Consider the following 288,358-nt stretch of genomic DNA (forward strand, 5'->3'; position numbering starts at 1 on the left):
CATTCAAAAACACATTTTAAATAAATATACACAGAAAATCTACAAGAAATCCATCTCTTTCCCTATACTGTCTTTGCTAGAGAGCATAATCTGATACTGTGCTTTTCAAGGACTCACGCTACAGTAGCCCTTCTATAAATATACGTTTACACTATTCAACTCTAATAAGACAGACAAGAGCTCCAGTGACCCGTGATGAGGGCAGCTCATGCTCTCTCTCTCTCACACACAACACAATCTCTCCTGGTTCTACTTTCATTTGGCAACAACCACCACACACAGTCTCAAGATGATAATTTATAACGGTGAGACACAGAGGTGAGGTGTTATCAGCAGCTGTTAGATGGAGTCTCGTCTACACCATAAAACCCTACTCTCACATGCCTGAGTGGAAACATATTAAAGCAATAAATCACATCATAAAAGCATAATTTCTAATGAAATGGGGGACAATCATACCGTTGTGAAAAAGAACAACCTGAGAGAACAACCTTCCACTAAATCTCTTTAACTCTCAGAGCAGAAGTTCATGGCACACTGTGTTGTGTATGATTTCAGGAATTTGACATGATGCTGAATTTGAAAGTAGAAAGATCGCTTTGTGAACGCTTACCATACTATAAATGTCTCTACTGTCACTTTTAATTAATTGAATGCAGCCTTACTGAAAATAAGTATTAATTTCTTAAAAAATAAATAAATACAAATTATGCTGACTAAAATTTTGAATGGTAGGGTAAGTCTTAAAGAAGCAGTACCAACCAAAGCCTATTTTTAAAGAAACAGTTTCTGTCACAAAAAAAAAAAAAAAAAAAAAAACACGTATATATATATATATATATATATATATATATATATATATATCATATGTGTGTGTGTGTTTATATATATATATATATATATATATATAATATATATATATATATATATATATATATATATATATATATATATATATATATATAATAATTTGAGATTAAGTTTTTATGAATCCAAGAGTTCAATGTCGGCTATAAGTCCAGAAAAAGGACAAAGTATAATTTTTTTTGTATAATGAAGTGTTTGCATTATCACTTCAGCAGCTAATCTATGCCAGTTTTATTGGCAAGTAACACAAGCCTCTCAAAAGACATCCTTATGCCCTTTCTGCAAACACACACAGACACACATTGCATTCTTTATCGGTTTTCCACTCCTGTTTTTCAATTTCCCTTCATCCTTAGCTTTGCCCTCTCATGTCCCCTGAGCAGTGGAGCATGGCATCACTCTATTACCGACTGATCGTCTCCTGGAGTTTCAAAAGGTCTGTTTTGTAGCACTGCATCCCTAATGCGTTCTCTGTGTTCACTGCAGGAAGTTCTTCTTGTCAGTCTTTAACACTATAGACGTAGCTGCTCTTTACTTTCTTAGAGAAGAACAATCAGCAAAGAGAAAGAAAGACGTATTTCTTAAAAATCAGTGCAAACTACAAATTACTGTGACCTTTCTGTCACACCCAATATGAAGCTTTCATTGTACAAAAACCATGGTTTCAAAGTCTAGTTTGTTTAGTAATCAGTAGTTAAATAATCAGTCCAGTAGGTTAAAGGAATATTCTGGGTCAATCCATCAGATTTGAAAAAAAGAAGAAAATATCAGAAATCATAAAAAAATTACCAAAATAAGCATTTACAATATCAATCTATAACAAAAACACATAGGGCTGGGCGATATGGCCAAAACAATTATCACAATAATTTTTTTCATATCAGTCGATATTGATATTTATCACGATAAATGTCAAATCTTTATTTCTTTCAAGTTTAATAATTATAATTAATTATTATAATTTAATAATTAATTAATAATAATATCTCTTTTGTCTCTTAGAAATGCACATTTGATAGTAGCTTAAGTTAGGATGCAGAGCTAATTTTTTGTTCATTATCAAAATCAGTAACATCTGTAAATATTGTAGCAACCTCAGTTTTATATGATTAAATTGATTCTGATCAAGGTTTTTATTTATTTTATTTGTTTTTTTTTTATTAAGCATTGGTCTCCCATAGTAACATATATTTAAATCATGATAAACACAGTTAAAACCACACATATAACAACTCAATACCATGGTAAAAATATAACTATATGGTTTTTAGGTAGCCTATTTGTATGAAAAACAGAAGTCTAAAAACACTCATTATAAATGCATACATGCTATAGCTTAATCACAAATATGTACCATAATTACCATAACTCCTGTAATAAAATTCAGTGTGAATATCCCCAGCTTCTGCCACAGAACCTTATCTGAACTGTCAAAATCAAAGATTTCCACATTCAAACATCCAAACACAAAATGCAAACACAAAACACCATCAAGGTAACACACCTCAAACTAAAATAATGCAATAAACATGAACTAACATAAACTGCAATGCAAAACTCCCTAATGTACATGACAACAAAAATAAGAAGAACCTAAATTATTAATACAAAATCTAATCATATGTGACTTGTCATGCAGGGACTTTTGGGAATTTTCTTTCACTTTTTTCTCCTTCCAGTTATAAGGTAATTCTCAGTTTTTACTTGTAAAAAACATAAATATGATATTATTTTGCAGTACAATTACATATAATGTCATGTTTTTACCATTTTCCAAAATATATGTTAAAATAACTTAAACATTAATTCTATAAGCATTAGACAATGTGTTTTTTATAAGATAAATTTTTTTTCGGGGGTGGTAAACATACAATATTCCTCCCCGCACTGCACCTGCTCTGTGTGTTTCATACACATGGAGTTAAAACTCCTTGTCTGATAATTATGAGGTTATGCAAACATCTGGGCAGGAGGCCGATGGTCAACTTGTCATGACTTTTTCAACTAGTCGAAGTTCACGAACTATGCTGGCAGGACTTCTGACTGGCCGTTCTGACACATGTGCCAAGGTCAGGTGACCCAGCACAGATGACCTACACTTATCTAAATCTCTGGAATTCGACCAGGTATAATGAAAATGTTTTCTAGGGTCATTTTGTGTTAGTACGCACTCGTGTAGGTTGTTGGTCTGAATAGCAATCACTATCGAGCACTGGCTATTTTTGGCGCCGCCCCGAGCAGCAGCGAACACCACATGGTCCAGCACATCCATTCATCTGACCCCAGATCAGAGGGAGCCGTCACTCAGCATGAAACTTATGGAAGCAATGATGATGAAAACAGACGCTCCTTCATTCCCTGGAGCTGTTTACTGATAAGAATGAAATGGATGGGTGAGAGCGGTATGGGTTAATATTCAACAAGCCATTTGTAGGGCTAGATGAATAATATATGGTGAACTGGATGGTAGTTGCTTGTTGAGAATTCTTGAACATGTTCCAATGTCATAACACATTTTTGATTCAACATAAGGTTGTTCTTGTTACTGGAAGGAGGGCGGATTGATGGTGCGGAGGACTGGGAGCTCGGTACTCACTTGTGCATGTGTTCCACGCCTGTGAAGATCATAACGCCATAAGCGAGACCGCTCTGTACCAGAAAGTGTAAGGCATACCTGAAATGAAGCACAAGGAGAAGAGGAAACCAATGAGAGGAGCCTATAACATTATTAAACTGTGAAATAAGACTGTTATTTTGAACAGGAGAGAAATGTGTTCCTGAAAAAGATAAGATTCTATAAAGTTCATATACAAAATTTGCATTTCATTTTTTTAAATGAGTTTTTATTTAACAGATTTTGTCTATGAAAATTATCTAACTATGGTTGTATGCATATAACAAAAATCCTCATTGATCCCCAATGAATTCTCTTAATATTGCAACCATGCTCAGGGTTATTATAGTTACCATAACTAATATATATATATATATATATATATATATATATATAAACATATGACTAATACGAAATAATAAATAAAAAATTATATATAACAATATTATAAAATATATTATATTATTATTATATATTATAAAACTTGATAAGAACACAACAAAATTACTAAAACTTTAACAAAATGCAAAAAAAAAAAAAAAAATTAAAAAAAAAAAAAAATCAAATAAATATATAAAAATATAAACTAATTAAAAATATATATTTTTTAAAAACCCTATGATAGTACCTTAATTAGCCCAAAATAATATTATATTGTTAATGATTATGTATTTTTTTTCTGTAATTATATTATATTATAAATCAAAAGTCACAAATATAACCTTTCATCACTTTATAATTAAATAAAAATGTCTGACTTTGCAGTGATGCAAGGATGATTCTTTCATTTGGGTCACTTTTAATAAATTCTAATCTTGAAAAAAATCAATTAATCTCAACAATATTTCATCTACATTTAAATAATAATCACATTTCATTGAATATTATTGTGGCTTCGATCAAACTTCAAGTGGATATGGGTATAAAGTTATATTGTATAATTAAACATTTAATTTACTTTTAAAGACAAAATACATATGCTGTGATGGACTGAGCATCCATCCATGTGTTTCCCTGCTTACAGCCTGAAACACTGGGATAGATTCCAGCATCCCTGAAAACCTATGCAGGACAAGCCATTTGAAAAATGGATGGATGGACAATACATACGCTGTATCTTTATGCAGACTACTACACATCCGAGTTGCTGCTGTATACATACCTCAATCAAGACAGCAACTAAATTGCTTATTAACATTCTGTCTGCACTTTGTGAATTCAAATGGAGGTATTGTAACTGTCATGCTGTCAGTGCATATCTGGCTTTAGATTTTCTATACTGCAAAAGAGTGACACGACATTCACAAATCCAAAATAACTCATTTGTGTGCACTTACAATATCTTACAATGTACAGCTGCTGCAAAAATGCATGTTGCAAAGTGATAATTGCCACAAAAGGAGTAGACCTTATACATAAAAGACTGCAATCAACACTATCCAATATGAGAAATATGTGTGGGGGGGTGGGGACTAGATTTCATCCATCTGGAATTGTTTGGATTGTGAAAGAGATATATTAACCATTTGTCTGCACTGCTTATGTGATGCCAAAAAGGAAAGTTGTTTGTGGGGTGGGGCAAGCTATTGCATTTTGATGAGAGATTATGAAGCTTTTTTTCTGTCCAAAAACATGTGCTGATGAATCCCACACAGTAAAATCAGAAACACACATTTTGAAAGTAAATGAGCCCAGTTTGGATTTGATGTTGACTGAGAGCAAACAAATGTCTCGGTGAAGTCTCTGCTGGACAGAGCTGGGTGCATAGAGAAAGGCAAACTCTCTGAGTATACGATGATAGCAAATCACATTAAAACAGCTGAAGGGAAATCCCCTCACAGGCTGCCACACAAATACAGCAGACATTTGCGAGACACACAACATTCGTTAAATTCATTTGGTAGTAATAGATGATATTTCAATCACAAAAAAGGTAGTATTACAGTAAATGCATTCAAGAAGGCGTAAAGAACACTTAGTGTCCATTATGTCTTGAGCAATGTCACTGTTTAGAGGTCTTGCTTCTTGCGGTCACATTTATTGCATAATGACTTCCTGTGTGATTTGGCTGGACTGACTTCTGTTTAGAAAGCTGTAATAGACCGCTCTGTATGGTTAGAGGTTTTGAGAAAGTGTCAGCTTAAGCATGACTCCCCACTGATACTATATCACATTCTGACAACTTTGTGACAAAAAAAAAAAACCCACATACAACAGTTAGCAGAAGCTAGATATTAAATATTGATATTTGTCTTATACAAATGCATCGATTGACTTCAGAAGACCTTTATTATAAGCAGCAGGTAAGTATCGATAATTATAAGCTTACAAACTGCATCTCTCATTTTCCACAGCTGCTGAGGAGACTGGTCTTCTGCCAGCTCTCCACAGCCTCATTATAAATTGAATGGCTCGCTAACCGGCTAGCAATGACCCTGCTATGGATCAATATGGTAGACCTGAGATATGTGAGGGATGAAGCGGACAAGCACTCACCAGCCAAAGCAGAAGAGGGCCAAATAGAAGCCCAGCAGGGTGGCGACTACATGCCGGATGAAGGGACTTGTCTTGCTAGGGTGCAGGTAGAGTCTGAACCAGAATGACCAGACCAAAGAGAAGACATACCACAAAACAAACCTAACCAGAGAGACAGGAGGTTAATTTTACACCGATCAAGAGGAAAGGTCAACAATAAGTTAAACTCAACTTAAGAACCAAATAAATTAGAAAGGTTCAAAATCAAATCTAATCTCCATGTAATCTTCAAATGTAAGTCTTCCAGTACATCAGGATTAAGGCTTTAACACTGAATGTAAACTGCTGACATTAACACAAAATAACTGCATTTTGCGGTGAGGATAACGTAGAGGATGAGGAGAGAAAATTGACTGCAATTCAAAAGTTGATGTGTGTACTCTGATTAAATTCATTTTTATACATTATATAACATAAAAGCACTTTTGCAATCCCATGCGTATTCCCCCTCAGCATTTGTGAGGGACGGTTTCCATTGAAATCAATGGTTTCAAAGAATTCTCTGAAACTTGTATACATTTAGTTTTTGTGACACGAAACTTAAGGAGGGCATCACAAATGATGACAAATACATGAACTAACCAGGTTGTGCACACCCAACCACCTTGTGAAACAAATTCAAAGTGACAAGAACAGAGGCTTGTGCTCACAAACCCATGAAGTGTTTTATTTTACTTGACTTGACGTCAATGATTACTCTACAAAGTCATGTCTGGACCTGAATGTTACAGTCTACTTTGCTTTTTGAGGCTAACCTGATAAGGTATGTACAGTAGACTGCTGTGTTGAATCCTAGTCTCTCGCCCTTCCTTTAATTTCCAGAACATTTTACTTACATAAGATTTTACATGCCACTGTAAGAGCAAAACAACTGTTGCTATACTGTATGCAGGATGCCATAACAACCCATTAAAACCCATTTAAAAATGGTTATCATAGTAAAAAAAAAATATGCTAATTAAATAAATTGCATATGAATACTTTCTGAAAAAGGCAAGTCAAGGAAAATCTCATGAAAATAATAATCTGAATAATCTAAAAAAAATAAATGTAGTATGCTACATTGTTTACACAGGACCTCACATTAAATTGCATGTTTAGTTCAGAAATTACGAGTTATCACATAAGAAATTGATACAGTGGGGGAAATGTTTATTTGATTCCCTGCTGATTTTGTAAGTTTGCACACTTACAAAGAAATGAAGGGTCTGCAATTTTTAATGGTATGGTTTATTTTAACGGATAGAGACAGAATATCAACCAAAAAAAAAATCCAGAAAAAAACTTAAACATTTACTTATTATTTCACTTAAATACGGTGGCCCAGTAGTGCACAACACAATGAAATTGCCACAACACAGCATAGGACTAATTCTGTTGTGTAACGCTAATTTCGCTGTGTTGTGGCTTGTTTGTTTCTGTGTTGCAACTTGTTCTCATTGTGTTGTGGAAATTTTGCTGTTGCACCTTGTTTCTGTTCTGTTGTGCTAATATCATTGTGTTTTGACTTGCTTTCATTCTGCTTGCTTTCATGTGGCTTGTTTCCGTTGTGTTGTGGAGATTTCGGTGTGTTGTGCACCACTGGGCCACCGTATTTAAGTGTTTTTATGCAAGTAAAAACAAAGTCTAATGTTGCATTGTGGGACACACTAATGCACATTTTCTGAATGTAGGCCACACAGGTATTGAATGCACACAGAAAGATAGTATACGCAGTATGGTATGCTTTTTGGAAATATAGCCTCAGCTGGGGAGAAACAGACACATTACATTTCTTCCTGCTGCTCAGTGGCCTTCTGTCTGACTCTCTTGAGAGTGTGTGTGTGTGTGTGTGTGTGTGTGTGTGTGTGTGTGTGTGTGTGTGTGTGTGTGTGTGTGTGTGTGTGTGTGTGAGATAAAATGAGAGTGAGGTCATCTTCATGTGCCTTCTGTCTTGCAAATGAGCTCCAGCTCAACAAAGAAACAATCAGTCATCAGCTTAAAATAACTCCGCCTTCCCGACTCTGCGCTGCTTTATTCATCTCTCACTCTCCATTCATTTTACTCTAGTTTAGTTCACTCATTAGATTTTACATGACAGGAACAAAGCATGTCCATTACAATAAGCAAAGCCCATCTTGACTCAAATCTATTTGAAATATGGACGGACTAGACAAGCATTTTGAAAAATAGTGTGACTGGATTTACTTATTTTTAATCATTTTTATTTCATTTTTTTGTTTTTTTACTTTTAGATACTTTACACCAGTATTTGATTATACTGCTTGCTTTGCTGGCAATACATTGCAGTAAGATTCATCCAAGGATGTCTATACTTGCTGAAGAAAGCTATACTTTACAATTTATCTCATTCTATGTTCAATTTTTAATAAAAGAACATACACTGTAGTGTGTGATGTCATAATCAGATTAGTGCAGCTTCTGTAGAAAATTATGAGTGCTTAAAGTTTATCATGAGCATGACTGCAGCTTAATAAACAAATGTGTTTACAGAGTATTTAACAATGGCTTTGAATGTGGCTTAGCCAATCAGACTTAACTATTTGTTTTATAATACATATTACATTACATTACATCATTAAAGCTAAAAATTGTCAGATTAAAATTTTCCCTTATGCATTTTCAGTTGCAACAGCTAAACTCAGACTTTCAAATTACTGACTGGAATATATTACCAAAGCTCCATTCTATTTTTATTTTTATTTTTTTAAATTTTGATTTACAATAAAATTAACATTTACAAATTTACATTCTATCACTGAAACACACACACACACACACACACACGCATGCATGTACACTCAAACTACTGTGTCTGCATTTACTTTTTACAGTGCTTAGCAGCTCTTTCTGTTCACGGGCATCTAAAATTAATCAATAACATAAACTAACAATATAAAAATGCATTCAAATATTAACATTTATTAAGTTTAACACATATTTGTCAGTGCTAAATATTCCTTATTTATCTGTAATATAAATAAGATGCTAAAATTGTTATTTACACAGAGATACTGTCATTCAATGTAATGGATGACACTGTGGTGTAACAGAGAATTTGCATTACACAAAACGACAAAAACATTACCCTGAATGACGAAACTTCTACTTTAGCTTATATTGCATAATCTTTTATTGGCATAAGCTTATATAGGCAATCAACTGGCCACCTATTTCAAACACTGAGCTTGACCAGTAAAGTTGATCATAATTATTCACACCTTCTACTTATTTTTCAAAAAAATACAACAATAAAAGTGTTTTTTGGCATTTCACTGAATGGCATGTGCGTATACCAAACTATGAAAAGGTGGAATTATAAAATATTTAAGAGCAATAAACTCACTTTTTTGCAGCACCAAAAGTCTCATCTTTGACCATAAATATACATAAACATTTACTGTAATTTCCCTTTTAAAGTTTAACCATTTAAATAACATTACATTACATTACATACCACCTAAGATTAAAACCATCAAATATTTCCCTTATGTGTTTTCAGTTAACAAGCTTAGCCTTTTAAATGCCATCTATCACTGAAGCTAAAAATGGTAAAAGCAAATGTTTCTTTGTGTAAGAAATACATATTTCTTTGTGTTTTTCAAGTGAAATAGCTGCAGCTTAGACTTCTAGCTTAGCACAGTGACAGCGGTAAAGAAAAGCTCTTTTGATTAGCTAGACAAGACATCATGATTTTTCAGGCATTGAAGATGGGGAAAAGGACAGAGTCATGGACGACAACTAAAGTCAATCCATCATGTCTCATCCCATATTCCTAGTACAGTGTCAGTCCCTATTATAAATTGTCAGAATATGTGCTGGAGAGATGACAATAGCTCTCCGCTTAGCACAGAACCTTGGGGAATGTTATTGAAACTTCAATCAAGAAGGTTTTTGGTTTGTTTTCGCTGGTCTATTTCTGTCATTCCCTGGAGACACCTCTCATCTCCTCTGTCCCCTTCAGGTGCTTGTCACTTTCATTTTGGATCTCCCAGATTGAGATGTTTTAACTGCTGGAAACGTGTCCTGCCTCGACAAGAAACCTTGTGCATCTCTTTAACGTTACAGGCAGCTATACTGTACAGAGGAAGCCACTGTTTCTCATTCTGCATAAGCAGGTCAACAGTGGGCCATAAACAATAGCTCATTGGCTTCTTCTTTGTATCCCCCACGCTTTCTGTATCACAGGAAGCATTGTTTTTGGCAGGATTAATCTGTCACACACACACGCACAACTGTAAGTAATTGTGGTCAGGCAGATTTATGGAGACGATGTCCCTGTGCCGTTTCTCTATTGTTAAATCTCTAAGAGCTCTTTCACGAGTGACCTGACATCGACCGACACTTGTGGTCACTTTAGAGCCATTAAAAAGAACACACTCAATTAATCTTGGACATTAAACCATAATTAAACATAACCTATCTATGCACTAAGATTCACACAGTTTGAAAAAAAAGCAGCGCTTGGAAGACAATCTTTCTTAAGTTTTACCAACCAGTTAGTGAAAACAAAAACGAGTCAGTGCTCAAGTTACAGCATTCGATTAGCTGACGCATACATGGGCAGTGTTATGCAAATGAGCATTATACGCATCACCTCAAAGCAATACCTCACATTTACCACATTTTCATCTGTTCTCACTCCTAAATAAAAAGTTTTATATATATAAAAATATATACACACACACACTTTATTTTAAGGTCCAATTTTCACTATTAACAAACCATTAACTATGACTTTTGCCTCAATAAACTCCTAATTTATTGCTTATTAATATTTATTTAGGTAGGTGTTAAGTTTAGGTACTGGCTAGGATTAGGGATGTAGAATATAGTCATGCAGGATATGTGCATAATTACTAATAAACAACCAGTGTTAATCATAGGAATGCTAATAAGCAACTAGTTAATAGTGAGAATTGGACCCTATAATAAAGTCAAGTGTTACCCTTTTTTATACACATCTAGACCACGCAAATAGGCTACTCTTGTTTTGAGGGCACTTCTGATTAGCAGTCTGAATAGCAGTATGAGTCTCAGCAGTAAGGACACAGAGACAGTGATGACAGATTTTGTCCCCCTGTGGCTCTAAACCATCTCTCTTTGCAGGCAGCCATCTGGCTTAGTTTCCACAGACACCTCCAGCCATTCAGCAGAGAGAGAAATATATGAGGAAAGGGACATTTTGGAAGAAAGAGAAACAGGGAATGACTAAAGGGTCAATATTAGATAGCCTGCCCACTGTGTGCTATGTAAATATCTCAGAATAATGTAAACCAGCCTTTTATATTTGAGGGGAAATGTGTACTAACATGTAGGACAAGTATTAAGATCACACTGAACTAAAGTTCAAACATGGGTTTCTAAAAGTGATACCATTAGAAGCTGGGTAATCAAACAGGAAATGTCAACAAAAATGCAAAATATAGGTACAGGAAATGTACACAAAGACAGACACATACACATGAGGGTTTAAACTGGTCCACAACTCCTGAATTCAAAAACCTTCAGGTAAGTGTAAATATCCTTCTCTTTCACATAATTGCCAATTTCCAAAGTCAAAGATCAATGCTTCCCAACCAGGTGGATGGGGTCAATTCTGATAAAAACACTATTTTTGAGTTTGTTTATTTATTTTTATTACAAGAAATGTACCAGAGGTATGTATATGATATCGCCTTTGAATATTTTCTTGGACAAGAGGGGGCACTGGAGTCGAAAAGGTTGAGAACCACTGATTTAGATGGTTGGCAAGTTGGGATACCAGCTGGTATAGGAACCTGGCTGGGCTCGAAGACCATCTTGGGCCTGAAACTATCCTCCTAACATGGTTGGTTAGGCATTTACATGGTTAATTACAGTCATATAACCAACTGAAGAAACTACCACAGTAGTACAAATAAGGTCTAAAATTAACAGATTTAGTATGAATCTTCAACATTTCTATCAAAATACCACAGACCACATACTAAAGTCATGTTAAATGGTCATATTAAGTAAATAAACCTGTATTTAAGTATTTTATACAGTACTATTGCATTCATTTTCTTAATTTGTATTTTTAAAAAGCTTATCTATATTCCTTGAAATATGAACAGTATTAGCGTTAGCCTGTAGCCTTGTTGCTAACACCAACAATCATTTACAAAACAGAAGGATGACAAATAGAGTGACAGGGAGGCGTGACCGGAGTAGAGATTGAAAGCGTCTCTGGTTAATGAAATGGAAAATTGCCCGGCAAGTCGTGTTTACAGTCAGTATCCTTGGCTGCGCTCAGGTGGTTATGAATAATCACGTGGCATAGACTCAAAAGCTAAAAATAGCGTCAGGTGTGTGTAGGTCCTGTGGTATCCAAACACCTTAAAAGGAAACAATACATTGAATTCAGTGGAAAAAAGAGGTCATGCCAGTTTCGAATGGTCGAGCCAGTAAAATAGGTCAATATATGGTTTGGAACAGGGCTAACCAGCATAACCAGATCCCCAAAACAGGCACGGTGGTCGACCAGCTCTAGGTACACCAAGATGAATCGACCTTGGTCCCAACAACCGATTAACTGCTTTAAACCAACTTGAACCTGCAGAAATTTGTTATAGTTGAATTTTCCATTTTCATTCTGACAAATCTACCACCGGCTAATATTTGAAAAGGAGACATAAAGATTTGACATTAGCATCAATATTTTGAACGGCGTTCAATTTCGTTAGCCTTAAGCGGTAGGCTACAAAAGCTTGAAAACCTTTTATAGAGACTTTTATGGAAGAGTTTTAATGGTTGTTGCATTATCCTGTCATACCTGCTTCATACTTGATACAACAGCCCAATTTTGGTTGGCAAGTTATTAAATAAGGCGTAGGCTGACTAAAGTCCATTCACCATTTATGTGATGGCCCTAAAACTGAAGGCTTAAAATAGCCAATTCCTACAAATGGCCCTCTAGATCCCTCAGAGCATCAAATGTGAGCACATTTTTGGCTCACTAGAGACATACGTCCAAGTTTAATCATACACTATTTCATGGTAGCAGTAAGTTAACAAGCTTTAAAACAGTTCAAATCAAAATATAGGCTAGAGGGAACGTGTGTAAACAGTCTATGTTAGTGAGTTTGTTGCATGGGCATTGTCACAACCAATAAAACATGCTGCATGATGATTCAGATATCAGGCTTGGGTACAAGAGTCCTCAAAGTAAATGAATACTGCAGAAAGAGGCTCACTTCTATAATTCATGGGAACGTAATATATTACTGGTAGAATAAAAACAGAGGTTAGGCACACATTTGAGCTCTTCGGTTAAAAAGGCTAAGACACACACAATCACTTCAAAGCACTCAAATGGTAATCAATATCATTGTAATAAGCGACACTAAACCTAGAGCAATTAAGCTATCTGTGGCACTGCCAGCAAGGTTTAACGATGACAAAGAGCCTTGGCAGAGATTCCTGGCAAAGACGATAGAAATGCAAGACTCTGATTCTTCCTCTGTTTTACCTAGAGCTCTGAACTTCATGGCACAGAATCACCAAAAAATACATGGAATAGGAAGAATGCACTATTCAGACAATTTTAGTTTGCGAAAAGAAAAAAAAATTAAATACAGGTGGAACCTTTTTACATTCAAAATAAGAAATAAAAATAAAAAGCAGCAACAAATATTGAATCTGAATTGAACATTTTGTGTTATGGGTTGAGATACTAACAATCACTGATAAAACAGTGATAAAACAAGCACATTTCTTAGCTATTATAGCAAGTATGTTTAAAAAAAACACATCATTAAATATTATTTATATACAGATATAATAGTTACACATTATTATTATTATGTTTATTATATAACACACATATGTGTTTGTGTGTGCACGTGTGTATGTATATATATATACACACATACATACAGTACTGTACTTTTTATTGTGCAGGCTTTTTGAACTAATACACTAGCTACTTTTGAACAGAATTAACAAACAACCTGCAGAGAAAAAAAAAAAAAAAAACTTACCAAACTAAAAATTCAAAAGTGCAGCATGGCCAAACAAATTAAATTAGTCTTGGTCTTTTTTTCTTTTGAGGCCTTTCACATTATACACACAAAAACGGAAAGAAAGTCCCGAGGACATGATGCCCAGCACGTCCACACTTTAAAACAAATGTCTTTTATTCGCTGAGCTACTCTTTTTAACTGATTAAATGCTTCACCCTACAGCAAAACTGTCTCAAATGTGCTTATGTTTTACGATAGAGCAGCCGCTCCATCAACAAAGCAGGGGGTAAACAAGACTTGTTCCATTTGACTACGTCACTGCTCCTCTTGGGCCTCACAATTTGGTATCCAAGCAACCGACTGCTCAACAGAGCGCAGCTTCGCCTAAGGGAGGCAGATCGGCTTTGAGAAGGGACATTAAACTCCTCTGACAGCTCCTGAGGCACTGTGGTGGAATGCTGTTCTTTTGAGACCTCCAGTAACAGGTCTGAGTCTCAAACATTTCTACACAGGCATGATTTTACACACATCTCAATCTCCCATCACCCTAACAGGAACTTCATGGCCCAGTTATGGAGCAAGTAACCAGTCCTGTGGCTGGCTGCATAAACTACTTCCACAAGTCTTAAAATTATTCATCTATTTTTTCCTGCAAGTCTGGTTATAACTTTTTTTAAATGATATAAAAACATAGACTGGTCTAATTTGAAACCAAAAAGTCTAAACATAGTAAGGCCCTTGATTCCCAAACCTTATGTCTGTAATGATGCCCACTATAGGGCACTTCATCGCTTTCTCGTACAGACTTGCATACAGGTTCCAGCACAGTTGTGTCATGTTTTAGTAGACATCAGAAATAGGAAGATAGGTACTGAGGAACAGAACTGTTCCAGACACAGAGTTTATTCACAGTGCATCAACGATAATCTGTATCAGCAAACACAGACATTCAGTATATCAATGTGTTTTACTATTAGTTAAACAATGAATATGGAAAATTAAATATTGTTTAATGTTTTTCAATGCTAAAAAAATATATAAAATATTTGTTATAAGCCAATAATGCATTGCCAATATACAGTGCACCACTAGTTAAAGAACTCTGAGAAAAATTGGAAGTCAGAGGTAAGAATTATGCAGAAATCTGCTTCAAGGAACAAGCCCGTCAAGTCAGGCCTGCCAAACTTACATGTGGCATCTGTCGTTTCCCATGGGAATCTACTCTGTACTTCATTTCACACCTGTGTGACTCTCCAACACCTCCGATGCACATATAACAGCCTGCCGGCAGACGCCTCCTCATCTCTGCTCCTGGGCTGAATGTATTTCTTCCGTATTTACAGATTCACTTGGCAATCAATCTCTAAAATAGGTCCCAGCAAGGCAGCAAATCCAACTTCACTTGCAGGCAAAGATAAGAGGCTAGTGTGCCAGAAAGTGTTCCCAAGATAAGCCACATTTCCTCCAGAGCTTTGTTCAAGCTAACCTCCAAGAGACAAGTTCAGTATCTTTCATGATATTTTCCATATTCATTTCTATTCGGTCAGTCCTTAAATTTACGATTTATAGTCACTCATGTTTGCTTTTTCTAAAACAATGAGTTCATGCTAATTTAATGACAATTTAATGAATTGAACATGAACATCCACATATAAAACCCTTCATGTTTATTTTTTTCTTTCTCAATGCTATTCTGCACAGTGTGGCGGGGGGGGATCACATAAACAGACCACTGCAAAAATTATGCTAAGCAGTAAACATGTCAAATTTCATTAAATTTTCTAATCATGTTTTCTTGTCCTTGGAAGATATCATACTTGGAAGTCACCAAGCAATTATTTGGGTTATGCTAGCATGTTTGTTATGCTAGGAAACTAAAAAGGAAAGCCCACTCTCTTTTTATTTCTAGCTAAGTCTAAACAATTGTTTTGACGGATTTTACAGCTACATTAAACACTACGTTAACTACCTTAAACAAGTTCAGAAGAACATATTCACATTTCTGAAGGCACGTCTTCATTTCAATCTCCTAAATTTAACATTTAAATTTTTTCACAACTTCCCCCAATCTTTGAAGTAAATGTTGATCAACTCCCAATTACATCATAAAAATAATGGTACTTTGTTCATTGATTGGATTGCCTTTAGAAGCAGGTTGCCTTCTGAAATTCATCCACAGAGAGAGAGAGACTGAGAAGAAAGCAGCAGAGGCGGGAACGGCCTGTCTGCTCGAGTTTAACATCAAACGTGGCTTTTCCAGTCAGACTTCGCCTGAACATCCGTTGAGAAGAGAAAGACAGACTCAAAACAATACCCGGATAACATACTGAATCATTAACCAGTGGACACTTTGATTTTTTTTTATAAGGCCATGGGAGCTGAGGAGCAGTCAGATTCAAAAAGCTGAACAAATAAAAATTACGTACAAAGGAAGTTTCTTGTGGTTACGCCACATGTGTTGATAACACCCAAATTCCCTTATGTCGTATATCTAGGAATGTACTTACACAACTAGCCTACATACTTACAGAACATACTTCCTCAACTGTTGAGAAGCAAGCCCATCATCACATGCTTTGCATACTAGAAAACTACAGAAAACCAAAAAGAGAGAGAGAGGGTGAGCACATGAGCTAGTTGTGGTTTCCAATGGCATCTTCTGACTGTTTGTTGAGGAACTTTTACTACAAACTCCAACAAACAAACTTATTTCAAATCTCCAAAAAGCAGCACAATGAAAGCCTAGAAAACAGAACTAGAAATAACTAGGGCTTGGCAAGTTAACGTGTTATTATCGCGTTAACGCATTAATTGATTAATGCTGACAATTATTTTATCGCGCGTTAACACAGTTATTTATTATTATTGAAGTCCGTTGCTCACTGGCTCTGAATACACATACAGCCAAATCATGAGGGGATGCTCCCGATCAAATTATTCAGGCCAAACATCTACATTCACAAACCACTGTTCTCTGTTATTTTTAACAGAAAATAATGCATCGAGCTCGTAATCATGACTTTATACGTTGGAAATAGGAAGTTTCAGATAGCACGTGAAGACAACAGATAAACCCCTTCTCACAACAATAAATTGGATCGTTTTGTTAACTTTGTGGTTTATTATTTTGAGCCGTTTGGGACGCAGTAACACACATCCCTCTCACAATATATTGCTTTACAGATCTATCGCTTTTGCCGCTCAGAAATATTGACGCAATCATGCAGCACGTATCAGAAGATCTGCGCTCTTGCCCACCTCTTCTAACCAAGCCAAGGACTGCTTAACGGAACGATCACAGTAGTTAAATGAACCATGCTTTGGGGGTCAAATGCGCTCCGGCACGGTTAAGATTGGTCTAATTATTCTCCAGCAACTCGCACACACAAGTCTCTACCCACCCATCAAGTGTTGTCCCGCGCCGCACTCTGCTGCGATGGATCCCGCGATCATGCAGGTCTCTAATAGGAAGGTGCCTGTTATAAAATTATGATCAAGGCTCTGGACTCTGAGCACAATTTGTTTTTCTATAACAAACTATAAAATATTTTCTATAAAAATATTAATGTCCTGGAAGTGACAAATACCTTGTTTTAAACAAACCAAAAACCAAAACACATTACACTCATTTATCATTAAGCAGAACACTGCTGTAAAAAGCACCTTGTTTGTTTAAAGTGTTTGCAAACCAAATGTTATTACACTTTTTTTTCATATAGCAGTAGGCCTACTTTTAAATGAAAACAAAGTGCACAATAATGCATTATTAGTTTTGTGCATAACAATGCGATTAATTGCAGACAATAATGTGATTAATCGCGATTTAAAAATTTAATCATTGCCCAGCACTAGAAATAACAAAAGAAAACCATGGAATAGCTTAAGGGAAGCACAAGGAAGGATCATGTGACACTGAAGACTGGAGTAATGGTTGTTGAAAATGTGATTTTGCCATCACAGGAATAAATTTCATTTTAAGATACATTAAAGTGATATAATATTTCACAATATTACAGTTTTACTGTATTTCGATTAAGCAATGAGCATCCCAAATGCACATGCTGTGCAGTCCTTTGTCCTCCTGTATATAAACCTGTAGCTGCAGAATGTACTGTAGCATAAAGCAACATCTCCTGCTTTCAAACACTTCACCACAAACAAAAGACTCCTGTCACCGGCAGCAGGCTTCGGCTACATCCCTTTATGTTTATCCAACGATCACAGCTTCCTTGGTCGGCTATAAATAAACCACCATTCAAGCCTGGCCTGCATGACAAATGGCTGCCATTCACCCCACCTCAAACAGAATAAATAACTAGCCAAACAGCTAGCCAATACAAAACCAATGCAAAAATCAACTCACTAGAAAAGTGATCCATTAAAAGGATTAGTTCACTTCCAGAATAAAATGTAATGATAATTTACATGTCATCCAAGATGTTCATGTCTTTCTTTCTTTCTTCAGTTGAAAAGAAATTAAGGTTTTTGAGGAGAATTCCAGGATTTTTCTCCATACAGTGGACTTCAATGGGGATCAACGGGATGAAGGTCTAAATTGAAGGTTTCAGTGCAACTTCAAAGGGCTCCAACACGATCCCAGCTGAGAAATAAGGGTATTATCTAACAAAATGATCGATCATTTTCAAAAAACAAAAAACAAATCCAAAATCCAAAATCCACCGTGACTACATAATAAGTGAAGTCATGGATGCGTATTGCACAGCTAGTGCACGACAAACATTTGTTGGTAAAAAGTATATACAATTTCTTTTTCAGTTTTTTTTTTTTAATTACAGATCGTTTGGCTAGATAAGAGAAGATTCCTAGGCTGGGATTGTGTAGAGCCCTTTGAAGCTGCATTGAAACTGCAATTTGGACCTTCAACCCCTGTGTTATACTTTCCGCGTGCGCTAGTCCACTAGGGTTCGCTATGGTATGCGTAACATAAAAATCATCATTGAAGAGTGTGGGCGGAGGCTCTGCGCGGACATCCACGTGCCTCCCATTTCTTGGGACTGCGCGGACAAGTATGCTCGGTCAGTAGGCTACTGCGCATGCACAGGCTGCGTGAAGAAGCCCCTTGCTACTCGAACCTGTACAATCCGTCGATAAAACAATATAAAGACAGCCAGATGTGCAATAACTCATGTTTGTTTACTGTTCAAGCCGATCTACTGCGCATGTATGGAACACGTCCATGGAGCGGACCATCAGCGTATGCTTTTGGTAGTATAAATACAAGTACTCCACATCCGCACTGTGTACACGTCTGGATAGCTCATGCGGAAAGTATAACACAGGCTTTAAAAAATGCTGATTCAGACACAAGTCTCCATGCGTGTACTTTCAGCAGTTGGACATGAACCAAGCTTTACCACCTTATAATGAGCCTGCAAAAGGAAAATGTCTAAACAAAATGTGTTACCGCTAAATCAGACCATGCTTTCAGAAAGGGGCACACTGGCAATCCCACCTTACAAGCTGTAATGACTTACAATCAGTTTCTAAAAGTTCTGGTTGCTAGGATACATCGCTGCCACAGAGGCTGGAAATGAGACTGACAGCAAGTCATGGAGAAAGAAAACCGACTGAAATGAGATCAATTTCCTTTTCATATCAGCCATGAGTCATGACACGCACCAGACCAAAATAACATCACACCTGAGCATTGTTAGCAACAGATGCCACCTGGAAGAAGCCAAGAGATGCTGTCTAGTCTTAAAGAGACAGAAAATTGCTTCAAGATGATCTGTTAGCATTGCTTTTGACTGGGGGTTTAGACCAGGGTAGGGTTGCACCAGCTGTTCACAAAGTCCACTCTAGAGGCGGCTTAGTAACTACCAGTGGCAGCTCGTGGGTTTTAAAATAGAGGAGGCACACTAATTGTATTGGTCTGGGATCCCTGCCGATTATTATTATTATTATTATTATTATTATTATTATTTGCTTAACCACTTTAAAATGGCTTTTTGGTTGCTTTTAGTAAGAATACAAAGAAAACGACACACATACAAGAAGATAATATAATATCACTTATCTGGCCTATCACTTGAAGCAAACATCCATCTCTTCTTAAAAGTCTGTGTTAAAAGAGAGCTGCCTGTTGTGCCATTTAATTATGCCGACTGATATAATCAATTTGGCTGTAATGTATTCTTTAAGGGATAGTTCACCCAAAAATGAAAATTATCACCCTTTCAATTCGCATTTACTCTAAACATCTATGAGTTTTTTTCTACTGCTGAAAACAAAATATATTAGGAATATTAGGAATGTTGGTAACCAAACAGTTGACTATGAAAGTCAATGGCTACTGCCAATAATATGTTACCAACATTTTTTGGATGAACTATCTCTTTAAGGCAGATGCACAGTTGCATAATATTACCTTTAACGATCCAATAGCAGCTTTCAAATTTGTGAGTAATTATGTTTCAAAAAAGTTTAAAATAGTTGCCTTTATTCTCTTATGTAACTTATGGTAACTTACTTATTTTAACTATTTCTCCTGGTTGGATGCTTCTCCAAACATTTAAACACAGAATTATGTTTCAACTTAGTTTAAAGGGGTAGCCTAGTTGACCCAAAAATGAAAAATTCTGTCATCATTTACTCATCCTAAATTCGTCCCAAACCTGAATGATTTTGTTAAGCACAAAAGAAGATATTTTGAAGAATATGGGTAACCAAACAGTTGACAGTAGCCATTGACTTCAATCGTATGGAAAAATATATTATGGAAGTCAATGGCTAGTAGTGTGTATGTTATTACTTAGTGCCAATTTACATCACAACTGGGATGATGCAGCAACCAACACATCTGTCTCAGTTTCTTCAATACTTTGATGGTTTTGTGTCTGAAAACACATCAATTACCAAACATCAGCTACTGATGGCACAGTTTTCAGATTCTTTGAATAAACTCTGGAGGTTTGTACTGCTCCAGAGAAATGTTCGCAAAGGGCTCGCAAAATTTTAAATACAATTTGTGTTTTAGAAAGCAAGCCAACAGGCCCTACAAGACAATAATACAATTAGAGTTATTTCCAGGTCCCAGTAGTTACAGCTGATTGTCTCCCATTGACAGGGGAAGAACTCTTCAAGTACATCCTTAAATTTAGGCCTGTGTTCAGTGGCCGTGATAAATAAGATGTAGTCATTACTCATACAACCAGAAACTTGAGAACTCTAAACATCATCAAATCATTCCTGTTCTTGTTGAGCAAGCAGAATCATTGTCTTTGGCCACTCTGGACGATGTCCCTGAAGGCCACTGTGAAGTTATTTAGGACAGCCATTTCTGTAAGCACAGCTCGAGTGTTACTTTAACATGCTGTCTAGAATGTCACAGACATGTGTCTCTGATTAGACAAAAATTCTAAATATCTTATTCTGTATTGCACAGAAGAAAGAAAGTCAACCAGGTTTGGAATAACTGTACTGTAACTGTAAATCCTTAACTGGCACACTATGGCAAAGCGCAAGAGCCATAATTACCTCCCTCTTATATAAGGCGTCATATCTGGTTGATGAAATCAGCAGGACTGACTAAAAAAAAATATGGCTCTGTCTCTTAATGGATGATTTCGGTGACAGTCCTGGAAAACACATATAGGAGGGAGCCAGAAACAGCCAGGTTCAAAACTTGGTACATGAAAGTTCTACATCCTCACCACATCAGAGAAATTCTATCACACACATGTAAATTCCTCACAGGTAATAAGATGAATTAGTTTGTTATTAGTTAGAGTTATTTAGAACCAGTGCTATTAAACACACACACTGAATCTACAAATTCACTCTTATTTTAGTATTATTGATGTACTATTATAGTATTTCAAAGATTTCTATTTTGAATTAGTTCTTCTTTCATTCTTAGTCATTATTAGATTTTTTATATTTCTATTTAATGTTATTTTTATTTCAGATTTAGTCATTTTAGCATTTAAACTTAAAACAATTTTAGATATACTTCAACCAATCTAATCCACTGTTAAAAAAATCAAACTGCATTATGACCAAGCTGAACTTTAGCACATTATCGACAAAAAAGAAAGTACAACACTTTAGTACAATACTCCCATAAGCAGAACTCAAGTAGAGGCAACTGGTCCCAAGAGAGTGACCATTTAGAGAAATACAGGGTGGCCATATATCTCCTCTGAGAAATCAGCGCTGCGCCTCACGCTCCTGCTGTGCGCACTGGGGTGAGCGACAAGAGACCTGTGTGCTTCCTTATTACAAACTGCTACAGAAACATATGTACCTGCCTTTCAACAGGTAGTGAGGGGAGAGAGTCTTTAACCAGGAGCTCAATGCTTTGAAGTAGCGCTGCTATTACTTCCAGTCCAAATACACATCTTTCTATGTAAATTAGGATTATTTAGTCACCTTATTCACGAAACTCTTTACTGTTAGACTTGCTGAAAGTGTGTGTAGTTATTGTTCTTAGTGTGAACGGGCCTTTTATATTTTTAGCATTTTAACCGGTCTTTTGAATGGCTTTGATATGAGATATGAGGGCTGCTCTAAGAAGTGTCCTTTCAAGTGTGGACTAATGACAAACTGTCAAATGAATGGAACATTGTCCATTTGAAATGGTTGGCCACACACTATATGAGTCCTCCAACTGGCAATCATCAACCTTTGAAGATCAACCAGAATATTCAGTAAAGGCACTACCTCTTGAGAGGAACCGAACACAGCATTAGACATTGGTTTAAAGACCGGCTGTGGCCTATCAAAACCTTAGAAGTGGTCTGTGACTGGCTTCTACCTCCGATAACCATCATGAAGTGTTTTTTAAAGTCAAAGAGTGTCATTTCTGCAAACGGGAAAAACCCCAAACCCAAACACTCCCTCTGTCTGCCATTGGTTAGCCAAACAGATAGCCATGACCTAAACGCACACCATTGGTTGATCCAATGTTGCTGTTGCCAGGCTGGTTGAGCTGCTCAAACAAACAGAGAGCAGAGTTTTAAAAAGAGTTACTATGTTTACACTTTTCCAACTCTCTATATTATTTTGCTGGGATTTGTATTTTAAAATATAACACACTTCACCCTTAAAGGAATAGTTCAAATGTATTGGACCCCAATGTAATTTAATTGAAGTATCTTATTTTGTGTTCCCAACAAGGAAGAAAGTTTTCAAACAATATGAGTGTGAGTAAATGAGGACAGAGTTTTTATTTTTGGGTGGACTATCTATTTAATTATAGTGCCATAAAATGCAAACCAGGAAACCAAAGGCTTTAGGACCTAGGAGCTGATATTCTCGCAGCTGACTGGGAAGTGGCCTTACTGACAAGGCTATTTTAACTGCAACGGTTTCAAATTATACACTGTCATGTTACAGCACAATATTTTGAGCCCAGCATAGCAACCCACATCTTGCATAATCAGAAACAAATCTATATGGCTTCACTCCTGTTTTGGCTGAAGCTCAGGACGTAGTAATCCTGACAGCTTGTTTCATGATGTGCTTGGGCTGAGTTATTGATTTCTGTCACATTAACAGGAGTTCTAGAGTGGACTCGTATCGGGAGAGGGTTTGTAGGCTTGGCGCCTGCCAAAATTTCATTCAAAAAAGCTGGTGAAGAAGCATGCCAACGACAAAGCAAAGGGCACTAAAGCTGCGGATATAACCAAATGGACTTACAGATCAAAAACCAACTCGTTTGCTTGGATTTCCATCCTTGATTTATCTTAATGACTATAGGTTAATGTTTTGAGGAATGTTTCCATTAAAGTAAAAAATGGCTGAAAATGTATTCCCCCCTCAGGCAATCCAAGATGTAAATAAGATTGTTTCTTCGTCAGAACAGATTTGAAGAAATTTGGTTTCACATCACTTGCTCACTAATGGATCCTCTGCAGTGAATGGGTGCCGTCAGAATGAGAATCCAAACATCTGATAAAAACATATCAATTAATCCACAAGTAATCCACATCACTCCATCAATTAATGTCTTGTGAAGTGAAAAGATGTGTTTGTAAAAGAATTTAAAAATCCATCACTAAGATTATATCCTTTTAATCCATCATTATATAGCTTTCTCCATTGAAAAAGTCATCTCATCTGAATTAGAAGAGAAATATGCACAGATCAAGCAACTTTAAAATAGCCAAAACAGTTAAAAGAATATATCAGTGGATTTTGATGTAAAAGGGAACAAGGGGATAGACTTTTTCTCTAAAGGAAGTTTTAATGGATAATGGACTCATAATTTGGCCAGAACTAATAGTTTAAAGTTAAACCGACAATAATGAATTTGTTTCTTACAAATATGCAGATTCTCGCTTCACAAAACATTAATTGGTAGACTAGAGTCATTACTGTGATGATTTTATGAACTCTCATTCTAACGGCACCCATTCACTGCAGAGGATCCATTGGTGAGCAAGTGATGTAATGCTAAATCTCTTCAAATCTGTTTCCAATCTACACTTGGTTGGCCCGAGAGTGAGTACATTTTCTTTTCTGGGTTAACTGTTCCTAACCCTCTCACTGCAGAGTCCCACACCAATAAAAGATATTTAACATATGTAAAAAATAAAGAGGCTGAATGTCTACACTCCAGAACGACTGCATTTCTTGAATCATTCTTGCCCAGACTTGCATTACGAGAAGGGCAGCACCAGCTAAAGAGGTCAAAGAAGCTGCAATGTACTATATGTGTGCAATAGCAATGCCCTGGAGTCAGAATAGAGCAAGACTAATAATGTAGCCTAACATCTGTACACACAAGTGACTGGCGGAGTTGACATTGATAAAGGTCTTGCCATCCATGTTTGGTGTATTTGCTCTATGACTACTGACTCCATGTGTCAGTAAACAAATTGAACGATAAGCTGCGTCCTTCAACAAAATTTCTGCATGATCAGCAAATGTGAACGATAGTTCAGGTTTAACCGCCCTCATACATCACATTGATAAAAACAGGCTTTCAACTAGATGCACTGCAGAACATCTCACTTTACATAAGTTAACTTTTTATCACTTACTTTCATGCATGGTAGCCAGGATTTTAGCTGCTACATTTTATGAATATTTCATCACACATCCACACTAGTTTATTAATACAGCAGCATTGGGAACAGATGCCGTATAACTCTTGTTTTGTGGAGGGTTATGAAAGAAAGATATGACTTAACCTGAGGCATATGACTTATCCACAGGCATTATTAACAATTCACCAATACAAAAAAAAATCTACAATAGGCATATGATTCCAGCAACCACAAAACATCTGCTGAATATATATATATATATATATATATATATATATATATATATATATATATATATATATATATATATATATATATATATATATATATAGGAGAAAAAAATCTTGAGGAAATAAGGAACAAGTTAATGAATCATTTTAGTGAACTGATTCAAAAGAATCGATCACTTGTCTTGGAAGAATCAAAGTCCCCACCACTATTTACCAGAGAATACAAAAGGGTAAACCCATCCTACAATAACTTTGTACAAATTGTACAGTAAATTACATAAAAAAAAAACAATTGTTTTTACGCGAGATAACACATGCTGAGAAGACGAACATCCAAGAAGACGACATCTCAACAAAATAACAAAAAAATGGGGAACTGTAATAACTCTCGTCTCGCTGCCTTAACTTAAGTGTTCTTTTGATTTAATAATTCATGGTACAACGGTTTGTATTTAGGACATCTGTACATATAACCTCTTTTTTGCAGAACGTCTCTCCAGCCTAGGCGAAATCGTGACTCTGGCGGTGTCAAAACCTATCGAGCTGCCTACATAGACAACATGACGGGGCATCACTGGCGCTCGCGAGCATGATGTTTGGACTTCCCTGAAGGCGCCTAGATGCCTACAATGCTGTCTAAACAGATAACATACTTGGTTTAGCAACAAAGCCTGTGACTCACTTGTCATCAGCCAATATTTTGAGAAAAATACAGGAAGGAAAAGGAGACAAACGACCGTTATGAAATGCGCGAGGATGAATTTCAGGCTTGTTATGTCATATACAAGATAAGAATATCATACCAAAACGCTCTTATATCATGCAGTTGCCGGTGCGCATCAAATGTGCTGGATTTACAGCAAACGGCTCACCAGCTAGCGATCTTTGTTAGGCAAAATAACAAAAGCGAAACATAAATCCCAGTTAAAGTGACAGTTTACCTGGTCCAGTGGCAGATCAATAATCTTACTAATTGGCTGCAGCAGTGTGGAGCCCGTGCATGACGTTGAAGTGGCCATGATTCAGACCAGCTACACTCCCTTACAGTCAAATCGCCCAAAACCCCGTCTGTCCTCTTTCTCTCCCTCTCTTCCTCTCTTTATGGTGGATGGGTGTTGGGAATGCTGTTCTCTGGTGCTGCTCTGGTCGCGGACTGTCAGCGCTGTTGCACCGCCTGAACATCAACACAAAGGCCGTGTAGGCGGACTGACTCGCCCATCCACTCCATTACATCAAACTACTGCTGCTCAATTACAAACACACATACACACACACAGCGCAAAATAACTTTACTGCCACTCCCTCTCATTCATCCCCCTCATTTACTATACCAATGCAAGCTTTTTTTTTATTATTTAAATAAGAAATATTATTTTTACACAAGTTATGGCGTTTTTAAAAAACTGCACACAATAAATAAAATAGGTAAATGATGTACATGCACATAAGACTCCAGACAACCAGTCTTCTAGAAAGTTGCTTTATTTAATGAGGCGGGTCGCCCTTTCATGGGCGTGGCCATGTTGACATCAGATGACTAGCTGTGTCATACGACTGAGTTTCTAATAAAAACAACAATAACAATAATTATAATAATAATATATAACACAATTTCAGCCATTGCTCAAAGCGCTTTGCAAAGTTTAAATTGCTAGTTTTAGTTGATCTTAGTGCTGCGTTCGAGACCATAGATCATGACATACTCATATATCGATTACAAAAATATACAGGTATTCAAGGGCAGGATTTAAGATGGTTTAGATCCTAACTGTCCGATCGCTACCACTTTGTTTATTTAAATGGGGAGTTATCTCATTTATCACCAGTAAAATATGGAGTGCCCCAAGAATCTGTCCTAGGTCCTCTGTTATTTTCAGTATACATGTTGCCTCTTGGTAATATTATTAGAAAACATGGGATTAGTTTCCACTGTTATGTTGATAATACTCAAGGTGACCATTTGCGCTGTTCATACGGGACACGTCCCGGCCAGGATTTTAATATTGCCTAAAACATCCAGGTTTTGGCTGTTAAAATATGTTTTATCTATGTAGTATTTAATTATGCCGTAACCCCTAAACTCTTGTTGCTGTTTTTTTTTTTTTGTTTTTTTTTTTTTTTGCTGTTGTTGTTTTTTTTTTTTTTTTTTTTTTTTTTTTTTTGAGCAGCGATGCTTCAAGTCAAACAAACAAACAAACATGTGCGCCTATTTGCATTGCTTTGTTTCCTGTAGATCTTACCATCTCACGCGCAGCACCAAGATTGGTCGATTATGTATAATACCTGCATGTTATTGGTCAAACTGCTTTGGATGTTTTGGGCAATATTAAAATCCTGGCCGGGAAGTGTCCCGTATAAACGGCGCATATGGTCACCCTAATAATACTCAACTATATATCTCAACAAGACCAGATGAAACTTCTACATTATCTAAGCTAACAGAGTGTTAAAAATGTAAAAGACTGGATGACCAACAATTTTCTCCTATTAAAGGGATACTCCACCCCAAAATGAAAATTTTGTCATTATTCACATATCCCCATGTTGTTCCAAACCCGCAAAAGCTTTGTTCGTCTTCGGAACATAATTTGAGATATTTTGGATGAAAACAGGGAGGCCTGTGACTGTCCCATAGGCTGCCAAGTAAGTAACACTGTCAAGGAATTGTTGAATCAAGTCGTTATTTTTGTTTTCGCTTACAAAAAGTATTATCGTCGCTTCATAACAACACACTTAAACCACATATACCAAACACACTATTCTGACGATGTCTTTCATACTTTTCTGGACCTTGACAGTGTAATTTACTTGGCAGTCTATGGGACACATTTCTTTGGCCAAGCATTCAAATAATGCATCTCATAATCTTGGACTGCAGTTATATCTGATCAAATGTGCATTATTATTCTTTAGCTTGGGTTAAACTAATTAATTTTACTTGGTTGGAACAGCAGCTACACTAATTATGTCTCTATTTGTTTCTCTGTTTTGCCACAGGATTGACATCCAGTGGTAACTAGGATTTACACAAGCTCCAGTCTGAATCCAGAACTCCTGAGAAGAGATGATGCCCACCCCTCAGAGGACCTCAGTTAATGCCAACCCTGAAACAACATACAGAACTACCACATTTTGCAGTAAGTTTGATTGCATCATATAATAATTGCTGTTGATAGTGTCCATCATCTGTTTGATTATGTCTTTAATTGATTTGTCCGTACATTTCTGCCATATTTACATAAACTGACAGTCATAAGCTACTAATAAATATTGTAGAAACTTAATTTTCTTAATTTTACGATTTTTATCGTAAAAAGCGCTATACAAATAAACTTGAATTGAATTGAATAAACATAAAAGTAAAAACAATACAACACTCACACAATGTACATATGACAAATAAGTTAGGACTACGTATGCTTTATCAAAAAAGGCTAGATTTTCTCAGTAACACTTTAAATTTACTTACAGCAACTGTATGTACTTTTTTTTTTTTAACCTTGAAAAATCAGTCCCAAATCATTCTGATGGTACACAGACTTCTAATAAGCCAAATTACTTCTCTTTCCCATGCTCCCTGTTATCCAGAGGCATTATTAATAATACTTGGAGCATGAACATTTGGTGAAACGCTGTGAAATTCTGTGAAAAGTGTGGATTGCTTTACAGCAAGCAATAAAAGCATGTGTACAGTTGTATTATTTATATAGACATATTTATGACAGCGTATTCCACTCACTTAACTGCTTCAAAAAAAAAAAAAAAAACTACATACAGTTGCTTCAACATTACCAAGCATTATGACATTAGATATTTATTACCCAACAAACTCATAGTAGGCAAAATATTCATTTAAGCAGCTGTGATAAGAAATATGATAAAAATTATGGGTTTATATATCTGGACACTGATCCCCAGCAGCACATTCACAGACCCAATAGTCATAGACCCTCACATGATAAAATTAAATTGAATTACATGATAAATACAAAGGTATTGGAAAAGAAATAGAAAAAAAGACACCTGGGGTTATTGTATCTTGTACACTGAGATCTGGCCTACATGAGATATATTATTAACATGGTTCTTATTATGCAACAAGGTCATATGGTCAACAAGACTAAACTTTATGTGCATTTTATTATTGAGTGAGTGAGTGACGTGACATACAGCCAAGGATGGTGACCCATACTCGGAATTCGTGCTCTGCATTTAACCCATCCAAAGTTCACACACACAGCAGTGAACACACACACACCGTGAACACACACCCAGAGCAGTGGGCAGCCATTTATGCTGCAGCGCCCGGGGAGCAGTTGGGGGTTCGGTGTCTTGCTCAAGGGCACCTCAGTCGTGGTATTGCTGGCCCGAGACTCGAACCCCCAACCTTAGGGTTAGGAGTCAATTTCTCTAACCATTAGGCCAGGACTTCCCCAAATTTATTACCTTTTTCCAGAAAGAATCTTCACATATATTCTGTAGGCCTAACAAAATAGGCCAACTATAGGCCTAATAACTATAATTACACTATTTCTAGTATAAAGGCAACAAATGGCCTTGCCTGCATTGCTTAAAAGATAAATTTGGTATGCAAGCATATCTGCCAAAAACATAAAATGAGCAGATTATTATCCTGAATGTTAACAGATACTTATAAAATAAACATATATATATGGTTGCTGTATGTGTGTTTCTTATGTTGTATTAGTGGACTTGCATGCTGTAGAAGAGAACTATAGTGTAACAGTCAGAGAGTGCCACCTACTGGTCATTATGGAATGTAAATATAATCCATGTGCCTATTTTATGAATTCCTATTGCGATTTGTTTAATAAAAATTTAACTTGTTTTACCGAATAATAAAAAAAAAAAAAATTGGAATAAGTTAAATAAAATTAATGTCAGTGCATTTATTTGCACCCTCTTTTGTTTCAACCATGTTAGCAAATTACCAAGACATTCATGATAACAGCATTACTCAATATAATAACCTATGAATCACAGCAAAATGAGTCATTAGTAACTTTTCACATTCACGTATGAACGTTTGCTTTTTCCCCGTTTTAGTAACAACAGTTTCTCCATAGCGGTATGCACAATGAAAGCGATATGCACAATAAAAACAAAAGCAGACCATTGAGAAGCAGCGTTTACATAGACTACCGCAGTTTATACGATTTGATTTCACACAGCTAACCCATGTGCAAATAGCAAATGCAAGTTGTAATGTTAACCATTAAATGATATGCAAATATCAGTGTCTGACAGCGCAAGTCAAATATAGAGTTTCAGGATCCACAGATTAGCTCTAAACTCGCCCACTTACGTTTTGTAACAACACCTGCTCGTTTGGCTTCTGTATTTCTTAGCCCAGTGGACTTCATGCTAACAAACATAATTAAGTACATTGGTAGGTCAGCATGTTAGTACAAGGCTTTGCTGCTAGGGGTCTCTGCTGAACATCTGCTCGACACGCAAGCACAACGGCAGACACACGGCAGGAGCAGCCCATGATTCAGCAGGTCTTCTGTGGCCAGATTCCTCCAGGCTGAGTGCCTGGGACTAGACATTAGCCTACTCCACCCTGTGTCTGGCTGGATGCACGTTAAACTGTTAATATACACAAAAACCATAGTAAACACATAAAACCATGTCGCTAACGAAGCTGGTTTGTTAATTCAGTTTCAGTATTTTTCAGAATTTTGACACCGTGAGTAGGCCTAGCCCAGATGGTGCTTAACCCTAAAAAGGTCAAAACCATGAAGAGACATCAGAAAATTAATTTATTGCTATTTCCCATCTTATTGGGACTCATATAAAACAATTTCATTAATATTATAATTTTACATTTTTTCAAAACTTGTCTTATTTTTGATTTTAATGTTTATATACCCCAGGACACAACGTCCATTTGGGGGTATAAATTCACTGAAAACAGAACACTTGCTTGTTACAACATGGTTGTAATTCTTGAACGCTTTGGAATATACTACAGACCTAAGATTGGTCTCTTTTTAGATTGCTGAAGTGAAAGCATTTCAGAAAAAGAAAGTAAAAAAAGTTTACAGTAAAGTTAATGTAGTATGCATTTTTTATTATATATAAAAATAAATATTTTATCAGATATGTTGCACTCTAAAATTGTTATAAAATCAAAGCCATATGTCTAACCAAGTTATGTTTCGAATTTGAAGTTGATATCACAAAAACTGTGGTTCCTGTGAGATTTTGTTTGGGCACTACACCTAAAATAACCACTGGGTTACACCCAAACTCTATTGAATATTTTGATGTCATTTTCTGTCACAATGTCACTTCTATTACAAAACAGTTACCAAATATGGAAACTTGACTGTTTTTATATCTTGATTTATACCCCTTAAAGGGCACCATACTACCTGAAACAGATTTAGAGACAGGTTACAAAAAAATGTAACCATTTACATTTTCAATGTAAACCTAATAAGCTAATGCTCTAATGCTGTTTTCCGACATGTGAAATAGATCAACTTTTATCAGAGGGCGAGTAGGATTCCCATTACAGGTGGCCATGCAGTTTTAAATGCTTCCTGTGAGCTAAACAAAATGTAGAAAACAAGTTACCTCATCTAAATATTCACAACAAACACCCTTTCAAAATGAAACCAAGAAATAAGACACTTTCACAGCTTCTCCCCACAGGTTCTCAAATGTTTGTAGCCCCCAGGATACGTTGCCCTTTTTAGGGTTAACTTAAGCATGTTTCACGGAACAGAAAATGCACTTTGTGGTAATAAATAAACTGGTTTTAAGTCAATATTAATTTGACTGAAACAACCCATCAGTTTTATGATAAAAAAAAATCTGCTAATCAGTACCTGTCCGTGCTGAAAAAATCCTTTGATTCCAGCAAACATCAACACTTTCTGCACAAAAGTTATCCACTTTTCCTTCGCCCTGTGAAGCTTTGCATGAATTTAGAGGGGTACCTTCTGTTTAACTGCAAACATTACCTCAAAAATCCTACTTTTACTATATGTTATATATCACAAGACAGTCTTAAAATATTTTATTACACTAAAGGCTTGAATAAATAACTTTTAAAATCAGAACAGATTTTAAAATGCATCACACACTTGCAGACTTCGTAAATGGTTACAAAAGGTTTGTGCCCTTCATACACTGTGCAGCTTTCTGTGAAATCCGTCAACTAACTGCCCAAAATCTGCTGACTGGCTCTGATTTTAAGCAATTAACATCGTCCAGACTGCAAACCAAGGCAAAAATATGTGCAGAAGTCATCACTTCAGCTTTAAGTTGACTCGTATCATGTGACAAACAAGCAAAAGGAGACCAAGTAGCAGTTCTTGCTTTTTATTTTATACAATACTAAAACAACTAGTTGGTCAAAAAAAAAAAAAAATTGAAATAAAGAAAGAAAATTAAATGAATATAGGAAAAATGTAGTGAAAAGCATATTATAAAAACGTGGGATATATAAATGTCAACAGCTACTTATCTACAATGTAAGTAACTAACTAAATAATGAAAAAACTTTAAGGCACTACAGTGGGGTAAGTGCACAGCTTTTAGTCAAATCTCCGCAGACAAAAAACAATGCACTTATTTTTCCTCATCGCTTTCAGTGGGTTTCTCAGTGTGCCATTTTTTGAAGCAGTTCCTTGAAGACACAAAGCACAAAGCTACATTGCATTTTGTACAGTACACAGGTGTCTTTACTTTGTGACCTGAAATTTTGCACAGGACACAAACTCTCCTCCCACTTGAGGAATCTGACCCGAAATACTCCGGCCAGCACAGCTCTTCCTCCACAGCAGATGATCCATAGGTCTCTTGGTCACATGATGTGGATGGCTCCGCGTCTTCTGGCAGTATGACAGTCCCTACCAGCTCAGCCACAAGTGCCTCTCGAAATTCCTTCTGGGTGAGAGGGGTCTGTTTTTGATATTTCAACAGATTCTGGTGGAGAATTAAACTGTTCACCACTGCAATATCGACAAAATGAAAAAAAAAGGTCTTGTACCATTTCTTGGTCTTGTGTATGACATTGTAGTACCCAATCAGGGCATCTGAAAGGTCCACACCTCCCATATATTTATTGTAGTCCTTCGCTGTCTCTGGAATTGTGATTTGGCACTTTTCCCATCCATTCTTAGGATTCCTAATACGCCTTGAGACCATAGAGCCATCATATGCCTTGTGAATCGTCGAACACATCGAAACCATTTTTGTGTCCATCCACCTCACAAAGAGGAGCTTACCTTCACGAAGCCAGCGTATGGATCCTCTTTGTGCCCTTTCGCTGAGCTCATTGGCCCTTGTTCTAGGAAAGCCCTGTACGTGGGAGCGTATCGTGCCACACGCAAGTGTCCGTTTCTCCAGCAAGTCCAACAAAAGGCCTGGGCTTGTATAAAAGTTGTCCATATACACATGGTAGCCTTTGCCAAGAAGAGGCAGATCCAAGAGGCGTACCACAGAATCATAACTCAGTCCTTTACCTGTGGCCAAAGACGACTTACCTTCATAAACGAAGAAGTTCCATGTGTAGCCACATACAGAATCAGCAAGAACGAAGAGTTTGTAACCCCACTTGGTTGGCTTGTCCTTCATGTACTGTTTGAAGCCAATTCTCGCTTTAGATGCCACCATCCTTTCGTCCACCGCTAGCTCTCTGTTTGGATGGAAGTACGTTTTGCATGCTGCTATGATGTCAGTGTACAGAGGCTTGATTTTGAAAAGTCTGTCATAGTCTGGAGTCCCCTTTTTCTTTGCATTCGCTCGATCCTCCTGAAGATTGCAAAGATGCAGGTTCCAAGAGATGGCTTGAAATCTGCTCCTGGACATCACTGATTTTGGGAACGGCAAATTGTAAATTTCTTTGCCTGACCAATAATCTGCAATAGTTTTTGTGCTGAGGAGTCCCATGTAAACAACAAGCGCAATATACGAATATAGTTCCTTCACCTTCAAAGGCACCCACTTGAATTTCGTCCCAGCTTCAGTCCTCATTTTTGCATAACTATTTGTGTTATTCACAATGGTGGCCACCACAGAGTATGGGAAGAAAAGCTGAAATAATTCTAAGGGAGAATAATTTCTGTCCAAGACGAGCTGAGCTCCCGGATTTCGCTTTGGAACAAAATGGGGTAGCACCGGAGCCTCATCCTCCATGCTGATGTCATTCCAAAAGCCCATTTCACTGTCCTCTGACATGCAAGCTGCAGACCTTTTTCTCCCCCGTGGAGAACGAGTTTTTCCTCTGCGTATTGACTTCGGACTCAAGAAACCAACAGCAGAGGATGCAGGGGTTCTGGGGGTTTGTGGTGTGGTGATGGGGGACGGGATGATTAGACGTTTTTTGGGGCTTGGCTCGCTGTCTTCTTCCCATTCATCATCGCTTGATTCTAGACTGTGTAACATAGAACAAACACACACTGATAAGTCGACAATACACATGTGCATCTGATGCATGCATATGTGACTATACCTCTCACAGGCTAACCTACTTTCTTTTCTTTATACTTAATTTTAGGCAGTTTCTATGGTGTTTTTTTTTTTTTTTGACAAATATCAAGAGCGCATTATTTTAACACAATAGCACATCCATGTAACACGTGAGCAAGAATCTTTCCACTTGCAGGAGGATTTTCATTCGCTTTTGCACAGAACTCTGATGCGTGCTTTCAAAAATACAGTGTTCTCTTATGAATTGGCTCTGCTTTTACTCAGATATTGCATGCATGTGCTCAAACTTTGTCCTTGCATCATTGAAGACCAGGGGGCCAAAAAGTTAATTCGGTTGGAGAGTAATCCCACTTAAATGAAAGAAAGCTGATTTTACACAATTCTGTAGTTATTTTATTGTTTAACAGTTATTTGAGTTAAGTGCTTATTGTTAATATTCATTTATTAAAATATTTTAAGTGCATTTGGCTTTTATTGGTGTTGTATATAGTTCTGCAATAAATGTATCACATTTAACCGCCACTAGGTAAAGGGATAGTTCACCAAACCTGTTCCAAACCTGAGTTTCTTTCTTATGCTGAACATAAAAAGATATTTTGAAGAATGTTGAGTTTATTCCGTGTCAACTCAACCAGAGGTACCCGCCTCAAGTTTTTGATTTTCCTAATATTTTTTGGTCACCACTGGCACATAATACAGCAAAAATGGCTAAAGTCAACAGATATTACTAATAGACCTACCAATTTCTGTGTAAAAGTAACATTAGAATGCTGCCATATTTCCCCCCTTGTAATCTGGCTTTAAATCTCAGGTGAAAACTACCGTTTTGACCCCCCTCTACAAAAAAGTTGATTACTCCGTAAATAATCACCCATGAGATTTAATATTTTGGCTTTCATCACTATACATGTTTATCTTTCTTCAGAAAAAATATGAGCAAAATCAAAAAATTGGAGCCAGGGATTTTTCTAATTATTTTTTTTTTTTTTTATTGACATGTAATGACCCTGCTTGTAATCAAACAGTTGATGGTCCACATTGCATAGTACTGTATACATAATATTTCTTTCCCTCCTATGGAAGTCAATTTATACAGTGTTGGAACGACATGAGGGTGAGTAAATGAAGGCAATTTTATTTTTGAATGAACTATTGCTTTAAAGGTTTGACATACTGCATAAATTGTGTTTGACTTATATATTTTACCCATTTTTCATTCTACCAAAGATAAAACTGTGCTAGATGTTGCGTTCTGTGAGAGAGGGGCACATGTAGGGACATATGTAGAGAAAACAGATCATGTTTATTATTACTGCTATATAGCGATTGTATATAATGCATACCAGTGACTGTGAAATGTATTTACAGGTGCATCTTAATAAATTAGAATGTTGTGGAAAAGTTCATTTATTTCAGTAATTCAACTCAAATTGTGAAACTTGTGTATTAAATAAATTCAATGCACACAGACTGAAGTAGTTTAAGTCTTTGGTTCTTATAATTGTGATGATTTTGACATTTAACAAAAAGACTTAAACTACTTCAGTCTGTGTGCATTGAATTTATTTAATACACGAGTTTCACAATTTGAGTTGAATTACTGAAATAAATGAACTTTTCCACAACATTCTAATTTATTGAGATGCACCTGTATTTGTTTGATATTTGGGATGGGGTCATTTTGGGTTAGTTTTGTTACGCGGACCTGGCAACCCTGTGTTTGTGAATCGGACGGGTGCACAATGCGTTCCAGGCAGGTTTTTGAGCCCATAAGTCACGACTTTGTAGCATTCCAGGCAAGTCACGCCAAACTGCAAGGAATTGTAGCTAGATTATTAATTTTACTGCAAAGTTATATTGTCCTAAAGTCTATTTCTCAGCGTGTACCACTTGCATAAACACCGCAACCGTAGGCAATATTATCCGTAGGGGCTCCCATTGTTGTTTCGCGGGCTATGTGACGTCAGAGCTGGGAGTACATCGATCTAGTATGATTTCGGGGGGGGGTTCGACTGCCGTTCCAGTGCACTTTCACGGGTAGAAGGTTGGAAAACACACGGGTTACGAGTTGCCTGGAACGCGACATAAGTTAACAGGCACAACACAAAAGCAATTCACATATGCACACACGAGATGTGCATGTGCAAAGGACAATGCAAGAGTTGCAGAACGCACAATGCATATATGTGTTGCTTGCATGCGCGTGAAAATTCAAATATGCAGCAACAGATAAACAAAATGCAAGGAGCAGACAGATACAGATATAAAAAAAACGCACAAACGCGTTTAGAAGTTTAAAAAGTGTACGCACGGCTCATAATCAGGGTCATCTCTCTTTCCCTCCTCCTCCTCGGATGACTCGTTGTCTTTGCAAGATTCGTTTTCATTTAGACCTACATTACCAAGCTCTTCCAAAACATGATTCTCCTCAAAAAGCTTTCGGGCAATCTTTTCCTTTTCAGAAGCCATTGTCCAAATACAAGCGCGGGTGGGGGGAAATGCGAAACGTCTTAAAAGAATGCTGTCCAACGTGCTCAGACACCCCTAACTTTACCTATGAAGCGCGCTTGTGCAGACCCGCAGCCCCAGCCCATTCATTACATCGGTTTCCGGCCAGAAGAGTCCAGCAGCAACCTCAGACCGGAAGTGAAGACTCCCGCCACTAACTCTAACCTCTTTAAAAACATAAACTCCAACCCTTAACTCTCTGAAACTATTCAATAATCAGAGATTAATAATCTCTACGATCGTCTAAACCGGCTATAAAATATTAGACCAATCGGAATCGTGTATTCTAGAGCAACACCATGTAAAATACAATAAATGCTTTAATAGCACTTTGGCATAAGTTTTTATTATTATTATTATTATTATTATTATTATTATTATTATTATTATTACCGCAACATAGGGAAAATCATGTCATAAATCCTAATTACAAAAATCCTAATCACAAAACTTATTAATCACAAAACTTACAAAATAAAAAAAAAACATAATAAACAAAAACAAAAGTTAGACAAAAGTTCATAAATATGACAAAAATAATAATTCTAAAATAAAGGTTTATATTACATAAATACACATGAAATGAAATGTGAGATTAAAAAAAAATCTATATTTTCAGACATCATAGCCTATAGTAAAAAGGCTTCTGTGGCATTAAAAGTAAGAATTATGAGATTAAAAAGTAATCATGATGACATTAAAGTTTAAAGTACAACTAAAAACGACTTGAGATTAGATAAAAGGTCTACATTTTGAGATAAAAAAAAATCACAATTATGAGATAAAAACAATATTAACGAAGTACTGTCCACCAGTTATAATTACATAATTATGATTTATCTCAAAATTTTTACTTTTTGTGCAATTTTCAAGTATCTGTACTTTACTGGAGTAGTTTTATTTTGAGTAACTTTTACTTATACTTCACTACATTCCAAAGCATAAGATCGTACTTTTTACTTCACTACATTTCATAAAACATATCTTTACTCCTTATAATATATCACGTGCTCCGACACGCAGAAGCGGTGTCTGATTCAAGAACGAACTGATCCTTTTCAATGAAACTTTTAAATCGGTTTGCAAATCGCACCAAACGATTCATTCACGAATTCGAATGATCCGATTGCAGCTGTTCTCGAGTTGACAACTCACTGATTCGAATGAACCATTTAGTGTGAGTCTCCAGTGAACTGAATTCACAAGAACCGGGAGATCTTGTGAGCACACGCGCGACTGATGCTGCTAAAAGTAAGTTACTAATGTCGAATTTTAGGATTAATTATTGTAACTGAAATCATATTTAGGTCAAAACTGTCAGTTGTTTGTGAACTAAATCTGCTGTAAAGAGTGATCTATTTTAGCCCACTGAAATGCTTGAATGCAGACACATCAACATCAGTGCCTCTATATTTTAGGTCAAAAAACGAAACATTAAAATAACACAGATTAAATAAAATAACTCATGCACGTTCAAATTCCCCACTGCCGTAACGTTAACAGTTTTATTAAAATGTTATGCATTTAGCCCTATATGAGTCTGTTTTTATATTGTTTATCAACAGTATAATTTGTTTATATTGTTTGGATTTACAAGTAGATTGATATGAATGCTTATTCATAATCATACTGAAAATAAGGAAATATTGTTAGCTGATGCTAACTGGTGCTAAGTTGAGGTAATTTTTAGATATAAAGTCCAAAATATTTTTTTATTCAACCACCTGGATAGATTACATCTGGGGGAAAGAAAGGATGTGATGTCCAGAACATGGTAACTACACTCTGGGGGCATTTGGCCAGGGGTGTTTTTACACCACAGACAAGGTTTGAGAAGAAAAAAATCATTATAATAGTATATTATATTTTCCTTAAAATGTTCTTCGTAACTTCAGGCTTTATTCTCATGTCATATATAACTGTGATGTTCTGCAAAACAACTAATTTTAAAACACTTTTTCTTACTGGTGAAAATCAGATGGTCAACTCTGTTTTCTCTCAGGTACATCGCAGTGTAAGCTTCACAGTGAACATTACGACATCACTCTCGTCAACATACAAAACATAAACAAAAAAAAAAAAAAAACCTTAACCCAAAAAATAAAAAATTTTAACAATAAGGTTAAAAAAAAAAATGTGCTAATATAAAATTTAATTAAGTAGCCTATGTAAAATTGCAAAATAAATCTATCTATCAGTACTTTTTTACTCAAGTACATAAAAATCGAGAATTTTTGTACTTTCACTCGAGTAAAATTGAAAAAGGAGTACTTTTACTGGAGTAATATTTTATTATACGATCTGTACTTTTACTCAAGTACTTGATTTGTGTATTTCGTCCACCACTGGATTATAATTACTTAAAATGTGACTTTAGATGTCATAATTATGACTTTTATATGTGATAATTCTTACTTTTTATTTATAATTCTGACTTTCTCATCATGATGTCATAATTTTGACTTTTTCTATTATGACTTAGATGCAATTTCAATGACTTAGTATCTTCTAATTTTGACTTTTTATCTCATAATTATTTTTTTTCTTTTGTGTCAGAAATGGGATTTCATGCAACAGAATGTCAAGATCACAAATATTATGTAAATGTTTTACACATAATCCATATGGAGCCAACTATAGCAGTAAGCCCATTGGACTGTAACATATTGCAGCTTCTGCGGATGATATAATTTCTGAAAGTAAAACTCCTCAATAAGGAACAAGGTTATTCAAAGAGACACCAGCAGAGGTCATATGGATATGCTTTCACTCTTCATTATGAGCTCTGAGTGGAGAGCATTAGAGTGTTGTATTAACATTCAGAAGAGAGTCAGCTGTGCAAAATTGGAATTAGAGTTAAAACTTTGCTCATCATATTAATTACTTTCCAATATTCATATATTAACAGCAGATCATCTGACTGGCCTCAAGGTCATTGGGGTCATCAGGGGTCCCTATAATGGTCAGGGTGTGCAAACATGCACAGATAAACCAAAACCTGCCATTGTCTTTAACGTCATGTTTCCATATAGCCTATATTTTTAAATAAACAGAACTATGCGGTATGTGGCATGAATTATGAATTAAGTTTCCTCTTTTTAACCTGAAGTGACTGCAGTCTTTTGTGAGGATGCAAATACACTCTGTTACAGATAGCTTGCTATGATTGTTGCTTAGCAATAGATTGATTTTGATAAATCGTTATGTTATTTCACTGTTTGTACTAGTACTTTATGGAAGAAGGTGTACTATCCATCAAAAAAGAAAGATCGTATTGCATTATGTTAATATGGATTTTAAAGAGCTTATAATCAGTATACTGTAAAAATATTCTTGAATAATTCATTTGAGACAAAAAAATGCATTAATGGAGCATTTTCTGGCAGAAGACCAATGCAAAGCACTGTTCTGGAGATCAGATGTTGTTTAATATTTAGCATTGCGGTCAGTTAAAAATCTCTTTAGGCTGTCCATTTGAGCCTATTAAAAGTGTGTTACTGACAAACAATTTTGTGAATTATTTGTGTTGAAAGAATTTAATAATGAACTGATTAATTGTTGTCATTTAAAATACCATCACTTTCTCAACCTCAGTTATTATTATATTACCCTACAAACTGATCATGGGATTTCTCTGAGAACGTTGGAGTAAAAAACTACAAAATATCTCTTTTCCCCCAATGATTTAATGTACACTTTTACATTTGTGACTTTTCTGATTATCAATGCTGATTAAGGTGCACATAATAAAGACCGGCTCCTTTTGCACCAGCGATAACAGGCCTCAGCAATTACAGAATTATTAAATCTTAATTAGTCTTTTGTTATGGAGGCAGGGATCGTGAAGCTTATATTGGAACAGACACGACACTAATAATAAAGCACTCTTCTACAGACTAATGAATTTAAATCCAGGAAGGAGGGAAGAAGGGTTTCTTTTTTGAGGCACAAAAGATCAATCTTTTTTTTTTTTTTCATTATTAGCATATATCATTAGCATATAACCAAATATAATTCACAAACGCCCTTAATAAATGGGGGTTCAGTTGAACTATTGGTTTAAAATCCTAAAAGCAAAAAAAAAAAAAAAAAAAAAAAAATAGAAGGACAATTTACAACAAACAAAAACAGTTGCCATGGAGAGGAAAGTATAAAACTTCAAAACAAAAATATAAGATATATGTACACACACACACACACACACACACACACACACACACACACACACACACACACACACACACACACACACACACACACACATATATATAATCAAATAAAGCTCACAATCTTTCAAAGTTCTTACAGCTTTATTATTCACAGAGTCTCTGATACTGTCAATATATACATATTTCAGTAATCAAACCCATACATTTTTTTTTGTATTTTTTTTTTTATTATTACTGGTAGATTTACACTTATGAATGTGAAATTTGGTCAATAGAATAAGTGAATTAATTAAGTAAAAGTACTGTTCCTCATGATCAGGATAGTCAGTAAAGCCAAAGAGTACATTTTCTCATAGAAGTGAAGAAGGTCTTAAACTGAATATTACTTCAGAGAGACATTTACTCGTAGAAGAAACTTCCTTCTCCACCTTAAGAGAGGCGCTCACGATCCCAAAGGCGAGCTACAATCAGGCCACGCCCTGCGTCCGTTCCGATTGGCTCATAGCTGGCAGATCTGGTTCCTCATTGGTCACTTCGTTTCCATTGAATCTCCTCCACCTTTACTTTGTCAATTTCTGCGCTTTCATTGAATTGCACTGCAAGAGCGGCATCGATCTAAAGCCTGCAGCAGTCCCAGCACGACAACGTACACTCCTGTCCCTTAACAGATGAGGACTACATCAGCAGACTGGTTTATTATCAAACGGGTGGACTGAATCCGCACTTACACTGGAAGAAGTGAGAACCAACACCGCGGGAGAGAGATTTCCCGTCGCAGAAGCGTCACTTCTCTGTAGTTGGCTAATGATTTTTATTAATTCCCAACTTGTCTTAATCCACCGAGGACAAAACACAGCGATGATAAGACTTCAGGACGCTCACGAGAGTTTTATTTCGTCATTTTAACTCTGAATTTCGACATCAACCGCTTATTACGAGGATTAAAACCGATATTTGTGTGGGGTTTCTTTCAAGAAAGGAAATACAATGCCGGACCAGATCACAGTGGCTGAGTTTGTGGCGGAGACCAATGAAGATTATAAATCGCCCACCGCCTCAAACTTCACCACAAGAATGACTCACTGCAGGAATACTGTAGCCGCACTGGAGGAGGTGAGACCCCTAACTTTATCTAGCCTGCTATACTATGATTGTTAAAACCTTGCTGACTGTTTTGCTTACTTACAAGACCACCAGAGTCAGCTATTGCCCCCCTTGGAGTTACTAAATGAGTTACTGGCAAATCTTCGCGCCCTCTTTGTTAATGCCTCACCCATTATGAGACAACTGCTGTATTGCATTATGTCATCCTGGTGAGATATAATAAACCACAAACAGTTTGATTATTCAGTGAATATTTAGATAAAATACCATGCACAGGGTGAAATAGATGTAATTTGATTGGGTTAGAATTTATGTAGAAGAAAAATACAGTTGATCAACACCTGTTACAATGAACACATCTTGAATTACTCACATCTTATCCTTCAAAGCTGGTTTTTGGCTGGTCACTAGTTGGTTGTCCAGCTATAATATTCCAAAGCCATCCTGACATCCTTTAGATGGTCCAACATTGGACATCATAATGGTTTGCTATGTTCTAACAGCTTGGCTAAGATGCTCTTGCTGGTCTCCTAAATTGGCCCAAGCAGGTGTTCGTCTAGTTTAGTTTGTTGGCAAGCCTAAAAAGTGTCCAGAACCCCTCTAAAACCAGCTATCAGTAACGACAACCATATTAGACCAGTTTCCTAAACACATCTTCATTTTAAACTGGATTTGCCAACACACGGAATTCTAATATGGTGCATCTAAAGTTCATAGTGTCTAGATTATATGAAACATCTCATAAGTGACTGAAGCCTCACCCTGACTAGATATAAATAGCCTTTCTCAGCTCTGATGGGCTCTGCTGCTTTTGTATTTTGTTGAATAGAGACCGCTTCCCGTGGGATCTGCATTATCACAGCTCCAGATTATAGCCTAACTGTGATAGGTGCTGCAGGCTGTATGAACTTATTAAGTATACTGATAACAGTAATGTAATGTGTCGAGATGTTGAAACAGTTGCTATGTGGCTTTCGCTGATATTAATAGCAAGGTGTGTTGTTTGGCAGGATATTTGACTGGTTATGGCTCGAATCCGCATTTCGTAATGCCATTGGGTTAAATGATGCTTTCAAGGTAATTCTACAAATGGGTAACTGCGTTCTGTCCTGTTGCTGTGTGTTCCTATGAGGAATTCAGGAAGTCTGGAGCTAAATTAATGTTTTTTGGTCTTCCTCTGCTTTGCATGCTGTTTGTTCACTCTTTGGCTTTGTGGTAGTTGCTTCAGGGACGTAAATAGTACTGTCCACATATTTGCAGTTTTTTGGAATCGTTGTAAGTTGGGTGTTTTTGCAATTCGTTTAACACTGACCACCATACAGAGTCCGAATCTGTAGGCTATTTGTCAGAGTTTTTCCAGGTGTCATTCCCTTTCTGCATTGTGATTGGTCTGTAGCTGCGTTCACAGGAAATGTTCATGATTCTTCTCCGTATTATTGTCTCATCACTTTGAAACGGCTTCCCTCATGGGTCTCATTGCTTCAGCCACTTAAATGTAAGGGCCTAATTTAACTTGCAGCTTTTGCCAGATAATAAACAGGACAAGATAGAAGGAATTATCATTTCTTTTTAAAGCAATTAAACTGGAAAACAAGTTAATTTGAGGCCTGCAGTTGTAAAAGCTTCAGCCACAGGGGAAATAAAGGCTGTAAAATATTACTGTGCAGTTTGAGACAACAATATCTGATTAAGAAGTGCATAAAAGTATATTTTTAGTCTTCAGTTTATAGGCTGTTCTTAACCAAACATTCACTTAATCAATGGGACTTGTAATATTTCTACGCTGACAAACATTTATAAATATTTCATCTACACAAACACCAAGGATTGTGATCTTCCAGCATTTATTGATTGCGTCTTGTTAGTCTCGAGTCTTATGAGTAAAATGAGCTTTTTAGACCACAAATCAGATGATGGACTCATATTGGTGTTTTTAGTTTAATAGCCTCTCTCTTTCATGCCATGGGAGAGTGGGATTGATTTATGGTTGGATGTGTCCTTGTCTTATTGCGAGGTTAGCTGAGGGCAACGGGTTCAGAATCCATAAGCATCAGCTCTTCATATGATACCTGTATTTTCTCTCGCATTAATCTCAATGCTGATTTTCTGGAATGACGTTGCCTTAGGATATGGATATAACTGCCAGACTTTCTTTTAAATAAGTTTAACCCACTTTTATAAATTTAGCCTGCTTTTGGAGGCCAAAGAGAGCTGTATAGCCTAGTTCAAACTAAGGAAGCTGACTCTCTAGTTGCACTTTATCTTTAGAAAGTGTTTCAAACACATTTGAGGCCAGTGCTGCCCACCCTTGTGTGGTTTGAATGCATCTTTGTGCCTTCCACACAGAGTTCACAGTGTGTCAGTGAAGTGTGTGATCCCACTGAATAACTCTGCTTGGGGATTACAGAGGGATTCCTACGAAATATTGGCATTGACCTTGATGTCTGCTGAAAACCTATGGATGTTGAAGCCAGTGGTGTGTTTTTATCCAGAAGCACTCTCTGAACTATAGATTTAGTCAGTTTGGATAACAATGTTTCTCTTAATATTACAGTTTGTCATCAGGAATATCAATATAATATTCTGGTGTCTAGAAATGGCTTTTTTTAACATTTAACATGTAAAGCACTGTACATGAACATTGACTAACATGAACAAAGCTTAATAAATAATATAAAACTTAACTAATTGCTTAGTTCATATTAGCTAATACATTAACAAATTGTATAAGTGGTAACATGATTGCTTATCTAAAACACAAGAAAAATAGGGTTAACTGACTGTCATTAGGTATATGTTTTTGTCAAATCAGTTGGAACCATATCCCGTGTAAAAAGCTTAAGACCTGTTCACATGTTTGGTGAGAGAAACGTTTTAATTTGAATGAATTGGTGTTAATGCATCTGTTCACAGCACAAATATTTGCATGTCGTCAGTGTGTCGGATTTTTTTTAAGCAGAGATGTTCTAAGCTCTCTTCCATCACACTGCGAAGAAAAGGGCCAACCAAAAAGAAATGCACATGCCTGCAGAATATTTATTTCTGCATTTGTCTAAACAGATGGATTGCATGTGAAAATCTGCTTTTCCTGTCATATATTAATGTTGGTTTACACTAATGTGGAAAAAGCTGGTTGTTGTTGCAGTATAGTGTTCAAAACAGGCCTTATACTGATAACCAGCTGTGGTCACTTGGGATGGTCACCAGCTGAACTAGTTTAGTTAGGATGTAGTCTACTTTGATTGGTTCTTGATCTCTAGTGTCAACAATGCTGATGGAACCAACAGCTGCTCTGTGGAACAGGTGAGGTTCGGGGGTTTAAAGCAACCAGGAATTGAGATTATAATGGACAAAAGCTAAAACAACACTAGCACCTGTTCTCTGTGCACGTTGAGACGTGTTTTTTTATTTTTTTTTTAACCTGCTGTCTTTTAAGACCATAATTCACTCCTTGTAAATAATCTCAAAAATCAATATGAAATTGCATTTGCATCCCATTTACTTACATGATGCATTTTCAAATGAAGCGAGATATTCAACTGGGTAAATGTAAGAAGTAAAATGAACACGGACTTTATCTATTAGGATTTGATTGGAGAATAAACAACCTTACTGATTTCAGCCGAAAAGGAGAGTTGTTTGAGAGTAAGTGCTTCTCTGGTGGTTACCATGCTGTGACTCCATCGAGTCACAATTTCAAATTTCCCCTTTGATTTGGGCCAAAGTCACGGCCCTTTCCCAACAGATTCTGGAATTCTGTTTCTCACATGATAGATGCTGAAAGACCCTGAGTCCCTGATGACATCTTGGAAAAGTGTGGTTGAGGAAATCCCATTAATTGGGTGGAACAGGGTGCATTGATCTGCTAGCTAGGGTACAAGTGCACTGGTCTTTGTTTAGTGAGTGTTAATGGGGGCAGGGAGGCCCTCCGTCCCATCCAGGGGGTTTGTCACAGATTACTAGGGACAACTCCCTTTTCAGGGCCATTGTGAAATGTCAAGCTCTACTTCTTCATTAATGAAGTTCCCGCCATTGATTTGTTGCTGTGTCCTTTAAAGACAGCCATCCGTTTCCCAGAGGTGCTTGTCACGTTCACATTTAGCAAACCCAACAGCATGCAGACTTTTGACTTTTCCTCTGCCTTGCATCATAATCCTGATTTCTGCTATATATTAAATTTGTAATTGGTTGAGGGATGAATTATGTATTGGCAGCCATATTGATTTTGGTCAAAATTTGCAGAAGTATTGTTATGATTATGCTTATATATTCTATTTTATGTTGCTAAAAGTGAATTCCTTCAATCATGGAAAAGTCAAAGTGATCCCAGAGTGTTCATCTGGAGTTCTAGGGGATTTTTCTAAAATGTGCGAACACCACCTGCATGTCCACATTTCGACAGGCTCTCTTGAGCACTGCTATTTTTACAGCAGCTGAATTTTTAATGCTGCTGCTGCTGAAATCTCATAGACATATGAGGAGTATGAAACAGTAGTTTCAGCTTGTTTATCTCTGAAAAACATATTGATACAAATACAAATCCTGCAGAATTACAAAAGTTTGTCATGTTTCTTAAAAGCAAGGAGTTTAATTTTCACATTTTTTTGACGTTAAAGGAATAGCTCATCCAAAATGACATTTTCTTTATTTACACATCCTCACATTTTTCCAGACCCAGTTTAATTTTAAAGAATGTCCGTACAGCTACTTTCCACACAACAGCTGTTTATAGTGACCACATCTGTAAAGATCCAAAAAAGACAAACACACCATAAAAGCAGTAGGATTACAGTTTCTCCCATATGGTTAGTACACAGTGGATCTTCAATGTGGAGAGTGTGGGAACCGTTTTTTTACGCATTGAATGCTTCTCCAGCACACACATTTGGTCTTCATTTAATCAGATTGCGCCTTCATCAGTCTCCTGGAGTTTACACACTCCCTCGCAGTCACTTTAAATTATAAAGCAGTCGTCTGTCTATCCATGTCGCTTTTTGTTTTTCAGGTAGTCTGAGTCAAACTAATCTCTAGACATCTTTTTTCTCCTTTTAGTGCTGAAATAGGGTCTACTGTAAATTGTCAGTGTTCAGGGGGAGTTAGTTTTCTCTCTTGTTTGACTCTTGTTTGACCTGTTTGACAGTTGTCTTCCTTGTCCACGTCTAAATAAATATTTAGACATTTGTGTCAAAGGAAAGGGATCCATTCATTAAATTAAAGAGTAAGCAGGGTATTCTTCTTCTTCTTCTGCTTCAAAAAAAAAAAAAAAAAAACAGCATGGTTTGGAACAGCATGTTGTATTTTAAGTGCACGATCCCTTTAAGACAGCATTTTAGATCTTGGGTTAACCATTAATCTGTTGGGCAAGGTAACATGGTGTTTGCGTTTTTACATATCAGCTGAACTAAGGTGCTAGTTTTGTGGAAGAGCTGTGGTCAGTCCAGTATGTGTGTAGCCAGAAGTACATAAAATAGGTTTTTTTTTTTCTTCTTTGAAGTGTCTACTGCAGGGCAAAAGGTCTTCCTGTTGACAAGTACTTCCACAAAAGGCAAAAGGACCTGTAAACTAATGAGCTTTCAAGAGACGAGGAACCTTCACTACTCATCACAAACATCACATACGTTTAATTTGCTTAAATGTTTTCTAAAATTAGGGATGTTGTGCTAGTTCAGTTTTGAACAGTTTCTCAATAGGACTTTGACCCAGTCAAGTAGGTAGTTGTCTGTGATCACATCAGCGTGTTGCACTTTCCCTTCTTTTGTTTCTCTCTCTCTTTCACTTACGCTCACACACACACACACACACACACACACACACACACACACACACACACACACACACACACACACAGACACAGACACAGACACACACACACACTCACTCACACACTCACACTCACTCAGCTTAAACTATGGAAGTTTTGTTGAGTTGAACTGCTTTCAAGAGTGGTCCACACAGCTTTATTATGTGCTGTTTTCTTGCCTGGAAAATTAGTCCATTAGTAATGTGTTTTAAGGTAGAGAAGATACACTGGTGTGTTTGTGTGTGTGTGTGTGTGTGTGTGTGTGTGTGTGTTTGTAGGTGAGCATTTTTACCCTAGTGCTCTAGAGTAACCTTCGTTTTATGGAGCATTAACAGCAGTCCTGAGGGAGATTGTATTTGTTTGACACTGGTTGCTTAGGGCAGTCAGTCCCGTGACACTACAAGAGGCGAGTCTCAATAAAACCTGTTTGAGTTAATAGAGCACATTATTAACCTTGCGAAATCACTCAACCAAAGCCCATTGTGCTTTTATAGTAACAGTTTCTATTTATGGCACAACAAAATACTTTTTTTTTGCCATTGTCTTTGTCTATATGACATTAAATTGCAGTTTTCATGTTCTCAGCATGCATCGTTTTCTAAAAGGGTGATGTTTATTTAGGCTAATTCCAATTTCATAAATCTGATTTCATTTTTTTAGAAACATTTATTTGCTAAAGTGAGCTTACAAGGTCATGGTGTGGTAAGATTTTTTTTTTTTTTTTTTTTTTTTTTTAAGGTCATTGCTTCTGTGGAGGGCATGATGTTTCTTTCCCCTGCCTAGGCCAGCTAACCCCTCTTTTGTAGTCTAGTGAAGGCTGGCCTACACTGTAATCCAGAGAAGACTAGTCTGTAGTATAAAGAAGCTGATCTGAGTCTTGTAGTCAAGTAAAGCCTGGTCTGGAACTGTAATCCAGTAAACATGGTCCAGTAAAGTCTGGTATACTACAATAATCTAGTAAATACTAGAACATTCTGTAGTCTGGCCAGACTAATCTGTAGTTATGTCTTTACTGTAGTCATTTAGTCAAGTATAGTTTTGTTTGTAGTGTGGTAAAACCCAGGTTAGTTTGCAGTCTAAAAAAACAAAGCCTGTTCTGTAGTCTAGTAAAACCCAGTTTAGTGTGCAGCCAAGTAGAGCTGCACAATTTATCGAAATTAAAATGAAACTATGATTAAATCGTTTGGTTTAGTGCAACTATGAAATCGCGAAAGCTATTATGCGCAGTTTGTCAGTGAGTTACAGCTGTGTGATCAGTAGTAAATGCTTGAGTAGTACATGTTTGTGCCTTTTATAACATGCATTTGAAAAAGCAACATGCAAACATCTTTCCAAACATGATAGGCATTTATGAACCTCTTGTCCAAAAGACAACATTTAATAACATGTTTTTACTCCAAAGTCACTTCATAACATCTGTCGAGTGTTTATTTAAAATAAAATACTTCTGTGAGATTATGTGGGTTCACAGAATGAGGCAAGCAATATATTATTTCATGGTATTCTATGCAGTGATAAAGGCTATGTCAATTAGCATTGCATTCTAAATATGCCTTTTTATAATGAAAATACACGTGAAGATTTTAAAAAACTCTGATAAACCATAGCCTATATTGTCATAGTTTTTGAAACTCTGTTAGTTTGTGTTTGAAGGGTTACTCCACCCCAAAATGAAAATTTTGTCATTAACCACTTACCCCCATGTCGTTCCAAATCCGTAAAAGCTTAGTTCGTCTTCGGAACACAATTTAAGATATATTGGATGAAAACCGGGAGGCTTGTAACTGTCCCATAGACTGCCAAGTAAATTACACTGTTTAGGTCCAGTAAAGGATGAAAGACATCGTCAGAATAGTCCATCTGCCATCAGTGGTTCAACTGTAACATTATGAAGTGATGAGAATACTTTTTGTACGAAAAGAAAATTTTAGGTGTGCGTCAGGTAGCCTTGTCAATGGCGCACAATGCAATGACAATGTAAGTGTCCTTGCATTTTAATGCTTTTTTTTTTTTAGCCTATCTAGTTGAACCCACTGGATGCGACACTACTACGTTGTTCAGAAGCCTATAACAAGTCAGTAACAGACTGCAGTGTTGTAAAGCCCAGCTTCATGTAGTCTAGTAGAACCAATATCATTCTGTAAACTAGTAAAGCCCAGTCTAGGTCTGTTCTGTAGACTAGTAAAGTTTAGCCTAGTCTATAGTCTAGTAAAGACCAGTCTTATTTTTATTTAAGGGAAGTCAGTACCAAGTCAGTAACAATCTGCAGCATTGTAAAGCCCAGCCTCATCCTATGTAGTCTAGTAAAACCCGTATTGTTCTGTCAACTCGTAAAGCCCAGCCTATTCTGTAATCTAGTAAAGCTTAGTCTGTAGTCTAGAAAAGACAGTGCTAATCTTTATTTAAGAGAAGTCTGTAACAAGTCAGTAACAATGTGCAGTGTTGTAAAAGCCAGCCTCATAGTATGTAGTCTAGTAAAACCAATAACGTTCCATAAACTCAGTCTAAATCTAACACTCTTCAGCTTCATGGCTCCAGAAAGAAGAATGTACGCTATATTCCTGTCATGTGTTTTTAAACGAGTTGCAGTTTTTCTTTCTGTTTTCTCTCCTCTCATGTCTGAAGGTGGTTTGCTGAGTGGGCTGTCTAGATGTGCCACGTTGCCACAGCAGCTTGCGCCATGCATCATTTTTAGCTAATTTACACTAAATCGACTGTGTTTTGTGCACTCCAGAATTCAAATGTATTTTAGTAGCAATTTTCTGATGGCGAATGTGTGAGATGGTGGATAAGGATGGGTGCAGATTTCTGTGGTGTACACTGAAATATTAAAAACACTACTGCTGTTTTAAGAACGGTGGCATTAACTGCTTTTATCACACTCTTGGTCCCTCTGTTGAGTGTCGCAGGCTAAGCTAATAAACCCTTGTTGTGATCCCAATTGGGCTGGTGTAACAGACGAGGTGTTCTGGGAGCATTATTGCGAGGATACGCCATAGCAATCACAGTAATGGAGCACACTGCAATCTACACACACACACACACACAATATATTAAAAGCCTCCAGCACACTGGCCCTCCTATTCTTCATTCATTAGTGTGCAGCTCTTTAAAAATGCCACGTCTGTGTGTAGCTCTTTGAAATTCATGCTACATTGTTTTGATGCTACATAAGTGTCTACAAATCACATTTAGCATTTTTAAGAGTGATGATGGATGTCAGTTACCATTATAGACATTGTTGTTCTACACAAAGATTGGGGGTCAAGCCAGATGCCAAGTGAGATACTAGTTTCCTGAGTTTAGTGGTACAGTAAATGACGGGAGAGCTGTATTTTGAATTCCTTTAAATTCCTCTTTCTGCAACAGCCCATGACTGGGAAAAGGCTATTCTTGTTTCTGAATGGCAGTGACAACTCAATTATAGTGCCCTGGAATAGCTCTGTGTACATCTAGTGAAGAAATCAGATGACCATTTCAGAAAAACAGAGTAACCAACCAATAGAGATGGATTCTTGACTTTTTTTCTCTCTCCTTATACCACTATTGACAAAGTAAGTTGTTTTACTGTTTACATGCTTGACACACTAAGAAGACGTCACTCTTTGACCCTAAGTCGAAGAGTGCATTAAAAAAAATACTGGGCAACCCTCCAGATCCGTTCCCTTTCTGCTGCTCAGGAACATCTGTTTGAGTCAAAATTGAGAGGCTTGAGGAAATCAGAAACAGATTAGCTTGTGAAATGAAAACCTCTGTGAGAAAATCTGTTTTTGGTGTAGCTGACAAGGAAGATATACTAAAACAAAAGTTCTCGGTGCTTGATTTCAGATGAAACATTAGTTATCTTTAAAAATAGCATAACTGTAGCTTTATTCAACTATTTAATACCTCTAAAAAAATAATGTGGTGTAACTACGTCATGTTTTTTCTTGCACCTTGAATATGTGTGAGTTTATACATTATTTCCAAAATGTCTTTATGTTTATTAGGGTATTTTTGTTTTAAAGACATTACCAATTTTTTAATTAAAAAATACCATTAAGTTTTTTGGGGAGTCACATCACATTTTACAACCTGAAGTGTTTTGTCATTAAAAAGATGTAATAATAAACGGTATGTTTTCAATTGATTGTTAAAAAAATAGATAAATTGATTCTGTGTATAAATTGCATTGGTTATGTGTTTTTAATAAGTGAATAACCAAAATTAACCAATATACAACGTTGTTTGCTTGAAAATAAATTGAACTCTCTTTTAGGTTTGAACTGAGACAAATTAGACACTTGAGAGTTGGAGCATACCCATGCCTCCATCACATGAGTGGACCACACAGGGTGGAGTTTACTGCCTGTCTGGGCTATCAGACTGCTGCATAATAACACGCCAGTCTCATGGCACCCATTCACAAACACTACAGCGGTGTCAGATATCACACGTGAAGAAAACTCAACCAAGAACCACACCACCCTTCCCAATATTTGTTTGTCTAGCGAAAACATCTGGTGCTTCGGTGAAACCTTGATGTTAATCGGCTCCCTTTCCCTGCTGAATTGGATAATTGCTATCCATACGGCCTCTTTTGGCCAAGTTCAAGTGTGTTTAGACTGTTTTTTTGTCTGGTTTCGGGGGATGTAAGTGCGACATGTAATAAAGTGACACCAGACAGGAGCCAAGCACGTGCCCCGCAGACGACGCTCCCATGATTCCTGCTTTGTTCTTCAAAGTGGGCGGCACTGGCATCTGGATTTAGAGTAGAAGGCATGTGGTGAGAGGAAGTAAAAAATAGATTGTGATACATCAGAAATATGCTGGTTGCCACAATTGTTTTTGTTGTCAGTTCGGGGCGGTGGGAATGGAGGGGGTGAGTGTGAACCTACGCTAGACATGCCGTCATCAAATAATTGCAAATCTGAGAACAATGCAGACCGGGTCACGGTTAATCCCACCATGTGCAGTGATCCTGAATCATTATGTTCAGTACAGTGTGTGATTGAACTGAGGGTGACATCCCTCCATCTTAAAAATAATACTGGTTCCACAAAAATGTTAAGCAGCACAACTGTTTTCAACATTGGTAAGAATAATAAATGTTTCTTGAGCACCAAATCAGCATATTTAAATAATTTCTTAAGGATAATGTGAGACTGAAGACTGGAGTAGAAAAATCAGCTTTGCCGTCACAGGAATTAAAATTATTCATATAGAAAACTGATAATTGAAATTGTAATTGTAATAATTTTCACAGTATTACTGTTTTTAATGCTAATTAAAATCTGCTAAGGCATTAAGGTTAAAACAATCTTGTGTAATACAGTGTTAGTGTGTTTAATCTTTGCATTGGGCCAGACGGCCGATTAGGGCCTTGCTTCGTTCTGCCGTTTTGGGCTGATGGCCGGTTGTGGTTGGGCTGTTCCTCGAGTGGTGGTAAGCAGGGCTTACACACATGTGATTTTGGTGAATATGGCTGAGGTTGTTAAATAATGGTTTCCAGACGAGCAGGAAGACATTATGATTTCTAAGAATAAGTTTTTATAAACTTTTCATTCCTGTGTTGTGGATTAAATGTCATTAAACAATGAAACCAAATGGAGCTACGGCCTAGCAAATAGGCTATAATCTAAACACTGCTTTTATTTTCAGTTAAGTTTTTAAATATGTACTTAAAGTATGTAGTAAATGTAAGTAAGCACTGAAGTAGTTTGTAAAAATAAAAAAAATAAAATTAATTAATTAAAAAAATGCTTTTCTTTTTTTAAAAAATCGACCTTTTTATGACAAGACACTCCTCAAAAACTACATTTGAATATTATTTTCTCAGTGTCTTGTCATTAAAAGATCAATTTATTAGGTCAATTTATTTATTTATTTATTTATTTATTTTAATAATATTTTTTAAAGAGAGGCATATTTTGTAATTTGTATTTAATTCGTTTTCAGATTTTTAACAAATATATTATAATTTTTATATTAATGTTTTTTTTGTAAATTATTTTTTTCTTGACTTAAAAAATCTTAGGGTTGCCACCTTTGATTTATGAAAAACCGGGACACTCAGATGAAATTTGTTTTTGTTTTGTTTGTTTTTTTTTAGGGAGGGGGGGGCAACCCATATTTGCAAATATACTATGTTAACAGCTGTAGGACTCCCTATTGCCTCTTTTACCTATATTTGTCCTGATGTAGATGCTCTCCCTGACATAGATGCTCTTCCTGACATAGATGCACTCCCTGACGTAGATGCTCTCCCTGAAGTAGATGCACTCACTCAGGACTCCTTTCTACATTAAATATTAAACATTAAACATTGTGTAAACATATACTGTACAATTATAATCTATTATAAAATCTAATCATTTGTAAGAAAGATAGGCTATACTCTTTAGCAATTAAAACATGATTACATGTATTATAATAGATTATAAATAACTTTGTTTTGTTTTTGTTAACTTAGTTAATTTTTGAGCAAACTAAGACTGACATTTCTCACCTCTTTTCCATGTGTATTTCTCATCCCTTTTTGCTGCCTGCAGAAGTCCTGGCTGTCCCTCAATGAATGCTTTAAACTCCAAGCATGACAATTTAAAGTTTAATCTAACTTAAAGTTCGGCTTTGACAAATCCTACTGACATCCTATTCCTTTTGTCTGAACAGACATCCTCCATGTGGCTAAATACACGCTCAGCTAGGCTTTGCTGACAGGGACAGAAAAAAACAAATGATACCACTTTGAGCAATTCAGTTGCTGCTTTCTCCTTGAAAAAAAAAAGACCATTTCTTGTCTGGTGCCAGCTCTTCTGGGATGCTTTCAAATACATCGTTCAGTACAGTGTAGTCCTGATACAGTTTGTCTTCGTCAATGCTTAAAGCTAATTTGTCGACCAGTCGCTCGAGAGCATTCCATTGGACCACTCAGTCGCAGACAGCTAGCATTAGACATAACTGGATAATCAAAATCAAAGTTAGCCTCCAGGTATTGAACAGCCTTTTCAAAGAAGCTGTCAACCAGTGTTGCAAACTCTGTTTGGTCTCTTGCACTTAGCTTTCGGAATGCTTGCTTTGTTTTACTACCATAAAATCTGTCTGCACGACGTGAGATTAGCTGGCTGCGCAATCGGCTTATTACTCCGTGAACATCCAGTAGAGTAGCACTCTCATTTTCCAACTTCCGAATTGCGCTGTCAGATTCCTGCATTTTACATTGTGCATGAGCAACAGGAAACATTCAGACACTGTCACATCATCCTCATCACTGCTGTTGGCAGCATCAGCACCACTTCTGCATACAACCTTCCAGATAATGTCAGGACAATCCTTCTTTCCCAGTCACAAAAAATAAGACTTGAGGGCAGGCCAACACTCCAGGATCCGCTGAATTGCAGGCAATAGAGATAACCAACGGGTTGGAACATGCCTCAGTATCTCTTTGTACTTTACTGAAGTAAACTTGCAAAACTCTTTCAGAGATTCTACTTTTTTGGCTCAGCATGAGAATTCACTGTAGATTTTTAGGACAATGGATTCAACATCATGACCTGCAGCACTGAGAATTCTGTTCGTGTTTCTCAGGGTGTTGTGGATCAAGTGACATTTGCAGTTGCCCTTTACGATGTGTGGACTGACTTCTTTCAGTTTTTGATAAACAGAATTATGCTTGCCAAAATTTACAGATGCATTGTCAGCACCATATACACTGATCTGGCTGTCACACAAGCCATTTGTTTCTGTGATATCCAAAATTTGTTCGTAGATAGCTCTGCTGGTTTCATGGGGGTCTTAAAATTAAAATTCCAATAGCCCATATTTAAAACCCTTATCTTCATGGTAATATTGGACTGTGTATGGATACAATTTGGCGCTCACCGAGTTTGATGCATCAGAGCAGACAGAAAAATATGGGGTATGTTTCAGTTCTGTAGCTAAACGCTCCTGGCTGTAAGGTGCTAGGACGTTTTGAACTAAAGCTTCGCTTTTTGTTCTTCCACATGACATTTTTGTGGCAATACTTTAGTCATGAAAGATTTTCGCACTAACTTTATTACCACAATCTGTAGATAAGTAGCTGTGACATGAAGCACTCCGTGGTATACACTGCTAAGCTCCGCTACTGCTATCCTGTCGTCTGCTGGTAAACCTTTCTTTGTCATAAACGTTGCAATGGCTAGATTTTTGCGTTTGCTTAATGCAAAACTCTGGTGCTTCTTTGTTTTTTTTGCATGATTTTCCAGTGCTGTTTTTTCCTTCATATTTAACTGAAAATTTTGGCAGGGCACAAAACACAGGTAGCAGAGAATGGGTCTCCTTGGGTGGGCCTTACCCATTCAGAAAAGTTTTCTCTTTTCGCCCAGTCTGAGTTGTAGGTTGTTTTTTCTTTGACACTGGTGGCTTATCCGATTTTGTTGTGTTATCCTCCTTGTCCGTCTCTTCCCCCATTTCACAAAACTGAGTAAATAGAAAGTTTTTAAAAAGCTAGCTAGCAACTGAACTCACACTGTTTCATTCTGGGTGTGTGTGTGGATGCGTGCGATGGACAGACAGCACAGGCAGTTGCTAGGCGATAAATTGAGCTTCCAATCAAAAAGTAAATGCCTGGCATTGGCCAATCCACTGTTTTACACGTTTTTTACCCCGTTTTACGGACACAGGATTAGATGTACACACCATGAAGAAAACACAGTAACAGTAGAAGGAAACAGTTTTAATTTGAAACCAGGAAATTCTACTTCAGAAGTACATTTTCACAAAAAAAACGGGACAATTCGTGTCCCGGGAAAGAATATAAATTTTTCCGGGACTGTCGCTCAAAAAAGAGAGAACAATCCCTGGAAAACCGGGACGGGTGGCAACGCTAGGTATCAGGACTTAAAAAATCTAAACTAATTTTTAGTACAGAAAAAAAAAAAACCATCACTCATCATTGAAGATGCATCTTTAAGTCACTGTATCTATTAAATATTCGGAAGTTGGTTTCAATTATGGTCATTATTTTCCTTATTTGAAACAATACTCCACTGGATCGAGGCTTGGTACTGTCAGTTTGACACATGGCAGCATCTGTCAGGAGAAAGTTCCTCCCATTTGGCCCATGGTGACTCTTCCCTGGTGTCCCATAAATCAGGGTCACTGCTGCCTGAAAGGGTGATAAGCTCTGAAACCCAGTGCTCTCCCGACAGCGTGGGGAATATAGAGTGACACAGTCACCCCAGCGATGGCCTGGCACCTTCAGAGATGCTGCTTTTCAGACTGGAGCGAGACAGATGGTGCCTGACGTCATATTGACTTGAAGGTCCCTATTTCACTGTGCTGGGATAGTCATCAAACCTTGGGTTTTGTAATGTTTTGGCAGTGTTCATGGTGTCTGTTATACATTAGTTAACGGAAATAAAGCAAATGAAAGATGGGAGAGAGCCTCCTGATGCTTTGTGCGCCAGCGTGAGATAATGATGCCAGGACACCACTAGTACAAGGAATGTCTCATTTCTTTGGCAGATGCTGTGTCGCCCATTATCACCTGAGTGCTATCAAAGATGACGTCGTGACACTGTTGCACTTTTGGAAACAGAAGAACAAAGAATGCAATGAAACACAAAGTCCATTTACATTACAGGGGACATAAAGTCCACTTATAATTTTTGTCAAAATAAGGGTTGCAAAGGGTCAGAAAATGTCCAGTAAATTTCAGAAACTTTCCATGGGAAGTTAAGCTAGGGGATTTTGGAAATATGGAAACACAAAGATGGAATTTACGGGAATATAACCTACGTTCTTGTGTGATAACAGAAAACTTGCTAGCAGAAGAAATGGCATCACAGTTTTAGCTAGCACCATGATAGCTGGCCTCTTAAATTTGGCAAAGAAATTATGTATGCTAGCTTATAATTTTGCTTTAATACAATAAATCAAACATATTTTCCCTAAAACACATTTTAATTTTGCTTTAATACAATAAATCAAACATATTTTCCCTAGTAATATCATCAAAACTTGTTTGACTGCTCAAATGCAGTAGTGTGACTTCAATAGTCCTTCTATAGTGGGCAGATTCTAGAAATTATCTGTGCATGTGACTGAGGAATGTTCATGGTAGAAATTCATCTGATATTGCATTAAATCTGGTTGTCTTAACCAAAGCTGTGCTGCAAGATGTTTTTTCAACTACATTTAATTTCCCTGTTATAGGCTAATTTGCAATTTTGCAAATTACCAGTTAATTCCCATTTAATTCCCATATATTCATGTTAATTTCCATATATCCCCATTAATTCCCATTGAAAGTTTAGTGGAATTTTGCAACCCTAGTGAAAATCAAATTGAATTTATAATTCAGATTTACAGGATAATTTTCCACCTCCCTACTTGATCAATGTTTAGAAATGTTATAACACAATTCAAAATGTAGCACAAGTGTTACTTTCTCAATGTTACCACATTGGCTGGTACTGGTAGAGCTAGCAAATCGAATTTAAACCAGTTCACCAAATTGGACTAAACCATCTGCACAGCTCTAGAAGTTACTCAATCAAAACTCACTTTCGGATTTGCACAACATGTGCGTAGACTCTACGATGATGACACCTATTGAATTGTAGGGTACGATGCAAGTTAGTGTAGAAGAATTAATGTCATCAGTACCTACATATCCACATACCAGTATTCTTTTTTTCCCCCACATGGTGTTCAAGCTTTAACACCATGTCATGTTGATCAATACAGATGATTGTCCTAAACTTCAGACACTGCCAGAAAAATTTTGGCAGGCTATCTTTGGTCACAAGACCATAACAATGGCTACTCTCTCATAGCCAGACTTTTATACTGGCTGCAGAAGGTCTGGGAACCTTGGCCACTTTGATTGGCCAAGGCCTGGCCAAGAGGCCATATGACTGACAGGTAAAGCAACCAATCATGTTTCGTTTTGTGCCGTGTCAAGCTTAGGGATGTGAAAATGTCCCCATAATTACAGACTGGTGTGTAAAACTCTTGGAAATATATTAAAGATTCTACAGTTCTACAGAATCTTGTACAGTGTATACCAGGCATTTCAGAGGATACTTTTCTGATTCAGAAGAAGTGAGATATTTCCACAGATAAGAGCGAGCGTGTGGCAGGTGGGTAATTCATTTCACACTGTCAGAATCACAAACACAACATCTTGTCGCTCCCTGCATGCTTATTTAACACTCAACACTCTCACAGAGGAGCCTGTCAGAATGTGTTTCAACATAATGAAAATATCTCACGAAAGCTGACTGTGGTATATGCGTCTCTTTTGGTGTGTCCCTCTTAGTTCCTCTGCTAATGTTGATTGATGAAGTTTGATTGCATTCTTTCAAAGACCCCGTTTAGTGCCTCACCAATTTAAATTAAAACCGATTAAGATTTATGTTGAAAGAGGACGATGAACAAATGCCACTGTGTTGTCATATAAGCAATTCAGTGAGACTAGACCCCCTTTAACCCCCTGTATGCTCTTCATGAGCTGTGGAAAGAGATTCATACCTTGGATTTTCCCTTCAGGATTCAGGTGTAGCTTAGGAAATGTAGCATCAAATCTCCTTCCGAGATGTGCGTTCATTAAAACACGGTCTCAGTTTGTCTGAGGCTGAGTGCATCACTTATAGATAAAGATAAAGGCCAGTAAAATGAGATTAAGATGATGGAGTACAGGGTCTGTAAAGATGAAGATAAATGGAGGCTGATGGTGGTTTCAGATGACAGAGAGCTACTTGATCAGTCTGTCAGATTTTACTGCACATCACTCTAATGCAGCTTTTTCTGCACATAAAAAGGAAACAAATGGTTTTGTGAGGCAATAGAAGAGCCTTGTTCTGTTATGGATGGGAAATTGACAGTTTTGTGTTGAATTGTGCCATAAAAATGGAGGATTCATTAGAAAAGATTATCAGGGATTCAGTATTTCATTTGAAACAGGCCTTTATTTAATAGCACAGCTACTAAATTACCATCTGATGCCATCATTTTACCACCAAAGTTCTTTTTTAAGAGCAAAAGAAAATATGGGTTGATTTGAAAATTTAGGCTACATCCACACGAAGCCAGAGATTTCCTCATCCGATCTTTTTTTTTCCTCGTCTCAAGAAATATCTGCGTCCACACGAAACCACAAAACCGACACAAAACGATGTAGTATACATGCCAGACCAGCATGTGGCGCTGTAATCCTGCCACAGAGATACACTAAAATAAAGAAGAAGACTTGGACTATGCGCATAAACCTTGCACGTGGTATACAAACGAACATGGAACAATACATTTGTTAATCTGTGTTAATGTTAGTTAATAAAAAGACAATCGTTCAGTGTTTGTTCATGTTTTTGTTTCTGTTACGTGACGTAGCCGTGACGTAGCGGTGCGACGTGGGGTGATGTAGCATCGTGTCAGACTAGGTTCGAGAAAACGTGGGCTGAAATTACGTCTGGGGTGTGGACGAAACGCCAATACGATTCAAAATGAATGCGTATACAGCGAAGTGTGGACGAAACGCCAATACGATTCAAAATGAATGCGTATACAGCGAAACATGTCTCCGTGTAAACGGGGCCTCAGTGTCATAAGATTTTTCTGATGTTTTTGAAAAAGAAGTCTTATGTTGACCAAGGCTGCGTTTATTTGATCAAAAATAAACTAAAACGGTAATATTGTTCTATATTATTACAATTTAAAATAACTGTTTTCTATATTTATTATGTATTATAAAATGCAATGTATCTCTGTGATGCAAAGCTGAATTTTCTGCATCATTACTCCAGTCTTCAGCGTCACATGATTCTTCAGAAATCATGCTGATTTGGTGCTCAAGAAACATTTCTTATCAGTTGTGCAGTTTAATATTTTTCTGGAAACTTTTTCTGGAATTTTGTTTTTCAATATTCTTTGAATAGAATGTTTGAAAAACAGCATTTATATGAAACATAAACCTTTTTAACATTATTATGTCTTACTGTCACTTTTGATAAATTTGATGCAACTAAAATTTTGTATGTGTCAAGCATTCTAAGTATCAAGCATTCTAACATCAGACTCTTATTGTTTTGGAGCGGATCATTAAAGTATTGTAAAGAGACAGGTGGTTGATGCTTAACTAGTCACAGGGATTAGTTCCTAATACAAGTAATCCACTTATGAATGCTGTAATAAAGTCCTGTTTCTCCTGCAATTCTCATGTCACTTCAGTGAAGGACAGTCGTATAGTAGATCTCTGTGTGTGGAACAAAGACACACTGTGAAGTGAAACTCAAAAGAGTTTTTTTTTTTTTTTTTACTCGGTAGTCTGATGTGAAACTGCTTCCCTATTTGACTCAAGTCAAGTTTAGGTCACATCTCACTCACTCACTCCCTCAATAACCATAGTGGTATTTAATAATAAAAAATCATTGTTGTGTGCTGAGGTGTAATCCCTCTCAAAGATAACTAAGAAAAAGGATGAAATTATATAAAAGACTGGCTGATTCTTTCCTGTGGTTACTGAAGTTGTAGTAGTTTCACAAAACTATGGGTAGTTAATGTGGTGTTCTTTCTATTTTTATGAAATCATTTGGTTTATTAATAACTGTACTGTTTTCTTAGTAAACTCTTATTTTGCTTGGTTTTGGTGGTTCACGGTGTGGCTCACTCTCCATCAGTAAAAGCATTGTCAGTCTACCTACCGCTCTGAAACCAAACGCTCAGCTAAATTAAACACGGCCAGCCATCAGACGAGTATCCAGAAAGCTTCCCTATGACATGTTTGGAAAATAAATATTTCACAGCGTTTTTAATAAAAGCAGGATTTACATTCTTCCATTTTGGGAACAGCGGAGGCTCCTGTGAACGGGGCCAAAAGGCAGAGGAAGTTGAGGCTGGTGTTTCATTCGATTTATCTGGAGGTTTGAGGCTTTATAAGCAGCGTGGAGATACTGAGAGGTGATTGGAGGATGTGTGATCGGTTGACCACATCTGAGCTGGGCTGCTTCGGTAGAAGGAACTATTATGTTGAGACGCTATTTCCCCTTTCAATGCCTGATGCAAATTTTTGATTTGGTATCATATTTTTTTTTAGGTTTCACCCTGCTGTGGTACTGAATGGTATGCTGTTAGGACTGCATGATTTGAGGAAAAAAATTAAATCATAATTGTTTGTTTTTGCAATTTTATATTGCAAAAATGTGTGTGTGTGTGTGTTTTAATAAAACAACAACAACAACAAAAACAGGTTTGCTGAACTTGTTTGTAGGGCTTTACAATTTGGCCTAAATTTGTTCTGATAATATGACTATTAAAAATATATATATAATAATGGTTAAGAAATGTGATTAATTTCCATTAATCGGTTTCAGTTGACCAGAAAAAGAAGAAAAAACGTTTACAGATTTTTTTTAAGATTACTTGTAGGCAAGATTTAATTTATGTTACAGTTATTTAAGTTTTCTTATATTGGGAACATATAAATACAATAAATGTAATTTCAAATTTAACATTTTTTTGCATGTTTGAAATATGTTTTGGTCTCTTTACCCTTTCAAGCCATTTTAGAGCAGATATAAATAGATATAGTCAAAAGACTGGAAAATAACAAAATGTAGCTGTTTTATTAAAGAAATAAAATGTTATCTTGTGAATATGTCTACTGAGTCTAATGAAGAGTTAAACCTTGTTAGTGAAGCAAGAATGTCTTTCATATGTAATCAACAATTACATTATAACTTTAACAAACCCAAATAAATGTGGTTACATCATATATATTAATCAAATCAAGAGCTTGTGAATCACAACTGAATTGAATAACAAAACTGTGCACAGTACAATACTAAGATTTAGGCTTTAAAGTGTGTTATTTTCTTGCTTATGCTTTGTACTCTTCTTGAATGCTAAATTGCTCTCTGTGTGTGTGTGTGTGTGTATGTGTGTGTGTTGCATCCTGCGATGTGGTGCTCCTGGGGAGGTTTGTTTCGTGAATGTGTACAGATTCAGCTGTGCAGGCCTGCCTGCCGACTTCCGCTGCTCCCGCACTGCAGAGATTGTTTTGGAGTATTTTTAGGAGCTTGCTTTTGAATAATGAATCAGCTGCAGACTGAAGACAGCAGGGTCTGCCCCCCATGAACGCACTCACATGCACACGCACACACACACACACACACATGCACACACACACGCACACGCACACACACACACACACATGCACACACACACGCACACGCACACACACACACACACACCTGAGTCTGTGTAGGTGTGAGATTCATATCTGAGTGTTACCTAAAGATAATTAAGGGTCTTTGATAAATGTGTGTGGTGCTGTAGTGCTGATGTTAATGTGCATCTGTATTAATGTCCTAAAGGCTTTGGGATGCACATATTATATCTCTCTGTTTCTATCTGTGTCTGTGTTTAGGCCCTCGATGTGGACCGCAGTGTCCTTTACAAGATGAAGAAGTCAGTTAAGGCCATTTACACCTCCGGTCTGGGTAAGTGATCTCAGCCTCTTCACTGCCTCGCCTCTCTGTCATTCATCATCTCATCCCGTCTCGTAGTCTGATTGGATTACAGTCAGGAAATCTCTGGAGCACATCTGCACATCCATCTGACACGAGGAATGTACTCGGCTTTATCTATAGGTGACACTTTTGATACATGATAGGTTGTTGATCATGCTGAAAAACAGTTTGTCCTTTAGAATGGAACTGACAGTAGGGAGTTTGTTTGATTTCCCTTTTTAGAGATGTTCTGTATCTCTATGGGTTGTAAAGTACTGACTAGGGATAGGGCAGAAGGATGGTCAACTAGACGTCCAGCAAGTGAAATTTTTTTCTGAGGTCGTCTTAACCTTTATTTATTTAGTAAGTTAGTTATCTTACACTTGTATATAGTAATATTTTTAGCAACCATGCTTTGCTGTCAAAAAACAAACAAAAAAAAGATGTTAAAATGATTCAGTATTAATATTTTAATATTAAAATGTATTTTATATGGCAAATGAATATTAAATATTTTAAATAATTAAATATTTAATATTAAATGAAAAAAAAAATTTGAATTATTGTTTGCACAAGCACACTTTCCATGGCTTAAGCGACCGTGCTTTGCTGCTAAAAATAAAATAAGAAAAAATTTGATATTAAAACTGTTTTCTCTTAATGTTTTGTGCTAAAACTGTATTATTTTAATACAAAATGTAAAAAAAAAAAAGATATTAAAATTACTTGAGATTAATATTTTAATTCTAAAACTGTATTATTTTGATATTTACAAATAAAATTAAGTATTATAAATAAATATTACAAATGTATTATTAAACATAAATATTTAATATTATAAAAAATAACTTGACATTTGAAATTTTGGCTGTAGCTGTAGTGCTTTAAATTAAATTAATTTAGATCAGTGGAAGTTGCGACAGTAGCCCCGCCCACACTACAAAGTCATTGGACTGAATAACTGCTCTTCATCTATATAAAACTTAATTTAAAGGTGCTGTATGTAAGTTTCTGACTCTTCTAAAGCATAAAAATACCATAATATGTTTGCAGATATTTAAGAAACATGCTAAGTTAACATACTTAAAAATAATGCTACAGCCAGTTATTCTCCTTTGAAAATGTGCGTTCGGGGCCAGAATGTCGGTCTCTGTTTTTGTTTGTGAAACCTGCCCACTGCCAGTTTACCCAATTGTATTTCAGCACCCCAGGTTGCAAGTTGGCAGAAAACACAATGTATTTCATTTAATTTCATTCATCGTCAAGTGCGCTTGTTCCTGTTGGTGTCGTCAATCTGGCAACCTGTGTGTGCGTCAAGTCTGAGGAGGAGGGGCCAATATTTTACATTTGGAATGCAATACCTAATTCAACCACTCGTGTCAATTCTACATACAGCACCTTTAAAAGTCAACCTAAAAGTGGAAGTACAAAATCACAACTTATAAGGATGTGTTTGATCTTTGGATTTAAAAAAAATGAGATTTCACTATGGGCGGTGCTATTTTTACATCATGCAAAAACAAAACCTAATTGCTTAGACTAAAACGCAGAACCAAAACTGATCGCTTGCTGCTTTGCTGAGAAGCGACTGTTCAGGATCCAGCGTTAACTTGTTGTCGCTGACAGGCTGTTATCTTCACGCTGACCTACCGGAGAAGACGACTGTCATGAGTTGAGCTTTTCCCAGGATATAGTTAGCGTTTAGAGTGTTTCCGAGTGATGCTCAATTGAATGGCTCCAGTTATTAGCGCGTACTGAAGGACTGTTCTTTGTACCGGCTGCTGGGTTGAGGTTGAGCCTCTCCATTGTGCCGTCTGTCTCTGCCTATGACAACACGGCTCATTCACACGCTGAGTTTGTTTCGACTGCACAAGAAGGCCCAGACGAGCGTGCTCTGCTGATCGACACGTTTCCAGGAAAACTGCTGGCTCTGTTCACGCAGGACAGCTGTCTCCCACACCCCAGGGGACAGCTGTGCCAGGATGCACCCTTCATGTCTATCCATCACCCATACGTGCAGATGGGATTCCCAGAGCCGTGGCTCCGTTATTGTTTCCTGTTTGCAGGAATCGGTGCTTTTGTGTCAATTCACTCCAGCAGGATCTGTTAGACTCATTTGATTATGCAAATTCAAATAACGTGAAGTATCGTTGAAAATCATTTGCATTCCAGATCCTTATTTGCATTTTACTGATCTAAACACACCTGACTTGTATTAGATATCCATACCGTATTTGCATATCAGACTAAATGAAGGTTATTATTGCTCATATTTTGGTTTGTTTCAAATGCTAAAAGGCATCAATAAAATTAATTTTTGTCTAAATAAAAAACTAAAACTATTACTATAATTAAAATAAACTATTAATTAATTAAAAATAACAATATAAATAAACAATGGCTGATTAATATGTTATACTATTTTGTCAATTTATACTGTTTTGTCTTATAAATAAAAAAAACACTAAAATCTAAAATCAGTTTCGTTTAAATTTAAACATCAAAATGTAATTTAAGAATAAACAAAAGGCAAAATGCACTATTTTGTCTAAATAAATAAATTAAACCGAATTTAAACTTGAAATTAGGCTTCAAAACATCTATGAAAAATAAATATTAATTTTGAGATTTGCTGAAGTGCTAACATTTTTACCAGTTCAGTGTTTTTAAATGTTAAAATAAATGTTTTAAATAAAAGGTTATTCATTAAGGAAGCCATGTTACATAAACCAGTGAGGAACAGGACATCTGATCTTAGCTGGCTTAAGAGAGGCCGGACAGCCCAGGATGTATGTAAATCTCTCTGGGTCACGTGCAGAGCTGCAGAAATAGGTGTAATTCACACCTGGAGAGAACAGTGACCGTGTGTTAAAATCACTGCTGGAGTGTGGAATTCACTGCTGGGAGTTTGAACCCTCTTGAATTTAACATCTATTATCATTATCTCAGAAGATGCTGTGATGAGTGCAGGACGACAAAAGTGTTAATTTGCCAGTTGTGCCAAAAAAAAAAAAAAAAATGTAGAAACACCCTAAAGAAGCACAGGCTGTTTCCATCTTAAAGCCACAGTGTTTACATTAATTAGTATGTTTATTTAGTGTCTTCACATGCCATCTCATTTATTAAATAAGCTGCCATTGTGTCTTCAGTAATGTGAAGGATATCAGCTCTCACTCCTGACACGTCAGAGCATTCTCTCTTCAGCCCAAGAAACAGGCACTTCTGTTTTACAGTCCTGGATTATTTATGCATGATGATCAGTGTCTATCGCAGACATCGATCTGCAGGCTGTCTAGAGAGGATGGGAGAAAGTGAAGGAGGATGAGATGCTGACGGAACCGGAGCATCTTTCCTGTGTCTGTTTGGAGCCTGAGGCCTGCTGGAGGCTTTTGCCAATAATGAAACCTTGAGCTGGCATCAGGTGTTTGAGCGTTTCACAGTAAGAAATGTCTAGTAGAGCTCAGTCCCCACATATAGAATGGTGTGAAGCGGTGGCTAAATCTTGCAAATCAGCATCACGATGCATCACTTGCGATTACAATGAAGTTACCATTCTCCCCATCGCAGTTATCCTCAAGTCTAGTTGTAATCAGTTTAGACGAGCATTTCAACTCACAGACTTTTCCTTGGAAACCCCCAAATGTAATTATCCTCTTTTCCCAGCCGCCAAACTAGATGCTACTTTCAAGCAATGGCAGGACTTGGGCATAGTTAAATGTAGTGACTTTTTCATTAATAATATTTTTGCTAATTACAATGATCTAAATTAAAAATTTAATCTTCATTTAATCTTTTTTTGTTATCTAGGTTCATCGCTTTATTCAGGCCCATTTATCTGTGTTTCCTCAAATGCCCTCTGAATCAGGATTGGACTTGGTTCTTAAGACCCCAACACACCTCAAGGGCCTCATTTCCAAAATATATAACTTAATTATGACATTCCAAAATATATCACTAGAGAAGATCAAAACGGAATGGATAGGCGAGTTGGGAATTGACATATCTGAAAACATTTGGAATAAAGCTGTTGACAGAATAAATAGGACTTCACCTTGTGCACAACTCAGTCTGAGTCAGATGAAAGTTCTCTACCATATTCACTACAGTAAAACCAAACTGGCTAAACTATTCCCAAATATAGATGAAACGTGATCGTTGCAGTGCATTTAAGGCAGATCTAATCCATATGTTCTGGTCATGTACTGAACTGAGACAATTTTCATTTTAAATATTTGAGATTTTAAACTCGGCATTTAATTTAAGAATTCAGCCCAACCCAATGATGACTTTATTTGGAGTTGCAGGTGACAACATTCACACAACTAAATATAAATATAATGCCTTGGCAATTGCAACATTAATAGCTAGAAGAAGAACTGTTTTAGAGTGGAAATCACCAATGCAGTCACTATAGCTTAGTGATGTAATGTTCTTTCTAAAAACTGGAAAAATCAAATATTTTCTCAGAGAAACAACCAGAAAACTTTACAAAACAAGGGATCCTTAGTCATTATTATACGATGAAGAGTAATGTTGCTCTAAATATCATTAATACTGAGTAGCCTACACTTGCAGTATTGTCAGTTATTTGGTCTATTTGTCCTCCAGCGAAAAAAAAAAAAAGGCCACTGCAGAATAAACCGTTAACTCATCTAGCGAGATTATGAACACTATTCTATCCCATGAGACCAGAGGAGTCAAGAATGGTAGTGCAACTGATGCCGTAGGTCACATGACAATGACAAAACATAACAGATGTAGTATGTTCTGAATGCATTCATACTACACACATGCATAATATTTAGAGCATTTTTTAAACTGGAATTTCCTTATCAAATTTAATAACTACTCAGTCAGTATGTGATTTTGGACGCAGCTGGTCACATTTTTATTACCGAATGAATCAGTATTTTTCAGTAAATCAGCTAAAAGAGTGGTTCAGTACCTGCACTTCCATTACCCTTCAAATTGCGCAAATTGAAATTGCGAATTGAAAATACGCCAAATGGAAACATGTCAATTTCGCCAAAACTCCCATATATTGAAAAAAAAGTTTTTACGATTGCATGAGGTGGTTTCTCAGGCAATTTGAAAAAGGAAAATTTCGCAAAATTGCAATGGAAACGTGTTTTTTTTTTTTTTTTGCATTTACAGGTCTAGCATTTTACATCTAGCATATGTAAAACTCACATGATCATTCTTTAATGTATAACCTCCAAGAAAAACCTCATACGTGGCCTCTTTCAAGTATAAGGGGCTTTACTTGCCATTAATGCTTGGATAAACCCTTATTTTCAGAAGCGTCTCAGATGCAGCCCTCCGCGCTGCTTCACTAAAGACGCCTAAGTTTCCTTCGATTAAAAATAATGGCTAATGCGGCGACTGCGATATACATAAACCTACCAACATCTATTGCCATGACTTATCGTAAGAGGAAATAATTACATTTTACTCACATAAGATTAGTTAATGGAAATGCTTTCATTTCGTAATATTTTTTCACCGACATCTATAAAATATCGCAAAAGGTTTGTGCAAATTTTTAATGGAAACGCAGACTCTAGCTGCCTCTGAAAGCACATTCATTCTTAGTAGGCACTACATTTGGTGAAGAACTTAATTTGTGATAATTAAAAGTATATATTGAATGAATGTGTAGTATGAATGATATCCAGATTAACAATGTCTGCCATATTGGCATGTGATTTATGGCGTCAGTTGAATTGCATTCATAACTCCTCTCCTATGACCTCATGGGATAGTAAAGTGTCCGCCAGATGTGCACTTCAAAATCTCATCATAAATAGGTAATCCGAGTACTTTTTTTTTCAATGAATACTATGAATTTGGACATAGTGTCACATATTGTTTTATGCTAACTATATAGTAGAGAATTACTAGACTTCCAGAATGAATCAGAGTTTTGGAAAGAATCGGTTGAGTGATTCAAATGACTCATTTATAAAGAAAGTCTACTTATCACAACCTCCTAGCATAACAATACAACCTGAAAATCTCCTGACAGTATGTCTGGGGCACACAAACACAGATAAGCTGAGTGAGACAGCAAAAAATCCCAGTGCTGTTGAACAAAATATTGGCACTCTTGGAATTTCCAATCAAATATGAGTATTGAAACTACCTTCATTATTGTATTGTATTAATTCTATTTATTTAGCATTAAAACATGTCGACCTGGTTCTATATAAACTCCAAGAGTAGATTGTGACACATAAGGGGGGTTTTTCTAACCCTATAAACCAGGTACAATGTACACAGGTGTTTAAATGACTCAAGCATTACTCACATGGACCAACCCCTCCTCCACTACAGACTCATCGGAGTTCACAATCGTCTGAAACCACATCATAAGCTCAGCAAGTAGGTAGCCAAAAAACTAACCAAAAACAAAAAAAAATCAAGTAAAGGAAGACAGTTGTATACTTTGTGTAATAGTGCGTTTCAAATGCTTAAAGCTCATGTCTTTGCCCTAACTGGTGGATTTTTGTGTGAGTGATTTTGAAGGTGACCGTGAGACAGGCTAATGAAGCAGTCATTCTCTTCCCCCAACAGACTGTCATTCAGACGGCCACAGCATGGAAAGCCTGCTAGTGTTGAGTTACAGTGAGGAAGGACACAGCGAGGAGCTAGAGTTTTGCCATTGCAGATGAGTGGAAGATGTGCAGAGCTCATATGTCTCTTTAAAAACAATAGGCAGATACAAATGCGCAGTCGGCCACTGCAGCAGAAAACAAGACAGCATGTTTGAAGACCAAACACAGCCGGTGTAGAAGCTGTATACACACTGCCTGGCCTGGAGATTTACTGTCATAACATTAGTGGCGGCATCAGCTGGAAACCAGCCTGCATGTGAAGAACCCTACCATGAATGTCAAACCGTGCAGAGATCACAAGCTCTGATATAAAATTCGAAGCCTCACATGCATTTTTTTGTGAAAGACTTGAGACGTAACAGTCAATTCACATATATAATATTTCAAAATATCAAATTCTTCAGTAAAAAAAATAGGCAGAAAGGCATTATCAATGGAATATGAGTGTAAGAAGTTAGGAACACTCTTAAAAATAAACCTTCCATAACGGGGTTTTAATGGCGATGCCATAGAAGAACCATTTTTGGTTTCCCAAAGAACCTTTCAGTGAACAGTTCTTAAAATAACCTCTTTTTTTAGTATGAAGAACATTTTAATAATCTAAAGAACCTTTTGTGGTATGAAAAGGTTCCATGGATGGTAAAGGTTCTATGTTGGACTATTGATGCCAATTAAGAACCTTTATTTTTAAGTGTGTAAGTCTGCAGGCCTGTAATGAGATGTGATGATGATTCCACAATGCAGCAGGTGGTTTGAAGGAAAGGGTCTTCACAGCTCATAATCAGACTCTCTCCCACTGCTCTCCTTCCTCCTGCTGCCAGAGAGTGTAACATTACGGAGGGTTGGAGAGAGACAGAGGTGTGTGTTTAAGGTTTTAAGTTTCATAGCCTAAGTCGATCAAACTATGAATCTGTCTTGAATTTACAAATCATATTTAATGTATTTTGCAGATGCTGTCATCCAGAGTGATTTAGAATGAGCTTTGAATGTTGTTGCTAAGGGGTGTGACTGAGTACTCTACCAAGTAGTTGTTCAAAGAGAAATTTCTCCATTAACTTAATGCCTGTAGACGGCATATCATATTGGCGAAGGAAAAGCACTTTTACAGTAATCCAATGGAAATCCTTCTGGTGAGTGAGGGTTAATTACTACTAAGTATAACAACAAAAATAGACACCAGCATTGACAAGATTCATCTACTCAGGCATCATTTTTAAGTGTATTACCAACTTGAATGCTGTTGCAACTTGCAAACATTATGCTGCTTTTTAAGACAACTATTTTTCACCCATTTAGATGTAAAAACAATTCGTGGAGAGATTAAAAAAAAAAAAATATACAAAAAAAAATACAAACCATTTTAGGTTTCTGTATTTACATGAATGGGGCTAAGAGAGACATTATGAAATATGGGATGATAATTTCTAGTGTGCATATGTTTGCACCATAGACTGTATAAAAAATATGGACGTAGTGTCCGTGACGTCACCCAGATTCCACGCCCACCTAGCATGGCGGCAGTATACTCCCGGATACGCGAAAATTAACTTTGAGGCTTAATATAATTTAAACGGAACTTTGAGGCTTAATATAATTTAAACGGATGAGTTATAAAAAAAAAATTCACCCCCCTCACTGTTGTCACGAAGGGCAAAAAATAGCGATATAGACCAAAATAATTTTTTGTACCAGGCTGTAAAACTGTTATTTTCTGGTGTAAAGTTGGGCATTTTAACATGGGGAGTCTATTGGATTGACTCTCTTTTTGGAGCCAGCCTCTAGCGGCCAGTCGACGAATTTCAGTTTTAGTCACTTCCTTGTTGGTTTCGAGAGAGGGAGCGGGAGGTTGCCGCTTGGTTTGCACATCCTATCAAATGGAGTTACTTGAAAATGCTATGTTCGGCTGTACGCAAATTTTTATATTATATATATGCACAGTAGGCTATTTTTTAAAAACAATAATTATTTAAAATAAGTGTTCTTTAAGTGTCTGAAAGTTTACAGACAATAATTGAGGATTTTTTCTTTTTTCCTCAGCATTATTGCAGTTTGATTATTACTTATGAGATCATGACGGTGACAGCTGTAACAGGCTGCATTCACACTAATTGCACAGATCTATTTCGATATCAGATGTAAAACATAACTGACTGTGTGTTTTTTCGTATAAAAGTATTCGAAAATGCAACTGCATTTTAACCGCATCGCAATTGAGCTCAGGGGACAACATACACAAAGCGCACGTGAAAGTCTGTCAGTGCACGAGTTTTGTGCATCAAATAGTACTGCATTCCAAATGGCATAAATTAAAGCATATCTAAAGTAAAACACGGCGGGTGGAAGCACAGACTGTCAAGCAATGTACACTTGTCTCACAGCGCAAATTCTGTGCAGTGAAGCCCGCCGCGCCTCTAGTGCGACGTGCCATATGCGGGAAAAAATAAACAACCTTAGAATCGATTCTGAAATATTTCCGTCACAGTTTCTTCAAGTTTATATGGTATAGTTTTACTCAAGAAATGATAATTTTAGGTTTCTGTTTGTATATGGTATAGTTTTACTCATGAAATGATAAAATGCTCATGAATGTGTTCATATATTGAGGCGCCAGAGGCTGAAAACACCAGGAGTGTTGCGCACACTTCAGTATATGTATAGTAAATGAAGCCACACATCTGTGTCATTCATTCACACAGAGAACGCAAAACATGCAGGATTCATATTTAAATAGTATTTTTGCAGCTTAATATTCACAGACACTAGACCATATCGCATTTTCTGACCTTCTTTTGATTTATTCATCCAAAATTTGGCAAATTTCGTGACATTCGGCGTTATACAGTAAATTCCATTTTTTTTGACTGGCTTTCCAAATCACGGAAATCGTAGGTCTCTAAATTCATGCTTAAAGCTTACTTGATGATGTTGAACATCTCAAATATTTTCATTGTCATTCAGGATGTTCACTCAGAAAATATCTGACAATTTGTACCATATACAGTGATGCAGCTCGCTAGTTTCAACGTTCAAATCCTGCCTACTACAGAGATACAGTAAAACTATTAGAAGTCTGGACTCCTTGAGTTTGAGCTTGAGTTAGCAGTTTTACTGATGCATATACTGCACATTTGTGCTCTCATTTGTAATTATCAAGTGTTTATTTATTGAAGCAGGTGCAGCCATTCATCAAACTTAACAGGCAAAGAGCATACAACAAAAACTGGTGCCCAATCCCTGCTTTCCCAGTGAGGTATAAGAAACGGTGCTTTCATTTGAGTGGAATTTCCTCTGCATACGGCCTTCACATATCCATTATTCTTATTAGCCTGTATCTAATTACCGTGCCTGTTGTTGTGACCTTGGCAGCACTCCAAGTCTACTCAAGCACACGAGTGCTCAGATCTGCTGGAGTGTGTTTCCAGGTCTTCCTTTTGTTTTGCTCAGTCTTGTCGCCACATGGCCCCAGTTCTGGACCAGCTTTAGAGTGATAGTGCACCACCGCCTCACTTCCTGTCCCATTGTGTCCTTCCTATCGAGATATAATAGGTCACCTAAAGAGAAAGCTCTCAAGGAGACTATCACAAGCTACACTGAATCAAATCATCTTATGAATTATTCATAAGAGGTGATCGACTATATAGTAAAACTGTATGGCTATTCTTGGCAATAACGTTAACTAGTTGTGGGAGGAAGGTCACCCACAAGGGAGGCTTGAAAAGCTCCAGGTGTTGATTACAAACAGGCTTTCACATTGACTAGCATCCCGACATTTTATAACATGCCTGTACTTGTAAATTACAAATTTTCCCTACAGACAAACTGGGGAGTTTGCAACATCACTGCACGAGTGAATCACACACTTGCTTGTTTTCCCTTTTTCTTTCTTTGCCCCTGGAGAGGACGTCGACTGGGAGTTTGATGGAATTAACAGGAAGTTCTGGGTTTTTGGATTTGTTTAAGTTTCCATCAGGCCCTATCAGGGTCTTTTTGTCTCATCGTACAATAACAATAAGCAGAGTGTGGAAAAGACTCCTTAAAACAATAAATAGGCTATTTTGTGAGTCCATAGTTGGACGAAGTTGATGTGATTAGGTGGACTGTAACTGATAATGCTGGAATACATGACAACACAATCATGAGGAAAGAAACCAACAGTTGGAAAGAACAATAAGTTTGGGGAGACAAACATGATACTGTGACTGTGAAGAATGTTAGGCTTATTTGTTTGTGTAGAGCTTAATAGGCCTAATTGTTTTCGTTCATTACATATAATTTAGTTGCCGTATTTAAAGGGATAGTTCACCCAAAAATGAAAATTCTGTCATTAATTACTCACCATCATGTTGTTCCAAACCCACAAGACCTTCGTTCATCAGAACACAAATGAAGAAATTTTTGATGAAATCCGAGAGCTTTCTGACCCTCCATAGACAGTAACAGAATCAACAAGTTCAAGGCCCAGAAAGGTAGTAAGGACATCATTAAAATAGAAAGAATTTTCATTTTGGGGTGAACTATCCCTTTAATTTGATGAAAGTAGCCATGTTTTAAAGCACTGTTGGATTTAAGTTGATATAAACTACATTGACATTCTGTCTGTAGCTCATGTGGAGAACGAGGAGCAGTACACTCAAGCTCTGGAGAAGTTTGGAGAGAACTGTGTGTACCGAGATGACCCTGACTTGGGATCAGCCTTCCTGAAGTTCTCAGTCTTCACAAAGGAGCTCACAGCCCTCTTCAAGAACCTGGTGAGAACATTTATTGTGCATTTATGTGATTTTTATATAGAGCAAAAGGGTTTCAGATATCTTACCTTCACCTGTTAATGTGCTTGGACCTCTGGGCCCAAAAACTGATCTGGAGTCATTGACCTACTGGGTGGATCAACTTTCATGAATGTGTTTTAGCAGTTACTAGTGATGCTACCTCAAATAAATTAAGCTGAACATTACCAGTCATCGTGTAATTTATGATCTGGGATGTTGTCTTGTTAGTTTTTGCGAAAGCTAATGAATAATTCCACTAACATCATGTTTGCATGAATACTACTTAAACGTGTAATTTCTCTCCCGCTGCAACAGACCTTTTTGTTTCCTCTCGTCTTTCTCTGATTGCAATTATAGAAAGACAATTGCACAGCTGGGAAGAAAGAGATTTGTCTAATGCGGTGCTTTTGCTCTCTAGTTCCAGAACATGAATAACATCATTACCTTCCCATTGGACAGTCTGCTGAAGGGAGATCTGAAAGGGGTTAAAGGGGTAAGTTCATTACTTTAAGCCAATAAACAGTTTCTTTCTTTGCTTTTTGGCAGTTTTTCAGCAGCATATTGATCAGCGCTTGTCTCAAGGTGTTTCAGACACATGCACATCAGTAGGGCTGTGGGATTAATCGAAATTTAATAGAGGAGACATGTTTTAATATTGCGCGCACTCTCTCCGGATGAGAGCAGCGTGTATCTGAGCACGCTCGTCTGGTTTTGTGACAAAGCAAAGGAAATCTGCGTGTGAGCGGAGAGATTCGCGCTCGCGCATTATTTTAATGCGCTTTCGTGTTACAATAACGTGCTCTCGCCGCTGCTTCTGAACCGCACACACATACTGTATACGCACTGCAAACAGAGTACGTGTGAACCTTGGGCAATAAATATATTTCAGCACCGCTACAATGAGCTCTATGACCAATGCATGGCAAAAAAAAAAAAATCCCTGGACACGTTTTATTTATTTTTTTGCCATATGTCTAGACATTTTGTTTGACACCTTTACTTAGTGATTATTTTGATTTATGTCTGTTCTAGAGGTATGTTACAACTTTTTGATAAAGCTCTCATTGGTTTTCTTTTGGAAATATGTTTCAAATTTATACTGAATGCATTTATGACTAAAGCATGTCTGTGTGTGTCAAAATCGTGATTAAAATCGAAATCGCAAAATTGATCAAAAAAATCGAGATAGTTTTTTTTTGTCCATATCGCACAGCCCTACACGTCAGCCAATACATAATGGATAGATGATACTCCTTGGCACACAGGTCTCAAGTTTCATGCATAGTCAGTTAAATTATGCAAGTGACTGAATTTCCACCATAATGCCAGAGGCTTTTTTGTGCATGTCATATATGTTACATTTGACTTTTTATTTTATTTTATAAAATTATTATTAGATTATAATTATTTAAATATATTAAAATACATATTATTTATATATATTATGCAATATTTATTATTGCTAAATAATATTACAGTGTTCGAGTTAGTTAGGCTGATATAGGCTGTGTGCCTATACAAATGTTGTGCCTAAATATGGTTGGGACTCTCAATTAAATAACAGTGCGACATTCTACTTTCAAACACAATGTTCCCCAATTCTGTTGGTTGAATATGTCTGGTAGAAACTCTAGTACCAGTCTTAGACCCCGTTTGTCTGTTTACACTCACATGAACACGCTTGAGCAGAAGACAGCTGGTAGAAGCTCTACACTGAACTGATTCTCAGAATGCCCTTCCAGGCCGCTTCAGTTCATTAATGTCCATCGTGACCTCCTGACCTTCTGTGCACCATGTGATCAGCATGTTGGCTCTTAGGGGAAGTCTGATGTGATTTACTCTTAATGAGACGCTTCACTCAGCTCCTTGTCTGGTTTCCCTGGAGACTTCACTTTCTCTGTCTCGCTGTGATAGGGCTGAAAAAGACATTCTGCCTGGGTGAAGTGATTCCTTAAATGTGTAGTTAAAAATGAAAGCACGGTTAACTGAATCAGTGAGACCCTACAGGCATTAATTGGGCCTTAATAGTGAACTAATGTGTTTGGACCTACACAGTGACCCACAGGTGCTTCTTTCCATCTGAGGTAGCAATCACAACATCACTGCCTAGTGGTACTATTTCTCATACTTAATGCATTGGTTAGCTTCATTTACTTGATGGATGCCAAGTAAACTGACTTGAGTTAAAATGATGGTTAAAACAAATTCCCATATAAATCCATCCTAGAAGAAAATGTGAATCCTGCTTTGTGTCAGTTTGTTGTAGAGGTGATTGGGAGGACACTGACGGCTGCAGTCATGGAGTGCTAATGGTCTCAGAATGGTCTGCGTCAGCATCAGGCTTGATTCAGAGCACAGTAGGGGGACGCCGCTAATGGGGGGAGATTACAGGTTTTGTCTTCGGCCATCATTCCAGTCATTAACCTGAACCTGTGTCTCATTAACCCATCAGCAAATGGATCTTTGAAATGAAATGTCTTTGGTGTCATTACGAGTCTGTTTTGTCACCTGTCTTTGGCTTTACGGTCTGTTAAATATTTGTAAATTAACATTAATGTCAAGTGTAATTTTTTTTTGCCCCTTTTTGTTTCATAGGTTATTTAGTAAGTTGCTGTTTTTCTCTTGTGTTTAATTAAAATCTACTTATTTTTCAGTTAAGTTGTTTTTTGTATTTTGGGGCAGAAGATTGTAGCATCCTGTTACTCTCTATATTTGTTAAATTCTCATTTATTAATTATTTTTTTCTCTATAGTTACCTTGTCACTATTTTAGATGGGGAGGAATGTGAAAATGATAACTAATACTAATTAATTCAACTTGTAAATGGTTAGGGATTGTAATATGTTGGAAAGCTTAACCCTCAACATTCCCATTACTTGACCCTGAGTTGCATGTCATCTAAAATGTTGAGGGAAGCGGAATTGCAATCCTCATAAAACCGAGGCACAGATGAGCTGACATCTTGCCAAAACCTCTCAACTTGATGATGGTGCTGTCTGATCCTCAGCTGCATCTATTGTCTTACAGTGTGTGTTTGTGAACGACACTTCCTCTGTTCAGTCGGTCGAACAGTTTTGTCGGTCTCAGAGGGAGTGATGTCAGCGCTGAAGCCCGCTGAGCTGTGAAACCCACCCACTCGAGCTTTTTTAGACCCCTCTGGCTAATAGATGTTGCGGTCTGAAAGTCCAGGTGACACTATGTGACTCAGCTTGTTTGAGATACAGTATGTATCCTGGTGCTGTGTGGTGAGGAATGATGATTTATAGTTCAGTCAAAGCAGCATGAAGCAGCTCGAGACGACAAGAAATGCCTCCCTTTGTCTCTCTACATCCACTCTCTTCTGTGTTCACGAGTTAATAGGTTGAATTGCTGAACGGTCATTCTCTGAATCACTGAAGTGGCCCTTTTGGTGATTGAGATCCATCCTATAATGATCCCTAAAGATCACTCTCATTCAAACTGTTTTAAAAACAGCCCCAAACTAGAACTGCAACTGGCCACCATTTTAATAGTAGATTAATTTATTAGTTTTTTTTATTTAATCAAATTTTTTAATCATCTTGCACAATGCATGAATAGATTTCTGTATAATATGTTATTATTTTGTGGCAAAATATTTTAAAATATTGAGGATACATTACAAAGTGATAGAGAAGTGAGTCTGAATAACCCAAAACACAATGTTTACTTGTAAGACGAATGAGCCTCTTCATCTCTGTTGCACCGTGTTTGATTCAAAATATAAAACCATAACAACAAAATGTAACAAAATTTTGTATTTTAAGATTTTTAATGTTTTTCACTATTATAATGTGCTATCACATACATTTTTAGTTGATTATTTTAATTGTAATATGTAATTTTGGTCACACTTTTTTTTTTAAGGTCCAATTCTCACTATTAACAAACCAGTAACTATGACATTTGCCTCAATAAACTCCTAATTGGTTGCTTATTAATAGTTTTGGTAGTTAAGTTTAGTTATTGGGTAGGATTAGGGATGTAGAAAATGGTCATACAGAATATTTGCTTTAAGAACTAATAAACAGCCAATATGTTAATAATAGGCATGCTAATAAGCAACTAGTTAATAGTGAGAATTGGTCCCTATACTAAAGTGTTACTGTAATTTTTTGATTAGTTGCAGCCCTTTAGCAGATTTATTTTTATTTTATTTTTATTATTTTATTTTATATTGTTTGTATTATTTTGGACTTCACATCTCGTGATCACTGAGTGTTGTCATTGCATATACTGTAGAAAAGAGTTGGGCGATATGCTCAATTTTCATATCATCCCATCGTCAGCCTGTTAGATCGCTGATTCACTAATTTATTTAATTATTTACTTACATTAGTTTCATTGCCGAAAAGTTACTCCAGCGTAAGGCTAAAAGCAGCCTAATGTTTTAATATGAATGAATTTGAATTTAACATGATAACAATTTAATAGAAACATTGTAAATCACATTTTAAGTTATTATAATGCTTACATTTACTCAGTTTTTCAAGAAGCAGCTACAGAAAACGAGCAAAGAACATTTACATTACCAAAGAACATCATAACTGACTTCAGTCCTGCGCAAGTATTATGCAGTTGAAAAAAAAAACACTTCCATTATAATCGGTGCACTTTAAAAAAGGCACTTTAAAAACCACACGTTATAATCAATGAAGCTGTATGATAAATACACCGCCTGCGGCACGTTACACTCCGACACGGCCACCGGAGCTGATCACGGCCAATCAAGTCAATGTGTTTATACCTAATGTTTCTGAAACGTCTCCGCACTGCATCACTAAAGATAGGCGCATAGTTAATCGCCTTGTTATCATTAAAGGCATCAACAACAGGCGATATCTCTGACTATCACTGATACACGATACTATCGTCTATCGGCACAACCCTTATATGGAAAAAGCAGCTTGGTTTTTTTAGATTATTTTTCTGTTTAAAGCAAATGGAAGGTGGTGTTATTGAATTGATCTGATCATATTTACACACAATATATTCACAAAAAAAGCAACAACACTTTAAAAAACAAAAAAAACAAATATAAAACAAAAAAAAATACACATAACATTTACAACAACTACACACCTTATTAATTATTTATATTTAAAATGGGCACTTCTCATCTCTTCTAATTTCTGTTACATTGATTCAAGTATGGGATTTTTGGAGAATCAACATGGAAATAATTTTCTTGTCAAACTCCTCTTACTGAACCATTATTGCTGGCACAGATGAGACTGTTTTCAGCACAACTCAAGCTGTGTGCAACATCTGTTATGGGAAGCACAATAACAGAGTTGGTAGGACTCTTAGGAAGCGCCTCTACAAACACAGCCTTCTGTTATTAGAGTAAACCCTCAGTAGAGCTGCTGGAGAACGCTCTGTTTGCACAAGAAGAATTTCCCTAAATCTTTCAGATGATGTCATTGCAGAATACAGCACTGGCATTACATCAGGTACTTTCTTTGTGAGCATGACATCATGTGTGATGGCGTACACTGAGCTTGGCATCTGAGTGGTGATTTTATGCCACTCTTCTGCTAGTCTAAGCTTCAAACTTTGCCATTTTTGTGCAAAAAAAGCTCCAATCTAATTGGCTGGCTGATACATAAAATCTGAACACCCTTGATATGTTGTTAATGTTCTTCAGTGCATTAGGCACACAACCAATGAGCCAACTTTGAATTGTGTGACAATGCTGAATCATGATGTTCAGAAAAAAAAAAAAAGCATTGCATCTGCAGTGTGGACCAGACATTATGCTGACACTAAAACGGCTGGTTCTGAGAGATGACGCTTCTTCTTTTTTTTTTTTTTTTTTTTTGATATTTGGGTTAAGCTGCTGATGTCAAAATGAAAGTTGAGTCATACTCCAAATCTGTCTAATGAATATCCTCTCTCTTTCTTTTGCAGGATCTCAAGAAGCCCTTTGATAAAGCCTGGAAAGACTATGAGACTAAAGTGTAAGAGATTTTTAAAGAATTCATTCATTTTTGTCATGCATGTTTGCTTAAACCTTAGTCTGAAAATGAATTAAATTGAAAGGAAATGTCAGTGTCCTGAGTGTCAAATGAGGGATCAGTGGTGCCCAGCACTCTGGATAATGAGCTGTCATTGTTACCTCCACCTCACTTCCTGTATTCTTATCCTCTGCTATTACACTGATTGCTTTGCATGCAACAATGTATGACATTTATATAGCACTTTCTATATATTTTCCAAGCTGCAAGGGACATTCTTTACTGAAAGGGTAATCTATTTTCTTACAACATGTCATTTGATTAATTGATTTACCATTGAAGCCAGGTGCTGTCTTTTTTAATATCATTGCTGTTTTCCATCATTGGCAGTTTTGCTCAGTCAAATACGTGTTTCACCCCCCATCGCCGGATATAATCTCTGGTGTTTGATTGTGACTGATACCTTCATGTTTCCAGACAGAAAGAAACGAAATCGCCCTCTAACGTGACTCTGGCCCTGACTCCATTAAACTGGTTTTCATCGTCACCGCCGCTACAGTTTGAGTTCACTTCAATCTCTGTGTCTGTGCAAAGCTTTCAGCTTTCTCGCAAGTTGCAGTTTGAGCTGCAGGCTTCATTTGTGCAAATATCCTGCTAACGAGTATGCTGAAGATCTTGCTGTGTTTTTTAAGAGACAATGAACCTGACACTAAAAATAATGTGGTGCTCAGGAGAGCAGGTGAACAGCAGGAGATATCAAATCACGATTCATATTTACTTATGATGAAAGCAACACTCCACCATTTTTGTGTTTTGTTTTAACTGGTTTGAAATTGAACATAATCTTTGTCAAGAAAAATGGTGAACTGTTCTTTACAGTCATCCGTGGAAGTGATGTACTGACATGAGGGAGTCTGTTTAGGCTTATTTCTTCCATCTGTCAGATGTACAGATGCAATAACTAAAGAAATCATTGGGGAAGCTGCTAAAAAACAGACATCTCTACAAAAAGCTAATTATATTTAATTAACATAATTATATTTAATTATTACTAAGAGTTATATTTTTGGACTTTTTGGAATTTAAAACAAAACAAAAAAAGTCTAGATAATAATTTTAAAACTATATGAAAATGAAACAAGAACAAATAAATGAAGGATAATGTATTTCATTAAACAATGATTTACTACACCACTTTTTGGAGTATCATTTATTTTATTTTGCCATGAAAATAGCCATAAAATTTGGCTTGGCACTGAAACACAAACATTTTGTTTTCTTTAAATAAAATTAAATAAGAAAAAAAATGAAATGAAATAAAATAAGACAAAAAGAAAATAAAAACTTTTTGAAATGTTTTATTGAATTGAAAAAGCTCATTAAAATTCATTGAAACTATAAAAAGTCATAATTATCATTATAAACATTAAGATAATGGATAGTCATCATTTACTTACCCTCATGTTGTAACAAAACTTTGACTTAACGAAGATATTTTGAAGAATGTTGGGAACCAAGCCAATGATTTTCATTAGACTAACTAAAATTATTTTGTGCTCAGCAGAGGATAGAAATCCATTACATTTTTAGACTCAATTATTTTTATTTTGGTTAAACAATGCCTTTAAGTTAATAGTCTTGCTTCTCCCTAACACTGGACCTAATACAGAAATCAAAATTGTCGTCAGAGGCAGCTCCTCATGCTAACACATCACTTCATTCAGCGCTTGATGCATTTTATCACAATCTGTTTTTGTTTTTTTTTACCTTTTCATTTTCTACTTTCACTGACAAGAAATTTTTTTGGAAATGGCTTCTAGTGCTCAGCCATCTCTTGAACACATCTCCTCACTAGGCTTCAAACTCTGAAATCAGAGGTTCCAGAAATGGCCAGCCTGCTTCAGCTAAGAGCATATAAAGGCCTAAACCAAACGCATGAGGCTCTCTCTGGAATCCTGTGTCTGAGAGCAGGGCCCTCCTTCCCCACAGAGGAAATGCTGCATCCGTAACGTGGGGTACAATATGCCGCTGGAGCATATGGAAAAGAATGCCCTGCTGCATGAGTGTTTCCTGTGCGTGTGTTTGCGATTGTTTGTCTGAATGTATTTTTTAAGGTGGTCTGTGTGTTTCACGCAGTTCTAAAATCGAGAAGGAGAAAAAAGAGCACGCCCGACAGCACGGAATGATCCGGACGGAGATCAGTGGAGCGGAGATAGCAGAGGAGATGGAGAAGGAGCGCCGTTTCTTTCAGCTTCAGATGTGTGAGGTCAGAGCCGACTCATTTCATTGGAGAATCCTGTAATAGACATTTCTTGTGCGGTGTGTGTGCTTCAGTCTCCTCTATTGTTTTGTTCAGTACCTCCTCAAAGTCAATGAAATCAAGATCAAGAAAGGTGTCGACTTGCTTCAGAATCTCATCAAATACTTTCATGCACAGTGCAAGTAAGTCTGGCCACGTTTCTAAATGTTTCTCTTAACATAAAGGCTTGAACAAACAATTCACTCACCCCCATGTCTTCCAAGATCTTAATGTCTTTCTTCAGTCAAGAAGAAATTAAGGTTTTTGAGGAAAACATTTCAGTATGGATGTTTTTCTCAAAAACGGGTTGAAGGTCCAAATTGCAGTTTCAGTGCAGCTTCAAAGGGCTCTACAGGATCCCAGCTGAGGAATAAGGGTTGTTTATTACAATCTGTTATTTTCTTTAAAAAAATAAATAAATAAATAAATAATATATATATATATATACTTTTTAACTATATATATATATATAAAATAAAGTTTATTAATATACTTTTTAACCACAAATGCTCATAGAATACATACTACTACTAGCCTACTACTCCTAAAATGATTCAAACTTCTGTTTAAAACTTACATTTCTTCCATGTTTTAATAAAAAAATAAAATAAAGTTTGTTAAATTTTCAGGAATTCAAATATAAATAAAATTAGTGTTTTATCCTTCATCGGATAACCAGAAAAATATACACACACACCAAAAAAAAAAAACAGAATTTCTTAGGGAAAAAAAAATTTCAGAAGCCTACTTTAAGAATACATTTTGATAAGTTAAATTGTTTTTATCTATTCAAATAATTAGTCATGCTAAAACAAAGAATTTGGTAATAATAAAACACGGTGTGAAAAATGAAAACATTTCATAGGGCCCTAAGCATGTATTTTTTATTAAACTTTTAATAAATGGATGTGAAATTGTATACATTTCATAATTTTATTAATTAGACATAATTTTTGATTAATATTTAATTTAACCATTAAAAAGGAGTAAAGAAAAATTTAAATGGAAAAAAAATGCAATAAAACAAAATTAAAATGGAAAAAACAGAAATAATAAACAAACAAAAAAAAATTAATTAAAAAAAAAACAAAATGCATTTCATAGGGTCTTTCTAGCTCGACTTCACACATTGCGCAGTCATGTTGGAAAGGTCAAGCGTGACATAGGTGGAAGTAGTAGTCCGGACACGCATCGCAGGGCTAGTGCAAGCCAAGCATTTTTGGTAAAAAGTATATACATTTTAATTTTTTTTAGAAAATAACTGATTGTTTCTCTTATTGAGACCCTTATCCCTCAGCTGGGATCATGTAGAGCCCTTTGAAGCTCCATTGAAACTGCAATTTGAAGCTTCAACCCGTTGGTCCCCATTGAAGTCCACTATATGGAGAAAATTCCTGTAATGTTTTCCTCAAAAACCAGTGTTGTTCCAGTGTTGTTTTTATCACGTCTTCAACTAAAATGGAGCGTGTGTTTAATTACTTGAAAATTAACTAGCATTATGTCTTCTGTCCTAGCTTCTTTCAGGATGGTCTCAAAGCAGTGGACAACCTCAAACCCTCAATAGAGAAACTCGCCACAGACTTGCACTCGGTGAGAGATTTTTCAAAGCTGAAACACTGACATGCCAGCTTTATACTGGCTCACACCTCTGATCTCCATGTCAATTCTCATTTTCACCTTCACAAAACCTTCTGCTCAAAATCCACTGCTGTTGTGTGTTCAGATCAAACAGGTACAGGATGAAGAACGCAGGCAGCTATCCCAGTTACGGGATGTGTTAAAGACCACTCTGCAAGTGGAGCAGAAGGAGGTTGGTCCTTTCTGAAATCAAATCCCACGCAATTCGCAGCCATTTACAAACCACAGCACTATTCACAGTGCATTTATAGCTCAGTTTAAAGTGTGTCTGAATTAAAATGGTTTAGAGCTCAGTAAACACTGAATGGGAAAACTGGTCATCAGCCTCTACTACTTCCTTATCTTCCTGCCAATTTTCTCACCCTCTTAAGCTTTAGTTACTCTCAAGACATTTAAGTGTTTCCTCAAACAAGTAGCTTTGGCATATATGATAACAGACATTAAGAGATTACACACATTTAATCTAAATGCAAATAATCAGAAGTTAACAATCCTCTTAACTCCACATGAAGAAGTAAGAGTTTAAATTGTCTATCTATCTATCTATTGGCTATCTAATCCATCCATCCATTTATTTTTTCCAATAGGCACTGTACACTTTTTTTTTTTCCCCCGTAGGCATCATAGACTTATTTGGATGATATTGGCTAATTTTTCCATTTCTGGCTGCATACTCTAGTCCAATCATTATGAGCCGTAACATAAAAATAACTGGCCATTGATGTCACACAATGTTTGATACATTCTTACAGTATATAGCAATGTTGTTTTAGTATGCAAAATGTTTTTTGTAATCTGTCTGAAGAATGCTCTCTTCTCTTCTTTAATGCTACCGTCCTTTGGCAACGAAGTCTAGGAGAGTAAGTGTCTACTTGGTATACATGATCATACTTGTGCATTTGCCATTTCCTGGAATTGTTTGAAAATGTAAAAGAAAAGAAAAAACAAACATGCAGTGCAGATTAATTAAATCTAAGGCTCTGAGTGCAGTTCATACAATGTTGCGGCTGATGACTTTTATCCAACCCTGAGTGATGTGGCACTATATTTAAGCCGAGCTTTATACAGCGCACACCGTCAAAATACAGCCCATTTTGGCTTTCGTCCAACTCAAAACATTAGTACTAAAATGGCAGTGTTCTCATTACTGGCTCAGAGCCTTGTGTTCCAAAGCAGTGCGTTTCCAAATGAGCTCAGCTCCCTGGGGACGCTTGAAACCCACTGCTCCCATTTCCTCACTGCAGTGACAACACTGCCATACAAAAACACTGCTTTTCACTTCCTCTGACTGCTGAGGTGCCAGTGCTTCACTGCTGCTGTGTGTACTGTACAGAGAATACATTTACATATCTGTTCTCCTCATAGGACTCACAGGTTAGACAGAGCGCCACCTACAGTCTGCACCAACCCCAGGGTAACAAAGAACACGGGACGGAGCGCAGCGGGAACCTTTACAAGAAGAGTGATGGGTAATCATATTTTGACATCACATAACATAGTGTGCATTAAAAAAACCATACAGTGAGTTAATGCACATTCGTACAATGACTTAAGTCTGTCCTGCGTAATTTATCACGTATTTAACGCTTAAATAATCGTTGATGTGGCTTTTACTGTTTCCTGCCTACTTCCTCAGGCTGCGGAAAGTGTGGCAGAAGAGAAAGTGCACGGTCAAGAATGGTTATTTGACCATCTCGCACGGGACGGTACGTAACCTACCTCTGATATTATTTATATCTGATTAGTTTTCATACTCATGTGTACATGCACTAACATATGGGTAGTTGAAATGTCAAGTGGAGCAGTGACAGCAGTGTCCTGCGGTGAAACTTGCAATTTTAATGGGGGTGGGCATAAGGATCTTGAAATATTGATGTTACTATTACTGATTTAGTGAGAGAATTGCTTTTTTTGCATGAGAATAAATGTATACTATAAGCTTTGAAGTGAAAACATTAGCTGTTGTTAATAGTTCTTGTCCTACATAACTGTTTAGTACTATTTATTGTACTATTCAGTGCTACTATTTGTTCCTTTTTTTGTTAATTTTATTATTCTTTTTTGGATTAAAAATATGGTTTTGCAATGTTAATCGTGATGGCTTTTAAATATCATGTTACATAAATGTAATTATTACCTATTTTATCCTCAGAAATCACCAAAACTTTCCATTTAGTGGAGGTATTGGTTTCAATAATCTACTATGTTGGTCTCGGAAACAGTTGATATTGGATTGAAATCCTTAAATAACAATAAAAAAAAAGTCTTAACTCCTTTTTTTAAAATAATTATTATGAGTTATGATGATTATTATTTATGCCATCATGTTAATTGAGACTACAGAGAATATAAATGCTTTAAAAATTAATTTGTCACACCGTAAGTACATTTAAGTGAACTTGTGAAGGCTAAAATGGTGAATTAAAAATAGTAAATAAATAAATTAATTAAAAGTGGACAATCCACATTACCTGTGATATACTTATCTTTGCTAAATCATGCTGTTTCCTCATTAGTGCAACGCTAATTCAAGTCTTTCAGCCTTCAACCCGAGCCTCTCAGTGAACATCATTAGTCTTTTCCAGAGGCATTTCCTTTGGCCTCAGTGTTGTTCAGATCTGAAAACTTTCCTTGTCACCAAGACAACTAGTGAGAGGATAACAGGAAGTGTAGAATAAAAGAGCAATTCAGTAGCTGCTTTTGTACACCTTGTGCTGGAGCGCATCAGCCTGTGGCCTGATTTTGAAACTTCAGGACGTTCTTGCTGTGGCTGAATCTCAATTTCTCAATGTAGAGTAAATGTATGAAAAAAGAGAGCCAAATACATTTAAGTTTATGAAGGGATTTATAAAGGTGTTTTGGGATCTGTTTTAGGACCATTAGGGTTTTTTTATTATTATTATTTATTTATTTTTTATTTATACATGATTTCCATGTAATTGTTCTTGTTTGATTTTCATTACAATAAAATACATTTTCTGTGATAAAATAAATGCTGTAATATAATGATTGAAAAAAAATGTCAGTGTAAATTAACTCAGTAAACTCAAAAACAGAAAGAAATACGACCTGTACATGTTCTTTCTAAGTTTTAACACTAAATCATGATATTAAGCTTGTATTGAGATGAGTGTAACTGTTGCTCTCTCTCTCTCTCTCTCTCTCTCTCTCTCTCTCTCTCTCTCTCTCCGTGTCTCAGGCTAACAGACCTCCTGCCAAACTCAATCTTCTCACCTGTCAAGTGAAGCACAACCCAGAGGAGAAGAAAAGTTTTGACCTCATCTCCCGTACGGTTACACCTGTCACCGTTACTTCACACACATGTATAAATCTGATATGGGAGCTCTGTAAAACTTAATTAAAGCTTGGCTGCTAAAGACGTAACTGAGAACATTGAAGGCAAAAATGTTAGAGCAGCAGTGCAAAAAAAAGTTGAATTAAGTTGTTTTGAGGTTTATATTAAGAGGTCCTTATCAACCAACTGAAAGTTTATTTTTGATCTTTTAAATGATAAGAAATATTAAATTAAAATGAATATATTAGTAAAAAAAAAAGAAAAAATTATAAAATCATTTATATGTTGCATTTGGTTGTATTTGTTTCATCAGACATTAATTATGAATTTGTTTATATACTATATAATTGGAGAGTTTGTAGGAGGAAAATTCCCCAACACTAAATAGTATAGAGCCTTGCAGTTCTGTGGCTTGTAGAGTTTCGTTGTGACATTCAAGGCTACAGAGTGTGGTTATTGTTATCTATGAGGAAGTAGTGGCTGAGGAAACACTGGCCCTGGCTGAGGGATTTTCTCCCTTGTTCCTGTGCTTCCTCTAACATCTCATCTAACCACAGGAAACTAATGCCAGAGAGAAAAACATGTTCAGTTTTATGTGTCCCTCCATGAGTGGGAGTATTTGAGCTTATCTTGCCAGTCCCATCCTCTTATGTTTTTTCCAGTCTTCCTCATTCCAAATGAATTGTCACAGTGTCCCTCTAGTTTTTCTCTGGGTTAACCAGCACAACTTTATTTATCAGACTATCAGTGGTGTTATAGTGAACTCAGCTAAACCATTATCATCATTTGTATCAATTGAAATAAACCTGAAATAAAGTAAAATATTAAAATTAGATGAAAAACATAAGCTTGGATTTATTAGAATTAAAATATAAACAGAAATGAATACTAAAATTACTAAAACTATGCAGAATAGCATCGCTTTACCAAATGGCCTTTAAATGGCAGGAGGCATCGTGCACATCAAAATCAGGAAAAGCAACAAATTAATATTATTCAGCATATCCTAGCTTTTTACAGAAAATATTTAGATGTAATCTCCTTTGTGTTGGCACCAATAGCCTCGTGGGCAGTGCATCGACAAATAGTGCTGTTGCACTTCAGGCGTCCCGAGTTCGAGTCCTGGCTCGCAGACATATCACGATCCTATCTAGCTACTATCCTATCAAAATAAAGGCAACAACACCATTAATAAATCTTTAAAAAAGAAAATATTCATATGGAATCCTCTTTTTAATTGTTAACATTTTCATAAGTAACTGTAATTTAATTGCACATTTTTCCCAGTAACTGTAACGGATTACAGTTACATTTACTTTGTAATTAAATTATGTAATGCCTTTACATGTAGCTAGTTACTCTCCAACAGTGGTTGCCAGGACAACTGAAAAGGCCTGTGACAACATTTAATACGAAGCACTGTCTATGTACAGTGCATCAGGTGATGTAGGAAAGATAAAGATGTCACAATTTTGCGACGAAAATGTAATAATATTTGGGCCATGTCTGTTTTGTTTTTTTTTGGTACAAATCCATCTGAAAAGGGATCATTACTCTCGGCTAGAAAACACTGCACAACTTTTGTTTTGATTTGCAGTCTGAACAAATCAACTCTAGTTGCTAAAAGTCATATCTAGTCTGCAGATTTCAGTTAACAGATTTCACAGACATGACATCAATTTATGATGGGCACAGCAGGGATGGACAAAATATAGGGCTCTAAACAGATCTATTATTGTCAAACGTTGACCAGTTTTCTCCAAGGTCTATTTGTGCTTTTATCTAAAAAAGTCTTTCTGTTCTTCTTTCACTCTTAGATGACAGAACATATCATTTCCAGGCAGAGGATGAGCCAGAGTGTCAAATGTAAGTGTGTTTGTCTGTGTCCCTGCTCAGTTTTCTGAGGAAACCTGTCATGGGGACATTCCCTGCAGTTTTAGGGAATAACTAAGTGAAAGTACTAAAATACTGCAGCTCTTCCAGTAATTAGCTGTTTTCCCCAACTGAGGGGCAGCTGGACAGTCATCAGATAAGACTTAGAAAAATCTGATTCATTTCATCCGGTTCAAAAAATGATTCACTGATTTGAATCACCATTCATTTGTGTTCCTTGAGCTCATTGCAAAGCACATCTTTCCCACTTCCTTTTTTTTTTAGTATAAAATTATCTGTAATTATAAATTAAGTTTGAAACTGCCCATCTAATTAATATCATGGTTGTTTTTTTGACAGATAATTGTGTATAATCATTAATCATGGTTCCCCCTTAACTTTAATATAGTTAGCTGCTTTTTGCTAGTTGCTTCTAGTGTAGTGAACTGCTGTATGAGACTGTAGTTGAGCTAGTTTAAATTGAGTTTCAAAGTATCTTCCCCAGCCTCGATTCCCTGCAATGCTCTAAAAGCTGTTACTGTAAGTATAATCAGTGCTCTGTGTTTCTTATTCCTCATGATCTCAATGCATCTCTTCTCTTCTCAGATGGATCTCAGTGCTGCAGAACAGCAAGGAGGAGGCGCTCAACAACGCCTTTAAGGGTGACCAGCATGTGGGGGAGAACAACATTGTGCAGGAGCTGACCAAGGCCATCCTGGGTGAGGTCAAGCGGATGGCGGGTAACGATGTCTGCTGTGACTGCGGAGCTCCCGGTGAGTGACCTGGAAACCGACAGGAAGGAGGAAGTGGAGAATGAAGGGGGGGGGGGGGGTTTTGAATTAGCTCACAGGAAGAACAAAGTGGAAACTGGTAGTAAAGGAACTCTGTTATAAGAATTGAATTTGCATAGACTGCTCTGTTTGGACCAGCCAGGTACTTGTTGACTGACAAGACAACATCAGCATACCAAAACTTTATTATTATTATTATTATTATTATTATTATTATTATTATTATTATTATTATTATTATTATTAATGCATTTATTAAATGTTTTACAATAATAATAAAATAATTATAATAATAAAAAAAATGTAGTAATAATAATTATTATTATTATTATAGTATTTAATGAATTTAATATAATGAAATTTTATAACAATTTATTCTTTTATTATTATTATTATTATTATTTAATAATAATAATGGATACATCAATAAAATATAATTCAATGAATTTGTTAAATAGTATTGCAGTTTATTATATTAAATAATGAATTACTTAAATATGTTATACAATAGTGATACAATAATAACATAAAAAATAATAAGTATTATATAATTTATTTGTTCAGTTTAATTTGTTCATTTATTATTATTATTATTATTAAATAATAAATAATAATTAATACATCAATGAAATGATATATTGTAATGAATTTGTAAAATAGTATTGTAACATACCTATAATGTTAATTATAATATAATTATAATAATTATACAATTATTATTATTTTTGTTAAATAATTACTAGACCAATAAGGATAATTACATAATTTAATAAAATAATGTAATACACAATAGTGAAAATACCTGTAAAGTATTATTATTAATAATAAATTACTTAAATATGTTATACAATAATGATAAAATAATAACATACAAAATAATTATAATAATTATTATTATTATTATATAATTTAATTTGTTCTGTTTAATTTGCTAATTTATTATTATGATTATTATTATTAAATAATAAATAATAATGAATACATCAATGAAATAATTGTAATGTAATGAATTTGTAAAATAGTATTGTAATGTTAATTATAATATAATTATACAATTATTTTTATTATTATATTCTATATATATTTTTTTATTATTTACTTCTTCACAAAATATTTTTTAGATCAAGAAACGGATCAGATTTTAGAGCATATGCATTAACTGCTATCTCCAGCAATCTGCATAACTGATCATAAAACTCTTCTTGTCATGCATTGTGGGAATGAGAACAAGCTGTCTCATCTTTTGTAAAATGTCACACGTTCTTGATTGACAGCCCCTTTTAAAGCTGCAATTTTTTTTCTCTCTCTCATTCTCCCTCAGGCCCCACGTGGCTCTCCACCAACCTGGGCATCCTGACATGTATCGAGTGTTCAGGGATCCACCGAGAGCTGGGCGTTCACTACTCCAGAATCCAGTCACTAACACTAGATGTTCTCAGCACCTCAGAGCTCTTGGTTAGTGTTTGATCTTTGATTTCACAGCGTGCATCTCCACAGGTTCCCCAGCACTGCTGCTGTAAGCCTCAAATTGGGTTTATTTATTTATTTGGTTTGCACAGGATTCTTTTGATTCAGCCTTCATGCTTGAAATTTTTATAGGGTTTGCTCAAATCACTTTCACATGCATGATTTCTGACCAAAGCGTTTTTGGCCAGCAGTTTAGGATCATTAAAGTAATTACACAAGACTGCAGAACTGTTGGCCACAGTCTGATTGAATGCCAAGATACATTGTTAGGCTGATTGGGATATTATAAAGTAGCAAAACAGATCAAATGGACCCTAAATAAATGCGTTTAGTCTGTTTGTTGGTACTTTAGAGTTGCAAAATCCAATTAGTTTTGCATCACTGTTGATTCTGTGCATGTGTTTGCGTTGTGATGTTTAGCTTGCCAAGAATGTGGGGAATGCTGGGTTTAATGAGATCATGGAAGCTTGTCTGACAGCAGAAGATGTAATCAAACCAAATCCGACCAGTGACATGTAAGCCAAGATTTGTCATCACCTTATACAAATTTATATTGTATGGTCGTACTTATTTAATTCCCTGCAATGGCACAGGCAGGCGAGGAAAGACTTCATCATGGCTAAATACACAGAGAAGCGCTTTGCTCGTAAGAAGTGTCCAGACGCGCTGTCCAAACTGCACACACTCTGTGACGCTGTGAAGGCCCGGGACATTTTCTCTCTCATCCAGGTCTATGCTGAGGGTGTGGACCTAATGGAGCCCATTCCTCTGGCCAATGGCCATGTGAGTGTTTTTCCCATCTCAACTTGGATTGGATAGGAGTTATTCAGTTGTGGATTTCATTTATACTTTTAAGTGATATTCAAATAAAAATAAAAATAATTATTATTATTAAAAACACAATAATAAATTATTTATTTTTATTTGAACTTCATTATATAATACATGTACTATTTATTAATTATATTTATAAAAAATGTAATTAATATATTTGTAAAAAAAAAAAAAAAAAAAAGTTATTGTCAAATGTTTTTTTAATTATTATAATAAAATAATTTTTATTTGAACATCACTTAAAAATAAAAACATTAAATCCAAATTAACTTTATATATAAACCACAGGGAAAGCAGATATATATTTTTCCTGTGGTTTTATGGTACATGTAGATTTTTACTTTGAAATGAAGCTCAAGTACAAATATTCCTACATTATTTAGTTATTTAATTATTTATTAAGTATTTTGTACACACACATATTTAAATGACGTTCAAATAAAGTAATTAAAATATTTTTTAATATTTAAAAAAACTACTTTAATGTGATCCCTTACAGATTTATTATGAAATCACAGTAGATATTTATCCTTTTGTTTACTTTAATGTGGATTTAGTTAAACCAATAAGTATTAAAAATAATAAATAACACACTGTTTGAAACCGATCCGTTATTTATTTACAGTAGTAATCATTACTATGATATTTGATACAATACTATTAGTATTTTTTGTGCAGAAAATTAGTGTGCTTTCGAGTGTAATATAAATATTTTAGTTTCACATGAATACCTGACATTGTATCAAACTGATCAGAAAACATTTCCGTGAAAGGTTCCGTGGTGTTGCATACTCATGGTTCATCCACATACGATATGTCCACAATATCATGGTCTGTCAAACCCAAACAGTAACAGTCTAAACATATCATGTTGTTTGCTTCTTTCTTTCTTGTTTGGTTTGCTGTGGTAGGAACAAGGTGAGACAGCCCTTCATCTGGCCGTGAGACTGGTGGACAGAACCTCCCTTCACATCGTCGACTTCCTCACCCAGAACAGGCAAGACCCAGACAGCCGACACCTTTCCCATGTTTATTTCCTAAACTAAACAACTAAATCTAACCCTAACTCAGACCAAACCTATTTAAATGTGCTAGTTTTGAAGGTTACAGAGCTGTGGCTGGAATGGAAACTTGAGATGTTTTCTAAATAGGCAAAATTGTGTTTGTTTCTCCCCGCAGTTTAAACCTGGATAAGCAAACAGCTAAAGGAAGCACAGCGCTGCATTACTGCTGCCTGACGGACAACAGCGAGTGTCTCAAACTGCTGCTGAGAGGAAAAGCCTCTATTGACATCGGTATGCAGCAAAAGAAATCTCCTCCTGAGTTTGGGTGGGACATTTCCACGGTGTCCCTTTAACGATGTCTTTAAGGATTCTGAGACTCCTTGTTTTGTCTGGTGGATGTTCTCACACCATGTTCTAATCTTGACTGCTGGGAGAAGTTAGTTTGGCGATTGGAGAGGGTTTGTAATTCTGTTGTTGTCCTGTTATTAACAATCTGTCCACCAACAATGGGAAGTAAAGATAACAGAGCCATATGTGGCCTAGCGGTTGTATGTGGGAGGGTGAATCTGTGCCAGGGAATCTCCTTTCTCAGATCCCTGCTAGCGTTTATTGTGAGCAAGCTGTCTGGATAGACTTGGCTTTGTCTTGTCTGTAAAATAAAATCCAATACAGGAAGTCAAGTGTACAGAATGTGGTGGGAAAATGCGAAGGACGCTCTTATCCTTCCAGGCTTATAAAATGTATCAAATCAAACCATTCTGTGTTTGTGTGTGTGTTTAGCTAATGAGGCTGGTGAAACGCCACTGGACATCGCCAGGAGACTCAAACACCTGCAGTGTGAGGAACTGGTGAGCTGTCATATCAATATATATATATATATATAATCAATATATATATTATATATATATATATATATATATAATCATATATATATACAACATCCTTGTAGATTAATTGGAGCAATAGCTGCTAAGACCTGCTGGTTTATGATATGTGTCGGTCTGTTAGCTGAACCAGGCACTTGCAGGGAAGTTCAACGCTCATGTGCATGTGGAGTACGAGTGGAGACTTCAGCATGAAGACCTTGACGAGAGTGATGAAGATCTGGATGAGAAGGTGAGGAAGAGACTTCAGAGAATCAAATGCCTTTGTTGCATTAGATTATGCCTTGTGTGTGTGTGTGTGTGTGTGTGTGTGTGTGTGTGTGTGTGTGTGTGTGTGTGTGTAGATATTTGATAAAATATGTAGATATTTACTAATAGATTATGCTTAATTTAGTGTGTGTAGATATTTAGTGATATTTAATACATTATAACGGTGTATTTCATTTAAAAGTGTTTTTAAATGAAACCGTTATTGTAGCAGGGTAGATTAAAGATATAGTAAAAAACAAGTAAAAAATAATCAAGGCATGTTTTCAAAAATGGTTTTGGGTAAATAAACACAAGAAAGTATTATAATTTATTATTTTAATTTATATACACTAATCTAGTAATACATTGTAATATAGAGCAATTTTTGAGCAATGTAAAAAAAAATCAGTTTTGAATCAGTTCACTTAACCACTTTGCTATTCCTTTTTTAATATATATATATATATATAGGTATATATTTGTGTTGTTGTTGGTTTTTTTTATACTAGTAAATAAACCAACATAAAATAACATAACACTTACTTAAGAGAACATTCAGAGTTTTTTATAGTACGTGTACTTACATGCACTTACAGTGTACTTACCTAAGAAAGCACTGTAATATAAGGTAACTGTGGGTTAGGGGTAGGTTCAGGGTTAGTACCTAGTTATTGTAATTATTAGTGCTGTCAAACGATTCATTGTGATTAATCGCATCCAAAATAAACATTTTTGTTTACATAATATATGTGTGTATACTTATGATGTATATATAAAAACAGACACATGCATGTATATATTTGAGAAAAAATTTATGTTTATATATTAAATATATTTATATATGTATATATTTATATTCATATAAATTATATTGTAAATATTTAAAAAAAATATGCTGTATGTGTGTATTTATATATACAGAATAAATATACACAGCACACACACATATATTATATAAACAAAAACTTATTTTGGATGTGATTAATCGCAATTACTCATTTGAGAGCACTAGTAAATACTATAATAAGTATAGTATATTAATAACAATTTTCATATTGTGCATAAGGAACAGGACTGTAAAATGAAGTGCTACCGCAAAATGTTTAGCTTTCAATCTGTTCATTTGGACCATTTGAACGGATTCACTGGTTCAAAATGCAGTGATTCAGCAATTTTTGCGACTGACCAAATATTAAACTGACCAAATAAAAACTGCATTATAATCATCTCAATTATTATTATTATTTTTTTGTATGGCCTGCAAAATCATTGCAAGTGTTTGATGTGAGTATTCAGTGTGTTTACATTGTGTGTATAGTCCAGTCCTCACCGGCGGGACGAGAGGCCCATCAGCTGCTACACTCCGGGCAGTAATCCCCTTCAGCCCAGTCCGGCCAGCCTGGCACGAGACGCACGAGACATAGTCAAAGACAAGCAGCGGTTTGTGCCCAACCTGGTCAACAACGAGACCTACGGCACCATCATCAACACCAACTCACCGGTCGCCCTGTCCACCTCCGCTCCACCTCTGCCCCCACGAAACTTAGGTACTTTATATTTCAGTCAGCTCACTATGAAGCTGGAAAAACAGTGATTAAGGGCTGAGGGCATTACATTAAAGATACAAATAATAAAACAAAGAAATCCAAAAACTGTAACCAAATGGATGGCATAAAAATGAATATAATTATTAATTAATATAAAAGCCAAGTCGTAACTAATATAAGTAATGGTTACAATGTAAGGTGTCCTTGTAGGTGTCATAATGAAACAATTAAGAACTGATTAATATTAATTATTCACATGTACTGTACATGTACTGTAGGTTATAGTAGTATTTATTATTATAATTTATTTATTATTATTATTTAATTCATTGTATTTTTAACTATTTGAATACAATTGGTTAATTAATGTTAAATCATGTAGTCATATACTACCAGACAAAAGTAAACATTTGAATAAAATGTCCAGTGTTGCATTGTAGTAATGATAATAATAATAGTTAGTGATAATTAATAATAATTATTACTAATTATATTTAGTATATTATTAGCTAATTATAACTATTACAAAATTCATTCAATTTATAACTAATATAATATAAACATAAACAATAAAAAAAAAAATATAAAAAAAAACTTAATTGATGTGTTAGATCATGTAATCATATACACTACTCGACAAAAGTAAAAAAAAATATATGCAAAATGCCCAGCATAAATTTGAACTACATTACTTTAAAAAAAAGAGAGAGAAAAAAAAATGTTATTTCATTGTATTCATTTACTTTAATAATATTTATATTACTTGATAATTGATATATATATAATAAGTGTTTGTTAAATATCCAAAAAAGCTTATTAAATGCTACAGTAAGTCAAACATACATAAATGCATGAAGTCAGTAAGGCTGTGTGACCCTGTATGATTTTCATTCAGGCCACAATATGCTGCTGTATTTTTAGCCTCACAGATGTCAGGTCTCAAAATGTCAGAAATCTCATTTGACCTGTTCTTGAATCCTCACCCTCACACAGTTCACTGCAGAGCTCCATGGCAACGGCCGTGTGAAGAGTCTCTGGACAGGTGTCACGTGCAGACGCTCTCAGGACTGTTTAGAAGGCCTCACAGGTCTGTTAAGATGACAAAAGCTAGATGCCAGTGAACAAGAGACTTTGTCCATCAGAGTTGAACCCGCTTTCTGTGTTAGAACAAGATGTTTTTCTCTCTGTTGGGACTTGAACAGAGTCCCATAGATCTTTGCTCTCAAACCTCAGATGGAGCTCTGCTGGTCTGGAGCAGCTCCAGGGTCCAGAAAAAAAGACATAGCAGAGCTTTCTCGTCATCTAGTAAACAAAAGCGCTGTCCTGTAGACCATTCTGAAGTCACTCTCTTTGAATCTGACATGCAGTCACTCTTTCTTCTTCTCTCTGTCCCACAGTTCAGCCGTCTGGTCTTGCTGGAATGGCTCAGGGATCTCCCGGTTGGAAACCTGGCTCCCTAGATCTGACCGGCAGGCAGCGATCTTCCTCTGACCCCCCCAACATGCATCCTCCAGCGCCCCCCTTACGGGGCACATCCACTTCCCGTGAGTCGGATGTACATGAATGAGTGGGTGAAGCTTTGCTCCGGGCCAGTGATTCTGTATCATGTGGATTTAGATTAAGGCCGGATTGTTCTTTGATTGATCCTGGATCAGCTCTTTGTAATGTCATCATCTTACCGCATGAATATTAATGACATTTTTGTCTTTTGCGAGTTGACCATATTTAACTGTCCATTCACGTTAATATTAATATTCATGAACCAATAGCAGTTGCCAGGTTTCAGAAATTCTGGTCTGCTGAAAGGTTCTTAGTGACCCATGCCTGATTTCCCCCCGAAAATACAAAAATTCAGGAGTTCACTCATACGCTGTCATGTCTGTTAAGGGATTACAGATCAGTAGATGATTAAATGTGTCTTTTTGTTTTCTTAATTCAGGATCAAAAACTTTGAAATAACATGAGATGTAAAAACAGTTTTAAAACTAAAAGTTAAAAAAAGCCAACAAGCATATTTAATATCAGTATATTTTAAATGTTTTATTATTATTACTACAGTGAATATAAATTATTCTAGTTATGCTCAGTGCTATATTTATTCAACTATTAATCAACTGTATAAAAACTATTAAAACAAAAAAAAATAAAAATAAAATTTTTTAAAAATGTATCAACCATGTTTTGTCTGTACAGGCCAAAAATGGGGAAAACTGGAAATATCAAGAAATATAGGAATGATTGTTTTCCTAGAAAAGAAATCGAATTTCATAAAATATTAAAATGAATAATAATGTAATTATGATGATGATATTTTTGTTAATGTTTATACTTTATTGGGTTTTCTTATTTGAAACCAAGCAACAAAATAAAATAATATAAAAAAATAATAAAAATATTAACACAGACAAAATAAAAAAAAAATGGCTGAAATTATTAAAAATATTTAAAAATATACATAAAAATATACAAAAAACAAAATGTGGCTATCAGTTTCAATGTGACCCTGGACCACAAAACCACTTAAGTAGCATTAGCCAAAAATACACCGTAAGGGTCAAAATTATTGTTTTTTCTTTTTTGCCAAAAATCATTAGGATATTAAGGAAAGATCATGTTCCATGAAAATATTTTGTTAATTTCCTACCGTAAATATATCAAAACCTATATTTTTTGATTATTAATATGCATGCTAATATGCATTTGGACTAAATTTGGACTTCAGTATGGACAAATTTAAAGGCGATGATGTAAAATATTTACAGAGCCAATATTATTTTTACATTTTATTTGTAATTAATGAAACACACAAAAATAAGTCTTTATCCAGAAATTATGAAAAACATTAAAAACAAGAAAATCAAAGAGCATAAAGAAGGGGCATACCGGGTACAAATAATGCCACCAAAAATATTGCAATCAAAGACAATAAGGTCAAGGAGTCCAAGTTATGAATAACAATGTGTCTAAAACATAAAAATATTGCAACGTCTGTGAAAAGTTCTTGTTTTAGTAGTTGTGGGGATCTTTCATGTAACGGCAGCTATTTGACGATCTCTGTGCAGTTCTTGTGCCCAGCGGAGCTCCCCATCCTGTGTCTAAAACTGGCAGTATGATGGAGGCCATGACTATACAACCCAAACCCGGACAGGGGCCTCCTGGTCAGAACATCAACCGGGCTACGAGGTCAGAATACTAAACAACCCGTGAACACATGCACACACACACACACACACGTGTACGTATTCACTCTGAAAAAACAACAGCAGCTATTAGCCGCTAGTCCTTGCATAGAACTTTCTGTAGAGTGTTTGGCGAGTCTGACTCCAGTAAAAGGTGAGTGTGTCCTTATCTGAACACAGAGGTGGAAAACGCCTGTAGGGAAATGCTGCTTTACCAGCTCATTAATTCCTATTCAAGTCCTCATTCACGCACACAGTGCCAGAGGACCAGACAAGTAGGGCACTCAGATTACTAATGGTGTTACCAGCATGACCCGAGTCGAAATATCGTAGCCAGAAACCTACACTCACATCACATCTGTTCTTGTTGGTTGCAGCATGGATAAAAGCTTCAGTAAAAACACACTGATGCGTTCCGGATCCATCGAGAGACCAGGTAGATGTCAGAGAAACCATGTTGACTGTAAGTTGATGTTATTTTAATAAAAGCCTAGCGGCCATTGTTGTAGTGAAAATGCTAAACTAATTGTGATGTCACTTCCTGTTTCTGCGAAACAGCTAAAGAAGTTCCTGGAGGCCCCCAAAACACCACTGGTCAAACTCTGCCTGCTACACACATGCCCAGGAAAACTTACCTGGTATGTTCAACCACAATATTGGCAAGTTTAAGAGCATTTGGCATTTCCATTTAATGTAGGCCTGTTACATTCTTCTTATTATTAGGTTACTTACTTTTATAATTAAATTTATAGTACAGTTAATTTGCCCCACAATAACTGCTTGACGTGCTGTGAGGATAATAAAAATCAGGCTTTTAGCATGCTTCTCATTGAAAATGTTTTTAAAAAGGTCTTTCAAAACAGGTTGAATTATAGACGTATAATTAAAGTTATTAACAATGCAATCATCAATGAAAATTAAGAGCAGCTTTATTTCAAGCACCGATTGTTTAACACAAAATACAGTTCCTCTCATTTTTTTTCCACTATGTCTTGGCCGCAAGAGAAATTAATGCAGTAGATTCTCTGAAAGAATATGCGCCGTTATGCATCAGATGCCGAAAGCGATGTCAGTTTTTACTTTCACTTTCTGGTGAACTGAATGAGATTACGACGTTCACCAGCATAACTTTTGTGCATAATTGAATCATATTGATTCAAATATGATCAAATGAAGCACATTTAGCATGTATGAGACACTAACTGACATGTTCTTGTTTCCAAACCGGATCCGTGTGTGGTAACAGAGGCCGAAGCGTGTGAAGGCCATGTATAACTGTGTGGCTGATAACCCAGACGAGCTGACGTTCTCTGAGGGAGAGGTGATCGTGGTGGATGGTGAGGAGGACCAGGAGTGGTGGGTGAGTGTGATGACACACACCTCACTTTCAAATATTAAGAGCGAGGGAACCAGAGAGGGAAAGTTAGTTGACCATATTTCCCTTCTTGTGACTGGCTGGTTGTTAATAAGTTTACTCAGTGAAGGTTCAGTGTCTGCTTGTTTTCCACCGGCCGTGTTTAGTCATTCAGTCGGCAGGTACAGCTAAATCCCCAAATCTCTGTGTTCCTGTGCGACTTCTGTGCTATCTACATACTTCATTGGGTTCAAACTACATTTCAGTTTTTTGACAGTTGTTAAGAATACTGTTGTAAAAGATGTATTTATTTATATATTTATTGCCTCAATAAAGATAGGATACTGTAGGAATGACAGGAAGCAAAGTGGGAGAGAGAGAGAGGGGTGCGGGATCATGAAAGGTCCTCGAGCCGAGATTCGAACTCGGGACACTCGTAGTACAACGGCTATCGGCGCTGCCAGGAACATTTCTAACATATTTTCTCCTGATTGTTTTGTAGCTGGGGCACATTGAGGGAGAGCCAAATAGAAGAGGAGCGTTTCCTGTCACATTCGTGCATTTCATCATGGACTGAAGTTCAGAGATCACAGACACTGAGTTGGACCGATGATGATGGCACTTCTCTGCTTCTGTGTGGCCTCACTGACCATCATCATCATCATCTTCATCCCCTTAGTCGTGAGGCTTGTGTCTTTACTGAGCTCTCAAAATCCCTGGCTCTCACATGGCTTGAGTGGCGCTGGAATATAACCGCTTTCTAGGCTTTTTGTTTTTGGTTTGTGGACCAGATATGATTCAGAATGACAGGCAATGAATGCACTTTTAACTTAATTTATCACCACCACAGTTCTAATGACAAATGTCACCAAAATGAAGGTTTTACTCTGAAATCATTCACATCCGTATTCCTGTTAGATAGACGGCTCTACAGCGTACAGTTGTTTTTGAAGTACACAGATCTGTGAATATGGTCTTATTTGCCCACATTCTATGATTGGCAAGGACAGACAGAAGGATAATCTTTTGAGGACTCGGTTGGAAAAGAGCTTCGTCAACGGTGCTAAACCAGGAATATGCTACGAGAGCTGTCCAACGTCCCCATTTCACACTACCTGCCCCAGTGCGGAGTGTATAAATAGACCTCCCATCGCTCACACATGGGAAATATCTCAAGTGCACTGTGTGGACGAGAGAGACAGAGAAACGGACAGACACAAGAGTGCTTTGTGCTGGCTGAGGGACAGGGCACGTGGAGACTGAACAGAAGTAATCTTGACCTTGTGCCTGCTGGGAGATTTGAGCGGCGTGACAGTCTGCATGAACATTCGGTGGCCTCCAGAGAGAGCAATGGAGCATCAAAGAGGTTTATTTCAGTTTAGATATTTATAATTCAGAGCTGTTCTTGATTTAGATGCTCTTATTGATTTGAATGATCTTTTGCAGACCTTCCTTCAGTGTGCAGGCCGTCTGTAGAACGCTGTAATTTATCACCTGGCTCATTCGTTCTTAAAGTGATAGAGCAAAAATGAAAGTATGGTCATTTGTTTACCCTCATGTTCTTTCAAACAGTGCTTTTTCATAACAGGAACTGTGGGTGTTGTGTACCATCCTTTATACCAAATCTGATGAAGTAACCACTGTAACTTTGTGTGAGGAAGAAACCAGTATTTAAATGGATTGTTCACCAAAACACTTTCATGTCGTTCCAAACCTGTATGAGTTATTTATTCTATGGAACACAAAAGATATTTTGAAGAATGTGGGAACCAAACAACATTGGAGCCTATTGACTTCTATTGTAAAGACAAAAATAACTTATTTTGAATAATAATAATAATAATCTAATTTTGTGTTTCACAAAGTCATACAGATTTGGAATGAGGGAGAGTATTAAATTGTTATTTGCTGAAAATCATCTTCTGTGGTTCTCATATCCCGTTCAGTTTAAACATGCTGTGTCAAGACATGCCAAGCCAGTTTTATGAGAACCAAACTTAATAAACAAATGATGTCAGACTTTGGCACGGCATGTTGCGTTAAAGTCAAATGCAAGTTTGAATGAGATTTGTGGTCAAAGGGGAAGATATTGAAAGAAAAACATTTAATAACATTCCCAACAAATCCCAACACAAATTTACAATGTCTGTCTTGTCTCATGGGTTCTGGGTACTTGCAGTGTAGCACACAAATTTACAATGTCTGTCTTGTCTTATTTTTATTTATTTATTTTTTAGAGCTTGACAGGTTTGTTGTCATTTTTGGAAAAAGCACCCTTGACATTTTTAAATATTTATCCTGGCTGGTTCTGTGGAAGATAAAAAGGTTTAAAATATGAAGGAGAGCAAATGACAGCATTTTTATTTTTGGGTGAACTATCCTTTTAAGATGCTCTTTCACCTTTCTTCAGTGTACAAAACTGTAACCTATTGAATAGTGTTTTTACCTTGAGATCTCCAAAACCTAGTCATTTTTAACAGATTCCAAGATGTCAGTTTGAGATATGAATTATGTATTTCCACCAACCGGGAGGATGTTCCCAGAGTCTCCCAGCTTTGGTTGGCCAGATGGGTGTTCCCTGCACCAGTAATAACTCTGCATCTCTCTAATTGTATTCCAGAGAAAATTAAAATCCCTAATGTCATTTTCCCCCACGACACTTCTCTTAATCCTTTCGAAAGCTTTGAAATGCTCATCCATCTGTAATTGTGTGCAGGAGTAACACAGCAGAGCGTTCTGTGTCATGAGTGTTTGATGTGGTTGCAGAGCAACTTAATAGAGTCTGTTATGTAACTTTTAATTACAGTCATGTTAGTCTTGATTGAGCTCGGACCAGAGTGACCTGTAATTATCCGTGTTCAGCTCACTGTATACGGTCGGCACCTGGCCGGCTGTGATTGTAGATAAATGTAGACTTTGCTTTGTGCATATTTAATTGTAAACAGAAAGCTAAACTGATAATGTTTTGACGTATTGTTAGACAAGACTGTTACAGTACACTTTTAACTAAGATGAAAACAACCTCTATTCAACCGTTTACCATAAACGTCATTGATGCTAATATATAAATATATGTACAAATAAATGGGAAAACTGGAATTAAAAACCTGCAAGTGAAACTTCGTGATCATGTGTTGCATTATTTGGGTAGTTTAAAACCTCTTCAGGTTTTATGTTCCTCGATTAGGGGGCTGTTGTTGTTATTAAACATGAATAGTTTCAAAACACTCCTATTATTCAACAGGATGAAAGCACTGCCATCTAGTGGAAACGAGGGGATAAAAGATGAAAATGCTTTTCGTTTTGCATTTATTTATTGTACCGTATCAACTGATCCCACCTGGACCAGGAGGATGACAAAAGAGGGGCATGTACATACAAAGGACGCAAAGGGTTTAGGTTTTACAGCATCTTTCTGTTCACACTGACATTAATGTACCACGGTTTACACAAATCCCACTTGAGCCTAACAAATCCCAGATTCACTGGCCCATAGTGGGAAATGTGCTCTGAGGTTATTGTATATTTACATTAAATAAGATTAAATTAGGTTACAAATATAGACGCAGCACAAACTTGGCTTTTGGGTTGTGGTGGGTGGGGATGTTAAGAGAAGAGGATGCTGGGACTAATGTATATGGTGTAAACATGGTTGAGATGGCTGCCCTTTCATGCTGAACAAAGAGCGATCAGCTGTATTAACATTTATCAAAGTGAGACAAATTCCAGCAGTTCTGTCAGATGCTTTTAAAAAAGGGCACCTTCTCCTCCTCCTCCTGAAGGAACGAGTGAGCGTGGAAGAACAGGAACACTCCCAAACAGACCTCAGGACTTCTCTGAGGCCAGGGCACAGTCGAAGGAGGTGGACAGTACTTTACAGATGGCCTGGGCTTGTTCCTGTAGAGCACAAATGATGTGTTACTTTTACAGAACACCACAGATGAGTCCTCTATACACACTACAATTCAAAGGTTTGGGTCAGTTTTTGAATCAAATTAATACTTGTATTCAGAAAGAATGTGTTAAATTGATCAAAAGTGACAGAAATAATATTTATCGACTTTTTCAACATTCACCATAAGAAGAAATGTTTCATGAGCAAATCGGCATATTAAAATGATTTCTGAAGGATCATGTGACATTGATGGCAAAGCTGAATTTTCAGCATCATTACTCCAGTCTTTAATGTTACATTTTAAAATATCAAATTTGTAATAATTTGAAACGTGTAATATTTCACAATATTACTGTTTATTGTATTTTTGAGAAAATAAATGCTGCCTTAGTGAGCATAAAAAATTCTTTCAAAAAAAAAAAAAAAAAAGCTTACCAAACCCAAACATTTGAACGGTAGTGGACTGTATAATATGGTATGTTTATAGTATAAATATCAATATAAAGGACATACAGTATATGTAATACATATGTAAAAGAATCAGTTTCAACTAATTAATGCAGATGTCTGACTGAACAATTAATCATCACTCAGTTAAAAAAATGAATGTATTAAAAAAAAAAAGTAAAATGCATGTCAATAATTCATTGTCATTGTATGTAAATATAAAAAGTTTTATATAGATGAATATTAACATCAGTTATCCTTGTTAATTTAAATAAAAAAAGTGCAACTACTTTTTTTACTTTTAGATATATATATTTTTTCCCTAATCATTTTAAATAAAATTGGATACAATAGTTATACAATAGGTATACAATAATTTACTTTGTCACCCATTTCAGAGCAAATACACAAATACTGAAATACTTTTTTTCTGCTACATTGTCCAGATCTAGTCTTATCACGCTTGACACTTTGAGTCTTGAGGTCTTACCGCACTGCTGCACTGATACACCCAGATGCTGCACTCCTGCTGCTCTGCATCTGTGGTCTTCAGCGCGAGCAGGTTTTTTCCAGCACCCAGACCATCATCATAGCAAAGCATACGTACGATCAGGTAGAGCGGGTGACGGTGAAGCACATCCTGAGAAGACAGAGAATCAATAGCAAATCAGCTACTGAGAGAAACACAGCCATTCCATTATTTCAGTGTACAGCACTGTGAAATGATGAGTGGGTAATGTTCTGTTTCAGTTCCACAGAATTATTATTATTTTGTGATTATGAATCTAAATGCTTTCATATGCTCCTATATTTGATGTATTAAAAAAAATATCTCTGATACGAACACTAAAAGTTGACACTGGGTCAGGTGAATGAACTCACACACTGGTCCAGTGAGGCCACTTTAACTCCATACTTAGACACTCCCAGAATCATCTCCTCGTCTCCAGGCACAAACGGCAGTTTTCCATCTTGCAAAAGTGAATTCATGAGATATAAATCAAAGTTTTTAAACAGCTTCAGACACAATGCATAATATTATAATAACTATTTAATTTCTGCTTTTTAATCAGTGGTGGCACTTTGTACCTGTCCTCTAGGCCAGGGGATAAGATCAAGCATTCATCCAAAATATATTACAACATCAACCTAAAATCATAAGAATTATGGCTTCTACAAAACTAAAGTGGTCACATGACACAAAGCTTGCCGTCAGAATGAGAGTCCAAACAGCTGATAAAAACATCAGAAGTAAGGAGAGTACATTTTCAGCAAATTTCTATTTTTTGGGTGAACTATTGCTTTAAGAGTTCACACATCTAATCCTGCCCTTTTGTAGATCCTTACCTGAGCCGCATCGATGTAGTTGATCAGGTCTAGAGGCTCCTGCAGGGTTTTGCTCATCTCAAACTGCAGCTTCTCGATGGCTCCCACATACTTGACTCTGAACTCAGCACAGGTGTCAGACACGGCGTTACCTGAGGGTTCAACAGGGTCAGGAACTAGTCAGGGTCACAGATGTACACACATGAGTTTCTAGATGTTGCAGTGAGGACTAACTTGAGCTCTTGGTGGAGTCCGTATCAAGACTGGCGACTGTGCTGGACCTAGACAGGCCTCCCAAACTGGAATCTACTGACTGGATAAAGGGAGGTTAGAGTTTATCATGACCTTTGTGGAAAACAGAACTCAGCAGACAGAATGGCTGAAATCCAATAACAATGTAATATATTGTTTATACCTAATAGAAATTCCGCTAATATTTGTTTATGATGTTTGTACTTAATGACTGTTGGTAAACCCACCTTGCTTTTAGTGCTGACCTCACTGCTCTGGGAGCTGCTGCTGCTGTGGCGCTTCTTGACCTTTCGAAACATCCTTCACCATGACGCCAGTGCTGCAGGTCTCCAGCTTACCAGCAGATGGTAACAGAGTCTGAGGAGATTTAGCAGCATTAGTACCATTTCAGTTCGTCAAAATCATCTTACAAGCCCATAGTTTCCTGTAAAGATGAGTTTTAATCAAATAAACAACCTCCATTTGAATGCCAGGTACTATTTTTTTAAAGAATTTATGCCTAACAGTGTATTGACACTAATAACACTGAAGAGAAAGTACAATATGCTAGCCAATAAAATATTTTAGAAAAGAGCAAACACAGAAACAAATATAGAAATAAATATGTAAAAAAAAATAATAATAATAATCATGTACTTCCAGGCCTTGAACTCAAAAATAAATTTTTGACCCATTCTCAGGAAATAATTCTCATTATTTGATACTAGGAACTTATGGAAGATTGATTCCATAAAAAAAGAAAAAGAAAAAAAAGAAAAGCTTACTGTATCTCACAATTCTGACATTTCTTTTTGCAGGTCTGATTTTAGATCTCACAATTCTTTCTTTCTTCTTGCAATTTTGAAAAAAAAAAAAAAAAAAAAAACAAGTCTGAACCGTGAGCTATAAAATCTGAATTGTATGATACATTATAAACTCAGAATTGCAAAATATAAAATCTCAATTCAATGAAGAAAAGTATGAAGTGTGAAATAAAAAGTTACAATTATCTTTTTTTTTTTATCCTGTGGCAATTTTTAATACGTGGGAATTGTGAGATGTCAACACAGAATTCTAAGAAAAAAGGACAAAATTTCTAAATTTTCAACACAGATTTAAGAGATGAAGGGTAAACTCTGAATCGTGAAAAAAAAAAAAAAACACTCCTCAACAAACTTCAGAAAACTTCTCCGCCACAGGAATGCAAGTTTGGATAAATATCTCACAATTCTTAGGTTTTTTTTTTATTTTTTAGGAATCAGACTTTGAGATATTGTAAAATAAATAAATAAAATATTCTACAAACATAATAAAAGCAAATTCATTTACAATCAGATAATTGCTTACACACACACACACATATACATAAATACATACATACATATATATATATATATATATATATATATATATATATATATATATATATATATATATATACACACATATATATATAGTCTGGCTAAAATTATTCTATTATAAAATAATATCGTAATACATCATCATTCATTAAATCAGTTTTTTTTTTTTTATTCTTAACAGTTCTCAACTCTCAATTCTCAACACTAACTATTAACCAAAAAACAATGTGTGCCCATGAGTGAAAACTGAGAGCTGTCTCAGCGTCATAAATAAACTAACAAGGTTCCTTATGTAGTATTTCTGTTCAGATATAATAGACATTACGTTAAGAAAAACACTGTATTTAGAGTATGAGAAACAGCATGGACGTATTCGGGGGTTCAGGGCACTCCACGAGCCCACGCCCCAAAAAACAATGGTACGAAACTTTGCGTAGCTTTCTGAGAGTCGCTCAGCTCGCGCTTTATGACTTCTTCCAGGCGCGAGGTCGCTCACCGCGAGCCCTTTGTTAAGGAAAACCCCGCGGAAAGTAACGGAAACCCGTTGCTAGGATAAACACTCAGCAGCACCCCACGTCCAACTTGACTAATGCGAGCGCAAAGGGCTCTTATTTGGTCGTTTATTGGCATCTCTACAATTAAATATGGATCATTTGAACTTGGTAAACAAGCACACTTGGCATACCTCTATTTTGAGCTCACTATGCAGCAGTGTACGGCTGTAATGATTATTAATAGGTAGGTTCATCAAAGCAGCGGTCGGCGGCTCTCTCTGTTTTGGCGAGACTTGCGTTGACGCTTCACTTCCTGTTCGGCTCCACCCAGCACTTCTTAAAGGGGACGCACGATAATAAATGGCTGTGTTTACATTGGATTAAAGGGACAGTTCACCCCGGAATAAAAATTCTGTCATTAATTACTCACCCTCATGTCCTTCCAAACCCGTAAGACCTGCGTTAATCTTCGGAACAAAAATTAAGATATTTTTGATGAAATTGGAAAGCTCTCTGACACTGCATAGACGGTTTTATCGGGCGCATGCGCCTGGCCCGAAGTTAATTTCCGGTCTGTGTTTGTTCATCAGTCTGGCTATGGCGCCGTCTACAAACGCAGTTAAAGTTAAGGTGATGAGTAGACTGAAGTTGGGCTCAGGTGGTTGTGCTGTGGGATGTGTTTCCCATACATTTATTTATTTGCGGCACTCACAATATCAAAACTGACCGATTTTCCAAAAGGCTTGGTTGAATAAACATGAGCACGTACTGCACATTTAAAAATCAAAACGACGCGCAGTTGTTTTTATATCACTGTGTTTATTAAGGAAGACTATCTTTAATTAGTCTATTAAATTTTTGATGTCATTTTTATTTCATCTTACATGTTATATGCCTGATAAAGCAGCGTTTGTGAGCTCAGCGCTGCTTTGTGTACAGCAGTTACTATAGAAACCTCTGTTTCTCCCGCTTTAAAGCACCTCCTGCTGGCAGAGAGTTAATTTGCATTTTCAGTAAGTCTGATTTACCAGCAAACATATTTTGCTTGTTATCAAAAATAATCTACTCTAGAGGGACTACTTAGCTGTTGTTACTGATTCTGTCTGGAAGTCTACCGGAAGTTAAGTTAGGGCCACAAAAGCACGCATGCGCAGTAACGTTTGTTTATGTTGTTGCCGTTGAAACTGTCTATAGACAGCAACGCAACTGAAATGTTCCAGACCCAGAAAGGTAGTAAGGACATCGGTAAAACTGTCCATGTGACATCAGTGGCTCAACTTCAGTTTTGCAAAGCTATGAGAATACTTTTTATTAAAAGAAAACAATTTTTTTTTTTTTTTTTTACAATTCTTCTCCCTGAGGTACCGTTTTCGGGCATTTTGGAGAGCACCACGACATATGAGCACACCTGAATGTTTTCATTGGAAATCGCGCGCATACTTCGTGGTACTCTCCAAAATGGCGGAAGACAGTAACTCGGGGAGAAGAATTGTTGAATAAAGTCATTATTTTTGTTTTCTTTGTGCACAAAAATCTCATATATTCTCATAGCTTCGCTAAATTTAAATTGAGCCACCGGAAGGTCTTACAGGTTTGGAACGACATGAGGGTAAGTAATTAATGACAGAATTTTCATTTTTGGGTGAACTAACCCTTTAACAATTTGAATTTATTACTAGCCTACTACTAAATACAACGGAAGCCCGCTTCCGCCACTAAATAAAAAATTTAATTTAAAATTTAAAACTTGCAATTCTAAGAAAAAAAGTCATAATTGTGAGATAAAAAGTTGCAATTACCTCGTTTTATTTTTTATTCAGGGGCGGAAACAGGCTTCCATAAAATACTGCATAGTATATTACCTAATATTTCAAAATAGCAGACATGGGTATGTTTAGAACTGATATTAGCTTACTAACTGTAAGCTCTACATAATCTATTCTAGCCTATATGTATTTATTTACTCATTTATTAAATATCAAGTAGCTTAGAATGGAGTCCATTCTAAACAGATCCTCTTCCAATTTAATAAATAAATAAATAGTATCACGTGTATAAAGCTTACATTTATTTGTTATTGCCATTAGCAAAACTAGCTTGGAATAACTAGAAACATGTTTGTTATTATTATTATTATTATTATTAAGAAAATTTTATTCATTTACATTACATTTCCAGGTCTAGAAATCACAGTCTTAAAATTAGGCTTCCTTTTATATTGAGGTTTTTGAAGACTTTTTGATGGGTAAAATAAGAAATATCTTGATTTTTAGTTGTTTTGTCATCATTTTAATGCTTGTTTTGTCTTCTTTTTATTCACTTTAAGTCATTGGAGGTTTGCTGAGGTTCCCTAGTGGACCTCGGCCCCTTAGTTAATAAACAATTATTTGTTTATTTATAATAGTAAATTGCCATATATAGAATGGACCGAATAACACACTTTATGATTATTTATTTATTTAATAGATAGTAAATGGCTATGTTTAGAATAGACGGACACCTTAATAAAAATAAAAAAAATGCACACTCTACACGGTTTATTTATTTCATTAATTGTAAGTGGTCGCTTTCTCAAGCCAGCTATCGGCGCGCGCTGTAGTAGTCTTTGAAGACAGGAAAGCATTCAGTGCGTGGAAGTGAACGATTCAAAGATTCAAACTCTGAATCGTTTAGGATTGAAGCATCACACATTACTGCTAGTAGACTTAAAGTCGTCAGGTGTTGCTGTTAGTATGTCGACACTAAGTTATATGGTCCCAAATCATTCTTTTCGGCGACTCAATAACACAGGTAACAATTTGGGATACAGGGCACTTTGGGGTTTGTTCTTTACTCTGACATGCCGTGTTTTTGTTTCCGTTTGCGTTTCAAGCGAACGGATGAGGATCCGAAATCTCTCACCAGGTACAGATTTTATGACAGCACGGATGTATTATTGCATTCATAGCGCTGTAGCGGATGATTTTATCATTCCTTTCATTTATTAGAAAATGCGACGTGGTTCTTTCCAGACAAGAACCCTGCGCAGCACGTGCCTCTCCATGAATTCACGGAGAATTTAAAAGATATCGTCAAATATCTGCTGTCTATAGGAGGGTCCAATGACAAGATCATCTTCATCACTCCACCACCACTTCACGAAGCCGCCTAGGAGAAAGAGTGCTTGCTAAAAGGTGACACACCTCCTGTATGTGAAATGGTATGCAATGTTGTATACGGTAGTATTCTATACTGCCATCATATGACCTCATTACTTTTATTTAATTATTTTAATTACTAAATTAAGAAATTATGTAAAATACCAGTAAATAAAACCAAACATTAGTTACACTATAAACAACAAATCTTTTAAAGGAATGGAAAAATATCCAGTGTAAAACAATTCTTTATAAACATTATCTGCTGTTAATACATTTTCACTCAAATCTTGGATCAAAATTTACTTGCAAAATACCTATTTATTTCTAAAATTATAACCAGATCACTTCATTAGACGTGCAACTTGGCAGTGTCACGTGACAACAGTGCAGCAAATGATATGAAACGTATTGGTGCACATTGCATGCGGTTTCACATACTATTTTTTTTAAAAATGACTTGGCAGTATATAGTGTGTGGAGCAAGCAGAACTTAAGTATTTAGTTGCAATGATAGCTTTGGTCTCTCTATCCCTCTCTCTCTCTCTCTCTCTCTCTCTCACACACATGATGAATATGGCTTTCGGTGTGTTTAAATGCTTATTTTTTTATTAGGTTCATCTTTGAATCGGCTGAACTCTGTGGTTGGTCAGTATGTGCAGGCCTGCGTTCAGGCTGCTAGACAGTCTGGTGTGGATGTTCTGGATCTCTGGACTGGCATAACCATAAATATAATGAATTAACATATAAAAATCAGAACTAGAATACAAATAGTTTTTTTTCCCCTAAGGATTTCTCAGTGTATCTTTCGGACGCACTTCATCTCTCTGATAAAGGCAATCAGTTTTTGGCAGAGCATTTTTGGACACTTCTTGAGAGGCGAGTGACTGATTTGCCCTTCATTCTGCCTTACTGGGGGGGAATGTAGACCCAAAATGCCCTGAGAGCAGCCTACTGTGTGATTAAAACACAGGTCAAATGGTGCACAGCGTGCAAAACACCATTCAGTTCCTGTGGTTTATATTTGGACATTTTTGGATATGCTTATCGTCATAAATTGTATAAGGACCATCCAACAGTCAACCTGATTTGAAAACAGGAGGTGTTTTGAGTTACTCTAGTTAAATCACAGATGTCACAGACAATATTTAATGCTCTGCCAAAAACATATTTATATTAATGTTTTGGTGAGGCCAGTTGATTTATTGAGCTTCTTATACGCACTAAGCTTTTTAGTAGGAACAATAATGCCTTTCATTTTTAGATCCTCTGGCAATATCAAATGCATTTTCTTTCAGCGTCATAAAATAATCAGAAACGCTTCAGTGTAGAGACCGTTTATTCATGTGGCTTCAAACCCCAAGAATACAGTACATGTTAAATAAATGTGACATAACCAAACAAACATCAAACACACACACACACACACACACACACACTGAATGATAGCAGAATATGATCAGATACAGCTGTCTACATCCAAGTGAGATGTTTTAATTCCTTCTGATTTGATATACAGGAAAGTAAGAAACAATACAAAATATATATTTAGTCATTTGACTTATGGCACATTAAAATCTTAAAAGTTGACTGTAATAGTTAAAAGTCAGATATTTCACAGTGGGGGAATACTATATCAGTTCATTTTGGTCACATCTATACAACCGTTTTAGTGGCAAAAAGAGAAAATTTATGAAATATGCACATCCCTCGGCTCTGTAATCAGGGTTTCATATATTCATATTACTGTATTGAAATGACATGAGATGCTATAGTAGTACAAATTATGCTGAACAAACAATGCAAAAAATGATGTTCGATTTCTATCTTTTTTATCCTTAAGAACAGGTCAAATAAAACTCACGTCTTACAGTTTCCAAACACGCATGGCATTTACTTCAGAAACATATGGCATAGGACATGCATAGCTTGAACCTTCTCAGCAAGTCGACCAGTGTAACATTAAAAGTATAGAGCCATGCATTAGTCCTGCTGCTCATGTTCTTAATGAGGTATACATGAACAAGAATACAGACATTTGCACTACTGGATGTATGTTACAAGGCACATACTGACTGTATTAAAAGAATATTAAATACAAGTTAAAGGGATAGTTTACCAAATCTCACCCTCTTGTCGTTCCAAACCCACAAGACTTTTCAAAACATGCATTCTCTCCAATCAAAAATCCATTCTCCCAAAACTTTCATACTTCAAAAAGATCATAAAGAAATTTAATTAATGCTAGATTTTATTTTTATCTATACATTGACCAGCAAACAAACTATGAAGAGCTCATCATTTATGGTAAATGAGAAGCAAATATAAAGTGATTGTATTTCTTCAGAAGACCTGGACTGAACTGCTTGACTCGTATAGATTTACAAAGTTTCGGCAGAATTCATTTTTAATGACGGACGGAAATCTCTCAGGTTTTATTAAAGATATGTTCATTTGTGATTTTTGGGCGAGTAAATGATAGCATCATTTTCATATTAAGGTGAACTGTCCCTTTAAGATCTAAGGACAGCACCTGTGATTGTCAATTACCACAAAACATTTTGATTTATAAAAAACCCCAAAATGCCTAAACAGTAACAACAGATAGGGCAAATGTAAAATGATTAAAGGAATGGTTCTCATTAAATCCTTGTGATTTTCAAACCTGTATTACTTTCTCCAGTGGAACATAAAAAGAAGATATTATGAACAATGTTCTGCTTCTGTCCATACAATAAAAGTCACTGTGGTCCAAAATAATATTTGACCCCATTGACTTCCATGCATGTGTGGTTCCACAAAAGGTTTGGAATGGCATGAGGGCGAGCAAAAAAGATAACATAATTTTCATTTTTGGATAAACTATTCATTTGAACTCGTAGACGTTTGTCTTTTTGCTGGCTTCTGAAACTGCGGAGTCATATTTCACAGCCAAACTAAGATACCGTCCGAAGCTGTATTCAATTTATTCCTTTAATTTTTGAATTGACCAAATGCAAAGTAATTTCTTGTGGCAGTTTCTGACATGCTTTTAAGTAGCACTCTATTTTTAACAACTACAATTGTGCATTAAAGGAATGCTACACAATTTCTAAGAACCAACCGAAATGTGTCAGCAGTTTACACATCACATACACTTTTAAATGCACTAACAAAACGCACCCTGATCCTCACAGCTCAAGTCATTTTTGACTTATGCCAGTGTCCTCAGCACTCTGTCTCCTTACTGTCAATGTGCGCCTGTCTCGTCAGCCGTCTCTTGTTCCCGCGGGATGGCGTTGCCTGTCCGGTGAGGTCCTCGAAGGACCTGGCAGCTGTGCCGCTTTGACGGAAGCCGTCCTCCTCTTCCAGGTGAGAGGAGTCTCCGCTGGGGTCCTCCTCGATTGTGGCCATTCGCAGCGGATCCGCTTTGTGTGCGGCGGAGAGGTTGGCAGGGTCTGGGCCGGCGAGCGTCTCCTGTGCCGGCGAGACGCCCAGTGAGGGCTGAGGTCGCGGGTGAGAGGCCTTCACAATGCGGATGGGGGCCGATTCCATACCGCTCATCATCTCTGCGCTCTAAGGACAGAATTTGTGATGGAATAATTAAGAGAGTCTCATCGTAGTATTCACAACATCTTGCATAAATAGGGATGGGCATGAGTACTCGGAAGTGACAGCAATGATTGATTATCAAAGTTCTGTGTATCATAGATTTTTATTTTCTTCCTGTCAAAAAACATTTAGACCAGTGGTTCTCAAAGATATTTCTTTTGGTATTTCTGCTGAAATTGACAATGCTGCTTGATTCATTTTGTGATTTTATAAGACATTTTTGAAATGTTTATCTTTCAATAAATATAATTATTAATGGGAAATTTTTTTTTTCAGTTTACACTGTTTTTGTTTGTAGCAATTTAAGTAAAAATATGTAAATAAGTAAATTTAAGTTGTCCCGTGGCCCCCTTGGAAGTTTGCTGATGGTTAAGAACTACTGATTTAAACGGAACAGTGAAACAAAAAAAGTGGTTTTAAACTATTTTTAACATGACATCTTAAAACTGTGACTGAATTAACAGCAAAACGCAATACAAACACATCTGAATGATGTTTATGTATGTAAACCAACTACTGATGGATAAAAACTTTTAACACATTTTAATTTTTTTTTTTGCATCATTTAAAAATATTTTTTTTTGTTGCACAACACATTGCATGTTTGTCTTTGGATTTGGTATATTTATTTTGTTTTTCTACGGACTTCTGTTATGTTAAATAAACAAATAATATATTAAATAAATCAATAAAAATTATTTTTTTTCTTTATATATATATATATATATATATATATATATATATATATATATATATATATATATATATATATATATATATATATATATATATTTAATAATAGCATTTTTACTGAAACTTGGACATTTTTTTATTCAGCTTTTTTTGCATTATTTAAAAATAAAATTGTGTGTATTATTTTCATTTTATATTTATTTTTATAATAGCACTTTTACAGAACATTCTTCACAAAGGTAGGCAGAAATATATATATATATATATATATATATATATATATATATATATATATCTATATATATATATATATAAATTATTTAAAACAAACTTTTGTACCATTTCTAGGATCTAACTGATTTGAAATTTGATAAATTTTACACAATTTTTAATACACAATTATAGAGTTATACAGTATAGATAAAATTATACAGTACAAATAAAACTAGAACAAATCACGAATAAATCAATTACAATACAAAAAAATAATAATTCATATATATATATACATTTATACATAATTTTAATTACATAGTAGCACAATTGTAGTATTTTGATTCATCTGTCAAGTACAACTAGACAAACTATGCCCATCCCTATGCAAAACAGAAACAGCATGCTACACTTGCGTTAAAAGCAGAAAAATATGCATCTGCCAAATCATTAACGTTCACATCTCTTGAACCAAATCAAATGAAGAGACAGGCACCCTTAGCGTATGTAGTATCAAGAGATTTTCAAAGCCGTGCATTTAAAACGCTCCAGTACTGAACTGCATCCAAAAACACGTTTGAACCAGAAACCGGCAACACATCCTCATAGACACTGAATGCACGAGACATACAGGACAAGCTGAACTAAACTCAGTCAATCCGCCTGACACGTCACAACCAGCGCGCTGCGACTCACACTCAGGGGCCGTATGACGCTCACTCACCTGAGTTGAGAGCTCTACTACACACCTCCACCACCATCTGCTGCAGTTCCACAAGGGTCAGAGCAAACAAGCCACAAGTCACACATGTGCAGCCACGCTCACCCATACTAGCCCTGATAAAAGACGCCATGCTAACAGGGTGAGCAAGTTATGATGTTACTTTGGGGTGCTGGATGACTTTAATGCAGGTTTAGTCTGTTAGTAATCTGATCTCCGCTGCGAGCGAAAGGAGCCATAGTGTTGTAGTTGTAGTTTTGTGACAGAAGGACTTACACTTGGGTACATCATGGTTTTGGAGTTTTCCTCATATTGCTGATCCAGTTTCTTGTCCTATTAATGAGCAAAGAGAAACAATCACTGTGATGTCTTGACTTTAAAGGGTTCGTTTAGCCAAAAATAAAAATTCTGTCATCATTTACACTCACCATAGTACTTACATAATTACTTCTGTGGAAGTATTATCAGAAACCGCAATACAAATGAGATTATAGCAAAATACCATCAAATTTCAGTCTGTTCCTCACAGTGTTATTGCTGAATTGAATTTAACTAAAATTTGTTTAAAAACTGTACAAATTATCATGTAACCCATACACTTTAAAAACTGTCGAGGATTTAATAAAAAAAACAAAACCATTGAATTATTTCTATTGCAGTCCTAACTAAAATGTATTTTTGTTGATTGAAATAAAATAAGATGGAAATATCAGATGAAAATGTAAACAAAATTTGAAATGGTTTTAAAATTCCTAAAATAGAAATAAAAATAAAAACTAAATAGAAAAAAAAAAGAATAAAATGACAAAACTATAACCATAACATAACATAAAATTATCAAAACTTAGACTAGTTTTTATCAACATTACCAAAACTTACATTTAAATGATAACTAAAAGTATGAAAAAAAATCTAATTTAAAATATTAATAAATACTATAATAGTATATACACATATTGCTAACATACTGTTTAAAAATATAAATATCTTTAAAATCTTGTTAAATTGAAAAGCTAATTCAACACTACACAACACAGAAGAAAGTCAAAGAGGTTTGGAAGTAAATGATGACAGGGTGGACTATCCCTTTAAGAAAAATCAATTCAGGAAAACACATTGACTGTGAAATAAGTCTCACCACACAGTGCACCAGTATGCTTAGGGGAATCCAGAAGAGGAGAGAGAAGACCACCACTGATCCAACTATGTTGTCAGCCAAGAACTTCCCTGCACATTGACAGAGAAGAGTCACCACTGGCATTACAAAACATAGAGAAAAAGTCCTAGCTAAATTCACGCTGTAATCATCCCTTACCAAATGTGTTGATGTCCAGTTTGTCAATGAAGTCCCATAAACGTTCGATGACATCTTGGACTTGCTTCATACATTTACCCTGGAATGAACAATGCCGCAGCATTTATCACGCTAGTGAATAGAAAACACTATTGAGTCTGAAAAATGATCGTCATTAAAACATAGACAAGCAGTGTACTCACTGCCCCGTCACAGAAGCCAACGGTACAGGGTTTGCCCTTGCGCAGGTAAAGATATGACCCATCACTGCTAAAGGGAGTGCACAGCCTGCTACTGCTTCGACAGCACACTTTACACGAGTTCTCAGTCTCTGAAAAACATCACAGCAAATAGACAGACTCAGCACTTCTGCATCCATAATTGCAGGTAAAACACTTATTAGTATGTGTGTTTTGGTACTAGTTTCAGTGTACATCTGACACTGTTTTTATACATCTTACCTGTTGTCATTGGGGATAGTTGTCATGAAGTCTGTATTTACACTATCAAAAGTTTGGGGTCAGTAAGAATTTTATTTATTTATTTTAAGAAAGTAATACTGAAATTCAGCAATGATGCATTAAACTGATCTAAACTGACAGTAAAGAGATTTACATTTTTACAAATTATTTCTATTAAAAATAAATGCTGTTCTCTTGAAGCGTCTATTCATCAGAACATTGATAATAACAAGAAATAAAAAAAATATTTCTGGAGCACCAAATCAGCATATTAGAATGATTTCTGAAGGATAATGTGACACTGAAGACTGGAGTAATGATGCAGAAAATTCTGATTTGAAGCACAGGAATAAGCTACATTTTAAATGTGATGCAAAGCTGAATTTTCAGCATCATTACTCCAGCCTTCAGTGTCACATGTAACATCCAGTCTATCACATGATCATTTAGAAATCATTCTAATATTCTGATTTATTATGAGTGTTGGAAACAGTTCATGTCTAATATATTTGATGAATATTTTGAAAAAGGTTAAAAAGAACTGCATTTATTCAAAAAAAAAAAAAAAAAACATTCTATTGTAATATATATTCTAATAATATATTTTTCTTTACTATCACTTTTTATCAATTTAACACATCCTTGCTGAATAAAAGTATTGAATTTTATTTTAAAAAAAGAAAGAAAAAAAAATTACTGACCCCAGATTACTGACCAGTAGTGTATATTGTTATTACAAAATATTTATATTTTAAAACATAGCTTCTTTTTTTATTTTATTTTTTTTTTTTTTTTATTCATCAAAGTATCCTAAAAAAGGTATCACATGTTTATGAAAAAAAAATTAAGCAGCAGAACTGTTTTCCAACTTTGATAATGAATCATCATATTAACAATTTCTAAAGGATCATGTGATATAAAAAAAAGAGAAAAAAATTACTGACCCCAAATTATCCTAAAAATTCAGCTTGGCATCACAGAAATAAATGATCATTTAAAGTATAATAAATTTAAAAACAATTATTTTAAATTGTAATAATATATCACAATATTACATTTTCTGTATTTTTGATCAAATAAATGCAGGCTTGATGAGCAGAAGAAACTTCTTTCAAAAACATTAAAAATAGTAATGTTTCCAAACTTTTGACCTGTACTGTGTATATATATATATATATATATATATATATATATATATATATATATATATATATATATATATTATATATATATATATATATATATATATATATATATAAAAATTTAATATTTGATAAACAAGAAGTAAATAATAAAATATCTATGATATGACCTGCATTTTTCCCCTAGGCAATAATGGTGTAAATGTTTAAAAGATTTATTGTAGTCAAGATATTAAAGTCTGTGTCTCTATAGAAGTCTGCTATAAGTAGAAACAGTGTTATACAGTCTATCGCTGCTCACTGGCTATGAGCACTGGTCATCCAATCAGATCTCTTGGTTGGGCACTAGTGAACTAAGAAAGGAAGGTCAGCTGGGACATTTACCATTGCAGGCACAGGACTCAAGGTTATGCAGGGCCTCACAGAAAGGTATGCACTTGCCCGCCTGACATCGGCCCTTGTCCACACACTCCGTATCATCTTTCAGGTTACCAGGGGTGGGGCACTCACTGCTGTTGCCTAGGGATACAAAAATGTAAAAAGTGAAATATGATTGATCCAGACCACTGCTACATTGACTTTGGAGAGTTCTGGGCTCACCTGTGCACCTTGCCATGCCCTTGCAGGTGGCGGTGATGGTCTCCTGACAGATCTTATCTGCACTTTCAAACCTACAGTTCTTGCAGCAGGGGCTGTTCCTGTCACTGAGGGTCACAGACAACAATATCAGCCACAAACACTGACAGAACAATGCCCTTAAGACAACCACACTTCGAAATAAAACTTTGAAACTTTTTTAAACTATGTTCTGACTTATCATTTCTAAACCTTTTAAGACAGTTGATGGAATATGCTTCTGTTGAAGCCATCAGCCAGCATAATGAAACTTAATTAAAAAAAAAATTTACTTATCCGATTTCAATTCCCATGAATATATATAAAATCTAATCTATTCCTGTGATGCAAAGCAGAATGTTCACCATCACTCCAGTCTTCAGTGTCACATAATCCTTCAGAAATCATTCTAATATGCCTCTTTTCTGCTTAAGAAACATTTTGTATCATCAATGTTGAACACAATAGTACTGCATAATGTTTTTGTAGAAACCATGATAGATTTTTTTTTCAGGATTCTTTGATAAATAGAAAGTTCAAAAGCATTTATTTGAAAAAGAAAACTTTTGCAACCTTATAAATGGCTTTACTGTCTTTTTTATCAGTTAAATGCATCTTTGCTGAATAAAAGTATTAATTTCTTAAAAATTCACTGAACAGTAGTGTATACACATTATTTTTCATTATTATTCAATTATTCTATTTTTTTTATTATTATTATTTGTTAACACCATGTATTGTACATAAAATAACAAAGGTTTTTCCTCAATTTTTATATACATTTTTATTTTTATGTAATTCATTTAATATTAATTATATAATTTATTAATATTCTAAAATAATTTGTTAATATAGGGATTCTTTTCTGAACTGGTTTGTTCGGTTCAAGACTTTTTTTTTTTTAAATCCCTATACAATGTATAGAAAAACTGCTTGGAGAAACAAGACCACTGAAACAGTGTGTGGTCACTATTGTGATCTATATCTGGTGGATGCTGATATATTGGTCTATCACTGTTAGCTTCTTTACCTGCATTGTGCCTCCTTCCTGAATTTGCACTTAGCTGTGCAGCAGGGGTCATCGTTGAGATGAAGCAGTCCAGGGTCACAGTCTTCATCCTCCTCCACACGGGAGTTCCCACACAGCTTACTGCTCCTCTCCTTGAAGCACTGATGGGCCTTGACCTTTAACGTCTTACTGATGGAGAACCTGCTACAGCTGGAGAAGCGCTGAGGGAAAAAATAAAACCGGTGCGTAAGTAAAGTAACTACATGTAAAGGGTAAAAAAAAATAAAAATCAGTACAGGATGGATAATACCTTGTTGTTGACATGATCTCCACTGACCGCAATAGGGTACATGACATATTTGCCACCCTGGTCATCGCTGGGCGCACAGGTAGCTATGTTGTCTGGATCGTGTTCTGCTCCAAAGTTGTGCCCGAGCTCATGAGTTGTTACAAGATCTGCTTCCTGGAGAGATAAAACATCAGTGTGCTGCTTGCTAGTATACAAGATGCAAGTGGTATTTAAACCAAACCTTCGTCAGAATAGTTTTCCCATAATTCATGGTGCTTGTCAAGCCTGTGTTCAGGTAGCTGGGTTTCCTGACGGTTTGTGATGGATAGTAGGCTGGAAAACAAAATGAATGTGCAAGGTCAAGCACTTCTGAAGAGTGGAATTCCACTGATCACAGCTGAAGAGATCCTTACGTTTAGGGCAGAGTCCTCCCAATCCCTGTTTGGAAGGGGCCACGTATGCCAGACCCAGAGTGCCATCATCGAAGTCCTGATAGGTGAAGAGATGGGCAAGGCAAACTGTAGAGGCGTTGTCTGCGATGTCATAACTGAATTGCTAAAGACAAGCGAGACAAAGTTGAGAAAGTGAGGGTCTGCGAATTTGTGATTCACGGCTCCTGACCAAATGATGACTCGTAAAATTGGCTCTTAAAAAAATAAAATACATCACAGTAACGAATCCTGTTTCGTTCAGAATCAAACAAGAAAAGTGACTCGCAGTTCAGTGAGGGAGTCTGTTGTGAAGGGATTCAATGACTGAGTGAATCTGATTCAAATCACTAACTTACAGTTAAGTTAGAGGCTGGTTCATGAATCTTTTCCACTGATTCATTAAAAAGAATCAATTCTTAAGAGTCACTCTTAGTGATTCGGACATCATGCTACCTTTGATTATGTGTGCAGGAAACACTATTATATCTAATAAATATTAACTTATTTGTTTTGAAATACTGTCTAAAAAATAACTTTTACTTAATACAATACAGAATATAAAGAACATGAACTTTACTTTTATTAGACTGTTGTTGTGGAATAATTATAACATTTTGACCTGCATATACTGTATTTCTAGGGACACTGCACTTACTTCCAGAAGTTTCTTCACATCCCACACACCGTCCTTTCTTCCAAATGGGCTGCCGTTCATGTTGTAATGAATCTCTCCGTCGGCAACTTTTGTGGGCTCCTTGTTTATGATTATCTGTGGGATTTATATACAACTTAGATGGCAAAATAACACTCACAGATCAAAAATTTGGACTCACTGAACAATGAAATGAAAAAAAGAAAAAAAAAGCATTGAGCACTTGAACTCCACTGTAATGATGGAAAAAGCATGAAATAGATTTAGTCAAAGAGTCAGTTAAAGGAAAGCCACTTTTGAGAAAGTCCAACGTTGAGTTACACCTGGAGTTTGCTACAAGCCATGTGACAAAATCTGGAAACTTTTGTGGTCTGTTGAAACTAACATTAAGCTCTTTGTATTAGAGTTGAGTCAGCTGCTATGATCTGTTTGACTTCAGAGTCATCAGTTCTACTAGTGATCAGGAGTAGAAGCAGGATTGTTTTGCGACATTTCTTTTTAAACCCATATGGCTTTCTTCTGTGGAACACAAAAGGAGGTGTTTTGAATAATGTTCTGGTTGACTTTCCCATACAGTAAAAATTACACAAGAAATGAGATATCAATCTTTAAGGAACATTAAAAATAAAAATAAAAGTGGCTCACATGTCTTGTGTGATGCATTGCAACTCATCTGAAGCCATGTGAGAGCTTTGTGTGAGGAACAGTAGTCATACAATTACAAAGTTTTTCAGAATTCAAGTCATTATTCACTGAAAACCGTCAACGCTCATCATCAGTTAATGAGTTTTAATCAAGAACTGCATCACTGATTTTTCAATGAATAATTTGGAGTGCTTTAATGAACCATTTCAGTGATCCATTCAAAAGACACTATTTACTACAAATCAGATATTATTACTTCTCTCATGAACATTTCATTTGTAGTTTAAAAGGATATCAAGTTGGGACGTAACAATATTTTAAAAAAGACAAATGAAGAACTGGATTCTTTTGTACATTTTAAAGTTGAATTCTTCTATAGGTATATAAATTTTGCTTTCCACTACAGTAGGGAAATTCTGTCTAATGCACTATGATAGTTCAGAATTAAGAGCTCTAACCCATCGTGAACACTTAAGTCGGAATTTTTTTAAGTCATATGCCATATTGTAAAACAATTATTTCTACACTTGAAAAAAATATCTTACCTTTATAGGTATATAAATTTTGCTTTCCACTACAGTAGGGAAATTGCAAAACTTCATTCCTAATTTCTACACTTGAAAAAAATATCTTACATTTGGATTGCACTAACGTTACCCATTTAAACCACTAGCTGTCAGCAATTCATACTGCACTTTAAAGCTTTTATTTGGAAGGAAACTGCAGTAGAGCTTTTATTTTGAAGGAAAACTCCAGCTTCAGTGAAAACATGCTTACAAAAACGCATCTAGTGAAATGCTGTAACCATCTGCCACGAAAATAAATCCTAACTGGTGGCTGTTGCGTTCACACTAAACTCACAGCACATGCAATAAAATTAGCTCACTGTGAACGGAGCCGTTCTGAGGCGCGGAAAACATCGGATCAAGAGCTGATCACATGAACGAAGTGCACACTTCCGCTTTGTAACGTGCAGCAAAAACAGACTTCATGAAAGGATTAAGCCATATTGTGCTTTCGGTTTTAGTTCCTTTGACAGATACTGTAGCATAATGGCCCAAAACACAACTTTAAAGACATTGTATGTTAGAATTAGAAGTTTAAATATCGTTTCATATCGTCATGTGACCACGATAATACAGAGATTGATAATATCGTTAGATATTAATAAAACAATTTTTAGCTGGTGAAAATACTAGTGTTCGAATAATTTTGGCCACCAGTGTAACTCTGGGGTAAAAAGTGGTGCTAACCCTGCTTCTGAAATACAAGTGTGAAAAGTACCATTACCCAGAGTTAAAAGCTGGATTTAGAATGACATTAACTCAGGGTTAAACACAGTGTGAAAACTCTTAGGAAAACAAAACTCATCTACTGAAATAGCTAAATTATAATGAGAACAGAGAAGGATGATCGTGACCTGCTGAATCTGCACACCGTAGCCTTTATACTCATCATCCCAGGATGTGTTTCTGTATATATCACACACTCTCTATAACATCAAAATCAAAAACACAAAACACACAAAAACAAAACACATTTAATAATATAACATCATTGTTTTAAAATCAAAAAAAACCTCTCTTTTATACACTCTCTTCCGTCCACATACATTTAGTGCGTTTCATTTGCATTGCTCACCAAGTAGTTGAGGGTGGTGCTCTCCTCTCCACGGCCCATGTGCTTGTAGAAGCGATGATCTGCCACTAGCAGCAGTGGGCAGGTGTTCTTCTTGTGGTCGTGTGTAGATCTTTTCTCTATGTTGTGAGGTTCTGCATTCAAGAAATAAAAGCATCTAAACATACTGCACCATAAAATCCAAACGAATCCACCAAATAATTATTTCTAATTACTCAGTTCCAAAACATCAACATCCATAAATGGATCTACACAATACAAAGCAACACAATGGGGGACTTCTATGACTATGATAATGGAGGACAAAGAATGAAGTTCCTGAACTGAATTATTATGGATTGTCTCCAGACTATGTTCAGTTCTCATAGCAGGAGGTCACTGCCGGGTGACTACATGCTTGAATGGGCGGCCTTTGTCAAACTGATGTATAACTCCTACACACACTCATGCAGTAACCATCTCGTTCATCATGAGCATGTGAGGAAAGCTGAATATCTATTGTGTGTTTAGGCTGCTATTATAATTAAATATAATTGTCTTAAAATTACTGAAAAACAAAATGACAACATTTTTCAATTAAACTAGATTCCATACAGTCTGAGAGTTCATTTGGTGGTTTAAAAAAACAAAAAAAATTTATATAACTGCAGGAAATTCCAATAAATTCCTGTTCATCAATTTTACAGTTAAAAATGGTCTTACAGTTAAAGGAAATGTTGTTAATTATGATAACTTGTCTGATATCCAGTCTCCAATATTAAATGACCTAAAGTCCTCTGTGGCAGCGTTCCATACATATGTAAATACACACCCTCCTCCTGTTCCGTCTGTCCTGCTGCTCTTGCCTCTTCTGGCAGGAGCTCCTGAGCATCAGCATTCACATATCCACACACTTTGGGTGAGGACAGTCGACTGATGTTCTTAATGTCCTCTGAACGGTACACCAGCAAACGGCCATCAGATGGCGACTCTGTAAAGCGCCACAAGGGCTAAACAAAAGACAAGACACACTGAAACATTCAGTAAAAATGCATACTGTGAAATAAATATTGAATGCTTTCAATTATAAAGCATGTTTGAACAAATTACCTCTACATTATATTCAGCCTCTTCAGTAAGAATGTGGGCTGAAAACTCCTCCCCGTCTATGTGTGCCTGCACACGCGAGTGCTCCTCTCCTGTTGAGATAGCAAACAATGATATGTCGATGTATAATAATAAATCACAGATGGAAAAACAAGAAAATTCAGTTCTCAGCCAAGGCTGATGTTCTCATCCTATGTCTTACCCACTACGCTTCATATAAATTAATTAACTAAATGTAAAACAAATCCTCCCTCCCATCCATTCCTAACAAAAAAAACAGCCTTGAAGTTGTCAGTGAAAAGGTCAATGTTGGTTGTCAAATATAGATTGAAGTGCCTTTGAAAAGAGATTTTGAAAAGAGAATACAAGATGTTTTTATTTCAGTGACACTCTAAAGGAAGAAAACCCTGCAAAATGAATGAATGAATGAACGGATGGATGAATGAATAAATAAATGAAAAAATAATAAAGAAATACAGAGATATATAAAGATATCTACAGAAAAAAAAAATACATAATATAATTATTATAGAAACCAGGGTGATCAGAAAAGAAAAAAAATAGCAATTCATATAAAACAGAATAAAAATAGGCAAGAAATGATATATTATATTCTTATATAAAAATATATGATATGAAGTCTATATAATAGAATAATAGAATAATTGAAGTCTATATAATAGAATAAAAGAATCTTAAAATAAATAAAGATACATGTTTTTTAAAAATATGCTAAAAATAAATACATAAGATTATTATTATTATTATTATTAGAAGGGGCCCGTTTCAACCAACTCCAAGTTGAAACTCAAACTGTGAGTTGACTTTCCCTGAGATGGGAAAGTTTTCTTGAGTTTTCGGTTTCAGAACAGCTAAATTGTGTTTGTGTTTTGTCGACTGAGTAAAATTATGATTCACCATGGCAACAACACAGACAAAAAGACTTCTCCATACTTCCGAGTCAATAAACAACTTTAATTCTTAATCACTGTTATAAAATCAGAGTAAATTATTTAACTAAATTTCTTTTTTTATGGAAAAAAAAAAGAAAGAACGTAGCAGCATCTAAAAATAAAAACAATATAATATATAATATAAAAAACAATTCAATCAAGTTAAAGCTTTAAGCATAAAAGTTTCATGGGTGTAAGCTTCATGACTTTACAAACATTTGACATTAAATACCAAAAAAATAAAAAATAATAACTCCCTACGAACTTATACAGCCTTCTCATCTACGGGATTCTGTATAAATTCATTGTGTCTGCATAATGAAAATATGCACAATGAAGGAGTACATGCACTGCAAAAATGCTTTTCTTACTTAGAATTTTCAATTTCCAGTCAAAATTTTTAAATATTCTTAAATCAATATGCATTTTGGGGGAGGAGACCTCGGGGTTTACCGAGGAAAACCTGCTCCTGACCGGGTTAGGTTCATATGGTAAGTTACCACGGTAACTGACTCTGAGTATAAGTTACCGCTCTTTCAGAAATGGGCTTGACTTACCCTGCTTTCTCGGGTTTGACAAACCTCCCATTCTGAAACGGAAAACCCTAGAGTTTCTCTCATTTCAGGGTTAACATACTCAGAGTTTTCACTTAACCTCCTTTCTGAAACGGGCCCCTGGGGTCCATTCATCGTACGTCGCTAACTCAGCTAGCTGGATTTGATTGTTGACAATTTAGCTTGATCTTGGATTGTTTGGTTCTTCGAAGCTCATCCCGGAGCTGCTGTCATTGCAACACGTCCATAAGCTTAAACCTAATCGGGAGGCTTATTTCATGTGAACAGGATTAGATTGCATCTTTTTAAGCAGAATTGATACTAAAATCTGTCACAGCCACCTCTACTTTATTACAAGAGTATCCTACTGATCCAGGGACAATAATTTAAAATAATAATCATTTAAAAATGTAAAAATAATATAATAATGTTGTGTAGTCTATATAATACTATAGAAACAGCCAGTTTTACTCACTGAAAGATTTATTCGTCATAAAATAATTACTTAATAATTGTATTGCAGTCTTACACACATGCCATACAGTTAATCTGAGCCATGCATTAATTTGAGTGGTGACAGATATCATGGGAGTGGCTTGATGGAGCGCGGGAGATGCAGATAACTTGATCTTGACCCTTAAGAAACTTTATTAATGCTGTTACGTAAACATATCTGCTCCAAAGATAAAATTAAATGAATTACTAATTACAACATTGAAATAAAAATTAAATGTCTGTACAATTACTAGAAATATTGAAATAACTGGGAATCATGTAAAAACAGTGCACATTTCATTTATCTATTATAAAATTTATGTAGTTTTATTCGCTTGGCGGTTTCCTTATAAAGGACCAGAAATTTGTTTTACGTCAGGTGTATATTTTAATTATATGATGTCATTACATTGCTGTCTTGCCGCCAGCCAATCGCTGCATTGCTGATCGTTGTTTCTAGTATCGATACATCTGCCCTTTTCGGGGGAACACAAGAACGCGCAGTAATCTTAGACAACTTTAATACTTGAATTAAATCTGCAAATTCGTTTAAAGAACCAAATTAGCCAGAGATCAGTTATCACAATTAGAAGATCTGGCATCTTTCAAACCATCTCAGATGTATTGAGCGAGGTGCAAAGAACAGACCCCAGGGGTGCTCAGAGAAGAACAGCACAAACAAAAAATAAAACAAAATAATTAATATAGAATAGAATAAAAATAGGCAATACATTATATAACACAGGTAAATAAAAAAAAATACATAAAAATAATCAGGGATGTGCAGAGATGAATAACATTATATATATATATATATATATATGTGTGTGTGTGTATGTGTATGCACAGATATATATAAATACATAAGAATAAATACAAATTAATACAAAATTATTATTTTTTTTAAATCAAGGAAGGACAAAGAAGAATAACAAACAATAAATAGATAGATTAAGTATTTTATAATAAAATAAATAATTTTATCATTAATAATTAAAAGATAAAAAGTCATAAACATCACGTGATCTGTCTTAGCAGCCTCTTGGTGACTTAAAGTCTGCTTATTAAGTGCCTTTCACTGTGTTATAGCAAGAGAGTACCTCTGGAGTGCCGTGAAGCTGACCAGCCTCTCCACATGAGATCGGGCATCAACGTCCCTCTTCCTGACCGAGTGAAGCTGGAGATCTGATGCAGGCACCACATCAAAGTCTGTCAGTATGGAGCTGAGCGCATCTGGATGAAGTAAAGCATATATATATTTCATTCCTCCTACATAATACCACTGTTATCCACACATCTTTTAAATGTCTCAAATCCCAAAACAATATCTAAAGATTAAATATTAGTAAATATAACAATTAAATATTTTTGGTCAGTACTACATACTACTGTACTATGACCCAAACAGGTTCCACTGCAAGAGGTTTATATGTAAATGTCTTTTACATTGCAGCAGTTTCCATTTTGGAGGAAATGAACTAAGATAAGCTGTCATGACTGAGTCAAAACAGGAAAAGGAAGCAAGACTGAACTCACCAATCAAGACAAACCCCCAAATATCCCCATATATTTTGGTATACTTAGTTTTATATCTAATTTCCTCGTTGAGGAAATCGTTACTCTGCTTTCTCAGAGTAACGTTAACTTACCAAACTCTTGTTCCTCTTCCTGATTTCTGAGGTCTTCTTCAACAGATACTGGTTTTACCGCACAATGGATAGAAAGTGGAGCTAATAGCACTAAATAAAATATCAAAGACTCCATACTGGCGATGAAGCATCACTTCTGTCAAAGCACCAGGTCTGGATGTGAAGTCCGCAGCTGTCAAAACCTACTGTCCGTCATTTACCAACATTCACGACCACCTTCTTCTCGCTTATTGAACTCGACGATAAATATCAAAATTAACAGGATGGGATCCCGTTGAAGGCTGAATGTCCATAAATACGAGAAAATAAACCGCAAACCGCCACAGCGTTCAGCTGCTCTCACACTGGTTCCTTTACGTTCGCGCTGGACTCTGCTGCGGTAACAATCCGAGGAGGAATTCCGCCGACTCTACTTCCGGGCAGCGGTTAAGAGAGCACTCTTATTTTGTATTTTCATTTTATAGTTACTTTTCAAATTTACTTCCGGTGTTGTGCTGAGATTTTTTTTTACCTGTTTTTTTTTTTTTTTTTTTTTTTTTTTTTACAGTCTGTTTTTAACTCAATGTTTTTAACTGACAGTGATAAACACAATTTCATACGTGCAAATAAATAAATAAATGCAATTAATTAATCTTCTAATAACTCTCTTAATTTGCTGTAGTAAAAACTATTTAATTTAGAATGTGTATACAGCAAAAGTATTATTTTTTATATATACACACACAACATTTTGAGCAAAAATTAGCAGTTTAACTGTGAAATTACTAAACTAAAAAGAGAGCAAAATCATTTTACTCGGCTATATTTGGCAAACATTATTTTAATTTTTCAGCACATCATGAAATTACAAAATACAACATTTCTGAATCCATGTTTTAATGATATATTTTTCAACAGTGGTCTATTAAACAGTTTCCTTGACATTTGAAACAAAATGCAGACATAACCAAAATAAAAGGGGAAAAATGATGAAGATGAATACATTGTAATATCAGGGTTAGTGGCAAAGAATACAAGTAAATATGTTGTATTTTTGTAATTGTATTTCTTTTTTATCTTTGAGACTTGAGACATACATGCAATTTTACATAAAACTTTACAAGTGGAATTTGGTTCTGAATCAAAAATGATAATACACTTTCTTTATGATGTATCAAAAACAAACAACTGACACATCAAAAAAGGCCATCTAAGGAAGAGTAAAATGCAAAACCAGTTTTAAAAGAAAAGCAAGGAGCACTGACAAGGTCCCTAAAAATCCAAAGGGGTACAAGTCAAAAGATGTCAAATAATATTATCTGGAATAGGCAGATGTCAAGAGTGAAAGACAGACATCAATACAAACAGACCACTGTTGAGAAAAAAGACAAAACAATACATGCTTTTCAAATTCTTGCTCTAACTCCAAACTATAAGAGCTTACAGGAGTCTCATCTGGAAATATAAAACCCAGTCTGCAAGACTACGGTTTGTGCAACAGGCAAATTCCTACAAACAGGAACGATACAGTTTTTGGCTGTTTGCAAGATCTTGTACGTCAAGGAGTATTCCCAGTTTACATGTGAAGACACAATTATTTCTAATTTGATGTAAGAACAAACGGCGTTTCAAACGGGAACATGACGCAACCCAAACAAAGAGAACAAAAACAGCACTTGACAGAATGAACAGGCAAAGTGTGAATTCAATTACCCTGAATTAAGGAAACGATTATATTGTACAACTTATAATTCATAAACACTGTTTACAACCAAAATATATACATACACCATGAATGAAACACAATTAGCTTCATTTGTAAAGCCCATACAATATTAAAGATCTGCTTCTGAGTATATATTTACCCACTGTCAGAAAATGTTCCCTCATCAATCTCATAAAACCCTGCTTGGCACGATTGTCAATATATACAAGTATATATATAAGCATTTATATATTCTACATGAAATGGCCAAATGTTGCCGAATAGTATGAGCACAATTAGATTCAGCTGGACTGAGTAACTTGTGTGCTATTCATAACTGACAATGATGCTGTGCTTTAATTTTATCCATCATGCTGATTTTTGCTTGTCATAATCAGAAAATAATGTAGCAAAATCAGTTCTGAGATGGTATTACTGTACTGTATATCATGGCCATTTCATGTACAATGTTTTGACTACATATGCATTAAGGTATTTCTTTAAACATCACACAAGCTGAAAAGTGCCAAAATTATTAATCTAAGAGGACCTGAGGATAAACAAATTAAAAAGAACAAAGCTTTAAGCTACAGGAGAGAAAACCAGTGAGGTACTCAAATACTTTAAGGCTAAAACGGGATAATGCTACCAAAAGATGGAGGTGACTAACATTAAATATTCACCAAAAATCAACTCTATGAATACTGTGAAAACATTCACCTTGTCATATCATCCAGTTTGGCACTGTTCCTTTACACAACATCAACAAAAAAATGGAATCTTAAAAGGAATTTTTAGGAAACCTAATGAGCTACATATTATCCAGCTACACATATGGCAGTTGCTCTGATCTTAATATTTGTGATAATGCTGGGGAACGATAAATCGCATCCAAAATAAAAGTTTGTGTACTGTGTATATATAAAGACACACATGTACACCATATATTTTGAAAATATTTACACGAATTAACATGTATATATTTATACTATATATAAATATATTTAACATAAACATAACATAGTTTTCTTATATATATATATATATATATATATATATATATATATATATATATATATATATATATATATATATGCATGTGTGTGTTTTTATATATACATACTAAATATACACAGTACACACACGCATATATTATGTACACAAAAACTTTTATTTTGGATGTGATTAATCGCGATTAATCGTTGCCCAACACTAATTTCTGAGTTACATGGTGCAACAGTTTTTGAACATACGCTTGTTATTAGCAAGATGTTGACATTCAGTATCATACCTCTATTTTAAAATCAGTCTATTAAATGAAAGAAATCATTTAAATAGTATTTGTAATGGCTTTTCAGAAACTGACAGACTCCGTTTTGAACATAAATTGAAGTATTTAGCCTTTTAATTAAAATACACTAACTTGCCCACAAAAACCATTTAACTCAAGACAGCAGAAACCATATTTTTTTATCTTCAAGTTATATGAACTTGCATAGATACAGTGCTGGACTTGTAAATATGTTAAGCCATACAGTCTCGAAATCAGTGTATAATCCCAGCCAGAATTACAGGGAACGTTCCAAAATTTCAAAATGTTTTTTTTTTTTTTTTTTTTTTTTTAAGTGATACAAACTGTATGCAAGTTTCAAACTATCTGACAAAAATAACATGATGACCAGATGTCACATTTCACTGGAGAAAATGACCAAGGAGTAAAAAAACAAAAAAAAAAACAAAAAAAAAAAAGGTAACGAGGTAACGGTTAAAAATGTTTTAATTGGTTTCAGCATTTTGACAGTTCTCGTTTAAATGTTGGGTGTTCAGATAAGGTTAAAGTGTCGTCTAAGTGACACTTTCATTACGTCAATATTTGGCATTGTAAACTCACAGAACAGCCCTGCTTTGGAATCATATTTATGTTTAAGGGAGGTCACTCAAGGCAAAAAATTACGTTTAAGTGCACTGAGAGAAATTTCAATGGCAAATATCATCTCCTGATGACATCAACAGCCTAAATCTGCCAAATCAAACTAGGTTTATCGATAAGTTTCAAACTAAAAGACAATAAATTGACATGAAAAAAGAAAACTTCTGAATGCAAAATTTAGCAGTTAATAAACATTTAAAGTATTATTTAAGCTATAAATTTGAGTCAAAACTGAAATCTACTCACTCTAGAGCATTTAAAGTGACAAAAAGCCCCTTATCTGTGCAAAAAAAGTAATAAAGAATAGGCGTGGGACTGAAATGCTACTACGCATATAGAAACAGACATAAACACACTGAATATATGTTCTATTAGAACAGAACCATCCAGAACAGCCAAATATGCTAAACATCTACAAAACAGACAAGCGCCGGGATGGAACAGCGCTGTGCTCCTTCAGTAACATCTCTTTTGTTACTGTGGAGGGAACCCCCAGCTCTCGAATCCTCCACCTAAGCAAGCAGCAGGCTCATGAAGTCTCCGTTAGTCTCATCAGGCCTGCTGGGATGGAGCCTACTCAGCTAGCTGTGACAGTAACCGCAGCGTGAGATGTCCCACCGGTTGATGAAGAGCTCGAAGGCGGAGGAGGAAAAGAAAAACGATTAAAGGAGATGACCGAAATTCCCCGTACAGGGACTGCTCTCGCCGGGCTCTTAGGTGGGTAAAGGGTCATCGTCGCCTTTGCTGCACTTACACTTACAGCACAGCACGAATGGTGTGGCTAGCAGCAGGAACGGAGAGGCTACCAGTAAGAGGAGGCCGAAACCAGCAAAGATTCCAACAACCTGCGGAGAAAGAGATGAAAATGTCACGTGAGTGTCAATCACATATAAGATTGTCCTGAAAAATAAATAAATCAAATCTAGTTTGCAACACATGTAGCAAGTTTTCTTGTACTTTTTGTATTCACATTTGTCTCATATTAGTTTTGAAAAGCTTTCATACCATTAAGACAAGTATAAATTTAATGCTATTTGGTTTAACCAGCAAGCAAAAATTAATAATGCATTTAATCAATCTTATTGAATATCTTCAATTATATGTGAATTGAAATTTAATAAATATTATTATTTATATTATATATATATATATATATATATATATATATATATATATATGTATATATATATATATAGTGAATTGAAATTTAATAAATATTATTATTTATATTATAATATACAAGTATTAAAATAATTTTTTTATGTGATTACAGCTAATTACAGCTCATGAAATGTCTTTAAAAAGTCAAATTATTTAATATTATAAGATAATTAGTAATTATTATTAAAATAATAATTTTTTAAATATCTAACAATCAGTGAAACATTTGTTTCTTCTTGAAATAATAAACTATTTAATGAAAAGTCATGATTTTATATTCTTTAAATTTCTTTTTTTTTTTTTTACTTTTACTTTATTCCAACCAAAAATATAAATTTCAACTCAAATCTTGAATTGTATTTTAAAATATCATTGGCAAAATTAATAGGTGTTTTTTTTTTCTTTGACACTTAACACTTGTTGTTTGAAAACAATATGAAAATGTTAAAAAAATTACAATTAATACAAGCGTGAGTCTATGCTAACAAAATCTTGACTTTTCTTTTAATTATTCATCCAATATATTGAGTTATATACAGTGTTTGGCTTCTAATTTTAGATATACATTTTTACAAGATTTTTTTTTTTTCAGTGAAAGCAAGACAATATATGAACACATTTGTTTCCTCATTTTCTGAAGTCCTTCTACTCTGCTGTCAATCAATAAACAATTAACCCTGCACACATCTGCAGAATAAATGATAGGTGTGTAGCACTGGCTAACACCAAAAAATCCCACTTGGAAAAAAATTTACAATTTATTGAGGAACGTTTTATATCAAAATTCATTCAGCATCACTGAATACATTTTAATATGTTTATACTAGGCTGTCAATAAAAGTAAGAACAGATATAAAACTAAAACAAAAAAGGGGAAAAATTTGTTTTGTGATGTAACATTATTTTCCACCACATAGGGGCATCAGATCCTCATAATTCATAACTTGTAACAAAATGGAACAGAGATTGAGTTCATCTTATGCATGAACTATATATATTATTATATAGTATATATATATCGATATACGTATATATATATATATGCTATATATATATATAGATATATATATATTATATATATATATATATATACATATATATAGATATATATATATCATATATATATATATATATATCGTATAATATAGATATATATATATATATATATATATATATAGATATATATACATATATATATACATACATTACATATATATAATACATATATACATATATATATATTATATATACATATATACCACATAGTATATACATATATTATATATATAATATATATATATATATTATATATATTATATATATTATATATATTATTAAATATATATAATATAATATATATATATATATATATATATATAGAACCTGTCATCATCATGGGCCAAGAAAATTACACATATTTCACACAACTGTAGGAGAGAGCACCATGTGAATTTGATTTTCTCTGGATGTAAAACCATTTCTGAATTCTGCACAGGGAATAGGAAACAACTGACCTCTATTTCCAAGTGGAATCTTCTCAGCATTCCAAGCATCACAATTGCACTCATTTATCATGGGACAAATTTCAACGTTGCACACTATTTCTGTTTCTATGTAAATCGCCCTCAATTTATTCCTCTCTTTATCAGAGCTCTCATGTGGAATGGTGGAGTGGCGTAATGGAAGAGTGTTGGCGAACCCTATGGCTCAAACCTGGGACTGGCTCAGCCCGGCAGCTCCATCTTTACTAATTCATAAAGAATCAAATTTCTGATGTTGCTGGGCTGAAGCTTTATAAAATGTAAACTCGTAGGGCTGGAACAGAGCCACTGTGCTCTTATAAAGCTTAAAATGACTCACTCCTCCCTGCAGAGCAACAGATGTCTTTGTGCAAAAATACTGAAAGCTCTCCATAGTTTCAGGGAAATCTCACCTTTATGACATTATGTTCAGCATATGAAATGATGAGTGTCTGAAGAATCTTTCTGAACATTTTGACAGTTCAAAAGGTGAATAAGGGCATCAGAATTACACTTTAAAAGTAAAATAAAACATAAGAATAAAATGTTCATTTTTTGCATTGACATTTTCATCATAATTAATTTCATTTCCCCTTAAAACTATTATTATAAATGCTAATTTAATACAGGAAATAATCCTGATTCAATTTAGTTTAATATATATATATATATATATATATATATATATATATATATATATATATATATATATATATATATATATACACAGGTGCATCTCAATAAATTACAATGTCTTGGAGTTCCTTTATTTCAGTAATTCAACTCAAATTGTGAAACTCGTGTATTAAATAAATTCAATGCACACAGACTGAAGTAGTTTAAGTTTTTGGTTCTTTTAATTGTGATGATTTTTGCTCACATTTAACAAAAAAACCACCAATTCAACAAATTAGAATATGGTGACATGCCAATCAGCTAATCAACTCAAAACACCTGCAAAGTTTTCCTGAGCCTTCAAAATGGTCTCTCAGTTTGATTCACTAGGCTACTAATCATGGGGAAGACTGCTGATCTGACAGTTGTCCAGAAGACATTCATTGACACACTTCTCAAGGCCACAAACATTCCTTGCCAAAGAAGCTGGCTGTTCACAGAGTGCTGTATCCAAGCATGTTAACAGAAAGTTGAGTGGAAGGAAAAAGTGTGGAAGAAAAAGATGCACAACCAACCGAGAGAACTGCAGCCTTATGAGGACTGTCAAGCAAAATCGATTCAATACCATTATACCATTTTGAAGGCTCAGGAAACCTTTGCGGGTGTTTTGAGTTGATTAGCTGATTGGCATGTCACCATATTCTAATTTGTTGAGATCGTGAATTGGTGGGTTTTTGTTAAATGTGAGCCAAAATCATCACAATTAAAAGAACCAAAGAGTTAAACTACTTCAGTCTGTGTGCATTAAATTAATTTGATACACACGTTTCACAATTTGAGTTGAATTACTGAAATAAATGAACTTTTCCACGACATTCTAATTTATTGAGATGCACCTGTATATATATACACATGTGTGTGTGTGTACTGTGTATATTTATTATGTATATATGTCTATATTTATTGTGCATATATAAATAAAAACATATGCACGTATATATATACAGGTCCTTCTCAAAAAATTAGCATATTGTGAAAAAGTTCATTATTTTCCATAATGTAATGATAAAAATTAAACTTTCATATATTTTAGATTCATTGCACACCAAATGAAATATTTCAGGTCTTTTATTGTTTTAATATGACTGATGATTTTGGCATACAGCTCATGAAAACCCAAAATTCCTATCTCAAAAAAATTAGCATATCATGAAAAGGTTCTCTAAACGAGCTATTAACCTAATCATCTGAATCAACTAATTAACTCTAAACACCTGCAAAAGATTCCTGAGGCTTTTAAAAACTCCCAGCCTGGTTCATTACTCAAAACCGCAATCATGGGTAAGACTGCCGACCTGACTGCTGTCCAGAAGGCCATCATTGACACCCTCAAGCGAGAGGGTAAGACCCAGAAAGAAATTTCTGAAACGAATAGGCTGTTCCCAGAGTGCTGTATCGAGGCACCTCAGTGGGAAGTCTGTGGGAAGGAAAAAGTGTGGCCAAAAAAAGCGCTGCACAACGAGAAAGAGGTGACCGGACCCTGAGGAAGATTGTGGAGAAGGACCGATTCCAGACCTTGGGGGACCTGCGGAAGCACTGGACTGAGTCTGGAGTAGAAACATCCAGAGCCACCGTGCACAGGCGTGTGCTTTTTGAACCAGAAACAGCGGCAGAAGCGCCTGACCTGGGCTACAGAGAAGCAGCACTGGACTGTTGCTCAGTGGTCCAAAGTACTTTTTTCGGATGAAAGCAAATTTTGCATGTCATTCGGAAATCAAGGTGCCAGAGTCTGGAGGAAGACTGGGGAGAAGGAAATGCCAAAATGCCTGAAGTCCAGTGTCAAGTACCCACAGTCAGTGATGGTCTGGGGTGGCATGTCAGCTGCTGGTGTTGGTCCACTGTGTTTTATCAAGGGCAGGGTCAATGCAGCTAGCTATCAGGAGATTTTGGAGCACTTCATGCTTCCATCTGCTGAAAAGCTTTATGGAGATGAAGATTTCGTTTTTCAGCACGACCTCGGCACCTGCTCACAGTGCCAAAACCACTGGTAAATGGTTTACTGACCATGGTATTACTGTGCTCAATTGGGCCTGCCAACCCTCCTGACCTGAACCCCATACAGAATCTGTGTGATATTGTGAAGAGAAAGTTTGAGAGACGCAAGACCCAACACTCTGGATGATCTTAAGGCCGCTATCGAAGCATCCTGGGCCTCCATAACACCTCAGCAGTGCCACAGGCTGATTGCCTCCATGCCACGCCGCATTGAAGCAGTCATTTCTGCAAAAGGATTCCCCACCAAGTATTGAGTGCATAACTGAACATAATTATTTGAAGGTTGACTTTTTTTGTATTAAAAACACTTTTCTTTATTGGTCGGATGAAATATGCTAATTTTTTGAGATAGGAATTTTGGGTTTTCATGAGCTGTATGCCAAAATCATCAGTATTAAAAAACAATAAAAGACCTGAAATATTTCAGTTGGTGTGCAATGAATCTAAAATATATGAAAGTTTAATTTTTTATCATTACATTATGGAAAATAATGAACTTTTTCGTGTGTGTGTGTGTGTAAACATAAAAACTTAATCCAAAAAATGTGTATACCCTTCAAATATATATATATATATTATATATATATATATATATATATATATATATATATATTATATAAATATGTTTATATATATATATATATATATACACACACACACACACACACACACACATATATATATATTTTTTTATTCTTACTTCACACAAAAAAATATCACATAGCATATTATTTGTGATGTTGCATCATGCTGAGGATGAGGATTGTTTCAAACATAATTTTCTGCATACTGTTTCTCTCAATTCCTAATGAAAACGCTGCGAGGCTTTTTCCAACACTATTTGTGCTGATCTCTGAACCATAAGAAAATGTATTATTTCAAAGCTATTAAGAAATACATAATGGACAGTGGGTCTAATGAACCTTATGTTGAAAACTCTTTGCATATGTCTTTTACTCAAGGAATAGGTTGTTTTCTTAGTATTCTTTTATAAAATCAGCCTTTTTCGATGTAATATTCTTCTATTATTATTTAGTCTGAACAAATGAAACACAAAGGGAGGAGGAAGTACCAGAGATGGACTTTTAAAATGTGCCTGTCTGAATTGCTCATCTAAATATATGTCTGGTTATACCGCTCTTCTCCATCATTTGATGAATAATTTTAGTGAATTTGTCCCAAAGTGACCGTCTTGCATTATAATCTGCTGTCAAACAACAGGTATCACTTGCTCGAAAAACAGACAGCCACTTACTTCCTGAATAAACACTGTCTGAATGGATGCCTACGACTCGGTCACGTGTAGGCGCACGTGCACTCATTCTGATCTCAGTGGAGAAAAAAGGGGGAAGAAAACATGTGCTCCTTCCCGTGAGCACCCACCTGCGTTCTGTGCCAGATCACGGAGGCTCTGGAGTGGCCTAATTTGTTCCGGCAGGGTCCTTTGTCATAATGGATCAGGAGGAAGTCGTCCTGTCAAACACACAATGTTACGAGAGGCCGTCATTATCTACGTGGGTGTTCGAAACAGCTGCATGAAGGACGCTGTTTGCATTTACGGCCTTGATTCAAGGCTAACATGCGCCGGCCACTTGACCAATAAAAATACAGTAAGATATCAGCATGATGTTAAGAGTGTTAAGCTGAGATATTGAGCACTTACGTCCAGGGACTCCAGGCAGTACCAGCAGAAAGCATGCTTGCAGTTCTTACACATCATCTGGGCACAGCCCTCGTCTCTTTCTATGTAGACTTTACATTTGGGACAGCGTTTGATGGGGACGTTGTCATCGTCAGCCTTAAAGAATGAACTGGAAAAAAAGAGATTATAGTAGAGTTAAAATGAACCATTTTCTCGTTCCAGGTTGCGGGGTACAAAGTACAAAAAACACTGGTACTGGTAATACAGTCCGTTCTTTTTTACTCAGACAGGTCCTTTGCTTTTATATGTACTAGAGAGTTGTGGGACAGGGACAGTGTTCACTGGTAATGGAGAGGCTGACCCACAGGGACCGAGCTGACAGGTACAAGCCCATTCATTTCCAGGACAATTTCCAGTCTATTGATCTAAGGGAAGTGACACTGTGCGGCAAACCTCTCACAGAACGTTAAAAAGCAGCAGAGTCTGACTCACTGTACTGCAACAATGCAGAATAGTAAAGCAGTTTAGTAGCTTAGTAAAGTAGTACTAATAATCATAATAACGGTAGTAATGTGATTATTTCTGATTTGATTACATATATACAATAGCGTTCAAAAGTACTATTTTTTTTTAAAGAAATTAATACTTTTCTTCAGCAAGGGTGCATTGAATTAATCAAATTTGACTGTAACATCTTTTACAATGTTAAGAAAGTTTTCTGTTCTTCTTCTGTATTCATAAAAGAAGCAAAAATGAATCCAAGAAACATATTAAAATGATTTCTGAGGGATCATGTGATACTGAAGGCTGGAGTAATGACTGCTGAAAATTATGTAGGATATGACCTAATTATAGCCATCAGATTTGATTCTATTATGACAAGTGGGCTTATTAATTCTAATAAGCGAAGATGTTTTTTTTTCCTTCTGCCCACACAGCCAGTGTAAGAGAGTTCTTGGTCAGTTGCCAATAAAAGTTTTACATTCACTGATATTGTCCATCCATTCCAAACTTCAATGTTTTGTTTTCTGTAATGTATTTTACATTGTTGTTGCAAATTCTGATATGTCACCAAGATAATGTTAACTTAACAGTCTTTTGAAAAACTGCAATGTGAAAATGTGAAAAATAAAAATTAACTAATTTATCAAGTACACTGTAAAAATTCAAATAATCTAAAAACAAATTAATGAATTAACTGTTTAACCATCATATTAGTACACAGGGTGGCCCTTTGTTTTCCAAATATAGTTTAATTATATTTACACTGACCAAATCAACACATTTTTTAAAGGGAGGCAGGTCCGCTTATAGCTCCTTGAGGAAACAACAGCCCGTTTAAAGTGTAAATGGGGTCCAGTTTGATTTCAAGCTGTCTAAAGACTGTTTATCTCCCTCTGAGATAGACTTTGGAGTTTAGGTGCAATCTCAAACAGGAAATGACACAGAAATTGAGCTATAAATTTGAAAGGCTCTAGTGTGTATTAGTGAAGCAATTCACTTCAGAGCAGGCTGAGTGTTCATTCCTGTACGACCCAAGATCAAGGATCAGAAACTCAGCTCAATGATGCTTTCACTTTTGAATGAAGTGAGCGTGTGACAGGAATGTCAAATAACACCTGCGCATGAATCTCTGGCTTACTGAGCAGAGAGCAAAGCGCTCTTCGGTGACTAGAAGCAGAAGATCCATTCTTAGACTGAATGATGAGTGTGTTCAACAGTGCAGAAAAACATATACGGATCGTGGTATTTCATTACAAATGTCGTTGTTGACTCATCAACATTGAACATCATTACACACAACATGCCTCATCGTGACAGCTGGATTCAGTATCATGATCCCTCAGAAATCATTCTAATATGCTGAAAAAAAAAATGTTTTTAGACAACAGTTGCGCTGCTTAATATTTTTGTGGAAACAATGATACAGTGATTTTTTCTTTTGAGGATTATTTTATGAATAGAATGTTCAAAAGAACAGAATTTTAAACATTTCATTTTTGTATCACTATAAATGTTTTTATGGTGACTTTATACATTTTATGCATCCTTGATGAATTTTGAAAATTACATTACATAAAAAAAAAAAAATCCCCTTACATTAATTATTCTCCTAAAACTTCTGAATTATTTGATGTTCTAAAGTTTTTCCTGTAATTTTTACAGTCACTTTACAGTTACACATTACTTTATCAAAAAGTTATTTTATTGAATATTACACAAAAAAGTTAAAGGGATAGTTCACCCACAAATGAAAATTCTGTCACTGAATGTTTCAGTTCCACTGCTGTCTACAGAGGGTCAGAGAGCTCTCAGATTTCATCAAAAGTATCTTAAAAGGTCTTGCGGGTTTGGAATGACATGAGGGTGAGTATTTCATGACAGAATTCCTTTTTTGGTAAACTATCCCTTTAAGTACCCCCCCCCCACACACACAGATTAAATCATGTAAAGTTGTTAAACAAAGTACTTGAACGTTTCAGATTGGCCACATTCACTTCTATTAAACTCAACTTGCACCAAATCTAGAAAAAGTCTTTAACAGGCAACAGTACCTGCTCTCTCCGGGCAGAAACGCGGTGATGGGAACGTTCTCTTGGCAGTCTTGGTCCGGGTGCCAGCTGGCCTTGCAGGCAGAACAGAACTCAAGTGTGCAAACATTGCACCGCACCAACTGCGGAAGCGCCGTGTCAGACTCCTTCAGCTGGCACACGGCCTGGCACGTGGAGGACGGGCACCAGGTCCGGCTCGGGTCCAGCAGCACCTCTGCAGGGGGTGAAAGATGAAAGATCAGACGCAGTTTCCGCGAGTGTATATTTTTGCCTGCTTTCTGCTGATGCGGGCTGACAGGTCACCATTGTTACACCCTCAGAGATCAGAGGGTGATAGAAAAGAGCAGCTATGGCCTCATATGCCCTCAGGAACAAGATACCAGAGCTGCTACCAATCATAGTTCTGTATAAATTCATTAGTTACATTAGATTTTAATAAGGCAAAAAGCCACATGAGGTCTGTGAATTACATTGATTTTACCACAGTTCACAGCTGGGCACAACTGGAGGCAGAGACGCTGTTGTACAATAAATTACTACATTTAATAATTATTATAATACATTTAATAGTAGCAAGGTTTATATTCTCTGATAAAATGTGATTGGTGCTGGACTGTGCAAAAGATCTGGATGTCTGGGTGTTGCTAGAGCATTCCCAGGTAGTTTTAGGGTGTTCTGGGTGGTTTCTGAGGCGTTTCTAGCTGGTTTCTAGGGTGTTATGAGGGGTTGCTAGGTTGTTTATATTGCCTTGGCTCTTGGTTTTTCCTATGCTTTTGCTAGACGGTTTCTAGGGTGTCCTGGGTAGTTGTCAGGACATTGCTAAGTGGTTACTAGGTCATTTTTAGGTAGTTTAAAAGAGCCTTTGTTGTTGGTGTTCTCCAGGATTTTGCTAGGTGTTCCAAGTGGTGACAAGGGTACTGCAAGTCTGTTTCTAGGGTCTTACAGATTGTTTCTAGATTCATGTCTTTTTGCTAAGAAATTGCTATGTGGTCTCTAGGATGTTCAGGGTGGTTTTCTAGGGCCTTGCAAGATTGTTGGTGCTCCAAGTGGTCGCTAGGGCATTTTTTATGTTGTTTTTTAGGGTGTTGCTAGGCAGTTGCATGGATGGTTCTGAGTGGTTTCCAGGGTATTCTGGATGGTTGCTAAGACATTACTATGTGGTTACTAGGATGTTCAGGGTGGTTTCTAGGGCCTTGCAAGATGGTTGGTGCTCCAAGTGGTTGCTAGGGAATTCCCCTAAGGGCAAGTAATTTATTTTTCATTGGCTCAAGTAAAAAAATATAGATGTGAATCATTACCCTAATTTTTTTTTAATAGGTGGTTTCTAGGGTGTTGCTAGGCAGTTACTTGGATAGTTCAAAGTGGTTTTTAGGGTGTTCTGAACGGTTGCTAAGACGTTTTTGTTTGGTTACTAGGATATTTAAGGTGGTTTCTAAGGCCTTGCAGGATGGTGCTCCAAGTGGTCACTAGGGCTTTTCTAGGTGGTTTCTATGATGTTGCTAGGCAGTTCCTTGGCTGGTTCTAAGTGGTTTCTAGGGAGTTCTGGATGGTATGGCATTTCTAGAGCCTTGGTTCTTGGTGGTTACTAGGGTTTTGCTAGATAGGTTGTTCTTGGTGGTTGCTACAGTATGTGACTTGAGTTTCTTACTGGTTCACATCCTCAAGTCTCTAAGATATTCTGGTCTATATATAAAGCTTTGAATGTTACCAATTCAATAAAAATTTACAGACATAACTATCAATTTCACAATGGTTTTACTGGCTCGTCTGCCTGACAAATTCATAAAAGCTCTGTTAGTGACATATGGCTAAGCTCGGTTATGTATGTAATGTGCAGTTGGGGGTAATTATGTGCTCATAAAATCCGCTGACTGCCATTTTTAGCTGTCTTGTTGAGTCAGGATGGCATGCATTTTCATCCGTCCCCGAATGCACTGTGAGACTCCAAACCAAACTCACTCATCCTCTCCATCTGACACGGCAGGCCACGCGTGACTCTAAATGAACTCTTGGTTCTGTTTCTGGGAGTGTGGATATGCTATAGCCAGCATTCCGCTCCAGTTCCCAGGAACACTGATTGGCTAAATGAACGCATTTTTACTTTCTCTCACTCTCTGCAAGTCTCTCATTTATAATGATGTTGCTGCCACAGTTCTCATGAAACCTCGAATGCAAACCAAAGAGAGACAGAGAGGGAGGCTCACAGCAAGGGAGCATCTACTGCATATAACTACATTTATTTATTTTTCTCCCTTTTCAAGGCAATGTAATGCACTGGAGGGGGTGGACAGAGAGTATGTCTCAAGCTAATGTATCCTGTGGTTCAAACTACTGGAGACTGTAAGAGTCCAGAGTCTGGGATCCCCCACTGATAGAAATAATGAAAGAAGCCGAGCATAAGACACAGAGCCTCTGGTCTTTCCTGTTTAGAGGGAACATGTATGTTTTTGATTAAGCATATCCAATTAACACAAGTCTAATTTACTCTTTATAAGTCTTTTGATCTGGGAGATTTCTGACTTGAAGCTACATTTGCTCAAATTAAAGGCATTTGAGGTCATACCGATTCAGATACAGAGAGGAAATTTAAAAAACTCTTCATTTGAACTTCACTTAAGTCTGAGCCTTTTTAAATCCCAGGTTAAGTCCACATTTAACCCTGGGTTTCACGCTTCTAATTTTGACAGACGGTTTGTAAAGCCTTAAACCCTGGATTATAAAGGACTGTTCTGGAAAGGGCATTGCCAAAGGAATCAAGTTGGGCCTCTCGCAGTAAATTCTTCTTCTTAAAGTTGGTTGCACCATTTTTTTCTGAAGGCAGACCACATTATAAGTGCATAATATTACATTTACTTTCAACAATCCAAAATCAGCCTAGAAATTTATGAATAGAAGTTGCGTTGAAATGCTGTGAATTTCAGTTTATCCTATTGAAGTTGATTCTGACAGATTTTGCTAATGGTAAAAATGAATTTCCATTGAAATAAGATGAAGGTGAATATTTTATTGAATAACAAGTTTTCCTATGCCATGACACAAATATAAATATGTATTTATATATGCAAATTTATATAACAGATTTACCAAAGTGTAAACACTGTGTCACTATCAAAACATCCTAACCAGCCTGACATGGCAACACTGGCTCAACCAATGGCATGAGTTTGGGGCGGGGCTATTTGCTGCCCAGTGGAAGTGTTTTAGAAACCTGTTTGAAAACAATCATTACACACTTAGCCTAAATCTTTTAAAACTCAATGTCCACCTTATTTTCAACAGAAGAGCAGGTGTGTCCATTTTCAGCTTGAATGTTTGTTAAGCTGCTTGATATTGCAAACTGGTATTTATTAAGTATATTATTTAAATTTAATATCGTAATAATAAACCACACAATTTACTGTTTTCTGCACTAGTTATTTACCTATAGTAGCTAATGAATCAGAAGTCTCGCACATGCACAGAAAATAGCTTACTTCTACACTGAAATAAAAATGATGGCTAGGACATATTTTAAGATACAAAACTGAATGTCAGGATTGTGGTATGGTAGTCAACATGAGTTTTAAAACTTTGGTGCTCACGTGGACAAAGCAGGTTTACATCTGGTGTTTTCTGATTTCTTTTTCTCCTAAATGATAATCAAAAATATACAAAAAAAACAAAAAAAACAGTTAACACAATGAGGTAGGTGTCGGCAGGTGGCAGGCTATCATTGTTAGACACACAGCAAGCACAGGTAAAAGCCTTCACTCTGCGACAGCATGAGGTCAGCTGGACGTACACGTGTCCAGTGCAAGTCCATTCACATCCCTTTCATCCTCACACATACACCTGCGCCGGCCTATTTGTCTACAGTGAGTCACCCTGAGTCATCTAGGACAGCAAGCATGGAGCTCACCATCAACAAACGCACACGTGCCTCATCTGCTGCTGCCTGATACTAACTGCCCCCGATGAACAGACAGCTGCTTTCCACTTACCCTTCTCAAACTGCAGCTGCCTGTACCTCTGCATTATCTCTGTGGCCACCATGCATTCAATCTGAGAGAGAAAGAGAGACAACAAAAGCAATTATGAAACAATGTGGTCTGATGGATATGAACGCACTTTTCTTTTTGCATATAGCGCATTTAGCATTTCAGTTTGATGTGGGTGAACACACACCCAACATCATATATGGTTTCCAATCTAATCACGGTCTCGAGATCGAACAACACGGCAGGAATATGCATAGTGAATTTTTGCAGTTCCGTTTGGTGATGCTAGTGGTGCAGAAACGACACATTTTCGTTTTAAGGATTGCCAAAAGAAGTTTTAGTTGCTCTGATGCTTTGACACTGAACGAGCCAGCCATCCTCACAATGAGCCTGCAGCACTGAGGAGGAACCCTGCCCTCGGACTGACCTCATACTTTGAAGGATTTCGCAGTGCAAGCCACCAAGAGGAGAGTCAGACTGGAGAGGTTTCAGCATCCATTTTATGCTAAAAGGGTTTTAATCTCCTATTGATGAGATACGGAATCATTGTAGGATTTTTGTTTGGAAAGTAATGTATTTGGCTGTTTTTTTCAGAAGCTGTGACTATTGCAGGGTTTGTTGATAAAACTGCATCAGCATATTAGCAAAACTGCAGATTAATAATACTACATTATACAATGTTATAACAGATCATTAGCTCTTAATTTATTTTCTCGAATTTTTATGATTTAAATCTGTTTTTTAGTTTACTTCAAGGATCCCTAATTGAAAATGCTAATTTTAAAATTAAAGTCCCTGACATTTACTTTTTTTTTTCTTTTTTTTTTTTACAAAATGCAGGAATATGTACACCAATATTTGAAAGTTGGCTGGCGATACGTTTTTTAAATGTTTTTGAAAGAAGTGTCTTATGCTCACCAAGGCTGCAATTATTTGAAGAAAAATAAGAGTAAAAATTAGTAATATTGTGAAAGTACGGAAGACGATTAGGGCCAAGCAATAATAAAAAAATAAAACCATCTCGAGATTAAAGTCATTATATTGCGAGATTAAACTCATTAAATTTAGAGAAAAAAAGTCGAAATACAATCTTGAGAATAAACTCATTAAATATCGAGATTAAAGTCGTTAAATTTCGAGAAAAAAAGTCGAAATACAATCTTGAGAATAAACTCATTAAATATAGAGAATAAAGTCATTGTGTTTCGAGATTAAACTCGTTAAATTTCGAGAAAAAAGTCTAAATACAATCTTGAGAATAAACTCATTACATTACACGCCATTAATGGCAATGCCGTACGGTTTTAATTTATCATAGCTGTCCAAGTGCCAGAGTGCATTTGGGTGAAGCCAGCGATAACCTTGCATTTGTCCTCTGGTTGTCATTTCATGTTGGACAAAAGCGAGTAGCCTACATCGCGCAAATTGGACTGATTTTTTTCTTCTAAAAAGACCTAGCCGCTTGCAAATTCTCTTTAAAGTTTGTGTGCTAATTATTGTGTCATAATTAGCTAAAGTTGATAGTATTTCTTTGTTACTGAAAGAAAGTCTAAAATATAGCTTGACTAAGTGATCCAACTCTGCCATGTCCTCTATAGGCTATGCAATGAACACTGATCTAATGCGTTATTCTCTACATTTCATTTCGACTTTTTTTCTCGAAACACAACCACTTTATTCTCGAAATTTAATGAGTTTATTCTCAAGATTGTATTTCGACTTTTTTTCTCGAAATTTAACAAGTTTAATCTCGCAATATAATGACTTTAATCTCGAGATGGTTTTATTTTTTTTATTATTGCTTGGCCCTAATCCTCTTCCGTATGAAAGTTTTCTATTTCATTAAAATTTTTAAAATATAATTTATTCCTGTGGTGGCAAAGCTGAATTTTCAGCATTCATTCCTCAAGGCCTCAGTGCCACACAATCCTTCAGAAATCATTCTAATATGCTGATTTGCTGCTCAAGAATCATTTATTATCATCATCCTCAATGCCGAAAACTCTTGTGATGCTTAATATTTTTGAGGAAACCACAACTGTTTTTTTTTTCATTATTGTGTGAAGAACAGAAAGTTAAAAAAACTGCATTTATTTGAATAGAAATATAATGTAGAAGATTTACTGTCCCTTTTGACCAATGCAATTAATGCTTCCTTGCTAAATGCACTGATTTCTAAAAAAAAAAAAAAAGCCAATGAATTATGACCCACTCTTATGAACAGTAGTGTATGTTGACAGTACCTCATTTTCTTGTAAATGTCCACGTTTTGGACAGGCTGAGTCTGGACAGCTGATGGCTGTTTCAAAGCCCTCTTTGATGAGAAGTTCCACATACTGCTTCAGGCACTTTAAAATGATAAAAAGACATTAAAAATCAGTTAAATAAAAAGAAAATATTGAAAAAAATATTTGTGCTGGGCAATGATTAAATTTTTTTTTTTTAATTGCGATTAATCGCATTATTCTCTGCGATTAATCACAAATTAATTGAGTTAATAACGAGTTATGTTCAGAGTCAAGAGCCTCGATCATAACATTATAACAGGCACCTTCCTATTAGAGACCTGCACGATCACGGGATCCATCGCAGCAGAGTGCGGCGCGGGACAACACTTGATGGGCGGGTGGAGACTCGAGTGTGCGGGATGCAGGAGAATAATAAGGGTGTGCTTACACTATGCGATCTTAACCCTGCCAGAGCGTGTTTGACCCCCAAAGCCTGGTTTGTTTGACTAGTGTGATCGTTCCGTTTAGCAGTCCCTGGCTCGGTTAGAAGAGGTGGGCAAGAGCGCGGTTCAGTTATATATAGATCAGTGAGTGTGAGCACTAACCGTGCCGGAGTGCAGATCTTCTGATACGTGCTGCATGATTGCATCAATATTTCTGAGTGGCAAAAGCGATAGATCTGTAAAGCAATATACTGTGAGAGGGACATGTGTTACTGCGTCCCATACGACACTGTGTTGAGCAAGTGCTTCTCTGCTGTCTTCACGTGCTATCGGGAACTTCCTATTTCCAACTTATAAAGTCATGATGGCGAGCTCATTGCATTCTTTTCTGTTAAAAATAACAGTGGACAGTGGTTTGTGAATGTTGATGCTTAGCCTAAATAATTTGATCGGGAGCATCCCCTCATGACTTGTCTGTATGTGTACTCAGAGCCAGTGAGCTATGACTTTCATAATAATAAAAAAAACTGCGTTAACACGCGATAAAATAATTGTCGGTGTTAATCAATTAACACGATAATAATGCATTAACTTGCCCAGCCCTAAAAAAATATATTATGTGAAAGCAAATTTTGCTGTTAACGTCTTGTTTAAATTGCTCAATGTGTCTGTGAGAGTGAGTACAGAACCACTTAACCACTTGTAATGAACTGTTAACTTCCTTAAAACAATTACGCTGTGTAACATCAATTTAATGAAGACGCAGTCACTTGTCCAAGACTAATTATCCTCCGATGTTAGCAATTTGTGATCTGACTGCTTTAATAGGCTTTGAAAAACAATTATTTTATTATTTATTTTATGCTTCAGGAGAAATATTCATGTCATATTTTCCCCTCTCCCACTCTTTCTCTAAGAAAGAAAGAAAGAAAGAAAGAAAGAAAGAAAGAGAGTAAAATAAAGTAAAATAAAATACTAAATATCAGATAAATAACATTTTGTTCTGAACAGACCAACAAACTAAATGGATCTGAGCTTCAGGAATGTTTGGTAAGGGAAATTCTGAGGGAGTTGTTTCCATAAACATGCTTCTCTTGACACAAAGGCAGTTTTGTTTCAAGTGAGCTCAACGAAGACAAGGCCTCTTAGAATCAGATGAGGAGATGTTTTCCCTTTACCCTACTCTAGAAGCTTCCTTTCCCCAAATGTTGCTTGCAACTTCAAGACATAAATAAAACTGGTCTCAGATCAGAAAACCTCTGAGGGTTGAAGAAGACTCAAATGTTTATTACTGGACTGTGAATCACATTTCTGAAACAAAAAAAACAATTCCGTCGGCCTGTAGAGAATATGTCTATAGCTGTGAACTCTGTGTGTAAATATAGACATGTTTCAAAATGTCTGAAGCTTATGTAAGAATTCCACTGATTTATTTTTAGACGTTCTGTTCCTAAGACAGCAATCAAAAATGAAATAAAACTAGAGAATTAATCTTCATTCTTCACACATATTATATATATATATATATATATATATATATATGTATGTATATGTATATGTATATGTATATGTGTGTGTGTATATATATATATATATATATATATATATATATATATATATATATATATATATATATATATATATATATATATAATATATATATATATATATATATATATATATATATTATATATTACACACACACATATATATATATATATATGCATGCAACTTTTTTAAATAACTTGCATTTATTTTACTTTGCTTTGATAAGCTAAAATTCAAAATAATTGTTAATTCATAATAATTATCATATAATATTTATTTTACTTTCAATCATGTTTAGATGCTACTCACCAGGGTGCAGAAGACGCATTGGCACTGGGTGATGGTGGTCATTTGCTCCAAGGGAAACTCTCCAAGACACAGCTTACAGGACACCAGTGGGTCCAGGGCCAAATCCCAGGTGGGTCGGTACCTAGCTGTGGTCATGATGCCTGCCGCAGGGCTGAAAACACAATGGCTGCTATTAGTGAAGGCCCACACACTTTAATACACCTATACAACCAGCGCAAAGCTTTTAACCGCTGTCAATCTGAAGTGCCTACTGCTGCTGCAGCTACGATAAGTGCTTTTGTGATGCCCAGCACTAATATCCGCAGCATCACAAACACCAACCCTCTAAATTCACATTAAATTAGCCACATTTCGTTTAGAAAAGGTCTAACAGATGCAGTGCTGAAAGGGTCAAATGCATTTACCCCCATTTATATTATATAACTGAAGGTCTGGCCACAAAGTGCTTTTCTGAGTCTAGTCTGACTGTAATGGAATGAGAAGTCGGGCCAGATAGACGGTGCAATTTCTCTTCTGCTGCTGCTGAATGAAAGATGACTTCACTGTGTGGTACTCCATAAATGAGAAGGTCAGGAGAGAGAAAAACTCTCTGCCTACGTCTCTCCTTTTTACAGTTTTTCAGAGAGGGATATTTTTGGAAGTCTCGATTATGAGACACTTCCATTTTCTCACGCTGAAGTGGGCTGTTTTGCACAGACAGACTCGTGTCTTAAGTGTTTACAGGAAGTGCCTGTGAGAACATCAACACTCTGCCTTGGCTGCTAGGCAACGGGGAATGGGAACGAGGCAGATACGCTTCTGCCGGTGGCGGTACGTGTATTTAAGGCAGGTGCTGTTCTGCACTTGTGGCAGGATGTCAGGTATCTTGTGCTGAGAATCACTCAGGATGCTTTTAAACATTGCACTCAGTGCTGTACAGAGTGGTGTAGTGGTTAAGGTTTGTGCTAGTTAGCGTAAAGCTCTTTCTGTAACACCAGGTTAAGCAGGTCCTGTTTATGGCACAGTTCTATGATACTGCTTGAAATTTGTTCTGATAAAGATTTTTATTTTTTTTTATTGATGGAAATGTGCCACAGTTGTATTCTAGTTGTTTGTCAGAGCATATAGAGTGCTCTATATATATATATATATATATAACATATATATATATATATAAATTTTCAACATTGATGGGTAATGTAGTTTTTCACCAGTATTTTGTCCATATAGTGTATGTACACAATAATTGCACTGTAAATGATTAATTTAAATGTAAGTAGAGTAGTTAAGGCCACTTAATATAAAGTGGGACTGTAGTTCTTTCTCTCATCGAATTCGTTAAGTTCACATTCTTGTATTTACGTTGACTTTCAAATACTTGTTTTGCTTTAAAGTTCATAATGTTTTAGGTGGTTGCTAGGCTATTCTATACAGTTATATGGTAAACTCTATGAAAAGTACACTTCTACTCAAAAATTGCACAGTAAGGTATATAGATGTCCATATCACAAATTATGTGATAATGCTACACAGCAAATTTTAATACTTTTCTTCAGCACTCACCTAAGTAAGTTGCATATTGAGAGAAGTGAGGTTTTGCATAAGACAATCAAATGTTATTTGCTCAGAGCATAAGCACAGAATTTAAAAAAATCCCCTTAGTGCTACAGAAGTCAAAGAGCTCTTAAGCTCTCATTCATCATCTCCACAAAAAGTCTTGGCTGTTTCCGCTTGATAAGTTAAACGGGATGAAGAATTGATGGCTTGATAATGCACCGCTGCAGCCTCCTGTATCTCAAGAACAGAGATGCTAAAGAAAGCTGATTTTGCTGGTCGAGCTCAGAAGTCTTACATCACCCTCCCTTCAATCTGTCTCAACCTGTCTCGATCGTTCACATCCATCCATCTCTGGTGCTCTTTCTCTCTGGTGTCCTCTTCCACCTCTGAGCCACACAGAAGGAAAGAGCTCACTCGATAGATATCTCATGAAACAAATGGGAATTACATATTTACGCTGATTTTTGGCCTAGGAATCAAGGAATTTTTGGCGAAGGAATCAAAAAAAAAAAGTTATTTTATTATAATATATATATATATATATATATATATATATATATATTATATATATATATATATATAATATATAAACTAATAAAATGCAGTGCCTTTTCAAAAGTACTAAAAGAATCTTAGAACTAGAATCATTAATTCCAAAGCAATCCCCATCCTAGTTCACACACCCTCTACATCAGTCATCAAGGCCTGCAGAGACAAATGTTCTGTGAGAAAAGGTGGTGCATGGGAAAGTTCACTAAGCTGCATTACTCAGAAAGCAATTATCACTGTCCAACACCGAACCAATAACAAGGAAAAACACAAGTATTCCACAACAAGGCAGCCTTTATAGAGAACATCCCTATGCCCTCATTTCAGTTTCTTATCAGATCACTTAACAAAGAGAACAATCATTTATCATGAGTCCGGGCTGCAATTTGATCTACAACATTATGAGATAAAGTCATGTTGCAACTTACATTAAGGGATAGTTCACACAAAAATGACAATTCATCATTTACTCACCCATGTATCAATGAAATGCATTTCCTTGCTCTATGAAAAAGAAAAGGAGATATTTTAAAAATGTCTCAGTGTTTTTTTTAATCCATTCAATGAAAGTCAATAGGGTCTAGACTTGTTTGGGACTCCATTCTTCGGAGAGAAGAAAAAGTCATTCAGGATTGAGAAGAAACGAGGGTTAGTAAATCAAGACACAATTTACATCTTTACTACTCGTGACTCCTGGATTTACATTGTAGCTGCCATTTCTTTTAAGGTCCATGTTTTCACCTGTTTTTGGCTAGAAAGGGAGTAAGGTAAGACTTTTGTTGGGTTTTTTTTAGGAAGTACCCCTTTTGTAAGTTAGACCTGTTATGTTTGTTGTTTTGGCTTGGTCCCCTCCTGAAGCTTTATTTTGCTCAGTGCTTAGTACTTTTTTTTGAACTTGTTAAATCAATTTTCTAGACTGTGACGAAAGTCTGTGTGATTTCTGTGGAGTGCTGGGACACGAGAGAAGATCTCCAGGTGGCCGGTAGAAAAAGTTTTTTTTTTTTCCTAGCTTCATTCATAAATTTTCTTGTTTCGGCCACCCCTGACCCTAGACAGGGGAAGCATGTAACAATTGGGGGCTCGTCCGGGATTTGAACCCGGGACCTCTCGCACCCGAAGCGAGAATCATACCCCTAGACCAGCGTTATTCAAATCTTACCCTTGAGGGCCAGTGCACTGCAGGGTTTAGCTCCAACCCTGATCAAACTCACCTACCTGTGATTTTCTAATGATCCTGAAGACACTGATTAGCATGCTCAGGTGTGTTTGATCAGGGTTGGAGCTAAATTCTGCAGTGCACTGGCCCTCGAGGGTAAGATTTTAATAACCCTGCCCTAGACCAACGAGCCTACAATATACAATGTAAACACATCCATGTTCAGGTGAACCTGAAACCAGACTGATTATTCAGGGTTTCCCTAAATTTCCTCTAAATTAGACATCCCATTGACTCGATGGTTTTGAAAATACATAGTTTTGTACATAATAGTTACCACATTGTGGTTACTATCATAAACCTGTGGTAACTTCTAAAACAATAAATTAAATAATTATTATACTTTCTAAAGCAGTGCTTCCCAAACCTGTCCTGGAGGCCCCCCTGCCCTGCACCTTTTGTATGTCTTCCTTATCTAACACACCTGATTCCACTCATCAGCTCGTTAGTAGAGACTGCAAGAACTAAACTGGGTGTGTCTGATTAGGGAGACATACAAAATGTGCAGGGCAGGGAGTCCTCCAGGACAGGTTTGGGAAGCACTGTTCTAAAGGAATTGTCTTATTCATCTATAACAATTCATCTATATTCAAGCATCAATAACTATAGTATTTTGGATGACAGTATTATTTCCATGACATTTGCTGTTTCTCAGATGGTCACAAACATACTAGTAAATAGTAAGTCTATTACCTAATCTTCTTCCATACAGTTCTTTTCCTTCTTTAGATGTTTAGATATGAAATAGGTGCAAAAGGTGGTATCTCTCAAATGTGCTGGTCTCTAAGTCTCCCCTCCATTATTTATTCTCCGAGGGAATACTCACAATGAAAGCTGAGAAGTACAGATGCCTGAATATTTCAAGATATAGATCTCAGTCCTAGCCGCCACAAACATGAACACAATGTTCCCTTACTCAACTTTATCTGACTTATGGGTTCTACTTATTCATTACTGAAAAGAACAGAAGCATTTACTTGCCCCATGGGCTCAGTTTGTCCTCATTTATCACAACTGTGATAACATAAAAGTGTCATATTTCCCAATCAACCATTGTGTTGTAATACTGTAGGGTTTCATAACAACCGTCAGACAATAATTGCATAAAGGAAATCAGTCGAATGCCAAAAACACACCAGACTGGGATAAAAACAGATATAATTTTTGCTTTTCCCACATTATAATATTGAAGAATGAACCGACTGGGAATATATGATTACACTGAAAAATTAGGCTATGCCCAAAAAACAGGCCTACGTATCGGCATCACAAAAACAAAAAAAAAATCCAGCATATTGTGAGCTTAACTATTTACTAAAACTAACAATTTATGACGTGTAACAAATGTTTTGCTCAGAACATCTAAATTCACTAAATTCTATTTTTGAAGTTTTTTCCCCAGTAGGTTTGATTATCAAAGTTCAATTATTTATTGCTAAAAAAACAGCATTTTAATAAAAGGCACCAATGTTCAATAACCCAATTTACTAATGATAAGTCACTGAAACAATTTCTCCATTAAGTAATGTTGTTCATTATGGCCTAATGCTGTGTTCACATCATGTCGGAATTACTGTAATTACAAGATGACAATTGTCAGATTCCACTCGAAACGGTTCACGTCTTTGGACTTATTAGTTTCTATGACAACGGGAAAATTTTTAATCCCTAGATTAATTCATTTATTCTATGCTATATGCTCTTGCAAAATAATGAACAAAGAAATCTCATAGGTAACAGGCTAAAATGACATGAGCAGAGATATTACCTAGCTTTAGCTTTTGAGGCCGGTTTCATTTTTGTAAATTTTATGTGATGTTATGACAGTCAAATCAGAGCTTTACGTGTTCATTTTAGACAGGAACAGTTCCATAAACTTTCTGAAATTCTGAATTCTGAAAGGGTTTTGATGTGAAAATATTGAAATGTCCCTGAATGGAGGAGCCCCGGTGTGTTTTCTTCTAGCTGCACTGATCTCTGACTGCAAGCTGTGTGTGCACCCGCAGAGGTGGGATGTCAGCATTGAGTCACTCTTTCTGTAAAGGTCATTCCTGGCTTCCTGTCAAAAACTATAACCTCATTAAACAGCCACATTACAAAGGGAATGCCAAAGTAGCTTTCAACAAATGTCTATACAGATTTTAGAAAGTGAGAAAATAAGATGATTTTAATAAAAGTTAAACAGAAAAGGTAGGTTAAAAAATTAATAAAATAAAAAAACAGCCTTAAATTGATCAATTTTAGAGACCGTCTCACTTCAAGGGAGAGTTCACTGTTTCAAAAATGAAAAATCTGTCATTAATTACTCACCCTCATGTCGTTCCAAATCCATAAGACCTTCGTTTATCTTTTGAAAACAAATTAAGATATTTTTGATGAAATCCGAGAGCTTACCAAACCATCATATAAAGCAACAAAACATAGCAAAAGAGAGCCCAAAAAGGTAGAATTAAAGGTAAAAGTAAGGATGAACCACTGATGTCACATGGACCATTTTAACGATGTCCTTACTACCTTTCTGTGCCTTGACGGTGTCAGTTGCCTTGCTGTCTAAACACTTGGCGACTTTGTAAATAGCTACAGAGGAAAAACTGGGCATCATACACTGAACAACTGAGGTGCTTTGAAAATATTATCCATATAAACTGTTTACAGACAAAGCATTATGAAAATGTTTACCTCAAACGGAAGTTTATTCGTAAACTCTCTATTACATTGTGCAGCATTTACAAAACAATCTGTAGTCAAATGCTCTAAACAAACATAAAATCCTCAGATGCGATATGAATCTGCATTAAAAAAATAAGTGAACTTTTTTTTTACTCTTCCAATATGTATACTACTGAACCCAGTGTAGACAGCATATTTGTGTATTTTATATATATATGTAGATTGATGAAAAAAATGATAACAGTAGGTTATTTGTCACATGGCACATGCAAATGTATTTGACTTTGACTCAGGATTTAAATGGAAGACAAGAAACTAGTGCATAAAGCTAAAAACCTTGAGTGGCCGTGACCCTGTGTGGACAAACGCTGCAGTAATGTCAAAGTGAAATAAAGGCATGCATGTGTTACTCTTCCCTCACTGTTTGTTTGCCCTTGACAAATGACCCACATTTATCACCCAAAGCGATTGAGTGCTCTTTTATTTTTGGCTCCGTCTTTATAAACTTTGGAATCCCAGAGGTGAAACATTCCCAGTGAGCAGCCAGGGGCTATTATTAGCTATAGCTCCCAGTAGTAAGATCAAAACTGAAATCTGAAACAGGCCGCTTTACTGAACTGATACATCAAGCGATCATCCTCCACTTTATTCATCAAGGGTTATTTTGTAGTTCAGTGACAATAACAACCCTGCATGAAAACATGAGCCAATGCCAGCCTTCGTCATTCATGACACCAACGGTCTCTTCTCTAAAGAAGTTTCCTTGAACATCATGGACTAGATTAATAGTCAGCACTTCCAAAAGACTAGTCTCAATAAGAAGGCTGTGTTTTTGAGAACTCCAGATTAATCAAAGCATATAACTAAATCAGTTAATTTCCAACTACATTTACAGAGATGGTATCCTTTCGGAAAAAAGCACAACTTGCTTTGCCCAAATCCGGCTAAGTCCAGGTAGTTGCTGGCTTTACATAGTTTCTAGCTGGCCCAAAGTGGTTCAGGTGGTTGATCAACTGAACCACCATTAACTACTATTGACCTAGTAATAGAAACAAGTAAAGATGGTCAGTTAATCATCCAACAACTGTCTAGTCAATTAGTGAAGTCTAGGGGTGGGCGATATGACCAAAATCTTATATCACAATATGAGTCATTTTATTTCGTGGTAATACGACAGACAGACAACAGGAATTTAGCAAAATTTTTGCTGTCACTTTAAGAGCTGCCCAGATCCAATACACTTATACTCATGTGTTTTCTTTGTCAGCTATTTGCCTTCACCTAAGACCTACATTACTGTGTTTATGAGGGTACTTTCAAAGACGGGCATTTCGAAAACATACAAGTGTGTATATTTAACCATTCAAGGCCTATAAAGTGGCAAAAACAATACTCACGCGCTCTATGAGCACTGTCTTCATGTGCGCACTTCTCTGACAGCACTCAAACAGTCTCTTAGACAGCACACCACATATAGCGGAATATGTTCTCTTTTGCTGCTGATTGCATTTCAACGGCTTAAAATCACTTGTTTTTAAACCGCAATGCTCAAGAAGTTGTGTAGACATTTTCGTGACCACGTGGCACGGCAACATCAAGTACGCATGTAACTATCGAGACTAGGGCTGTCAATTTTTTATTTTTTATTTCAAATATTAGTTGAATTTAAAATAAAAATCCACATTCGAATGTAAAAAAAGTTGCATTTGAATTTTAGGTCTGCGTTAAGGAGGCAGCCTTATCGGTGGCTCATGAGATGCGATAACGATGTAAGTGTCATTGCATTATAATGTATTTGTTATCTTGTCCAGTTGAAGCTACTAGATGTGGCGCTGCTGCCTTGTTGATTACAGTTATTGCGGGGAAAGCGAACATCAGTGTGGAGAAGATCTAGTTTACGTCATAACTGAAACCAAGCCGTTCACACAGAACGAATATTTCGCGCATTTTCTAGAGGGTCATCTACCGTTACACTCACGTCTCGCCACATGTTTAGAAACCACGTTTAGAAATACATGTAAAATTAATGCAAGTTCAACTTTGAAAAAAAAAAACAAAACAAAAAAACAAGACTTAATGGTGTTTTTTTCCCCCCATCCCACTGCAATTCATGTTTTTAAATTTAAAATGTTCTCTGTGTGATTGGCTTTCGGCCCTTTGTATTAAACTATGAATACATATATGATGCTGTTTTGTTCTGTATAGTTGTTTAAGCAACTTAATTATAATTGGTTTATAAACATTATTTTAAACACTATGCACTTTTTTTCACAGATAGTTATGTTATCTTATGCTCGATGCGCTCTCTTGTGGCCTCAGGAGAAAAGCTTTTCTTTACTCTTATTCAAATCATGAATTTTAAATTCGAATATAATTCGAATTTTGTGATATTTAAGCACAAAATACGAATTTAGTTTTTCAGGCAATTTGACAGCCCTAATCGAGAAAATAGTTGACAAATTTCTACTGGTTAATCATGTCTACCAGTAGCCTATATCACCTATGGAAGAAAAATAATGACAAATGTCTTTGAAAACAAAAAATCATGTTGAATTTCCCCAAACTGAAAAAATAATGCATTGCATTAACAGAACTTGCATTTTAATGCCTCGCATTTTTAGGGCTGGCATTTTTAGGGGCTGAAATTTAACATAGGTGTTTATTTAAGCTGTGAATATTTAAATTCAAAACATTTCACAAACATTTTCATAATTAAAAATTCCATCATTCAAATTCACCTTCCAAAGTTCACCTCCAAAATATTCAATCTGTTTAAAAAACTTGATGTATAACTTTTGACAGGATTGTTTTTTCAGTTTCTCAGTACAATTCATCATGTTTTTTTGTTTCAAAGACATTTGTCATTATTTTTCTTTCACAGTCGCCCACCCCTTCATATATATTTACATTTATGCATTTAGCAGACCTTTTGTCAAAAGCAACTTACAGTGCATTCAGCCTACACATTTTACCAGAATGAGTGTTCCCTGGGAATTGAACCCATGACTTTTTGCGCTGCTAATGCAATGCTCTACCACTGAGCCACAGGTACATATCCATTTTTGTCCTGCCACAAACCCCAAGAAAGCTTCTTATCTAAACAACCCATTACAAATACATCAGATCGAGGTCACGTGAACCCAAAACTTGATTCCACAGATTATTTGACTACTCATTTAGTCAACATACTGACTAGTCAAAAAAACAAAAAAAAAACAAAAAAAAAAACCAAACAATATTAAAGTAGGGCAAAGGGCAAAGGTCCTGCAGAGCATAGCTCCAACACCACTGCATGGAAGTCTGAAGACCTTGATTAGCTGGTTCAGGTGTATTTAACTGGAGTTGGAGCTAAACTCCACAGGATAGTGGCTCTCCAAGAACAGGTCTGGACACCCCTGTGGTAGACATGCTTGGTTGACCTGGTCAGAGTTGGTAGACCTTGGTTTCAAAATTGGTGGCAAAATTGATTGTCCAACTACACCAACTTAACCTGGTATGACCTGGTTTCTACATCAGTATAAGATGGTGAACCGTTGATCACAGAAATGCAGTTTCAAAATTTCAGACAAGTACTGACTTGGCAGGAAGACAGCAGAATCAAGAGGATGTGATACAACAGTAGATTGAGCTCTCAGAGAGCCTGAAGGAAGAATATCGTGGAGAGCAAAGACAATGTGATCAAAGTTACAGGAGTATGTACTCTGTAAAGGTCAATCCTCAAGAATAAGGAGAATATTTCTCTAATGATCTGAGGTCACTCTGACTAGTGTCTCCAGATGGTGGAAAACATTTTCCAGAGTGATTAAAGCATACAATTATCTCCAAGGATGAATATGATTACAGCAGAATTAAAACAGTGAGAAATGTAGCCTCACTGTAATGTGAAGACAAGGATTTGAATGATTTCAAAAAAGACATCAGCTATGTCAGAATAAAACTAAATCAAAATATAAAGAGACATCTTTCTTCTCAGAAGCCTTGTGGCGCATCATTTGTGCCTGAAAAATTAAGAGGATATGACAAGCATGCTGCGGAGTACTTATTTCTATTGACAAGATCAGAGCCTGAGAGCCTGAGGTTATCTATGAATCTGTTGTCACTCAAGGTACTGCTAATCAAAAAATAAATAAATAAAATTCTAATTAAAAGAAAAAATAAACTTTAAAATAAATGTAAGTTTAAAGGATTTACATTTATTGAGAAAAAATTTTATGTGAGAAAAAGTAAAGTATTAAGCAAAAAAAAAAAAAAAAAAAAAAAAACATAAGCCATGGATAAATGTTTGCTTTTCATTTACAAATGGTCTTTTCAACATTCAAATGCTTTTTTTCTCCACCGTTAGTTGGAGAAAGTTCCACAGTTATGAAGTGACGCCTATATGCAATAGTTGTGAATCACAGAAGCTCTGAATCACAGATGCTGAGGTCAGAACGTGCCCAAACTTCTCTTCTTCAGAGAAAACACCCTCACTGGAACACACTTCATCAGCAAACACTGCATTGTCTTGGCTAGACACTCCAGACACACACTTCAAGACATCTCCTAGTTTTGCCGAAACAGAAATGACTATCTGAAAATAAAATAATTTTAACAGCATTGTACAAAATCATAAGCAGGAACAAAATGTTCTGTGCCATATAAAAAAACATAATACTGTTTAAAAATGTGTTTTTCTGTGCAGCTCAATAGATGAGTCAGGTTTCACTAGTTTGCTGAGGCAATCAAACCTCTACTTACATTCGTAAAATTGTGGCGGCAAGCCACAGCAGCTACCAAGCAGTTGAAAAATGGTGAGAAAATCTTCCTGCTTTAAAGTGGTTGAGAAAGGTAACTTTCAGATGAAGTTCATTATAGGAAATATAGTCACATTGTAAGATAAAAAGTCACAAATGTGAGATATAGTCTGGATTATAAGCTATAAAGTAGCAATTGTGAGATATAAAATTGCAGTTCTGATAAGTAGTTACATTATGAGATAAAAAGTTGCAATTACAAGACATGAAGTCACAAATGTGAAATCTGAACCATCAATAAGTGTGTGATAATACCAATTATGAGAAATAGCCACAATTAAAGAAATGAAAAATGCAGACACATTATGAGATAGAAAGTCACACTTATGAGATAAAAAGAGTTGCCATTATGAGAAATACTTGCAATAATGTAATATTATATGAAGGTATGAGAAACTGAGAAATAATTCAATTATGAAATTTAATTATGGATATCACACTTGTGAAATATATTCCTAATTATAGGGTATACAGTAGCAACTGAGAGATAAAATTATTAAGATACTGCATAAAGTCACAACTGTGAGCTATTAAGTTGCAATTATGATAAATAGTCTTAAATGGTAGATATTAGACATTAAGTCACAACTGAGAGATTAAAAAACAGTAATGACTGGTGGAATTTGGTGGTTCAAAAACACTGCATCATGTATGAACGTGCCATTTTCTTGGCAGTGAACAGTTGCTAAATTATTGTTGCATCTACCATCATGGTGGTACTGAAATTTGGATGATGATGTGCAGTGATGCACATACTGTACCACTACAACATGGCAACACTCTGCAAGGTTTTGCACCCCTCAATGCCTGATGAGTTCACACATTACCAATAAGCTACTAACATGCAAATGCCTCATTTTATCACCAGCCACATGTGGCAAAGCTTGATGCTACAGGGCAGGGGGAGCTTGCAGCAAGCTTGTTCACCAAATGGCCAACCATCATACACAAAATGAACAGGTCCTAGTCAATTACCAATGTTACTTTCATATATATTTGTGACCCTGGACCACAAAACATTTTTCAAAATTGAGATTTATACATCATCTGAAAGCTGAATAAATAAGTATTCCATTGATGTGTGGCTTGTTATGATAGGACAATATTTGGCCGAGATACAGGGTGAGGGTGCAAAAAATCAAAATATTGAGAAAATAACCTTTAAAGTTGTCCAAATGAAGTTCTTAGCAATGCATATTACTAATCAAAAATTAAGTTTTAATATATTTACAGTAGGAAATTTACAAAATACCTTCACGGATCATGATATTTACTTAATATCCTAATGATTTTTGGCATAAAAGAAAACTCGATAATTTTGACCCATACAATGTATTTTTGGCTATTGCTACAAATATACCCCAGCGACTCAAGACTGGTTTTGTGGTCAAGGGTCACATTTGATATTATAAAAAATGCAAATGTGTGTTTTTGAACTATAGTTGTCGCACATTACCGAAAGTAAAAACTGCAGATGTTGATTCAGATTCACTAACCACACTGACAGATCCAAACTGACAACTTGAATTGTTTGAGTCTTTTGGTGTTTATTTTATTTCATGAACCCCTGTGTTCTTGGCATGCTCACTTCGTCATTTTGAAAATGTTTTGTGCACATGCAACTTTTATGCACGAGGCTACTGGGACTTATCCTGCAAAATATCTGACTCAATCAGATATGAACCCAGCTGAGGTCACCTTCTGCCGTTAGCCAGCCAGCCTGCATTACAAAGCTTTATGTTAACCTCTTTCTCATCCACAGCTGGTGGGCAACAACAATGTGGCTTTGACATGACTGATAGGAACGATGACTGACTAATAGAGAAAGAATGGTATGTTATTAAGAGACTGCATTTAGGAAATCCTTACCAGAAAAATCCTTACCATCTTGAGTGATAATGGCAACATAAATGGGAATCAGGAGGTATTCAGAGAAACCAATTTGGAATCTTTAAGTAAATAATAGCCTATATGATTGGAAAAGTTGATTGTCATCCATTATGTATTAGTCTGTATGGCAATAACAAAATACTGAGTTAAATCCTTGTCTGTTGTCCTACTGCCTCTCTCATAATGAAATTGCAAAATAGTCCTTATATCTCAAACCTCACCCGCTTCCAACTGCTGGCCATAACTTAACAGCTTTAAGTGCTCTTTAATGAATTTAGTGCATTTTATGTATGTGCCATATTTTGGTTAACAATATAGTATGCACCTATAGGTTAGAACACATTAGCAAAGCTAGTCAATGTCTTCATGGATTTCCCGTAAAAATTCAAGACAAAATTGCGGTCAGAGTTTCCAAGTCAGTTGGATTAAATGGGACGACCAGGAAGAGTTATTAATTAATCGATACAGCCAGGTCAAGCTATTCAGCATTCTTTGTTATTGAAGCGTTACATCTTATTGCTTTAGGAACAGATGTTACTATTCCTGATGGAATTTGAACTTCACATCAAACTGCTTGTGTTTCACACAAATGCCGGCACAGACGTGCATGTTCGGCTAGAATCACCCTGGAGCTGAGTGAAAAGTTAGGCTGGCCGCACACTTTTCTTAAATGATTTTAAAACCATGGGAGACCACAGACATGAAGACAGTTCAACCGATTTTTAGCCTTATAATCCTCTGAACGCACAAACTAGATGATTCAACCAGGCCGCGATACCACACAGTTGATGATAGTAGGAACGATTTTACAGTGACACGTGATCTCACGGACACTCGCGAGATCAAACTTGACTATAGGGAAGAAAAACAATCTCTCAAGTGGACCATTGACATTCCTAATTGAGATTGTACATAGTGTGTCAATGGTCCATTTGAGAGGTTGGTTGGTGGTAATGCACTTATAAGTGCGATCCGCCGTAAAGCAAAAAGAAGACGACTATGCATCAGGTGCTGGCTGTTGAGAATGCACTCAGGACAGTTCGGACATTGCGGTGAAAATCAGAGGTAAAAAACTATATAAACACTGTTCAGTTTCTTGCACAGACTGATCATTTCATGTCTTTACACATCAATGTATCGTCACGAGCTGTGGGGTTTAAATTGGTTTCGTTTGTGTATGTTTTTTTGACTCTCGAAGCCGTGATTCCCATCCACTTACATTATATGACTGACAGACTGCAACGGTTTGAGTTAAAAATCTTTGTTTGTGTTCTACTAAAGAAACAAAGTCACCTATATCTTAGATGCCATGGGGGTAAGCAGATAAACATAAAATTTTTATTTTTGGGTGAACTATCCCTTTAAGCGTGTCATATGCAGCACACAGGTCAGTAATGTTATTGTTTAAGTTCATATAAATATAAGCGGAGACAATTGTTCTACAGTCAAGGCTAAAATGCAAAATGTTAGATGGAGGACAAAGAGTAGGATGTTAATGCTTCAAATACACAGTCAAATCCAACCCTAGATAACACTCATCAGATAAGGACTCTCCTCTAATATAAACAGACTATTGTTATCCCATTTACAAACCCTTCTGTAAAGTATATGAGTCTACAAAAGTTTTAAGATTATTATAAGAATAACACACATAGCCAAAACATTAAACTGATAAATCAACAAGCCCAATGACTTCCACAATGTGGAAAATATGGATGGAATTGTGGATTGTCACAAGAATTTTAGATTTATAAATCAAAATGATGCAATGTTTTGTTGTGAAGAAATTGGTAGGTTTTCATTTGATTACGTTTTAAAAGGTTGATTAAATTATTTTTTATTAATTAAGTGTTAAAAAACTTTTTTTTTCACAATAAATCTACATAAAATCATAAAACAATTAAAATTAAAGAGTTTAGGTGGAGGGAAGAAATACAATTTATTTTAAATAACCTTAATATTATTGTTTACTTTTTTTAATTATATTGATTAAAGTTTTAGCTATTCAATTGATCTATAGCATGCTTTTTGATGATTGAAATTAATTAAACCATTAATACCACATCAGGAAAAATTTTAACAGAGAATACAGAATCATAGAATTGATCTAAATGATGCTTTTGATCCAGTATAGGCTACTAAATAAATTCTGGGTGCTGAGTAAATACCAGAGGGACTGCAGTATGATAAACACTGGCAGTTAGCAACATGTGTTGTCAAACCTTTGCAGCCACTAGTTGACCGATGACAGTGATGAGTTTTTTTTGGACACTGACTATAACGATTACGATAAACCCTTTTTCTAAACAGCGCAATTTACCTTGACCACAGAAAAAAAACATTACACTTACAAGGTAACAACTCGGCCACTCATCTAGAATTCCAAGTTTCACATTTTTAAATATGCTTTTTCCTCGGTCACTCATGTGCTTGGAACTTACGATATTTATAACTCCACATGAAAAGAACATAAAACACAGCAGTTTTAAAATTCATGATTATAACGACAGACTGTACGTAATTTATGTGTCTAGGACAAAACGTAAATGTTAACCATAGGCCTTATTTTACTAAATCTGCTATAAAAATCCACAGGAAATTCCCAAGGGAACCCACAGCTTGAAAATTCTCTTCCAGGTTGTAGAAATGCAAACTTATTTCTATAGGGCTGAAACCACAGTCATAATTAATCCATTAGTCGTATCCAATAAACTAAACACTTTTTAACAATTAAAGAAGGGTGGATTCAAACTGAAATAACCTCACATATCAGGTACAGGACAGATCAGTCGCCATGTGGCTGGGCAGAAAAAGATATAGAAAATTAGACTCATGGTACGAAGGAATGCTATTATCCTTTTCTTTTTTTTTGCATATGATTAATCAGTTTGTTTTATAAACCATATATTCTTGGTTGTCTCTCACCTTCTTGCAATACATTCCAAACAACTATCAAAGCAAATTTAGACCCTTACACAAAATCTTTACCTTGAAATGTCAACAGATGCACTGAGAAGATCTACAGCCTGGTACCTTAGATCACAGTTTTGACGACCTAGTGAGGGGTTTGCAAATACTACACAATCCCAATAAAAAAAGCATGGAAAATTCCTTTAACTCAAAGCTACTTACTGTCTTTCCATGGAGTGTTCATCCAAGGTTTATGTCAAAACCTAACAAGCTACTGTCGAACTATGCAACCCAAACCCGATCCTCTAGAACCCTACAGAACACCAGCACCTGAACTAGAGCACATCCACTTATCAAACAGCAGAATGGGGCATTTCATATGAAAATTAGCATCTTCTGACTGGACGGGCCAAGGGTCCCATGTTCCCAAGATCCTAAAGCAGAGTGTGCTGCCAACAAAGACAGCTTTTTTTGAGCATTACAGACACGTGAGATAGACATGATGACCAAAAACGCTGTCTACTGTAGGTAGGCAGCACACTAGGTTTTGAGAGCCAGCCCATCTGAATGTGACAGTAACCTATATACATATAATAATAAACAGCCATCTTAGACATCAATCGAGTAAACAAATCTACATGAGAGCTGCATATCCAGGAAAAAAGTGGAGTTTCCCCGTTATAGCTTAATGTAGATCATAAAGTATTCCAAAAATAAAATAAAATCGAGATTTATGACAAATATTGACCTGCTGACATAGGCATTCGGATTTAAAACGATGCACAAATTCTACTGCATTACTGAAAGTCAATATAGTGTAATATACGGCGGATACTGTGGATAAAAAAACCTTTTAGTTTAACCCCGACACATTCATCATAGCCATCTGTAATTGCACGGGTGTGTTACCTTCTGTCTTCATGTAGTTTTGCAGGCAGAATAAGAATCAGCTGGTCCGTCGGACGCGTTGTGAGGACGCCATTAGTCTGAGTGTTTCCTAGTGCTGTGCTGTATAGACAGCGGAGTCTGTGTGTGTGTGTGTGTGTGTGTGTGTGTGTGCGCGCGCGCGCGCGTGCGCGTGTGTGTATCTGAAGCGAAGGCGTAGCACTAGCGCTCTCTGTTGGGTGCAACACAATTTATTATGGTGCTCTTGAAAGACTTTGGGATATTTAACCGTTTCTGTGAGGTGAGGTTGAGGTTACCTTACGTGATGGTATCAATCTGAAATAAATTCTGTTTAAAATATTGTTAATTTTATACAGATTTAGCTTTATCTGAATGGATGGAATATTTTAAAGTGAAACACAAAATCATATTGCCACTATTCATCAAGGACATGTTTTTTGGTATATACCTTTTACAAAAGACTAGCAAAATGAAATGTGAAATATCTAGGCTACCTTAAAAGGATAGTAGCCTACACCCAAAAATGTACATTTTTTTCATCATTTAGCCAACTCAGCTTCATGTTGTCCCAAACCTGTACAGGTCTTTTTCTTATGTTGAACATAACGGAAGCTTTTTTGATGAATGCTGGGAACCAAACAGTTTTTGGCCCCCACTGACCTCACAGTATTGCTTTCCCTACTATGGAAGTCAATGGGGACCAACAACTGTTTGGTTCTTTAAAATTCTTCAAAATATCTTCTTTTGTGTTCAGCATAAGAAAGAAACTTAAACAAGTTTGTAACATCATGAGGGTGAGTAAATGATGTGCAAAATGTTCATGTTTGGGTGAACTAATCCTTTAACAACTATTTTCAAGAAAACATATTTTAGAATATTTCTTACTGCCAGTTTTGGCAAGTAGAAACATTATTTTAAAATCACCACTAATTTGACTTTGTGATAAAATAAATCTTACTATTATGATTTCCATAATTTTTTCCTTTTTTTTTATTAAATTATTAATGTTTTTTTGTTTTGTTTTTTAAAGATTGTTTTAAATTTATTTTTTATACTAGGATGTAGCCTGTATGGTGGGGGCATAAAAATGTACTACATACCAAGAATTAAATGTTAAAGAGCAATGAAAACCTGAAGACTTTAAAGAAATTTAAGTTAATAAAATCAGTAAAATCTTTTTAAAAGATAGCATTGTGTATGCCTATTTCATCTTAAAATATGACACTTTGGGTAGTTGGAACAGTTGAAAGCAGATGTAATAAGATTTTGTCAAAAATATTTATTTTTAAAAATAAAGCAATACAATATAATATGAAGTTAGGCTACATTTCACTTTAAAATGAAAAGATACTTGAGAAATCTTTTTTCCCCCAATAGATTTCATTTTCAGGGTGCCACAATGACCTTCAGTATACTGCAAGTGCCTCAAAGTTTTTCATTTATAATGGGGTTACCGGAGAAATTAGTCTTTTGTAAATTCTCCAATATTGTAATCTGAGGAGCCTCAAACTAAATGGTCAGTTCTACACTATGGCAATTAAAGCGTAAGGTGTACTGAAGTCTTAATGCTAATTAAAAGTGCTTTCATGCTTTCAAAGTGCAGTTCATCAAACTCTGCAAGCTGATAATTTATCAATAATTTTCTTCAAAGATCACATAAAAACAATTCATAGAAGAATGTCAAGATAAAGACAACCATAGCACAGTCAAATTTAACAACATACTTCTGGTTATGCAAATATTTCGGATATGAAAAGCAAGCATAACATTATACAAATCATATAAAAATCATATGTACAAAATCTGATCTATCTAATATCTATCTATCTATATCTATCTATCTATCTATATCTATCTATCTATCTATCTATCTATCTAAAGTACACATATATAGTATAAGTATTTCAGTGCAGTAGAATCTCTTAAAAATAGTGAAAACACAGACATTTATGCACAAATGATTCCAACCAGCTTTTGGAGCCGTGTTGTAGCTTTTGTAACTATATTGTACAATTGTTTATTGCTATATAAATTAAATCAGGTCTCAATGTAAACATAAATATTAAAAGAGTTCACCACTCCAGTTTCATATCTTCTTTGCTCCACATATATTTCCCCCCTCTTTTGAGGAACATCTTCTCATCAAAACCACTAAACTTGATGGCCTCTTCCACACCAACATCCAGAATGGACTTTGACGGATCCTTCCTCCCCTCTCGGCAATCCAAGAAGCGCATCTGCGGCATCAGATATGGAGGATTAAAAAACCTAATTATGATGATTGCTCTTTCTGATGATGTAGCATAGACAGCATGATTATTAATAGAGATCAGAGATTATCAAGGGAGGGGAAAGTAATTTGAAGCCTGGAATGAGGCAAATTACTGCAGGCCTTATTATATTCCTATCCATAATCCCTTCACTACTGATATGATGACATAATGTAATTGAAAAGAAGCATTTACACTGTAATAATAGTGTAATCTAATAAAGAAAAAAAATATTTAGACACTAATGACAACATTATTGAATATAAAAAAAAACTTTAACATGGTAATGAGAAGAAAACTTAATGGATGCTGAGAAGAAAATATGAAACCACTTACATATTCATCAAGAATCAGGTAAGAGTCTCTCATCTGTAAAAGAAAAATAGATGAGTAAGCAAACAATTCATATCAAGTTAACAGAAGGCTTTATATTCAAGTGCATTTAAATTCAAATCTCACCGTGCACACTTATAAGCTTTGGTAATGAATTGAAACTGAAAGTTTATTGCTGTATTACACATAAATTGAAGTCACTTTATCTTCCGAATTTAAAACACTGATCTGAATTGAGCAAAAGTATGCGGCCTCAAAATTACCTTTTGATTAGACTCTGGAACCAGACACTTAACGCTCTGGTGGCGGTCCAGGAAGTCTTGGAATTGCTGATCACTAATAACGAATTTCTCTGCCTCGCGGAGACTGTTCTCCCCAGCGTTTTCACCTTCAATTATCAGACACTGGAAGACCTGTGTGTACATTGCAATACAGCCTTAAAAACATGGTCAGCAGCCTGGTTAAAACGATAGAGTCTGCAGTAAAGTGAAGTAACTGTATACCTTCCAGCGCACTGGGTTCAGAGCAGTGATCTGCTCCGTCATATCTTCATCCACGTTGAAGGTGTTGATAACTGAGTTGATTTTGAAAGCCACCTTATAGTCCCGGCACCAGTTATGAACTTGATGCAGTTTGTCCAGATGACTTTTTCTGCCCTGGCCTCGACCTATGACTTTATTGGTGTCCTCGTTAAAACTGTCACAAGATACTGCCAGGATGTCCAAGTAGTCACCTATTAAATATAGATACAAATGAAATTTGTACATTTGTATGCAAATACCTTTCTGTTTATATAGTTTATGAGTTTGAGGTCTGTGAGGTTTTTTATCTAAATATTTTTTTTATGTTCACCAAGGTTACATTCTATATATTTGATCAAAAATAAATAAAAAAATTAAATAATAAAATAAATAAATAATAATAATAATATATAATAAAATGTATTTTATTTGTGATGACAAAGCTGTATTTTCAGTTGCCATTACTCCAGTCACATGATGAGTAATATGTAATATGCTGATTTGGTAATCAATGAACATTCTTTATTATTATTGTTGAAAAAAGTTGATATGTGCTGCTTAATATTTTTTACAGAAATAATAAATATTCTTAAAAAAACATAAATTAATTTTACTTTTGATCAATTAAATGCATCCTTACTATTAGAAATTAAAGTATTAATTATATATATATGAATATATTATTATTATTATTATTATTATATATATATATATATATATATATATATATATATATATATATTATTATTATTATTAACATAAAAAAAACATATATATATGAATATATTATTATTATTATTATTATTATTATTATCATAAAAATATTAAATATTCTAAAAATCTTACTGACCCCAAACTTTTGAACAGTAGTATATGGTGCAAATTTTACTTAGTTTTTTTTTCTTACCCATATTTCACAACTATTATTTTACTTATTGTGTACTCTGTTAGTTATATGACCTTAAAGCAAAATGCTGGAAATCATTTTTTATTGTATTGTATGTGATTTTGTTGCTAGTGTTTTGGAACACAAAAAATCTTACATTACTGTACATTTGACAGTGCAATAAAGCAAAATGTAACTTGCTTAATATTCTTTATTATAGGCTTTTTCGTGGAGCTGTAGCTATATAATAAACTTTGTTATAGCCTATTTTTTCCTAGTATTATTAACTATACAAACATGAAATGTGAGTAAGGTTAAAGCCAAAGAGTTTAAAAGCAATCTTTGCTGCCCTCTGCTGGTCATCAACGACTCTCACCGTATTTCTGGAACCACTTTTCTGTGATGAGACTGCCATTGCTAACGATGCTGACGCTCGGCAGCTGCAGCTCCTGTTTGCAGTATCGCACCAGCTCTCCCAGAAAATTTCCTCTCTCGTGAAGGAAGGGCTCTCCACCAGAAAAGTTGACTTTTTCCATTCCTAAAACATACAATCGATAATATTAACCAAGTGTGAGAATAAAAACGACTGTCAGCTTTAAGAGAAAAAAGTTTTGTAATCTTTTTGGTGACATTACATTACGTTTATTATTCGAAATTAAGTAGCATGCATGGATGCATGCATAAATAAAGAAAAATACACCTTTTTATTGTGGTGTAAATCTTAGAGCGTTAAGTTAGGCTAAATATAAGTAATATTATTTTAAGTTAAATATATTTTTACTATAATATATTTTTTAACTTAGGCTATCATACACTGTCTCACTAGTAAATGTTATGCTACCTGCTTCTTTCAGAAGTCGTAAGCCTCGCTTTGCCTCTTCAATGGGCAAGACGAAAGAGGTCTTTGCTGTGTGGAAGCAAAATCCGCATTTGTAATTGCACTGCCGGGTAAAGTGGTAGTTCACACTGCTTGGAGTAGTCAGCTGAGTGCTGGAGCCCTCTTTCTGCTCTTTGGTGCGAGTCTTCAGGCGGCTGATGTGTCCGACAGGAGTCTGTTGCACCTGCGTTCCTGATACAAGCATATAAATCCATCTCAACAGGGCTGCCAAGAAGCTGTGGACGTTCTTGAAACAAAATTGCATTAACATTGCTGCAAAGCCAACTTGGTTTGATGTACACACGGTGAAGGTGTCTATAGAATGAGGCTCATAGAGCACATACCTCCCTATTTATACGGGGCAGTCTGAAGTTGCTTTTCTGATCAGTTTCTTTTCGTCCTTGGGAGGACTGGAAAACGAAAGATAGAATACTATAAGCTAAGTCCAATATAGGCTAGGCGTGGTGTTTTATCTTCTTGAGTCACCTGGATCTAACTGGATCGTTATGTTTTTCTCTTTAAAACACGGGGTAAATTATTAAGATACAGCTCGTCTCATTGTCATTCTTAGAATAGGCTATATTAATAATGAAAGGCATATTAATAGCCTAATTGATATTTAGGTCTTGTCCAAATATTTTAACACTAACAACAAAAGCAATATAGGCAATAGGCTACTTCTGCTTAAGTCAAATAGCCATAGGCTATTCATTAAATCGTTTGTCAACATAAATTTACAAAAAACAATTGAAAAGTCCTACAGCACACTTATTCATTTTAATAATCATTAACAAGCAAATATAAATGGAATGGAAAATGTAGCTATATGGAAAAACCTGCTTGAAACCAAACAATCTTGCTGATCTGTTTCAACCAGCATAGCCTATATGTTTACAGAAAATTGCAATTTACACCGAACCTTTGTAGATTATTAATTGCTCAAGTTATGTAATCTGATTGTTGAAACGAAACTGCAATAAAGTTGAACGCAGTTTATTTATCTGTGCACCGGCTTGACCCAGCTGGGCTTGTTTAGTGAATTAAGTAGACGGCTAAGTTGTCTTACTTTCGTTTTCGGATTTAAGTTTCGTTTCTCTGTAAACACTGTTCTCCAGATCAGCAAGAATGACATTTCTCTAGACCTGTATACGCTACTGTAATATCTATCACGGTTCACAATGCTTAAGAGAGCAATGTTTCGCTGTGGACAGCTGACCTCACGTGTATTCGCGGTGGAGTTTGATCGAGCTCAACCTCTTTATTTCACGCTGAGCTCAAACCCACAAGAGCTTCATCATGCTCATCAGCAGCTCTTTGGAGGTGATGGGAAGCTCTTCTCGCTACATGTCCACAGTGACAGCAGAATTGAGAAAGCGCAAACGCACGCCGAGATAAAACACAAGCTGTCCGTGACACTGTCGCGAGATTGCGATGTTTTTGAAGAGTTTTCTTTTATGCCGGACGTCAAAAATAGCGTCGTTAAATGATTTTTTATACGAGACAAGTCCACTACAGCCCTCTCAGATGACATATTAAAGACGCTGCAGCAGAGTCAATCAGTATGTGTGTTTTCATACAAGCGCGAGGGTCTGTACTGCTGGCAGGAGCTGTGGTCACCTGTCAATCAAGTGCAGGAGTCGACGAGGCAGTACATCACACCTGCAGCAGCTGCAGAGCATCACCCATCCACACTGAACATCAGGAACTCTGATGTCTTCTACTGTATGGATGAAGCCTATAACGTTCTTCAGGAGGTACAGTATGTTGTAGTTTATATATATATATATATGTATATATATATATATATATACAGTGGGCACGGAGAGTATTCAGACCCCCTTCAATTTTTAACACTTTGTTATATTGCAGCCATGTTGCTAAAATCATTTAAGTTAATTTTTTCCCCTCATCAATGTACACACAGCACGCCATATTGACAGAAAAACACAGAATTGTTGACATTTTTGCAAATTTATTAAAAAAGAAAAACTGAAATATCACATGGTCCTAAGTATTCAGACCCTTTGCTCAGTATTTAGTAGAAGCACCCTTTCTGTACACACTGTGTGTATGTGTACTGTGTGTGTATATATATATATATATATATATATATATATATATATATATATATATATATATATATATATATATATATATATATATATATATATATAATATATAATATATATATACACACACACACAATACCGTTCAAATGTTTGGGACTTGTGACTTTAATGATTTCTAAAGAAGTCTCTTATGCTCATCAAGGCTGCTTTTATTTGATCAAAAATACAGAACCCCCCCCCCCCCAGTAATCTTGCAAAATGTTATTACAATATGAAATAATGGTTTCTATTTTAATATCCTTTAAAATATAATATATTTCTGTGATGCAAAGCTGAATTTCCAGCAGCCATTACTCCTGTATCTGTCACATGATCCTTAAGAAATCAATCTAATATGTTGATTTATTATTAGAATTATCAATGTTGGCAACAGTTGTGCTGCCAAATTTTTTTTTTTTTGTTGGTAAACTGCAATACTTTTTTTCAGGATTCTTTGAATAAAATGTTAAAAAGAACAGCATTTATTCAAAATATAAATCTTTTCTAAGAATATAAATCTTTGCTAACACTTCTCATCAATTTAACACATCCTTGCTGAATAAATGTTTTAATTTCTTTCAAAAAAAGAAAGAGTAAAAATTAAAATAAACCAAATTCTTTAAAACTATTTTTTAATCAAAGAAAACATAAAAAAATTAAATAAATGGTCTTCTTTTTAACTTTTTATTCATCAAAGAATCCTGAAAAAAATGTATCATGGGTTCTTAAGCAGCACAAAAGTTTCTAGCACAGATAATAAATCAGTTTATTAGAATGATTTCTGAAGGATCATGTGATAGTGAAAACTGGAGTAATGATGCTGAAAAATCAGCTTTGCATCACAGGAATAAATTTGATTTTAATGTATAGAAAAACATTATTTTACATCGTAATAATATTTCACAATATTATTTTTTTCCCCTGTATATTTGACCAAATAAATGCAGCCTTGATGAGCATAAGAAACTCCTGTAAAAATCATAAAAAAATCCCAAGCTTTTGAATGGTAGCTTTGCCATTACATGAATAAATGATACCTTAAAATATAATAATGGAAAATAGTTAATTTAAATTGTAACAATATTTTACAACAATTCTTTTTAATGTATTTTAATCAATTAAATGCAGTTAAATCAGAAACTTCTTTCAAAAACATTTAAAAAACTTCACTGTTGGAACACTTCTCACTGTACTTCTTCCCTTAGCAATGCAATTCCATGAATGCTGTTATATCCAAAATGACTTGGTCTCATGAGACCAGAGTTCCCAGAAGTATAACTGTCAATCTTTTCATAGCTTTTACCATCTCTGCATCACTTGTTTTGTATTTGTCTGCTTTTTTCCTAGCTAAAACAAAAAACAAAACTGCTCATCATGAAATGAAAGCTAAAAAGTGAAGGCTTGATTATTTCAAGAACTTGTCAAAAGTCCATTGTTTTTGAATTTCTTTTGAATTATTTGGCTTTATTTTGTAACTTTCAGGACATTGTACTTATTTTTGAAACACAACATTGTATCACTTTGATAAGAAAAATATTATTTTCATGATATCTCCAAATGTCTTAAGATTTAATGCTGGTCGGCGCCGATAGCCTTGTGGCACCATCGTGCTTCAGGCATCCCGAGGTTGAATCCTGACTCGAGGACTTTTCCCAGTCCTGCCCCCGTCTCTCTCTCCCACTTCACTTCCTGTCATTTCTGATCTGTCCTATCATAATAAAGGTGAAAATGCCAGCAATAAATCTTATAAAAAGAGTAATTGCTGATTTTTTTTTTTAACTTTTCTGAGGGGTTGTACAGATATACTACTTGAAAATAGCGATAATAATTAAAAGTTAAAAAAGTATCTAAACACCAGTTTTAAAAGTATACCTGTGTAGGCTGTTTTACTTTGATGCTGAAGTGAAAGTGTATAGGCTACCTACGTAATCTAAGGTAACAATGAACAATGTGTGATTAATTAATCAATATAATTCAGTACTTAACCACAATGCAGTTTGATGTAAAACAATACATCTTTCTGCCCATCTCAGTGCACTGACATTATCCCTGAGTCAAAGGAAGTGCTGAAGCTTGTAGACGAACAGTTGGAGGCAAGCAGGGCTGATGGATTTCCTGTCATTGTGATCGAGGGACTGGACGCCACAGGTTAACAATGAACCTTTGATAAATACTTTCTTCAGCTAATTAATAAGTATGCATTCAAACACAATATCTTTTTTTTTTTTTTACCAAGCAGAACATAATGTCACATACACATTCATAACTTCCAATATGATAAAAAACATAAACAAACAAAAAGTTTGTACTCTAAAATTCTGTTGCTTTCTCTCCATGTGTTTCCCTGATTTCTCCATGTACCCAGGTAAAACTACTCTCACAGAAGCCCTGCGGGAGTCTCTGAATGCTACTCTGCTGAAATCTCCTCCCCAGTGCCTGGCTCCTTTCAGACAGCGCTTTGACTCAGAACCACCCCTCATCCGCAGGGCCTTTTACGCTCTGGGGAACTACATCACTGCTGCCCACATCGGAAAAGAGTCCTTGAGGGCTCCTGTCATAGTGGACAGGTAGAGATGTGTGTGCCACAAATACTGTACACTCACATGCTGTTTGGGCAGCGCTGTGGAACGTATGGGAATGTAGCAAATATATGTTCTAAAGCTGAATTTGTGGAAATTGAGGCTCAGTCAAATGTAAATTGTTAATTGAGAATATTTAAGTACATAAAACTATCAGATTTCATTTATTGCCACAGCAGTTGGTGGAAGAGTTGAAAACCTCCCAAAGCCAGGCTCAGAGTTCTACCGGTGGCCAGAAGACCTGCTCCAACCAAACCTAGTGCTGCTCCTCACAGTCAGTCCAGAAGAAAGACTGAGAAGACTCAGGGACAGGGGACAGGACAAGACTGTCGAGGAGGCTGAACTGGAGATCAATCAGCTCTTCCGATTTAAGTAGGTCATCTTGTTAAATGTGAGGGTGTTTTTAAGGTGCATCCCAACACACTTGCTTACTGCTTGTGATGACCCTTAAAGTTATCAGATGCTGTTGTGCATCCCTAAATACTCCAAGGTAAACTTCAGTAGCTATTTCTAGCGGATCAATAATTTGTGACAAAAAATGTGCATGTCTTGAATTAAACTTTATACTTTGGAAAAAAAGTAATAATATGAAACAATATTAACAAATTAAAGATGAAATTTCTATAAAAAAAAAAAATTGTGCCAACCCTATTCACAAAGTTTTGGGGTTGATTGACTATAATATATATATATATATATATATATATATATATATATATATATATATATATATATATATATATATACTTAATTAATATATTAAATAATTATTATAATTTTGCAGGATAACAGGTTTGAACAGAAAGTTTAGGAACAATGACAAAATTGCACTTTAATTTTAATAATAGCAATATTTTTTGTAGAATTTTTGTTTTTAAAATTGTATAGACTGCCGTTCAGATGTTTGGGGTCACCAAGTTTTTTTTTTTTATATATACGTAACTTTTATTCAGCAAGGATTTATTAAAAACTTTCACAGTTATATTTCAAATAAATGCTGTAAAAAAATCCTTTAATAAATAAATAATATGAGCAGCTGTTTTCAAAATTGATAATAATAAGAAATGTTTCTTGAGCACCAAATCAGTGTTTTAGAATGATTTCTGAAGGATCATGTGACACTGAAGACTGGAAGCTTTGTCATCACAGGAATAAATTACATTTTAAAATGTAGTAAAATAGAAAACATTTATTTTAAATCAAAATAATATTTCACAATGTTTTCCCCCCAGCAAATAAATGCTGCCTTGGTGAGTTTTAGAGAATTTTTCACAAGAATTAATACATTTTACCAGCCCTAAACATTTGAACAGTAGTTATACAAAAACATAACACTAAAATATTTAATATTAATATTAAAATATTCAAAATAAATAGTATTTTATTTTTACTTTTGTATTACAAGAACACATATAAAGCACAAATGGCTCTATTTCCTGTAGTAGTTTAAAGCTTTCTAAGGTTCCTCCAACTCTGTCAGGTATATTGAGAAAGACAATAAGCATTTATTACAAATTGCTCTTTGTTTTCAGAGTGGAAGAAGCTTACAAGAGAATCCAGAATCCTGCCTGCATCATCGTGGATGCAAGCCCCTCTCCACAAGAAGTGCTGCAACAAGTGCAGCATTTATTTAGGAACAAATGTCACATGTAAACAACCAGCTCCCTACCCGATGAGGCAAGAAGCAATGCAATCCCTCCGCGCACCACTAGATGGTAGTGTAGTGTTACGATTCCACCCCCGGTCAACTGAGCTTGTTGATTGAAAGGGAAGCTGGTGGCTGACTGCCAGCATATATTTCAGGGCTCCTATCTGGACATGTCACAACATATTCCCCTTCCCACAGAGCTTTAGTGATGACACGAGGGGGAAAGTTATTGCGGGTACGTAGCTGGGTGTCAGCTCTCATACGCAGGGTCACAGCGTCCACTTTCCTCATTCTGACTTATTCCCAGTGAAACACAGGAACTCAGCTAAAGAGGTTTGAGAATTCATCAATCACTTCAATTAGATTTAAACACAAGAACTCATTGTTGGTCAGCTCGGTGTTCACTCCTTCAGGAGATGGAATCAAGGGACCTTATGGAGGTATTAAAAGCAATAGATCTGATACAGGCAATTTAAACTCGCTTTGATTTGTTGCTGTTGCTTTTGGACACAGAATCTGATCATTAATTAAGAGTGATATGCTAGGACAAAAATGTACACTGTAACTCAGAGTTCAGTTCCAGATTCCATAAAGTCTGTTTATTGTAATAAAATAATCAGCTAAGAATAAATTGTAATGTAATACAAATCTTTTAAATATGTTACTCAGGTTTCACTTCATTTTAAACAAACCTACAAATGAAAATTCTGTCATGCAGGGAACACAATTGTGAAGTGTGGGGAAAAAAATTAAAAACCAAAAAAGTAGTCCAAATGCTATATTACAAGTCAAACAATATTATTTGTGTAACCAGAGTGATGTTTCATTATTTTATTATTTTTTAATTGTTATTATTTATTTATTTGTAAAATAAATAAATAAATAAATAAATAAATAAATAAATAAATAAATAAATAAATAAAAGGTTATCACTTGTCAAACACGGCACAATGTGTTTACAAACTATTCCTGAGATTTCTATGGAAACCTACTTTTGCCACAGAATCAAAACAATAAAAATATATAAATACATAAATAATAATAATGAAAAAGCTTTATTTTTTTATATCTTGCAATTCATAGTTTCCCTCTGAAATTCTGGGAATAAAGCTCAGAATAAAGAATTGTATCTGGTAAAGAAAGGTCTGAATTCTGAGAGAAAAAGTCACAGTAACCTTGTGTATATACTGTATATATATATATATATATATATATATATATATATATATATGTAAAATATCTATTTATATAAGCTTGCATAACTTGTGAGTCATAGTTGTGAGATAAAAAGTCACAGTTACCTTATAAATTATTATTATTTATTTATTTTTTTATTCCATGGCGGATGCTTTAGAGGAGTTGCCAAGAAAAAAAAAAAAGGAATAATAATAATAATAAAATAATATTCCATGTCAAACAATATGTTTTTTTTTGTGTTTTTTGACTTATTTATTTATATTATTATTAGTTTTTTCATTTTTGTTTTAATCTTGTTTACAAACCATTCATGAGATTTATGAGCAGAACACAAATAAATAAATAAAACTTTTATAATTTTTTTGAAAATTTTTCACATTTTTTTTTTTTTGTGTGAACAGACTGATTTAATATTATTATGTTTGTATTTAAAATGTTATTTTTCAATTACTAATATTTATATTATTTTATATTATTAATAATATTAATAATATTAATAAAATGTTTCACAATGCATTTACAAACCATTTTGGAATCTTAACACAAACACTAATGAGATTTCAGAGTTTCGGTGGAGGGGAATATTATCAGTAAACATCAACCTAAATTTCAGTCTGAACAGCAGAATTTGATAATGACCGAAGAGTTTTAATTTTTGGATTATTCAACTAATCTTTTAATTATACATTTGATCTACAATAATCTACATTTAGCAGACATGCACACCTTATGCATGCACGCAGGCACCCATCTGCCCTCATGTGCTAAGAACACCACACTGATCCTATAATTCATTTATATGGTGAGCACTGCAGTTACCCAGTGATAGCAAGATTAATTAAAGGTTTTAGTAATTATGAGCTCAGTGAGGATATGGGCCGGGAAAGACGGAGTGACCCGTCTCTCTCACACTGATGCCTCAGCAGTGTGGAGAAGAAGGTGGGGTATATTCATATGGCAATTAATGGAGTCCTGTAGATCACTGTCAGACGGCTTTCCACACCACTGCGCAATTACACACTCCCCTTAGCCAATTATTGAATCTCTTGCTATAGATGCAATTATATGTTTATTTTTTAACACACTGCATATACCCCATATATGCTCGGAGGTGGTTAATATTAATGCCTCATAGGCGTAAAAGACCACATTTAAATGTGCAGAGTGAGAAATGTATTGGTCAGTGATTTAATAAACGATTGAACTGGTTGCAGTTAAATTCCTGGGATTTTCTGCTTGGAGATCACAGTGGTCCCCAGCGGTCGGACAAGCCAGGTTGATCAATTTTCCATCTATTTGCTCTTGCTCTCAGTGGGAATATACAGTGTTTAAGGATTATATGTTCAGTTGTTATGGACAGACACTCCTACAGTGTAGTCCTTATGAACTAGGGAGGGGGTCAGACATGTGCTCTCAAAATACTCTGGGCAGCTTGTAAGTAGCTTGAGCGGTGCTTTATGTATCGTCATTCTTCACTGACTGTATTAAGACATTCTTGTGGTGTATTATCATGATTAGAAGCTATAGCAGTATGTTTCTTAAAAATAAATAAAAATGTATACTACTGTTCAAAAGTTTGGGGACGGTAAGATCAGTAAAAGTCTATTTTCTTATGACAAAAATACAGTAAAGACAGCAATATTGTGAAATAATATTATAATTTATAAAGAACTTTCTATTTGAATACAGTTTAAAAAAGTAATTCATTCTTTTAATGGAAAGCTAAAATTTCAGCAGCCATTACTCCAGACATGATCCTTCAGAAATCATTATAATATCTGATTTGGTGAAAATTGTTGAAAACAGTTACATTTTGTTCTCCCAGGATTCTTTGAGGATATACTGTACATATCTTTTGTAACATTATTAATGTCTTTACTGTCACTTTTGATAACATTTGTGCATCCTTGCCGAGTATAACTATTAATTTTTAATATTATTAAACTAAAATTAAAAAAATTAAAATTATTATTATTATTATTTTTTTTTATTAAAATTAACTTTTTTTTTTATAAAACATTCTTACTGAACCCATGATTTTTAATGGGAGTATAGTTGTCCGTTAATAATAATAATAATAACATACATTTGCAACTGGATACAGTTGATTAAATGTCACAGTTACAAAAATTAGGATCACTGTTTGCTCATCAACATATAAGTTAATAATTGCTGATGCTTTTAAATCTATGGATACAAACTTCACTATATTGTAAACTGTTAATAAATCCACATTGTTTTTAACACACAAAGTAAGTTTATTTCAATGAATCTGATATAATGTTTAACCTCATATATTCAAAACCCTATAAGCAAAACTATATCACAATCTTAATTTTTCATTCCAGTCTAAACTATTTATAGAAAAGACACTTATTTAACTAAATGCTTTAATGAAAAGGTATTTACAAATAAGGAGTGTAACAAATCTTACAATAATCAGACATAAAAACAGAGCTGAATGCATTGAACCCTTTAAACAAACATTTGATCATATGTGCTTTTGAAATATGAAAAATCAGGTCAGAGTGCAGAAGGTCTGTGCAGAGGGGAAAGGTAAGCCACCATCCTCCCCAGCAGGCCCCGCAAAATCTACATCGGCCACTTCAATATTTCATTAGCACAACAAAGAACAAGACAGAGAAAACCCTCTCTGCAATAATTAAAGATCCAGCAGGGATAGAGCCACACAGCAGTCTGCGGTCCCCCCCGCCTAAGTAATAGATCAAATGAAAGCTGTCCCTATGAACATGAATAATGAGTGAAGTGTGCTGAGAGAGGTGGGGGTGGTATAGGAGGGTGGGCTGGAGTGGGATCTAGAGACCTGGCACTGACACCCTCCTTCTCTGGGCCCAGAGATGCTGACAACTGCAGGGGGGTGAGGGGGGGACGATAGAAGCCTATAGGACCCTATGGAAGAGATGGCGGGAGGAGGACCAGAGAAGCACTATATGTGTGTGTTCTGTGCTTCTGTAACATGAAATCTGCCAAAATCACCAGATGATAAGCAGGTGACTTTAGATCAGCATTCAGATTACACAGTGACCTTCTGGGTGTTATGATGGGGATTATGATTTTGAGATTAGTAATACTTTACAATAGAATTGTATACATAAATATTTGCACATAAAATGTGTATTAAATTCTATTTTTGCACATATCTGTAAATTTATTAATATACTTTTGTCTATTGTTTTTCATAATACTACATTATTTAATTTAATAAAAATCAGTTGGACTACTGATGATTCTAAAATGGTTTGTTTAATAGTTTGTGTTTTTGAGTTGGGAAGTCACTTTGGTCAGAACAAGATGGTGATGTATCTTTTCTACAAAAGATTCAGAAACTCCTACAAATTAATGAATAAACAGTGTTCATCAGTTGTATTTTTTGCTTTTTGATGTTTTTATTTAGTTTATGATAATGATATATACTGAATAGACCCTTTTCACATTTCCAGGGTTCACAGAAGCGGAAGTCTTCATAGTTGGGTAAACTTCTAGAGTGGTGGGCAGAAATACAACAAACGTATTTATTTATTATAATTATTATTATTATTATTATTATTATTATTATTATTTTTTGGATTCTCATTGCCCATATAACTAAAAAAAAATAAATAAATCTATTTTATTCCATTTCTATTCCAAAAGAAGGGAAAAATATTGAGAGATTGATTACATTGGCCAAAAGCAAGAAATGTTAAATTTGTGGTGCCTCTGTCAGCTTTTGTATTTGAAAATCTCATGCAGAGACGTTAAAGAGATAGTTCAGCCAAAAATGAAAATTCTGTCAACATTTACTAATCCCTCTCTTGTTTCTGTATGAGTTTATTCCTTCCACTGAACACAACAGAAGATATTTTGAAGAATGTTGGTAACTAAACAGTTGATGGTAGCCATTGACTTTTATAGTATTTTTTTTCTATACTTGGGAAGTCGACATCTAGGGCCCTATTTTAACGATCTAAGTGCATGGTTTAAAGCGCAAGGCGCAGGTGCACTTAGGGTTTGTCCAAATCCACTTTTGCTAGTTTAATGATGGTAAAAACGGTCGGCGTGCTTGGGAGAATGGTCTAAACCAGAGTAAGTGAGCTGAATGGAGTGGCCCGTAATATATAACTGCATATTTAGCAAGAATTCACTTGCTAAACATATTTAGCTACAGCTTGATACAGATAGATCTCTCAAATCAGAAGGTTATAATGACAGCAATAGGTGAGTGGGAAGTTATAGGCTAGTTCTCAAGGAGTTTGTCTGTTCCTTTTACTGAATATTTTTGGGTTAAAGCATGATTTAAACAGGTACAGCACATTCACACGCAATCGTTTCACAATAATGCATTCAAACAAATGTAATCTTACAGTGCTCCTTCATCTGTATCTGGTTTTGAATGAGCAGACATCTGTAAGAAATGCATCGATCTGTAGATAAAATAACTGACGAAAATGTACTGTTATTTTCATCACAAACAAAATTTACACAGCAGCAGCTGCAGTTATACCTTTTAATGCTGACAACCATGTTATTAGTTTGGCATGTGGTAGGAAAAAAAAGTTTGCACACAATAGCCAAAGCCACTTTGAAACTCTCCTGTTATTTAATTTATTATTTTAATATAGGCTATGCTGCGACTGACCAATCAGAATCAAGTATTCCAGAGACCCACATGATCAGCCCTTGTTCATATAAAAGTTTTGGCAAATATAGGCTTGCATTTATGGGTAGATATATTCTTAAACAGATGCACAAACAGAAAATGAGCCGAACATCAATGTGCATGTCACATTTTCTGAGCATTTCTCGGAATTGGGATAAAATTGCGATGGGTGTTCCTGACAGCAGATAGAGGAGCTACTCCAGGAATTGTTAAATATTTAAACACGCTGCGAGATCTCATTAAAATCTGTACAAGCGCAGCCCACACCAAAACCCCCATCAGTGTCTAGCGCAGTCATTTTGGATACTAGTCATAACTCAGAGAAGTGTGACACAACACTTATTATCTAAAGCTTCCTTGTCATACTAAGAACATCATATATCATCATTTCCAGTGAAATGAGGCAGCCTTTGACGGAGATTCATAAAATCTTGGAGTGATTTGCTCCGCTTGAATTCTGACAGCTGAAGGTGGAAAACAACAAAAAATGGATCGAGGGGAGAAAAAAGTAAAGGAAAAGAAATGCGCATGACAGCTTGACTACACGACTAACTCCGTAGAGTAAACACAAAAACAGGATGGTGAACAAACCTGGGTTCTCCCAAGTGCTCCCTTCTACCAAAATCATGCCAATTAATTCTTTGTATTCTTAGCATTCCCATATTTTTGACTGGGATGCCCGCTCACATAAATTGATTTCCTGTGGTGAACTTGAATCTTCCTTGTACTCCATTCAAGATGTTCCCGTCCTTTCTCTTTCCCTTAGGAATAAATCAAAGACCACGGCTGCTTAGTTGCTGCGCATCTGTGTATCTTTTTATACTTGAAAATGGTTTATTTTTGTTTTAGTGCCATTAATGGTGGGGCACACTTTAAACTTCATCGGTGCCAAACATTGAGATGAAGCGCTGTGTCTGTTTATTCCTCTCCCATCTCCTTGTTTATGTATTTACTGAGAACACATGCGTCGTACCATTTTGGTTTTCACAATCCCAGTCACCGAAAATGAATGCAAGGTTGAAAAAAAAAATTTGTAGAATAAAAAATGTTTAAACAGCTTCTGCTGCACACATGAATAAAAGTAGAGTGACTTCTTTCGCTCTTGTCTGAGTGTCAGGGGAAAAGCGTTGTCTGCGATGAATGTAGTGAGATGTAAGATAGTTGGTGCTTAGAGTTTTCTGGTTGGAAAAGAAAGAATTCCATCGCAGTTTTTCCTCGCTCTACTGGAAACACTGGAGAGCGTATCCTTAATTATCACATACAACAACCAAGTTGGTTGTGTATACATATTTCATAAGTGTCGTTCTCTCTCTTAAAAGAATAGTTCATCCAAGAATGAGAATTCTGTCATCGTGTCATTTCAAACCCATATAATTTTCTTTTTCTCGTGGAACACAAAAAGAAACTGTGCATGTAGTTTTTTCCGCCAATTAATAAATTTAGCTTTTACGCTTCAAAAACGCATGCGTAAGAACCATAAAAGTATCATAAAAGTATTCTATATGACTTGTGCACTCAAATCTTCTAAAGCCATATGATAACTTTGAGTAAGGAACTAACCAAAAAAGGTCATTATTTATTAATAATCTTCTGAGCAGAACTGAATGTTATTGTGAACAAATCTTCTGGACCATTTGTGAACCATATCAAGCAATTTTTGGGCCTTTACTGCTTTTCTCATGAAGTAGGGAATGAAAACTAAAGCAGATATCAAGATTTTCAGTGAATGTTGACTTAAAGTGCACACAAAATTCACCTTTACATGTTGTGTGAACATAAATGTGTGTTGGCAGTGTGTGTACACAATGACCCTGTAATGATAAAAATCACTTCTTTTTTAATCCCCATAAATCATAAGCAGTGTCTCACAACAAGCCGTTTACAGAATCTGTAAAATGTGACATCACATTTAAAAACCCCGCCCACAACATTTGAGGAACAGTGCCATATAAGTAGATTTCTTTCCAAGATGTTTACCTTCACAGACATAAACTACTGTGCTTTTGTTACTTATGTGTGTTTTTAATATAAACTTGTGTGTACTTGACAGTTTAAGGGCAATAAGACATGAAAGAGAACTTAGTTTAGTACTCACATGTCATGTGACAGCCGCCTTCTTTGCGTGTAGTTCGAATGTGTGTGCTCAGAAAACCGTCTATCAGAAGTTTAAACCGATATGGCTTTAAAACACATGATTTCAGCATAATAGACATGAAAATCAAAACCAAACAGATGTTTTTTGGAGATCTTAGATAAAGCTGTAATGGCACTGCCCTATTATGGAAAAGGGGGTGGGGCGCAGCAGCTCATTTGCATTTAAAGAGACATGCATGGAAACAGCGTGTTTCTGCTTCCATTTTCAAAATGATATAATGACTTGTGGGATATTTTGAGCTGAAACTTCACAGACACATTCTGGGGACACCTGAGACTTATATTATATCTTGTAAAAAGGGGCATAATAGGTGCCCTTTACATTTTGGTTTGTTTTCTTAAATGGCTATCATATGGTATCAGAAGAGTTGGAAAATAACATATAAAGACTACATTTATGATAGATTTATGGTATTTTGTGTAAGTCTCCGTTCATAGCAGTTGTATGAAAAAGACCATTCAGAAAATGTAGAGTCTTGACATTTGCTTTTGTACTCCAGTGTGTCACCTCATTGTCGTGGGCCATTGAAGGTTGTTTGAGAGGAAGCCCTGAGGTGGAAGGAAGAGATGAGTGAAATCCTTACTCTTTATCCAGAATAAGCTTCATGAATCCCTCTACACCCATTTAGTTTTCTTACTGTGCGATTCTTTTGACTATGACCCAGTCATCTCCCTACTTTAGAGTTCACTCACTCCTCCTCGTAAAATATGGAGCTTATGGCCGTTCATCTCTATAATCATCTGTGTGCGTGCTTGGCGGGCGGCTCCAAGACAAGCTAACAAGAACTCGGGCTCCATGCCAGCTACCCATAGCTTCGTTAAAAAAGGCCCCACTTTTTCAAAGGGTAACACTATTGAATGTCCCATTGAGAGTGGAAAGCCTTTACAAAGTGCATGATTTGAAATGTTATCATTCCTAAATATGGTTTTATAAAGAGAAGCATTATGTTGTCACAAAGAATAATGCATACAGTTCACACAGCGAACTGTGGTTTAAATATAAAGCTTAATCAACAAGTCAAATGCTCAGAAAACCTTGAAAGCCGCAGTAGCTTGAGGTGGGCTTTCTTTAAACAACTAACTGTACTGCTCAGACATACTGCAGTAAGAAAAGTGTCTGTCCCAAGCTGAGCTGATGTAAAATTCAATACCTAAATCATGAAGTTATATTTTTACCTGAACACCATAGTAGTACATTACATTAACATTTTAATTAATGATTAATGTAATGTACTAATGTTGTGCCATGGAGCCTAAATCTAAGCTTTGTGGCTTGTAGTGCATGTCTGTTAGTTTTAGGTATGTTGTTATGTTAGCATACTCCTAAAAGCCTAAAAGCTGACAAATTTACAATTTAACCCAGTTAGATGGAATGTAAATTTTATAAGTTTATTTTTTTTCCTGGAAAATGGAACAAAAATAGTGATGACTCATTGTACATGCATAAGGACTTTTTTTTTAGATTATATTGTTATATTATATTGTTATATTGTTATATATATATATATATATATATATATATATATATATATATATATATATATATATATATAATATATATATATATATATATATATATATATATATATATATATATATATATATATATATATATGATATTATATTATATATTATATTATATATTATATTATATATTACTACATATAAAATATAATATAATATAATATAATATAATATAATATAATATAATATAGAGAAATTGCATTGTATAGTTAAAAAAAATATATATAAATACTGTGAAATACAGTAAACAAGGAAAAGTCAAAAGAGGAAAGAAATTTACCACCACTATTTCATGGAGTCTTAAATTAGATTTGGTATTAGACATTTCCTTACATAAAATACACCACTCTGGCAAGTACCATGTAAAACAAGTCAAAAGATGGGTAGTGCCTTTTGAGTGCTCCAATATACAAGATCTTCCTCCTGAGACCACAGTTGGGGGCCATTCACACAGCATGCATTTGCACTGTTTTTAAAATTGTTTTTATATGTACATACGCATCAGATGCATTTGACCTGTCTGACATCAAGCGGCATGAGTGCCAGTTTGTGTCAGGTTAAGCGCAGTTCAAGCAGGTCTGATGGCCTAGTGGACATCTCAAGGACAGTCAGACCTGTCTAAAATATAGTCATATACGGTGCAGCAGAATAAATACAGAGAGAGCGTAAGTATGCTCAGTCACACTCACTGTCTGTCACAGCATCGGCTGTCCAGGGACTGTGACACGGCACTCAGCAGCACAGACACTAACGCGTGAGCCCGTGAAAGTGCCAGCAGGGGCACTGCACCTGATAGCCAGAGGATTTATAACCAGCAGACTGAAAAATAAAGAGAGAGAGAGAGGGAAGGGGAGAGGGAATAGAGAGCATGTGTGAAGGGAGATTGCTGCAGGCATTTCTCAGTCTGACCTTCAGTGTCCCGTCCCAGCCGAGTTCTCTAAATGAGTCTCTACACCACCGGCGGCCAGGCAGCCATCCAGCCGCGAGGCAGGGGACGACACATTTCAGCCACCCATTCACGCTGCTGATATGTCCAATTTTCACCAAATCCCCTGAAGAGCGTGTTCTCAACAGATGCACTAAATGTATTTCAATGAATAGAGCACAACAGCAGGGTCGTCCATAGAGGAAACAATAACATATAAACCTTTCAATACAGACCAAACATGAGCTCAGAGATTTATATGGTGTGTGCATTTAAAGAAGATACTGTACAAGTGTTTCCTGCTTTACTTAAAAAAAAAAATATTAATAGCCAAATGTCCAGTAACTACAGTACCCATAATCCCATAGAAAAATCAACCAATCAGAGGATTCACTGTTACTGTGGAAACAAGAACCACATCAAAAGAACTTAGCAGCCATTGCAAATGCCATAATTTGTAGATATATGTTATATAAAAAATAAGTTATATAACAGTTATAAACCAGTTATAAGCCTGTCATTTATATGTTTGTACATAGAGTACATTACAAGTACATTACAATTGAAATTTAAAACAGAATGTATTTATTTATTTATTTATTTATCTAAAAACATAAATAATTATTTTTAAGTCATTACAGTTTTGTGAGGTTGAAAAATATCTTGATATTGTAAAGCAAAAATGCAAAAAGTATATTTTTATAGTTTTACGTTATATTATCATATATTATATATTTATTTATTATATATTTATTATTTATTTATACTTTTTTATTTATTTCATGATATTATTTATATAATATATTATATATTGTGTAAAAAATTCTATTGGTTTCTAAAAAATAAGTATTGAAGCTATTTTTATTATTAAATATTAGAAGATTTGAAATTATTTATTGAAAAATATTTTAGTCAATATTAATTTAAGAAGGTTTGTCTGCTACTGGTTTAACCTACATCCAGGAGTCCATTTTGCCTTTTTAATTTGAATTTAAATTGAATTCAATTTTAATATATTTTATTGAGGGTTACACCACTTGACATTTCAGTCATTAAATCCACATTTTCTTCAGTTTTCAAACACATCTTTCCTTCATTTATTTTAATTTTATTTATTTATTTTTTTGTGTTTCATGATTTATCTGAGTTGGTTGGTTTGTTTTCAAGCATAGCCTATACGGGAAACTACTTAAAGAACCCAGGCTGCTGAAAATGCATGAGGTCACTATCGTGCTCTATTCACGAGACTGTTAATTTGCCCTCGAGCAAAACCAGTCTAAAATGTTTCTGAACACAATGCTGTGGGCCTTTCCTGTTTGACTCAGTTCGGGCACTACATGGGCTCACAGATGAATAGCGAATGATTCAGTGCATCAGTCCTGATACCAGCAGAAGTGTAATGACTGTGCTGAGTAATATTTCCTATAGGAGATGCTCATAAAACACAACCATGATACCAGGATGCTTTACAACCACAGGGTCTCCACCGAGTCTGCATGGCCCTGCATACAGAAACCAGATAAGATAATATGTCTGTGTTTGCATGTGTGCGTAATGCACATGATGAGAATTTGAGCCTGTGGCTGATTTCTTTCTTTTACAGCGCATTCATAACAAAGCATCCGGATGTGTGGTTGTCCGCGAATACTTGCAGAGGATGGTCAGAGTTTACAGTGTTATCCGACATGGGCATTATTCAGTCTGCTGCTGGCAACACAGTGCTGTAATTGGCCGAAAGGGATGGGCGTCCAGGCCGGTTCACATGGGGGCTTACTGCTCCTCGGCTTTCAGCTGCTCCTGTTACACCCTGATGTGCTGAGACGACCGTGCTGCGGCCCGTCTGTCAGTCCTGTGGTCAGACACAGACATCCTCACCGCTTCACTCTCCAGTTTCGATGTCCTGAGCCGAATGTCCTCTGTGACCATGAGATGGGGCGGCAATTCACTTCAGTTATTAAAAATAAAGAGCTCAGCGCTGGCTCATGCTGTCAAGCTCAATGATCAAATAGTTTTGTCATAACAGAAGGTTATTAATTCAATTTTCACGGATTATTTGATTAATTAGGAAAGACGCAGTTGTGCTGTTCAGTGTATCCTTTACAGAAATAAAGAAGGACTGATGAGTAAAATAAAATCAAGATTAGAACATATTATTATTGCTCATACATTCCCCCCTAAATCCTTAAACCCAAAAGTACTAAAGGAATAATTTCCAATAATGATAGCTATTTAATAAAGCAGTCAAGTCTAAAAAACAAAACAAAACAACAACAACTAAAAAACAATAAATAAATAAATATGCAATTAAAAACTATACAATAATAATAATGATGATCATAATAATAATATATTTAAACATAATATAATACACATAATATAATAAAATATAAACATTTCAATTATATATTTATATTATATGATTAGAATTTAAAAGTTATTAAAAAATACAAATATTTGCAATATAGTGGAGGAGGAAATTTCAATCATTTAAGTATAAAAAAAAAAGAGTCATATAAAACAGCAAGAGAAGCCTTTAAATATCTATCTAAAATAAGTTATAATATTAAATAATATATTAATAATTAAATAGCTTATTTTGGTAACACTTCAGTTTAGGGATCAATTGTCATTATTAACTAGTTGCTTATTAGCATGCATATTACTAGTATATTGGCTGTTCATTAATACTTTCAAAGCACATATTAATGCCTTATTCTGCATGGCCATATTTTAGATCCCTTAATCCTATACCTAAACTTAACAACTACATAACTAACTATTAATAAGTAGCAAATTAGGAGTTTATTGAAAAGTAGTAGTTAGTTAGTTGTGAGAACTGGTCCCCAAACTTAAGTGTGACCATCATTTTATATATAAGTATATCTGAAGGATTATTATTATGTTTATTTATTACACACAGGTATCATAAGCCTTCAGAAGACACAAGTCCACTTTTATAATACTTTTGCATCCTTTGGAAGCTTGACAGCCCCACTCCTCATAGACTTCTGAGTGGGCAGGATACTCTTTAAAAATTCATGGTTTGAAACAAATTCATATGGGTTGGGAGCACCATGAGGGTGAGTAAATGATGACAATGTTCATTTTTGGGTGAGCTTTTCCATTAAACATGTTCTTACTCTCTCCTTAAAACTTGAATCAAGAACTTTTTATTTCTATCAGGTCTCTTTCTCTTTCCCCCCTCATCTGTCTCTCTGCTTCGCCTTCTTTCTCTCATCTTTCTCTCAGGCCCCTTGCTGTTCTGCCTGCCTTGCCTTTGCCCTGTCAGTGGGGCTGCAGGGATAAACTGTGTGATTAAGCAAGCCCGGCTGTGAACAGAGGAGAGATTGGAGCAGATGTTCTCATAAAAAATGCAAGCCAATGAGACTCTCTTCCAGCCAGAAATCATCCTGCAGTTTAATGCATTCATTTTTTGCTAGAGAAAGTTGCCCCCAGCCATTTTACAATGGCTAAGTCTTCACTATAGGTGAACATGGAAAATGAATCATTACAAAACACCATTGTACAATGTTCTGTAGGAACGTGCACACACACACACACACACACACACACACACACACACACACACACACACACACACACACACACACACACACACACACACACACACACACACACACACAGGAACACATACATTTAGAGGTTACTGAAGGTTTTAAGTGCTTTAGATCTTATGGCTTTGTCATAAGGAAGGGCAAAGGTTTAGGTTTAACAACAGGGTCATTTTAGAATTAATCAAACCGTAAAGATGCATCATATTTTCACAGACACAATGGAAGTATTTGTGTACTACCTTTTGCACACTCAGTACAAATAGTTTGTATACCCTAGTGAAAAATAAATATACTAGAATGTATTTTATTGACATATTTTTATGCTACATTTATGATACATTTACATATTTAATAAAAATACCATTCAGTTGTACTTTTAGTATATTAAACTGGTATACTTAAAGTCTGCTAAACTGGAACAACTAATTTTCTACTTAATGCACTTTAATTGTGCAGAAGTATTGCTGAAGTCCAACTAAAGATAAACTGAAGTATATTTGATTGTGCTAAAGTGGAACTATTGCAAGTATACAGATACACTTTAAATATCTTGCATTAAAAGAACGATATTATTCAAAGATCATACAATCATCATCAGTAGTGACATTAAAACAAATTTTAGGCTTAATATTAAGAAATGTGCATTGTGCACAAGGATCCAAATAAAGTTTAATTAGAAGATTTATATCAGTAAGCCTCGAGCGATATATCAGTAAATATGTTATTAGATATGAACTATACTTAGTATCAACTATCAAGTAAATGTATTTTAAATATAGGCTTGTTACATTTTGCTCAGGTAATGTGACATTTTCAAATTAAATTGGATATTCAAGGAAAAAATCTCTACTGTAACACAGATTTCCACATTTAAATCCATTCTAAAAACTTTTTTAATCCATAAAACCATTCCAGAATGTTGCACTTTTTCTCTCTGTGCAGAAAAGAAAATGTGCAAAAAGTCAGCAGGTTTCATCTAGGCCTGTGGCTATAAGATCACACACAATCAAAGCAATAAAGCTTTCATTTTCTGTTTTTTTGGTGAGCGAGCGCTTAGTCCTGTGGTGAAAGGCAGAATACATTCAGGACATTCTCTCAATTTTCTGCTGACACTTCAAAAAAGAAGTGAAACACAGAGGAAGGGAGCATAGCCTTTAAAGTGGAGAACCAATGAACTATACAAGAGGGCAGCCTAAACAGGCGGTGTGCAGAACCTCCCGAATCAATCACAATCACCCCCACCACCCCAGGAACTTCACAGCAAGAATATGAAGGCTAAAACTGCAGCTCTGCTCAAGATAAGCCGCCATGTTACATATTGTCAACACAGGATGCCATTTCTCTCATACTGTCTAGTGTTTGGAGAATTTAAGGGGATTTCCAGACTGGATGGCAACCTCTGGTTTTCTTCAAGCAGCTGCTGAACGTGGGGGTCATGGGAGGTGGAAGAGGGGGTTCTGACAGATTACCATTTTCACCTTTGAGAAGGACTCCATTAGCACACCTCCCCTGTGCATGCAGATAAACACACATGCACACACCAGAGAGACGTTCAAACCTCGGTTACAAATCAGTTTCTTAGTCTAGTTTCGGGACACGGAGAGACATGACCATATGTGTGAGGTGATTTAATGTTACATCAATAGAAGAACATCTTCCTTCACCAATGTGTCCAAATGCTTTGGGAAAGCACAGTCCTGTTAGGTCATATCAGTTTCACAGATATACATTGTGATTTTAATTCTTCATGTTATACTTATATCATATAGCTAAATTTTGTGGCATAAATTAAGCACAAATTATCTTCCATGATAAAAATCATATATACTTACATAAAAGTAAAAACTACAGAAATCCCAAACTCATCTGGATAAATAGATTAGGTCACAAATACCCAAATGTCACTAGTATTAATAACTACCTCAGATATTATTTTAAAATATTACTCCAGTCTAAACTGTGCAGAAGGAAGTACATATGGAGGGAACGAACAGGAGGTAAGCATATGAGTTAAAAAATGAGGTAAAAGTAAAGAGGGAAGGAAGTGACTAAGGACGTGAATAAGTGAAAAGGTAGAAATGAAAGAAAGGAAATAAGTACTGTAGGTAAGTAAATATAATGAGGAAAGAAAGAAGAAAGAAAATAAGTAAGAAAACATGAGGGAATAAAAGAGTGACTAAAGAAGGAAATTAAGTAAATAGGTATACTGCCAGGAAGGCAGGAAGGAAGTTAGAAGATAAAGAAGGAAGAAAGAAAGGAAACACGTTTCTAAAGAAGGAAGGAAGGAAGTTGAGGAAGAGAAGAAGGAAAAACAAGAAATACACAAGTAGGTAAGTAAATAAGGGTGGATGGAAGTGGGCAATTAAGGAAGGAAAGAGGAAGGGAAATAAAGCAGGTAGGTAAATAAGGATGAAAGAAAGTCAGTAGATAATAAACAAAGGAAAGAATTGACTAATAAAGAAAGCAGGCAAGTAAAGAAGGAAAGAAATAAGAAATAGGAAGGATAATTTAGTAGGTAATGAAGGAATGAAGTGACCAAAGAAGGAAGAAAAGAAGTGAAGTAGTACTGTCAGGAAGGGTGAAGGAAGTAAAGGAAATAAATAAGGCAGGAAGGAAGTAGACAAGGAAGAAAGGAAAAAAAATAAGAAAGGAACAAGAGAAAGAAGGAAGCCAAAAGGAAATATATATATATATATATATATATATATATATATATATATATATATATATATATATATATATAGGTAAATAAGGAGGAAAGGAAGTTAAGTAAAGTAAGAAAGGAAATTAATAAGGAAGTAAGGAAGGCAATACGTCTATAGTTAGATAAATAAGGAGGAACTAATGGAAAGAAGGAAGAAAGAAAATGAAATAATAAAAAAAAGCAGTGACTAAGGAAGTAAGGAAGGAATGTTTACTGTTGTTTGATAGGGATGGGCGAAACCACTGATTTTGTTTTCGATACGATACCGACAGTATTGTAGAAATCGATATGATACTTCTAAACTGAACTTTTAAATTCTGAAATTGATTAAATTATTAAATTACTAAGAGTAAAATGGGTAATGATACCCACTTAACTTTAAATCTGAAACACATTTTAACATTCAATATGCCTTAATTGCAACTTAAGTTATATTTTTGTTTACACATGGTTAAAATGTTTACTGTTATGGTAACCATGGAAATCTACAAATACTACAGTTGAACTATGGTCACTTTAGTAAAACCATGGTTCATTTTCATTAAGGACTGCCAGTGACATACTGTTGCACGCATAAAATACAACCTTTTTATTCTGACAGTGTATGATATATATTAACATTACAGAATAAAACATGATCAATATGAACTTTTAACGTATAATTTAAATAAATGTAACTGCATAAACTATGTAGGCTACAATTTCAATTTGTTTATTGTGAAATAACTCACATGTTTTTATTTTATTCTGATAAGCATTGTTCTGGGCTGCTGTTTTCAAAAACATTATGTAATGCTTTCTTATCAGATGCAGCCTGTTTGAATGCACTGTCAGAAGTGAGTGAACGCTCTCTGTGATTGATTGGTTCTGCCTTGCAGCATGTGCGTGTGTCCAGACAAGCAGGAAAATAGTTCCGTCCTATTCAGTTATTCGCTAACATAGGTTATTCGTCCAATTCAATGCATACTGTATGCATTTTTTTTTGTTAAATAAAATCACTGGTAAATAAAAACACACCTTATCAATATTTTAATTTTTTTGAGTATCAGTACTTTCGATACTCACATCAGCATCAATATATTCAGGATCGATACGCCTATCTTGTGCGGTAAATTTTTGAAATCCAGTATTTCAATAGGAATTCATGTGATTGGAAATTTTGAGTCAGGTGAAAGATTTCCTACATAGATTTTCCAACATTTTCTAGTTGGTCAGTTGGATTTTCTGCATTAACTTTTGCATTAACTTTTTTTTTTTTTTAAGAAAAAAAGACAAGAACACAAGAATGGATGAAAAAGGATGTAGTTTTTCTATAGTATCTTGTGCCATCCAGGTGCCTCTTAAGCACTATGCAATTAAGCAGAGGTCAGTGTATATCTTTCCTAATGGATAGCATTAGGTTGGGGTGTTACGTTTTGACTACAATAAAAGCTAATATTTTCTCCAGGGACTGATATTTAATTTAATTTGTTTGCAAATAGCTTTAGCAGACACAGTTATGGAGAGGGTTGTGCCATTGTGTGGGGTCAACTGCGCCACAATTTCATCACATTAGCATAAGCACACTATACTGATAATAAATAAAGCTGATTTTGTCATTGTATGCGCTTCCTTTAAAAAAGAGATTACTGGGTTCTCGGGACACAGCTGCACACTCCAGAAACCCTGCTTGAGTGTCACGCTACTCTAAACTGATTTATGAGAGTTTTCCAGTTCCTCATAAGACCTCTCAGTGATTAACGGCTGCAATATCAGGTGAAATGTTCCCAAACTGTTTACATAATTCACTGTATTGCTCCTAAAATGGCATTGTTGTCACTTAGTGGATTATTGGAGGGAAGACTTTACCCTCACCGCTATGCACAGTAGCGCGACGGTGAACCGCATATAGTCAATAAACCAAATGGCTGCTATGAGGAACAGATTGTGTTGTTAAAGCAAATGTTGTTTGTAGCACTCAGACACTAGCAGAAGTTCAACATAAAAACAGCAATAATGTGCATGTTGCAAAGATTTATGGATTCTCACCTCCTTGCTTCATACATACAAAATATTGCTAAGTAGCAAACGGAAATAGCAGCACTTTTGCCCCTTTTGCATGTGTCATAAACGCACACACAGAAATATTGCCTGAGTAGATGATATGCAAAATTTCATCTGAAACACTCAAGCGTGGTGTTTATAGCAGTGAATGAAACTTTTAACAGGCCTTTACAGATAAATAAGAGTATTAGGTGTGCTAAATTTGTTACATTATTGTGTTAGCAACATAGTTTCTAACATTTTCTCTACAATATTCACTTGCACTATATATAATGTAGCCTGCTATCTAGTGTATAAATTTTAGAAGGGTGATGTTTCCAGCTGAAATTATGTTTTTACCTGATGTGTTGTCACTAGCTTTAGCATGTTAGCTCATCTACACTACACGACACTGTAGTGTACACTACAACCACTGAGGGCATAAACGTCAACTTTCAAAACTTAGTACATCATCTGGGTATTTACTGTAGGGTATAATACAAAATGAAGTGAGGAAGGTTAAGTGTCAGTAAGTAGATAAACCAACATTTAGCTAATGCAGTAACTCACTATACTGTAGGTGCAAGGTGGCCCTTTTTGTAACTTCTCTATACAATAACTTGTGTAAAATGTTTAGTCAAAATATTCTCATGATATGAGTTTGTTGTCTTTAGCTTAAATATTTTAGCTTGTTTTAACTAAGGGGATTAAAATGGGCAACACTAATGCATGTGATATTGAGGATGTCACCTGATATTTGCAGTGATTTAGCTTTCAGATATCTCTCTCAGTTACCTGTTACATCACTAACAAAAACCCAGACCCTTTCAGACTGAAAATCTCTGTTGGAATTCAATGTAAATGGTTGTGGTTCCGGATTACTGTGTGCCTATAGACAAGACCTGATATGGTAAATTAACAATTACCTAGATGTGTAAATTTTTAATTGTTACTACTAACAACATTTCAGTTACATTTTACAGTAAGTTTCTAAATAAAATTTTATATAATATAATATAATATTACAGATTATAATGATACTCATTGTAAAATGTTTTATGTTATATTACTGTATGTATGTAACTTATATAACATAATATAACAATACAATTATCATTATTATTTATAAAAAATATAATTATTTCATTATTATCAGTATCATCGTCAGAATGGAAGAATCTTGTCAAACTTTCATACATCATATTTGACAAGGTGGCTAATTCGTACAAATTTGTATGACCTCGTATGAATTCATAAATTCATATGAAGTATTTAATGAACAAAATCTGCAAATTCGTAGGAATTTGTATGAAGGCCCATACCTAACCTCACCCTAAACTTAACCGTCACAGAAATCCTACAAAATTGCTCAAGTGAGGTCGTATGAATTCGTACAAATTAACCAACTCGTAAAATACTTACAAATTGGCTGTGAGATAGCGCTGGCTGGGCTGCCTATATTGCAGATAGCAGTTTTGAGGTTTAGGGTCCTTGATTCTGACTGTGAAACCCTCTCATATCACTGCCCACTGAATGAGAAAATCAGCACAGCATCTTGCACCTGCAATTTAGATCATTCACCACTGAAAAACACTTTGTTCAAATGTTGGGAACGATGTGTTCACTTACTGCCCTCTTCACACATTTTTAATTCGGTAAGGCTAAAAGCAAATCAGCATTGATCAAACCAATAAACTATTGCAATGTTTGCTGATAATTATACTTCCATTCACAGATGCTCCGACCCTGATATCTTAATATCTCTCTCTGATAGATCCGAAGAACTCAGTTCAGGCAGCTGGCTGGAATTAAACCTGATCCCTTGGCTCCCCAGCAGCTTTGGGGACTAGCTCATTATAAATGCATCTCTACTGGCCACAGCCCAGTGGGAAAGGATGGCCTTCAGCCAAGCCAAGCACTCTTTTGCCAACCACACCCGAACCGTGGCATCTGCTCTGCTTCTCCACTCAGCTTCAGTCCTGATGGCAGGTCACGTTCAGTTCCACGCATATTTGCTCACAGAGCTACACGCGTTCAAACCTCACTGGTGTCATTAGAGTAAATAAACCAATTGCTTATTTCAGGGACCTGCTCAAGTTACAAGCTCATACGAGGCAGAGCTTCATTTTGTTTGGATGGGGCCTGGTCCAAATTGGAGATTTCCCCTCCAGTGCCTTCGATTTATGTCGAAACATATAAAAGCCCTCGTAGAGCGCTATAGGTATAAAGTCTGCTCTGGGTGGACTGAAAGCCCATCTTAGTGTGTGTGGACAGCTGCTGTTTTATGTGCTAGGCTCATTTTATCACCGGCTTAGTTTGTGTGAGTACATTAATGCATGGGATCACCCAGGCTGATGCAGAAACAAAGGGAGGCATGAACATGGGAGAAATGTGCACACAAATGTGCCACTGTTAATCTTTACGGCAAAACATAAATGTGTCTTTGCAATTTCAGATATTGCCTTGAAAAAACAATCATGTAAGCACCATGGTTGGGTAGAATTCAGAATTTAAGAACTGGCTGCTTTTCAGTTGATTAGTTGGAATTTGATTTGAATTAGCAACGGCCCACTGGAGGTTTAACTGGAATGTGAATCGCAATGAGAGGAAGAGGAACTTACTGAATTGCAATCTAAAGATATTCAACAATTTGAGCAAGAGCAAGATAGCTTCTAGATAATGTCTAAGATTTTCATTTCATAAGTTGTTTTTTTGGAACTGTTTTACATTATTTTGCTCCATCTAATTTTCCTCTAGCAGCACTTTTATGAGTATGATATTGCTTCAATGGTTCAATAAACAAGTTAATATTCTGTAACTTATGATACAGACCCATTTTGGCCAGTTTGCTTGTATATTTTTTTCTTCAGGAACAGTGTTTATGAATGGAACTGTGATTATTCAGGTTTACCATATCACAGTTCTGTTACACAGAATTTCTGTGTGACATTTAGAAGTGATGTGACTTAGAAAGTAGTCACAAGAGTATATTTAAACCAAATGACATAACATGCACTGCATATATTAAATTATATAAGTTCTATTTGATATACATACTGTCATCACATATATTATACATAATTTACGTATAGGTTGAACACGTAACATGTTAATGGTAAATGATACTAAACAATAAAATCCAGCCAAAATTTTGTCACCATTTATTCATCCTCATGTCGCACCAAACCCATAAGACTTTGGTGGATCTTCGAGACATAAAGATGTTTTTAACATTCTCTCATTGTTTTTGTCCATCCATTTGAAAGTCAATGTAATCAACATGTTCAAGCTTTGAAAAGTATATAAAATATTATTAAAAGTAATCCATATGAATCAAGGAGTTTAATCCAAGTCTTCTGAAGAGACACTAGGCTATAGCCTTATATGATGAAGAAATTTAATTTAGGCTTTTATATAAATCAATCAGCATACATACATAAAGCATATCAAATATACATGCCTGGTAAAGCAAAAATGCTTACAGAATATTACAAATAACTTAATATTTTTTTTTTTTTTTTCTGAACATGAAAAATTGCTTTGGTATGACATGGGGGTGAGTTGATGATGGGACAATATTTGGGTGAACTATTCCAACACATACAATAAAATTATTTGAATTTCATATTAATATAAATTCTAATTCTACTTCCTTAAATTGAAATATTTTGACCTTAGTTAAAATCCAGGTAAATAGAATTCAAACGGCATTTCTAATTCAATTCTGAATGGCACACCAGTACTTTTAAAGGCCAGTATTGTAGAAACTGATACAGATACTTGAACTGAACTTTTAAATTCTGAAAATTGATTACATTTTTAAATGACTAAGAGTAATATTGGGTAATGATACCCACTTAACTTTATATCTGAAACACATTTTAACATTCAATATGTCTGAATTGCAACTTAAGTTATATTTTTGTTTGCACATGGTTAAAATGTTTACTGTAGTGGTAACCATGGAAATCTACAAATACTACAGTTGAACTATGGTCACTTTAGTAAAACCATGGCACAAAATAACATCCACAGCCCCTTATGTGGCTAATACAGCAGCTGTCAAAGTGATCAGAGGTGAGGTGTGACAATGGACTGAGGGTCTGATACAGACAGGCCTCTCTAGGCCATGCATAATAATGAGGGGGAGTCTAATAACTTTGTTTTGCTTGTTAGCCTGATTGTTTTCTTACAAAGCTAATTAACTAGCGGACGCCTTAGGGACCTTCTTGACTGCCCGGTTCCCCATCTTTCCCTGCTCTGCAGCCCTGCACCTTTCCACTGTAGCTCTCGTTCCTGTCATCTGGAAATTGATGGGAGGCTGTGAACTGTCTGTTGCAGTCCCAAGGTGCCTTTGCTCAGCACATAGACAGTGCCTGAATTCCTCTTTCCTTCCAGTTGATTGCGATAAATCAATTGGAAGGTCAAAAGTAATGGCTGAGGCAAAGATTTCTCCACTGGCTGCAGCTGAGCAGGATTGTGAAGGGGAAGCTTTCTCCTGACCTCAAAGACTGATCTTATATCCATGGCAAGACCTTCATTAATTGAACTTGTGAAGGCAAGAAAACAGATCGAAAGGATGTGTGTGTTAATATATAAACTCCTGTGGTATATGAGTACATTTTGGGTATGTTCAAAATGGAGATATGGCCTATATAATATATATGATAAATATAATATGGCCTAAATTTTGGTCCCACTTTATATTAAGTGACCTAAATGTACTAACATCAGAAAATAAATGCAATATACTTATTGTGTTCATATTGTATTGCAGAACACTTCTGCGGCTATTGAGGTGGGATACAGTTAAGGTTACGGACAGGTTTGGTGGTATGGGTAGGTTTAAGGGTTGGTTAAGGTGTAAGGAATGTACGTGTCAACAGTGTAATTATAAATGTGATCACAGAAATAAATGGTATATGTAATTACATAAAGGTATTTTTTAAAATATAAGTACAATGTAAAAATGTGTTTACACAATAAGTGCATTGTAAATTATTAATTTAAATGTACTGTAAGTACATACAGGTAGTAGTTAAGGCCACCTAATATAAAGTGGGACCCAAATTTCTATGTACAGTACACTCTACCCAAAAGTTTGGGGTCGGTAAGACGTTTTTGACAGAATTCTCTTATGCGGACCAAAGCTGCATTTAATTAATCATATATACAGCAGAAACAGCAATATGTTATGAAATGGTATTACAGTTTAAAATAGCTGTTTTCTTTTTAAATATATTTTAAAATATATTTTATTCCTTTTATGGCAAAGTTTAATTTTCAGCAGCCATTATTCCAGTTTCAGTGTAACATTATCCTTCAGAAATGAAACTTATTATTATTATAAATATTTTTTTGTTTAATATTTATATGGAACTTTTTTTATTTAGAAATCATTTGTAACATTATAAAGGTCTTTACTGTCAAATTTGATCAATTTAATGAAACTTTACTGAATAAACCCACAAGCCTATGTACAGATGAACACCAAATTTGTCACAACAACAACACTCACCAACACCTTAGGAGAGATAATACTAGGACTTAATTAATGTCTAAAGAAAAGCTGGCTAAAATCAATAAATCCCAGGCCTGTTTGTTTTCATGTGTAGAGGTGAATCACTGCTCTGCTGCATGAATTGGACTAATTGAAGTGTGCAATTTATAAGAAGGCTTTAAGAAGGATGTCCATGACAGTTTGATACATGAGGCCGTAATTGATCTGCATGGAAAGAGACTGATATAATGGGCTGAAAGAAACCTGGATCAAGGGAAATGGATCAGCTCTCGGTGGGGAGTATCTTTAATGCTGATCTGCTGCTGCGAATGTCTCAAACAGAATTGGTCATTTATGAAGTAACTCATGTAAAATTAAAATATATTACATTATTTTAAATACTATGTTTTATACAAGAGATCTTCAAAAAGCATTAGGTTTTTTTTTTTTTGGTATGTGTGTGTCGCTTGGGAAGTGCTAAATGGCATACAGATATTTTAAACAGAACACTTTTGTAGAGAAGCAACCAATTTAACCTAATGTATGGAAACCACTCCACTCCATTTTATGGGAAAAAACATGCCAGATGTAAGCTGACTGGTTAGAAGTTAATCCACAGTTACAAATGCTTCTAAGAATGCATTAGTTCAAACATTCCTCAGCCTCCAGAGAGAACACAAAGTGAACCACAAATGTTGTATGTATCAGTAAACACAACTGGATCAGAAAGAACAATTGATGGCAAGTGCAAACTTGCCAACGACCTCATTTGGCCCATTCTCGAAGGAAGCGGAGCCCCCTCAGGACCAGCAGGGTCTTAGTCTCCTGCTCCAGCTTAATTAATAAGTTTGGCAGTAATAGCCAGAACAACAATAGGTTTTAACCTGGCAGGATTGTGGAGCATGTAGTGATTGCAGGGCTTGTGATGAAGGTCCTGGACAGGAATTAAAAGATCTTTGCAGGGATTGTCTCCCTCTGCTAGGCAGGAGATTTGAGTCTGAATGAAATGATTGTATCAGATAGAAATCGATGGCAATCCATGGTTCCCTTAATCCAGCTGTAGCGCACAGATCAGGCTCTGATGCAGGCAATCTCTCAGCCATCATTACACCGCATGGATCGATCGCACTCTCTGCGAGGCCCGAGCCAGCCCTTCCTCTGCCTGAGACAAGGGGAGGTGAAAGGCCTACATAGCTTAAAGGGCTCTGGGTGCCTGACTTGATACAGAGTTGTTTGTTAGAGGTAATTAACACAAACAAGAGGGAGGAGAAAAGGAGAAAGACAAAGAGTAGTAAAGCAAACTAAAAGTTCAAGAGGTCCCTAATGGGAAAAAAACAGTACATGCAAATAACAATACATAAAATAATGGTTTTTTTTTAATGCATACTGCAGTTATAGACAATGCAATGTCTGTTAGAATTGCTAATGTACTATATGGTTAAAACTTTTTGCATTTCATCAAAATAGAAGCCGAAAGGCAAAATCATTGGTGATATAATACCCTAATATCTACACGCTATGCTAATACATTTATATAAGGGATAGTGTACTTAGGACACTGTCATCCTGTCTAATGACTCCAGAAGCTTGTAATAACTGAGACATATGTAATTACTTGTTATATTTAACAATATATTTATTTTTATATTTATATTTACAGCTTAGACCTTAGTTAGGTTAGACACCATATTGAATTTACATGGATAAAAACAAGACTGTGAGGGACAGACTTACATAGACTTAGGCTTAAGTCAAACTTTCAAAAGTGTTTTCTAAAGTTTTTTTCTACTGAAAGTAGTTTTAGAAAGACATTTCATCAGCTGAACAATTGGGGTATTGTTAAACAACAGTACAATCCACTAAACATAATGTACTGCAGTCCCTCACAGTCTCATTTTTATCCCTGTCGAAAATTAAACATGGCATACCCTAAGCATGTCCTGATTTTGCTGAGTTAGATGTGTTCCTAGGTCAATATATTTTGTTGACCCTGGAACAACATTTTAAGCCAAAAATTTAGTCTTGACCATATCCCTACACCTAAACCTAACCTTAGCCACGAGTAATCCCTAAAATCAGAGGAAATTATAGATTAATGACACTGATGTACAAGAACCAAACACTGATTGTAAGCCTAAACGTCACAAAAACTATAAATTATAAAAATCTGATTGGTAAATCGCAATGTTGTTCCACGGTCGACAAAGATGTTGATCTAGTAACTTGTAAAATCAGTGGACTTGGTAAAATGAGGTTCTGCCATATCCTAACTAGGTCTATACTGTACCAAGCCAATTCTAAAACATCACAGGCACATTCTCAGGACCTAAAAATCACCCAGTGTTCATGTGTGCAATGTTTTTGTATGCGTTTATTAGAGTAGTATTAGCTTAGCAGCATGCTAATGCCTAACAACCTCTCACTAGCCCTGCATCTCACTTCCCTGCTATATAGTAGGCCTAGGTGAAAGAGTATGTCAAAAGAGTGCTGTTTGGTAACACTTTAATTCTCACTATTAACCAGTTGCTTATTAGCATGCCGAACATAGCTGTTTATTAGTACTTATAAAGCACATATTCTACATGACCATATACATCCCCAATCCTACCCGATACCTAAACTTAACAACTATCTTACTAACTGGTAATAAGAAGCCATAGGACTTTACTGAGTCAAAAGTCATAGTTAATGGTTTATTATAGTGAAAATTGTACTTTACAACACTAAGTTTAATTCATATAGACTATTCATAAACAAGTATACCAGATGACCTACCTACTTCATTCATTCTACACACATTCATACCATAATTTTTTAATGGTTGCAAAGTTCGATCCTCATCAAATGTAGTACTTGGATAAACCTTAGGTTTCAGAAACAATATCACAATAATTGGGTAATTTTGGAACATTTTGGATCCTTCACAATCAGTATTATTGTAACTTTGACTATGTGTTTACAAGTTAAGATTATTTGTTGGCAAAAAAGATATGTTACAGTGAGAGCAAATTTCTATTGGACTATTTACTGAAAGCCAGCTAAAACTGAACACCCTTTGATTTAGTCTAAAAGAACAAAGCAATAATTTCTGAAAGTACCAATGTTTGTGAAATAAATCTCCAAGCAGTGAACAACTTCACAAGCAACTCTAATTGTAATCATCGGCAATCTCAGACATTGTTAAGTTTTCTTCCCCAGCGCACACATCAACTTAGCTCTTAAAGCCCCGTTCTAATTTCCCACCTCCGTCAAAGTCTGCTCCGCTCCCAGATCTTGCTCTCCCTCCGAGGGCTTTGTCTGGATCTATGTAAAACAAGTAATTAATTCCCAACATCAATATTCCACTCATGAGCAGTGATCAGAGCCGGTACGTGCACAGGAGAGCCGCGCAGTTAAGCCATTGAGCCTCGGTTGTGAAGCGTTTTCTTTATGGGTCTTCCATAACTAACCTCCGCTCCAGTGTTTATTTCAACCCCCTGTTCCAAAGCCTGCCGGCATCGAGGAACTTTCTCACAGCAATTAAGCGAGTGCCGCTGAGCTCGTTAATTACGCTGGCATAGTGCTGTTGTCACAAATCTAGATTTGCCCCTGGTCATTAAAAATTGCACCAAAGGATATTTTGAGATGAATTATTCAAAGTGATGGCTCGCTCTCCATTATTCATGTGCTGAGAGGACGATTTGCATCGCCACATTGTAAATGTTATTAATCTTGCCAATTACAAAACTTGTTGCAACTTGCTTCCACATGCTAAGCCTAGTGTTCATGCCACGAGTTGGCTTTAATGTTTAAATGTTTGGATACCAAACATGAAATATGAATATGAAAATTGAACAGTAATTGTGGAAACAAATGGCGTAGCAAAAATGTAATCACGTATGCTTTTGGACATAAACTCATTCGCCTCTGGCGCGGAAATGTGGTCAAGGCCAGCTCTGTCATAGGTTTAGGCAGTATGACCGATCTTCCTAAAGGGACGACTTCCAACATATGCCATTTACAATTCTGATTTAAAAAGTTACCAATGAGTCTTATGGAAGAGCGTTAGCATGCTACTGTAGCAGGAACATATAAAAACAACTGGAATTGAAAACAAGCCTGCTCAATCAATACATATCTTATAGCTATTCTTGTGAGGAGGCTTTTAAGTACAAAAAAAAAAAACATCCTCAACACTATTAAAACATGGTGAAATATTGGTCTTAATGAGAGATCCAACTTGAATGTATAATCTCTGGTGTTGGAATGGTGAATGAAGGCCTTGATGCAAAGATTCCTAATCCATATAGTCTGATGTAATGCATCTCAACCCTGAGCAAGCTAAATTACACCAGGAGCACACCCTCATTAATTACTTAGGCTGTCGGCAGCATCTGAGATAAAGGAGACTCTAATAGCAGTGAGGGAACACATGCTTTAGATTGTAGAGTCAGCAGCTCTTTATGTGTGCAGTTCTGGAGCAGAGCTATAAAACTTACTGACATCATGTGTACCTCTGTATGATCATTGAGATTCAGTATGATCTTAGCAAATTCTAATCTGCATATGCAGAACACTGCAATATTGCTCCCAGAAAATCATTTTTTAGAACAAACATTCAATCAATATATTAGCAGTGCAGACTGAAACCTATTAATTCATCCAAACCTGCAGAGGCGCCTTCACAAAGCTTTGAAATGTGGATTTATTTAAATGTTGGTCTCAGTCATCTATAATAGATGGTGAAAACTATCTGCTAGCATTGCTTTTCATCCTAATGGCACTTGTTATGCTGGAGCAGGCCTGAATGATTTGAAATCAGCCAGATTCTGTAGCTCAGTCAGTATAGTGCTAGTAACCAAAATAATGGGTTTAATTCCTAAGGAATACATGGACTGATGAAACGTACTGATGTGCTCAACTTACCTTAGAATTCTGATGTCAGACCTGGGAATGACGTCACACCCAAATTGACTGTGTTCCAGTACACAAGTCACAAAACCAAGATGAACGCACCCATTGATACCAATGGTAAATGGGGCATAATTTGCTAAAAAAGTGATATTTTGCATAGGTGTATTGAAAAATCATATCCACGGATAATGTTTGAATTGAACACTTTTTTGAGTTTTTTTTGAGACAAGGCTGTCAACCCATGATCTTCTGGGCTCAGCTATTTTGGCAACATATTTCTTAACATCATTAGGAGATTGTCTAATTGTGATTACACTTCATCAGGGATTAATGTAAAATGCACAGTTTGTTCAGTGATGAGCCTTCATGCAGCCAAATCATTCACAACAACAAAGATCGGGCCATTAGCATCAGTATCAGATTTTAATAGAAAATCTTTTTTAAATGCATCACCCCATCTATTTTGTCTTGCAAATGATAAAGGATTGAATTAACATCAAATTTTCACCAATAAAAAACACCTGTTATACCTCATCATATCTCAATGATAAATTGATATCATAAAAATTATTTCCACTATAATTCCATTATAAATACAGTGTCTCTTTGTAAACAAGTCAACGTTAAAGATATAAAAACATTCAGGTGAAATTTTAATTAATGCATTGTATAATTGAGTACTTGAGATTTTGAATGCATTCCATATAACCCTTGGAGGGTTTGGTGGTCCAGTGCAATTGAATAAATCATCGTCCGTGACTAGATTAATCAAAATGTCAGACTGCTGCTGTGCATGGCTGTCTTTTACTGCTGTCCGTTTGTAGTGAGTGAACATCCTCCTCTTATGTTGTGAGAGAAAGTATCAGCCCATCACAACTTAATCTCACTGCTGGTTCTAATATTGTCATCTTCTTTTATGTGGGAAAGAGTTGATAGTTTTCACATTAAACACAAGAAATTACCCATTTAATGATCAAGAACCACATTTTTAAAGGGTTAGTTCACCCATAAATGTAAATACTGTCATCGATTACTAACCCTCATGTCGTTCCAAACCCGTAAGGCCTTTGTTAATCTTCGGAACACAAATTAAGATATTTTTGATGAAATCCGATAGCTTTCTGACCCTGCATAGACAGTAACGCAACTGAAACATTCAAGGCCCAGATAGTTAGTAAGGACATCAATAAAATAGTCCATGTGACATAAGTGGTTCAACTTTATTTTAAGAAAGCTAACAGAATTGTTTTTGTGTGCAAAGAAATAAAAAATAAAGACTTTATTCAACAATTTCTTAGTCTTCAGTTCATGTTCACATATGCATGTGGTGCTGCTGATGCAGGAGCTGGCATTCTGACATAGAAAGACTGTCAAAGACTGACACAGAAGAGAAGAAATTTTTGAATAAAGTCATTACTTTGGATTTCTTTGTGCACAAAAAGTATTCTTGTAGCTTCATAAAATTAAGGTTAAACCACTTTTGTCACATGGACTATCTTATTGATGTTTAAACATCAATATTATTATTTCTCAAACTTAGGGTTTTTGAACTAAACTGAAGTGCGTATGTTGTTCTGAATATCTTGTGCTATAGACATATATACTTTATGATTATTGTCCATATTATTAATGTCCATTAATAACTATTCAGTTTTGCTATGGACTTGGAGTGCTTGGAGATAAAGTCAGCCTCTTAGTAATTCATTGAGCATTATGGGAATTGGTCATGTAGATTATTGTGACTAGAAATATGGATACTTTTTATGAAACATTATGATTAATTTGTGCATTAAATAGTTTGAAATAGTTTGAATTTGTGATGAGATGGCAGTTCATGTATCTGAATAGGTCAGATTGGTTTTTCAACACATACATTGTCTTTTTTGTGCAGATATACACACAAACAGACATATGCTAATACACAAGTTAACAACAAGATAAGCATCCCCCACCCTCTTCTATTCTAACATTCAATGTGAGAATCTCTTTTTGCTTGTAGTAATCTCATAAACATGGTTTTCTCTATCCCCATGATGCAGGCTCAGGCAATAAAATCACTTACATAAACGTCTGCACCGAAAAAACGATGTGATAAAAACAGCTAACATATTACTAGTTCCACTTTGAATTCCGTGGATGTGCTCCGGTTGATTTCCTATAGGAACGCTTTATACCCACTTTTTATCACTAGCTCTGTCCTGCTGTTTGAGAGCCTGTTTTAATACGGGCTAACACTGCCCTGTAGGATAATGAGAAGATGTGGTCCATTATGCTCCGGAGAGGGTTTTACTGTCTCACCTAGCCCATATTGTCATGGTAGGTGAAGTATACCGAAGATCACACATGGACAATATACATAGACTGGCGGCAAGGTTTTGCCCTGCAGTCATACATGTTTGTTTAATAACATCAAGCTGCACTCTATTTTGGATTTGTTTTAATCTTATGTACCAAACAATGTTTTAATAACACAATTATAATTTTTTACAAAAGGGAAAAAGTCTTGCATGAAGAAATCAATGTTACCCTCAGGGACCACAACATAAACGCTATCACATCCTAGTAATTTACACAGGCTTATTTTTTCAATTGTCTATAGCAATTGGAATACCCTAGCACTGCACATATCAAATGTTTCCTTAATCAAACAAACCTGATTCAAATGGGTGTGTCAAATATGGGAGACATCAAAATGTGCACTGTTGGAAGACCACTGGTTTGTAGAGTAGTGTTTCCCAACTCTTCCTGAAGGCACACCAACAGTAAACATTTTGGATGTCTCCCTTATCTAACCCATCTATTTCAGATTTTGTAGTCTCTACTGACAAGCTAATTGAGTTGGATCAGGTGTGTTTGATTAGGAAGAATTTGAAAATATGTTCTTCTGGAATGCCTCCAAGAACATGGTAGATAGACCTTATTTACCCATGCCTACCTGTGCTTATTTACCCAGCAGAGATAGAAGTTTAAGCTTCAGATGGCACAGAGTCCAAACATTGACCATCTGATACTGTTCACAAAACTAATAATCCCTTTCTGAATCTGCCAAACAGTAATCTGATTGACTTGATTTTGTTTCTGAGTTTCTGATAAATTTCATGCCAAAAAGAAACCCTCATGTTGTTCCAAACCAGTAGGACTTACTTTGTTGAACACAAAAGAATATAAAAAAACAACAAAAAAACAACAACATACTGTGTATGTATGTATGTATGTATACATACTATATACATAATACATAATATATATATATATATATAATATATATATATATATATATATATATATATATATATATATATTATCCATACAATGTCAGGGGGATCCAAAATTGTTCTGTAGCCCGGTAATAGTAATTCTGTTATATGACGCACACGTACATAATAGTTTCCATTTTTTTTTTTTTTGTGGGGACATTCAATAGACATAATGTTTTTTTACAATGTACAAAATGTATTTTCTATCCCCTTACCCTAACCCTACACCTAACCCTACCCCTCACACAAAACTTTCTGCTATTTAAGATTTTAAAAACACTTTTAAAACAACTTGTTTCCTCATGGGGAGCAAAAAAAAAAGGTCAAAATTTTCGGATATTACTCTACTTGTGCAGGGCTTACCAGGTAAACACACACAGACACTCATACAAAGTTAACAACAATTCTACCAATTGTCCACTATCTACTCCAGAAAAATCCACCCCAAACAGCATGTAATCACAAAACAAACTGTGGTTGGTTGTTTTCTATGTCAGTCTTTGTAGCCAGAATAAGCGGCAGTGTGTGGTACCAGACCTTTTGCTGTGACAGTGACTACCAGACTACCGCAGACAGACAGAGAAATATAGCGAGACAGGGACAGGGAGACAGAGGGGAAAAAGACAGAGGAGAAGGGAGAGAGTGAAAGAATGAGCTCTGATTAGACTCCATATTATGTATGCATCGCCATACTTCCTCTTTGCTCCCCTTTTATTAAGGATCTTATGATGTGCCATCATTCATGTCTGTGTGTCATTCTTCCCCTTTGAATGGGATCATAATCTCCTCAGCTTTGCTTTTAATGGCAAAAGTGACAATATGCTAATACCTCCTGGGTGTGCACCTCAATTTGACACCTCTGTGATTCTTTGGGTTAGCATACGCAGATGTGCCCACTGAAGCGGAACCGGCAGGGCCACGTAACAGGCTTACTCATTAATGAGGCTCTGACAAACCACAAGCATGCCAATTAATGGGACTGAATGAACCCTTTAAACTGGAAGATTAAGAACCGGTGCATTCTGACGAGACAACAGAGACCGTTGTGGTAATGTATTCCAAACTATGGCGGAAGACTCTGACGGTAATGGTTTCACGCAGGACACTGTCGGCACCAATACTCTCACTTTGGGAGGTGAAAAGGCAAGACGGATGGTTTGTTCTGTCAGAGAATTGTAAAGATTGTAGACTGGTGTGCAAAGTGCACCAAAGGTCAAAGCTTGTTTATCTGGAACACCACAAGAAAGTCTTCTAAAAGGGGTCTTGTAGAAGGACTAATAGGCAACTGACAGTTTATGGAGCTCATTGCGTGGCAGGTCTGATTAGATGTGTGTCCACCTGACATGTTACCCTCTTTTGTCTGGAAGAGACTGTAGAAGTTGAAGACCCATGAGATATGACCCCACTAGCACCTTGTCCACCACTGACAAATGTCTTCTCCATAGGGTAGTGTCAATCAGGCAGCACAAGCACTTTATTGAACCACTGCCATGCTTGGGGATGGGACAAGTGACCATATGAGTTTTTTGTTCTGTTCAACTTGTGTCCCATTTGTACCATCCATGTCTTACCTTCCGAGATGGGAGAAGTGGAAGCATGGAAGGAAGGGTGTTTAGAAGATAGCTGAGAAGCTGCAATGGGGAAGTAAAGCACATAGGGGTGGTCAGCCCAGTAAGTGGTCTGACATGGGCCCCTCAGTATGCTGCATTGATTGTTCTCTCTTCTCCCTTGACCCCTCACTGTAGGAGGAGGCCTCAAGCAAAATGCCGGTAATTGATCCTACAGTATATCCCCTTGTGCACTTCCCTGGCCTGTAGATGCTGCAGGGGATCTTTCACTGCTAATGCACCACCTTGTTTCGGCACTTGCTGTTCCTGCTGTGGTAACCCCTTAAGTCCTAGCAAGACTGGATCATTAGGCCGAGGAGCATCCAGTCTTCAAAAGCAGACTACATCCTGGATCTTTTCATCATGTTTTTCACCATTCCAATTATCGACAATTCCTATAGAGGCTCTGATGCAGAATCATTGGCATTTCTGCTGGACACTAGCGAGAGAAACCGAAGCTTGTGATCAAAACCAATCACTGCCCATGCAGATGAAAGTAAATTGTCACTACCAGTTTGTTCCAATGTCCTGATGCAATCAATCACGACTACAAAGTTGCTCTTTTGGAGTATCCAAACAAACCTACTATCAGATGGAGGTTTTAGGTATTTTTTTGTCGCTCTGTTTGATTTAACCACCTGCTGGAAAGCTCTGAAACCAAGAACATAGCTTATAGCCTCTCATAGTGTTACTGTAAGTTCTTTAGATCCAGTTCTGGCTCTAGGCTTAGTTTTCACCTTCTGTAAGTTGTAAGAGCACTGCATATGCTAAATTATAAGCTTCATTGGTCAGGCTAATTAATGGTTCATAGCATCTCCTTGAATTGATTACTCTAGATGAGGCCAGCCAAATCACACAGGGTAGACCCTCACAGCTAATTGCGAATGAGGTGAAAACACCTTGAAAAACATATTTGTTATTACCAGTCCTCACTGTTACAGTGCTTTATCAGGCCTCTCTGGCCCGACAACTCTTTTACAAACTTCTTTATGGCTACTTTTTCCTTTTTATGCCCAATTTGATAGGGTTTTGTCAGACTCATTTTTAAGAGCATAGCTTTAAAAAAGGAACCATATACAGAAATATGATACTAGACAGGGCTACATCTTAAAGTGGGTACAGTAATTCCTCTCATTATTTTAAAATCATCTCAGTTTGTCACTATCCTACTTTAACCAAAAAAAAAAGTGCAAGTGGGTCTTGTGCACGTACTGTAAATAGGTATCTACAGCCCACTGCCATTAGCATTTGCTTCTCCCATGAACATGATATCTCTACCAGCTCCTTCCCAAAATGAAGTCTGCCCAGCAACCAATTGGCTGTAAGTTCCAGTTCAGGAAGCACCAATTACAAGAGCATCTGTGATAGTCCCTCATGTTCTGTCTGATGCGGATGAGGTGCTACATGTTGTCAGCCACAGACCTCTCTCGTGTGGCCTTGGCCGATGTCACACTCTTGCATCATGAAGTGAAGATGGAGTGTGTTGTCTCAGCCACAGACGGATGTCCGCAGTTGGCCTCTGGAGTCTCAGACCACAAAGTGAGAGGAGTAATTGTGTATCAGTCGTCAGTCCCCTTCAGGCTTACTAAAGGGGGAAGAGATCATGCCTCCAAATTCCTTTAAGCTCAGTCGAATATGGCACACATTTATCTCTGTGGGGGGAGGCGGGGGGGGGGGGGGTTAAATAATATGAAATAAAATATAAATGAATAAAATGAATAAAATATAAAAATGAATTTAGATTTTCTCATTTTATTTGTATTATCTTATCATTTTAGTGGATAGAATAAGTTTTGGGTTAAATTAATTTCAATTATATTTAAGCCCCATATCCTCACGATTCATGATTGCAAATTGTCGCAATACATGAGCAGTGGCAGCTCGTGAGTTTTAAAATAGAAGAGGCACACTTATTGTATTTGTCTGGGGAGCCCTGCCGATTATTATTATTATTATTATTATTATTATTATTTGCTTAACCACTTTTAAATGGCTTTTTGGTTGCTTTTAGTCAGAAAACGTTAAGAAAATGACAGACATACAGCAAGATAATATAATTTCACTTGAAGCAAACATCCATCCCTTAAAAGTCTATGCTAAAAGAGAGCTGCCTGTTTTGCCATTTATTAAGCCGCGACTGCTGTAGCAGTAGTTTTTAATTTTTATATATACTGTTTAAATGACAGTTTGGTAAATCTGTTGGCAATCAAATATTCAATATCGCTACTCATCATCTCAGCGGGAGACATTCAAACTAATTTCATATAAATTTACGTCTCTATGATGGTTGGTTGATATATCAGAAGGGAAGGAGAAGCCTCCTTTGCGAGGTTTCTTTTCTCAACACTTCTCAGCACTGAAAGTGAACACTCGATGCTGACTGGCTAATTTTTTTTACCAACTGAGGCACGAAAGCCCCCCCGCCCCGGCCTCCCTCTACTCTTCTCTATCATGAATGGTTGTAATTATATCAGCAGATTCGGCACATTTGTGATAGAAAAGCGGCGCTTTCCAACTTCAGTGACATGCTATGGTATTACAGCTGTGAAATTACAAACAAAAATACACATTCTGAGACATATACAGAAATGAATTGTGAATTTTATTAACATTAAATTGTCCTCCTCCCATTTTCATCTCATGCCATGGCTCCCCTGACAAGCTGCCACTGTACATGAGAGGACTCTCTTTTCATTATTTTCTGGCTTTAGCTAGTTAACTGAAAAATGAATATTCGTCGTTTTTTTTTTGTTTGTTTTTTTGTTTTTTAAATAAACCCGGTAATAAAAAATGTGACGGACTGAATCACTGCTGGGTGAATTGGACAGGCGATTTTCACATGAAGCAATGGCCTTGAGTGTTGCATCAGTCCTCTACTAAGCAAGCCTTAAGTTTCACCCTCAGCTTGTGACAGCTGAAAAGGATCTTGTGAAATGTGTGATCGCATCGCCGATCACTCTTGAAAAACTTAAAGATGAAGAACGGAAGGACAAATATCCAAACTTTTTCATACTACTGCAGCTTGCACGCATGCTACCCATTGGTTTGGCTATATCAGAAATACAGAGTTTCTCAGTTATGAGGAGAATAAGAAACTGGCTCTGATTTTTATTGGCAGATGTCAGATTCTCAGATCTTTCTCTACTGTGCATAGAGAACAATTTGACTAAAAATTTATCAGAAGAGATAACGTTAGTGAACTCAGCTCAGAAAGAGGCGGCTTTTTTGCATTAGGTATGTTTTTTTATATTATTTTTACTCTTTGCATAGCAGTGATGTATTTTTAATGTAGAATATATGTTACATAAATATATGAAATGTAGAACATATAAAAAAGTGCTTATGGCCCACGCATAAAATTTAAACTCTGGTTTAAATGCCAAGTGAACTATTGAGATTCTCACAACCTGTTAGTTTGGCTTAATCAAGCTAACAATAAATAATCTGGTTTAAGACCTACAAATACAGTATGAGTTTCGAATGATATGCATTTATTGATTTAACCATTAAAAGGTAAGTAACATTTACAGCAGTGTGCACTAGTGACAACATGTAGTTGTGTACCCATTTTGGCTTCTGACAGTAACTGACGCACCAATTAACTCCAATATGGCTCTACATCTTTTCAACTCTGTAAATCAAACAGTGTGAATTAGTTCCAAATCAAAACTTCAGACACAATATTTAAGCTTAAACTTTACAGCACCAGTGACAGAAATGGGTTTTGAAGACTATTCACAGTGCGGCGATGTCACCACCATGTCTCAGATTGCCTTTGAGTTGCACCATATCGAACCCCTGCTGATGTTGTTACCTTAGTGCCTCAGTGATGAGACAGAAAAAGATATTGTAAGTAAAAAAGAAAAGGAACAAAAAGCGAGCAATAACTCTTCATGTTTTGGTGGAATATCCTCTTTTCTCCCGGGAATGGCTTTTGTTTTTGCTGGAATCAGAATATCAATCAAAGAAAACTGTAAATGAGACACAGAGGGATGCAAAAGTAGCGCTGTTGCTAATTGATCAATGGCTTGTTCAAGGACTTAAGAGCCTGACTGGTCTCATTAGCTCAAATGTACGGGGGTCTCTGACTAAAGCACCTTTCAGATAAAACATCGCCAGAGGGCATTTGTACTCCCCTCAAATAAAACTTCAGCTGAAACTATGCTGGGCTTTTGGTGAGTTTATTCGGTGCTGTCATCCCTTCAAAGTGTTGTTGTTTCTTGCAGTTGCAGACAGATGCCATGTTCAAAGTGTTAGGTTCCTTGTTTTTTTTTTGTTTTTTTTTCACAGCTACAACTCAGGGCTATCAAGGACTTAGTGCAGAACTGATCCTCTAATAGCCTGAATTTCATACAATTGTGTTGCTGGAAAATGAAAAGAAATACAACATAAAACATCTCTCGCTCTTAAGAGGGTGGTCATTAGAGCTCTAAAGACTGGACTGGGTTTAACTTGTCAGAGGACTTCAAAGCCGGCGGTGCTGGTCTCTCTGAATCCGCTCGGGCTGATAGGGAATTATTGATTGTGTGCTAAGACATCTCAGGGCGCTGGTGTACAACATTGGGCTTTTAAATGCAGCCCCTCAGACACAGAGCATGCATAATGCATTTGTTTCCATCAGCAAGGTAGATTCACTAGAAATAGTGAGGTCGATCTGTTGATGTAGTCAAACTTGTGCTAAAGAACTACCACAGGTTGATACAGGGGAATTAAGGTGTGAATTATACCAAAAAGTATCCCATCAAATCTACTTTTAAAACTTTTGAAGGTGAAGTATGTAATTTATGTGCCGCTTGTGACACCAGGCTAAATTTTTTGTGAACTTCAGGCACTTTTATGTCCCAGGAGTTTTTTATTTTTATTAAAACAGATTTTAACTTTTTTCTTTTGTTATATAAAGGTCACATTAAAAATAGAAACTTTTGTCGATTTCTGGCTCGAGGTCCTTTGCCGATCCTGTTCCACTCTTTCTGCCCTGTGCTTTCCTATTTGATCTGTATAATATCTTATCCAATAAAGGCCGAAATATAAAATAACAATAATAAAAATAAAAAATAATAAAAAGGTCAAAATATACAGTAATTAAAAAAATACCATAACTTCATTATTTATGCACCATTTTTACTAAACCAAACAGGTTTGCTTCTAACAAAGGTTTTTTTTTTTTTTGAAGTGTTAGTGTAAATGTTTACTAATGACACAATGTCAGTAAAGAGCTTGATATGTAATACTGTCAAAGATATGATGAAGAAAGTTTATTTTCTATAATTGACACCAAAATTTCTAGTTTTTATTGTAATCAGTATTGGGATCCTTACTCAAAAATGTTATTTATTACTCATTACTAGTTACTCCTTTCAAAAGTAATATTATTAATTTTCTTATTACTTTCTGGCAACATTTGTTACACTTCTAGTTACATTACTTTTCTTTCATGCCCCACATAAGTTGCAATTGCATCTTCCCTATAAAATGATTCTAAAATGTTACTAACAGTGTATTTCTATTCATAATAATGATAATTTTAATAATCCATCTAAATTCTGGAAAACAATTAAAGTATTGCAGAATAAAAAGGCTTCAGACTTTCCACACCAACTGAATATTGAAAATATAACTATCACAGATAAAAATGACATATTAAATGCCTTTAATGATCATTTTGAGAAGGCAGGTCATTTATTTGATCAGCAGTTTCCATCAATTTCAGTTGATCCTTTAACTTGTTTTTTACTATATAGCACATCTTCAACTTCTGCTTTCTCATTTGACTTTGAAGCCCTACAAGTTCAAGATGTTATGCAATCGCTGAATTCTATAGACCCCAAAAAGGTGCCCGGACCTGATGGTCTGGATCCCTTTCTGTTAAAGGTGGCTGCACCAGTTATAGCTGAGCCTATTACTCACATTTTTAATATGTCAATAAGTTCTAATCAGGTTCCAGCTATCTGGAAGCAAGCTTACATTACACCCCTATTTAAAGCTGGCAATCGATATGACATGAACGACTACAGACCAATTTCTAATCTCCCTGTTCTTTCAAAAATATTGGAATCTTTAGTTGCTACCCAACTTAAATCATATTTGCACTTGCATACTTTTTTAAATGAAATGCAATCCGGTTTCCGGTCAGGGCACAGTACAATATCCGCCACTTTAAAAGTCATGGATGACATCAAAGAGGCTATAGACAAACAATTTACCTGTGTTTCTCTGTTTATAGACCTCACAAAGGCGTTTGATACTGTGGACCATCCATTATTGGTTAATACCCTGCTGAGAACCGGCATTGGATGTAATGCAGTCAAATGGTTCCATACTGTAGCTACTTGACCAATCGTTCACAAATGGTTAAATATGGCAATGACATGTCAAACCCAGTTCTTGTTATGAAGGGTGTTCCACAAGGTTCAGTTTTGGGACCCTTGCTTTCCCTAGTTTATATTAATAATATTTGTGATAAGTTAAAATTTTGTAAGTATCATCTGTATGCAGATGATACAGTTCTGTATTCCTGTGCTCCCACAGCTGAGTTAGCCTTTTCAAATGTGCAGGCAGATTTTGATACCCTGCAATATGCTCTACAAGATTTGAAGCTGTTGTTAAACCCTCATAAAACTAAAGTTATGGTTTTTACTACTGGGCAAACAAAGCTACCATCCGTCTCTATCACGTCACTGGATGGAGTTTGCATCCAGTCTGTAGATAATTACAAATATCTGGGATATATAACATAAACTTTAAATACCATGTTGATTATCTTGCAAAGAAATTAAAATTCACATTGGGTTTTTTGTATAGGCTAAAGTCCTGTTTTTCCTTGGCTTCATGTAAAAGGTTTAGTTGCTAGCTTTTTTCTGTCACAGATTGATTACGGGGATACTATCTACAGATTTGCCTCTCTGTCCACCTTGTCCAAACTTGACCCCCTTTATCATTCTGCTCTCAGATATTTTACTAACTCTAGTTTTAGGACACATCATTGTATATTGTACAGTATGGTAGGATGGTCATCCCTTCATTTGCGCAGACTTGAACATTGGTATATTTTAAATTACAAAGTTATTTTAGGAATACTTCCAAATTATTTAAATAGGAAATTTTTATCATTTCAAAGCTGTTATAATCTCAGGTCACATAATTGGCTGCAGTTCAAAGTGCCAGCTATCAGATCAGAGGCTGGAAAGCTAAGTCTGTTCTATTATGGCCCTTGGTCTTGGAATGATGTGCAGACCAAACTCAAACTACAATCCCTCATCTCTTTAAATGATTTTAAACATAGAATAAAGGAGCTGGTCACTGCTAATTGCAGTTGTTTTGCCAATTCTATTACCACTTAACTCCTTATTTGAACTCTTAATTTAATAATGTCGTATCTGTGATCAGTATTGTGTAAGGTATTGTGTAATATCTAAATGTTTGAGCTGCTGTGCTGTGTTTCAGTGTTGTATAATATTTTGTTGTGGAGAATTTTTTTGTTGAGTTTTCTGTTGTATCAAATGATGATGTTGTTTTGTTTTTATTGTGGCTTGTTATACTGTATGTTTAATTCTGCTATCCGACCCTGTCTTGACTAGGTCTCACTTGTAAAAGAGGTTTTAACATCAATGTGACTTTCCTGTTTAAATAAAGGTTAAGAAGATTTCTGCCTCATCATTTGTCCACATTGGATCGGAGTCAGAAGTTATTACAAACACTCACTGGTGACTGATAGTAACGTTTAAGTAAAAGTGTTGTATTAATCTAATTAACTGTCATGTGAAACTTGAAGCTAACTGTAGCTATGATTTCTCTGTTACCCATACAGAGTTATATTCCATGATGTATTTTATCAAAAGAAATCACACAAGTTCATAAGAAAAGATTTCGTTTTCTAAAAAGATTTTTTATACAATTTAAATCAGGATCAGAGGAATGTGAGTGGGCAAGCCATATAATGCCAGAGTAAAGTAATGCCACAACTTCCATAATGCCTCAACTAACACATCAGTGTTTAGACTACACATTCCCCTGAAAAAAAAAAAAAACAATGAAAAGTAAACAATCAAACACACTAAACTTAAACTTTAAAACATTACAAGCTTTCCTGCTGCATTGGTGACTTCATGTGCCTGTGCAAATCGTGAAAATTATTTATTTAAATAAATAAATCTAGGAATTACTGGATTGTTGGACTTCAAATCAGTAGGGTTGAAGCATCAAAAGTAAAAAAAGTAACAAGCTGTTTTATGGATGGTAACTAATATCATTACTGAAATCTTATTAGTAATAAGTTACACTACTAGTTTCTGAAAAAGGTAACATTATTACTGTAACTAGTTACTAACTACTTGCTTGTAACTGCTAACTGCTTGTAATATACAAAATAGTAATAAAATACTAAATGATGACAATATAAAATTTCTCCGGCATACTTTTGTTGCCAAGGTTACCTCCTGAGGCAAACAACTTTTGTTCGCAAGTATCTGTTCAGCACAAGGTGAAAGTTTACACTCAATGTTTCATTTTGGTTTCTCTTGAGGGGGATTTTTTGGGGAGACAAAAAAATGCTTGCAAACTTGAGTGCCATCATCCACTCAATTTTCTTGGTGCAAATTAAAGACTAATTCAAACATAATACTATTTCTCATCAAATTGCTATGGGAACATTTTTTGGCCCCTGTGATGAATAAGAGCCGGAGCTGCATTCAGATCACACAGGTGTCAAAGGTCAGATGGTCAGTGCAGAAGCAATTTGCACCCCGCAAATAATTTTCATTCTAGACTCCTAGTGTGAAAATGTCCATTTGTTTAGCAATTCAAATATTGATCCGTCTGCTTCCAGAGGTGTTGTTCAGCACGGATGTTGAACATGCACCTTTCTATTGAACCTGAATAAATATATTGTAACGACCAGCCAGAGCAGCATTTATCAGGCCAGTACAACTGAACTCTGACATGAATACAAACAAAACTGCTAGCAAACACCTACCATGAAAAATGCACCAGGAACGTAATTGGGTGCCATGTGGAGCTCATCTCAGCAGACTATCCTTCAATCAAGCTCAAAACAAGTGCAGAGAACAGCACAGCTCCTTCCCATTCTCATTTGGTTGTGTGCATTCGTGTGTGGTGCGAGAGGAAGTGTGTGTGTGTGTGTGTGTGTGTGGGGGGGGGGGGCTGTCCTCATTACCGACGGGCTTACACCTGAGGGATGAGATATATGTTGATGCCCAGACCTGATTTTCACCCCTATTATCAGCAGCAGGGGGTCATCGTTATGACATTACAGGGACTGAATGAGCGTGGATGGGGCAGAACTGGCAGCTTACTCTAGTGGGCTACAGAACTCCGGAGAAGAGCTTAATGCTGAGAGGCTGAGCACCATCAGATTGGTGCTCATTCAGTTCAGCTAGGCTAAATCAATACCACCAGATGAGATGTCTGACGGCCTTAAGATGTGTATTAATGTAGAGTATGGTTTTTTTTTCACCACTTGTTCTCTTCTCCCTGTGTGTCAAAACTAATTGGGTAAGACTGCCTATCGTGTATTGATTAATCAAGCAGAATAGCTGTGGTTGGTGGCTGACAGGCTAAGGTGCTGCTATATTTTGTTTTGATTGGTAGCTATATACTATATAACTCATTGGTATTATACCATAACACAACAAACTGTGGGAAAATGTGAAACTATAAAATATTTACATTAATATTGAAGAATACTACAGCAAAACATAACAGTAGATAGTAGCATGAGAAGTGTCAGTATATTAACTTCCAGAATTGCTCAGAAAAGTACAAGCATCAATAGGACAGAGAGGTATGTGAGATACAACAGAGAGAAAATAGTTAAAAATGACAAAAATGTTGTCATGATTTACTCACTGTCCCATGCGACTTCTTTCTTTGCGGAACACAAAAGAAGAAATTTAGCTGCATGTCTAAACTTCTCTTTACATGAAAGTGGATGGGGACCAGTGGCTGTCAAGGTCCAAAAATTACAATATAAAAAGAATCATAAATCCAATTAGGTTCAAAGAACAAAGAATTTGTGAAATTAATAGGTTAATTTTATTGTATTTAATCAATAAGATTAATTAAAGGATTAGTTCACTTCCATAATAAAAATTTCCTGATAATTTACTCACCACCATGTCATCCAAGATGTTCATCATGTCTTTCTTTCTTCAGTTGAAAAGAAATTAAGGTTTCTGAGGAAAACATTCCAGGATTCTTCCATATAGTGGACTTCAATGGCAGCCAATGGGTTGAAGGTCCAAATTGCAGTCTTAGAGCAGCTTCAAAGGTCTCTACATGATCCCAGCCAAAGAACAAGGGTCCTATCTAGTGACATGATTGGAAATTTTCTGGAAAAAAAAATATATTATATACATTTTAATAGGGGTGGGATTCACCAGAGGCCTCACTATACGATATTATTAAAGTACTTGTTTCACAATATAATATTATTGCGATTTTAAATATATTGTAATATTCTATGATATATTGTAATTATTAACTTTTTTCAACTAAAAAGTACTGTTTTGAAACCTTTTTATTTACCTCACTTCAGTTTTATTGCTGCACAGTTCTGTGATCAGTAGTAAATCGGCCAGAGGGGACTCTTGTGCTGAAACTCCAAATATGCCCCAAAAAAGAAATCCAGGAAATGTTTATTGCTGCAGCTGAATAAACTTATTTAACTGCTTTCATTGATTCAACATGACTAAAAAACACATGACTACGACAATATAAGGTTTATCTGAGTTCTCCTTATTATAATTTTTATTATAATAAAGTATATAATAATGCAATGCTAAACGACATAGCCTTTATCACTGCTTAGAATACGTAAGGAATAATTGACTCCGGGCCGTTGAATTATTAGAAAAATAATGCACACCTGAGGTGGTGATGCGACCACAATGCCTCGGGTGTGCATTATTTTTCTAATAATTCAACGGCCCGGAGTCAATTATTCCGCTTATACTACAGTTAACTCACCTCAAGACATCGATCCGATGATATTTAAAGGCATTTGTCCGGTTTTTGTACTTAAATTGCTATTGAGTAGGATTATTTCTTCCGCATATAATTCAGCGCCTCTTTTGCTGGTTCCAAAACGTCATTTCAAAGCTGGTAATGGAGGCTTGAGCCGTTGATAGCATTCTAATGCAGTTATTAATGAAGTTATTAGAAAGAGAGCGAGAGAGACAGAGACACACAGAGAAAGAAAAAGAAAGAGAGAGAGAGAGAGCTTGTGTGAATTAGACTACCTCTGTGCGTCCCACAACAGTGTTCTGCAGCAGCGTCTCTAAACAGTGCTGTTATTACCTCTCTAGTGAGAAATTTCATGTTTACTTACTTTCGGAAAATCGTCTGTCATGTTGTTGTTTTTGTTAGTCCTGTAATTTCCGTTATTACAGTTTTACTATGCAAAGTGATATGGAACTGTAATGTGGTCAAGAGAGCTGCCTGGAACTACATTCGCCGTGCGTTTACCAGAACATAATTGCACACCTCAGAACATTCGTCAGCCAATCAGATTCAAGCATTCAACGGCCCCATAGTATAATGTGAAATATGTTGCATCCCTTATTCTGTGTAAGAAGCCACATCATCGAAGAAGGATTTATTTAAAACACTTGACTGATGTTATGAAGTAAGTTTGGAGTAAAAATATGTTATAAAATGTGGTGCTTTTCAATAACTCACGTGCTTTCAGATGGAACAGCATTTACTACACAGAGCCAGAGTTCACTGACAAGCTACACAAACAGCTTTCATAATCGCAGAACGATTTATTGGATTTCATTTTCGCACAATTATTTTGTCTGTGATTATGAATGCAATTTTGCATAGCTTGTCAGTGCACTATGGCTCTGTGTAATAAATGCTGCTCCATCTGAAAGCACGTGATGGAGATTTACTTCTAATCACAGAACAATATATAAAAAAAAGACTTACATGACAATCAATCACATTAGATTAATCGTGCAGCCCTAGTGCAGACTCTTCAGCAATTGGGGCATTTGAAAGAAAATTACTGTTAAATTTATAATAAATAAAACATAGTCTTACATCCAATTTAAACATGGAAAGGGCTTCCAGATAACTTTCCACGATGCCACAGTCTTTATTTGACTAACTTACTACATGCAGAAGGTGACCCAGCTGTCCTCACCAGAAAAAAATCAACACCACCATCTAGTGGGCTGTAAAGAAATAGATTTTATTATTCTACTAAATAGTATAATAAAAGATTGATACTTGGCATTCGTGTATCGATACAGAATTGCCATGGAAAATATTGCGATACTATGATGTATCAATTTTTTCCCCCACCCCTACTTTTTAACCACAAATGTTCATTTTGCACTAGCTCTGCAATGCGCATCCATGACTTCATGCATTACGTAGTCAGGTTGGAAAGGTCATGCATTACGTAGCCAGAACTACCGAAACAGTGTTTACAAAGTGAACATGCATAGACTAAATCAAACACCCTTTACAAAAAATAAAAAATAAAAAAGGTGAAACAATGATGTCGGATGATTTTGAAGTTGAAGGAGAAAATCAGATGTTGTTCGATACTACTTCTACCTATGTCACGTGTGTCTTTGGACCCTCTGAGGGTAAAGGAAAACGTTCTCGGTTACTAATGTAACCTCAGTTCCCTGAGATACAGAAATGAGTACAGCGGCTTGCTAAAAGATGCTAAGGGAAAAAGTCTTTTTTCCCCTGAACTCAAGCCTTTTTTCAATCACGCAGTGTAACTCCATGGCCATTGGTTTATGCATTGTATTAAAAATGACCAATGGCGACAAAGCCCACCAGAATGAGTGGAGCCATCTGTATATAAGCAGGCGCTTCACCACAGGATCCTCAGGTTACTTCTACTGAAGCGACGACTGAGTTGACTGAGTCGAAGCGATGACTGAGGTTACATTAGTACCAGTGTACATTCCCTATCGATACTTCACTTGTACTGCGTTTTGCTAAAAGATGCTATGGGAACCCAGTACAATCTCGCCGTGCTATGGTAGAGGAACGACTGAATTCTATAACATCCTTAAGCCCAGGACACACCTAGCCGACGATCAGCCATTTGCCATCATCGGGCCAATGACCAGCGACGGTCGGGCTAGTTTGTTTGGTGCGTTCCACTTGTCGGCTCTCGTCGGGCTCACATTGGCAGCAGTTTGCCTGATTCAGAATGCTGAATTGGCTTCAGGGACTTCGGGGCCGTTGGTGAGAGTGAGAGCTCTGATTGGATGTTCAGTTTAGCGAACGAGTCAGTGCCGAGAATTAAAGCATGATGAAAGTAAAATGATTAAAGTTATCAATGTTACTGATATTCAAAATGGTAAGCAAGCACTGCTTTGTTTACATTTCGTATATCTGCATTTATCTCGTATATCTTTGTTTCGGTTTCTCCTTTTGAATGATTAATATATACTTTTAATAGCTGCTGATATGAACAGCTCATTCCTCTCATGCATGCACAGAACACACGTGTTAGTTTGCCGTCGGCTGCAGTCTGTGTGGTGTGTTCAAGCACAGCTTTTTGGTCCGACACTGCCAACGCGAGGCGACAACACCGTCGGCATTCGTCCCCACTAGTTCTTTGAAGTCGGCTTGGTGTGTCCCAGCCTTTAAGCATCTAATGCCCATAGGGAAGTATAACAATATCCTCCTAGGCTAAAATGGGCTAAACTCACAGAGGTCATGCCTGGCCGAGAGCATAAAGTAAACTGACCTGAAGAGCTTGAGCGTGTTACGGTCAAGGACTCTCTGTCAGAACTGTTTTGCATGATGCAAGTGTGTGCCCACTTAAGCAGAAAGGACCCTGGCCTGCAAGGCCCGGACGTCCAGGTTATAAAACCTAGTTAATGTGGATGGCGAGGTCCAGCCAGCCGCCACACAGATCTCTGTAATGGACACACCAATAGACCATGCCCAAGACGAGGTGATGCCTCTGGTGGAATGGGCTCATACTCCGATGGGGCATTGCAGACCTGAGGTAGAGTACGCTAGCATAATGGTGTCTACTATCCACCTAGAAACCCTCTGTTTCATGACCGGATGCCCTTTGGTGCAGTTTCCAAAGTTAACAATGAGTTGTTCAGATCGCCTAAATGGCAGAACTCTCTATGTAAATCCTCAGAGCTCTGACAAGGTAGAGCAAGGCTAACTCCTGGTCCTCTTCAGAGGGAGGAAGCACAGAGAGCGCGATGACCTGTGCTCTGAATGGAGTGGAGAGCACCTTGGGTGTATAACCCTGCCTTGGTTTCAGGACAACCTTGGAGTCATTGGGCCCGAATTCCAGGCAGGCAAGCAGGGCTAACGGAAAGCACCTGCAGGTCTCCTATTTGCTTTAGCAATGCTAGAGCAGTCTTTAGCGACAGTGACCAAAGTTTAGTAGACTGTAGTGGCTCGAAAGCAGGGCCCTTCAGGGTTCTCAGCACAGTGGGCAGATCCCATGTAGGGACAGTGAGGGGGCGAGGCGGATTCAACAGTGGACAAACCAAGTTGTTCCTTTCCCACCGATTGGCCTGCAATAAGGGCATGGGAGGCTGCTATAGTTGCTACATAAACTTTGAGAGTGGATGGGGAGTGTCCCTTATCCAGCATTTCTTGCAGGAAGGACAAAACCACTTATAAGTTAGAGGTAGACGGGTGTTCACAGTGGGTTAGGCACCAAGTGGAGAAAACAGCCCACTTAAGGGTGTAGAGGCATCTTGTAGATGGGGCTCGGTCAGGGGGAATGCATAAAGGAGGAAGTTGGGCCAGTCGTGGTCCAACGCATCCCTGACCTTCGAATAATAAATTGGGCAGTGAGAGTTGTCTTCTGAGGTAAAGAGGTCTACCTCGGCCTCGCCAAAGCACAGCGGCCCCCAACCCGTGTTGGAGGTATCGGTCGTAACAACCTTTCTCCTGCAAACCATTCCCATGGCCATGCCCTGTTCCATCCAGTGTGAGGTCTTTCAAGCAGCCAGGGCTATTACAAAGGCCTGGTCCACTCTGACATGCAGGAGTCCATGATGTCATACATGGGATGGAACCTGTGGGTTTAGCCAGGGCTGAAGGGGCCGCATACGAAGCAGGCCCAGCTGTAGTGCCGGTGACGCTGCGGCCATGAGGCCCAGCATCCTCTGAAACATTTTAAGAGGGTGAGTGGCACCGATCTCGAAGCATCATCCAAGCTTATTCAAGAACAGATCACATTAACAATAAACTATCATTCTCATCTGAGGTGAGTCATAAACTGTTCCCAGGAACGATATTCGCTGGCTGGGGGACAACGTGCTCTTGGCGAAATTGACTCTGAGTTCCAGGCACTCTAAGTGGATGAGGAGGGGGGTCCTGTGTGATATTAATTCTGCTTCCGACTGGGCCAAAATGAGCTAGTCATTCAGGTAGTTTAGAATGCGGATTCCCATCTGCCTTAGAGGGGAAATAGCCGCGTTCATGCACAGGACCGTGTACTGATAAGCCACTCCCTCGAAGGCAAATTTCAAGAATCGTCTGTGACTGGGGGCTATCTGGATGTGAAAGTATGCGTCTTTCAGGTCCAGAGAAAAGAACCAGTTCCCTGTTTGAATCTGCAAGAGGATCTGCTTGAGTGTAGTCATCCTGAACGACCTTTTCATGAGGGTGCAATTCAGGTGTCTGAGTTTGAGGATGGGCTAGAAGGCCACCATCCTTTTTGGGGACGAGGAAGTAATAGCTGTAGAAGCCTGGCTCGCTCTGAGTTGGAGGAACCATTTCTACAGCTACCTTTGCCGGCAGATTCATCACCTCTGAGCGCAGAACGTGAGCGTTCTTGCTTTGCACCGAGGTGGAGACCAAGCCGCTGAATCGCGGGGGTCTTCGAGCGAATTAGAGTGAATAACATTGTTTTATTATCCCCATAACCCATTCTGACACTCCAGGGATGGCCCCGCGTGGCAAGGGGTTGGATTAGTTTGATTGACTAGCTGCACAGGGACAGGGCACTCGTGAGAAATGGAAGAGGAAATTTGCTCACTTTTTGAAAATGTTTGTGTTTTATTTTTCCTGTTATAACAGCGGGTGGTTGATTGGGCACTTGAACGGGCCCAGAATTTGCACATTTCCCTAGGCACCCGGGGATTGAACAGGGTGATAGGAGGCTTAAGAGAAGCTACCCGGCAGGAACCTTTCGTCCAGAAGGCTGCGAGAGGGCATGAAGGGGAGACCTTTAACAGGGGTCAGTAAATGAGAACACATTACTTCGATTTTAATGTCTCTTAATTGGTTGCCAGTGCATTATAGAGTTTGAAATAGAATTTGCTATTTGATTTTAAGTACTTTAATGGTCTGGCACCTTCTTATTTGTCTGATCTTGTAAATGTGAATAGGTCTGCCAGATGCTTGCGATCCTCAGACAGTATTACTCTGTCATATCAAAGATTAAGATTGAAGTTGAAAGGTGACTGTGTATTTGCAGTGGGCGGTCCTAGGCTATGCAACAGTCTTCCCTTATTTGTGAGAGATCTGCATCTTCTGTATGTGATTTTAAATGTTAGTTACAGTCTCATTTTTTTACTCATGCATTTAATTAATTATAATCCTGTGTCTCATTTTAAATTATATTTATTGTTATTTTTTTATTATTCTTTTTTTTTTACCATCCTCTTTTGTACAGCACAGTGGTCAACTCTTGTTGTGTTTATTTGTGCTTTATAAGTAAATAATAAAATTATGAAATGAAAATGACAAATCATTCCTTTGATGGGATCGTGTAGAGCCCTTTGAAGCTGCTTTAAAACCACAATTTGGACCTTCAACCTGCTGGTCCTCATTGTAGTCAGAGTTTGTAAAACTCTTGGACTTTCTTCTATAAATAACTCCTTTTGTGTTCCACAAAAGAAAGACATCTGTACGGGTTAGCAAAGAAGTGAAGTAAATGATGAACTAGAGAGATACTTTGTACCTTTTAACATTGGCATCACAAGGCACCGCTCATTCACTTACCACAGATTTCGGAAGTGAACTTAAGATGTCTTTTTGCACTGAAAGAAATGACTTAGTACTGTTCTGACCTTAGTTCAGCTCATCATTTGAGATACAGCCCCTGAACTTTAGCACAGTGTTCAGATGGACTTCAGAAAACCTAAATTATTAGATTAAGTCTAGTCTGTGCCCACCAAAGGGAACATTACCATCTCTATTCCTTATTCCCAGACTTACACGTCACCTGCTGCAATGAATTGTATTGAATTTTAACAGCATGAAAAAGCTCCTACAGACACTGTACCAAAGATCACTTTTTTAGTGAGACCATAATCCACAGTCTGAGCTCTGATTGCCCACATGGGACTGTTGTATAATGGAGCTAAGAGTTTCTTTCTGCTGCCCCAGAGTGGAATTCCACATGTGGCAGTCCTAGAGAATCACAAATAGCACGAAACAGCAGTTGGGAAAGCCATTGCGTGTCCACAAATGCTCTGCACATCAGGAAGCATTCACATTTTCCTGCCCTTGGAACACATTTACAATGTTATGTAAAAAAAATAACAAGATTAATGAGATTTCAGATACTCCCCTCGATCTCACATCAGCTCACTCGGTGGGTCCTCTTTTTACTGCAAGGTTATGTACCACACCGAAATTCTCTAGTGGAAAGCAAACCTTTATAAATGCCGTCATATTAAAACACTGTTTAGCTTCGACCTCATTCATGAGAAGGGACTTTTTAGCATTAATATTTTCCCTTGTGTACAACATAGAGCCCAATCCAATCCGGTAAAGGGTAAATATCATGTAAATAGACAGGCCATTGTTAAAAATCATTGCTGTTTTTCTTTTTCATTGGACACTAGATGGTACGAGAGCCTCGCGACCCCTCAACGCAATTTTCTTAAGTACAACTTAACCATCAAGCAGCTGTGTAGGGACGTTTGTTAAGCTACTGATTACATTTACAACTCTGAGAGGGTTGAGTTGATTGGCTCACAGGACTCAGCAGGGAAGCCCATCGCTCCGGCTTTCCAATGACCTGATTCAACTGAGTGTCAATGGGAGAGCCATGCTGTCGTATTATACAGAGTGCCGTTTCCTTTGGGTCCCATTGTCTCCTCTTGCAGAGATGCGCTTTACATACAAATTGGTTTGAATGTGAAAAATGTGCTTCAGCCTAATCATTGTAGAGTATTAAGAGACTTTTTTTTAATGATTTGCAAAACCCTACTGCTTTTTATAATTTAGTCTATGCTATTGCTACTAGAGCTATCAAGCAGCTTCTCTGAAATCCCCAATCAGTTGGTAGGAGACCATTAAAACATGAACAAAGTGAATGTATGACTTTGTTCACAGAATTAAATATGCCTTTATTTCATAGTTACGATATAGCAGGTATGTATTTTTTTCATTCAAGTGTTAATACTGATACAGTATATGAAAACACATGAAATTTGAATCCAAAGCAACATAAGAAAAACAACTTGTAATTATGGATGAACTATTTCTGGTTCATTTTTTCTAACACTGTCAGCTTACATGTGAACAAATTTACATTTACGTTTGAAGCAGATGATGTTTTCACCAAAGCAACCGAGGGAAAAGTGCATATTGTGTTTGTGACAATTACTTATGTAGGTCAGATTCAATGACATGAGCACTAAAGAAAACCACAGTTACAATACGAACAGTACTAATACATGTGAAATGCAAATTCCCTAGAAATAGGTGCAGATCCTAACTCTTTGTTAGAGTTTTCTATGATCTTCAACCTCTGGCAATGACTGATTTACATAACATCACATTTTTAATGGTGCAAGACATCCCTCTGCTATGGAATAATTTTCCAGGGTCTCCTATTATCTTGGTATATTAAACTAGTTTATATCTATTAAATGTATTTCATAATGATTCATCGGTTCTCTAAGAAAATCAATTTAAACTTTAGCGAGCAACTAGGAATTTCAGGCTTTTTAAGAGGCTCATATAAATCTATTGCAATTCTGCTTACGTGGCATTGTGCTGCCCACAACCAATAGCTCTATAGGGCTGGTGGGCTCATTCACCCCCATCTATTCATTTATATAAATGCATTAAAGTTCTATTTATGAGCATGTTCTCTTCTGTGATGAGCATGTTTTTAATTTCTGCATTAAAATTCATTTTTAGGGGAATGAAGCAAAAAATGTCAGTGTGATAAGACTGTCCTGATATCATAACGAAGAAAAAGAAGAAAGCAATATTAAAATGGATAAAATTCTTGAAAAGAGGTTTGGCATAATCGATTATTACTTCCTAGAAATACATACATACATACATACATAAATAAGCTATTATAAAAATGCTTTATAAACCATTTGTCAGTCAAATCAAAGTCCTTTTTACGGCAAGGCAAGATTAATTTAGGTTGTAAAATGCCATGTGGTGCAACATAAAAACAATGATATTTATTAATTAATATGCATATATCATATTTTTACCACGCAACATATGCATATTTAAAAAAATAGGGAAAAAAACAAACAAACAAAAAAACAACATTTAAGAGGTATACACTTAACTAAACTAAAAAAAAAAATCATGTGTTTTAATTTACATGTTTTTTTCCTCTTCTCATGGAGACACTTTGTGTTCACATCCAAAATTAAGAAAAAATGCCTGCAAGACATCTTTGTTTATTCCTTATATTTTCTGTGAAAAACACTAAAACATGAAACTAACCAAGCAGAGGAAATAATTTGCGTAATTATGAGATTGTCACATCATCCAATGGGTTTTCCTTCTAGGGTAGAAAACATGCAAAGGAAGAGTCCATGTGTCTGTGCATCCTGTCAACAGTCCACACGACACACCAAGCAAAAATTGGTGTGTTCTGCTCACTAACTTTTCCATGCCTTTTTAACAGCTAACCAGTAGTTGTCCAGTTGTCTCAGCACACCACACGATTTTTATTATTATTATTATTTTTTTTTTTTTATGCGTGACTCCAGAGATCTAAACAGAAGAACTAGAGACAGACCTGATTTTACAACCTGTTTGGGATTTGGCTAGTATAGCGTGACTAACACCCCTGCTGAATCGCATATGCTGCTGAATTTTAACTCTGTCGTTCCACGGGAGGCACTGCTTTCGCAAGACCTCAGAACAAATGCCATCTGTTACAAACAAACAACAAAAAGAATGGTCCTTCTTTAAGAAATAAAGTTCGAGACCTAAGAAATGAACATATGTCATAATGTGCGACTCCAGACGGCCAATTATTTTTAATTCGGGCACTTAAACTTTGTGGAGGAGTGCAGGATATTGGCTGTAATGTATACACAATGCAGCCTGAAGCAGCGGGGGCCCCAGCTCAAACTCATCCCAGGGGGCCTCTAGCGAGGGAAGTGAAGGTACCTCTGAGCGCAGACAGCCACCTGCATGTGTCTGCTTTGCTGTGTGCCAATTACTCACTGACAAACAGAGCGAGCGGCTGACAATTTTCAGCATGTTTGGCAGATGCCAGGCACGAATGCCCCAGTGTGCGCCCCACATCAGTGCGGTCTTAGAGTGCAGGCCTTGAAATGACAGCTTGACTGGACAACTGCCAAGATCAGATACATCCCAAGAAGAGAGAGGGAAATATACAGGGGAGATCTTCTCTTGCAGACAGTAAAGTGCTTAGACTGGCTCATCCATAATACAGATGTAGAAACGTTACAGGTCATTAGAAACACTGAAATAATTCATACTGAAGCTGACTTTCAGAGAAGCCCTTGACATAAAACATATTCAAAAACCTTACTGATTGAAATCAAGAATACACTAATGAAAACAGTTTCCAATCAAATGCTTTCTAGAACAAATGTGTCCCCTCTTCTTTCTATTACAAATACTCTCATTATTATAATTAGTTGTAATAAGTACAGCATAATAAACTAAATCTATTGGATATGTAAACACATTGAAAAACTGTTAATCAAGCCAGTACATGAGGTCTTTACTGGTTATGGATATTTAAAAACTTGGCATGTAAATCATCCTGCATTTGTGCAATAAAAATGAATGAAACCTTAAACCGTGCGACTTGAGTAAATGTGTTCCATTATTTTCTCTGTCATTAAGCTTCTTAGTTGGTAGGTAATGAGAAAAAAAATAAAAAAAACACAACATAAATGTGAACATGAGTTACATACAGTGTCCTCCCACTAATATTGTGCTAAAAATGTAAATATGAATGGCAATACACTTCCGAGATAGATTGGATAGGCTGGATAAGTTAGCAAGACACACTAGGAAACTATAGCATCATGCTAAAAACCATTCAGAAAATCTTATCAACTATATAGCTAGTAGCTAGTTTTGCATAGGCAAGAATCACTTACATTCTTCCGAAAATTTGAGAGAGACAAAAAACAAACAAACAAACAAACAAAAAAAACAAAAAACAAAAAAACCTTGGTAAACCTTAAATCAAGTTTATGTAATGCTATTATATTTTTTTGTTTTGTTTCAGTGCTTTTAAAGTAACAGTACTAATGTATGTGTATGAATTGTGTATCCTAAAATACAGTTAAAAATTGGGGCCGGTAAGGTGCTTAAACAAATCATACTTCAAATCAAATCTTAATCACAATGATACGAAGGTTAAATACTTAAATTATATATGTAAGGGATAATAATCGGTTTGCCGTGCATGATTTTAAATGCATGAAGCAGAGGCAAAGAACCACCCCACGTGAACCTTTTTTAAGGTCCAATTCTCACCATTAACAAACCATTAACTAAGACTTTTGCCTCAATAAACTCCTAATTTGATGCATATTAATAGTTAGTAATGTAGTTGTTAAGTTTATTACAGAACATGTGCTTTATAAGTACTAATAAACAGCCAATATGTTAATAATACGCATGCTATTAAGCAACTAGTTAATAGTGAAAATTTGTCTCCATACCAAAGTGTTACCAAATAACTGAATAAAAATCACAGTTTCTACAAAAACATTAAGCGGCACAACTGTTTTCAACATTGATAAACATTGATTCAGTTCAAAATCAGTATATTAGAATGATTTCTGAAAGCTCATGTGCCATTGCAGACTGCTGAAAATTTAGCATTGCATCACAGGAATAAATTACATTTTAAATTATATTAAAGCAGAAGACAATTATTTTAAATTAATATACAATTAAATAATACAATTTAAAAATATTCCTGTTTCTGCTGTGCTTTTGCCAAACCAGTACTGATCCTGTCATTCATAATTCATATGGTGTACCTAAAGATAACAGAAAGATTTTGTACAATACAAGAACTTGACAATATGTGCTATTTCAAATATCAACTCTTAAATCCTGCGTTACAGTAGTGGATTAAGTTGTCAAGATCACTTTGATATCTGCACTGTGAGAAATTTATATTAGATTGATTTAAAAAAGAACAAACTTTATAAATGAATTCACTTTCTTGTGGCTTCTTGAGAGGAAATATTTGTATCTCTTTGCTTTAGGCTTACCTCATGTGCTGTCTGCATCATAATATGTTGACCAAATCATATTAATTATTGTGACATAATTACTGCAATTTATGTATGCAAATTTGGGACACAAAACCCATAATTAGAGATAACTTCAAATAATAACTTCCTTCCTATAATTATTGCAATGATTCAAGCCAGTGCTCAAACAAATTTCATTAATGGATTGAAAACTAGAAACGATCAAATATAGTTCTAAGGGTGGATTAGCTCGTGCCGTTTTACAATTATCTCTATATGCAAATGTGAAAGATAAGCAATCGCTTGGTCTTCCCGACAGCTATGAAGACAAATAAAGAAAGTTACCGAGCTTGAAACAATAATGTCAGCAATTGAAATACATTAGCTGTGCAAAACTATAATGCTCCTATATGGAACTCATTTAATTTACTTTGCGAATGGATTTGTGCTGCATAAATAGATAAGAACATGAAAAATATGATTATTCCAGTAACATATGGGTAGCTGGCAGATAATATTAGGACATAACAACAAATAATGGATCTGCTTTGAATATAATGTATACAGTGGTTGTTTACTGTATGGGTTAGAATGATAGGAGGGACATATTGAAGGTTATAAATAACATTCTCTTTACTTCATTTGCAGAATATGATTTGCACTCAAAACAAAATTCATTTCTCACCCTCAACATCAATAGGCTCATTTCTAGATTATTATGGTCTGGTTATATTCTTTCTTTCATCCTGTATTAATAATTTATATTAGTACTGTATGTGGTGTGCATCTGCTCATTAAGATCTGAGACTTTCCCTTGTCTCTATATCAACACAAGCTGCATCCACCAAACGCTGTTTTCTTAGCCAGTTGTTCACTGCATACTTTGTACACTCCTCAGCTGTGAACAAACCAAAGCCAGGTCTGATTTAAATGGGGGCCAAGGGTCCTAACTTGTCTTCAACGCAAGTTATGGGACTGGGGGTCCACCTGCAGGTCTCCACAGCTTCTAATAATTGCTCTCTCTCTGGATGAGTGGTCTCCAAGGGCTCAATTTAGGCAGCGGACAGTCTCCCCAGCACAGATTACTATCTGGGAGCCGCTGAATTCAAAGGGATTTGTGCATTCCTGTTCAGCAGCTTGTGTCAAAGAGTCTGGAAATAAACTGACACATATTGACACATACTGGCACATAATGGTTATAGAATAGAAGCCATTCAGACGAGCATCAGTGTTTTTGGGGGATGTTCAGGCCCTGAAGTGTGAGGAACGGCACCTGTTAGTCTTTTTTTATTACAGCGCTTGCAGGGCAGTACTGTATTGATTTTTCTCAAACACTCTGTTTAGGGCCAAAAGCCCTAACTGTGAGTTTTTAACTTCTGCAAGTTATTCAGCTTGATTTACTCAACGCACACATTCAAACTTTGGTTTGTAGATAATTTCATCATTGCGTTTTCTAGCTGTTGAATTAAAATGGACTTATATGAAGTGTTTTGTAAGCTGAGTATACAAAATGTAACTGACAGTGATGTCATCACAATATTTCATAGTGGGTTACGATTGGTGTTCTTTCTTATGTCTATTCGCATACTGAATAGTGATTAGATTTGTCTTTCTTTCATATAATTATAATTTTTGTGCCTTTAAATTGCATATTGACTGTGCTGATTCTTGCATGCAGCCAATCGAAAACAAGATGTGTGCTCAGTCACATTTATGAATTCATGATTATTTATTTTATGATTGTTTCTTCAACTTTGGGTAATTTCTGAACTTCAAGAAAATCATTTTGGAAACCTTTATTATATTTACACAGTAAATTTTTCAATGTTTTGTTAATTCAATTTTTTGTTTAATCCTAGTTGTAATAAATAAATGTAAGGATGGTAAAAAAAGTCTGTTTTAAAGTGATCTTTATAGAACAGACAAAGCTCAAATCTGCTGGTTTTAATGGAAATCAGCATCTGAAACAAAAGTATACAAACTTGAAGTCCAAAGTTACTATATCTAAAACTTTAACTTTTCTGCTTTGCAAGTACTATTATTTTCCCTCCAGCAAATGCACATTGATATTTTAACATTGATTTTCTGTTTAAAAACACAACAGTGCAGTCATTTTTGTTGCAGTGATTGTTGTTTTGTTACAGACATTTTGTTGTTTATCAGCAAGATGTTTATAGCTTTGTGATGAATTTGAAATGCTAATTACAACATTGTTGATATTACACATGTAAGATACAATCATATGAATCAATAAACTTTAACTCTGCTAGCTGTCTACAAAAACATAACCACAAATGAATAAAAATTCACAATTATACCAAAGACCTCAAGATTTTCTCAGAAAAAAGTCATGCTTTCATAATCCCATGAGATTGTCTGATCACAAATTAAGTTCGCACTGAGGTTTTATGAGTCATCTTTGCAATTCAGATCTTTCAGATAACATGGATGAAAATGAATCACCATTAATGAGGTGGATTGCAAGGTTACTGCAGCAGAGCTCTAATGAGGGAAATGTGAACTTCAATCAGACTCAACAAACACACAGAGGAACATAATGAAGTGCTAGATGCTTCAGGTGATGTAAAATATTCCATTTTCAAAGAACTCAGTCATGCTATATGAAATCTGACATGACAAAATTAGTTATAAAAATTTGTTATGGAAATGCTAATCACACTTTTTTTTTAAGATTTAAGAATTAACTCTTTATGATCCACACCATTGAGACTCTCACTGACATTGATAAGTTGTATCACAATCAGAGCAGCATAACTGACATACATTGCTCTCATTAAAGTTTAAAGCTCATTTATCAAGGGGAGAAGTATCTCTATAACTAAAACAATAATCAGACAATGAGCCCCCCTGCAAAGTATTCCCTTCCTGTATAACACCTTAATTCTAGGTTTGCTGAATTAATGACAGCTTCTTCTCATTACATTCTTCCCAGGTGACAAAAAACTTTACTGTTTCCTACCTATACAACTATACCACCTTCCTTAACTCTAGTGGAGATTTCATCGGCTTCCTCCTGACCTCTGCGCTCAAGCCTTGAAGGCAGGATTACCATTGAGTTCAGCTCTGTCTTTGTTCCTGCGGACTGAGAGAGTGGAAGATGCTTTAACAAAACTCAAACAGCTGAAACTTCAGTCATCCTCACAACTTTGTGTTCGCCATCAGTGGGAACTACTGCAGAAGATCAATAGCTAGCACACTCAATCTCACTGCTGCCTCCTTTCAAACAACCTGAAACATTTTTTTCTTCAAGCGTTTTCATGTGGTTTCACAGAATAACGAGATGATTCCTCACTATAGCAAAGTTCAACGTTTTAGTTTTTTAGGTTTACACTTTTAAAAGTCCACTGCTATAAATCGTGAGCATTCTGACAGTATAACAAAAAGAATTCCACACACAGTTACTGTACAATTAAGAATTTATTTTGTGAAACTGTATTAAAATAAATCCAATAGCATACAAACCACTCATTTAATTTGCTTTTCTATGGACTTTGATGTACAGTAAGTCACAGAAGTTGAGATAGAAAAAAGATACAGTAAATAAATGTTTTCAACATAGTACTTAAATGTAATTTTATTATTTTTACAGCATATTTATCTATACACTATAAATATGATTTTTTTTCAAGGTTGTAATTTTTTTATTACATGATTTTTTTCAAATACCTTTTAAAAGAAAGTACTATTTCAATTTTCTACTTAGTGAATTTTACATTTAATTCAATGTGTTACTTGTTGTTTCTTTGTAACTGTTTGTGAAATTTATTTAAAATGGTTTGTTTCTGAGTTATTTCATATAATTTGAATATTATTTAATTTTCTGAGTTATAAATCCAAAAGCGTACAAACTGCTCATTTAAATTGCTTTTCTATGGACATTGAAGTACAGTAAGTCACAGAAGTTGAGATTGAAAAACAATAAATACAACATATCAGTGCTAAAACATAATGTCATGAGATGATATCAGATTATAACAGCGTATTTGTACATACATTTTTCAATACATTTCAAAGTTGTAATTTTTATTATTTTATTACTTGATTTTTGAAGTACCCTTTAAAAGAAAATACTATTAAATGTTATGTACTTAGTTAAATTAACATTTAATTCAATGTTACTTGACATTTATTCATAACTATTTGTGAAATTTACTTGTTTTAAAAGTGAATCCTACACCTATTTGCTTGGGCAAGGAAAACATCACATGACCTGTGGAAATTTATTTGAAGTATTTATTTGTATTTATTTATGCCCAAAGGGATCTTACAGTGCATTCAAGCTTCACGTTTAATCAGTAAGTGTGTTCTCAGGGAATCAAACCTATGAAACTGGTGTTGCTAGCATCGTGTTCTACCAGCTGAGCTACAGGAACTGCACATTATGTGTTATGAGTCCATTATCATCAACATTGTACACTTAAGTAAAGCACCAGGTTGCTCCAGCCTATAGTTACCTTGAAGGAAAAGCATCTGGGAAATGAAACTAAATGAATATAGCAAAGATACAGTAATTTGGCAAACAGCTTGAAAAAGTTGAGATAGCCAGAGAGTTTACCTGCTGAAATTCACCAAAAACATTTTTGAAATATACTACTATATGAAATACTGTATATACTGTAGCAGCAGATATAGAAAGTTGTGAGTTTACAAAAAACACTGGAAATTTATAAAAGAATTCACATCATTCGATTGGTCTATCAGATGCCATTTTTAATCTTTCACCCAACTGCCTACTGTATCGTAAGCTGATATGACTTTTAATCATTCCCAGCATGATTTTTTATCTGTTTTTTTTTATTTTTTATTTCAACAATCCCATTTTCACTTGTTAAAAGATCATTCTTGATATCATTAATTACATTTCAACTAAGTAAAAATGTGAATTCCTAAAATAAAAAAATTATCAAAAATAAGAATTTTTATACTAGTGAACTAGCAGAAATATGATTGTTGATAGCTGCAACTTCACAATTATCTGCCTTTCAAATGCAAATACAGATACCAGTTTCTGACTAGTTAAATATTCAATTTCACATCAGAAATGTACGTGTAAATCATAAAAAAAATTCTTTATATCAATAATTATGTTTACATTATGTCTGTTCTTAATATTAATTGAATTACTATGAGTAAAAATGCATTTTTTATATCAATAATATGGCTTTGACTAATTACAGTTGTCCTTTCTGATACCTGTAATGTGATTGTTACTACTGAGAAAGCCATTTTAGATTGATATATGAAATCCATTTTCAAATATCAGAAATACTGAATTAAACATGTTGAAATACATTTACAAATCAAGAATGACCATGTCAGCAAGTGAAAATTTAATTATTGATATTATGAATTTAGATGTTTACCAGTAAAAGTAATTTTTAAACGGTAAAAGGAAAATTAGCTGATATCAGCACAGCTGATTTGTGTATCTGGAATTTTAAATTAAATCGCAAGCAACTCATTTTTGATATGTGCAATTACATTTCCATACAAACAACAAACACAGAATTCTGGGATTTCACAGATCTATTTAAATCTATGCTACCTTTAAAAACCAACCAGCTTAAGGGATCTTAGTAGACAGAACATGGATTTGGACATATTTTGTTCACTATATCACATGTCACATGGTCAAGTACTACTGGCCTCATATCTAGTCCAACTGACAAGGAGGTTGAGAACACTGCTTGCCATCTCTGTCAGTGTGAGCCATTTTTCAAATTTTTTATTTTTTTTTTATCCCACAACCACACTGTAGAACCAACAGGCTTACAATAAATCAAACACACAAGAGTTTTACTTGTGAACAGGAAGTGACACAATAGGCATTCATGAATGGTTGAAGAATCCTGATAGAATTTCATCTCTGTTTTAGGAGAAGAAGATAAAGTTCACATCAGATGCAGCATGAATTACCATACTGTCCTCGAATGAGAGAATTCAATAATCCTCCAGTGTTCTGTCTACATACATCAACTGCCATATGAGTTTGGCTAATACTTCGCCCAGACCATCTGTCACTGGAACAATAGTGTAAAGCGCCTCGATCTAAAGCAGTCCAAAACAGACCGCACCAGATGAACATCATTCCTTGAAATCTTCTTACTAGTTTACATTTGTGACAGAAATACCAATCCATAATGAGATGGATATGGGAGCGCACACATGTACATACGCTCACGTACAAGCTAGCCATATTGATTTCGACACAGATCGGCAGAAATAGTGGCGAGCGCAGCCACTGGTCTTCAGGCAGATGTCTAATAGACTTCGGTGAGTCTTCACTTCATCACGCCAGGCCACCGCTGACAGTTAGATGCTGGAGGGCAATTAAAATTAAAGCGTGGCTGATTAGAATATCATATTCATCTGGATGGTAATTACTGTGTCTGGCTTGGTATAAATAATTAATTATGCAAAACCCATGCAGCTGCCACTGGCTAGAGTTAACTGACTTTCTGTCAATATCTCACCGTGCTGGAAAGGATAAAGAGACTGAGGAAATAAGCACTTTAGCTGCTATCTTTCTGCCCTGTCGGGCCTCTTTGTGCCACCGAATTAGTGTCTGTTTGCCCTCTGTGAACGCAGGTGGCGCTTTGGGGACAATATGAAGGCTCTTTCTAAGCCCTCAAAGCATAGAAGCTATAAAGGGCAGCAAACAGGAGCTACAACCTCCCATTAATACAAATGAACTCTTCAGACGTATTTCATTTACTCAGGGAGATGTGTTAGCTTGGCAATACCTCGCCAAAATTAATGATGAATAATAAGAACAAAACCTTCTAGATTAATGTCGGGAGAAGAAATATTTCCCCTCGATTTGATGAATTTCACATGTTTGAGGAAAGCTTTTATTGTTTCAGCTTGTCAGAGGAATGGTGGTTCTGAGATTTCATTGGTAATGTTGTTTTCCTTTCATTTGTCCCGAGGCTCTGCGTTACAACAAGGCAAACCTTCTCCACCCTCCGCTGGATATTTCATTAGCCGTCTACGGACTGATTGATGATGTGAGTCACTCAATCTGGAGCGGGACTAGATGCTGTTGACTGGGGAAGTACCCTGCAGCTTCACAGACTTTTACAGACAATAGGTTCAACAATAGGGTTAGAAAAAAAAAAAAAAAAAAAAAAAAATTATGACCAGATCTGTATAGTAATTATATATATCACACTTTTAACTGTTTCCCCATTTGAAAATGATTTGGAGTGTGTTTTTTAATATCTGATAATAATTCAGTAAAATTAGAGAACTGGTTTAGGTTGGAACACTGATGCAGTAAATATACAATGCATTAGTGCCAATAAAAATCCCCTTGGAGTATTTTTTCTTCACACAGAACTGAATCACAATGGACCTACTGTTTTTAGAATTTAATTTACATATAATATAATATAATATAATATAATATAATATAATATAATATAATATAATATAATATAATATAATATAATATAATATAATATAATATAATAGTCAGTGTTGAATAAGTTACTCTAAAAAGTCCTATTCTACAGTGCAATTTGATTACTGTAGTAATTACTCTCTCTAAACATATTCCATAACTTACTACTAATTACTTTCTAGATCCCATATCAATCTAGACCAGTTGAAGAATACAAGGATAGACATGAAACCACTCTTTTAATTCTTTCAAATAAATAAAATAAAATTTCATAAATTATTCTTAAATGGACCAAACAAACACAAACAAACACACATGTTTAAAATACACACACACACACACACACACACACACACACACACACACACACACACACACACACACACACACACACACACACACACACACACACACACACACACACACACACACACACACACACACACACACACACACACACACACCAAAAAAAATCTCTTTTTTTAGTTTTAGGTGGAATTATTTGTCCATATAAAGTGGTCTGAAATTACTGACATATGAATTCAAAATAACTGATTCAGTTCCCTGACACACTTAAAATGATCACTGGTCCACTTTAAAAAAAAAGTGAAAAAAAAAAGAGTTTTATACAGCATAAAATTAGTTAAAGGTGCTATATGTAAGATTTTGACTCTACTAAAGCATAGAAATACCATAATATGTTTGCAGATGTTTAAGAAACATGCTACGTTAACATACTTGTTTATCTGAAAAACAATGCTACAGTCAGTTACTGATTTTTGAAAATATCCGTTCCTGGCCAGAATGTGGTTCTTTGTTTTGGTTTGTGAAACCTGCCCACTGCCAGTTTACCCAATTATATTTCGATATTTCAGGTTGGCAGTTGGCGATAAACACAGCGCATTTCATTTCATTCATCATCAAGTGCGCTCGTTCCTTTTTGTGTCATCAATCTGGCAACCTGCGTCCGTGTCATGTCTGAAGAGGACAATACCTAGTTCAACCACTCTGCGTCAATTCTACATACAGCACCTTTAAAGGAAGATCATCTGTGTGTAATCAAGGGTTTCCAGTGATTGTAGTATCAATACGGACATATCTGTAAGGTCAAAATTTGGGTACGTCAAAATTAGGGCAAAACTTGCTAGACAACTTTGTGAATAAAATGATGGGAAGAAACAAGGCAGCAGATCAATACAAGATTTCCAAGTCACTAAATATCCCTTAGAATACTGTTAAATCTATAATTAATAAATTGTAAGAGTATGGCACAGCTGTAAATTTACCTAGAGCAGGCTGTCCTCAAAAACTAAATGACCATGCAGGAGATTAGAGGCCAATGACAACTTTGAATGAGTTACAAGTTACAGCTTTATTCAAGAGTATAGTGAAAAGAAAACCACTGTGAACAAGATGTCATACTGTTTGACATCTCAGCTTTGGTTTGCCAGAAAGCATTTCAGAGACTCTATAACCACCGTAAAGTATGTTTTATACATTTTTAGACATGAGACTAAACATGTTTGGAATTATCCAAACACTCAACATAATCAGAAGCACAGCTTTTGAGCAGTTCTGCAAAGGCCAATGAAAAAAATAATAGTGACCCATCCACACACACACTCGTATCTGTAATTGTTAAAACAGGCTTTTACTAAATACTGACCTAAAGAGTGCATGCACTTATGCATATTGTTATCTTTAATAAACATAATACATTTTGACCAATTCGTAGTTTTTCTTTTGATCAGTTTCAAAAAGGCAATTTGTATTCTCTGTGTTTCAGTGGCGTAAAACAACAAAACATGAACACTTCCAAGAAGAGTGAACACTTATCAAAACACCCAATTTAAAGATCTACAAATAAGTAATTAAGTGTATATGCCTCATTAGCACAACCTTCGCAAAGGCATCCATAGGCCCTTGTAAAGATGATAATCTAATGCAGAGCATTATATAACTGTGCGTTTGCTCTGTTTCATATGGGAATTTTGTGGGAACTAATGTTGAAACCGGAACAAAGGGAGTTCAAGATCACTTAGCATGTTTATTAAACTTTACATTACCCTTCAGTTACTCTCTGCAGCTACCCAGTGTGCAAAGTCATAGCTTTAGCTGAACCCAGCTGTTATATCGTGTCAGCAGTGCATGGATGAACTTGAGAGAGTTAAAAATAAAGCAACCACACTGCATAAATCTTGCAATAAATGCTGGTTAATTACTAGCAGCCTTGGACAGAAGCATTCCTTACAGAGAAATCATTGGGTGGGCTGAGCGTTTTAGAGATCACGGCACTTTTCTGACCACAGACGGGTTGAATCACTTCATACATCCAGCAGCTGGGGGGTAATTTCCCAGTGACTTCTAAAATCATATTTAATCCCAAGCATATTTGTCAAATTAAATGTATGTTAAAGCCTTGACACATACAAATAGGTCTAATAATAAATTGTTACATAATTAGACAAAATATTCCACCAAAATGATATCACGCCTGACGAATTGCCATGACACACAATGAGCTCAACTGTTGGGCTAATGGGCTGATGTAGTTTGTATTGACCATCTGAAAACAGTTCGATAAATGATATACTTGGGCAATACTGTTTATGTATGCATGTTATTCTCTATGCCTTATAGTTTTACACTGAGAGAGATGAATTGCTCTGCCTTTCTATAGGAAATTAGTTCATTATATGCTATACAGTATGCCTCTAAACTGGGATCAGCTTTGTTGTGGGTTTGATCAGGATTTAAATTGGGATTTTAGAGTTATACAATACTGTTCATAAGTTTGGGATCAGTAATATTTTATTATTATTATTATTATTGTTTTTTTTTTGTTGCTGCTTTTATTTGATCAAAAATACAGTGAAAACAGTAATAATGTATTTTCTATTTTAAAATACAAGTATAGTTTATTCCTGTGATAGCAAAGCTGAATTTTCATCAGCTATTACTACAATCATTTTAATATGCTGATTTCGATGTTGAAAGCAGTTGTGCTGCTTAATTTCTTCTGGAACCTGGGATATTGAAGTCTTTACTATCACTTCTATCAATTTAACAAATGCATCTCAAGAAGTATGATCTGTTGTGTCTATGTAAATGTAAATTATATGGATCAAACAAATAATTGGTGAACAAATGGTTTTGTTAAGAAATAAACAAATTATTTAAACAATTACCTGTGTAAAAAAAATAATGCCAAATATTTTTACATAAACTAACTGTACATTGTTAAATTTATATGTTTTTTTAGGGACATAAGTTGCAGAACTAAAATAAAAAATCTAAACCGGAGCTATCAGCATGTGTCTCTATAGATGTCACATTGCTTCAATGTGTTACAGACTAAATCTTTTGAATCCTTTCAGTGTGTGGCTGGTAACCAAAATCTGATGCAGCCTTAATTTAAAACCTCAAACATCAGAGAGATCTAAAAAGAATGCTTAATCATATTCATTATAAAATATTTGGTTTGACTTTTTGGTGGATTTTGCCACATTCACAACTGCTTTAAAAACTGGGACTTTAACTGTCTCAACTTACACACACTTTCCCTGTTCTTCAAGAGGACTTTTCTAGGTGCACTTGGTGCTACTGGGGAACAGGGCTATGATTTGAACACGCTGTCTGGCTGTAGAGTCTGGGCTTCTGAAAGGAGCATCACAGCTGTTTGGTTGTTGACCTCCATTGCCTGGCACAGAACTGAGAAGCTGAATTTCTTCTTCTCTGTCAGCAGCATGCAGGAGAGTCAGCCTGTCAACTGCTCAATCCTGCCAAAACAAGCCTCTCCCCTCACATCAGGGGCGGAGATGGCCCTGGGCTTTTGGGGGATCATTTTTTCTCTAGACCCAAACCTGATTCCCTCTAGCCATGCACTTCCCCGCATTAATGTGAGTCGAGAGCTGCTGAGGGTTAATTTAATGACTACAGACCGTAGCTGAACATAGGGAGTGACAATATGCAGACAACGACTGCGGCTACATTTTCATCTAAAAACACACCAGAGAATTGTGCTGGAAATAAACAGGAAATATATCTTCATGCTTCAGACCCAATACAGTTTCTTCCCTCAGTCACATGGCCTCATAATTACACGTTAAACATCAGACCTCTGAATGTTTATATTTTATTTGAATTAAATGTTTCAGTGTACTGTACTCAACTACTGGATTTTGTACTTAACTTCAAAATGTATAACTGATCTTTAAATGTCAAAGAAAATGATTAAATTGTTTTATTCATAAATAAATAAATAAAAAAATTTAAGAGAGAAAAAAGTCACCGTGAGATATAAAGATACAATTACAAGTTATAGTTAAAATTATGAGATATAAATTCAAATGAAGTCACACTGTGAGATATAAAGTGACATCATGAGATGTAAAGTCAAATAAAGTCACACTATGGGATATTATGTCTCCCCATAAGAAAATGCAATATTTGACATATTTTGCCTTTTGTGATATTGTGATATTTTATAAATAAGATTATATAATTTTCACATACATGCATTCTTTGGCTAGATATAAGTTTATAACATATATAAAATATTCAATTTGTTTTTGTACATTTGTTGTTAATATCTGTATGATGATTTTATATGTTATTATACATAGCTACCATATGTCAACAATATATATTTCATTTATGCAACTTTATTAAAACAATATATATATATATATATTATATATATTGTTTTAATAAAGTGCTAATAATATATATATATATATATATATATATATATATATATATATATATATATATATATATATATATTATATTATATATATATATATATATAGATATATATACACACAGTATACAGAAATCTGTATGTTTTATGTGTTTTTTAATGCATGACTATCTTTTATATTTACTTACATACAGTAATATCTACACTTATTGACGTGTTTTAGGATGGATATACATGTACATGACATATGTCCGATATATGCATTATACATTTATAAACATACTTATTTGTATGGTATAGATATAGATGTTAAATTAAAAAGTTAAAGTAAAAAGTGGAACAAATTCCTACATTAACATTGTTAATGTAGGAATTTGTTCCACTTTTTACTTTATAATAATTGCTTTATAATTTTTAATATTTGTTAATATACATATATGCTTTTACCTCACATGAAAATATATTTCATATATGTAAATTAATATATGTACATAACATTAGTGTATGGGTCAATAATATTTTGTAGTTAAATAAAGTCACACTGAGATATAGTATGATATAAAGTCACATTGTAGGCATAAAAATCACACTGTCCTTTTGAGATATAAAGTAATTTTATGAGAAATAAAAGCGCCATTGATAAAGGTAAAGTCACAGTGAGGGAGTTTGGGGCCTAGCAGCCCGTCAGTGTTAAAAATAGAAGTAGCTGCATTTGAGGTGGCCTTTGAGGATTTAACTTCCTGCAATTTATTCTCTTTCTTTCCATCTCAGCCTCACTTAGACCCCCTCAAGTCTGAGAATGATTAGAGGGGGCGTGTCTGTGGGGCACTCTGGGTAAAAACACATCAAACCCTTCATCCCTCACAATTTTGAGTCTTGCACTTTGCACCATTTTTGCACCAATTTTTGCAGTTTGTTCCTCCCACCTGCTGCTGGCAGATATTGACGGAGAAAAAACATGAGACTGAAAAAACAACATACAAATTTCCTGTGTGCCTGCATGTTGAAAGGCTGTATCTGAGCCATGCAGGACTGTTACGCCTCTCAGAGCGAGCAAAGGAAAGACATAAATCAAGGCTGTTTCATGTAAGATATGAGATTTTCACTGAGCCTTTCAAATGAAGCCTTATACTCAAAAAAAATATACACATTTAATATTGTAAAATTCACAAAATAATCAGAAAAAAAGAAAGAGGCAGTGAGCCAACTCAGATTTGATCACGAAAAAACAGGCCTCAAAATAGAGCTGGCAGCATAAGCCCAGCTGATTCTGCTTTAATGCAGCTCATAATGTGGAAAACTGGGAGCCCTTTCTGTCCATTGCTGGGTACCAGCATTAAAATGTGGTGGCTGCTTTAAATTGAAAAGCTTCTTAGTGCAAAGGAACTCCCTGTTAACAAGGCTGTAAATTACCACAAGGTCGAAGTAGAGTGAGAAGCACTTCAGATCTTGGAAGTGTAAGAAAACAAACCATGGCCATGTTAATACAGATCAATGCTGAAATATGAATAGTAATTGAATGAATGACAAGATTATTCCTTTATAAAACCTATCAAAGATATACTTGCTGTGAAATCTATTGCATCTGTGAAGTCTTTCCAGGACAAGGACACTGAGAGAGACAGAAATAAATAAATAAATAAATAAATACTATAACATAATAAATTTTATATGTGTATGATGACGATCTATATACAGTGCCATTCAAAAGTGTGGGTTTGTTGGATTGATTGATTGATTCTTTTATGCTTTTATGTGATGATGCATTAAATTGATAAAAAGTGACAGTAAAGATATGTATAATGTTACAAAATATTTCTTTTTCAAATAAATGCTGTTGTTTTGAACATTCTACTAAGAAAACTAAATCAGCATATCAGAATAATTTCCAAAGGATCATGTGACACTGAAGACCAAAGTAATGGCTGCTGAAAATTCAGGTTTTCCTTCACAGGAATAAATTACATTCTAAAATATATTTAAATAGAATTTTTTTTTTTTAAATGTAATACAATTTCAAATATGACATCATATTTTACTGTATTTCAATAAAACAAACAAACAAACAAAAAACTTTTTAATGGTAAGAATTATAAGATTATCACATATTGTAAATGATTCCTTCACAAAATTTCTTCTCCATGTCCATTTTGGGGCCCATATGGTATACACTCTTAAGAATAAAGTTGCTTCATGATGCCATAGAAGAACCTTTTTGTCTAAATGGTTCCATAAAGAACCTTCAAGATCCGAAGAATCTTTCTGTTTCACAAAAGGTTCTTTGTGGCGAAAGAAGGTACTTCAGATTAACTGAATGTTTCTTTGTAGAACCAAAAATGGTTCTTCTATGGCATCGCTGTGAAAATGGTTCTTCTATGGCATAGCTTTTAGGCACCTTTATTTTTAAGAGTGTAGCTGTAGTTGGAAAACCTGAAAGTAGTAAGACAAACTGTCAACGCTATTAATAGTTTGGTACAATCTTAAGCCCACCAGCAACTATAGTTGCCGCAGTTTATAATTGTCACTTTTCTTTTGTAAGTATTTTGACATATTTGACATTTGACATATATATATATACCTACATAATCATGAAGCTCTTTAGAATCATCCAAACAAAACAAATCTTACAGGAGATCTATAGCTTTTTGTATACTTAGTCAAAAGTCCAAGCGGCAACTATAGTTGGCAAATGACTTGTAAGTACATATCATGGGGAAATGGGGTATACTGTGTAAATAGGTTAATAAATCAAGGTATTTGGTCCTGTTTTCTGCTTTTTGCTTTCATAATATACCACCTAAAACATAACTTAACCCTTTAACTGACATCTCTACTGTACAGTAGACCTTCATTTGATAGGGAATAAATCTGTCAAAAGGAGGAGATGAGGGAGCAATCTTTCCACAGCTCTATTGCCCCACTTCTGTTTCTGATTTTGCCATGGGGGCAATCATTCTAATTGGTCAAGCACCCTAATTCTTTTTATGACTAGTAGCTTATGATTCCATTATGATGTGGAAATTCAGACAAGTAATAAGTTTACATTTACATTATTATATGAAATCACCTACTTCAGTCAGCCATTGAATACTACTGTATGTGCCTAAAAAGATGCGTAATTTTCTTTCAGGTATACCTTTTTTATTATATAGATGTAATACTTTCCTCTTTCTATTTATTTTTATTTATTTTCATTTAACTAACACACCTCTAAAAATGAAAATACATGCATGTTCAATAATAAGTAAATAAATAAACAAACAAACAATCATGGGTGTAGCCAAGTAGTATTACTTGAATAAGCATATTTAAAAAAAAAAAATATCATTAATTTCATGAATACCATTGACATTTGTCAGGTTTAATCCATTTGACCTAATCAATATTTGCCTATTCATAAAATATGTAATACTTTACATATTTACATCACAAAGTATAGCATGCAAATATGTTTATGTAAATTTATAAAACTACTTGTACCTACACTGCAGTACTCCTTGTAGGCTACTTATACTAAAACTGCTTACATAAGGGAAAGTTCGCCCAAAAATGGAAATTGTGTCATTATTTAGTCACCCTCAAGCTGCAAACCAATGAGATTCTTTCTTCTGTTGAGCACAAAAGAAGATATTTTGCAGAATGTTGGTTATCAAACAGTTAAATGTGTAATTTTCATTCAGGTATACCTTTTTTATTATATAGATGTAATATTTTCTTCATTCTATTTATTTTTATTTATTTATTTTCATTATTTTCAACTTTTTGATACACAGTACCCTGCTGGGGCAACTTAATGGCTGCACTTTGTTCTGCTCTGTGTGCCACCGTTTTAAGAAAAATGGATTTGTTGTGTTTTCATATTCAAGAGATTATAAGCTAGATGCAGCCTTTTTCGGGTTTGCATCAAATGTTCTTCGACCTTAATGCATAATAAATTTGTTTATGAATAAAGATTGATCTGTTGAAAGCAGTTATTTTGAATTAGATGCCAAAAGTGCTCCTCCTATTTAAATTTTACATTGAAGGGGTGAATACAACATATTTGCCCACCGGCAACTATAGTTGCCGCACATTCAAATACAGTTTTCAAGAAGAAAGAAAAAAAAAAACCTGGGGAAAATAAATGCAGAATGCATAGGACACTCTTAACATGACTATATGCATGAAACCATTCAGAAAAATTTGGGCACAAATGGGTTAACATGATGGTGACTTGTCTAACAGCTTGTATAAATCTTAAACTGCTCAGCAAAGTGCTTCAGATGGAGTTATGATTATAGTCATCCATAAATCTATATCTCCATGGGTCTATATTTCCATATTACCTCCATGCATCAAGGTGTGGCTCACAACACCAGGAGTTGGTGCCATGATGCCTGGGCATGTTGTATCTGGAGTTGTTATGAATGAATATAAATGAAACCCATATCCGCTGGCTTTCATGATGTGGAGACTTTCCAAACAAACTGGAGAGCTTCTGATGCAAGTGTGATTTAGATCAGCCCATTAACAATTAAGGTACCAAAACTGTGACTACACACATGCCAAGGGCATCTCCTTTCAGCATTTCCCATGAAGACTTCTGGAGGTTCCTGGAAAAGTACTGTTCATATTGCAAATGGATCAGATGACCCTTTGTAAGAGGGGAGGAGCCACCTTGAAGCCCTCCATCTGTTGCCTATCAAGGGAATGAAGATCATCTTCAAGTGTCCTTGCCTTGAAAAGCCCCTGATAGAACAAAATGATGGAAGGCAGTTAATGATCTCTTTAAAGTCATGTTGCCAGATTCTGATCACTCTGCATCTTTGTGCATTTATTATATCAATTGAATTTGCATGTGACTTTACCAAGTTCACAATGGTTTAGAGAAAGTCTTTTGTTATGCAATTATAGCAAGCTATTTGCAGCCTTTAAAACAGGAATGATTATGTTTCCCCCTTTTGCACATGCATAATGGTTAATTATTGTTGAAGCTGTGGTGCAGTGGTTAGCATATGTACCCATGACATTGTAGCACTGCTTGTGTTGATGCAGGTTTGGTTATTAATATCCCAGTTCTTCTTCTCTTCCTCTCTCTCTACCTCCACTTTCCAGTCATTCTATATGACCCTACAGGGTGGTATGACCAAAGTCTATATGATTATCATTATTCATAGTATGAGTCATAGTATGAGTAACTTAATATCACAGTAATGTATAGGTCTATATACAGTGGTCTATACGATGGTAAAGTCAAAAACACGAGGAACTAAATGCGGGATAAACTATTTTACTGAAAAAAAAAAAAAATAAGAAAACATGTTTTGGTAAATCATAATTTATGTAAAAATGCAGAATTGTGAGATGACAGAAACTTGTAAAATGTTCCCAACCTTGATAAAAAAAAAAAAAAAAAAAAAAATTAAATAAATAAACACACACACACACACACACACACATATATACACACACACACACACACACACACACACACACACACACACACACACACACACACACACACATATATATATATATATACATTAAAAAAATAAGTGAAACAAATTTTCATATTTGTCACTGTTTCTCCTACTGACTCAAATTTGGCTTCTGCATCTAAAGGATCTCATGTTTTGTTTTTTTTGGCTTTGGCCATACATTCTCCTCTTTCTGTGTTTAGCTGAGGCAGCTATCTGGAGCATCCACACACAGACAGATTACCCTGCTAACCATCAATCCCTTTTCTAACAGTTGAGGAGATGAGACAAGCCGTTGGCTCCCATCCACGGCCTCCTCTCTCTCATCAGCTTCTAATCTGCTGTGTTTGGGTTAGAAGAGCCACAGTCACTGCCATTCTGGACCAGGTCCACCCAGCAGGCCCAAGGCCCAAATGGCCTTGTATCCACCTTCATGCTGTCCACATCTGCTCCTACTCTCAGGACCTCACACCCTATATGGTGTACAGAGCACACGGACACACAAAAACACAGATACTCACAGAGCCAGGCTATAATGCCATTCCTCAAACTGAAGTAACTGGAGGGGCCTGGTCAAATCCATCCATCAGTCTAAGGTGTCCTTCAATTTGGACCAGAGCTAATGCATTAAAACAACTGTGTAAAAGCAGCGGCAATAATTGGAATGTTCTTTAGGGCAGCAGAGAATGCAATCAGGCTACAAAACATTACTTTAACCACATACACGCACACATTGACAAACAAAACAGGCAGAAGCCATACAGCTAATTGGACATGTATGAGACTGGCATTATTAGTGTTTAACTTCGATTTTCATGCTTGTTTTCCCTCCACAGTGAAATTGTGGTTCTTTGTGTATCCCCTAAGTGACAATAAGAGTTAGTGGGCTATGTAGTAGATCAATCTGTAGTATTGAGTGTTAGTATTTATGCTTGTACTGTATTATTATAAGATGAAAGCTGCACTGATCTAGGCCATTTGTATACTCTGAGAGGATTCCACATGCTAGGAACAAAACCTACTGTATAATATCGTTGTACAATGTGTAATGCCTTTTTTTTTTAAGTATATATGGAAGCCCATTTGAATATAGTGTTTCTTATATATGGAAGCCCATATGAAAAAAAGTTTTGGTTGGTAAATCATTATTTTAAGTCAATTATGAGTTAAAATTTGAAATTAGGACATACAAACTCATAAGTCAAAAAAAATCAATTATGTTTTTTGTTATAATTTTGACTTTTTGGCAATTTTGACTGCAATTATTTTTGTCATCATGTCAAGTTGATGTCATAATGTCATAATTATGACAGTTTTTAAGTGAAAACTTTGACTTTATCTCATAATTGTGACTTAACATCTTGTAATTTAGAGTTATGCACTAATTATGAATTACCAAAGCATGATTTTTTCCAAACACTGAATGGGTTTTCATACCTATGTCTTGAGCAAACAGCCATTAATTTAAATAAACTTGATTAATATCAATACTGTAATTGTTGCGCTGTATATTTAATTCTAATGATTAAAATCTAAATTAAAAAGTCTAAAAGTCAAAAGGGCCCATCATTATATTCTGACTTTTTATAGATCTTTTTATAGACCTTTTTTTCACGTTCTTTTAATCATAAAACTTAAGAACAAAAGTTATAATGAATAGAATTTTATAATATAAAAAATTTGCCTAGCAAGAAACATTGACAAAATACATTTTAGACACTGCATGAAACATTCAAGAAAGATACGAATGAAGACTACATCAGTCATTCTTAATCAAATTAAAAAAATTGCTCAACACAAGTCCATCCACCATTTCTTGTCCATTTTTTTTTCGACCAACAAAAGCTGTTGACATTACGTCATCCAAAATCTTGTCTCAGCTCTTTGACTATGGTGGCTGCGGGCCCTTGGCAGTGATGACATATGAGTGAGAGCCGGGCAGGCAGTGTGGGATATGCTGCCTGCTGCTCTAATGAGCCAGCAACTCCCTGCCACCGCGCTGCTGCGAGAGAGCAGATAAGCACGGACGGGGGTTCGCTGCTCCCATTTAAACAGCACAGTGCCGCTCTGCCTATACTCAGCCTGGGAACCACACAGCAAAGAAACAAAGCACCCTCCCGGTGAGGCGACTGTATGATCATGCCAACCAGTGACAAGCCAGCCAGAGAGACACGGGGAGCTAGAAAACCTTTAAAAGCACAGCAGTAGAGAACAAGAGAGAATGAAAAACACTATTCGGATGGGATAAGTTTTCTAAACATCATTTGAGTTACGGTTATTAACACCTGACACCTGTGATGCCATGTACAAATTTGGATCTATGTACTGTAGTTTCTACTAAGATGGAGCGTCTGTTGTCTGGAAGGTCATGTAGACTGTGAAACCCACTGAAATTATTATGATTCAAAAATGTGGCAGAATTTTAACAACGTATAATTAAGGAGAGAATCATACCTGACGGTGTTACAACAGTGCTCGTTCCGAGCAGTTATAATCCGACTTTTCTGAGTGTTTTTGACGTTTGATGGAATACCAGAATATACACTACCATTTAAGTGTTAAACATATTTAAGAATTTTTTAAAGTTTTTGAAAGTTTCATATGTTTTCATTTGGAATTAGCAACGGAGGCATTGGATGAGATGCGGAAGAAAGGAATCCTACTCACAGTAGCGTTTAAGTAGAAAACCCAGACAAATGCCTTGAAATATATCATCTGATCGATGTCTTGAAGTGTGGTAACCGCAGTATAAGCGGAATAATTGAGTGTGTGCGTGCAACCTTGGGTGTGCATTATTTTCCTAGAATTCAACGGCCCGTCGTCAATTATTCCTTACTTAAAATACTGTTTTACTAAAAACAGTAGAGGGATAATACTAAAGGGATAATAGGTGGATAATAATAAAAACTGTTTTCTATTTAAATACACTTTAAATGTAATTTATTCCTATGATCGCAAAGCTGAATTTTCTTCAGCAATTACTCCAGTCTTTGGTCACATGATCCTTTAAAAATCTATTTTAATTTTTTTTTTTTTGATGAATAGAAAGTTTAAAAAAATCAAAATTTTGATTATTTGTTATTATTATTATTTTGTATTTTTTACAGCCTTTATCATGTGCCACTAAAACCAATGCTATTTTACTCTGTAAGGTAATATAAAAGTTAGGTTCAGAGAAGTGCAATGGAAAAGAAACTCAGAAGCACAGTCACAGAAATTTTTATCCAGGTGGAATTCAAATTCTTGGGTTTCCCCTGAATTAACCAAAGAACACTAGGTAACTTGCTCTGTACTTTTTTAGAGGTTGTGTGAGAAAAAAACAAACAAACAAACAAACAAAAAACATCTGTGAAACAAATTGAAAATACCTGATCTCCTTAGGGAAAACTATTTCTGTGTGAATATGGCTTAACAAAGAGATAGATAGAAAGAGAGACAGACAATGTCTCACAATCCTCCATGTATCACCAACTTTTCTAAAGTGTACTCCAAAAAACCCTTCACTACATTTCCCCTCAGCACTGTATTAAAACCAGAAGAATCCCATCCAGTTTTGGTGTTTGCACTGTAGATGTGCTCTGCAGGCCACAGGGGAATGTGTTCCTCTTCTTTAACGGGACTGTATTAACCCTATGCTAATGCACCAGATGTCAAGCTCAAATAAATCAGTTGGTAACAGAGTCCACATCTGCAGTAGAGGGAGCGAGGGGAACTCTACACCTTTAGCTTCTTTCCACCATAAACTATTCAGCTGCTGCTGCTCATCCATCTGGGTGCAATTTTGTAAACGAACAAAGGGTATGAGCTTAATGGCAGCAAGCCTATTAACCAATCACCTGAATTAACACTGAAGACCAAAGGAAGAGAGAGGGAAAATTATTAGGCTGCAATTCATTTATTTAAAGGTGAAGTGTGTATGTTTTCAGTGCTAAAACATCGTCCTAGCTTAATGTGCAGTGAGAAACAAGAAGTAAACCACTTGGAGCTTGTTTTATACACTCTGGCTCCATTGCTCTGTCCCAACTGGCAGCTCAGCCTTCGTCTTTGCTGCACTGATTGCTGGGTAAGAGTCCCCTGTTATGTATGCACCAGTGAGGGATTGCATTAAGAGTGCATAGAGGCTCATAAGCCCTCTTATGAAAACTAAAATGACAAATAGGACACTCTACTGTCCTGTGGACTTCACAAAGACCATGGGACTGCAAGTCCACATCTAGTGCAGCATTTGGGACAGGGCCTGTGGTGCTTTTAACATTGCTCTGGGTGTTTAATCTCTGACAAAATTTAAACACTTCACATTCTATATAACTTAACATGATGCAATGGATATACACTAAAGTTCAAAAGTTGGGGGATAGTAAGATTTTTTAAAAATATTTTTTTTATTCAGCAATAATGAATTAAATTGATTAAAAGCGACAATAAAACTTTATATATATATATATATATATATATATATATATATATATATATATATATATATATATATATATATAAACATTTCAGGAATTTTAACTAAACACTGTTCTTTTAAACTTTCAAAGAGTGCTGAAAACATATCATGATTTCCACAAAAATATTAAGCAGCATGTCTGTTTTTAACACTAATCATAATAGGAAATATTTATTGAGTACAAAATCAGTATATTAGAATAATTTCTGAAGTGTCATGTGACTGAAAACTGGAGTAATGGCTGCATCAAAGAATACATTACATTTTAAAATATATTCAAATAGAAAACAGGACTTGTTATACATTGTTAAAATATTTCACATTATTTCAGTTTTACTGTATTTTTGATACAGTAAAACTTGGTAAGAGTAAGAGACGTAAGAGAACATTTAAAAAAAATCCTACCAAACCCAAACCTCTGAATGGTAAATCATCCATTTGTTATCCAGTGAATGCTGGTGTAAACCGATATCCATGAATGCATCCAGTTTATAGCTGCCCACTGCACTCTATTTTAATAAAGAGTTAATTTTAGACATTGAGGCAATTTTAATTACTCTCTTGTGGCGGTTGAAAACCCATTGCAATTTTCATGGCTAAACTATTAAAAACATTTGACTACTACGCAGCTATTACAAGTACTGTGGGTTACCCCATCCCAAAAGATTATATGAAAATGCATCCCTCTTTATGTTAATATGATGAGATAACTCCCAGAGTGCAAAGCTTAAAATTGCTAATAATTAAATATAGCCTTACTGCCTTATAGTCCTTACCGCCAGTTTACACTGTCCATAATTCAGAGGTATACTACATCATATATTCCTGCCTTCTTTTCAATAAATTTAGTTAAAGATGCTATTTATGTATAAAACTGTTCACTTGAGTTATTTTTTGCGTCATTTTATGTTGCTATATTAGCTCTTTGAAAGCATTGTATGAATTAAATGAATACTCCTTTCGGTTTAGCTGAATAGTATACAGTATATGAAAATGATTATCAAGCAATCTCAACAGGCTTCTTCAACACTCATTAGTATATGCACTTACTGTATGACCATTGAAAAAACCTTTTATGGTCTACGAGAGTCTGTGCTTTACTGTCTGCCATTAGGATATTATTGAATTTATTTGAAATTAGGTCTTTGTTCATAAATAACCTCTGGTAGAGAGAATCCGGGAGCACTGCTGAACCAGAAAAAAAGCAAAGAAATGCTTGCCAAACCCAACATATATTCAAGTAGTTCATTGGTTTTTCACTTTGCTCTGAAGAGAAGTTGGATTTGAAACCAACCCCCAGCAGCTGTCAGGCCTGTAAAGGGTCCAGACACACACACACACATGCAAGTAAACAGCCCTGCTGAACACTGCCTGAGGCAACTGTGACAGACCTACAATGACCATTACTTCAACACAGATAAGAAGGTACAGTCATGGCCAAAAGTTTTGCCAGTGACATAAATTTTGTGTTTTGCAAAGCTGGCTGCTTAAGCTGTTGTGGTGTTCATTCACATTGTTTCTAGATTGTTGTGTGTAGAGTGATCAGATGCATTTTAAATAATTGATAAAAGCTTCATTGGCCAACAAAATGAACTTTTCACAAAAAAAATAAAAAACACATTTCACTGTTTTTTGATCCTGACACAAAAAATGACCAGCTAACATTAATTAACTAATCATATCAGCAGCACATGTGAAAGTGTGAATATAGTACTAGTCAGGTGAAATCACTATCATACTAATTAGATTGTAAGTTCAGACTGCTATAAAAGGAGGGAAGAAGTGCTTCCAATCATTGTGTTCTTGTTAGCAATGGTTACCTCCAAAGAAACACATGCAGCCATCATCGCTTTGCATCAAAATGGCCTCACATGCAAGGAAGTTGCTACAAAGAATATTGCACTTGAAAGACACCTCCGCCCCTCATTCAATATATAAAGAAAACACGCATACACACACACACACACACACACACACACAAACACACACACACACACACACACACACACACACACACACACACACATATATATATAAACAGAATAATATAACGAGACTGACACGGAAGAGAAGAAATTGTTGAATAAAGTCTTTATTCTTGCTTTCATTGAGCACAAAAAATATTCTTGTAGCTTCATAAAACTAAGGTTGAATCCCAAATGTCACATGAACTATATTAATGATGTCTTTACTACCTTTCTGGGTCTTGAACATAGTAGTTGCTTTGCTGTCTATGCAGGGTCAGAAAGCTTTCGGATTTCATCAAAAATATCTTAATTTGTGTTCCAAAGTTGAACAAAGGTCTTACGGGTTTGGGACAACATGAGGGTGAGTAATTAATGACAGAATTTAAATTTTTGGGTGAACTGTCCCTTTAAAGAGCGGTGTGGGAGGTCACTCTCCCAGTCTCTTCATAAATTAGGGGAGGGCCAACTGTTTCAAAGGGAGGGGCTCACATACAATAATAAACACCCTTCTGCTGTCTGGACTGCTGGAAAACTAAACAGAAAAGCTTGGATTACAACACAAACAGAGGGGTTCTGACTTCACTCTCTGCTAAGGATGTCATTACTATATCTTCACATAGCAAATAGTTGTTTGCTCATACTATTATGTTAAAAAGGTGCTTTATATGCAGCAACTTTAAGATTGTTTTATGTTGTCTGAGTTCATTTCAGAGTATATTTAAAGTATTCTGGGAAATTAAGTGTTCAGTTAAACTATTATGGTCTACAACATTAAATTATTAAAATAACTATTATATACAGTTATTATATCTAATGTTTTTAATAATGCTAATATCTTAATAGGTAATTCTTAGAATATATACCTATATTACACTGTAAAAGCATTTAGTTAACTTTTCTGAATCTGAATGAAACCTTTAAATGATTTTAATCCTGCATTGTGTTACACAATAGTTACAATTTGATTCATATTGATGAACTCACTTGCAATTTAAAATGCATTCTCAATTAAATTCCAACACTATTGTTTACTTTTTAATAATGAGCTTAAAAAGTATGGCACATATTTAGAAATTCCAGGAAAAACAACAGCTTTCTGGAGTTGTGTGCATTTTCTCACAATTTTTTTTTTTTTTTTTGTGACATTTGCCAAGTATGGTAACCCCTACTCGGAATTGGGGCTCTGCATTTAACCCACCCAAGTGCACACACACAGCAGTGAGAAGTGAACACACACCCAGAGCAGTGGACAGCTATATATCCAGCGCCCGGGGAGCAACTGGGGATTCAGTGCCTTGCTCAAGGGCACTTCAGCCATGGATATTGAGGGTGGAAGAGAGCGCTGTTCATTCACTCCCCACCCACCTACAACTCCTGCCCATACCGAGACTTGAACCTGCGACCTTCTGGTTACAAGTCCAATTCTCTAACCAATAGGCCACAGCTGCCCCCTAAAAAAAATTCAGGGAAGAGCGTGAATGCAGTCCCCCACTGGGGAATTCGCAGGAGTCAGCACGGCCGGAGTGCTGACCCCTATATATATATATATATATATATATATATATAGAGAGAGAGAGAGAGAGAGAGAGAGAGAGAGAGAGAGAGAGAGTCATGTGAAAAAAAAGTGAAATCAGGTAATGTACAGTACAATTCATATGTACTGCAGTGCTTTTAAAACAAACCAAAGCACCGGTATAACAGTAGAATAATAAAAAAAAACAAATCCAACTTAATTTATTCTTCAAAATCAAGTCTGGAAGACTCAAAAGTTGCAGTAAAAGCTGACAGGGGTGCATCAGAGCAGCACTAGTCAGATTCCACGTCTGTTGAGAAACTCTTTCAGCGCTAAAGCTCGGCCTCACCTCAGCTAACTCTCAAGCCCTGTATACTCACTTAATACCCTCCTCTGCTTCCTGCCCCAGCCTCTGCCTCCTGTCATGCATATCAATGCTGCATGAGACCTAGAACAGAAGGATTGAGGATTGGGCCGAGCACTGAGGCCTACACAACAGTCGGAATCAATCAAGTCTGCAGGATTACTGCTCCACTGAGTTGTGATCAATAGATCCACAGCACTATCCCCCTGCCAGGAGATTGACAGGGGTAAATAAGAGGCCGTCTGCTGATACGCTACCTCTTATGTAGCCCCCCCCCCCCCCCGCTCTTGCATGAATGCCCATACCAAAAGGGAAAGCAGGGGTGCGAAGGGCAGGTTTTGCATTAAGTGGGTAGAGCAGAGGTTCCTCTTTGGTCCAGCGCCTTCACACAATGACCACAGAAGAGAACAATTATTCTTGTTGTGGCTTTAAAATGTCTTGGCAATTGAATAGAGAAAGCAAGGGAGAGTGAAAGAGTGATTGATTGATTGATAGATAGATAGTTGCAAAGATGGGGGGTGGGGGGTGCTGAGATAAGGAATGTCCCTCTCTGAAATCTTGAAGTTCAGGATGGAGTGAATCTTGTGATATGAAAATGACACTGAGATGAACAAAGTGGTTTTCTAATGAAAAGCAGAGTGCTTTTTCATGCTTTGACAGCCAACTCAAATGTCAGAGACGAACATACATCGAGCACAGAGCTTATGTGTGTGTATGTGTGTTTTACAAGGAATGGCCAGACGGGGGCACTGCTGTAGTTTTAGACAGGCTTACAGGGCAGACTACTCAGCAGTCAGGCAGTTAATATGTTGAACATATATACAGTATATGCTGTGCCAGGCCAAACACCCGTGTTTACAAATCAATTCCTTACATATGTCAGATCCACACAAACAATCACACATATTTCATCACTTTGCCTAAACCATATACAATCCACTGACTTAACTGCTATTCATAATTAAAAATTGTATATTTAATGTACAACCAGCTAGAAACCAAATAGTGTTTTCAACTGGTTTTGCATCACAACTTTAAATATACAAGACTTTACATTTATTGGATATCAAATGGCAACTCATATAAAACTCTTTACTGGTTTTAATAGGGGTTTGGACACTCATCTGCTAGTAAGGCTTGGATACCATCTGAACAACCAGCTAAACATAAACTTTTTCAGACCAGACTGGGAAAGACAAGTAAACTAAGACAAATAAACCATTTGATGCTGATTTAATTGTTTTTGTTTTCTCTTTCAGCAGAGTCATTTGTAATTTACTGCTCAAGAAACTTATTCTGGTGTATCCTGTTGTTGCCCCTCCCAGTATGAAAACTAGGTTGTATGTTTGCTTACTTTGCATAGGGTTAGCCTAAAGCTACCCCTATTTTTTTAACTTGACAAAGTTTAAGTTGACAAACAAAGTGAAAACAGATAAGTATTTGGACAAGACTATATGGCTAGTTGGATTTTAATATGTGCTTTTACCATTGTATTATGAGATTTACCAACAGACACCAGCCTAATCTATTCCTGTAGTTTCCCCCCTTCCCAACATGGTTAATTATTTGGTTAATCAAGTTTTTGAATGTTCCCCTTGTTATATCTGTATAAGAACAGACCTGTGACCAGTGTTATTTTAGTATAACTGAGATACTATTAATATTTGGTTTTATTAACTGATTTAATATTTTGAATTTGCTTTTAGGTTTCTTTTTAATTTTAATTGTAAAATTTTAGTAAAGTTTTGTTGTGTTTTTGTCATTTTTGTTGTTTTTTAATAATCTATAAAGATTTTTTTTTTTATATTTTATCTTTTATATTTTATTTCAGTTAACATTTATTTTGTTTCAAGTAACCTTTTATTATTATTATTATTATTATTATTTTAATTTTTTTTTTTTTTTTTTTTTTTTAACGTTTGCCTGCAACCCACTGTCGGGTCACAAACCACTGGCTTACATAACCAGCAAGCCCTGCACTTATTACAGTGGCGTCATTAAACAAGACACAGCACATCTGGCTAATGCTACAGACGACAAGTAAGAGTAAGTCTAACCTTATGAGAGCCATAACAGCAGCAGATAAAGACTTTAGCAGAGGCACTGACCTCCTGCGCATGGCTTACCTGCAGAACAGCTGCAGTAATGTCCTCAGTCAGGTAATTAGTCTTGCATTAATACACACGCTGATCTTATCTGCTCTATTAGACGACCATACGGCCACAATGATTTATGCTCCTCTGAACTCTCTTATGCTGCCTGCAGTTCATACAGTTATATTGCTGCACGGCGTTATTCAACAGACCCTTGGGGAAGGCCATGAGAGCTAAGGCAAATGCATTGCTGACCTTTTGAATATGAAACGGTAGTTTAATGCAGTTTAAAAAGCGATGTGATACTGCAGGGCTTCAAATTAGTACATTTAGAGGGGGATTCACTAACAATGAACTGCACCTGTTGATAAAGTATTTAATTTCTCAGTGATACAAGCAGAACAATATCACACAACAAAACAATTGCATGATTGTGAGATTGACATTGCATAGAGAGCAATTAAATAAACAAGAAGTTGCTTAAACTTGCACAGAATTAATATGTTCAGTGCATTTTACCTCCACCAGCGAATTCACTTTCAATCACCTGTACTTCTCTGAGAAACCCCATTTGTGGTGTTTCATTCCAGAATGAGTCTGGGGTTGCAAACGAATCAGTTGACTTGATGATTCAATGACTCATGGCTCACTCATTAAGACTCATTAAGATTAATTCAGGAATGAAAGTCACTGGCTAAATTTAAAACAGTATTCTAGCATATACATTTACTATTTATGATACAGAATATGGCAGTAATAGTAAGAGTAATATTTAATGAATAAGAGGTTTTGGACTAATTGATTGAGTGAATGATTCACTGACTCCATGAAAAAGATTTATATTGTCTCTGAATGAATCAATGGGTTTGAATGAATAGGCTGAGTGAATGCCTCATTGATTCACTCATAAAGACTTGTTTCAGAATGAATCAGTTGAGTGATTGATTCATTGACTCATAATACCTCAAAAGTAACTTGTCTGACTTGATTTTAAAGTTTAGATTAAATGTTATTTCCTCATAATTTTTATTCAAAATATCATAATTAGATTTTACGATGCGCTCACCTACCGTTTCGAGTGCAATAGCCACATCTCAAATTCCAATCAACAACCAATGAATATAATCAAGCCCCTGCCTTAATTTTATTTTATTTTTTTAATTTTTGATAATCTGTTAAACATGGATGTATGTCACAAAAAGGAAGAAAAGATGCTGATACTTCAGTTTCATTGAGCATCAAAATTTCTTCACACATCCAGTGACCAGAATATGATGTCATGCTTCTATTTTTACTAATACAAAATATAATAAATAATACTAAATTTAAAATGTAAAAATACATAATCTTCCCCTGTTTCCCACAACAGTGCAGAACCTCTGAAGTTTGCGTTTTTTGTATTGAGCCAGGAGGTCAATCTGTGATGTTTCAATAGTCTATTGGTTATGTCTTCTCATAATGAAAATTTGTCATACTTCACCAAACTTGAATGTTCATACACAGCCACAGTTTCCTGTGTTCATATAAATAATATCCGTTTTTAATGATCGCAAAAAAATTATAAAATTTAAAAGAAGTAATATTCAGAGAGTATGCAATTATTATTATAATTATTATTATTTTTACCACATCCATGTTAGACTCTTTTAATAACACTTGAGCAATCAAATCTGAGCACTGGAATTCTTGTCTTTCTAATCTATAATAAGATTAATTTACATAGAAAGGAGGTGTGTTTGTGCTAAAAAAACAAACAAAAAAAAAACAATGTCATAATGACTTAATTTACATAAAATGGTTAAATCATTTAGCTTTTCACTTAATGCACCTGGCTAAATTGGATTACGGGTGTTTACTGAAATTATGTGCAAACCCTTCATGAATTTTTAGTCAAGAAAAGGAAGAAACCGAATAAGACTAACATTGAGAGGCAAACTGTAAGAAACTGGAAGTTAGTGCTCTGCTAACCGTCAAAGCATGTTTGTCTAATTCAAATGAGAGACAAATAATGTCAAGGATGGACCAGCAAATGCATCCTAAACATCCTGCAGATACTATGTAGTGTTTCGAGCAGTCAACAGCGCAGGTAAAGTGTTCTGAACATAACGCACTCTCACTGACAGCCGCACTTAACGGCTTTAGTGCAGAAGCTTGAGATGCAGCTAATGATGGCCCCGGCCCTATTTACTTTACCCACACTGAGAGACACATAGATTATTTATGCACAGAAAGATGTGCTGTACTGACAGTGATGCAGAAAAAATATATGACAGCCAAAGAGTCGCGCACAGGCTACACACGCTAGCACAATGGGTTGAATAATGGCAGGATGACAGGCGGAAGAGAAAGGTGTGATTAAATGCAATTCAATGGTTGTTTTATATTGCATTAATGTAGTCTGCGCTTTTAAAGGCTGATTCCACTCATTACGCTCCTCGGGCGATAAGATTTGTCGTTCTTTGAAAGGCTTGTTATGTTTTGATGAAGCACAGACTTTCGTTAGCCTGTGGTTGCAAGCTTGTTTTCTGAGAATTTTCCTCTGAAAGGTCTCAAAGTGATTGCCTTCTCCATCAAACATCCTGTGTAAACCTTTGGAGAAACTGCTCTTTGGAGTAATGAAGCGATATCTACCAGCCTATGTGTGTGTATTTGAAGTACCTTTCTGGAAAAAGTTATAAAGATGAACTGTGGCAGGCACTCACACACAACCTTGGACCCCACAGTCTGAAACCAGAGTCTTTTCATCTCACACTATTGACTAAACTGAAGATCAACCTGTAGGCCAACTGGTACCCCCACCAATGTCTCCCACCCTTTACATTCTTCACCTCTGATGTGCACATGTTTGTCTTTCATTAGCTTTCATCTATCTCTTTTTATTGAACTTAACCACCGGCATGAATGCGTCTGGCTTTGATGTGATGCTCAGCCCAGCATAAATCCATATTTACCCCACTGCTCATCTCTGAGCTAACAAACATTAGCCGTGCTGTTCTTTGATTAGCGTGGGCTGAAGTGAGCGGTGTAAATCCGAAACGTCTGCCTTGACTGCACCAATGTGTCTCATTCCACTCCCTTTGACATGAATCAGTATATTGTGAACATGGTTTCAGCACTAGCAAAGGCCTTGATCTGCTAAACACTGGGGCGCTGATGACTCAATTGCATGCAATGTAATTAAAAGGTTTAGTTGTAGCTGGTATTTATTGTTGTATAACATAGCATGACTGATATGCTTCTAGTATCAATTGTTTTGTTTATCAGCCATTTTTGTTATAGCTGTAAAACAGACTCATGAAAAATGTGCCTATGGTGCCATTCCTTGAATATTTTGTGAAATTTTCAGACTGAAATGTAAAGTGAGTGGCGCTAAATTTGTGTTTAATTTTATATGAAACAGATGAATTTGAATCTGGCAATTTTTTTACAATGTTGGTCGTTGTACATATTGTATGTACATTTACGGTTCATAAATAATGTAATGTTAATGATTGTGTTTGAAATTAACACTACAGTAAACCCAACTGTAAACTTACAGTGTTAACAAAAGCAGACATGAGATAAAAATACATTTGCTGAAGCAACCATGCCATTTTAGCTTGCTTCTACACATCTTTGATCTCTTTTATTGTAACTCGGATGCTGTTCCAGGTGAGCTACTAAGCAATTTTACTATGTCAGAAAAGTCAGGCAATGGATCAGATTATGATGCAAATGTAAAAATGTATTATTTTACACATCATGCACTATGGTAAAAAGGTTTTAAGGGCATAACATAGTATTGTTCAAGGAACTGCACAAAAATAAGACTTTATTTAGTCTGCCCCTGTAATTATTATTACAGCCACTACTGTTCATTTTAGCTGGAAACTGCAGTGAATTTTACTGGTACGTTTTGTAGTTAAGTAAATGTAAATCTTTTTCCAGTCAGCCCTTGTTGCATGTAGGACAGTGCCTTCATTCCCCATTTCTAGTAATTTGAGAGACTGATGAGAATGCATACTGTTTTTAGAGTGCATTCTGGGAAATCTGATTAGTCAGGAGGGGGAATTTGAGGCACATTTAAAACAACCAATCACAGTTCACTGTGATGTTAAAGGGGAGATGTAAAAAATATAATAGATATTTGTTAAACTATGAAATGAATTGACATTGAAAAACAACTAGGCCCTTGTGTCTTTGAAAGCAAGCAGAAGTGGAATTGTTCTCCTTTACTTTGAGCTGGTCTGCTATGCTGACAGGAGATGGAATGATCAGGGACTTTCTCCATGATCCCAAAGCATGGTGGTGATGGGTAGGCATTCCAAGAGGATTTGTGTCAGGCCATCGCTGATGGAGAACACTCTCTTAATAAAAGAGATGCCTTCTTCCTTCACAACATAGTATAAAGTCTATCACCAATTCACAACTGTGTGCTCAGAATTACCAGTTAATTTATTTTAATTTATTTATTTATTTTTAATGTTGGTGTTGTTTGGAGACATGCAATAATGTAATTTGTGATATTACATGTCATATTTTAATGTTTTTGAATTCAGTTAAAATTTGAGGACACATGATTTTCAATGAGTAACAATTCAATGTTGGTCCACATATTCCACACACATAATTTTAAATTTTCATTGATGGAGTCTTTGAATGACAAGGAGCCCAGGCAATGATTAAACTCATTCCCAGCTAATTCCAAATATAATGAGTAGTTGGCAAACTGTGACATCATAGCTCATGCACAAAGCCAAACAATTTTTCTATGAACCTCACCAAAAGCGGTTGTGAACAAAGGCTCAGCGGAGGGCCCCAGATTCTTCAAAGTGGCCTTCAGAGCTAATTGTTTTCTTTTGTCTTTTAAAGTTACAAAAAAGTACAAAGAAGAAAAATCACAGCAATAAAGTGATTAATATTTTTAGCCCACAGTGAGAACAGAAGTCTTATGTTAAAATGAACCACTAGTTATGTAAATGAGTGGCTATGACGGGGTCTTATTTGAAGTTGGAGCATTTGTTGTGGGCTCCCACTGTACTCTCTGCTTTCTCATCACAGTGAGGGACCTTTTAGACAATTCAGCAGGGAATTTATCTGAATTATTCATCTCGCTGATCCACAAATGATGTTGCCTCCAGTCTCTTTTCGGCCTCTTGTTTTATGGTACACAACACTTTTATCTGTTAGAAGACCAAAAATTTATTCCGATTTAATAAAACACATATATAGTAATATAATTTTAGACTATAAACAGTAAACCTGTGATGTTTAGGAGTCAGTTGTCAAGACAAACCCAGTCAGGTGCCTCAAGGCAGAGACTGTAAACAAAAGACATACACATAAAAGCTAAATATACTGCGTTCCCTAATCACACCATTTTCTAGCCTGGTTTCTAAGTAACGCTTTACAATAACGTCTAATTCGTCAATATTACTTAATGAAGTGGAAGTGAATAAAAATCTTCATGTTCATGTTAGTTCACAGTACATATTAACAGATACAACCTTATATTAACTTAATATGAACATAATATTAACTTATATTAATAAATGCTATATAAATATTGTTCATGTTAACTAATATAATTAATTAATGTTAACAAATGAAACCTTACTGTAAAGTGTTACCATTCTGTGTTATGTTGGTTCAAAATCTCGCTCCACATAACTGCACATTAGCATTTAATATATGTTCTTTATTAATAATAAAATATGAGACAGAATATTCTGTCCTAATTAATCTGTAAACCCTGAGGTGTGGAAACCATTGAGATTTCACTGTGGGTGGAGTGTAACAACAGAGAAATAGAAACTAAGCCATCCTCAAAATATTACGTTGCTTGTCGTGCAGGTAAAAAACACAAAACAAAACAAAAAAAAAAAAAAAAAAAAATCTCTTTTTTATTACATCTTGCCTGGTTACGATTTAGAAATCCAGTATTCGAAACTTGCATTTCATTAGATTTAATTGGCTCACAACAATCTATCTATAGCTATTTCTACAATAAAAGATCACTGCAATCCAAAATATCTCAATAATAATTTATTAAATCATATGGAAGAAGTATCTTAGAAAATGGTAGAGTATTATTATTATTATTATTTTAAATATACTTGGTTGTTTTAATCAAACTCTCGCATATGTAAAGCCGAATAAGGAACAGATCAAAGAGAGGGCACTCAAATGTAGTGTTGTAGTGGAACGAAGTGTCTTCCTGGTACATTAATTAATTATTGAACTACAAAATATCCTCCAATATGACTTGTAAAGGGAACCATGTGTGGGAGGAACATTTCTGGGAAAGATGTATGTAGGTTTGGCACATATCTGGTGTGCATGTTTTAAATAAATCCCAGAAAAAAAAACAGTATGTGTGCCACTTGCCTCTGTATTTAGGATGGAAGAAAACCAATGAATGTCTTGTGTTTCAAATAGGAAGAATGTACTTTATAGAGACAAAATGTACCTTAACCCACCACAGAGAGGGGAGAGAAGGGCTAAAGGCCTGATAAATCCATGTCAGCAGGGCCAAAATGATCTATCACCTTATTCAAACAAACTATCTGTTCACTGACACTCTTGGGGAGATGTTGTGTTTGTAAGTAGTGTCAGCATAGCTCCCCCAACCTTCATCATTCTTGTCTTATCTTGTCTTTCTGTCTTCTCCTCATTGCATGTAGAATAGTCAGAATATCTTGTTGCCTGACACACATACACTCAAGATCCCTTTGGTGTTGCTTGCAGTTAAAAAAAGAAATAGATAGCTCAGTTTGAAAAGAAGAGAACAAAAAGAAAACTGTTAGAATTGGAGGAGAATGCCACTGAAGAAAAGGACAAAGATGGAGTAGGCTGGAAAAACACTAAACAAACCTCTTTAATATCTTAATTGTTTCTCAAAGACTGTACATGGAATGTAATGGAGAAAAATTAAATACAACTCCAAATTATTTTTGGTTTATAGTATTAAGGTTGATACATACAGTAGAATGAAATAAGTGAAACCACCAGAAGATCCAGGTCACTATTGATTACAACAGAGTTTGATGTTAGCATGTAGCTAAGCTAAAAACACAGTAGCCTACTACTGGAGAACCCACGCGGTCAAATTTGGCCGCTGTTAATTGCTGCTACCCAAAATGAACCAACAAAAAAAAAAAAAAAATGTCAAATTTAACTTCAAAAGCCCAGAGTGCCACTTCTGACCCCTGCATAGAGACACCTAGTGGATCAATATTGAATTCACAAGTGCCACAGTGGTAGTAACAAGATGGCTGACCACATGCAGTTTTGTTGAGCTGGAAACCTACCAAAAAAAAATCGTATTATCAGCAAACCAACGGGTTGGTAAAATTGTGTATTTTTTGTTAATCTATTTAGTATTAGCTTGCAGAATGCCTAGAAGTAAGTTTTATATTGTTTTTGGTTAAATGAGCTAGTTCAAAAAACGATGAGCCAAAAATGAGCCTCTGGGTGTATGGGTTAAAAAAATGTCGGATCAAAAATGACCCTTTGGTTCTTTGAGTGACTTTGATGGAGAATGGTGACAGTCCTGTATTTGGCTAAAGCCTTGAAATAATTTCATTTGTATAATATATTTTAATAAGTAACCTCAGTAGTACAGGGCCAGAGACTAATAAAGTAGTATATCTTTTCAGGGAGTATGGCCACTCCCTTTTCAGGACAGGGAAAGCAACCGAGAAAGATCACTCTAAGACAGGTATTGGAGCAACTTGAAGCTGATGATAGTGACTTTGGCCCTGAATTGGACAGCGATAGTGAGAACCACATTTTTGGATAAGCAAAGACCCATGTTGTTAGTTTTTTTTCAGTTGTGATTTTGGCCCTGTGTTCTTGTTTCCATTGGCCAAAGTGTTTGCACATTTGAAATCCAGTTCTAACATGCAACAAATAAAGCAAAAAAACAAACAAACAACAAAAAAAAAAACATTGTTAAATGTAGCTGTGTGGTTGACTGATTATTTTCCTAAATTTAAAATAGTTTGCATTGACCGTATTTGTTATTGTGATTCTTTGAAATGAAAGCCCAATGGGTCAAATTTGGCCCTAATCCTAAATTAGGTGAATAAAGGGTTAAAATTGAAAAAGTGGATATTTTGGTGTTCAGTGAACTTGTAGAAGTAATTTAATGCATAGTTCATAATTTTCCAAAGAAGAAAAAGGTTCTTGGGTAAAATACCGTAACTTTGATTTTTGTCGAAAATTAGTTATAGATATTTTTGGGATATTCAAGACATCCTTTATCATGTGCATAAGTATCTTGAGTAAATTTAATTGTTTTTCCAAGAAAATAATGGGTCGTCTAAATCGTAACTTCGAAAAGCCCAGGAGAAACCAAGGGAGAACATTGTATAACACCAGTTACAGCTCTTTGTTTGGAACGCTCAAATTGAGATATGGCATTCTGGCTTGGTTTAGCCATGTGTCATTATGAAGTTACGGTGCCAGTTCGTAGTTATACGGTGTTCTGGCTTTTTTTTTTTTTTTTTTTTTTTCCTGTCCATTAAAGTCTGACGCATTTTAGTTATGGTGTAGAGAAACGAATTAGATAGATTGCGATCAACCAAACAGTTCCATATAACAAAGAATTGTAAAGACTAGATACCTTGGCAGCAAAACGTAAGCTTGAATAACTGTTAAAGATTTTTTTTTCCTTTTTGTAATGCAGATTATTACAAATTATTACACTTAGTTGGACGTTAATGGACTCGAATGCCATAGCTAGAGCATGATCAATCATAAAATCTGTAGCCAATAACAGTTCACAATTAAATCCATATCCTACCTTTCCTTGTAACCCGATAAAATCAACCCATGGCGATGAATGTCATCGGAGATGTTTAATCCACAAGGTTTATTCCTGCTTGCTGGCGTTCACATCAATCCACAAGTCGTTCTTGTTTAAGCTATTTAATACAAGTCAATATAAAAGCAATATGCTATGTCTAGCATTCTTTTACCCAAATAAATTGGTATCCACGGTATCCACTCACATATTTAACTTTTAGTCTGGTTGTTACGGTAAAAAAAACAAAACAAGCAACAACAACAACAACAACAAAAAACAATCATTACTATATGCAATAGCCTATATGAGATAGCCCATGATCACTAGGTTTTATACAAGTGTTACTATAACGATTTTATAAATGGTGATCAGTAAGCAAATATTGATAATGTGGAAGTTACTGCCTTGTGCCTTGGTGTGCCTTCTCACGTTTTGTAGACAATGCAAAGGCATAGTACATTAATTTCAGATGCACTGAAATGCAGACCTTCATTTATGTGTTTTTGACCTACACTTTACATGACGTGAGAACAGTTTGCTATTTAGGTTTGTACTTTAGCACTGGCTCACTAACTTAAACATTAACTAGTTTTAGCCAGAGATACTTTGCTGAAGCACAAGATGACATTAATGTTCTGCTCGAGATAAAAATGATAACTTAATAAGAGTCTGACAACTAGTAAAGAAAATGTTTTTGTCTTCATTGGGATTGGGGTTCAATGCTTAGAGACATTTTGGTCTGTTTTGTTTGGGTTTAGGTAATGTAATAAAATAAATTCTATTGCCTACACTCTTAAAAATAAAGGTGCTTCACCTACACTTTACATGACGTGAGAACAGTTTGCTATTTAGGTTTGTACTTTAGCACTGGCTCACTAACTTAAACGTTAACTAGTTTTAGCCAGAGATACTTTGCTGAAGCACAAGATGACATTAATGTTCTGCTCGAGATAAAAATGATAACTTAATAAGAGTCTGACAACTAGTAAAGAAAATGTTTTTGTCTTCATTGGGATTGGGGTTCAATGCTTAGAGAAATTTTGGTCTGTTTTGTTTGGGTTTAGGTAATGTAATAAAATAAATTCTATTGCCTACACTCTTAAAAATAAAGGTGCTTCAAATTGTTCTTCAAGCGATGCCGTAGAAGAACCTTTTTTGGTTCCACAAAGAACCATTGAGTCAAAGTTTCTTTAAAGAACCATCTCTTTCTTACCTTTTTATAATTTGAAGAACCTTCTTTCGCCACAAAGAACCTTTTGTGAAACAGAAATGTTCTTCAGATGTTAAAGGTTCTTTATGGAACCATTTAGACAAAAAGCTTTTTTTATGGCATTGTGAAGCACCTTTATTTTTAAGAGTGTATCCTCTCAGGATACCTGGAATCAGTGTTACGAGGACCCCAGGCACATTGTTTTACTATTTTTGTAGCATAAACACCATCAAACAGATGTGAGCTTCGGATCTTCCAATGTTTCTCTATGGCGCTGAAACCTTAAGATATCTGAGTTCTTCTCCTCCTGCAACTGATACCCGACTGCCATTGGCTCATCTGCGTTCGAGGGGAGGGGCTTACCGATAGGTCAGTTGTCATGACAGAAACATTTTTATTGATATAAAAACTGCTCTTGCTTCAGCATTTTGTATTTATTTTCACTCAGCTAGCTAGGGTTTGAAAAAGAGCAAATAAGCTCAGATTTTCCAAAACACCAAAATCTGCAACCAAAAGAGACCTCAATATGAACGTTCTCAACAAATTCATCCAAGACCAAAGTATTTGAACTTTGATATCCACATTGATTTTAGCCCTGTTAACAATAGTTTCATTTTTACCTATTTTTATTTTTTAAACCATAATGAGAACTCCTTTAAGTCTCCTGAGCTATGAAAGAGCAACCTCTGAGCAATGAATTGTTCCTCTGGGTAGGAAAGAGAGTGGATGAATACTGGAGGGCAGGACCTGGCAGCTCTTTGGGAAGCTGCCCGCTCTACCTCTCTCACATTCCTGGCTTATGGGTTTCAATCAATACTTGCTCCCTCTGGTCGCCCACAGCAAGCTGTTTGAAAAGTCAGAGTAGCATGAAATAGCCATTATTAAATTACTGTGATGGACACATTAAGAACACTATTGTATTAAGAAAAGCAAGCTCACCAATTAGAGGACTGAGGCATTAATAGCTCACAAGCCCAAATAGTTGATTGATAAATGCTTTAGAAATATTTGTCATTGTTCCTTTATGTTAATGTAGTTAACTAAGGTTAACAAACAAAACCTTATTGTAAAGAAAATAAGGTTTATTGTAGCAACAGGAGTGATTCGATTGAATTATTAATCATTGTGATTTCTATATCCGGAAACTTGTAGTCATCTAAAAAAAAAAAATTCTTATTTCCCCTATATTCCAAAGAAAACAAAGAGCATGGATTGTTTATAACACTGTCCTTTAGTTCTGCTGGCAGCATACCTCAAGCATATTTCAATCTCCAAATCAAACCAAGACATCTGGGGAAACGCTCCAGTACGCTACATAGAACAGGTCTATTTCTAGAGCATAAATTTGCTTTAGCTCCGGGAAGATGTCTGAAACAGATCTCACTTCTATCTACAATCTCCTGTGTGGATGAATATTGAGTTACAGAAGTGTGCATCTTTTAAAACCTGCTTGGCACACTGTTGGTCTGTTTGGCCCTCGGCATCTATTGAGTGCTTCTGTGAAAGACGTTTTTTAATATAAATTATTTACTCCACAAAGACGCACCCAGCACCTCCCTTGCTTCTAATTTTACAGCTGGTCAGGCAGAGGTACAACAAGTAACCCCTGGTCATGTTTTGCAGAGGGAATTGCTTTCCCGGCACTCCTCTAATTTACATTGCCATAGTACAAAGCGTGTTATGATGTGTGAGTGTGTGTAGAAAACAACTATCCAGGACCAATGCAGCGGAGGTGATTATTGGTATCCATTTGCCCCACTCTTTTATTTACCAGTGTTTTCCTTTCCTTACCTCAGGCATGATGCAGGTGCGAGAAGAAACAATCTGCAGTTGATTGGTTGTTTCATTGTCTGTTCAACTGACCCGTAAACTTGGATGGTGTTGTATATCTTTGTGAGTGTGTTTGCATGTTTAACAAAATACTGATAACAATCAAACATCAGCTCATTATGATGCAAGAAAGTCATATTTACATAAAATTGCCAGTTTTATCTCTGGTTCTGACTTTGAAATGTAAATGTACATGCAAGTTTGGAATGCAGATAAAGCTAAAAATCTGTTGGAAAAATGTTGATTGGATTGGAGAAATACTGCCAAAACAGTGTTTTTTCCCCCCAACAATAATAAAGACAAGATAAAAAACAAATTTCAAATCAAAACATAGAAATCTGTTTACATTTTTATAGGTCTTTAATTTTGAAACCATTGCATGTTTTGTATCTTGAAAGCAACATTAATTTGGGTCCAATGTGTTTTAAAAATAAAAATGAGAAAAGTAACCTAAACTATCATCCAAGGCTTGACAAGAAACACAAAACAAACAAGAATAACAATTCCAAGAATTCACCAGACAAACCACGTAATAACAAACAAACCTAGACAAAGAAAAGAGGTAAACACAGGGGTGCAAATGCACCAGAACTAATGATAAAACAAGACACCTGGACACAATCAGTTTAGAGTTAGCAAACAAAAACAAGCATCTAAAAAGAACTTAAAACCATGAAAGCCAAAAGGAAAATAACAAAATAAAACAGACAAGAAAGAGAACACCGCAAAACATCCCCCGATCCCTTACACACAACAGTCAGTTTGATTATAGAACTGTTGAAGAATGTGTTCATTTAAGATGATTTTAAATGCACTTGAGACCTGGGCCAATGAACAATGCAGTTCTTGCCTTTTTTAAATTATTCTTCTGTACTGTTCAGCATGTTAAAATTTGACCTAATGACTTCAGAGCTTTAGTTAAAATGCATATGCAAATTCACAATTCTATATTCACAATAACTATGCTATACTGAGAAACTAATGTGCCATTTACACTTATGAACAAGTGATTGACCCAACCAGAAGTCAGTGTATCTAAATACAAAATGTTTTGCAATCATATTACTGAAGCCACTATGGACAATTGTCAGAAACAAACCAGTCAATCAACCACTGTGCTATTACACAAACTACACTTAATGCTGACAATTATTAATTAACACAAAATAATTACAATTAACATGTTAACAACATCATCTAAAGAAAACAGTTGTGAGTCCAGTTTCCTGCACTTCTTTGTAAAATAAACAAAACACAAAGTGTATATTTATTCTTATTGCATAAATGCTTTTGTGTCACTTCTATTGAAGTTATTTGTGCATTTTGTTGTGCTTTACATGAGGACTATTAGCATAGTGTTTAGACTTCTTACACTCTTAAAAAATGCTGGGTCATTTTTTTTTAGCCTATGCTGGATTGAGACTGTTAGGTTTAGGTGCTGGGTTGATCAGACCCAATTTGAGTAATAATTGTTAATGAAAGAAAGCATGCACGTCACTCAAGTTCATGACCAACTGGTTTTGTGTGTGCCGATACCACTTTGCCTATAGGCTACGTGCATAGGGTACAACGGGGCTAAAGGCGCCCCAGGGTAAAACGCATTTTTGATATTATTATCCTCTAAACCACTAGTTGGCACAAAAACATGACGTGGCACTTTCCAAAACATTCACTTTTCAAGATGCATGTGTATATTTGTCTGATTCTTGATGCGATCGCGGGCTGCAACACAAAGTTGATTCTGTGCCTACTTGATTAATATTCTATGTTTTTTTAAAATGTTGTAGATTTAAGTAGCAAATGAGAATTAATGTTCAATACAAGCATATATATTTTTTCTGCAATTATGCATTTTAGGTGCAGGGAACAGCACATTTTTCTTAAGGTGTGCCTTTAGAACCATTGTACCCTATACATCAAGGTGCTGATGACAGGGATATGTCTGGAAATATGTGAAAGAAAACTAATCGAAGTGGAGAAGAGAGAGAACTTTTAAGAGGGTTTTGTTGGTGTGAATTCTTCCACATGCAAATCTCACGCAGTTACATATGACTTATGAATGGGATCTGAACAAGCCGAAATCGCACTTGAGAGGGGCGATTAAAAACATTTAAATGGAGAAGGTAAAATCCTGTCAATTCACTGTAATACACAGTTTATTCCCAACGTTTAGTGTCTCTTACAGGCTTTCAGTCTGTGCATTTCTTGCCAGCACTCAGCCTGATGGTTTGGCTGTAGTGTTAGTGTGTTCATTGACGGCAGAAAAAAATAGCAAAACAATTGGTCAAATTCGTTCTTAAATGTAATTTATTCAACATTAAACTTTTAAAACGCGATTTTGTTTAACAGTACAAGCTGTATAACTTCCGCGTCACCATTCTTTTCTGCACATTTTCTCACTCACATACACATTGTTTTTACTTTTGCCTATATTTTTGTTCATTTTTTGTTCATTTCTGTGTTGTAACTATAGTCTTTCTGTGTAAATAATAATTTCTAATTTTAATCCAGTATTAGTGCTGGGTCCATCACTTTTTTAGACCCTTGGTTATTAAAATGCTTCAAATTGGTTTGTTTTTAAACCAGGATTTTATTTAGAGCATTCCAAATCTCTAACTTGTGAGGTTTCAGGAGGGTTAGGATGCTGGGCTTCCTAGGATTTGGAACAGGGCTAGTATGTCAGGTACATACCACTGAATCAGAGTTCATACCATGCCAGCGGCTGTTTGTGAGATGATGCAAACCATGCAACATGTCTGCTATCTCCATCCTTTGTTCTACTTCCTCCCAAATGCTTCTGCTAGATAAACAAGCTGTGTAGACAAACATAACACCCTAGAGTAGATTAGATAGCAGCGGCGCATGCTGGCACACATGAACCCATCCAAAACTGTAGATGCTTGCAAGCTCGTGACGCTATAAGGAGCCAGTTCATGATTGAGAAAAGTCTGGCCTCCTTCCAGGCCGCGAAAGAGTGTTGAGCGAGACTTGGAATGGCTCTGGCGCCTTCCGAGCGTGATGGATGTGTGGCGCTTCCTTATAGAGCGGGGAGAGCATCAGACAGCTGTATGATTGTCTCAGGACATCCGAGAAGAGAAGAAAAGGCTGGCAGAGTCATCAGAGGATTCCTCTGTCCATGTTGCACATGTCTCATCCAATTCTCTCCTCGAGACTCTGTGCTTTTGTCCACAGGAATCCAGCAGCAGTCTCAGTGGAAACACACACACTCGCATATGCTGCTGCAATCCGTTTGAATGATAAGGCTTTCTTAGACCGTGATGGAAGGGAAGAGAAGATGCTTAGGGAGCTAGAATTTTCCAGAATGATCTCCTGATAGCAATGGGGTTCGCTTTATGATTCACTCTTATAGTAATGCCATGGAAATCAAATGACCTAAGCTGGAAATCTCATTCAGAAGCGATATGGTTTTCTTCCAGAAACATGGGCAGTTAAGCTCTTTGATGAGGAACACAAGAAGGCCGTTTTTAAATGAGATTTTGCATTTTATGGCACAACATTTTCAGATACGAGCCTCTAATTTTTAACAGCAGGAATTAGATGGATTATGTCAAGCTAATATCAGAATATAAAGAATGTCGTCGTGCAGTGAAGCAAAAACGTAAACCTTACAAGAGAAGTAATAACGCTTTAACTGTATACAGACCTCTGCATTATTAATAGATTCGACTTTCAGCTGCCACACACCAAAGTCTTCTCAATAATTTATCCCCATGGAGACACATGTCAACTTGTGCAGTTGGACACCTCATGAATTTCAAATAAATCATGCAAAACAAAAAAGAGACATCATTAGCGCTCCTTCGAAAACTACTGTGCTAAAATATTAGTAGATGGATAACAGGGTTTGCTTTCATGCAGCAGGACTGGGAATTGATGATATATTGAGATTAGTTAAAATGTATTAATAATGGCATGAATTTTCAAAAGCACTGATTTTCAAAAGCACTAATACATTGTGTGAACTGATATATGTTGAATGTTGTGTTGAAAGTTCCCTTGAGCCACACACACACACGCACACACACACACACACACACACACACACACACACACACACACACACACACACACACACAAACACGCACGCAACTCACACACACATACACACACATATAGTTCATCGTCTTATGTTACAAGAAAAAAAAAGTATGTTAATATATTATTTCCGTGATATGAAATTGTTTATACTGTGATATATTCACACTGTGGTATTTTGATCACACCTCCCATCCCTATTAGAGAATAAAGAATTGAGGCACAAAGGTCACGCCTGTTATGGGAAGACTTATAGTCTCAATCAGAGAGATGTGGATATGCATATGGATTCTCCTCAAATCCATCTGAATTATGTATTTAATGTATAATCTAAGTGAGAGCAGGGGTTCTATGGTCCAGTAAAGCCATAGAAATATCAGGGAATTTCCAGGCCTGGAATATATTATCCCCAGTTTTATTTTAAAAAAATTTTTCTGTTAGAAAATATTCTTTATGAGGGCAAATTATATAAAATGATTTCTAAAAATCAAATGCCTTATAAAACTCATGGAAAATTATGAAAATTCACTGAACCCCTGTACACATTTATTATTATTATTATTATTTTTTATATTACTTAGTATTTGTTGTAGTGTAAAGTGTTGTTGGCTTTTTCTTGTAACCTTAGCTATTTTTCCCCCTTGTATCCAGGTGTGGGGGGATTCTGTTTGATACCTACAGTGGTTGTGCACTCTATAAAGGCACTAAGCAATACTCAGCGCTCAATGCTCTTTACTCTGACACTTTTCTCTCTATAGATTTCTTATAGATTTATAACAGTGCAGACTAGAAGTTGAGCTGGGGAATTGAAGAATAAAGATTTTTCAGTTCGTAGAACAAGGTCAACAAATGTCTGAAACATCACATACATTTAGATAGGTTCCGTTTATATTTCCAGATTCATAAACACGCATAAACAACGTATACAACCTTACAGCTTCTTCGAATTTACAATTGCATACATATTTCATAAATACATACTACAAACTGTAAAATTGTGGTACATTTCTCATTCACCTTGGTCAGTGAAAGCAAAAAGGCCACAAGGTTGAATCTGAATGTGAGGTTGTGTGTGTATGAGTGTATATGCAGGTATGAGGTTTTATGGTAACTCTTTACAGTCAAATTCTAATTGAGTTTTAGTAAGCATAAGCTCTGCTCCACCATCCTATTTTGCCTAATTTTGATTACCTGCTATAAAATGATTTAGCATTTACCCTAAATAAATCATTTACAACATTAAGAATTGTTCAGCTTAACAGCAGGTCAGCTCAAGGAATCAACACCCGGTGCATAAATCACGTTTGACCCTGCCACTGTCTGGACAACATAATTCAACCGCTGCTACCTTAGAACCTGAATGCAATAAAATGCAACATCTCTCCTCTAACCTTCTCTCTGTCTCTGAGGATTTAAAGTTCTCAGAACAAGCTATGAAATACCATCCAGCTGAAAACTTCACATACAATACAGCATGTTAGAAAAAAATAAATCTTATCTGGAAGAAGAAGAAGAAGAAGAAGAAGAAGAAGAAGAAGAAGAAGAAGAAGAAGAAGAAGAAGAAGAAGAAAAAGTTTTAGAACTCTTAACAAGGAAGTTACATGATTTTGGCCAGCTGTGATCCATAGCCAGGGCTGGATTATGGACTGTGGCAGTGGGGCCTATACCCTGGCGCCCCCAAACATCTGCACTTCTGGGACTCCCTTAGTTCTTCAAATTTAAATTTCACTATTTAAATATTACTCAAATTGTAAACAAAAAAAAAACAAAAAAATACCACTAAAATAAATAAACAAATAAATAAAAATTACAATGAGATAAATATAATAAAATAAAAATATATGTTCAGATATTTAAAGAAATATACCAAAAAAATAAAAAAATAAAAACAAAACAAAACAATGTGCTATTAAAGTAAATAAATAAATAAATAAATAAATAAATAAATAAATAAATGAATGAATGAATGAATGAACGAATGAACGAATGAATGAATAAAGGCTAAATTTGTTGTCGTAACACAACATATACAATTATTCAAAGAGAAGCAGAATCACAGTAAAAGAGATTCATCTGAAAGGTAAATTTATTCAATGAATATGCATATGAACATTTAAATAATTAATTGTCCATGTTTTAATTGAAGATATGTCATAATAGTGACACTATGGGTTTAAATCGAATCATTATCCTCAATTAGCCTACAGGTTATAGTGAAAAGCAATGACAATTACTATATGTATTAAATAAGCAAACAAATAATAAAAGTAGTAACAACATGCCACTTGGTGTTTTCTGCTCTGCCAGTTCTGCTGGGCCATCTTACCCCAAGGGTCTATTTTTTATTCATTTTTTTTCACTTCAAAATAAAAACTTTTAATTTTTACTCCACAAATCCTTCATTAACAAATAGATTTTTTTTCCATGTCTAAATTCACATAATACATAACTATTTTCCAAAGACACAAAATCAGATCAAATAACCTCAAAACTGTTTCAACTGACTGAATCTCACTAATGTAGATATTCAGGTGAAATTATGTATGCGGCAGACATACTCAGAGTAAATAGTGACTGCAAAAAAATGAATTGAATTTTCTTTCTGGCTCCATGTGCATGCTCTTTACTTCCACAGGCCAATTTCTATATGGTCTACAGCCCTAGCAACACTTTCAATGCGCATGGACCCCCATTTACCAAAGTAGATGGAAGGCGACAAATGCTAAACCCTAAGCCAAATCCTCCACTGCTGGGTCCATTTAATCTACACATGGAAATGAAGCCAGTGTTACACGGCCCACTCCAGAGGAGGTCACTTGAGAACTAATCAGACTGATCCATTTAGCCGGCTCCCCGAGAAGCGTCTAGGGCATAACACTACGGCAAACGCTCTCCATTCTGTGCTCACTTACCCATGGTCAATTTTTTCAAATGAGGCTGAGGGATCGGACCAGATTCTGCACGTGTTTACATAGATGAATCCTGAATGTGTGACGGCACTAAGGTGTCTCATGTGACAGGGCTGTTTAAACGAGACGGAGAAAAACATTTAACCTCAACCCTGTTTAATGCATGGAATAACTGTGTCTCCCGCTATCTGGAAATTTCATACTGTCCTAGTCGTCTGCTGGGGTCAGATATAATTTTCAATATTTTCCAACACATTAGAGTTAATACTCTGGCAGAGAAGTCTATCTGTGATGTCTTTAAACTAATATTTGTGATTAATCACCCGTCATTAATACTGAACTTATTACAAAGTACGAATATATGCCAGATTGCATATGGTAATGGTCAGCTCATATAATAAAAGAAATGTCAGAATGTGACAGGATAGAGATGACTATCGGATTGATCATATTTCAAAGGCAGTAATATTGCGGCTGACATTAAATTAGAATAGCCTGATAGCTTCTACAATTATTCCCCTAGAGCTAAAGGAAAAATGTAATTCATTTCATATTTAGCTGTATTCCATAAATGCAAAATGATAACAACCTATCAGCCACTCACATCTGCCATTGCAACACTGCGGGAACAAGAACGTGACTTGAACACATAAATCAGCAAACAATCCAACAAAACCTACAAGTACCTACAGATAAAAAAACTGACTGAGTGTGTGTGCGTATGTGTGTGTAAATATTGTCAGTGCTAATTTTGAATAGAAAATCAAAAATTTAACATGATATAAAAGGAAGAGTTAAAGCTGAAAACATCATAAAAACATTTATTAATTCTTAGGAGTTTTGTCTCCTAATGTAGTGATGTTGATTCAGTTAATAAAAGCCAGTTAACTTAGATGTTACCAAAAGAAGCTGAATTATACAATGCAATGTATAATTCAAAACACCTGTGAAAAATCAATACAAAAAAATCCTCTCTTTTAACATGGTGCTTTGGGCCATATTTTAAGGACTGTTTTTATAGAGTATGAAAAGTAACTGATAGAAGCAGGAAGACAGTGTCTGGAAATATTGAATTTTGTCACTCAGAGGTAGTGTGCTTCAAACAGCCTTTCTATTTTCTGTCCAAACTAGGGGTCCACAAAGTCACAAACACTCTGGATAATATAATGGGTCGGCAGTGTAGCTGAACAAACTCCGGCTACGCCATTACAGCACAATTTCATCATCTGGGGAGAAAATTATGACAGACAGCCATTGCATATTTTATTTCCATTTCATTCCACATGTCTTTAATTTAGTTTGCACAGGTGAAGTCTTAAAGCTTTGGCCACCATTTTTGGTGGGATGAAAGTAGTGTAAAGCATCAGAAGCACTTCTGAAAAAAAAAAATATAATAATAATTTAAAGAATTGTCTCTCTGTTGGTAAATGAGAAGGATTTTGATTGGAATTGAACACATGTCCCACAGGATTTTGAAATGTAATTTGAACAGGAATAAGAATTTACTGATTCAAAGAAATTCAACAATGTCACAAAACAGAGGTATTTCATTATTTCAACAAAAGTTTTTAGATAAAGCATAAATAATTAGATCATTAATTTAGACCATTTATGCATATTTAATCCCTGATATATATATATAGTACAGGTCAAAAGTTTGGAAACATTACTATTTTTAATGTTTTTGAAAGAAGTTTCTTCTGCTCATCAAGCCTGCATTTATTTGATTAAAAAATACAGAAAAAAAATGTAATATTGTGATATATTATTACAATTTAAAATAATTGTTTTTAAATTTATTATACTTTTAAATTATCATTTATTTCTGAGATGCAAACATACATCATTTTAGGATTATCACATGATCCTTTAGAAATATTCTAATATGATGATTCATTATCAACGTGAGAAACAGTTCTGCTGCTTAAATTTTTTTCAGAACATGTGATACTTTTTAGGATACTTTGATGAATAAAAAGTAAAAAAAAAAAAAAAAAAAAAAAAAAAAAAAAAAAAAAAGCTATGTTTTTAAAATATAAATATTTTGTAATAACAATATACACTACTGGTCAGTAATTTGGGGTAAGTAATTTTTTTTCTTTCTTTTTTTAAATTAAATTAATACTTTTATTCAGCAAGGATGTGTTAAATTGATTACAAAGTGATAGTAAAGAAAATATATTATTAGAATATATATTATTAGAATTTTATTTTTTTTTTTTTTTTTTTTTTTTTTAATAAATGCAGTTCTTTTTAACCTTTTATTCATCAAATATATTAGACAGCAGAACTGTTTCCAACACTCATAATAAATCAGAATATTAGAATGATTTCTAAATGATCATGTGACAGACTGGATGTTACATGTGACACTGAAGGCTGGAGTAATGATGCTGAAAATTCAGCTTTGCATCACAGGAATAAATTATTTTTTTAAAAGTATATTCAAATAGAAAACTATTATTTTAAGTTTTAATAATATTTCACAATATTACTGTTTTTTCTGTATTTTTGATTATTTATTTGATATTATATTATATTATATTATATTATATTATATTATATTATATTATATTATATTATATTATATTATATTATATTATATTATATTATAGGCACCGTAGGAGGTGCGACAGGCCTCAAGGTCCAGCAGAAAGACCACCTCACTGTAATGAATGATATTATATTATATTATATTATATTATATTATATTATATTATATTATTTATTATATTATATTATATTATATTATTATATATATTATATTATATTATATTATACACTGATTATTAATATAATTTACTACTATCTGGAAATTGTAGTGTGTGTGATAAAACGTCTATTATTAATTCGTACAAAAAAAAAATATATATGAAGGTGTGCAGGTACAGTATATGAATATCTTTTGATTTTAATCACTGTTATTTCTACAATTCATTTTCTGTTTCAATTCAGAATTTAAACCAGTTTTACAGGCATTCTCATTGATATTCTGAAGAGTGCATGACCCTGCTTCGCTGTGTCTCTTTTGCTTTCTCTTTTTTTTCCCTCTCATCATATCTGACAAAACATGATACATGAAACGCCCATTTAAGCTTGCAAAGTCATAGGACAAAGTCTCGTCAAATGGCATGTGAGCTTTCTCTTTCTCAATATTTGGGTGTAATGTATCAGTCTCCAGCGCTTTGTGACATATGATCTATTGTAATAGCTCTCTGTCCCTGAGGCAGAAATGAATGACGCAGAGATGGAGGCATGACATTCAAAGACTGACAGACTGAGTGGCAGAGATTTGAGTATCTGATTATCTGCTTTTTTTTTCTTCACACAACTCAGAGGTGTCTATTCTGAATAAGAGCCATTCAACACTTTGTTCAGTATTTCTCAGTGGCATTTTGGTTAGTGATGGGAACATTTTAAAATCAAGGAAAATTCTGTTACAACAATTCATTGAATTTTCAAGCCAGTTTTTTTAATGTGTACACAATGTTTTTGTCCTTGAATTATTTCACACTTAATTGTGATTCATTTGATTAGTTCTGCATATCATGTTAATATTTTAGGTTAGTGGGAAAAAACAAGCTTTATATATATTTTTTTATAATTATTATAAAATTAGAACAAGGTAATTAGAACAAGATGGCGCCGCAAATGGCAGCCACGACGCTGAGCTCCGCAATTCTTCTGATGTTTTTGTTTGTTTGTTCTGTGTTTTGTCATTCTTCTTCTATAAGTGTTACCAGAGACGACCTCCTTAACATTAAGCAACACATCTCAGACAAATATCCGTTTTTTGATTATTCAGACGTTTTGTTGGACATTTTAGTCGGAGGTACAGCTGTGTTGTTCAAATGCGTGTACAGACCCAGAAAAGGGAAATGCGCCGGCGGCCTGGTTAAAGGGCTAGTTCACCCAAAAATTTAAATTCTATTATTAATTAGTCACCCTAATGTCGTTCTAAATCTGTAAGAACTCCGTTCATCTTAGGAACGCAAATTAAGATATTTTTGATGAATTCTGAGACCTCTCTGACCCTCCCAGCAATGTAATTACTAAGATCAAGGTCCAGAAACGTAGCAAAGAGATCAGTAAATGAATCCATGTGACACCAGGGGTTCAACCGTAAATTTACAAAGCTACAAGAATACTTTTTGTACGCAAAGAAAATAAAAATAACGACTTTATTCAACAGTTCGTCTCCTCTGCATCACCCTGCTGCCATTTTGGAGAGTATCTACTGACATGTAACTTTTTAAACTCTGCTGCACTGTGCTTCACTGAAACCTGGCTGAGTGAAGCCATTCCGGACAACATGCTTAATCTGCCGGGTTACCAGCTGTTCAGAGCAGATTGCATCGCGGAGTTAACGTGGAAAATGAGAGGTGGTGGATTGTGTTTCTACATCAACAAAAGTTGGTGTTCAGATGTAACAATGCTGAAAAAGGTATGCTGTCCTAACTTAGAGGCACTCTTCATAAACTGTAAACCTTTCTACTCACCGCAGAAGTTTTCCTCTCTCATTCTGGTGAATATGTTCATTCCTCTGGCCGCGATGCAACAGCGGGCCGAACAAATAACTGAAATTGAGTGAAGGTACCCAGACTCTATTTTAATAATTCTTGGAGATTTTAACAAAATCAAATCTCTCCCATAAATGGCCAAAATACAAGCAGCACATTACATGTCCCACCAGAGACAGTCATATATTGGATCACTGTTACACAGCAATAAAGGATACATATCACTCTGTCCCACAAGCAGCTTTGGTGCATTCTGATCACTGTTTGGTTAATCTTATACCGACCTACAGGCAGAAACTGAAATCAGCTAAACCTGTTTTAAGGACTAATGAAGCAGAGCGGTATTTACAATGCTGTTTTCAACCCCATTGATTGGAGTGTTTTTGAATCTGCAGCTACTGATCTGGATGAGCTCACAGAGACTGTAACTTCATATATCAGTTTCTGTGAGGATATGTGCATCCCCACTAGGACATTCTTATTATTTAATTATGATAAACCGTGGTTTACTGGGAAACTCAAACAGCTGAAGCCACCCCAAAATGTTCCTAAGCCCCCCTAAATGATAAGAACAACAGTCAATAACAATTTGATTTATCAATAACCGTATCCTCATTCATATTTAGATGCAACAAATGATATATATCCAGCTACAAAAAATAGGCGAAAAGTCAGAAGTTGGACGGAAGTAAAAAGAGTCGTTGTGCTATCA

General features: G+C 35.7%; 7 protein-coding genes, 1 long non-coding RNA gene and 1 pseudogene across 11 annotated transcripts in view; 3 read left to right on the plus strand and 6 right to left on the minus strand.

The window, feature by feature from the left end:
* Positions 1 to 26,536, minus strand: part of LOC109106849 (lysophospholipid acyltransferase 2-like) — a 46,669-nt gene extending 20,133 nt beyond the window's left edge. The window contains exons 1-3 of the mRNA XM_042742613.1: positions 26,179 to 26,536; positions 5,978 to 6,117; positions 3,464 to 3,541 (exon numbers count right to left, since the gene is read on the minus strand). Of these exons, the coding sequence (XP_042598547.1) occupies positions 3,464 to 3,541; positions 5,978 to 6,117; positions 26,179 to 26,262 (302 nt within the window). The 5' untranslated portion in view covers positions 26,263 to 26,536. The remainder of the gene's footprint in view (positions 1 to 3,463; positions 3,542 to 5,977; positions 6,118 to 26,178) is intronic.
* A 4,858-nt stretch (positions 26,537 to 31,394) lies between these two features.
* Positions 31,395 to 37,299, minus strand: LOC122140175 (piggyBac transposable element-derived protein 4-like). Its single transcript, XM_042742615.1, has 2 exons — positions 37,020 to 37,299; positions 31,395 to 34,652 (listed from the first exon to the last, which is right to left on the minus strand). Exons 1-2 carry the CDS (start codon positions 37,175 to 37,177, stop codon positions 32,846 to 32,848), a joined length of 1,965 nt encoding a protein of 654 aa, XP_042598549.1. The 5' UTR covers positions 37,178 to 37,299; the 3' UTR covers positions 31,395 to 32,845.
* A 4,626-nt stretch (positions 37,300 to 41,925) lies between these two features.
* Positions 41,926 to 103,627, plus strand: LOC109102651 (arf-GAP with SH3 domain, ANK repeat and PH domain-containing protein 2-like). 3 transcript variants are annotated; one of them, XM_042742616.1, is made up of 29 exons: positions 41,926 to 42,498; positions 63,678 to 63,750; positions 74,976 to 75,121; positions 75,558 to 75,632; positions 81,068 to 81,117; positions 83,251 to 83,380; positions 83,471 to 83,556; positions 84,928 to 85,003; positions 85,137 to 85,223; positions 85,903 to 85,911; positions 86,417 to 86,520; positions 86,688 to 86,757; positions 88,251 to 88,338; positions 90,164 to 90,212; positions 90,825 to 90,991; positions 92,331 to 92,464; positions 92,897 to 92,991; positions 93,070 to 93,259; positions 94,222 to 94,307; positions 94,490 to 94,605; positions 95,095 to 95,162; positions 95,323 to 95,430; positions 96,766 to 96,994; positions 98,392 to 98,538; positions 100,057 to 100,177; positions 100,551 to 100,636; positions 100,732 to 100,811; positions 101,420 to 101,533; positions 102,030 to 103,627. In XM_042742616.1, exons 1-29 carry the CDS (start codon positions 42,373 to 42,375, stop codon positions 102,102 to 102,104), a joined length of 2,985 nt encoding a protein of 994 aa, XP_042598550.1. In that variant the 5' UTR covers positions 41,926 to 42,372; the 3' UTR covers positions 102,105 to 103,627. The 3 variants fall into 3 exon arrangements, with proteins under 3 accessions (XP_042598550.1, XP_042598552.1, XP_042598551.1); XM_042742618.1 differs by having other exon boundaries at positions 100,551 to 100,609; XM_042742617.1 differs by lacking the exon at positions 85,903 to 85,911.
* Positions 103,628 to 104,813: 1,186 nt separating this feature from the next.
* Positions 104,814 to 109,627, minus strand: LOC109102617 (integrin beta-1-binding protein 1-like). Its single transcript, XM_019116011.2, has 7 exons — positions 109,473 to 109,627; positions 107,675 to 107,804; positions 107,430 to 107,508; positions 107,217 to 107,347; positions 106,752 to 106,844; positions 106,360 to 106,509; positions 104,814 to 105,424 (listed from the first exon to the last, which is right to left on the minus strand). Exons 2-7 carry the CDS (start codon positions 107,744 to 107,746, stop codon positions 105,353 to 105,355), a joined length of 597 nt encoding a protein of 198 aa, XP_018971556.1. The 5' UTR covers positions 107,747 to 107,804; positions 109,473 to 109,627; the 3' UTR covers positions 104,814 to 105,352.
* Positions 109,628 to 111,875: 2,248 nt separating this feature from the next.
* LOC109102621 lies at positions 111,876 to 113,894 on the plus strand. The gene is made up of 4 exons (XR_002019928.2): positions 111,876 to 112,071; positions 112,154 to 112,185; positions 112,269 to 112,454; positions 113,034 to 113,894. It is a non-coding gene; the product is annotated as an uncharacterized LOC109102621 (long non-coding RNA).
* LOC109102614 lies at positions 113,740 to 130,966 on the minus strand (annotated as a pseudogene).
* A 2,658-nt stretch (positions 130,967 to 133,624) lies between these two features.
* On the minus strand, positions 133,625 to 168,844 carry LOC109102612 (probable E3 ubiquitin-protein ligase RNF144A-A). Of its 2 annotated transcripts, none has more exons than XM_042742621.1 (8): positions 168,687 to 168,844; positions 152,214 to 152,364; positions 149,929 to 150,033; positions 147,689 to 147,749; positions 143,712 to 143,922; positions 141,178 to 141,325; positions 140,898 to 140,987; positions 133,625 to 135,008 (listed from the first exon to the last, which is right to left on the minus strand). In XM_042742621.1, exons 2-8 carry the CDS (start codon positions 152,346 to 152,348, stop codon positions 134,877 to 134,879), a joined length of 882 nt encoding a protein of 293 aa, XP_042598555.1. In that variant the 5' UTR covers positions 152,349 to 152,364; positions 168,687 to 168,844; the 3' UTR covers positions 133,625 to 134,876. The 2 variants fall into 2 exon arrangements, with proteins under 2 accessions (XP_042598555.1, XP_042598553.1); XM_042742619.1 differs by lacking the exon at positions 168,687 to 168,844 and adding an exon at positions 168,000 to 168,604.
* Positions 168,845 to 169,947: 1,103 nt separating this feature from the next.
* Positions 169,948 to 173,927, minus strand: LOC109102610 (radical S-adenosyl methionine domain-containing protein 2). Its single transcript, XM_042742622.1, is given in 7 exon segments — positions 169,948 to 170,920; positions 171,290 to 171,322; positions 171,550 to 171,699; positions 171,790 to 172,019; positions 173,070 to 173,231; positions 173,535 to 173,886; positions 173,889 to 173,927. Coding segments are annotated over 7 exon segments (1,116 nt in total). The 5' UTR covers positions 173,913 to 173,927; the 3' UTR covers positions 169,948 to 170,755.
* Positions 173,928 to 174,311: 384 nt separating this feature from the next.
* LOC109102613 (cytidine monophosphate (UMP-CMP) kinase 2, mitochondrial) lies at positions 174,312 to 180,569 on the plus strand. Its single transcript, XM_019116005.2, is given in 5 exon segments — positions 174,312 to 175,324; positions 177,712 to 177,826; positions 178,044 to 178,257; positions 178,399 to 178,629; positions 179,790 to 180,569. Coding segments are annotated over 5 exon segments (1,257 nt in total). The 5' UTR covers positions 174,312 to 174,748; the 3' UTR covers positions 179,911 to 180,569.
* Positions 180,570 to 288,358: the final 107,789 nt, after the last annotated feature.

Source organism: Cyprinus carpio, chromosome B17 (genome assembly GCF_018340385.1).
Source record: "Cyprinus carpio isolate SPL01 chromosome B17, ASM1834038v1, whole genome shotgun sequence".
NCBI classification, from domain to species: domain Eukaryota; kingdom Metazoa; phylum Chordata; class Actinopteri; order Cypriniformes; family Cyprinidae; genus Cyprinus; species Cyprinus carpio.

Coding starts and splice junctions, on each gene's coding strand:
- LOC122140175 (XM_042742615.1), bottom strand. CDS start 37,177: ATGGCTTCTGAAAAGGAAAAGATTGCCCGAAAGCTTTTTGAGGAGAAT. Junction 34,653..37,019: donor GATGACCCTGATTATGAGCC/GTGCGTACACTT, acceptor TATGTTACACAG/TCTAGAATCAAGCGATGATG.
- LOC109102651 (XM_042742616.1), top strand. CDS start 42,373: ATGCCGGACCAGATCACAGTGGCTGAGTTTGTGGCGGAGACCAATGAA. Junction 92,465..92,896: donor TCAGCACCTCAGAGCTCTTG/GTTAGTGTTTGA, acceptor TGTGATGTTTAG/CTTGCCAAGAATGTGGGGAA. Junction 93,260..94,221: donor TTCCTCTGGCCAATGGCCAT/GTGAGTGTTTTT, acceptor TTGCTGTGGTAG/GAACAAGGTGAGACAGCCCT.
- LOC109102617 (XM_019116011.2), bottom strand. CDS start 107,746: ATGTTTCGAAAGGTCAAGAAGCGCCACAGCAGCAGCAGCTCCCAGAGC. Junction 106,845..107,216: donor ACTACATCGATGCGGCTCAG/GTAAGGATCTAC, acceptor AATTCACTTTTG/CAAGATGGAAAACTGCCGTT. Junction 105,425..106,359: donor TGTATCAGTGCAGCAGTGCG/GTAAGACCTCAA, acceptor TGTGCTCTACAG/GAACAAGCCCAGGCCATCTG.
- LOC109102612 (XM_042742619.1), bottom strand. Junction 141,326..143,711: donor TTTCTGCCCGGAGAGAGCAG/GTACTGTTGCCT, acceptor CTTTTTTTCCAG/TTCATTCTTTAAGGCTGACG. Junction 140,988..141,177: donor ACTGCCTGGAGTCCCTGGAC/GTAAGTGCTCAA, acceptor TGTGTTTGACAG/GACGACTTCCTCCTGATCCA.